General features: G+C 48.0%; 3 protein-coding genes across 5 annotated transcripts; 2 read left to right on the top strand and 1 right to left on the bottom strand.

The window, feature by feature from the left end:
- Window positions 1-91,632: 91,632 nt before the first annotated feature.
- On the top strand, window positions 91,633-107,458 carry EDEM2 (ER degradation enhancing alpha-mannosidase like protein 2). 3 transcript variants are annotated; one of them, XM_050917356.1, is made up of 11 exons: window positions 91,633-91,713; window positions 92,245-92,355; window positions 93,151-93,190; window positions 95,368-95,473; window positions 99,485-99,610; window positions 100,558-100,769; window positions 102,202-102,343; window positions 102,845-102,969; window positions 103,751-103,895; window positions 105,179-105,300; window positions 106,231-107,458. In XM_050917356.1, the coding sequence occupies exons 1-11, from the start codon at window positions 91,700-91,702 to the stop codon at window positions 106,729-106,731; spliced, it is 1,644 nt and encodes a 547-aa protein (XP_050773313.1). In that variant the 5' UTR covers window positions 91,633-91,699; the 3' UTR covers window positions 106,732-107,458. The 3 variants fall into 3 exon arrangements, with proteins under 3 accessions (XP_050773313.1, XP_050773312.1, XP_050773314.1); XM_050917355.1 differs by having other exon boundaries at window positions 91,639-91,809; XM_050917357.1 differs by lacking the exons at window positions 91,633-91,713; window positions 93,151-93,190; window positions 95,368-95,473 and having other exon boundaries at window positions 92,251-92,355.
- Window positions 107,459-127,817: 20,359 nt separating this feature from the next.
- Window positions 127,818-192,820, top strand: TRPC4AP (transient receptor potential cation channel subfamily C member 4 associated protein). Its single transcript, XM_050917306.1, has 19 exons — window positions 127,818-127,976; window positions 148,054-148,182; window positions 148,488-148,604; window positions 152,802-152,859; window positions 153,856-153,911; window positions 155,769-155,897; window positions 157,316-157,517; window positions 161,845-162,033; window positions 165,620-165,762; window positions 169,328-169,459; window positions 169,898-169,956; window positions 175,275-175,376; window positions 177,384-177,467; window positions 177,784-177,874; window positions 178,406-178,546; window positions 179,114-179,222; window positions 179,650-179,762; window positions 179,994-180,200; window positions 189,710-192,820. Exons 1-19 carry the CDS (start codon window positions 127,848-127,850, stop codon window positions 189,845-189,847), a joined length of 2,328 nt encoding a protein of 775 aa, XP_050773263.1. The 5' UTR covers window positions 127,818-127,847; the 3' UTR covers window positions 189,848-192,820.
- A 1,927-nt stretch (window positions 192,821-194,747) lies between these two features.
- Window positions 194,748-250,055, bottom strand: MYH7B (myosin heavy chain 7B). Its single transcript, XM_050917231.1, has 42 exons — window positions 249,897-250,055; window positions 248,928-249,031; window positions 243,297-243,440; window positions 242,351-242,507; window positions 241,499-241,526; window positions 239,754-239,850; window positions 238,931-238,954; window positions 233,574-233,666; window positions 232,535-232,598; window positions 232,326-232,424; window positions 230,780-230,883; window positions 225,875-226,013; window positions 224,950-225,068; window positions 223,745-223,894; window positions 223,226-223,396; window positions 222,298-222,477; window positions 222,068-222,200; window positions 220,133-220,209; window positions 218,175-218,262; window positions 217,223-217,340; window positions 216,411-216,534; window positions 215,496-215,632; window positions 214,146-214,401; window positions 212,843-213,085; window positions 210,890-211,066; window positions 210,314-210,459; window positions 209,418-209,508; window positions 208,072-208,461; window positions 207,353-207,479; window positions 206,331-206,449; window positions 204,102-204,298; window positions 201,831-202,180; window positions 199,809-199,933; window positions 199,010-199,125; window positions 198,612-198,804; window positions 198,156-198,359; window positions 197,700-197,825; window positions 196,806-196,976; window positions 196,545-196,649; window positions 195,902-195,997; window positions 195,312-195,449; window positions 194,748-194,871 (listed from the first exon to the last, which is right to left on the bottom strand). Exons 1-42 carry the CDS (start codon window positions 249,991-249,993, stop codon window positions 194,860-194,862), a joined length of 5,829 nt encoding a protein of 1,942 aa, XP_050773188.1. The 5' UTR covers window positions 249,994-250,055; the 3' UTR covers window positions 194,748-194,859.
- Between the last annotated feature and the right edge of the window lie 37,447 nt (window positions 250,056-287,502).

Below are 287,502 nucleotides of genomic sequence, written 5' to 3'. Positions count from 1 at the left end.
TGCATCCAAATACCTCCTCTCTCTCTGGCTGGGACCTATTGCAAGCTACTGAAAGCCCGCAGGGGGAGACCAAGTTACCGATGAGGAGCATCCTAACACATGCATGCCTCTTGTGGTACACAGCCACCCTCTCTTTTATAGCACTAAGCATCCTTCTGATACACTGCCAATCGTTACATCAACCCACTAACGAAGAGCTTTCAAAAATGCATGTTTTTGAGCTCTTTGAAATAACCCTTTGCTTTCTCCTGATTACTCACATTTTACACTGGAGCACTGTTTTCTAGATCAGTGCTTCTCAGAGTCGGGCAGCCGCTTGTTCGGGAAAAGCCCCTGGCGGTCCGGGCCGGTTTGTTTACCTGCCACATCCACAGGTTCAGCCAACTGTGGCTCCCACTGGCCGTGGTTCACCACTCCAGGCCAATGAGGGCTGCGGGAAGGGTGGCTAGCACATCCCTCAGCCTGCACCGCTTCCTGTAGCCCTTATTGGCCTGCGATGGCAAACTGCGGCCAGTGGGAGCTGCGATCAGCCGAACCTGCAGACGTGGCAGGTAAATGAACCAGCCTGGCCCACCAGGGGCTTTCCCTGAACCAGTGGTGGCCCAACTTTGAGAAGCACTGTTCTAGATGCATTTCAATCAATATAATCGTATTTTAGCACACACATTACAGCTCACCTTTGACTACCTAACCAGCATATTTCTTTGGAAGTGCCCATTTGTGTAAGAGTAACCTCAAAAACTCAGCATGTCTTCTTTATCTACCACCCAACTTTTGGCAAACACCTTCTGATATAGCTTTCACAAGGCCCATGTCTGAACTTCAGAGCTTACTTTTCAGGTAGGTTGATGGAGACATGAATGTCTTGTGTCCTTCACGTCACAACATGAGGCTTTCCCCCCACTCTATGCTTGCAGCCGCAATATGCATATTCAGGCCTACTTTTCTCAAGATTAAGTCCATTAAATCTTCTGTCTATCTAGGTTCCTTTATTTAAAGCCCATCGCCATGGTACTGAATCAAGAGATTTAATAGTAGTTTCACGGACATCTTTTGCAGCTGCACTTTACGCATCCACTAATCCTACAAGCTTTGGCAAAGATTTACCATAATGCACTATATATATCAAACAGGCCTTCTTCCATCACATTACAGTCATTGCCCCATTTACTATCATCCATATAAATCAAGCAACGTCCAGCTTGCCCTGCTACTGATTCTATCTTTAACGCTCCAGCTGCACCTTTGTTGCTGAGGTTGTTCTGTCCAAACACACAATTCCATTTCTCACTGGAAGGGCACATGGCATTTTGCAAGCTGGAAAGGCCCATTCTTCTTTGCTAGTAAAATACGCACTGTTAGATAACACAGCTGCTGTCTTCGTTTGTTCAGTAGTAAAACTAAAGCACATGTTAATGAAATGGTGCGGGTTTGCTGGATTTTCTGCTGACTTTGCCGCTCTATATACATTATGAGCCTGCTTTCCAAGCATGTTCGGCATGCTATTATTTATTTAAATGTTGAGCTAAAAGAAACTCCACCCCAAAGGGTGCGCCCCAGCCACAGTTCTCGGTACCTTTCACATACACTTAAAACGCACTGGCACAGAACTTACGAAATGTCAGGCAATCAACAGCAACAGCATTTCTCCTCTCGGCCCTACCACAAGTCATTTAATCACCCAGCATGTAGCCACTGCATCCTAAACCAGCACCGCACCTTCCCATTGGACAAAAACCCCACCCGCAGCCCTCCGCCAGTGCCCACTCAAACGGATGGGTTTTCAGCATGCCCAGAAAGACAAGGAACTTGGGCTATTTGGACCCTACAGGGAAGAGTGCTGTAAAAGAAAGGGACTGTTAAGGACAGCGCTTTGCCAGCAGCCCCCTCACTTTGATTATGAAGGGGATCAGTCTCCAATAGCAGCCATGGCAGGATGGCATATGAAGAGAGTAGAGTCTCATGCAGGCAGGCTCCAAGCCATGACTGTAAACTGAGTAACTGGGCATGCAATATGCTACTTTATTGACCTCGCAATCACAGTTACCTGATCTGTGTGTGCAGTTGGGTAATTCTGGGTGCAGACTTGATGTCTAATTTCATGCCTAACTTGGCTGGAATACTAGCTTGTATATGCTAGTATGTTTTGTTGGTGTTTGCAGGGAGATGCAATAGGTGAGACATTTGTGCACTACATTCTCCAAGAAACAGGCCTTGTGTGAAGAAGACCTGACCAAGCTTCACTGCAGTCCTGTTACTGGAACTCTTGCTGATTTAACTGAGGAAATATCAACATGTGCATTTTTCCCCATGATCAGACTTATGCTTCTTTTTGGTGGCTATCAGACAATAGATTTATACATAAGATCCACACATGGTGCATGGTGCACGGTGAAAGGCCTACGCTTGATCAAAGATTTTACATTGTCAGCCTCTAAAAATGTCAGAATGTCTAATGCCGAAATCTCTCCCAAAGCCCAACTGTCACTTCCTATCCCTGAATATTTAGATTGAGAGTGGAGCATTACATCATCCAGGTAACCCTACTGAGGGAATCAGAATGGAGTTTGTTCATCTCCACAGCCCTGTGCTAGATTCTCCGCAAGGCTGGTTTCAGAAACCAAGTTAATGAAGCTTAAGCAGCATTACATCTTGGGGAAATCACCTTCAACAAATTGTGTCTAAACGATAAATTGTTCTAGTTCTGTAGGTGCTAACTGAAATGTTTACATGGAGATGGCAGACAACATAACATTTCTGAAGACTGAAGAAAGATACCAACAGAAACCACATAGAGATGGAGTGACTAGATTTGTTCATGCTGTTGGAAAGCTTGGCTGCAGAGAAGCATATGTATAGACTTCATAAAACTTCTGGGAAATCATTTTCCTGAATCATGGCCTGACTTCTACCTCAAGCACCCCCAGGCCTGCTCATTCAGCCTGAGAGATGCTATTTTGTTTCCTAGTTCTCAGCCTGAGTCTTATTCATTACCATTCCTCAGCTCCACCCTTTCCTCTTCCTCTCTCAGCAGGAGGTAGAGAAAGGACGCCTTCACCAACACCTAGCTACCTGGAATGAGTCATGTGAAGTACTCCCTCTTTTTGCATATACATTACAAGTATATCTGACCATAAATAACTGGCTTCAGATGGTATTTGGGACAAATCTACTCACCTTCTTCCCACAGTGTCTAAAGTCCAAGTGCGCCAATGGAGCCAGTCATCCAGTGATTCCTTTCCTCTTTCTTTGCACTTTTCCATTCAGTGTCCCAAAACAGATTTAGCGTCATTATGCCACTTGAGCCAAGAACCCATGTTTAATGTTACTCATGGGAGAGCATCATTATTTGCCAGATCAGCATCTTAGCAGGTGGTATATGAAGTCAATGGGTAGATATCTATGCCAACTTTCACCAGCTGAAGACCTGAGTGTATGGAGGAGGGAAAGAGGCAGGGATGTTACCCTGCAGTAGCTGCCCCAAAGCCAAGAGTAGGGCTCTAAAAACAGTAGCGGCTGTGATACTGTTCCCTAGCTTCTGGTAGATACTGTGCTGCTAGAGGGAAGGGAGTAGGGTTCTAGGCCTCAGACTCTACATATGAGGGCTCACATGAGCTTTAGTTTGCAAAATAATTACATCTGCTATCTGAAGTCCAGCAAATCACTACACTGCCCCCAAGGATGTGTGAAGAATGAAGTTAGAAGGAGACAAGTTTAGACTGGAGATAAGGTGTAAAATTTAACTGTGAGGGTAATTAACCCCTGGAATTATTTAATGACTGTTTGTGGTGGATTCTTTACCACTGGCCATTTTAAAATCAGACCTGGATGTGTGTTTTTTTTAAAGAAATGCTCTGATTCAAACATGAATTATTGCAGGGCAGTTCTCTGGCCTGTGTTATATAGGAGGTCAGACTAGATCCCTGCATAAGTTGGATATTGACGAGGGAGGGCCCTTCAGTTCTGTAATGGAGAATTTTCTGCCTGATGCAGATTAAAAGTGGTGCTGCTGCTAACCTGTTTTTCATCATGCTCTGAGCAACTTTCCCCTTTGGTTTCCTTTTGTGGGGGGTCTAGATCCTGTCCTCTCTCTCACCAGGATTTGCTCTGACCTCTGCACAGGCACCTGTGGATGTGCTTTGATTTCATTCCCATAGTAAGTGCAGTACAGCGCGCGTAGCTGTGATGGGAATATTAGTGACTTAGCAGCTCCCTTTTGAGGGTCACTGCTGCCTGTTGTTACTCTCTGTCTTTGTGTCCTGCCAGCTGCCCCAGGAGAGGGTTCTATGAAGGGAGCACTGAGGGGTAGAGGACAGCATCACAGGAGTTTACAGTGCCAGTGCTGCAGAGCCCTGAACACAAAGACAGCCCTGCTTTCCAGTGTCAACATGTCAAGTTACACTGACAACATGAAACATAATAGCAATTTGCTTGAGCAAAATTCACCCACCTGTCTGAGCAAGAAACGTTTAATGTCACAGTCTCCTGGTACTGCAATTAGCACATTTGTGGGATTAGGGCCTGCTCCAGTTCATAGAATCATAAAAGATTAGGGTAGAAGAGATCTCAAGAGTTCATCTAGTCCAAACCCCTGCTCAAAGCAGGACCAACACCAACTAAATCATCCCAGCCAGGACTTAGTCAAGCCTGGCCTTAAAAACCTCTATGGATGGAGATTCCACCACCTCCCTAAGTAACCCATTCCAGTTCTTTACCACCCTCCTAGTGAAATAGTTTTTCCTAATATCCAACCTAGACCTCCCCCACTGCAACTTGAGACCATTGCTCCTTGTTCTGTCATCTGTCACCATTGAGAACAGACGAACTCCATCCTCTTTGGAATCCACCTTCAGGTAGTTGAACGAAGCTATCAAATCCCCCCTCACTCTTCTCTTCCGCAGACTAAACAATCACAGTTCCCTCAGCCTCTCCTCATAAGTCATGTGCCCCAGCCCCCTAATCATTTTCATTGTCCTCTGCTGGACTCAGTCCAATTTGTCCCTGATGGGAACCTATCCATAGACTTCAGTGGGCATTGGACCCGGCCCTTATTGGGGTGGTTACTGAATGAATAACCCATGAAACCCCAGCGTGGAATTGCAGAGGTAGATTTCCAGTGCTAAGAAGCAATTGGAATTTCATGGCAACACAATACTTTAAAATGGAACGAGATGAGCAAATTGGTCTTTCCCAGTTCTAATTTCTAAGGGTGAGGTTTTCAGCTTTAGATTAACTCAGCTTCCACTGAAGCCAATGGGCATTTTACCACTGACCTCAATAGAAGAACTGGGCCAATGCAGCGAGCATTCAAAAATCCCACCCTGTCAGAGGGGTGGAGAGGAATTGTTCAGTGCCCAGGGGTTAGAACTGAGAATAATGAGATGAAATTAAAAAAAGGAAAGTATAAGTAGAATATCCACAAACATTTTCTAGCAGTGGGATCTGTTAGACTGTGGAATAGCCTCATTGGGGACATGGCAGCAGCCCCATGACTTCAGAAATTGAAACAGAGAAAAGCGCTAGTGAATATGACAGACAAATCTTACACTGACCAGCAGATGGACTAAAGTATTTAAAAGTTCCTATCTCCCTATCTCCTGTGTACATCACCAAGGTATCTGCCTTATGAATCTATTAAATCACCACCATTAGCTTCCTTCTTTCAAAATGCCATAGTTTTAGGACATACGTTTAGGGTGTTGCTTTTCAGTATTTACTGACCTCCAGCGTAGACTGTAATTTGCTTGAAGCCCAGCCAACCCTTAATCATTTTTTTTTTTTACTCACTAGGTCATATGCAAATCTAAAAATAATGCAGATGTGACAAAGCTTATTTGAGACAGATCTTAGCAGATAGACACAGGTCTGCTCCAGAGCTGAAAGAGTCAGGATTTAGATTTACAACCCTCCCTAACAACTTTGGCCTAGTCCCTTGAGAAACCCAGCCTTCACATGTAACTTCCTACTGTGCTTCCCACTAGCAATCCTAGATCTTCATAATGAGATAAAGGTCTGTGCAATACCAAAGGACAGAGATAGGGTAGATGTGGCTTCCTCACACTGATTTGCTTTTAAATGCCTTGTTCAGCATAGGGAAAGGAGTAAGTCTTGCAGAGGATTGCTCCTTATGATGATTAGACCCGAGGAAGGAAATCTACTGCATGATCTTATGGACTATGCACCATGGACAGATTTAGACTTTATGCTCTTTGAGGCAGGCCATGCCCCTTGTTATATGTTTATGCAGCACCCAGCCCAATGTGGCTCTGGTTCTGACTGGGGATTATGGCTGATAGTGTAATAAAGCAACAGGAATAATAATAAAATAGCCAATTAACTCTTAAGGGAAATGGGAAGACAGACAGGAATTTAAGTAGTTAAAAACACTGGTCACTGAGCCAGTCCACTGCTTAACTAAGTCATTTGCATTATCAGTAGATGCACCTTCTAAAGGATGAGGTCCATGCCTCATGCAGAGCAGCAGCCATTTTTATTTTCACCAAGATCCCTAAACAAGGCAGAAAGAAACTACACCTCATATTGAAAAGGGGACGCTGACAGTTGTGCTTGGTTTTAATGCCAAAGGCAAGGTCCTGGCTGGTGAATGCAGAAGTGGCCGAGAGAGGCGTGGCTGCATCTACAGTATTGGGCTGTTCATAATGGTTCTGGACAGACAAAGGGCACGCATTCCAATGTGCCTTGTACATCCTGGACTTGTTTAGGGCACAAGGAAACCCCAGGGTTGGCAGAGCTACTGGCTGTACAGCCCAGCATGGCAGAAGGAGAGAGATTCTCTGGCTTGTTACTAAGCTTTCGGGGATACTAACTGGCTATCTCAAAGGAGAAAGGGAACAGTTATCAAGCCACGCAGCACCCAGTTCAGAGGGCAGCCTGAGGAGGGGCTCAAGGTGGGCTGAACAGTTAGTGTCTGGCGGGATTTGAATACACCAGGGCATTTTCTCACCAGGCACAGTGGCCGGATAGCGCAGAGGAAGGAATTCACTTTGATGTCAAGAAAGGTATTTCGATAGGACAATTTAAAAGAAAAACACATGACAGCTGGGAAAAGTCTGTAGAACCACCAGACCTCCAGTCATGGGATCGCACCCTGGGAGTGAAGGCACCAAGAGGCAAGAGGGCCCTAAATCTGGGCTGGGCCCTCTGTTTTTCACCCTGTGTGTTAGTGCTATGGAGAACAATATCAACTGCACGTGAATTCAGTTTGGAAGATAACTAACAGGGAGAGAGGCAGATTACAGGGGGAAAAGGTGATGGGGCGATCTAAGCGAGATAAGATTTAATATAGATCAGCGTGATGGCGACAGAGCTGGAGAGAATGCATCCTCCTCGGCCAAGCTCCCCCCGTAATATGGGAGATGGCGATTCACTAAGCTGGAATGCAGAAAAGGACCCGGGGATCATGACACAAGATAAATAGGGTGTAAAAATCCCACAGAAACCCACCCCAGGCAAGTGTGGGCAGCCTCACTGGGCAGACAAGAGGATAAGGCCACTAGCTCAGCCTCGGCACGGTCACCCTTGGATGCTGAGTGCAATTTTGGGCCCCTGAAAAAAAAAACTTTGGAAATATAAAAAGCAACTAAAGGACTTAGGCAGAGCTGGAAGTGGTGGCCTGGAATGTAGGGGGGCACTTAGTGGGAATGGTCTGGTGCTCAGGGGTTAGCTTCCATTGGAGCTGCCAGCTTTGGAATGAACTGTAGAACAGGTGTCCTTACCTGACATTGTCTTTCCAAGGTGCTGGGCATATATAAACATAGTCATTGCAATACAGGCCCGGGCTATGCCCTGCCCCCTGTCCCAACAACTCCTGCATTGCCACATGGAGCACTGAAAGTGTGCATGGCAGAATAATACCTATTGAATTCAACCCCCCAATAAATAGCTAACGGAGCTCCGAACTGCTCCTGGTGCTATTCATTTTCATACTCAGTGCAGTAAAACCACCAGCTTTGAATTTGCCATCAGCTGCCACCGAACTGCCAGCCGGCTAGCATACGCCCAGGATGCTTTGCCATCTCAGTTGCCATGGACTATACAGGACCTCGGTGCAGAGTCTCAGTTCAGCTCCTGATGGAGAAGGTGTCCGTGTCTCCACGCCACCCCCAGGACTCATTGGCCCCCTTTAGATGATCTCAGCAGTCCCAGCAAGGCCACTGAGACTGCATTCCCCTTAGCCACTCACTCGGCTGCGTGCATGTGTTCCCTCTGTGTGCTGCCCCAGCTCTGCGCAGATAGCTGACACAGCAGACCTGAAAAGAACCCCCAATGACCACAGAGTCTAGTAAGTTACGAAGGCACGTTGGCCAGGTTTATTGCCGTATGGACACAATTGCAATTCCCCATAGATTACTTAGTCTACCAGGCATACTACGAGAAAGTGCCTCTTGGCAATGGACTCGGCTCAGTCAGTTGCGAGGCTTTCCACTGCCCCCTAGGCCGGACAAAGACACCGCCCCAGGGATACATTCTTATACACAGGTACAAACAAGTTACACATCACTCCTGATGTATTGAGGTGCAACCCCTATGCGTAGCAAGGTACAACTCCTCTACGTAGTAAGGTGCCGCCTCTCACCTTGTACATGCTGGTTGGAACAAAACAACTCTATCCATCATATTACCCTTTTGCCCGTCATTGGGATGGGTCAGTCTGTTCCTTGTTACCTGTGTGGAATGTGCAAGTATGTGAATGTTCTGATCTCTAGTGTTCAGTACCTTTTAGGTACGTATCTTCTTGCAGCATCAGCCCTTTCCTTGCCAGCTTCTGTGAGCAGGGCCTGCCTCTAGCTCACAGCTTAACTTTGCTTTATGTTAGCAAAGTCTTGACCATTACTTTAGTTTAGGCCTCAGGCCTCATACCAGGCCTCTGATACCAAGGTTTATATCTTAGGGCCTCCTCTTACTACAGCAGGGGTCTCTGCAGAATAGGCTGAGGGTGCGTGGAGAGTGTGCAGCACAACAGTACACATCATATCGCCCCGTGTGTCACTCAGTGATGCCAGGATGTGCGCACACGACATCCCTTATTTCCCTTGGTAAGCTGGACCCAGCCCAGTGATGACAGTCACATTTTCCGGCTGCCTGTATCAGGTCTGCAAATTACCAGTGCCTTGAGCCCACTCCTGGCCAAAGCTCTTCCCCAAACCTGTACAGATGTGCAGGGTGCCACAGACCCCAATAATATCTATGACATTGGGCACAGTGGCATCCAAATGGGTTTGCAGGCCATGCCATCTTGCCTTCAGTCAGCTAAATGCCCATTTTACCACCATCTGGCAGCTACTATGTGTAATTAAACCTGTTTCTGCCAGGTGCTCTCACAGCAGGGTGTGACTTCATGAGCCAGGGCAGGGTCCTTGAAAATAACAGTGGGCACTGATACCCCATTGATCACCATGTCATTTGAAAGGAATAAAGTCCCATCTTGTCCAGGTAAATGCAGGTCTCCTGAGCACCCCGGCATCACATACCTGACCCAGACATCCCATGCTGGTGTGCATGAACCTGTCTTCATGGTCACCCAAGGCCTGTCAAATGACCAAGTAGTACCCTTCCCGGTTTATATATTCATGTGCACCTGGTGCCAGGCAAGCTAGTGGCATATGAGTGCCTTCGCTTGCCCTGCTGCAGCTCAGGGACTCTTTTCTCCCAAACTAGCTGTTATTTCAGGCACATTAGCTATGTCCATAACCTGTGGGTAACCCACAGCAGCAATCACCTGAAATATCCACCCCACAGCACTGCCAGTTCACCTGCTATCACCAGACTGGTTAGACATGATGCTGGAGCTGTCTAGGGGAGCCTGCTTCTAAATGGCAACAGCAACCTGCTTCTGGACTGATGGTGCCTCCCTTGGTTGCATGTCCCAGTGCTGGAAGTAGGCAGACATTAATCTGGCTTAAGACCAGATAGTCCTTCAGTGTCAGGGTTTGTCCCATCCTGTACAGATATAAAACCAGACATGGTTTTGTCTGGTATCACACCACGCAGCCTGGAGGACACCATTTTGAAGAGTGCCCCCCCTCTGCCCCCACTGGTGTGACCAACACATGCATGGTGCGTGTGACGTCACACAGCTAGGCAGACCCACACCATTCCTTGAAGTACCGGAATGTCCAGTACTCGGGGATGCGCTGAGTGGCCAACCTAGCTGGAAGGGGACACACTCATCACCCAGTTCCACGAAGGTCTGCTTCCTCTTGTGAAAGTTCTGGAGCCACTGCTGATAATCCCAGGTCTGCAGGACAATGTGGTCCCACCACTCTGCGGTAGTTGTCCTACGCCAGAAGCTCCAGTCTACATGCGCGGAATCTGCAGTGATTGCAGCATGCATCAGCTGTCTCCACTGCCATGTCAGCATTCAGACCGCATGATTGCCTCACCAAGACCTGCTGCCACCTTTCAAGAGTCACAAGTCACTGCCCTCCACTACGTCTCATAGCTTCTGTCTGCGTTCTGCTGCAAGAACAGTGCAGCTGAAAGCAGGAACAGCTCATCGGCCTGAGCTGGAGCCATGCCTGGGCACCAGCTGGAACAGGCAGAAGTAAGGTGTGTGCAGAGCTGGAAGTGTTTTGTTACAGTGTTGGCAGACTGAGAACATTTCTGCACAGCGACTTGGGAAGGACAGACAAGTACTCTCACAATATGCTCCATGGATTTAACTCCAGTGTATCTCTGCAGGGTGGGCTTGGTTACCCCAGTGCTTATATCTGGATGTCTGGCCCCAGCTAAGCTGTGCAGTAAAGGCATGCCCTCAGTCTGAGAACATCAAAAGTAAGGGCTTGTATGTGACAGATTGGTACATTTCTGTCTAAGTGTAACCCTTCTGCCAGGTGGAACCCCAGCAACCAGGGCCAGATTCAATATCAAGGGGTTCCTTTCCATTGATACAACAGAAAACCAGCTCAAGCCCTACTCAGTAACCTGGGAAAATTACACACCACCCCGGAGCACCTCTGAAAGGCAATACCTCCCCACTTGCAAGTACAGAGTCTGAATGTAGAAAAGAAACTTTTAATAAAAGGAGGGAAGTAACTGGATGTTAATTTGAGAAAACACTGCAAACAGTGTTCATAAACATAAACCATGAATAAAAGACCTACCCCCAAGTAGGTTGAGCAATGTTCTTTTACCCTCAGGTTCTTAGGTCCAGCAACCCAAAAGTCCCTTTCACATGCCCAACCCTTCTCTGCACCCCACTCAGTTGCTGTCCTTGGTCAGTGCAGTCCTAAAGTTCAGAGATGCATCTGCAGAGTTCACCTCCCTCCTGGGTGGGGTAAAGAGGTACCATACTCACTCGCTGCACCTTTCCACCAGCTGCCCTGCTGGCCGCTTGCTCTCGCCACGCCTCCCCACCAGCTGCCCACTCATCACGCCTCTCTGCCACACCAACCACTTGTTCACCAACTGACTGTCAGTCATCTTCTGCTGCCATCTGCCTCTCAGCCCTGATCTGTGCACATCAGCTCTTTGCAGGCTGGGCAGAAACACTGCCCCATCCCAAGTGATTTCAACTGTCAGTGAATTTTAGCTCTTAGGAGGCAGGGCAGAATTACAGTTCTACCTCAAAATTTTTTCAGCTCTGATGGGATATTAACATAACAAATAAGCTACTAATAAAGCCTATTTAGCTCTATTCTTTGAACAGTGGGGAGGAACAGGTTAAAACAGTTTAAGAAAGACCCTTGATGGGTGTGTACAATCTCCTGCTTGGGGATTTCTGCCTCCCCTCTTATTTTCACAGGGCTCTGGCATCTGAGCCCCTGGCTTAACGACATCTTTTCAGCTGAAGGTGATCCCCCTCATTTGGGACTGGTTAAGCTCCGTCTTGCTTTCCTGTATTACCACAATAATTACAACATTTTCGTAACAGCATTTCACTACCCCACATTCAGTACTAAAGTGATATGTAACCCAACACCAGCCAAAATGGATTACTTTCACACAGCTCTATGTGCTCAATATCTAAGCAGAGCAAACTGTATTTACATAAACACACCCAAGGCTCTTCCCCTCCCAGCTAGCGGTCAGAGAAGCATTCATTCAGATCCTGCTTACTTCAGCCTGTATCGAATTCTGACCTTCCCAGGACACTGTAACCACCATTTTGAGGAATGAGACTTGCTTTCTGAGTGTGTAACTATGGCTGCCTTGAGGTGCCAGTGGCAGAACAGGGCAGCTCATTGCAAAGCCTGAGAGCTCCCTGAGGCAACCGACACAAGATTCATCCATGGTGCTTGTCAGGACAGTGGGTTCGCTAAAGAGAGTGGCCAGGCGCAAGGGAACTGGTTCTCCCAGCTTGTCTGGGGGAAGTGGGGTCTGTGACTCGAACCACCAGACTGGGGTTCTGAAACTGTCCAGTTGGCAGAAGGGACTGCAATCTTATTTAAATGCAAGATCTGCTCTTGGCTCCCTCTCTCTCACTGGCTATCCATGACAGAGACAACAGATGGGCTGAGGGCAATGGGGGCCTAGCCCCCAACACACAGACTGGGCCTAAGGACTCACCCAAAGAAGTAAGCGGAGACTCAGGGAGACCATACAGGCTGCTGGTATTTTCCCTGCCGAACCATAACTCGTATTTGCTTTGAGCATAAACATTACTGTGGTTGTGGAAACTCCTGTGGAAACCTGGGATCCCTACTTCACCTGCCACCAGGCCTCCAAAGAGTTAACCTGTCACCCAGAGCACCCATGCAAGTGCTTCATGGTCTAGGGCAGTTGGACTGCAGAGTCCCACATCCCAGGAAGGAACCAGACAGGGGACCTGCACCTAGTGCCCCAGGGCTGGGCCAGTGACTGAACTCTGCGCAGCCCCTGCTGGCTTGGGAGCACATGGGAGCCTAAGGTTAGGTCCAGTGCAGCAGACTGGTGACCATCCACAAGGGGGACTCCGCCAGGGTTTTAAGAACTTTTACACCAGAAGGGGCCAGAAGGAGGTTTAAACGGTATCAGGTCAGGCTTCCAGATGGTAGATTCCTTTACACTCTTAGAGTTTGCCCTGGAAGCAGAGGAAGAGCTGAGAGTCTGCAGAGCACCTCTGACTTTTGTAAGCCAAGTGAAAAGCAAAGGGAAAATAAAAAATCATCTTGCCTGGAAACCAAGGTCCCTGCTGAGGATTTAGCCCCAGCCTTTTTACCTCCTATACATGCGGCCTGCAGCTAAGTTTCCAGCTATGGTGCAGGATTTACTTTGGCATCGTTTTCTTGTTGAAAATAAAACTAAGCTGAGGGCAGGATGTTGTCTTTCGCTAGGCTGCGATGACTAATTATTAAACTCAATTTCTAAAGGTTACCGTATACAGAAAAGCAATTATGCGGAGATTAAAACAAGTTCAGAAACCTGATTCATTCTGAAACTATGGTAAACCCAAGTCTTGTACCATTTCTGATTTTTAATGACCCCAGAAACATTTTATTTAACTTAGATGTCAAATGCAATTTTGAAATGGGGGATTAAATATATTTCATGCCTTTTCTACATAGTGCAGCGTACGAATTTCCAAGGCTGATTCTGTTAGTGAATTTCAGCAGGCTGGAAGGAATGCCGCACTCTGGGAGAAACATCTATGTCAGTTTAACTCCTTAGTGACAGGGCTCCTCTGAGGTGCTGAAATGTCATTGGAATCTGGTACATCAGATGGCCAGTCACGTGCTCTCCCCTGGAACCAGATCCACTCAGCCTTGTGTAAGTAGCCATTTGCGTGTGGTGTTTAAAAACCGCTGCATGTGAAAGGGCACTGCTTTTGATGTACGTATTTGATCCTTAGCTGCTTGGGCACTTCCCCCAGCACTCTGCAGAAGATAGTGGCTAGCACCACACCATGCTTGGCTAAGGTGCAGTGGTAAGGGTGCCCTGCAGCCAGTCAAGCCATCCCCTTAAAAGAGCATTGCTCATGGTGGGGTCACTGCTCACTGACTGATCCAGCTATGCAGTGATGTCTGGATCCTTTATCTGGGGTCCTGCTCTATGGCTCCCTTATGTCTAAGGTCCCTTATACCGAGCACCACTTTAGACCAGAGGCATGCATGCCATGCAGCACAGCAATATGCGTTCATTCTCTCTTCCATCTCCACCAGTGCAGAGGGTTGGGTCGTAGCTGCTCCCAAGCAACAGCTGAAGACAGAACATTGATGCCTTTGGTGTCATCCCAGCCCACATTGGAGTGGCCATCCCTGGGCCTTCTATCACCTCTGTCTCCAGCGGGCGGGGATCACTGTCCCTAGCAGGCTGGCTGCTAGAAGAGGAAGGAAGAGGCAGCCCTCAGAGGCCTAGGGGATTCTCTGTTAGCCACACTTTGGCGTGCAGCTGCCCATACAGCCCACATGAAACACTGATGGCCCAAGGTTCCTTGGTCCCACGTGCCTCAGACCTGCCCCTCCAACTCCGGCATACAGCACGACTGACCCCTGAAAAAGGGGGACTCCCCAGTCCAAACCCAGAAAGCATCCATCCAGGGGGACAAGGGGGAGACAGCAGTCTCCATACATTACACTGGCTCCCCAGATCCAGTCCATTGTAACTGGTTCCTAATGCTTCTCTTGCTCTATGTGGCTTAGGAGCATCTGGGCAGCAGCGGCCTGCTCCCTCCAGCCTTTCTCTTTTCTAGCCATGGCTTGGACCCTTCCAGTGACTGGGCCATTGCCTCCTCTCTAGGCAAAGCATCCCACTGTCCAGCACATCCCTGGGGCGAACATTTTCCAGAATTTTTTTTTCTTTTACCTTAGGCCACATCTTGTCTGACCCATAGTGCCCTGGGGAAATAAACCTCACCCTCTTTTTGTGGATGGTTTGCTAACATTAAGTAAGAGCTTAAGAGTGGCTCCTGATCTGTGCATTAATAACAGATGCACTGAAATAATTAATAACATTAATTAAACCTCTAATAATACACAATAACACACTTTATTTCTGATTCACACACATACACACACACACACAGGGCTCCCTGAGAAACACTCAGGGCACCATACGACAATGATTAGGAAACATCACAGAAGCATTAAAAAAAATTAACAAATTAAAAATCTGATACTAATTTAAGAAAGAAAGGGATCTGTCACGGGAATAGGACTGCAAATGATGTGGGAGAGGTGACAAATATGGTGCCTGTAATGATATTTATCAGCTAAAACAAGTGGCTAAAGTCTGGGACTATCCCTCACATCATTCATTTAGCTTCTCCGCAGTGGCCTTGTCTTCCTTGAATCCTCCTTTAGCTCCTTGATTGTCCAGTGGCCCACTGACTGTTTCGCAAGCTTCACGCTTCTGATGTACTTCAAAGATTTTTTGCTGTTAGTTTTTGAGTCTTTTGCTAGTTGCTCTTCAGATTATTTTTTGCCTGCCTAATTATACTCTTACACTTGACTTGCCAGAGTTTATGTTCCTTTCTATTCTCCTCAGTCGGATTTGACTTCCAGTTTTTAAAAGATGCCTTTTTGCCTCTAGCCACTTCTTTTAATATGTTGTTTAGTCACAGTGTCATGTTTTTGGTCCTCATTCTATTCTTTTTAATTTGGGGCACAGATTTAATTTGAATCTTTAATATGGTGTTTTTAAAAAGTTTCCATGCATCTTGCAGACATTTCACTCCTGTGACTGTTCTTTTAATTTTCATTACATTATTTTGTGTAGTTCCCCTTTCTGAAGTTAAATACTACTGTGGTGAGCTTCTTTGGTATTCCCCTCCCCCCCCACACACACACATACTCACACACACAAAGATTTTAAACTGAGTTACATTACAGTCACTATTACCAAGCAGCAAAGAGTTCTGTGGCACCTTATAGACTAACAAACGTATTGGAGCATGAGCTTTCGTGGGTGAATACCCACTTCGTCGGATGCATGCTCATGCTCCAATACATTTATTAGTCTATAAGGTGCCATAGAACTCTTTGCTGCTTTTACAGATCCAAACTAACCTGGCTACCCCTCTGATACTATTACCAAGCAGTTCAGCTATATTCACCTCTTGGACCAGATCCTGTGTGCCATTTAGGATTGTGCCTATTCTCATTTACATGGTGACATATACAAGGTGTGGAGGAGCTAGCCTATCCTAGCAATATCTCTAGCTCCCTTATCTCTTTATTAACCTGGAGGAAATACAGAAATGTCACTCAGAACTGCAAACAATGCTAGGGGAACTTCCCATGTGCCACCATGTCCAGAACCCCAGTGCTGTCACTGCTGGACAGGAAGAGATGGGTCTTCCTGTGAAAAATATCAGTTGAAATAATTTTATTGTTGTTGCTTTTGTAAGTGTTTCAGGTTTTCACTGAAACCATCACCATCAACCTCAGCCTGGACCAATCTACATGGGAGGTCCACTTCCTAGACACCACTGTGCAAATAAGTGATGGTCACATTAACACCACCCTATACCAAAAACCTACCAACCACTATGCCTACCTTCATGCCTCCAGCTTCCATCCCGGGCACATCACACGATCCATTGTCTACAGCCAAGCACTGAGGTACAACCGCATCTGCTCTAACCCCTCAGACAGAGACCAACACCTACAAAATCTCCACCAAGCGTTCTCAAAACTACAATACCCACACGAGGAAATAAGGAAACAGATCAACAGAGCCAGACGTGTACCCAGAAGCCTCCTACTGCAAGACAAACCCAAGAAAGAAACCAACAGGACTCCACTGGCCATCACATACAGTCCCCAGCTAAAACCTCTCCAGCGCATCATCAGGGATCTACAACCCATCCTGGACAATGATCCCACACTTTCACAGGCCTTGGGTGGCAGGCCAGTCCTCGCCCACAGGCAACCTGCCAACCTGAAGCATATTCTCACCAGTAACTGCACACCACACCATAGGAACTATAGCTCAGGAACCAATCCATGCAACAAACCTCAATGCCAACTCTGCCCACATATCTACACCAGCGACACCATCACAGGACCTAACCAGATCAGCCACACCATCACTGGTTCATTCACCTGCACGTCCACCAATGTAATATACGCCATCATATGCCAGCGATGGCCCTCTGCTATGTACATCGGCCAAACTGGACAGTCGCTATGGAAAAGGATAAACGGACACAAATCAGATATTAGGAATGGAAATATACAAAAACTTGTAGGAGAACACTTCAACCTCCCTGGCCACACTATAGCAGACCTTAAGGTGGCCATCCTGCAGCAAAAAAACTTCAGGACCAGACTTCAAAGAGAAACTGCTGAGCTTCAGTTCATCTGCAAATTTGACACTATCAGCTCAGGATTAAACAAAGACTGTGAATGGCTTGCCAATTACAAAACCAGTTTCTCCTCCCTTGGTTTTCACACCTCAACTGCTAGAACAGGGCCTCATCCTCCCTGATTGAACTACCTCATTATCTCTAGCTTACCTGCATATATATACCTGCCCCTGGAAATTTCCACTACATGCATCTGACGAAGTGGGTATTCACCCACAAAAGCTCATGCTCCAAAACGTCTGTTAGTCTATAAGGTGCCACAGGATTCTTTGCTGCTTTTACTGAAAAAACCAAACGCCTCTCAAAACAATGGTTTTGGTCTAATGCAGGGGGAGGCAACCTATGGCACAGGTGCCGAAGGCGGCACACGAGCTGGTTTTCAGTGGCACCCACACTGCCCAAGTCCTGGCCACTGGTCTGGGGGGCTCTGCATTTTAATTTAATTTTAAATGAAGCTTCTTAAACATTTTAAAAACCTTATTTACTTTACATACAACAATAGTTTAGTTCTATATTATAGACTTATAGAAAGAGACTTTCTAAAAATGTTAAAATGTATTACTGGCCCGTGAAACCTATAATCAGGGTGCATAAATGAAGACTCAGCACAGCACTTCTGAAAGGTTGCCGACCCCTGGTCTAACACCAACATTTTTACTTGGGGGCTCCAGGTTTTTTCTTTTTCTTTTTTTTTTTTTTTAGAAACAAATTTTGAGATTTTTTCGATGAAAAATTGAATTATTTTTCAAAAAATTCCATGAGTTATAAAGTCCTTTTCCCTGGAAAACACCTTGGCAGAACATTTTCTAACTGCTCTCTAGATTCCCCTCAATATCTTCAATGCATCTTGCTTCAATTTTTGTACAGCTCAGTCCCACAGACCCGGGGTTCAATTCGCCACTGAACAGCGGCGTCATCAGAACCAGCTGCATCTGTAATCAACTCACAAAGGTTCGGCACAGCAGAAAAATCAATCCCAGATTGCACCAAGGTCCCTCCTACACCAATTGCTCTCAGGCATCTTATCTTAGCATTTGTCACATTTTTTCTCAAAGCTGCTGCCCCGCATGCTAGAGTTGGCCAGCTGAGAGACGTGCTGGGCCTCTCTTATGCTGGTCCTACTAGCGATGCCAGTTTATGAGTGTTTGGGAGACAAGCCCTGTCCATTTGTTCTACTTTTTTAGGCCATTAAGCAGAAAGCCATTTCATTGGCACATGGATAAGCTGTGTATGACACTACATTGCCAGAGGAGAATATAAACTGCACTGCACAGGTAACCAGGTGGATTCATGTCCAGGGAGGCTGCACTTCTACCAAAGAGCTCAGAGATCAGCTACCAAGGAGTAATGATCTCAAGTTGGAGTGGGGGAGGTCTCGGTTGGATATTAGGAAAAACTATTTCAGTAGGAGGGTGGTGAAGCACTGGAATGGGTTACCTAGGGAAGTGGTGGAGTCTCCATCCTTAGAGGTTTTTAAGGCCCAGCTTGACAAAGCCCTGGCTGGGATGATTAGTTGGGGTTGCTCCTGCTTGGAGCAGGGGGTTGGACTAGATGACCTCCTGAGGTCTCTTCCAACTCTAGTCTTCCCTGATTCTATGATGTGATACCTCCATGAAAATGTCTCATGTACAGAGAATTGGAGGAGCCAAGATTCCATTAAAACTTTTCATGAGGATGGGAAGAGTCCATCTCCTACTTTAATTTCCCTTCTTTAGTCCTCCCCTTTTTAAGGCCCTGCTTCGGACTGGGCTGCAGTGCCCTTGCCACAGAGGAGGGCTAAGAACCTTGAACCACCAGCACCACTCCTGAGCCAGCCGAAGGAGGAAAAGCAACATGCTGTTCTCCCTCCCTCACAGAGGCTAAGTAGACTGAGCAGAGAAGGTGGTTTCGAATTACAGCAGTTGCTAATGAAGAACTCCCAGGACACAGCTGTGTTATCAAGAGATCCTGTATCAAAGCACAACCCATCTTCAGTAGCTCATCACTGCATTTCCAAAGCCACATCCTCACTCATGACAAAAGATGCTGAGGCTGATCCTGTTCTCACTTCCACCAGCATCAGTCCATCCCTTTCAGTTGAGTCACTGAATGATTCCCCTGGGGCCAGTGAAAACAGAACCAGGCCAGGCAGGTGGATTCTCCACTGCTTTGGAACTTGTGCTGAGATTTATGCATTTCCAAAATAGCTGCAGAAAGTGATTGTGAGGCAGCGCTTTATACCTGCTTTGCACTCATCAGTGGTCTAGAGAGCAAGGTGCCCATGTGGCTAAGGCAGCAAATTAGGATTCAGAAGACCTGGGGTCAGTACTTGGCTCTGCTGTAGATTCAGCTAAGCCACTTGAGACTCAACTCAGTGCTCCATGCTCAGCTGGAACTTCCAGGAGCTAGTTATGGCTTCCTGGTTCAGGGGGGCCTGGCCTCAACACAATTAGAAACCAGATGGAACGATCTCCAGCTTGATCTGCTGGTGTGAGATCCCTTGTGCCAGCTGAGGATGGGGTGTAGCAGAGCTCTGTCACTCCCCCCAGCCTTCCCTTACACTGGGAAAGGAAGGCAGCTGGTAGAGCTGGTGCCCATACACAGGGGCAACTCTCTCCTGGGTTTAAGGTGACTTTGCATTGGTCAACAGCATAAAGTGGCCTTAGTGGAATGGAGAATCAAATCGGGCCTTGATCTCTCTTTCCCTGAGTTCCCCAGCTATGCAGGCAATAATCCCTCCTTTCTCCCCTGCTTTGTCTTGTCTAGTTAGACTGTGAGCTCTTCAGGGCAGGGCCTGTCTCTCACTATATTTGCACACAGCACCCAATCCAACAGGGCCGTGTTCTCGGTTTGGCCTCTAGATGCTACTCTAATGTAAATAGTAACACTAACTGCAGAGAGGTACTTGACTACACAAAGCACCAGGCAGAGGAGAAGAGACCCAGGGAATCCTCAGGCATCCAACCTGGTGGGAAATGTGTTTCTGTAATATCCAAACAGGTTTCTTTCTCCAGGGACCCATGAGAGGAATAAAACATAGGCAGACAGTCAGAACATGCAAAGTTCTGCAAGTTTAACACCACATATGGCAGCAGGCCCAGACCCTTGCTATTGCAAAGGTGTCCTGAGTGTGTTACAGAAGTTCTCCTGCTGTGCTCCCCTCAATGAGCACTTACCCCTGGAGGTCCTTCCAGCCCTATGTTTCTATAATTCTCTGAAGGCAGCAACAGTGTAGTCCAGCACAGGAGTCATGGACAAGATGGTGCTGATAAATGGCACTCCCCCAGCAGTTCATACAGCCTTGGGGAGCTCTGAGTCACAGACCCACCACAAACAACGGAGCTGGTATTCCAGTGAGCCAACTTCCTACCCAGGCTCATCCCATGATGGGGCTAAGGAGCACAAACCCAGTGACCTGGAACACAGTGGAACTGGTCAGAGAGGACAGATGAGCCCAAAAGGATAGAAAACTACAGAGCAGATGCCAAATGGGTTTGGGCGACTGGGCGAGAGCCTGAACTGATGTGGATCAATATTGCTAAGAAAGGCGCTTGGTGAACTGCGTGTCAGCCAGATGCAGGGACATATGGGAGAGAAGCATTGTGCGGTTGAAGGCGCACAATCTCTTGGACTCTCTACAGGGTTAACACAAGCTCTTTAAGCCAGGAAAAAGGCTGCATCCCACCCAGCATGCTCCACCAAACCTAGAAAGCTGGGGCTTTTACTGGAGTCTCATCTTTTCACTAGGCTCTGACCACTGCTCTGGCTGGATGGCTGCAAGGGGAATCTAGATCTATACTAGACCTTTGCGTTCTCCATCTTCCCCACCAGCTCATTCCACAGGCTCAGGAAAGAGCGGAGGCTAGTTCACACTCTCTCCTCCACCAAAACCCATTCAAGGCTCATAAGATCAGGGTCACCCTAAAAAGCCAAAGGTGAGTCCAGGTGTGGATGGGAGCTGGTGGGTAGGGTGGAGAGGAGAGCTGGTATTTAGAAGGAAGGCTGGTGGACTGGTGGCTAGAGCGGGAAGGACTTGTCACCCTCACCATCAAACCACCACCAGCCTGCCTTCTCCAGGACCCGCCCCCCCTCCTCCCACCAGCCCTCCATCAGGGCACTTGGCAGGGAAGAAGTCACAAACTGAAGAGGCAACAAGGAATTCTCCTGTTTATGCAGAGAGGGTCGTGGGAAGCAAAATGTCACTTAGGACATTAACCCCACCAGCTGCTCTAACTTACCCCAGGGCTGGGCAGTGCCCAGGATACAGAGTGCAGACATGGCTTAACTCCACCTCAGACACGCCATGCCTGTGCAAGGGGCAGAAACAGAGCAACAGACAGGCAGGCCAACTGGCTCAGGGTTTGTCTAACATACAGCACCGCAGTGGCACAGCTGTAGTGCTTAGTGAAGCCTCTACCTATGCCAACAGGGGGGCTTCTCCCATTGAAATAGCGCTGTCTACTCCAGGAGTGCGATCAGTGTAATTGTGTTGCTCAGGGTGAAATCCATAACGCAGTTATACCGACATAGAGTAAACCAAGAATCAGATTCTAAGCCTGGAGCCCAGCTTGGCACAACCTTGCACAAGGGTCACAGAAGTTGTCCAGCCCAGGTATAGTGACTCCTTGCTTGCTTTTTACTGTGATGTTAATGAGAAAAGAAATGATATTTTATTCACCCATCAACAAAAGGTGCTCGTCCCAAGTGAGTGAGGATTTTGCAAGCAGTCTCTAGGCATACTCATGGCCCATGTGGGAGGAGGTTGCCTCTACTGTACTGATGACATTTTGACTTGCACCTGAGATGACGTTTGGCTGGTATTAACCTTGACAGCCTGGGCACTGAGGTTCTAATTCTGCAAAGGAGGTTTTCCCTGCATGAAGCCAGTTATTAATTAGCAAGTTGGCCTCTTTATTTAAGGTGTGCAGTGGCCTCTAGTGGTGAATAGAAAAATCATTCACAGCACTGACTCAGGAGTAGGTTAGAGGCCAAAAGATATTCATCTAGGACCTGTTGTATTATGCATGTTGTACTCAGTAAGCCATTCAGTTTTGTATGCAATTTCTCATTATCTGAATTACATTAATTGCCTTAATGTTATAGGAAGACAGAGACTAAATAGCTGTTTTGAAATCTGAATGGCATTACTCTGGGCAAAGATTTGCAAAAAAAAAAAACCCAACCCTCAGCTGGTGACGTTTTTGGATTTCATTTTGGTTTTGTGAAGTAGTGGACCCAATTTGCACCCATGTTAATTATCTTCCAGGGTTGAGAAGAGGGCTATGCACCAACAGTCCCAACTTTTCTGTAAATATGAAAACCAGCTGTTCAGAACTGGGCGCAGTGGTGGCTTGGAATGGCAAAACGTTACATGTGTGGATGCAAACCCGGCTTTTGGGGTGAAAATCTAGCGGAGGGCAAAACGCTGGGTCTGCCAAAGTAGCCTGGGAGGCAGTGGTGGACATTGGTTCCCCTGTATCATGAGAAATGTTTTCTGTGCACAATTGTTACAAGAGGTGACAGATTAGAAGTCGGACTCTCCCGCCGAGTGAATAGGGCTCCTGCCTGCAGTGCAGCTGTCCCAAAGGAGGGACAAGCAGGCGAGCATTGAGCTCGAATGAGAGAGAAAGCAGAGAGGCTCAGGGTCTCGCTGCATCCCAGAGCTGAGCAAAGCCTGCGAAAAATTGTTTGCGACTGTTCCTTGCATTAAAATCCAGGGCCCTGCATCTAAGTTCCCCTGTCCCTGGGTTTTAAACCCCTTTGCACTCCCACCATTCCTGGGCATTTCAGGAACAGAAGAGCCACGTCCCTTTGTGGGTTCATCACTCCCCTGCCTCACGCTAGGGTCCCTGTGCTCTGCGAGTGAAAGCCAGAGTAGGGAAAGCTTTTATCTGTTTGTCAGAAAAGCTCAGGGCAAATTTGTGACCTGCTTCTTGTCATGCTGAGTATTTGGGGAAATAACCGTCAATTTCTCCCTTGCGCCAGTCAATTTATGCCTCTGCGTCTTCTTTGCCATCATCTCATCTGAATGGACCCGCTGGCTGCATTTGTTAACTTTGTATTTTAAGTAGCGAATTCCTGTGCATTATTCATACGCTCAGTCTGGAAAACAGGATCAAAATGGCTATTCATAGCTTTTTACTCCCATCTTCCTCTTAAATGTGCGACTATGAAATTCAAAAGGCAGCTTGGTCTCCTGCTGGGGGATATGGGCTCCTGGTAAGATATGTCAAGGAGAGTTGCAATGGAAGCTTCCAGAGAGAAGAGTGGGTGTCAGGTATGGAGGGCTGAGAGTCCCAGCAGAAACTTAGGCCTACCCTCAACTGCCTTGGAGTCTTTGGGGAATGTAGGGAACCAGCAATTGGTAGCCCCCATGCAAACATCTCTGGTATAGCAGGGCCTGATGGTCCACCTCCTCCTGACCTCTCTGCATCAGATAGGCTGCTTAGTGTCCAAGTCCTTTTATGACAGAGGGTTCATGGCCAGTTGCAGGAAGTGCATCTACCCAAAGAGACAATAAGCTACTCATGAACCAAGGAATCAGTGCAGCTTTAGTCTAATCAAACATGCGGTCTTATCTGTTATACTCGAGCCATGAAATGTAGCATTACAAGAAAGTATTTACTGCCTTCAGGACAGCAATATCTCACTGAAGAGAAATCTATGTTCATGGCCCTTTTAGGGAACCCCTGAAGCTCCTGCCCTCAGCCCTGTGATTTGCAGTGCAAAGCCAATGCCAGGCACTTTAATCCATAGCCTGCCACACGTAGCAGCTCTGCTGAGCCTATCCATCCGACTTCCAGACACAGTAGGTGAGAAAACTCAGCAGTGGCACCAGAGAGCGGTTCCGAGGGGCTCTTCTATCAATGACAGCAAATATTGTGCCCAACACAGACACACCCAATCCCCTTGTTGCTAGGAGCCCACATGAGGGGCAACTGCAGGAGACCAGTGGAAACCCTGAAACTGTAGCCCCATTGTGTCAGGTAGGTAAGTCATCAAGAAGCGGGGGAGAGAGAGAGATGGGAAGGGAATGCTGCTGGAACCACCCTTCTTCTGACCCTACCCATGGCAAGGCTCCCTCGGGCCCCCAATGCTGAGGAACTAGGAACTTGAGAGAAACAACCCCAGGAAAACACCCAACCCTTTGGGGAGGAAGACGAAGAGCTGGGAGGGGAGCAGGGAGAGGAAATAAGGGGTGTTCTAGTGCACAGGCGTGAAAGGCAGACTGCAATGGGCCAGAGCCTACTCCTGGGTTTGGTCACAACACAAACTGGAACTGGGCAAATGCACACCCACAAAGCGTGGCTGCAATTCCTTCTGGAGCTTGCTCTGGCTGAGTGCCCGCCTCCCTGTGGTTGCTTTCTGGGAACTCTGCAGTGACACAAATCACAGATTGCAGAATCTTCCCACACTAGTCTGTGTGTCACAGCCAATCAGGAAACAAAAACAATACCATGTGACCTGTCAGACCAGCCGGTAGAAGCTAAACACAGCTGAGTATGATGGTGAATGCTGAAGAGCAAATCCTCACAGATATCCCAGGAGCAGATAATGAGACCAAATTCCTCAGACAACTCATTCCCTCAGCTCCAACAACAAAAATAACCACAGGAACAAGCCTCCCAGGCTCCCTCGTAACACTGTTGGTTTGAGGTATTAGGAAGAGAGGAGTTGCCAGTCTGGATCAGACCCCAGGATCCATCTAGCCCTGGAGCCTATATCTGACAGTGGCTGGTGCCAGATGCTGAAGAGGAAGGTGTAGGAGCCCCACAGGATCAGATGTGGGATGATCTGCCCTCCATATTGAGTCTCACCTTAGGCTCTAGTAGTTAGAGTGGCTTACGCTTTGAAGCATGATGTTTAAGGTCTCTTCCACAACATTTTGATTATCAATAATTATGACTCTGAGTATTCTTGAGACCTGTGTAAATCTCCAATCCCTATTTCAACAATATGAAGTTATTGTTGGGGGGCTGTTCTCCTCTGAGATAATTTACTGTAAGCTCAATTTCTAGTCACTGCCATGTACTTGATAGCAGATTATCGGAGGAAGAAAGAGAGAGCACCCTGGCATGACTGCTTCCTTCCCATGGGGATGGGGCACACTAATTGAAAAATTAACTGTGGATGGAATATCAGGACCAAACAGCTTCTGTGGCGCTCGGTTCCTTTTTTGTGAGTGTAAACAGAAAAGTGCCCAAGTACCTGACTCTGTGGGTACTCCAGGGCTGGAGCGCCCATGGGAAAAAATGGGTGCTGAGCACCCACCGGCAGCCCCACTAATCAGTGCCTCTCCCACCCCCCTGCAGATCAACTGTTCTGTGGCGTGCAGGAGGTGCTGAGGGGGGAGAAGAAGGGTGGAGTGCGCTCAGGAGAGGGGGCAGAATGGGACAGGAAGAGGCAGAGCGGGGGCAGAATGGGAATATGAAGGGGTGGAGTGGGGTGGGGCGGGAAGAGGCAGGGTGAGGGTGGGGCCTTGGAGGAAGGAGTGGAGTGGGGGCGAGGCCTGGGGCAGACACGGGGGGGCTCATATAGGCCCGGCACATTAGAAAGTCGGTGCCTATGCCCAAGAGAACTTCAAAACCAGAAGAGGATAAATCTGTTATTGCAGTATCCTAGCCTCTACTACGAGGACAGCCGCTCTTTGCCTCTCTTCCTGAGATTGTATGTTCATGTACAGAAATGAAGCCTAGCCCCTTCCTCCTGTCTGTGCCAATAGGGTGTTGCTTTTGTAATTCAAAGGAGTTCAAAGGAGGGAGAAAGAATAAAATAATTAGGGTTCAGAAAGGCTGCATCCCCAATGCCAGCACTGCTCCTGACTTATCCACCTGCGCCCAGACAGAGAACCCCACAATGGATGCCTCTACGCAGGTCCTGGGATGGGTTTGTGGATATTGTGGCCTGCATTACTCCACCACAGAAAGCCAGGCTGTGGAGACCACCCAGTGTGAGGGGGTGTTTACTGGTAGAGCCTCTCAGGAAGGTGGGAGAGCTACAGGAGGAGGTGGCTAGGCTGAGGAGCATCCATGCATGTGGAGACCTCCAAGGTTGCAGAAGTAAGCCAGCTGGAGAGGACTGCAGTAACAGCACCCAGAGAACAGAAAACAGCTCCTTCACAGAACAAACTGGCTGCTGGTTACCTCAATCAGTAAGCAGTGCTCCACCTCTGCTCCCAACCCACCATCCTTAGTGATAAAAAACCAGTAGGCTGCCCTAGCAATGAGGGGTGAGGAATCTCACCCAAAGGTGGAGGAAGAGAAGCCATGTACCCCAAGACTGAGAGGATTGCACCCACTACTCCCAAGAGAAAATGAGAGGGAGGTGGAGGCATCCATCTGCCAGCCTAACCTGGCATCTTGGGCAGAGTGCTGCCTGCCTGGGGCCTGTATCCAAGGCATTATGGAGGGATTGATGAGGATCATCCGGCCCTCTGACTACTACCCAATGCTGCTCATCCATGAAGGCACCAATGATACTGCGAGGTATGACTCTGACAGACCAGAAGTGACTACATAGCTCTGGGAAGGAGAGTGAAGGACTTTGGGGCACAGGTTGTGTTCCCATGATCCTTCCAGTAGGGTGGGGCCCAGGCAGAGACAGACACATCCTGGAGGTGAATGCATGGGTGCATGGATGGTGTCACCAAAAGGCCTTTGACTTCCTTGACCATGGGATGCTGTTCTGAGAAGGACTGCTGAGCAGAGATGGGGCCCACCTATCAAAGAAGGGGAAGAGTATCTTCAGATACAGACTGGCCAACCGAGTGAGGCAGGCTTTACACCAGGTTTGACAGGGGCAGGAAACAAAAGCCCATGTGGAAACATAGGTCAAGGGTTGGAATCTGGGGGGAACATGGGCAATCATAGCAGAGACAAAGGAGAGACAAGAGGGAATACAGAGGGTAAATCTAATGAACATCTTAGATGTCTGTATCCTAATGCAAGAAATATGGGGAATAAGCAGGAAGAACTAGAAATATTAGCGAATAATCAGAATTACAACTTAATTGGCATCACAGAAACTTGGTGAGAATTCACATGACTGGAATATTGGTATAGAAAGGTACAGCTTGCTCAGTAAGGACAGGCAGGGGGAAAGGAAGGAGGTCTACTGTTGCACTGAGGTTGAAATAGAAGTGGGAGGCAGACCTGTTGAAAGTCTCTGGATAAGGATAAAAGAGGTAAAAAAACAAGGGTGATGTTGTGGTAGATATCTACTATAGACCACTGAACCAGGAAGAAGAAGTGGGTGAAGCTTTTTTTAAACAACTAACAAAATCATCCAAAACACAGGATTTGATGGTAATGGGCTTCAACAACCCAGATATCTGTTGAGAAAATAACACAGCAGGGAACAGATTATTCAACAAGCTCTTGGAACTCATCAGAGACCATTTTTTATTATAGAAGGTGGTGGAAACGGCTAGGGGAGAGGCTGTTCTAGAGTTGATGCTGACAAACAGGGAGGAACTGGTTGAGAATTTGCAGGTGGAAGGCAGCTTGGGGGAAAGTGATCATGAAATGACAGAGTTCATGATTCTAAGGAATGGTAGGAGGGAAAACAACAGAATAAAGACAATGGACTTCAAGAAGGCAGATGTTAGAAAACTCAGAGAATTGGTGGTTAAGATCCCATGGAAAGCAAGTCTAAGGGAAAAAATGTTGAGGACAGTTGGCAGTTTTTTAAAAAAGACATTACTAGGGGCACTAGAGCAAACCATCACAATGCATAGGAAAAGATAGGCAGTATGGCTTAACCAGGAGATCTTCAATGGCCTGAAACTCAAGAGAGAGTCATACAAAGAGTGGAAACCAGCGGGGGAGCCATGGGTGGGCCACAGCCCACCCACTTAGCATCCAAGCCCACCCAAATCAGGGCCAGAGCCCCCTGAATCCACAGGCTGGGACTCCCGACCCTGGCTCAGTGTCCATCAGCCCAGCTGCGTCCCTCTCCTGGCAGCACTGCTTGCTGCTGCCCCAGTCTCCCGCTCCAACATTAGCTCTGCAGGGGGTGTGCCTCATGGGGGCGGGTCTGGGCAAGGCTAGTGCTGGGGCTGGAGATCAGGGCAGCAGTACGTGGTACTGGCAGGAGAGGGATGCACCAAACGTGGCCAGGCTGACAGACACTGAGCCAGAGTCAGGAGGGGTGGGCAGAGCTCAGTTCCCCCCTCCACCCCATGGGCACACCCCACAGCCCATGTGCCCCTGGCAGCCTGATCTTCAGGTGCCTGCTGAGCGGTAAGGGCCAGATGGAGGGGATGGGGGGAAGAAGGGCGTCCCATTCCTCCTGCCCCTGTCCCCAGTGCACCTGATCCCTCCTGCACCCCGAATCCTTCCTGCCCCTGCTACCCAGGACCCCCTCCCCCCAACCCATCATTGCCTGCCCATCTGAAAGCCAGGACCCACCCAGTTTTCCTGTCCTAGCTACACCACTGGTGCAAACCAGGTCAAACTATTAAGGATGACCTCTCAAGGTCCCTTCCAGTCCTAGAGTCTATGATGTGTATAAAAAAGCAATACAAGCATGTAGGGACTGTCCCTGCCTGCAGGTATATGGGATCTTGGGGAGCAATTACCACACAGGTGGGGTGCAAAATAAACTTTATTAAGAAAATGCAAAAACAGGGAAAATTTAATAGTGAGGGGTATGGGGTTTGTTAAGGTAGGCAATTGGGGAGGGAGTTCTTTTAGTATAGTATAGGGGGTTTCAATAGTGGGGTACAATACAGTGGGGTACAATACAGTTGGTAACCAACTAACACTGAAGTATAAATGTAACAGGTAGCTAACAATTTCTAGGTAAAGGGTGTGTCACAGCAGCATATAACCAACTAACAGTTATGGGTAAAATGTGTTAAATAACCAACAACTCTAGGTAAAAATGTGTCACAGTGGTGTAAATATAAAATGTGAGGTGTGTGAGAGAGAAAAAGGGTAACCAATGGGGTTTTATGCTAGACTTCAGTAATATAATTGAGGTTTGGCAGCAGTAGGAGCGGGGTGAACACGTGGGGGAAGGGATTAAAAGAGAGAGAGAGAGAGAGAGAGGCAGTGGTAGAGGAATGAGGTTAGGGGATGGGGGAAGAGGAGCACGTGGTGGAGCAGAAACCAAAGATAGAGGCGCTACAGAGGGAGATTTAAACTCAGGGAGACACAGAGAGCAGACAGGCTGCAAGTTTAAACAGCAGAGAGACTGCAATGAGTGACTGGGGAGCTCGGGGGGGGGGATTGGGGCAGTGGGAAGACAAATTCAAATAGTAAAAACCTTATCTATCCCCTAACTTAATCAAACTTATATAAAATGACAAGCAGCTACAGAATACAACCAGGCAATGATTTTCTAAACTTATCTTAACCAACAATTAGGCAACACAACAAATATCACAGAAACTTACAAGCTCTACAATCTTAACAAACTATGACTTATTAAATTAAAAAAAAACAAGACCTATGGTGCACCTTATGCTATGGGGAGGTTACAGAGGGCAGAGTGGTATGTATCCAGGACCCAGCTCCCAAGGAAGCCAAGGGATGGTGGCTACAGCGGTGGATACAGCTGAAAGCAGAGAGCCCCAAGGCAAAGCCCACAGGAGCAGAGCTTAGCAGTGGCAAAGAGCCCTGTAGTTTAAGAGAGGTTTTAAGACACAGACCAAGGTTTAGCTTGAGTCTGTGTGCTGGGGAAACAGAGCCAGCAGCTAAAATAATAAAATAAAAGTATAGAAAGTTTTACAGAGGGATTCTTACCAGTCCCCAAGGCAGCAGCAAAGGCAGAAGCAGCAGCAACATCAGAAGAGGCAAGGAGGGTTCGGTACAGTCTCAATAATCAGGAGATCTCTCAGGTAGCAATTCGTTCTTCGTGGGGGGGGGGGGCGTTCAAAAAATGGGAGTACGCTCAAAAATAAAACGAGAGCGGAGAAAGGACCCCCCAGAACCCCTGGCTGATCAGACCAGGCAGCAATGCAGGAACCTTTCTGAGGTGTGTTTCAAAAATGTCTGGTTTTAAAGGCAAACTTGGGCAGTTTCCCACCAGTAATCCTGATAGGCTCCCTCTGTCACAGGGGAGGGGGCACAGGGGAAAAACTGAAGGTAAGCCCAGAGACATGCCTGGACATAGTCCTGTGCAATAGGTGACTCAAGAGCACATGAGACTATGACTCATGCCCAGGATCATAAAACCACAATAGGCCTTGCAGCTCTGGACATTGCCTACCCTACACCAAGCCCAGGTTCAACGAGGTGATAACAGGACTAACCCTTTGAAAAGGGCAGTGGTCCCACTTAGCATGCAGCACAAGTGGCCATCCCTTTGAGAAGGGCAATGGCTCTTGTTAAACAACTTAAGGGGCCCTCCCTTTGAGAAGGGCAGTGGCCCTGGTAAACAACTTAACAGCCAGGGAAGGGCGGCCACAGGAGAACAGAAAACAAAATGGAGTCTGGGGAAACAAAATGGAATAGGGGAATAGCTGTAACGGACAGGGACAAAGTTAGAAAAGCCAAGGCACAAAATCAGATTAAACTAGCTAGAGAATAAAGGGTATTTTACAAATATATTAGAAACAAAAGAAAGACCAAGGACAGGGTAGGCCCATTACTCAATGAGGATGTAAAGACAACAGAAAACACAGCAATGACTGAAATGTTAAATGCTTGATTGTTTGTTTCAATTTTCACCAAAACAGTTAGCGGTATTTGGCAAACTAACACAGTGATCATCCGTCTAAGCTGGGTAGTCTCTGAGGCTAAAATAGGGAAAAAAACAAGTTAAGAATTACTTAGACAAGACAGATGTCTTCAAATTGGCATAGCCTGATGAAATACATCCTAGAATACTTAAGGAACTGGCTGAAGAGATCTCTGAGCCATTCACGGTTATCTTTGAGAACTCGTGGAGAAAGTCAGAGATCCTAGAGGACTGGAGAAGGGCAGATATAGTGCCTATCTATAAAAAGGGGAATGGGGACAGTTATAGACCGGTCAGCTTAACTTCGGAACCTGGAAAGATAATGAAGTAAATAAACAATTTGTAAGTACCCGGAAGAAAATACGATGATAAGTAACAGTCAACATGGATTTGTCAAGAACAAATCATGTCAACCCAACCTAATATCCTTCTTTGGCAGGTAACAAGTCTTGTGGATAGGGTAAAGTAGTAGATGTGATATATCTCAACTTTAGTAAGGTTTTTGATATTGTCTCACATGACCTTCCCATAAACAACTAGAGAAATTATAGCCTAGGAGAACCTAATATCAGGTGGGAGTGCAACTGGTTGGAAAACCGGACTCAGCGAGTAGTTATCAATGGTTCACAATCAAGCTGGAAGGGCATATTGAGTGGGGTCCTGCAGGGATTTGTAGTGGGTCCAGTTCTGTTATGAAGATATTGAAATTATTTGGATAATGGCATAGACAGTACACTTATAAAGTTTGCAGAAGATACCAAGTAGGAAGGGGTTTGCAAGAGCTTTGGAGGACATGATAGAATTTCAAAATGATCTTGACAAACTGGAGAAATGATCTGAAATAAATAAGATGAAATTCAATAAGGACAAATGCAAAGTATTACTTTTAGAAAGGAATAATCAATTGCACAAATGCAAAATGGAAAATGACTACCTAGGAAGGAGTACTGCAGAAAAGGATCTGGGGGTTATAGTGGATCACAAACTAAATATGAATTTACAACGTAATACTATTGCAAAAAAGGGAACATCATTCTGGGATGTATTAGCAGGAGTGTTGTAAGCAAGACATGAAAAGTAATTCTTCCACTCTACTCTGTGCTAATACAGCCTCAACTGGAGTATTTTGCCCAGTTATGGGCACTGCGCTTTGGGAAAGATGTGGACAAATTGGATAAAGTCCAGAGGAGAACAACAAAAATGATTAAAAGTTTAGAAAACACGACTTATGAGGGAAGATTGAAAAAACTGGTTTTGTTTAGTCTGGAGAACAGAAGACTGAGGGGGGACATGATAACAGTCTTCAAGAATGTAAATGGTCGTTTTAAAGAGGAGGGCAATAAATTGTTCTCCTTATCAACTGAGGACAGGACAAGAAGCAACGGGCTTATATTACAGCAAGGGAGATTTAGGTTGGACATTAGGAAAAACTTCCTATTGTGGGGTTAAGCACTGGAACAAATTGCCTAGGGAGGTTGTGAAATCTCCTTCATTGGAGGTTTTTAAGAACAAGTTAGACATACACCAGGCAGGGATGATCTAGTTAATACTTAGCCCTGCCTCTGTGCAGGGGACTGGACTAAGTGGCCTGTTTAGGTCCCTCCCAGTCCTGCATTTCTATGATTCTCACAGAAGTCTCACAGAAGCCAATGAGACCATTCAGATGCTTAAATTTAGGCACATGCTTAAGTATCTTGCTGAAATAGAGACCTGGTTAGCACGAGGAACATAGGCTCTGCCAGAGTCCATGCTCTACCTGCTTTCTAGGGAGGATTTCAGGCCCCACAGGTGTCAATCCCACACCTTTCATGAGCTCTGAATTAACTGTGTTTCAATAATAACCAGCAAACTCCAGTCCTATTTACTTGGCCATCACCCCCTGGTCACAGGGCCCATTGCATTCCAAAGCAGGCTGCTCCTGCCTGTTTGAGCAAGCAGCAGTTAGAATGGCAGCTGCAACAATGGAGCACGGGAGTTCTTTCTCCAGCTCCTTTCAAAGTTCAGAGATCCCAAAGGTCTTTATGAAAAACTGACTCCAGTGCTGTCTATCTATCGAAGGGGTTTCCACAGCATCTATTCCTGTGTAGCTAGGGGCAGGAACAAACGCAGCAGCCTTCCTCAGACTTTTGATCCTGGTTTTATTGAAAGTGCATTGGCAAATATGTCCCTCCCTCTTGCCTCTACCATGTTGGCCTGAATCTCTCACTTTGGGAGCTTTCTGTGAGGAAGGAATGTCACGGCATTTTCCAGCCTAGAGCATTTTAGAGAGGTCAGCACCAATATCTCTCCAAACGTAACGTGCACAGAAAGAGATGATACATACCACAAGTTAGCAATGTAAATGATTGTTTTCAAACTCAGCACATTAAATCTGTTTGAATATCAGGATATCTAGTAATCACCCTTATTAATCAACTTTGATGGTGAATTTCACATCCTATAGTTTTAATTGCTAGCTAGAGGCTTGCATGCGTATGCTTCAAATCCAAGAAAATATTTAATGTAACCAACCTGATTCCTTTTGCAAAAGGCAAATTTGTTGGCAATAGCACCTGCCCTAGACTCACCATCAGTTTAGTTTCCTGAATGTAAATCTATATTATCATCTAACGTAACAAAGATGAAAGTCAGATTTTATTTGTCTTGTTGTTTGTATGCTAAAATGCAATCAAACCCATGGAGAGAACACATTACTTCAATGACAAAGCTCCTCTTTCTTTTCACGTTGCTATGGTGAATGACTCCTCTCCTCTTTAGGCCTTTCACCCATATGCCAAATTACATATCAAATGGGGAAAAAAATAATCACACTTTCCTAAATAAACCAAGAGCTTGAGCATCAGAAATATAAATCAAAACTAACTTTCTCTTCTTTAGAAGAGAGTACGGGGCATGCCCTGAATCACAATGGATCTATTTCTGCAGAGTCCCCCAGCACACACAGCCCTGCCGTATTTTTCATTGGAAAACCAACTACTGAATAAAAGAGGCTGAACTGTTACTCTGGGGGAACTGCTGAGCTAAGGCTCCAGCCAGATTCTCCGGCCCAAAGCAGTGTGATCAGATGGATGGGAGACCGTGAGCGATAGTGAACTGTGATGGTTTGGCATATGCATTACAGTCCTGCTGTTTAGGGGCCCTGTCATGGCTACAAGGCTAGCTGCACCTCTGATCCCCGCCTGGTCTCTCTGAGTACACTCCATCAGATGAAAAGCCTCTTACCCTTACTTGTCTTGAGCTGGGCTCCAGGGGATAATGATGAACTCTTTGCCTTATCACCAATCCCAAGTGTTCAAAAATCATGAGTCAGACACAAAAATTACGAGTTTGGTTTACAAGCCAGGTGATTTAAAACAATAATAAACGATGGCCTCTTGTTTATTTGCCTTCTGGTTTCTGAGCAGTCAGGTCACTTCCAGCATCCTTTTGCAATCACAAGGGCTAGAAACTTACTTTTTTCAAAAATAAAACCAGATTCCAGTATAATTACAGGATTCCCAGATCTGGGGCTTTAAGAAAGACACCAAATATTGCAAGATGTACAATAAAAATCATACTAGTTAGCAGTGTCACATAGCGCCCAGAGACCCTGATGCCGTACAAACACAGAGGAAGACCTGAGCCCTGCAACAAGGAGCTCATAGTCTAAAAGACGAACCAGTCAATATGATACTGGGGGACAATGGCTCATTAACCAGCCACTTCAACCTTTCCCAGTAGCAAAGAGGGAAGAGACCTTATTGCTCATTGAGGATGAGCAGCAGGAAGGCATAATTTAGCCTTCAACCAGCCCAAGGCCCTCACCCATAGGTCTTGTTGATAAATTGGTGGTGGAATGGATCACACAGAGCTTCAACATTTGGAGACCACTGAAACGATGGCCAGAGCTGAGACAAAGTGTGTTATGCTGGGTGAAATCTCATTGAAGCAGGCAGGCACATCAAGAAAAACTGATGGAAAAGGTAAAAAGCAGTGTGACTCTTTTATGGAATATATAGCTGAAACAATAGAAACCACCACCCAAAACACAGGCCACATGCAAGACTGGAGTTGGAGCTGAGCCATGTGGTCTGAAGGGGTTTTGCCTGGGGTCTGAATGCAGATGCAGGGGGGCTGGGTATTGTTTGAGGGAACTCTGTGTGTGAAGGAGAGAGAGAAAGAACAGAAACACCACAGAAGCACAGAGAAGGCAGCAAGGAAGCCCCAGAGACAGCTAGAGAGGTACTTCTATCATGGCCCTGAAAAAAAAAGTTAAGAAAGAGATCTTTGGGGCTGAGGGGTTTTGGGGCTGGCTGGAAAGAGGCAAGAAACTATGAGAAAAGAAATTATCTCCTCCTGTTTGATTCCTACTGTGTTCAGAGAAACAGGACTTGTACATTCTTTGTAAATAAACAGGATTGCATCAAAGAAACAGCTGACTCCATTGTCAATTTCTCTTCCTAACAGAAACAGCCTTCAAGCCTCTGAATATTGTCTAACCACTCAGGTCAAACAGGGTAACATGTACAAACTGGTATTTCACTTACTGCCTCAGAGCCATCCCCTCACACCTTTCCCGGGGGCCAGCCTCCTTCTAGCCCATCTTCCCAGTTCCCTCCAGATGAGGTACTCAGGTCACCCAATGGGAACATCTGTTCTGCAGCTGTCAGCAAGCGGTTGGGCTAAGGCCATGTTCCTACCTGGCCTTTTTGCTTTGTGTCCTGGGTGCTTCTGCTTCATAAGGCAGGGATGGCACTGAGGAAACAATGTTCCATTCTCTGCTCACCCTGCTTCTGCTCGTGGCTGGCTCCCAGCATGTGGCTGGGAGGTGGAATGCCCAGCCTTTTCTCCACCCTGGAGCTCCTGGTCCATTGACCATCCAAGAGACTGGGGAGATAATCTGAGAGGTGGTTTCCACCTCCAGACTGTGTGCCAGGAAGCAGGATTATATAGGGGAACAAAAGTCAGCATCCCCAGGGAGAAGAGTAATAGAGGGCACATGGCAGATTGGGGGACAAGAGCAAGAGAAGATCTTCAGAGCAGTCAGGGGGAGGAGACAGAAAGAACTTTGGATGCAGTCAGAGAGGGAGTCAAAGGAGATCTTTGAAGAAGTTGGGGGCAGAGGGAAACATGGGAAGAGTCAGGGTAGAGGGCATTGTGGTAGAGGCAGGGACAGGAGGGCAGAGAGGATCATGGGAGGAGACAAGGTGGCAGGGCTGGGGCATGGGCAGCCTGGTCTAGGGGTTAGTATCATAGAATCATAGAATATTAGGGTTGGAAGAGACCTCAGAAGGTCATCTAGTCCAACCCCCTGCTCAAAGCAGGACCAACACCAACTAAATCATCCCAGCCAGGGCTTTGTCAAGCCAGGCCTTAAAAACCTCTACGGATGGAGATTCCACCACCTCCCGAGGTAACCCATTCCAGTGCTTCACCACCCTCCTAGTAAAATAGTGTTTTCTAATATCCAATCTAGACCTCCCCCACTGCAACTTGAGACCATTGCTTCTTGTTCTCTCATCTGCCACCACTGAGAACAGCCGAGCTCCATCCTCTTTGGAACCCACATTCAGGTAATTGAAGGCTGCTATCAAATCCCCCCTCACTCTTCTCTTCTGCAGACTAAATAACCCCAGTTCCCTCAGCCTCTCCTCGTAAGTCATGTGCCTCAGCTCCCTAATTATTTTTGTTGCCCTCTGCTGGACTCTCTCCAATTTGTCCATATCCTTTCTGTAGTGAGGGGACCAAAACTGGATGCAGTACTCTAGGTGTGGCCTCATCAGTGCCAAATAGAGGGGAGTAATCACTTCCCTCGATCTGCTGGCAATGCTTCTCCTAATGCAGCCCAGTATGCCAATGGCCTTCTTGGCAACAAGGGCACACTGCTGACTCATATCCAGCTTCTCATCCACTGTAATCCCCAGGTACTTTTCTGCAGAACTGCTGCTTAGCCAGTCGGTTCCCAGCCTCTAGCGATGCCTGGGATTCTTCCTTCCTAAGTGCAGGACTCTGCACTTGTCCTTGTTGAATTTCATCAGTTTTCTTTTGGCCCAATCATCAGGAGCAGGCAAAGGGACCAGGGGCCAGGAGCTTGGCCTGCATTCAGTTTACCAAGTGATACAGACCACTCTGTATCAGTGATCTGTCTTCTTCATTATTTACCACTCCTCAAATCTTTGTGTCATTTGCAAACTTTATTCAGAATATTATGGTTTTTTTCCAGGTCATTGATAAAAATATTAAATATAGCGAGGCCAAGAACTGATCTCTGCAGGACCCCACTGGAAACACACCCTTGATGATGATTCTCCATTTACAATTACATTTTGAGATCTGTCAGTTAGTCAGTTTTTCATCTATTTAATGTGTGCCATGTTAATGTCGTATTCTTCTAGTTTCTTAATTAAAATGGCATGCAGTCCCAAGCCAAATATCTTGCAGAAATATAAATATAGTACATTAACACTATTCCCTTTATCAGCCAAACTTGTAATCACATAAAAATGGTATCAAGTCAGTTCAACAGGATCTATTTTCCATAAACCCATGTTGCTTGGCATTCATTACAGTACTCTCTTTTAAAACTTTATGAATCGAGTTCCATATCAGCCATCCCATGATTTTGCTTGGGAATGATGTCAGGCTGACAGGCCTATAGTTACCCAGGTGATCTTGCTTAGGCTTCTAAAATGCCAGCACAACATTGGTCATCTGAAATGCTCCCAGAATGGAAGCGGGGGGGGGCCTTAGGAGGAGTGAGGGGTGCAGGGGATGTTGGGAGAAAAAGAAATGGGGGAAGGGTTGGTCTTGGAAGGAATCGTGGGGGTGCCAGAGGGGATTCTGGGAGAGTCAGGAGTCAGGGCAGAGATGTACTTGGTGGAGACAGGGATGGGGGCAGAGGGGCTCATGGGAGGAATATGGTGTGGAGGTAGAGGGCATCTGGGGGTGTTAGAGGTGGGGGCAGAAGGGAACTCAGAGAAGTTGGGGGGACAAAGGCATATTGAAAGGATTCAGGGGTGCGGCAGAGGGGATCATCAGATGAGTTGTGGGGGGAGAGAATATGTTGAAAAGAAAGGGGTGGAGACAGAGAGGCTCCTGGGAGCTGCCAGGGGTCAGGCAGAGGGTATCATGGGAAGAGTCAAGAATTGGGACAGAAGGGCTCCTAGGAAAAGTCACCAAAGTGGGCAAAGGACATTTGGGGAGTATTCAGGGGTGAGACAGAGACCATACTTCTCAACATTTCCAGTGGATAAAGCATGATGGGAACTTTCCTCAGGGATAGGGGAGGCAAGGCAAGGCTCTGGGGGATTGCGTGCTGCCCCCAGAGTGCACCTGATCTCACCTCAGAGAATTGGGGAATCAGGAGGTGGGAAGTTGGGAGGAGCAGGAGCAAGAGGAAGGGGAGATACTGGCAAACGCTAGGGATGGGGCACAGAGTGTAATGGGAGCAGTAAGGGCCTGAGACAGAAGAGACTTTGTCAGGAGACAAGGGCAGGAAGAGAGGGGAACTCCAGCAGAACCGAGTGTGTAAATGGATTGCTAGGGGCAGAGAGACCTGTATTAAAAACATTGACATTTTTCTTGTATCACATACCAATGTAATGCTGTAAGTAGTGGAAATAATTTTGGAAAATGATTAAATTACCTCAACAGAGAGAGATTTCACAAAAAATAATCCATGGCCTGTTCATAAAGTTGAAAAAATGCACCTTTGACCAGTCCTCTACCAAATTCGTATGTTACATCTTCTCTTCAGAGGTCATTATGATGGACCCCCAAAAGGTGGAAGCCATCTGTAGCTGGACCATGCCCAGGTCCCACCAGGAGTTACAGCAGGTCCCAGCAGGAGTTACAGTGCTTCCTGGGCTTTGCAAACTTTTACCAATGATTCATTACAGGCTTTTCAGGGCAAATAGCCTCTATGACCAACCTCATCCGCAAGGCTGCCAAGTTTGTTTGGACACCCAAAACTCACCATGCTTTCAAACAACTCACTACTGCCCCCATTCTAGCACACCCAGATTGAGCCTAGGCATTCATAGTGGAAGCCGATGAACAGAATTATGAAATATTGGATAAGGAACTACATGCAATTCAATCAGCCTTCAAAGAATAGTGTCACCTCAAGGGACCCCGACACCTAGTGCACATCTTTTCGGACCATAAGATCCTTGAATATCTGAGGAAAGCTCAAGCCTTGAACCAAAGACAACTCAGACGGGTGTTCTTCTTCTCTTGGTTTGACTTTGTCACCACCTATCACCCAGGAACCAGGAATGGGAAGCTGATGCCTGATCCTGAAAGGGGGACTACAACCAAGATGGTGAGGAACCTAGCCAAGAACCACCCTATCTCCTAAAACCTCGCAACTTCCTCAGTGGCACAACACACCAAAACCTGCTTGATCTAATCCAGTCCACTTTGCAGAGCAATTCATTAGCACAGGAGGTCATGGAATAGTCTGAGCAAACAACATCCAGAACCAAGGTGTAATGCTCCCCATGGGATGGGATCACCTATCTCAATGGGCACATATACCTTCTATCAGGGTGGCCATGACTAGAAGTGATTCGTCTCTGCCATAATACTCCATTGGCAGGCCATTCCATTATTCACCTTTGCCCCGATTCCCACAACAAAACAGCCTTTGCTACCCTGGTAGGCCTGCTCCTCTTTGTCACAATGCCATTTGGGTTACTTGTGGGCCCGGTCACCTTCCAGAGGTTGATGAACCAGGTGTTATGCTGTCACCATCAGCACAGCAGCCTATTTAGATGATGTAATATACAATTGAAATTGTAGATTGTACAATGCTGCCGCTCTGCATTCAAGATGAGAGGCCAATCCGACAGTGAACCCAAGAAAGTGCATGGTGGGAAGGCAGGAGACTAAGTACTTAGGGTATATGGTAGAGAACAGCAAGGTACAATCGCTAGTCGATAAGATGGAAGCATTGGCCATCACACTCACCCTAAGCACCAGGAATCATGTATGGACTTTCTTGAGCCTAGACAAATACTACAGATGGTTTGTGCCAAATTTCACCTCACTGGCAGAGCCCCTCATATAGCTTACAAAAAAAGTCAGCTCCAAAGCAAATTGTCTGGTCACCCTCAAGAGATTAAGTGAATTCTCTGCAATAAGCCTGTTTTGCACAGCCCCAATTTCATGCAGGAATATATTATACAGACTGATGCCTTACAGAGGGCCCTGGGCAATGTCCTTTCCCCACAGTTTCATTACCATGAACAACTGCATCCTCCTCTCCAACATTTCCAGTACAAATATCCTAGACAGAAAGGTTGGCCATTCAGTGGGCTGTGAGGGCACCAAGATACTACCTGTACAGTACTGCCAAGCCAAATGCTTTGATTATTATATTATGTTTATTACAATGTCATAATAAAACATCATCAGATTGAGAGGGACCCTTCCCAGACAGCAAGATTTCAATGCCAGGCTCAGGAGACACTGGCACCACGACATCACAGCCTGCCCCCCCCTCCTCCCACTCCCAATAGGGACTGCAACTGGGGAGCTCTGTCTGTTACAGGGGGCTCTTCCCAGCCAGCTCAGACTCCGAGCCAGGCTGGAACCAGACCTGCTGACCCTCTGAGTGTGTTTCATTTTTGTTTTGGTTGGAGAGTTTTTTGTCCACCTGCCTCTCAACCGTGGTTCTTGCCATGTCCCTCTTCTGGATCATAGCATTCATTCTCTCCCCATCCTTTCTTTCCATCCATTGGCTCAAAGCTCCCCTTCCTGTTACCCTCACCTCACTACAGTTCCCAACCCCTGTACCTACTCCTCTTCCCCCTCCAGTTCAATCTCCTCCCTCCTCCCATCAGCACAAATTGAAGTCCCGTATCCGGATGCTTCTTGTCACCTCTGGTGACACTTGCCCCAACCCTCCCTCCACCCTCTCAACCTCCCACACAGGGCCTCATCACTAGGGGCAGCTCTATGTATTTTGCTGCCTCAAGCATGGGAGTCAGGCGGCTTTCGGCTGCACGCCTGCGGGAGGTCTGCCGGTCCCGTGCCTTCAGCGTACCCGCCGCTGAATTGCCACCGAAACTGCAGGACTGGCAGACCTCCCGCAGGCGTGCAGCCGAAAGCCGCCTGCCTGTCACCATCACAGCAACCAGCAGGCTGCCCCCCGCAGCTGGCCACCACAGGCATGCGCTTGGTGCGCTGGTATCTGCAGCCGCCCCTGCTCACCACAACCTCCACCTCTCTCATGCCATCTTATCTAACCTCATGCCCATCCCTTTCTTTCCTACTTCCCCTCTCCCCTTCTCTTGCTGTCCCTGGAACACCCATTCCATCTCTAAAAAGATCACAGCCATCCCATTCTTGTGGAGAGAGGCAATATTCCAGCTGTAAATGTAGATTGCAGAACTGCCATGGAGTTGCATGGGGAAAGGCTTTTGGAAGGGCTGTGTGACAGATATACAATATCCTGGATAAATCTTATTGAATTAAATGTAATGCTTTTGGCCTTGTATTAAAAATGCACATGTTTATGGCTAGTGTGAGATTGTATGTAACATCTCTAGGAGGAGTGGGTATGTTCATGGTTATCAGCCCTTTGCATTTTCAACCTGGGGAGGGGACCCATTGTCTGGCCAATTACCTATTCACCGTCTCTTCCAAGGTTCAGACTAGGTTCTCTAGAGATCAGCAGACAAAAGACTTTGGGATAAATAACTGGGTGGTGAACTGACTCAGGTTCTTCACTCTGACGCAGCAAATGGACTTGACCTTCTGTCCAAGGGGGGTCCCAATCCTTAGGGAAGCGTTAGAAAGACTGACACTGACCCAAGCCCTTGTAGAGATGGGGGGGGGGGTGATCTCTGGTAACCTTATTAGCCTCTGTCTAGTTTCTTTTATTCTTTTTAATATATTTTCTCTGTAGTGCTGTTACCATAAGAATAAAATGTGCTTGCTTAGACATAACCATTGGTAACTGGGGCAATTACACTGTGCATTGTCTCTGAAGATAAAAATGAAACAGGCCTGCTTAGGCAGACTGGACTTTGCTGGGAATAACGTAATGAAGGCAGGGAACTGCTCATCCTGAAGATATCCCTATCAGAAGGGAGAGAGACTCAGGTGTCCATCCAAGAGAGGCGATGGACAAGGAGGTAGGAGTGGATGCCCTTGCTTGGACCACTGAAGAGAAATACAGGTACAGTTTCCCTGAACTGTGACAGAGTGCACCCCTGATTTTCACACACAGTAATGCATCTGTTGTGTGTAACAGGGCGCCTCACCTCTTAAGGGCTGGAAGGCTGGGGCTAACCAACCCTGATCACACTGGGAAAGATCAGGGGCCTGCCCTACAAGGAGGAGCAGGAGGCTGCAATAAAGGAGGGTATGGTCAGGAATTAGAGACTGCTAGAAGTGAGCAGGTTCTAGCAGATTCAGGACCCGGACTCCAGGCAGGAAGGCCTGGGAGAGGCCTGCCAAAGGAGAAAAGGCAGAAGGAGGAAGAGAAGTCTTTGTTTTGTGGGGGCATTTTGGATGGGCTTGAAAGCTTTATTTTGAATGTTTGTTAATTTAATAAAGCTCAACCTGAGACAGAATAGAAATGAACAAAAGCATTTTTTGAACAGTCCAAGAAGGGAAAATGAGGCAGGCTGCCTCTATTGTGACCTTAGGCATGAGGGGTGCATGAAAGGCAGTGGGCCTAGCTACACTATAGTGCACGGTCCTAGAACATCTGGCCCCTAATGTATCTCTGAGCTCAGATGCACCCTCCTTCAGAGGGTGAAACTGCAGCATGCATTCTGGAAAAGCCCTGGGAAATCATATGTAAAGCCCCCCTCTGACATTTGTCTGTAGCAGAGTTTTAGCAGCTAAACCAAGAAGAAAGTTGAAACTATAAATTGAATTCAGACGGGAAATAGCTGTAGAATATTGACACTGTTTCCTGCCCTATAGAAACCTGTTTCCATGACAAAGGAACATGCACAATACATGTTATCATCACAATCAGAAATTAGGTGGCATCCAGTCTTGCCTATAGGTACATTTCCTGTTATTTTGTCAGAGTTACACAAGGGAACTTTGATGGTTTGATCGGTTCATGAACTTCTGAGACCCTGTGTTGTTAGGGAGAGGGTGGGAAGTTACAAGAAATTAATTCTATCATTCATAACAATTTGTATTTCAGTTCTACCTAGAGGCTTCAGTACAAATTGTGGCCCCATTGTGCAAACATGTAAGATGAAGTGATCCCTGCTACCAGAGACACACAGTGGCCATCTGTCCAAAAAGTGGTACATGACAGGGTTTTGTGCTAGGGAGACTGGATGGAGGTTATCAAGATGGTTCTTTTACAACCACATCTCCAGCACGCAGTATTCAGTAATAATAATAATAATAATAATAATAATAATAATATGCACGTGCCCCAAACATGTTCCCAACAGCCCTATGAGGGAGGGAAATATTGTAGTAGCAGAAAAAGAAGGGTTCAGAGAGGAGTAGCAAAAATTATTAGAGATCTGGATAAGGAGAGAGTGAAAACACCAGGACTGTTTACTCCAGAGATAAATAAAAGAGGACACAATAGAGTTATCAAAAATAATTAATGGAATTGACAAGGAAATTTGAGCATGGCTATTCATCCTCTCTCATAATTAGAGGTACAAAGGACATTTCCCAATAATTGAAAGGCACCAAATTTAAAACTAAGCAAAGGAAATCTTTTTGTCAAAATTAGCCTGTGGAACTCATTGCCACAAGATATTACTGAGACTAAGAATTTAGGAACTTATTAGATGGATAATGAGGGCATCTATATTGACAGCAGTAAGGACTGGGGGGAAAGTTTGGGTGGTATATAAGACTTCAGGACATAAGGCAATCACTAACTGATGTGGTTTAGTAAGAAACTTTCCCTTTGGATAGAAATGCTCATTAGGGTGTTCTTATACCTTTCCTAGAAGCATCTGTTACAGGCCATTGTCAGAGATGGGAAACTATGTCAGAGAAATCATCCTGAGATGCCTTAAAAGGAACTGATGTTCAGAAAATGCAGCACTTCCACCCTGTGAAAAGCAGGCTCCCCAAAATGGAGATCTCCCTGGTCACTCGATTACAGACCTAAAAGTCGCAATATTACAACAAAAAAACTTCAGAAACAGACTCCAACGCGAGACTCCTGAATTGGAATTAATTTGCAAAACGGACATCATTAAATTAGGCTTGAATAAAGACTGGGAGTGGATGGGTCATTACACAAAGTAAAACTATTTCCCCGTGTTTAGTTCCCCCACACACACACACTGTTCCTCACAACTTTTTGTCAACTGCTGCAAATGGACCATTTTGATGACCACTACAAAAAGTTTTTCTCTCTCCTGCTGGTAATAGCTCACCTAACTGATCACTCTCGTTCCAGTGTGTATGGTAACATCCATTGTTTCATGTTCTCTCTGTATATATATCTATATCTATATCTACATATATAGATATCTTCCTACTGTATTTTCCACTGCATGCATCCGATGGAGTGGGCTGTAGCTCACAAAAGCTTATGCTCAAATAAATTTGTTAGTCTTTAAGGCACCACAAGTACTCCTGTTCTTTTTGCCAATACCTCTAGTTACTCTTGCAAATCATGCAGCACAAAAATGTATGAGCTGAAACTAGCTCTAGGGGGATCTTCCACAACAAGGAATGAAAAGAGAACAGAGGAGGAGCTGTAAAAACCGATCATGGGCCTGTTCCTTTCAGATTGTTCTCTACTACATACCAACCAGCTCTGTTGCTAGGGCACTGACACTGGGGGCGGGCACATGGCATGACCGGCAGGGCAGATGCACATGCTTTCAGAAGTTCACGTACTTAGTGAAAAACAATCTCAGTCAGAAACTTTTATTTTTATGAACTAAGAAAACATAAGATACATATTGATGTGATTGTTCAGCATAACAAATATTCAAACTTTCAAAAACTTTAGAGATTCGGAAATATAAAAATATAATCTTAACATGAAAGTGCTATGTAATGAAAAGACTGCCCCTGAAACAAAAGTTGAAGTCTTCTTGGATAACAGCATCTGAATTTTTCCACAAAGCCAGTTTTGTCAATTTGTCATCAAATCATTTTCATACTACCGGAGAATTAGGGTTCTCCTTCTTTCATGGGCCATACTCATACTTTGGTGTGATAAAATCATTTTCAAACAAGAAAAGGCATTCTCACAAGCTGCAGCTGATGCTCCAAACAACAAGACCACGATAGACATTTCAGAAATACATGGGAAAGCCTCCTTTAATTCCTTCATGGTACCTAGAACTTCTTCATATTCGTTGCAATTCCTCTTATCTATCAGTGGTTTAAACACACCCATTTCGACTTTCACCTTCTTAATATCTAATCCAAGCAAGTCCATCAAAGCACACAGTTATTCCAATTTCAAGAAGTCTGGAGAGCTTGTGGAATAGATTTCTGACAAGCTTTTGTATAACTTGGAGTTCTCAGAAAAAGGTAGTACGCAATTCACCACTGGTTTCATCAATCCTTTCTTGATACGTCTTGGCCACTGATGCTCATTTACACTTTAGAATCCAGGTCAGTGACCTTGACTATGGAATCTTGAAATTTTGGGGCAATAACTTGACTCTTTTGGTGGCACATCTTAAAGCTGATGCTTCATCACATGCATCTTTCAAAACAAAGTGCTTAGATGAAACCTCAAAAAAAACCAAGAACTTCAAGCATCTTTCTCTTTTGTTGAAATTCAGGCAACAGAAATGAATTCAGCTCAGTTAGCAAGATGCATTAGCTCCTTTTGAAGGTAATTGTTCACAGGAGCAAACACTTTCCAAATCATTCTCACAACCTCAGCTAAGAACAAGAATTTGGATAATTCTGTAACTTCCAATAATGCTCTTGCTTCAGTGAACAGATCACCAGACCCATTCACAATATTAGACAGAATACTCTGAATTCTTCCAAATTCTTGAGGATTATTTCCAAGGATTTCAGGTGGCCAGTCCACCTTGTTTCTATGAGGCCTGGTCTACACCACAGCGTTAGGTCAACATAAGGCATCTTACGTCTACATAATTACTTCACTGTACACACTACAGCTTTGCTCCCACTGATATAAGTGCCCTACTACACTGACATTGTATCTCCACCTCCACGAGAGGCATAGGGCTTATGTGGGTGTAGTTAGGGCAATGCAGTGTTCCTGTAGACACGGGGTTACTTACATCTATGGCTATCATGCTTGTCAATTAAGAAAGCCAGCTTCTCGCTCCCCAGCCAGGCTGCTGCTCAGTCTCCACTCCAAGCTGGGCTGTCAGTCAGACTCCCGGCTCAGGCTGCTGCCTGGGCTCCCCAGAGGGAGCCCTGCTGCCCCGCCCTCAGTCTGGTTGGCTGTCCTGTTCCTGGCAGGGAGCTGAGAAGCCTGGTGTGGCTCTCCCATTCCCAGCGGGGAGTGGGAAGCATGGAGCTGAGAGGGCAGGGAGCAGGGAGCCGGCTTATTGGCATGCAGCTGCATGCGGAGTTGAGACCCCTGGCTCTCAGCCCCCCACACTGCCCCTCTTAAGTCAATGCAAGCTCTCCTGGTGAAGACATGCACCACCGATATATGAAGGGCAGTGTGGACATGAACCACCACAGTAATTACTGTGGTGGCTATAAGTCGGCCTAACACAAAAGATGTGCCAACCTAAGTTTAAAATATCAATTATTTCATTCTGAAATTTAGCAGAGATGTGCTTTGCTTTTTTCATAATGGCTTTCAGAGCATCCTTGAATTTTGGCTCTTGGCCTGCAGTAAACTTAAATAGGTTGATGAAAATTCCTGATGAATTTTTCAGAGTAAAATCCATTTCCTTAAAGTCTATGATACCTTGATCTCTCCTCAGAGGCAACTCATTTACCAGTTTGCTGTGATCACTTTCATCAAGGTTTTTAAGTAGTATTGGGGTACGTCTACACTACAGGATTATTCTGATTTTACATAAACCGGTTTTGTAAAACAGATTGTATAAAGTTGAGTGCACGCGGCCACACAAAGCACAATAATTCAGTGGTGTGCAGTCATGTACCGAGGCTAGCGTCGATTTCTGGAGCGTTGCACTTTGGGTAGCTATCCCGTAGCTATCCCATAGTTCCCGCAGTCGCCCTCGCCCCTTGGAATTCTGGGTTGAGATCCCAATGCATGATGGTGCAAAAACAGTGTCACAGGTGATTCTGGGTAAATGTCGTCACTCATTCCTTCCTCCGTGAAAGCAACGGCAGACAATCATTTCGCTCCCTTTTTCCCTGGAATGCCCTGGCAGATGCCACAGCATGGCAACCATGGAGCCCATTTTGCCTTTTGTCACTGTCACCATATGTGTACTGGATGCTGCTGACAGAGGCGGTACTGCAGCGCTACGCAGCAGCATTCATTTGCCTTTGCAAGGTAGCAGAGATGGTTACCAGTCGTTCTGTAAGGTCTGATGTGCCACTGTAAATTGGCAATGAGATGACGGTTATCAGTCGTTCTGTACTGTCTGCTGCTGTCTTGGGTGCTCCTGGCTGATGCTCACTGAGGTTGTATCTAAAAATAGAGTCAGTCCTGCCTAGAATATGGGACAAGTGTACTAGAGAGCCAGTGTACCAGAGAGCACAGCCGCTCTGTGTCAGATCCCGCAGAAATGATGAGCTACATGTGATTCTAGGGGGTGCCCCTGCAACAACCCCACCCGTTGCTTCCCTCCTCCTCCAAACCCTTCTGGGCTACCATTGCAGGGTCCTCCCATTTCTGTGATGAAGTAATAAAGAATGCATGAATAAGAAACACTGACTTTTTAGTGAGATAAAATGAGGGGGAGGAAGCCTCCAGCTGCTATGATAGTCCAGGCAGTACAGAATCTTTTCTTTAGACATGAAAGGTGCGGGGGCTGATGGAACTCAGCCCCCAGTTGCTATGATGAGGACAGTTACCAGCCTTTCTGTACCATCTACTGGGAATGACTGGGAGTCATTCCTATTTTTACCCAGGTGTCCCCGGCCGACCTCACCTGAGGCCAGCCAGGAGCACTCACAGGCTGATGATGACGATGGATAGCAGTCATATTGTACTGTCTGCCACCGGGGAGCAGAGGGGAAAGGATGCTGCTGTTCAGCGCCACAGCACCGCATCTACCAGCAGCATGCAGTAGACATAGGGTGACATATAAAAAGGTCAAGAAACGATTTTTTTCCCTTTTCTTTCACAGGGAGGGGACGGGGGGTAAGCTGACGACATATACCCTGAAACACCCCGGACAATGTATTTGACCCTACAGGCATTGGGAGCTCAGCCAAGAATGCAAATGCTTTTCGGAGACTGCAGGGACTGTGGGATAGCTGCAGTCCTCAGTCCCCCGCTCCCTCCCTCCATGAGCGTCCATTTGATTCTTTGGCTTTCCGTTACGCTTGTTACACAGCACTGTGCTGAGTCCCTGCTGCGGTCTCTGTCTATCATAGCCTGGAGATTTTTTCAGATGCTTTCTCATTTCGTCTTCTGGAACGGAGCTCTGATAGAACAGATTTGTCTCCCCATACAGCGATCAGATCCAATATCTCCTGTACGGCCCACGCTGGAGCTCTTTTTGGATTTGGGACTGCATCGCCACCCGTGCTGATCAGAGCTCCACACTGGGCAAACAGGAAATGTAATTCAAAAGTTCGCGGGGCTTTTCCTGTTTACCTGGCCAGTGCATCCGAGTTTGGATTGCTGTCCAGAGCAGTCACAATGGTGCACTGTGGGATATCTCCCGGAGGCCAATACCGTCGATGTGCGGCCACACTAACCCTAATCCGATATGGTAATACCGATTTCAGCGCTACCCCTCTCGTCGGGGAGGAGTACAGAAACTGGTTTAAAGAGCCCTTTATATCGATATAAAGGGCCTCGTTGTGTGGACAGGTGTAGCATTAAATCGGTTTAACGCTGCTAAAATCTGTTTAAAAGCGTAGTGTAGACCAGGCCTTGGTGTTTTTCAATTTGTAAGGATGACACAAAAGCAGAAATTGTGACACCTGAAAAAGGAAGTTATGCTAACATAAATGAAATTCATAACTCATTAATGCTGTTGAGCAAATTAATAATCTGAAATCATAAAATTAGCAATTTTTTTATGCTGGATCTACCATATCAAGTTTTTGAGCTTTCCTCAAGATAGAGGACTTAGTACCACTGAGTTTATTTGCTGCTTCTTTTGGTTGCAAGTTGCCAGACAGCAGACAGTGATTCTCTGAAATGCATCTGTTATTTGGCATCATCCATCAAATCAATCCTGACACTGTCACTCAGTCAGTAGCTTATTCATGATCAGTTTGTTGTATTTGATATTCTCCCTTCAAAACATAAAGCTTTGATTGAACATGTTAGTCACATGGTATACATCTGTACCAGGGCCGGCGCTTCCATTTAGGCAACCTAGGCGGTCGCCTAGGGCACCAGGATTTGGGGGGGCGGCATTTTGCCAGGAGGGCGGCTGGCTGCTCTGGTGAACCTCCCGCAGGCATGCCTGCGGAGGGTCCGCTGGTCCCGAGGCTCCAGTGGAGCATCCGCAGGCACGCCTGCGGCAGGTCAACTGGAGCTGCGGGACCGGCAAGTGGCAGAGCCGCCATGCTTGGGGTGGCGAAACGGCTAGAGCCGGCCCTGCGCCTAGTGCGCCAAAAACCCTGGCACCGCTCCTGATCTGTACCCTGATGGAACAGGCATCACTTGAGAGTCAGATTTACAGTGGAACACTCATGAGGATCAATCTGAATTTCACTTCATGCAGATATTTTCCAGTCCTTGTTTAATGTTTGATTTTTCCAGTGAGCCTCGCTGCCAACTACCATATTTTCTGGAATATTTTTGGGAGGGGAACACAATCAACATGGAGTGAGTTGTATTACAGATTGTAACAAATATCCACATCAAATGTATTGTATTTGCTGTACCTTTGGCCCAGGCTATTATCAAATATCTGAGACCTTGCCAGATTGTTTCCATTAGGAGGAGAAACAGATTATGAGTCAGGTTGTTCTTTGGTGCAATACAGTTTATTTACAAAGAAAGGACACAAAGTATCTTTTCCCTGAACATGGTAGAGACAAACAACATCAGGCAGTTCCTTGCTCCCAATTTCCAAGCCTTCTTCAGTCAGTTCTGTGCCTCTAGAAGCCCTGACTCTCAGCTCGCAGCTCCCTCTCAGGTTCAAGCTAACTACTGCTTCTCTCCCTATCTGTTGGCTTTCTGCCTCTCACACACAGCTTTCCAAACAATCCCTTAGCACCCGCATTTGCAGTCAGGAGACCCTCATCCCACATGCTTTAGCTTCTGAACAGTCCTTGCCATGCAGCCCATTGCCTTGGGTGGTGGCTTCTGTTGTTTCTCGATATCACAATACATAAAAGGCCTTAATTGTTCCTTCCATTTAGCCTGAAAAAAGACTGCGTAGCACACCCATAGGCTTTGACCAGGTCTCCAATTGTCTAGAGATCAAAAACATTCTTGACGGTAGCTATTAGCACCTTCCAGGAGAACATGTTGTTTGCCCAGTTCCAGGAGTGACAAATATTTTTCTGTCATTTAACATTCCCCTGTAGCCAAGGCTAAAGGTATCAAGTATAGAGAGGGGAATTATAAATATTAATGAATGTAACATAAGGCCTACAAGGCTTCAGGCCTGTAAAATATTTAGCTTAGCCAAATTATGCTTTAGGATAAATTTGCATAAGTAAATTAATAATAAACCTGCTGAGCTTGTGTCTATATCTGTGATATGCTGATGTTTTGAAAATAACTGCTGAGTTTGCATAATATTGTCTGCCAGAGATCAGCAGACACCACAAGATGACTGTTGGTAGTCCGGATGAAATGTCAGAGACTTCCTTAAGTGGAACTAATGAGGCAGACTATGAGAAATGGGGCACCCCAGAAGTAGTGGGGTGTGGATGTTCAGATAAGGAAAAGGGGTTAAAGCTTTCATAAATATGTATGAACCCCAGTGGGCATTAGCTTAATACCTTATAAAAGCTGTATCATGGCCTCTGTGTCTTGGTCGGGGGAGGGGAGACATCAGTATGAAACTTCTAGTTTTTCTGCAAGGCGTGATGTGAGTAATGCAAATGTTATGCATTCTGAATCGGTCTCTCTCCTTTACCAGATTGCAGTGTGCATATTGTTTGGTTGGTTTATAGAAGTAATTCTTACAGAAAGAGCACTGTGTAGTCTCTGTTGTGCACCATGGGGTCCTCCTTCTATTGATAACCTCTCTACTGTAGTTGATCTTGGGGGCTGGACTCTCACAGACTAAACTAGGTGTAAACCCTCAATTTGGGGTGGGTAACTGGTGAAAGTAGCCCTTAACTATAGATCAGGCTATACCCCAGTCCTCCCCAAAAGGCTGCCCCTCCAAAATGGGAGAGTAGAAGAAAGCCTCAGAAGTGGACACCTCTGTCCAAGAAATGCTACTTGAGGCAGTCACTGCAGTACATACAACGGACAATGACTTAACAGAGAGGTCATTGCTCCTAGCAATCAAACACGATGCTTGATAGCCATGAAATGCAGCTCATGCTGTGGTTGGCAAATTCTCACCAATAGTCATTTCTGTATAGTCACTCTGCAGACCAAAGGCTACAGCACTTTACTCGACCCATCTGATCATCACCTGCAATAGCCACTAACTTGCTATCTGTTCCTGTATTTTTTGAACCGCTCAGCTCCGATCCCCATTCAGGATTTTCATGGTGCTCTATTAACTGTGGTGATAATTAGTGCTCCAGCTGTGGGCCTGGAGAAGGTTCTGTACCTTCAAGGTAACACTTTCTGGTAATGAGATATTTATTAATGCTCATTTCTTCTTAAACAAAACACACCAAACCCGATCTCTTATCGCTCTCTTGGTGTTTAAGTTATGAGTAACACAGGAAGCTATTAGCCCAGGAGACAGTAAATACACCCTGCTCGGCAGCCTGTTGGAGTGGGAGGTGCAGCGATAAAACCAAGATAGATCTAATCATCCCTGCGTACACAAGGCTTTCTGCAGCTTGTGAAACGATGTCGGGATCTAAAGGCGCTTTGTCTTTTTTATGAGAAAAGCCGCTGTGATTTAGCAGTTTAATCACTTTGCCCACAAGAAAACGCAAAACAAAGAGCACCGTTGGGAGGCAAGAGATGTTTTTGCCTTCCTATTGGTGAGGAATGATGTTTACTTCTGAACAGAGTGGACACAGATTAGATTAAAATTATATTCTACATCAAGAGCTAGGCTCAGGATCAGATTTCTTAAAAGACCCACATGGTAACGACTTGGCAATGATGTTGCCACAAGTTTGCAGCCAGATTGGGGAAACGACTTCTTCCTACCGAATTCCACCTATTTGCTGTAGGCGGAGGTGGTCCTCAGAGGACCAGGTAGCCAGCATTAGGGCAGTTTGGCATTAGCAGAGTGGTACAAAGCTGTCCTAATTCAAAGCAGGTTCTGGCTTCTGGATTGCTTCCTACATAGTCTTGTTACTCCACATTAGCATCTCCTTTGCATATCTAGTACTGGATCTATAGTTAGAGTTGGGCAAATAATGGCTTTTTCAATTCACTGACAATTTGGAAAAGTCAAACAACAAATTTGGTTCAGGTCAGACCAAAAATGAAAAATTCTGAAAAATTACAAATGTATGTATACAAAATTTAAGTGTTTTGACCACTTGCATTTAAAAAAAAAACAAAAACGAAATTTTGACTCTCCATTTTAAATGTTGCTCCTTATATGGCACAGACTTCTAGTCCCAGATAGTTGTAACAATATTAACACCTCTCCCCCGCTACCCCATGCCATGGTTGCCACTGGAAATTCAGTGCTTACTGATGTATGTCTAGGATGTAGGACTGGAAGGGACTGTGACATTGTGCCATATTCTTCACCATGATATTATTATGATATGATCATGGCATAATTATGATGCATTTTGTACAAGATGGGCCATGTAAAGTGTCATTGGAAAAGTTACGATTTGCTGAATATGATTATCCTATTTGTATGCATGTTTCATTTTTGTATCTGAAGTTGTGAATATTGACTATGTATCTGTATTTCAAATGTAGTTACACCTGGCCGACACCCACTAGACAAAATGCTTCCAGTCTAGCTAGCCGGCTGTGAAGGGCCTATTCAAGGTAATGGGCTGTTAGGAAAAACAATAGGCCTTAGGAGAAATTTATCCCTCACAGGTGAGCCCTCCAGAGAACACTGCTGACAGCCTGTAAGGAACAGCAGCTATGACTCAGCAAGGTATGCAAAGGCATGTGACCATGTCTCTGGATTCCATTTTGGGATGTCTGTATTTTTCCACAAACTGGTCTGGGAACCAAGTTTAAAACAAAGATTCCCACCATATGCTAAAGCTATATGAGGCAGGGAGCGACATCATCTGTTGTTCTTCAGTCTCCACACAAGAAGACTCCTAAAAACACTTAAGGAATAAAAGACTGAACTGGGGGAAGTGCTGGACCCAGGCTAAAGAGATTTCTAGCCTGCATATGAAAACCTGGGGCTCCCAAGATGAAAAGCAAGTGCAACTTGTACCCTGAGAATCTGCGAGACTACTTGTATCATCAGTCAGAGTGAGAGATTGTTAATTCAAATCGTATCCTTCTAGTATGTTAAGCTTAGTTTGCATTTTTGTTTATTTACTAGGTAATCTGCTTTGATCCATTTTTATCACTTATAATCACTTAAAAACTATCTTTTGTAGTTAATAAACTTGTTATGGCTTTATCTAAACCAGTGAGTTTGAATGAAGTGTTGGGAAATCTTAGTTCAAGGGGCAAAGGCTGTTGCATTTCCTCTCCACGTTGAGGAGGAGGCAAACTGGATAATAAATACATACTGGCTGGGGTCTGGGCCAGGGCAGGATGGTACAGCTCTGGGGTCCTAGGCTGGGAAGCTGGGGGTTCATGTGACATTGTTGGTTCACATGCAGTGGCTGGTCAGAGAGCCTGCATGTAACTGCAGCTGGGTACATCCCCACCTGTGTGAATGCTGGTGAAAGCGTAGGGCCAGGAGCACGTCTGCAGCCTGTCACAGAAACACAGTGTGAGAGGACACCCAGGCTGGTGAGTCAGAAGAGCTTACTGGTATCCCAGTTCCAGGTGGCACCCTGGGGGGAACCCATCACAGGGACTTCCTGTGTTATTGTGTCCAGTGTCCATTTTAAAAGAGCCAGGTGTGACACGCTCCAGGGTTCCCAGGGTTTTGAGGCACCTCACCACCTTCTGTTCTTAGCATGAAGCAGTCTTGTGTGTGCCTGCCACAGCTCAGCTCCCTGAAACCACCAGCCTCTGGCAACACCAGCCCTGCCTTCCAGGCCTGTGCAGATCTTGTGCTCTCAGCCAGAGGTGAAAGTAAGCTGGTCCAGTCCGGTGTACTGGCAAGAGCCGAACCGCACCGGCTTCCACGGCGGGGATTGAAAGGGCTCTGGGCTGCCCACAGCTACCCGCAGCCCAGAGCCCTTTAAATCCTGGCCATGGTTGAGATTTAAAGGGCTCAAAGCTCCCTGGGGCTGCGGCAGCCCAGAGCCCTTTAAATCCCGGCTGCGACTCCAGCGGCCAGGCAGGGGCCGGGATTTAAAGGGTTCAGAGCTCCCCGCGGCTGTGGGCAGCCCAGAGCCCTTTGAATCCTGGCTGCGACTGGGATTTAAAGGGCTCAGAGCTCCCCACAGCTGTAGGCAGCCCAGAGACCTTTGAATCCCAGCCACGGCTCTGGCGGCCGGGCTGAGGCCAGGATTTAAAGGGCTCGGGGCTCCCCTCAGGGGCAGGAGGTCTGGGCCCTTTAAATCCTGTCCCCAGCGTGGCAAAACAAGCGGTTACCCCCCCCCGGGGGGCTCCCAGCCACCTCTTCAGTTGGGAGCACCTGGTTGATTTAAAGGCCCTCGGCCTCCCAGCCACAGCTGGTGCCCCAGGGCCTTTAAATCAAAAGGCCACGCCTCTTCCAGATGAGGCCACGCCCCCCCTCAGGACTCCAGCAATACCGGTAAGTCCTGTAAGTTACTTTCACCCCTGCTCTCAGCTCAGGCTAGTAATGGGCACACAGTCCCCAGAGCCTCCCCACTATAGTATCCAGCCCCTGGCACTGGCCCTCACAGAAATCCCCAGGTAAGCTGTTCCTGAAGGGACAGAGTACACACAGCTTGGCTGGCACAATTTAGGATCAGTCCCTTTAGAAAAACACAGCACTGTGATCTAGTACGTCTAAAACAAAGTACAACATGCCTCTAAAAGTCTAAATTTACCTCTAACGGGCTAAAATCCTCATCTAACGTTGTTTCTCAGCTAAAGTAATCTTCTGGCATCACCAACCCACATGGTTGGGATCCAGTGTTCATGGAGACAAAAAGTGCTGTCCTTGCTCCCTCGGTGATGGATAAAAGAGGTTCTTTTGCTTTCCTCTTATAGTCCAGGAAACTTTTGAAGTGCCAGGCCTGGTGCCAGCTCTTGCCAAGGCTGCAAGTATTAGCTAAGAACTGACACACTCACAGCTGTGACCAGACCAGTTCAGTTCTGCATTAGTGTTGCTCAAATCAGGTATTAGTCCTATAAGAATATATTCAGTGTTTAGACTAGAGAATGTTTTGTAAGTTGATGCATGTATTAATCTTATTTGTAGTGTCTGTATTCCATGCTATAAGAAAATATGTAAATTTTGCTTTATAACTGTGAAACACCGTGGCATTTAATTTCAGAAAGGAGAACTATGCAAAAATGAGGAGGTTAGTTAAAAAAAATTAAAAGGTAGTAACTAGAGTGAAATCCCTGCAAGCTGCATGGACACCTTTCAAAGACACCATAATAGAGGCCCAACTTAAATGTATATCCCAAATTAAAAAACACAGTAAAAGACCTAAGAAAGAGTCACCATGGCTTAACAACCATGTTAGAGAAGCAGTGAGAGATAAAAAGGCATCTTTCAAAAAGTGGAAGTCAGATCCTAGTGAGGTAAATAGAAAGGACCATGAACACTGCCAAATTAAGTGTAAAAACATAATCAAAAAGCCAAAAAAGAGTTTGAAGAACAGCTAGCCAAAAACACAAAAGGTAGTAACAAAATGTTTTTTTAAGTACATCAGAAGCAGGAAGCCTGCTAAACAACCAGTGGGGTCCCTTGATGATCGAGATACAAAAGGAGTGCTTAAAGATAATAAAGTCATTGCGGAGAAACTAAGTGGATTCTTTGTTCAGTCTTCATGGCTAAGGATGTTAGGGAGATTCCCAAACCTGAGCCGTCCTTTGCAAGTGACAAATCTTTTGCAGGAATTGTTACAGATTGAAGTGTCACTAGAGGAGGTTTTGGAATTAATTGATAAACTCAACATTAACAAGTCACCAGGACCAGATGGCATTCACCCAAGAGTTCTGAAAGAACTCAAATGTGAAGTTGCAGAACTATTAACTATGGTTTATAACCTGTCCTTTAAATCAGCATCTGTACCCAATGACTGGAAGTCAGCTAATGTAACGCCAATATTTAAAAAGGGCTCTAGGGGTGATCCCAGCAATTACAGACTGGTAAGGCTAACATGAGCACTGGGTAAATTAGTTGAAACAATAGTAAAGAATAAAATTGTCAGACACATAGAAGAACATAAATTGTTGGGCAAAAGTCAACATGGTTTCTCTAAAGGGAAATCATGTCTTACTAACCTATTAGATTTCTTTGAAGGGGTCAACAAACATGTGGACAAGAGGGATCCAGTGTACTTAGATTTCCAGAAAGCCTTTGACAAGGTCCCTCACCAAAGGCTCTTACGTAAATTAAGTTGTCATGGGATAAAAGGGAAGGTCCTTTCATGGATTGAGAACTGGTTAAAAGACAGGGAACAAAGGGTTAGGAATAAATGGTAAATTTTCAGAATGGAGAGGCGTAACTAGTGGTGTTCCCCAAGCGTCAGTCCTAGGACTAATCCTATTCAACTTATTCATAAACGATCTGGAGAAAGGGGTAAACAGTGAGGTGGCAAAGTTTGCAGATGATACTAAACTACTCAAGATAGTTAAGACCTAAGCAGACTGTGAAGAACTTCAAAAAGATCTCACAAAACTAAGTGATTGGGCAACAAAATGGCAAATGAAAGTTAATGTGGATAAATGTAAACTAATGCACATTGGAAGAAAATAACCCCAACTATACATACAATATGATGGGGACTAATTTAGCTACAACTAATCAGGAAAGAGATCTTGGAGTCGACGTGGATAGTTCTCTGAAGACATCCAAGCAGTGTGCAGAGGCAGTCAAAAAAGCGAACAGGATGTTAGGAATCATTCAAAAAGGGATAGAGGATAAGACGGAGAATATCTTATTGCCCTTATATAAATCCGTGGTACGCCCACATCTTGAATACTGTGTACAGATGTCTCCTCAGATCAAAAAAGATATACTGGCATTAGAAATGGTTCAGAGAAGGGCAACTAAAAAGATTAGGGGTTTGGAACGGGTCCCATATAAGGAGAGATTAAAGAGGCTAGGACCTTTCAGCTTGGAAAAGAGGAGACAAAGGGGAAAAATGATAGAGGTATATAAAATCATGAGTGGTGTGAAGAAAGTGAATAAGGAAAAGTTATTTACTTGTTCCCATAATATAAGAACTAGAGGCCACCAAATGAAATTAGTGGGCAGCGGGTTTAAAACAAATAAAAGGAAGTTCTTCTTCATACAGCTCACAGTCAACCTGTGGAACTCTTTGCCTGAGGAAGTTGTGAAGGCTAGGACTATAACAGGGTTTACAAGAGAACTAGATAAATTCATGGGGGTTAAGTCCATTAATGGCTATTAGCCAGGATGGGTAAGGAATGGTGTCCCTAGCCTCTGTTTGTAAGAGGGTGGAGATGGATGGCAGGAGAAGGGAGCATTTGATCATTACCTGTTAGGTTCACTCCCTCTGGGACACCTGGCATTGGTCACTGTCGGTAGACAGTATACTGGGCTGGATGGACCTTTGGTCTGACCCAGTATGGCCATTCTTATGTTCTTATAAAAAAGTTTGCTCTAAACTTGTCATTCAGATGAGTTTCCTCCCACTTGTCCAGAAGAACTATCAGAATCAGATGGTCCATCAAGGAACATTGCAACACAAAGGATTGATTAAAGCCTATCCACATCTTAGAAATGCTATATGTAAGGAAGGCTCCTCCTGGGGATTTGGAGGCTGAATGAAGGAAATAAAACAAAGACCCAGGAAAATTTTCCATCTCTTTGCTGTTTGAATTCTCACAAACCCAGAGACACAAAACTGAAGCCAGAGATCCTGGGTCCATCCTGAAAGACACTTTGAATTGACAGGTCACCACAACTCTGTCACTCTTAGGATTTAAATTGCAACTCATTTGTGTATATGTTCACTTGCTTTAACCTGTCAATAACTCTTATTTCTGGTTCATAGTTAATAAACCTTTAGATAGTTTATTACAGGGCTGGCTACAGGTGTTGCCTTTGCTGTAAGATCTAGGGTAGTAACTGATCTGGGGTAAGTTACTGATCTCTTGGGACTAGAAGCAACCTGAATGTGGTGTGGTTTTGTTTTGCTTTTTTATGTAATTGACCATTTATCACTAAGTCCAGCTTGTCTGGATGGCAATATAGACTGGAGGGTCTAAGAGGGCTGTGTGTGACTCCATGGTAAGACTGGTATAGTGATCTAAGAGTTCACACTGGGTACTGAGGTGGTGAAATCTAATAACAGACCACACCACCAGTTTGGATTGTCTGCCCTGCTTTTGACAGTCTGCCCTGAGGTCAGCACTCACAGGCGTGAGCTACTCCAGACACCATGACAACTGTTATCCCCAATTACTTGTTCCCCACTGTGCTTCCCCTGTTGGTTTCATATCTGCCCACTGACCTATTTTTATTGCTGACTTCACATGCAGATGGGGCTTTCCTTGTGTTGACTTTCCAGTGCATAATTGACATCAGCGACAGGGATAGGGGCATAGTTATGTTTCATTTGGCCAAAAGCCTGTTTGTCAGCTCTGCCTTGCTGCAGACTTTGAAATATCTTTTCAGTGTGTATCCGCAGCTCCTTGCAGGGTGTCAGTATGTATATGTCACAATAATATTAATGACACATATGTCACCAGCTTTCATTTGATACCTTACAAGGCACTATTTGGATAAATACCATAGGGTGTAGTAAGTTTGCCAGGCCTGATAGGAGTTGATGACAAAGTAGTAAACCCTTTACCGGCTGGCCCTAAAGGGCTATTAGGGTCACATCAGGATCAGAACCCAGCTCTCCCGACCCTCATGGCAGTGCGCTATCCACTAGTCCACACTGCCTCCGTCACTCTTGAGCTCCCCACAACCAGCTGTAGGGTTGTGGTCCTGGCCTCCCCATCCCCCGTTATCTTTCCTGTCACATGAAGGTACAAAACTCTACTGGAACACTGCCACAATGTGCCCATTACATGGGATCTGGCCAGATGGGTGAGGGAATTCCCTGCGATGTACAACGGTTGCTTCAGGTCAGCTAAGGACCAGAGCTTACGGGCGCTGAAGAATTTGCCACGTAGTCAGTGTGAAGAAGGTTGGCAGCTGCAGCGCAGCATCTCTGCAAAGCAGAGGCTGTGTAGCAGAAGCCCAGGAAAGTGTACTTCGAATCCCAGGCCTGTTGCTTTCAGACAGAAACATTCTCACTACAAAGGAGTGTGTCATTCTGCTCATCCGGGTGACATGAAGCCTCCTCTTGCTGGAGGCAAAGGCTGTCACTGGAGAATTGTTCTGACATGCTTTTGTGGCAATTTGCTCATGCTGGAAATTGAACGCTTAGGTGTTTAGGGCTGTAATGTAATGTTCGTAAATTTTGCCATTACATTTTAATGGACTCTCTGCGGAAGGTTCCTGCTCTATGAAATTGTCACCATGCAGCTCAAGCTCATGTTAAATTAAAAGGGAAACAAAGCCTGGAAGTGAAATATTTTGAACGTACCCTGCCTTTATGTTCAAAATACTGATTGAACATAAAGGCAGGGTAGCACAACGCTTCCCTACATCATGGCAAATTTGCACATCTTTATTGGAACCCATCCATATGGGATCCTACAAGAAAATGACAAACTTTAGCATTAAAAACACACTCGGCATTTCCTTTGTTTTTTGGCAAGGGCCAGCACTCCATTAGCAATGGAGTCTCTGCTGGGCTCAGCACCGCTCTCTCTTGATACCTCGATGGGAGGGAAATCCAAAACGATGGGAAAGGGGGCCTGAAACATTTTCCTGTTGCATCATGGGATTGCAGGATGGGAAAGGTAGAGACCCACTGCAGGACTCCTTGATAGATTGGGTCTCCAATGGAGTGACTCTTGACTCTCACCACTGTTACAGCACAATCCTACCAACGCTCTTTAGTCCATAGGATAAGGGGAGCAAAGACATGGTGCATTGCTCACACTGCACCCTGCTCAATAGCTAGCCCAAGTTATCCACTGATATCTTCACCCGCAGCCATTGTACCAGGTGTAACTGCACCTCACCAGTGAGAAAGGCAGGGTGTAGTGAGGCAGTCTGGCTCCCCGGTGCCCCGGAGAGGGACGAACCCAGCCGAACCGTTCTATACAGGGACTTGGAGGAAACACAGGCTCTGCTGTGAAAGTGGGTGAGAACATTCCAGCCCCTGCTTGGAGTAGTAATAACATTAGTACCCAGGTTAAAACTGGGGGGCGTGGGGAGACAGGGGGAGCGGATGCAATAATCCACTGCTTCCCTGAGCTACCATCCTGGGCCCAAGAATCTCAGCTTTCATTGAAAAATAAGTGTCCAGCTGTTTTGGTGGCAAAGAAAATCTCCAGAACTTGAACTGAGTGCAACTGCTGCAAAGATGCCTGCCTGAGTGAGCGACAGCCTGAATCATTAGCCCAAGGAAGCCAGACCTGCCCTATTCGTCTCAATGGGTTGTTAACTCAGATGCCCATTAATGATCATTGAAATGGCAATATTGTTTCATTGCTGATCAAAGCACTGAAGAAAGGTGAGTGAGGATTATACTAAAAAGATCTCCACAATCAATTCCGAATGGCTGCTCGGTTTGGTACCCTGAGTGGGTGGCACTTGGGAGATTCTGTGACGGGATCCCAGGCAATGTTCCATCTAATTTTTTCCACCTATGTGCAGAATGAATTTTGTTACGTGCACCAATATTGAGGGAACGTGTGGGTGGGCACCACCGGCAGAAACCAAAAACCTGGCTATAATATATATTTTTTAAAAGTTACCATAGGGATAATTACTCCAGCCAGGACAGGTTAGGAATTTTAGAACTCACCACTCAAAGAATTAAATTTAAGCATAAGAGAGAAATAAAATTATGAAATGCACAGACCAGTCAAAAAACTAAAACAACAACAACAACACTTTGAAAGAATAAAATTACAGAGAATATATGTGCATTGCAGGAAGTACCAAGAAGTAACAACAATAACACAAGTATATGTTGGGAGATGAGTGTGGAAGAGCCAGGGTGTGTGTGTGTGAGAGAGAGAGAGAGAGAGAGAGAGAGAGAGGCACTGTGTGTGTGTGCTGGCTGCTGGGGAAGTCAATGAGAGACTGTACGCTGTCTTTTTAAGGCACTCAGACCAGAAGGCTCAGACAGCAGCAGCTGAGCTCTCCTTTTCCTGAGCCCTGTCCCCAGTCCCCTGCTCTGTGGAGATGGGGTACATAGGCAGGAGGGAGGCAGGGGATGGGGACACCCCGACATCAGAACCCCTCTTCCCACCCTCCACTCTTCATAGCAAGCAGGAGGGAGCAGCTGGCCAAGGGCTCCAAGGCAGAGGGCAGGAGCAATGTGGCTGCAGAGCAGCGGGGGGAGGGCCACCTGAACACATGCTGCAGGGCTCTGCTAATCAAGTACATGGTACTTGATTCACTCCTGGGCAGCAGTGCAGCTTAGAGGGAAGACAGATCCCGGGGGTCAGCCTGGAACTGGGGTACTTCTGTGCCCCCTTAACTCTCCAACCTGGGCTGTATCTCACAGTGCTTTGCTAGTGACAAGCAGCAAACCCCTCCAGGCACTGTGATCACTCAGCACAACAGCATGTGGAGCCACACATCCGGCTATACTGAATGAATTCCCCCACAGCCACTCATGAATTACCCAGAGAAAGGTACCAGCTGATTCTTCCAGCTCCCTAGCCTTGTACCCCAGAGTTGCACTGTCCTACCCTGGTCAGAAGCCTGACAAGTGTAGTTCATTATCCAGTCTGCCCCTCCCTCAGTGTGGACAGGACATGAACCAGGCTTTGTAAACTGAGCTGAGATTTCCCAAATACTTCAAGCAAAACACACTATTTTAGGTAAAGTATAAAACAGATTTATTAACTACAGAAAGATAGATTTTAAGTGATTATAAGTGGTAGGCATAAAAGGTCAAAGAAAATAAAAGGTAAGCGCACAGTCTAAATCTTAAACCTTATTTAGGCAGTATTTAGTATTTTCTTACCCCCACTGGATGTTACAGTTCATAATACACAGGTTTCTATCTCTTAAATTTAATTTGTCTTCTCAGTGTCCTTGTTGCCTCCAGCATAGTTGGGGGAGGAGAAAGGCAAAAGCATGATGCCATTGTCCCCTATTTTATATCCTCAGTCCATGTGCCTGGAAAACACAAGTCCAGACATTTCCTAGTGGACTTTGCTGAGTCACAGGGTTGAGCAATCCCCTGTGCGATCTTGTGCAAATGAGTCATTGAGTTGAGCAGTCCACATTGTGTGGTGCTCGTAAATCCATTGTTTACAACTCCCCTCCTGAATAATGGTCATTGCGTTCCCTCCTGGGTGGGAATTACCTCCTTTGTATGTCACTAGCAAATTTACAGCATATTTCAGTAACAACCATACAGCCAAAATCTCATAGCTTCATGCACACAAATTATATACATATTTTGACATAACAATGGGTTTCAGCAGATCGTGACCTTTCATACGATACCTTTCATGTCATGCTTTGTATGAAATATATCATAACTATATGACGAGTGAATGTGGGGGTTCCAGGGTGCTGCTTTGAGGTGCAGAGTGTCCACCATTTATTTTTCACTCCAGCCAAGAGAGATGCAAATCTGAGGAGTCCAGATGGGCTGGATCTTTGGAAGAAGTGTTCACTGAGGGTATGTCTACACTGGAGCTGGAAGTGCAATAAACAACGTGGGTTGGACTTCTCATGCAATCCCTGATCAAGCTAGTGCACTGAAAACAGAAGTGTAGCTGTGGCAGTGCGAGTGGCGTGAGGGACTAGCTGCCCGAGCGCATGGCTGGGGTTTCACATGGGATTTGTACTCAGTCTGGCTAGCCCTTGCCACCACTTGGGCCACCGCGGCGACACGTCTATTTTTAGCATGCCAGCTGGATCAGAACTAGTGCGAGTGTGTCTGTCTCCTAGAGCTGGAAATTCCACCTCCATCCCCAGTGCGTAGCAACGCCCTCCTTTCTGTTTCAGGTGCTCCCACCTAGCTGGTGTGCAATAGCAGTGAGTTGAGTCAGCAGCGGGTGTGTCTACACTGGAGCTGGGAATGAGCCTCCCAGCCTGGGGAGACAGATGCATAGCATGCTAAAAACAGCAGTGTGGAAGTTGTGGTGCTGATGGAGGCTCAGGCTAGCCACCTGAGCTCAGACTCAGGGCTAAGGTGGAGCTGAGCTCAGGTGGCTCGCCAAGACTTTACCAGTGCCACAATGCCCACATGGCTATTTTAATGCAAGTCCATCTACCTGTCCAGGGAGGGATCCTGGGGCTCGAGCCGTTGCGAATGCTCATAGTTTCACTGCGAGTCAAATGATACTTGAAGCTTTTCTTAAAGCTTCCCCCTGCCCCGCTAGAATCAAGAAATTGCACGAGAATCTCCACTTTTCCTTCGAAAGCCAGTTGCTAGCCCTCGTGGCTGCAGAGAAAAGCTGGGTGATATGAAGCCAGTGCCCCTGAAAGGCTCAGAGACCAGAAGGGAAAGAGAAAGAGCCCCAGATGTTTGTCAGGTTTTTTCTTTAAGTCTAATGATTTTAAGTCATTCTCTTGAGTTTGGGGGCCTGACTCTTGGCTTCTGAATACTGAGCATTAGCAATGCAGAGTCAGGCCCATGGTTTTTACACCCTGTGTAACTTGGCATTCCCTGCCCCTTGCTCTTCTCAGAGATTGGGGTATACTGCGGTTAGCACCGACCTGCACAGAAGCCAAGAAAGCCGCTCATTTCCCCTGCAGTCCCGCTCATCTCCCACAGCGTGAGATTCTTAGAACACAATTGAACCACAGTGTGGTGAGATACAATAAACTAGGAGCCTGAGCTTTTTAGACTGGTGTTGACAGCTGGGTCGCCTGCCACCCGCTGTCCATTCCTGGAAGATAGGAGTAAATATGGAATCGTGGTAGCGCTCAAAGGCCTAGATATGTTTCCTTTTTAAATGCTGCATGAGTGGGTTCTGAATCCAAAACCAAATTAGACTGCAGGGGGATGGGCGGGAGGGAACTGCAATGTTGCCTGCTCTTGTGATTTTATTGTGAATCTCATAATATTTTATGTTGTTTTCAAAGACCAAGCTCCTGGAGTCTGGTGATTATATCACAATCTCAGCTTGCTTTTTTTTTTTTGTAATGAAAGTTTCTAGCTCTTGTGGTTAAAGACAAAAGTGTGTGACCGTGGCCCCAGAGCATCTGCAAAGCTCAGAAACCAGATGGCATATAAACAGAACCCAGCATATATTATTTCTGGCAAGCTCAAGATTTTGGGGGCCTGGCTCCTTATTTTTGATTGCCTCACATTGGCAAAAGGAGAGAGGATCAAGCCTTTTAGTCACCGCCATTGCCTCGCCTCATCTTTCATCTGACTGAGGGAGAAACGGTCTTGAACAAGGGAGAAAAAGCTCTTCACCAAACTCAGGCAGCTTCAGAGATCCCCACTCCTCGAGACACAGACCTGCCACAGACAGAGAGGTCAGGGATGTGTGGGCAGAAAACCCTAATGTGAGCTTCACCCAGGAAAGTTCAGCTGATGCTGCTGGAGAAACAGACTGACACAAGCCCAGCTAGTGGGCAGGAAAGATGCCTGTGATCTGTGACCCTGGGCAGAGGCAGTGTCAGAGAAGAGGAGCTCAGAGCTTTATCTCTGTGTCTGGCCTACATACAGGTATTAGAGCCGCTCTGGGGCTAGCTCAGGCTAGCCTGATAGTGCAGAAGATGTCCTGTCTGGGATGGCTGGATGTCTTCATTGAAGAACCCAAACCTAATGTGTTTCTCAAGGTGACAGAGCATGGCTCCTTGCCCCTTGTGATGGGGTGGACTAGGTCCGGAGGCCCCCTACTGGAGGCCTTGTGACCCTTCCACAACCCCCTCCCCCTGGAAAAGCAGCCAATCAGGGTCCAGCAGGCTAGTATAAGAAGAGCTGCAGGGCCAGTATGAGATCAGTTCCTTGCTAGACCTGGAGAAGAGTGTGCCTGGCTGGGGGGAGCTACAGGACCTTGGACAGAGCAGTGCTGGGAGAGGGAGAGGGAGAGGGAGAGGGAGAGGGAGAGGGAGAGGGAGAGGGGAACACAAGGTGCTCTGGGCTGGCTACTGGAACTCCAGCAGGACAAGGCCTTGAGGTAAGGGTGAAGAATGTGCTGGGGTCATGGGGAAGTGACCCAGGGAATTAGAGCAGCAGTGCGACTTAGAAAAAGGGACACTGCACAGCTGCTATCTATAGAGTCTCTGGGCTGGGACCTTGAGTAGAGGATTGGCCTGGGTTCCCCCCACTTGCCACTGGGAAAGTGGCCTGGACTTTGATACACCTCAGCAGGGGAATTGAACTCTTGAGTGGCCCAGCTGAAGAGCTGGGGCCGGAAAGGCCCTGAGAGGGTGAAGACACTGCCTCCAGGGAGAGAGTCATGGGGTACTGCTCTATACAGGGACAACTTAAGAGAGATGTTACAGAGGGCACTGAGAGAGGCCCCTGTTAGACCTCTGTCCCTGAAGGGGTTTGCTTCGCTTTTATCTCATGTGTGTGACTCGGCTGGAGGGATGAGTCAGCAAAGACCCACCACAAATCGAGAGAATGCAGGCACATGCTCAGAGAAAGGGGGTGCTCGTGAGAGGTGAATGCACCTCATTACATCCCCTCTAAGGGCCAGTCTAAATAAAAGATTGATGAATTGGCAGCTGCTTCCAGCTAGCAGATTTGAGGTCTAATAACAAAGCACTCAAGCAGGTGTTTAATTTTAAGCATGCGAGTAATTTCATCCCTATTCAGCAAAGCTCATAAGTATGTGTTTATGTCTCATGGAAGTCAGTTGCTGAAGAGGGATGGGATAGCCCATGTGCTCATGTATTTTCCTGAGTTAGGGCCTTAGTCCTTTAACAGAAGAGCTGTGCTATGAAGTTGAAAAGGGACCCTCGCGGCTCCAGTCAGCCCCGTTCCTGCGCCTCAACACCCTGCCCCAGCTCTGATCCCCCCTCCTGCCCTCCAAACCCCTCAATTCCAGCCCTGAGCACCCTCCTGCACCCCAAATGCCTTGCCCTCACTCCTTCCCCTGCCCAGCCCTGATCCCCCTCCAGGAACCCCGCAATACCAGCCCAGAGCATCCTCCCACACCCCAAACACCTCATTCCCAGCCCCACCCCTGAGTCTGCACCCCTAGCCAGATCCCTCTCCTGCACTCCAAACCCCTCAGCCCCAGCCCGGAGCCCCTTTCTGCACCCTAAATCTCTCATACCTGGTCCCACAGCAGAGCTTGCACCCCAAGCCTCACCCCCTGCACTCCTGCTCCAGCCCAGAGGCCCCTCCTGTACCCTGGACTCCTCATTTCTGGCCCCACCCTGGAACCCACAACCCCAGTCCAAGCCTGTATCCTCTCCCACATCCCAACCCCCTGCCACAGCCCAGAGCCCCCTCCCATACATCAAACTCCTTGGCTCCATCCCCCAGCCCAGAGCCCACTCCTGCACCCCAAACCCCTCATTTCTGGCCCCCACATGGCTGGAGCCCTCATCCGCTCCTGCACCCTAACTCCCTGAACCAGCTGGGGGGAAATTAATGAGTGAGGGAGGGTAGTGAAAGCGAGCAACAGAGGGAGGGGGATGGAGTGAGAAGGGGCAGGGCCTTGGAGAAGAGGCGGGGCAAGGGGTGACCCAAGGGTGTTTAGTTTTGTGCGAGTAGAAAGTTGGCAACCCTATATAAAGTCAGGAGGCCCAGGTTCAAATCCAGCTGTCATCCCAAGATAGTTCAGTTACACTCATTCAGCAGGAAGGGGAAGGGTGAAGATCTTAGCTGGATTGCAGAAGGCCCCGCATGTGGTTGTACTGATGCCTCCCTGATGAGGAGATTAAATATTTTGTGGCTAGGCAACAAGTAATATCATTTCTGTGCATTCCCGTAGCTTCACTGCCTCTCCCCTTCCTCGTGTGTCTGAGAATACAGGAAATACACAGCTGGGTTTTGTGAAGGAGCCACGCCTGTGGGGAGCAGAGATTAACCTCCCGGGATGGGTGTTGCTGACCCTTGCCACATGTGCAGAGGGCCAACACAGTGCCTGTGTGACACATCAGCCCCCCCCCCCCCCCCCCCCCGATGAGAACAGTGTGACAGGGTCATTGAGTGAGAAGTCAGCATAGCCTAGAACCCCAGCACCTCCACATAGCTCTGAGCCAGCATGTGCTTGCCTCCTTGCTCACGTCCCTGTGCACTGTAGGAACGGAGCAGCAGGCCCAGAGAGGAGCAGGTCAGACCCTGCGTAGGGCTGCAGTGTGCACCATGGATACAGAGCAGTTCACACCATAACTACAAGGGCAGCTCACGCTCCACATACAGGACACTTCAGATGCTGCATAGGATGCCAGGTCAGACCTGGGCATAGTCAGCCAGTAACTAGCCCTGCTTAAATGCCCAAATTAACACCTGTTGCCTTGATGGGCAGTTCGTTTGCTATTTTTAATTGTGCTGGGGCATGTGACACAAACACAAGCCATTCATGTCTCACAAGTGGCCAGAGAGCCCTGCGCCAGCCCTCCCTTCATTGCTATGGCAGGTCATCACCCTCCGCCTGCAGATCTGTCCTCTCTGTTCAATACAGTGAGTCTATTGCTGCTGTCAGTGCTCTCCACTGAGGTGCTGCTTCTCCACCCTGTCACCCCAGCACAAAACCGGTGCCCGCAGCGACTCACGCGGAAGCACAGAAAACACAGACCATGACCTGAAACCAGGAGGAACAGAGTAACAAATTGCTCAAAAATGTAAAACCTACTAGGCTGGATTTGCAGAAGCGCAGAGCTCCCACCACTACCACTAAAGTCAATGGGCACTGCAGGCTCCCAGCCACTCTGAACATCAGGCCAATAACAGCTCATGCTAATGACTGACTCTGCATAGTGGTACCCGCTAGCTGCCCAGTCAGGGACCAATGAAGAATCCCTCCCAGGCTGGGCTTGTGCAGAGTCATGGGAAACTGTTTTTTACAATCCTCAGACAAAACTACCATGCTAGTGACCCAGCATGCAACCCCCTCCCTGGTCAGCAGCCAAACAAAAGCTGCTGAAATGGGCCATCTGCAAATTAGAGCAGCCCTCCTATCAGAGCAGGGGGGATGCAGGGAGGACATTGTACCTCTGAGGTGTTTCTATAATAAGAATAATCCCTAGCTCTTCTGCAGGGCTTTTCACCATTAGATCTTGAAGCACTTTACAATAGAAGTCAGTATAATTACGCCTCCTATACATATTGGGGAAACTGAGGCACAGAGCAGCGACATGATTGGCCCAAGGTCAATGGGTGGCTGCAGCAGGAACAGAACCCCAGTAATCCAAGTGCTAGACCACTCTCTTTTCACTAGCCCACACAGCCCCCCAGGGCTATTCCTGGGACTGTGCAGCTTATGCAATGCCCCTTCTAAGGGTTATACCTGAGGGCTGCTTTATGCACAGATGTGCATCCAATTAACTAAGAGCTTCTCCACAACACAGGGTGTCCTGGTTTTACTTAAATTAAGCTGGTTAAAAGCTGGTTTAGTCAAATTGGTGCAACTTTGTGTTTGTCAGTCTAAACCTGGTTCATACTAGTTTGACTCGTAACTGTCTCACTCCAGATATGATAGGGTTAAGTCAATTCAAGAGTGTCCACAGTTTAATTACATTGGTTTAAAATCAATCCTCTAGTTAAAGTGGAGCAGATGTATGTGTAGGCCAAGCACTGCTCTAGTCCAGACCGGCGGTAACAAAGGTGTGGATACCAAGGCCAGGTCATCCTCTCCCAGGATGGGATGGAGTCTCCTAGCCAACCAGAGATGGTAGGAAGCATTACTTATGGAAGAAAAGCTCAGCTTTGTGGCTGAAGGCTAGAAAGCCTGGCCTAGGGGACTGAGAACAGGACTGAGGACTCCAGGGACCTGGCTTCGTGTCCTAGTTCTGCTAAAGACGCCCTGGGTTATCTTGGGCAATTCTCTTCCCTCTCTGGGACTCAGTTTCTCATCCATAAAACAAGGACAGCATCCCAGAGGTGCTGTAAGAGGAAAAATCCACTCATGAGGATGAAGTGCTCAGCTATTGGAGGGAGAAAAAAGGCCTTTCCCATTGCCTGACAGAAGCAATGGGATCAGGCTGGATGAAGCTCCATCCAGACAGGTTAGATGTGATGATGGGGGGTTATGGAAGGTGGCAGAGGAGTCACCTCTTCAGTAATGTGAGTGGCTGTGTCCCCCATTTGTTAGCAAGGATCCTGGTCTAGATGTTCTTTAGGATCCTTAGCTACTCCTGGATTCCCAGGCAGTATGTTAGTCCCCTGAAGTGGAGGATCTAGGCCTCAGAGCTTACGCTGGTACAGAAAGCAACTCCCTACTTGCTTAGTGGTGCTGCCCCTGCGGAGCAACTTACACTCTTTGGCTTCACTGGCTGCCCATTTGCTGCCATATTCAGTTTAGGGTGTAGTCACTGCTCTGTAAGCCTGGCTTGGGATCCTGACTCCCTTTCCCCTCATCCCTCCAGAGAGCTCTCTCAGCTAGGCTGCTTCCGCTGCCTCCCCAGGCTCCAGCTTGGGCATCCTCAGTGCACACTCAATGAGATTGGGGAAGGCCCGTAAAGTTGGAACACACTTCCCCCATTGGGACAGATCAGCGAGCCTCTGTTACCTTCCAAGCACTGTGCAAGGCTCCTCTCTTGGCCTGAGATGGGTGGTTGAGTGGGATGGGATCCATTTGGAGAATGCATTTAAATAAAGCTAGATTTCACATGCCCTTTGCTCTGATAAGTGGTTATACCAAAAGTGTCCACTAGCGGGTCTCTAGTACCTTCCTCTGAAACAACTGTTGCTTGTCACTGTTGGAGACTTGATTTTAGATTACTTGGCCAACTGGTCTGATCTGCTCTGGCAATTCCTATTTCCTGTTTCAAAGTAATGAAGGCTCCAGCACTGACTGTTGTGGATAGGGTGACCAGATGTCTTGATTTTATAGACACAGTCCTGAGATTTGGGGCTTTTTCTTATATAGGTGCCTATTACCCCCCATCCCCATCCCAATTTTTCACACTTGCTGTCTGGTCACCCTACTTGTGGAGAACCCTTCAAAGAGTGACTGGGGTGTAACCAATGCAGTGAAGTCTGCCTGAAACAATAACTCAGAGGTATCTGCCCCATTCAGCCCCGTAGGAAAGGCTGATGATGATAATGTAAGAGTCAACGCTGTTCTTTCATTGCTCACTGAGGCATGCAGGGAAGGAGCAGTATGAGCAGGTTATGAAGACCTGTACAAGCTACACATGGCATCTCTTTTTGGCTTCTGAGGTGGGCAGAGCTGAGGTTGTGGGTGGATACAGGTTTGCAAATGGAGGTTGGGAGAGCACCAGTACACTTCTTTTCCAGTTCGAGCCCCTGCCGCTGAGAGCAGAGTCTGTCCTCTGTCAGGGACTTGGTGTAACTAACAGTGTAGGCAGGGGGAAAGCAAGCGCTTAAGCACGGTGATTTCCAGTGGAACAGGGCAGTGGCTGATGCTGAACAGCTAATAGTCTGCCATTCATAAGTCGCAGCTGTATCTAGTCAGTATCCTATAAGGTTCTTGAAATCTAAGCTTAGCAAACTAAATAATTTAATTAGTTTGACTCCTAAAAATCCGTTGGTAAGTTTCCTAAATGGTAACTATTACCTGTGCAGCCTCTCTCGACAGGCGGCCTCTATTCCCATCAGCGTCACACATGATCAGGCACGCTGGACCCAATCCAAAGTCTGCTGAAGTCATTGGAAAGATTCCCACTGATTTCAATGGGCATTGGATCAGGCCCTCTCTACACAGCCCCATATAATGTTAATGGGAAGGGAGTTATGGGCCTCATGGGAAAAGCAGCACAGGCGCTGTACTAAGTGTGTCACGGCAAGTGTACTGCCAGCTTCACTCTGCGGCAATCCATTAATTGGGAACTGGATTTACTTGGCTTCTGAAACCACTAAGGGCTCATTTGCCTTATCACCAACAAAGCAAATCTCTTCAGTCTACACTAAATGCTCAGTTGAGCCACTTAAAACTAAGCCATCTCAAATGAGCTGCAATGTCTTTAGGAAGGAAAACATGTCAGGCACACATCTGCAATGCCAAATTATCTCGAGCGATGCCTCCGGTTGAGAGGGGCATGGTCACGTGCTGCCAACACACCCACCTGCATCAGGTCCCTGCCACTACAGCTCCAGTGAGGACAACTCCAGACCATCCAGCCCAATTGCAGTTACCAGCCCTGCCCTGGGGAAAACCCAGTTTGACTGGCTGCCTTCCCTACTACCCCGCCTCCTCCTGGGGAAGAGCAACCAATCAGAGATGCTGCAGGAGGCAGGCCACACTTTCCCTCCTCCTCTCAGCAACCAAGAGGAGGTTTGGAATATGGGAGGCAGGAGAGGAAGCTCAGCAGCTCAGGTGGCCCTGCTCCCTCTCCTCCCCTTTACTGCTGTGAACAATGGGTCAGTCTGCTCCCTGATCCTCCTCATCCCCATCTCTACAATGCCACTGGGCGGCAGGGAGAGAGGAGGGGGAAGACCCCTGGAAGCTGCTCTTCCTAAGTCTTGGGAAGCAGGAGAAGGAGACCCCACTGCTGCCCTCCAAGAACAGAGGAAGTGATGAACTCGTGGAGCAGCAGGAGGGGCTCTGCTGCTGTGTGATGAGGAACAAGGGGCAGGTGTGGGGCTGGGAGGAGCAGAATTAATTGCTGGGCTGGAGGACAGGACACATTTAATTAAGGAGAACCCTGGGGCTTGGGGAGAAGTTGGCAGCTGCTGCAGGGGAGCAAGAATCAATGGGAGAGTTAGCAATGCTGTAACTGCCCCACACCTACAACACCCACTGCAGGATGGGAAGCTAAAGCCAGACCACAGACACAACTCCAAAAAATCAGGATTGTGGGGCCAGTCTCAGAATGGTGTCCAGCTCATGGTTTCTGCAGCATTGGGTTGGCGATACTGCATTTACCTGGATGCTCTGGCTACACATGCTGGAATGGGGCAAAGCAGCCTGGGTATCAGGGTAAATCTGGCAGCAGCTGTCAAACTGGTGTATTGCTGCAATTCCTGCATGTGTCTGTTTCAGCCTCAGCAGATTTAATCCTCCATGGCGCACTCTGTGACAGCCGTCCCAGCACCAAACTACAGGGCTTGAAGCCAGCCACTCCCCCCTTTTCACATGGCATCATGGACTAGCTTTGCTGCTGCAGAGTAAGCTACCCTACGATTAGTCACTGTTCTCTGCAGCCAGGCTGCCAGAAATGGAGGCTGTTCTGCACAGATTGCCATAGAGTGCAATAAGGTATGACCTATTCCCTATTACCTGGGAAACTGACAGAGGAGGTGAGACAGAGCCTGAAAATGGAGTTTGCTGCAGCTTGGCTGGGCTCTGGGCTGACCCGAATGGACAGTGCTTTAACCTTCAGTTCTCCATGCTACCCTAAGGACTGCCAGTAGTGTGTGCCAGGTGAAAATGCTGCCTGGGTGTCCCTGTAAATACTTGGTGAGGTGCATTAATCCCTGCAGTGTGGGCCAAGTCTCTCCCAGGAGTCTGTCTCAGTTGGTGAGCTGCTGAAGCCCTACAGGTTTAGGCTCAGGGGATGGTGAAACCCTGAAGGAAAAGTGAGACCCCTTGGGGGTCTGTCACATTGAAGGGGTTCCTCAAAGAGGCTGTTCCAAAGCTTGGGGCATTGCACTGCTCCTGTAGATCTGTGACACTGTCCAACCCACCCCAAACACCCCTCCCCGAGGGCCTAGCACAGGGTTCGCATTAATTCCATTGGGTCATATCCAGTGCTGTCACCTGACATGTTATGAGAAGCTTTGGTCTAAACAATGGTTGGCACAGAACCCTGGTCACTAAGTGATGGGGTGACTTGGGGTGCAGGCAAAACAAAATATTCTGAAGACACATTTTATAGCTATGTTAACCCCAGAGACTTTGGCTGATGAAATGAGAAACCAGGACATTTCAGCATCCTGGCAAAAGTTCTCAGGGCACCAGCACATCATATGAAAAGCCAGGATTGTCTGAGAGAAACTGAAATGTTCCATAGCACAAGATCTACGGCAAGTTCAAAATTCAGAAGCAATATCTTTCCAACAAATGAAAAGACAAATGTTGTTCTGCAGCATTTCCTTCACTGCGTGAGCAGGAGAAAGGACAGATTCCATGGCTGGATTTGAAAGCTTGATCCAAAGATCAATGAAATCAGTTGCATGCATTGACTTTAGTGGGCTTTGGGCAGTGGGTTAAGGTTGGATCATTTTAATACTACTCAGAAGTGTGATAACTCAACCAGGTGAAATATATTTGCTTACCCTCATGATAAAGGAACAAGCAACAGGGGGCCAGGGTCAGGAGGTAATACTCCACCCCTTCCCTAGCATTGGCCAACTGCCTACATACACTGGGATTTGGGGGTTCCTCTGAAGCATCAGCTGTGGGCCAGTTTAGCGCAAAGGACACCTGACTAGACCAATTGTTCAGATCCCTCGTTCGTGACTGTGAAGCAGGAATTTGCTGCATGTTCGTGACAGGCCCTGTCTTTCAAGAAAAATAAATCCAGGGCTAACAATACTCTTCCTTACTGAACAAATGGCTAATGTCCATTAAGCAAAGCACTAAACAGCTCCTGGAAAAGCAGGGCTGTTTACAGCTCCCGAGATCATATTACGCAAAATGTACATTACATCGCCTACTCACAGAGAGGCAAACACCTCTACTTTATTAAATTAGTCTTGCTTTTTATTTTCTGTGGTGCTTTCCTCAAGTTCTCTCTGTGAGAAGGGGAGATTAAGGAATAGAAAAGGTCATCAACTAATTTACCCAGAAACTACTGATGAATATTATGCAGATAACTCAGTTCTTAGCTTCCCTTATCAATCCCCAAAGGGCCAGAACAGATGGGCTCCTATTTTCCAAAGGACACTTAATTAACAACATCTACAAGGGCCTGGTTTTCAGAGGACAGGTGCTTGGCTAATTCTAAAACCCACACCTCTTTGAGGGGTCTCCAGCTGGGTACCCACTATTACAAATCCCTTTGGAAAACATAGTCCATTGTCATTATCCTAGAACAGGCAGGGTGCCATATTCCAATGGGAAGGCTGTTTTCTGTGCTACTCACACTGACTGGGCTTCCCCTCTTTCTGTGGGTCTGATTTGCAGCGGCACTGAGCATCTGCAGCGCCCCATAACGTCAGCTGAAGCTGCTGATCAGGTGTCTCTTGGTTCCTGTGCTCCACAGACCACTATTGGGCCCACCTTGCCAACCATAGTGTGCATGCTCTTACACACACCTGTGTGTGAAATGGGAGCCTCAGACTCGACCCTTGCTTTGTTCGTGCTTATGCGTCTCTCTCGGGATATGCATTCACTGCAGCTGGAGGTGTATTTTCCAGCTCGCATAGACATACACACACTAGCTGTGATGGAGTTAGCATGCTAAAAATAGCAGCATAGTCAAAGGGGCGCAGCTGGTGGTATGGGCTAACCTCCCAGCTACAATTCTGTCCACACTGCTATTTATAGCATGCTAGCCTGATCAAACCTAGTGCATGTATTCTACCCACATTAGAAATTACACCTCTAGTTGCAGTGTACACTTACCCTCAGTTTGTGTCCTGGTGTCTGGGCAATAGGTCTGTCATTGGGATGTCCTCTGGTTTTAAACAAATACTGTGTCATAGTATTAAACAGCTATACGTTTTCTGTAACTCAGACTGAGGCAGGTGCGAGCGTCAGTGGGACCTGTTGTGTTAATTTTGCTGGAATGAATGGGCCCAGTGATTCAAAGGTGTTAACTCGTTCCGGGTACAGAGACCACAGCTGGCTTCATCTGATGGTAAACGCACAAGAAAATTCATGCCAAAGTTTGAAACTGAATTGATTAGGAAACAAGAGAATAAACACCAAACAGAAAACCTAAACCAATGTCATGCAAAACAAACAATTGAAACTCATCCTCTCTCCGAAAAAGGGATGTTGCTATCAGTTAGATTTTCTTATGCTCTTAAGCAGTCCTCCATGGTGGGAATGAAGAGAGCTAGTTCTGTGGCTGAATTCTGAGTTGTGGATGACAGCCACTGTGTGTGTCTTTGCCAAAGATGACAGACACAAAGTGAAAGGAGAGAGGCTAATAAAGGTGGGGGAAAGACAGCTATTTGTTGATGTTCTCAGAATACAAGCTGGCTGGCCTGTCACACACAGGTGTTGTGTGTTGGCAGATTGGCCACAACAGTTGTTGCTCTGGACTCTGGATAACTTTCCTAGTCTGAGAGGCCATCTGACTGGTCTGGTCAGGTCCCTCTCCTTCGCTGGTCCTTCTCGGGCTAGGCAGAATTGGAAGGACCATGCCATCCCGTCATGCCAGTGCCGTGTGGTGTGGCTGGTCTTAGGATCAGTTAAAAGCCAAGAGAGACGGAGGAAGGGAAGAAGATAGTGGGAGGTGGAAAAGAAGAACACATGAGGGAAGGACAAAGAAAGCAGGACCATGTGTATCAGGCTGGGTCCTGGCAGGTGCAGCAGTGATGGCCAGACATGCCTATTGATGCACTGAGGTCTGGGTGCCATGATGTTCATGAATGGAGGACGGGTCTCTGGAGTGAAATGGAGGCAAGTCAGAAACCCAGGAGTTCTTTCCCTATTTGACACACCTCCTCATCTCGTTTCTAAGGACTCCAAAAAGGGGGTGATGGGCAGGATGGCTTTTCCTCTCATTATTTTGCTCACCAATTAGCCCTTATGTTTGCCACACCAAGGTTGGTCCATTAATCTTCAACTCCATTCTCCTTTGGTTTACCAGACGTGATCTCAGTGCAGTCCTTGAGTTGTATTAGGAGATCATTTTGTTCAGCTAATTCAGTCTGGCTCCCTTTTTCACCTTTTTATTAACATTTGATGTTATAGGAGATTGGAACATTTGATAAACTTTAACCCATTTTCCATCAGTGGGGCTCACAACTGGTGTAGATCCGCGGGGCCCCAGTGATTACAACAGACCATTCTGGTGTATTTGACTAGAACCAGGATTTGAACACAGACCTCCCAAGTCCTTAGCCAACATCTTAACTATCCTTCCTTCCTACGAGCCAGTCATCCATGGGAAAATCTTGCTAAGCCAGGCAAAGAAAAAGCTAATATTAATGAAAAAACCCTAAAAGTCCTTGTGCTGGATTCTGAGCTGGTGTCAACTGGTACAGTGGGTCTATGCTGATTTACACCAGCTGAGGAGCTGGCTCACAGTTTCTATCATGGATCTCACACACACCATTTGATCAGGCTGCAGATCCCTCTGAAACCAGACAGCCTGCATTCTTCAGCTGGCTGGAAGGTACATCACTACAGAGCCAGGCCAGCTCTTTCAGTAACCGCTGCCAGCCCAGACATCCCTCCTGGGGTGAAATACTGGCTCCACTGAAGTGGAGAATTCCCATCAGAATTCCCATAGATTTCAACAGGGGCAGGAATGTGGCTCTACTGTACAGAGCAACCCATTCCCTGTTAACAACAGATCAGGGCTCCATCATTCTCTTAAGGACTACTTGTGGAGATTCACTTGTGCTGCTTTCACAGTTATTTGGATGTCACAAAATTGGAAATTATTTAGCATCCAAGTAATTTTCACAGAGGATAACAGGTTTCAGCCTCTGTCAGATTATTATCCCAAGCAGACTAAAACAACAGCATCAGGGAGGAACTTGCTATTTACTCCTGTCAAAAAATAAGTCTGAGGACATGGTGTAGCCAAGAGAATGTTATCCAATTGGCTTTAATATGACACACTTCATGTGAAGGCAATGAAGTAATTTTAGGTTTGAAAGCAGAGATATTGAGACAACAAAAAAGAAGGCATATGCTGTCTCTGAAGGCATGTGCTGTAATTCAATGCATGTTCCAGCCACATCTATTTAAATGCATATTTACTAGCAATACTTTCACAAAGAACCTTCATTAAGCACAACCTGCCACCAGGCTCCAGTGCTCTGCATTGACAGCATAATCCCATCCCTCAACATTTGAGCTGAAATCCTGTCTTCACTGAAGGCAATGGTAAAACTCCCATTGATTTCACTGGGGGCAGGAGTTTACCCTTTAAGTGTAACATCATGCACTGGAGCCAGCCATCATGTCAGGGGACAGCTGACAATAATTATTCACTAATACCAAAAAAGCCAGGCAGCCAGGCATCAGCTGATTCAGAAGATTACAATACAGACTGAGTGAGTGACACACGCAAAATCCTGGCCCCAGTGAAATCAAGGGAGTTTTGCTATTGACTTCAATGTAGACAGGATTTCTCCCGTTTTCTAAGCATGGGATTTTCAAAGAACCACAAGGCAGTTGGGGGGCTTCATGTGCCTAACTCCCATAGGCTCCTTTGGAAATCCCTGCCTAGATCGATTACAATCCAGCTATTCTCTAATGGTTCTGTTAGGAGCAAGCATTTGGCCTGGTGATTTTAGCCTCTCTCTAGTGCGCTGATCCAAAGCTCCTGGGAGTTAATGGGAGCCTTTCCTAGAAATGATGATTCATTTTTGTGAAACATTTCTAAGGAAACAAAGCAACTGTTATCTGGTTAGAAAATTTTCACAGATTTTTAAAAATTATTTTCAAAATTCATTTCAAGATTTGAAACAAACCATTTTATTTCAATTCTATTTAATCTGAACCTCAATGAAAAAAATGGTTTTAATTTTTTGGGTCTTTTCCCCCTACTTTCTCTCACTTTTTTGCCAACTAGACAAGGGAAATAAAATGGAGTGAAGGCAAGTGGACAACAAAAAAATGGAAATTGAAAACTCTGCTCTGATTTGACTAAACACAATTGGTTTGACAAAAAAAAATCAGAAACGATAAAAACATTTTCATGAGAAACGTTTGTATCAAATAAAAAGAAATTTTTCACTGAAAAAACATAGTGATGAAAAATTTCAACCAGTTCTTATTTTTGTTGACATAGAGGTAGTTAAACTGGTGCCACTTCCATGCAGAGACACATACACTGGTTTGAGAATTATTTACAATGAGTTATTTTAATCTGGTAACAAACCCAGTGAGACGACATCAGCGTAAGGCACTCAGACTGATTTGAGAGTGTCCACGTCGATATAACCACACTGGTCTCAAAAATCCAATGTGCGTGTAGGCCTGAGAGCAGTAGTCTCCAAACTGTGGGGTGCACCCCACCCCAGGGGCACAGAGGAACATTCAGGGGGACACAGCAGGGCCCGGGCCAGCCCCCATGGGGGGCAAGGAGGGAGCGCCACCCAGCCCTGCTCTTCCCCCAACTCTGCTCCTGGCTCAGCCCTCTGCCTCAGCTCCTGGTCTCAGCCTCAGCCCCTGGCTCCCAGCTGTGACCCCGGCCTCAGTCCCAGCTCCTGGCCCAGCTACAGCCTCGGCCTCCAGCTCCCGACTGCAGTCCAGCTCCTGGCCGCACTCTTGGCCCCAGCCGCGGCTCTGCTCTCAGCTCCAGTTCCAGCCCCAGACGCTGTCCCAGCCGTAGCTCTGCTCCCGGCCCTGGCTCCTGACTGTAGCTCCCAGCAGGAGCAAATTACACTGGGGTAAGGGAGGCACAACTTTAAAAATTTGGGGACCACTGCCTTAGAGTTAATGGAACAGCACATTTCTGCACAATCACTGTCTCCTGCTCTAAAAAACAACCCCCCCTTTGTTCTGACCATTCACTAACAATAGGAAATCTTGCTGGCAGGGGAATCCAAGGGCCACTGAGTTCATTTCACATGGTCCTAGCCCACCAACTCAAACCTTTCTGTATCCGAAGTGTGAGTTAAGGCAGCCAAGGGAGAAATAACTCAACACTTCTGCTCCACTTCCATGTTAAACTCAGGCCATCTCACCATCTTTCCATGTGGTCGTGAAAGGACATGATAACAGGTGCAAAGCCTTTAAACATCTAGGATGCAATCGTGGCCCCATTGAAGCCAATGACAAAATTCCCATTGATTTCAGTGGGGCCAGGATTTCACCCCTCATGGCAGCTCCTCTTCCCTAGCTCTCCTGTGCACAGCATTGATCAAGGTTAGAAAAGTCTGCATGGTCCAAGACTCTTCCATCTACTAGAAGGAGCTCCCCAAAACAGCCCTGGTTCAAAGACACTGGGAGGGAGAAACCGAGTTTCCCCTGCAAACATAGATGCTGCAACTAGGGTGCTGGGGTGCAGCAGCACCCCCTGGCTTGAAATGGTTTCCATCATATGCTGGGTTTACAGTTTGGTTCAATGGCTCTCACTCCCCACATTATACAAATTGTTCCATCCCCCATGCCTACAGGGGGCACAGTTGTTAAATGTAGAAAGGCAAACAAGCAAAGCTGGGCAGGAGATAGTTTTCTTGTCCTGGGAAATATTTTCATGATTCAAAAATTTTTTCCATTCTGTATCGGAATGAAACCAAGACCTTTTTAAATTTTAATTAAAAACACAAGGATGTGGAAGATCTAGGTTCAACTCCCTCTGTTCCCACATGAATATCCTACACATCGGCCATTGTTTCAGGCTGTCTGCAGACTCAGGAAGAGATCACTAGGCAGGTTTCACTCAGTCACGTTTGGGATTAAGTTTGCAACCTCGAGAGGCTAAAAATGTACATTAAAAAAAGGCAAAAGGAAAAAGGAAAAAAAGATGAGTTTCTGCAGAATTGGAATAATCCATTCAGGCCAACTGTGTGACCTTGGGACCTAGATTCTACAGGGCACTTCCCAAATCCAATACAAAACAACCCCCCCACATATGATAGTGAAAGGGACTCCCAGCCCTCCAGTGGACTGCGGAAGGAGAGCTGGGAGGACTGTTCACTGATGGAACCTCCAGTTCTCAACATTGAATTCACAATTGTTGTTCAGAATTGACTTCTGCATCATACAATACAACTCCAAACCTGCCACCTAGGAGGGGAGGCAACTTGAGCTGCCCTGTTACCAACTCACAACAGGCTCATGGATGACAGTTTAGGATCTCATCTCAAGTTTTGCACAAGATAGAGCACATGGATAGGCAGGGCCAGCTCTAGGCTTTTTGCTGCTCCAAGCAAAAAAAATTTTGGCTACCCCACATCCCAGCACTGGGCTCTCACCCCCGCCACCAGTGCCCTTCCCCTCTACTCTGGGATCTCTCTTCTCCCCAACAACTCCATCCCACTCGCACCCCCTGCTGCCCCAGCGCTAGGCTCTCCCTCCCATCCCAGCCACACCTCCTGCCGCCCCAGCCCTGGGCTCCCCCATCGCCTCCAGCCGGTCCAGCGCTGGCAGGGTCAGGGTAAGCAGCAGGACTCCTGGGCCACAGCTCAGTCCAGGATCCCTCCAGCCAGGGCTCCTGCCTCCAGGACCAGCCAGGACCAAGGAGAGCAGAGCCGGGGAACTGCCCTGACAGGAGGCCCCAGAGGGAGCGGAGTCCCGGAGAGCTGGACAGAGGACCCTGCATGGCAGTGCCTCGCCCTCCATGGCCTCGCTGCTGCTGCTGCTTCTGGCCACAGTCCCTAGGCAGCTCGGGCTGCTTTGCTCAGCCCTCGCTGCAGTGCTGAGGGAGGGGCCGCCCTGCGGCACCTGCAGGCAACTCCATGTGCCCCACGAGGCGTCCCCCAGCCCTAGTGTCCCCCACTCGGAGACTGTCCGGCCCAGCCACAAGATGCGGGCGCTGCTCCCCCACGGCGCGAACTGCAGCAGCCCCCGGGCGCCCCCGTGCATGATGCGCTGCTGCTGCCAGAGCCAGCTCTAGGCTTTTGCCACTGGAACAGAAAAAAAAAAAGATGGCCAGAATGCTGCCCCTGAAAATGTGGTGCCCCAAGCACGTGCTTGGTTTGCTGGTGCCTAGAGCCGGCCCTGTGGATAGGACAGAGAGACTGAACTTGCCCTTTCATCCTAAAGCTCATCTACCTCATCTATGCACAAGCCAGCCAAAGATGGAGGGGCCAATCCTGGAACATGCTGACACGCTGCTGGAGCCACTGGGGGCTGAAGATGCTCAGTGGCCCTCAGAAAGCACTCAGTGCCCCACAGGACTGGGCCTGATGCTTGTACATCTGGCACCTCTCCTGGCCAATTGTAGAAATATCCTGCAATGGGCATGGAGCCTGGCCTTTTGTCGATCTATCTTGATACTCATATAGTGCCCATCTCCAGAGCATCTAGTGCCTCCAAGTCTGCTTGGGTAAAGAAGACCAAAATCATAATCCCTTTGGGAAAATCCTAGTACTTGGCTAATGAAAACAAAACCCCATTCACAGAAGCATGGCATTGAAGTCATGCAATGCGAGTACCAGGAATGCCCATCCTAAAAACGTAGACATGTTAACAATTAACTCTGGTTTATATTTCTAGCTCACCTGCCAAAACCATAGCACTAAACTGGACCTGCATAAGATATTCATATTCTATATAGATCCATAATTCTTTGTGTCAAAGAGTCCTGTGGCACCTTCTAGACTAACAGACGTATTGGAGCATGAGCTTTTGTGGGTGAATACCCACTTTGTCGGATGCATGGGTATTCACCCACAAAAACTCATGCTCCAATACGTCTGTTAGTCTACAAGGTGCCACAGGACGCTTTGCTGCTTTTATAGATCCAGACTAACACAGCTGCCTCTCTGATACTTGACACAATTCTTTGTGTGATGCACATAAAACAGTCTCGCCATGACCTATTGCACTGTACCCTGCCATTTGTAAAGCACCTGCTCTTTGTAATCCTCACTGCATTATTATAATGTAGGGAACATCCTTTTTTTTTTCTGGGTATTATCTATGGATGGATGTTGAACTGCACATGAAGAAAAGGAAAGAACTGTTTAACTCTACTGTTCTGCCAGCAATGATATACAGAGCAGAAAGCTGGTCAACGACGAAAGCAGAGGAAGAAAAATTTGCTGTCACCCAAAGAGCAATGGAAAGGCGAATGTGTAAGATATTGCTCCGTGATCATATGCCGAATGAGGAGATCAGAAGGTGTACAGAGGTGACCGATGTAGTGCAGACAATGTACTACGCAAAGCGAAGATCAGCGGGTCATGTAGTCAGCAGGCAAGACAATAGGTGGACAACCTGCATCAGTGACTGGATACCCAGAGACCACAAGTGAACGCTGGGCCGACCGAAAACACGCTGGGCCGATCCCATGACAAAACTCTTTGGCCAGAAATGGAAAGAACATGCTTGCAACAAAATAGAATGGTGTGTCGTTGACTTGCGTTCCTGGAGGGATGGATGAGGACAAGCTGGACAAAGGTGAAACCTCTGAAAGTCAATGCCTATTAAAAAGCAAAAGGAGATTTAAGGAGGCACAGTTCAAGCCTATAGAGTTGCATTTGTTTCTGCCACCCTGGAATGCTGCTGAGTCAGCGGCCGCCTCTCCCCACATATACTTTCTGTCAGTTTCTGATCCTTTTTGAAGATTTTTCACCCTTCCCCCTTGCTCCCCAAGGACTACTTGATTTTGTAACGCAGAGAATGGATGTCCTGTCATTCATAAGTGAAGAGCTGTGTGCATGCTTCTCTCTTTTTAAGCTACAGGATGACAATTTCATGGCACCCAAAAGAAGACAAGAAAACAGGGTCCCACTGTATTTTCTGTACAGTCAGCCCTAGTGTTTGGCTGTGCTTTGTTTTTTTCTTTCATTATTTTAGTCTTGTGCTAAGCAAATAAAATCAATTCTGAACACATAAAAAGCAATTGAAAATGTCTAGTCTTTTATAGTGAAATCTCAACTCAGCAGCCCACAATACTTGGAGAAAAATCAATCATCGTTTCCATCCTGCTACAGGTGCTACTAAAATTAAGAATTGATGTGGCCTGCAAGTGAAAATTATTCCAAGAGAACCACCTTTGCAACAATTTTAGTGTTCATAAAACTCCTGTTTATGGTTTCTTCTTGTAACAAGCAAGCTCCTGCATTCCAACATGAATTATAGATATTAATGGGGGATCCTGATTTACATACAGTTTCCATCTTAATGGGCATCTGATCTGCAGGCAGGGCAACAAAACCACTTATGGTAATAGTATGTAGTAAACAAGTCATCAGTTTAAGGATTTCATAAACCAAAGCATTAAACGCCCTCATAATAATTAGGCAGTTCCCTCCCCCACAGCCAAATGAAACTTTTTATGACTTCACCAGTGGTCTTTTGATAAAGATTGAATCCTTGAGCAGTCTAGTGAGATAGCTGAAGAAGCACTTAAGCCTTATGTGGCCTCAATATTTTAGTAATGTACGATGTTCATTTGAAAGCACTGTTCTCAACAGTCCTTTTTGCATCCATTGGAGCCAGACATATGTAATTAGCATGATCAAGGGGAATATACGAGATATTCCACCACAGTCAGACCAATAGTTTCCATTTCTCCACAGTATTTCTGTTTGCACAGGGCACATTTGTGCTTATTAACATTAAGGCACAGGTTGTGCTACTACCTGGCGTTCACTCTATATCCTAAAGGCAGGTGCTACGCAGGCTCCAGCAATTTCAGTTTCTCTAACATGCTCTGGAAGCGTGAGCGATTAAGAGCCAGACGCCTTCACAGCGATGCTGTCAAACTCCATGCAGCGGAGGGCGTGGCACTCCCCACAAACTCATTTTGTTTCAATGGGACTTAGAGTAAATTGGCAGTTTGGTTCCCAAGTGTCTAACATGATTAAAAGGCAAAGCAGTCAGGCAGCGTTTCCCAAACTTGGGATGCCGCTTGTGTAGGGAAAGTCCCTGGCGGGCCAGGCCAGTTTACCTGCCGCGCCCACAGGTCCAGCCAATCACGGCTCCCGCTGACCGCGGTTCGCCGCTGCAGGCCAATGGGAGCTGCTAGAAGCAGTGGCCAGTATGTCCCTTGGCCCGCGCCGCTTCCAGCGTCTCCCACTGGTCTGGAGCAACAGACCGCAGCCAGAGGGAGCTGTGATCTGCCGGACCTGCAGACACGGCAGGTAAACAAACCGGCCCAGCCCGCCAGGGACTTTCCCTACACAAGCAGCATCCCAAGTTTGGGAAACACTGCAGTCAGGGGATGAGGACTGCCAGGAGTTCAGAAATCATGTGAAGTTCCAGCACTACTTCACTTCAGCTCATACAATACAGGGTCCATCTGCCTCTTAAATTCTATATAGTGGGCCTGATCCTGTAAGAGCCTTCTGCATGGTGATGCGCTGCTATTATAATAGAAGTCCAGGGTCTTAGCATTACACAGGATGGAGCTTGTTACAAGCAAGACCCATTTTAGAACCAGCTATTCCTTCCACCTAAACAGTTCTGCTCTCCCATCATCACACCTTGAAAGAATGATTCAACATCACTGACAGCATCCTCCTCGTTAGTGAGACAAGGTGGGTGAGGAATATCTTTAGCAGTGAGTAAGAGTTTTCTGGAGCTTGAAAGCTTGTCTCTCTCACCAACAGAGGTTGGTCCAATAAATGATATTACCTCACCCACTTTGTCTCTAATATCTTGGGACCGACACAGCTACAACACCACTGCAAACTCCACTGTTAGTCTTGTTTTGGTCTTGGACACACTCTGGCCTTAGCTGGTCAAAAGACAGGAAGCACTTTTGTTCGGAACATTTTCATACCACATTATAAGAAGGAGGTAGAGATGTTTTTCCACCATATTTCGCAGGTGCCCACTGGGGTACAATGTGCAATTTACGTGGTCCGATTGGTATTTGTGTAATTTCACCTGTGGAATCTGCCTTTTTTCATATCCCGTTATTTGTACTCTCACTGTTGGTGTCCTGTGTCGCAGATTCCAGCATCTAGTTGTGTGACAGATACTGGAGCATTTTACTGCTCTAGCATCTTGTCGTCCTGTTTTTCTTTCAAGTCACATACTGTATCTGTTTCAAAATTACGTTTGTCAACTTTTAGAATTCAATAACTGACTTTGATAGAGAAATGACTGTTTCGGTGTATGGCAAATGAGAGTGGTCTAGAACACTGTTCAATTTAAGTCTGGAAAATGAACTTTAATAAAATGTGCTCCAATAATGTGCTGTGACAGCTTTTAGTGAAATCAACTCCAGTACTTTGATTCTCTCAGGAGCGTAGTGAGACATACTCTAGCAGCCTTCAGCCATGGAATAAGAGAGCAGACAGCTTTATGATGAATGGCCCTAGAAGCCTAAATTACAACTGCAGCAAATGAACAATATGTGGAAATTATTCGGTGGCTTTTTGTTTGTACACAAGCCTGCAGTGACACCTAGTGGTCACACACCCAGCCAAGAAACCAACCCACCAGCACTGTAGCTGTCAGTCCATGAAACTTCCGCTTTCTTTAAAAGAACACCAGTTTACAAAAGACTGCTGCCCCCCGCCCCCACTCTGCCCACTGCTGTGGGTACTGAACACAGAGACCTTCGAATAAAGATGTGTCCCCTTAAAGACTGAGAGTTAAAGCACCTTTCATTCTAGCAAGAGACAGCTGGCAATGTGACGCGCCATAGCTACACACAGCTGCTTTCAGGCTGACCATATTCTTCCCTTTCCTGAGAGCAAATTGCTTGATATGTTTGTGTAACCCTTCTGCCCCTCTGAGTTGGCAGCAACAAGGGCCGGGTTCAGTATCTAGGGCTTCTGTTTCAATAACGCAATGCAAAACTGGTTCGAGCCCCCACCCAGTGACCTGGGACAATTACATACCACCCCCGCCCCCCTTCTCCCTGGCGCCTCTAGGAGGCAATACTTCCCCTCTCGCAAGCACAGAGTCTGAGTGTAGCAAAATCCTTTTAATAAAGGAAGGAAACAGTGTGGCATTATGTTGGGGAAACACCACAAACAGGATTCATAACACAAACCATGAGCAAAAGACCCACCCCCAAACTAGTTTGACAGACTCTCAGGGTCTTAAGTCCAGCCACCCAAAAGATCACCCCAAAATCCCAAAGTCCAGCACCCCAAGATTCCCTGGAGTCCAGCAACCCAAAAATCCCCCCAAAAGTCCAACAATCCAAAAAGTCTCTGTCCCCAGTCAGTGCAGCCCCAGAGTTCAAGTTTATCTGCAGAGTTCTACACACACACACCAGCTGGGTGGAAATGGGGGAGGGAGAAAAAACAGGCACACAGAGTGTTAAGGAGCACTTTGCGTGGTCCAAGGCCGACTGCCCCGCCTCTCCATGGGGTTCTGTTGCAGCCTTCACCAGGAGCTGCTCCACTCCACCAGCCATCCTATGAGCCACTCTCGCTGTCCCACAAACTGCTCCGCTCCACTCAGCTTGCTGTCCCGTGGGCTGCTCCAACCAGCCCACAAACTGCTAAGCTCCACTCCACTCACCATCCCATGGGCCACTCCAACCGGCCCACAAACTGCTTAGCAATATATCTTCAGGCTCCCCCACTAATCAACACAGCACTCAGCAATCTCAGCACTTTAGTGATTTCAACTCTTCATGATTTCCACTTGTAGTAGGGGAGCCCCAGTGCTGGTGCACCATTGACCCAAAGTAAATTCAGCACAGCAGCCTATAACTAGACCCTTAATAGAATCAAAATTAGCTCTGCTATTCAACAGTGGTGGTGTAATTGGTGTCTCAGCCCCTCAGAGGGGAGTCCTATACCACCAGACACAAATACTTCTCCCCAACCTCTCTCAATTCACTGTGTTTTGGAATCCGTGTCCCTTGTCTAGCGAGTGCTACTTAGTTGATGGTGAGTCCCTCTGTCATAAAACAGTTCCACTGACTTTGATTCACATAATCAGGGTAACAACACTTCATTCTTCCTGCCCCCAATAACAGAGTAACTGGGGATCCCACAGCAGCCAAAGTGACCATTTGGGCAGCTGAGGGCTCATGCTAGGTGGGGTGGGTGTGCCTATGCAAACAAGACCAGCCCCTGAAGTTCTTTTCCACAGTCACCACCATTCACCACGAGATGTCAGGGTACAGCCCATCCTGACTTTGCTTTCATCTGGTTACTACAGAGCACAGCACTGGCAGGCCAAGACCTAGATTGCCAAATGCCTTCACCTTCCTCCCATCCCTTCCTGAGCATGTGCCTGGCCTGCACTCCTTCACCATGTGCCTGTGCATTCACTTCCAGGAATAATTGCTTTAGAGAGAGAACGTGAGCTATTATGGACCAATCAAACCCTCTGAGACACGGGGACGCAATGAAGAGAGACCAGCCACTGTTAATAAATGCCCATACTGGAAGGGAGAGCTCACAGTCAGCATGGGGGAACAGATTAATGGACCATACCAAGAGTGACGGTGGGAACATTGGGTAACTGCCAATCATTCAAAACCAGGGTGGGTCAGGATTTAAAATGTGCTGCCAGTGGGGGATGCTGGCAGCAGCACATCAGCAATAGCTCAGCGCCAGCCATCAGCCTCCAGCTTGGTTGAAGCATATCCCTGTGGGAACTGGGCATCTTCACAGGGCTCAGTTTGGAGTGAAGGGAGGCAAAGCACTTGGAAGGAGAAAATCTGGAAGGTCAGGGAAAAGGAAGAGACATCTCCAACAATACCTGTCCATCCCCAATATACTGGAATCTTCCCAGTCCAGCTCCCAGACGGGTCATGGACCAGAAATGGCATCAGTGACCTCCTATCCCCACACATTTGCATGACACTCAGTCCCTCCATGGGACTGTCAGCTTCAGTGTACTGCACTAATACAGGCCTGGAGGAGAATGCGCTGAGATGCTACCAATCCTTCTTTGCAGGCTGCATTCAAAGTGATGAAGCACTGGTCTACTACCAGCAGATCATTCACCTGTGAGCCTCCAGAGGCACCATGCTTTCCCCTGTCCTATTCAAGATCTATAGGAGGAAATCATGAGACTGTACAACCTCAAATAACTGTTCTGTCTCCTGTTCTTAGATTGAGCTCTTCTGGGCAGGGCAGAGGCTGTGTCTTCCTGAGTTCATGAGCTGCATGCTGTGGCAATTAATAGAAAAGAAAAGAAAGATTCACTTCTGACATGCATAGTGCCATCACCCAGCTATCCTGGTTCCAATCTAGGCTCCACCCTTGGGTGAGAAGCAGCTGCCTGGAGATGAACTCAAACAAGATGGAGTGAACGGTGGTGAAAAGCTAGCTACATAGCATCACTTGGTCTGGAGGGAGCTTGCCCTCCAAAAGCTACATTGGTTCATGATCCAGCTAGCTTTGTCTTTGCCCAGCAGCACTACTAACCATCAGTCAGGGCTGTTTTAATAAGAAAATGTGTATTTGTATGTGATTATGAACTGAAAATGTGTTTCCCCCTTTTAAAATCATGAGATTTTAAAAATAAACATGTGGCTCCACTTACTTTCCCTTTGGAGTTGGAGTAGCTCACATTTTCAAAGCTTTTCTCTGCAACCACAAGGATTAGAAACTTACAATTTGTTTTAAACCAAAGCTAAGATTCTCATGACATCACATGACTCTGGGAGTTGGGGCTGTAAGAACACCAAACGAGTGTTAGAGGAGGGAATCGGGGAGTGATGCGTCAAACAGCCTCTGAGTTGCTGCTCCATTGAGAGCACAAGGTGCTGCATTGGAGCCTTCCCAGGAGAGCATAGCAGCCTGTGCACGACAAGCTGGGGCTCCCATAAGAGGGTTCACTAGGAAGAAGGGCAGCAGAGGGCCCCCAAAGAAAGACCAGGGGGAAGGAGCAATTGACTGGTGAGGTGGAGGTGTCCCCAATGCAGTAGATTCTGGGAGGGTTGTAGTGCCTCAGTGAATGACTTTAATTGACATGGGGAGGGGTGAATTGGTTTTGCAGAGGGGGCAGTTCAGGGGCAATAGAGGCCTAAGAGAGATTTTGGGTGGAGAGTGTATTACTGAGAGGCATGGAATGAAGGATAGATATTTGGAGATGAAACGTCTTCATGGGAACACGGGAGCATGGAGAGGGAGGTAGGCTGAGTTCCTGGGGGCCGGCTGGAAGGAGGCAAGGCTGAAGGTACCTGAAGAAGGAAACACATTTCCCTCAGGGATTGGACCAAGGAGAGTGGTTTCATAGGGTGGGAAGAAGGCAGAGACAGGTGTGTTTCTGAGGCACAGGGGCACTAAAACAAGGATTCAAAAAAGGAAACTCACACTTTCTGCCCCCTTCCCCCACAAGCCCAGCTGGTGCTCAGAAAAAACAGCTGAGCAGCTCTTTACCCAAAGTTTGCTGCCAGGACATGTGCTGGGAGCTGCTGTTAGGCTCCCAATTAAGTTTCTTGAGAATTTAGGAGAGAGGAGTGGGCAATGTAGTTAAGACAACCTACTTTTCTAGAGTTAACCAGGCCTTAGAGACAATAGGAATACAATTTACACTGAAAGTAAAAAGGACCATCAAGTCAACAAGGGGAGGAGATTTCAGGGAACAGATCACTTTGCATTTTAGCAAACAGCAGTAGGGGAAGAAAACCCGTATGAAACTTCCTTCACCACTCCATGTCTCCTTCCTCACAGCTCAAATGAACTTTACTTTGAGGGGTAACCTTCAGAAGAAGCCATTTCAAAGACTCACTGGACTATAAAGAAATGAGTAAAGAATTGCAAGTTATCTTTCACTTGAAACAACAAAGGAACCATTTGGACTTTCTGGAAGATCCTGACCAAAGGGCCTGGTCAGCTATCTTTGTGGAGCATACATTGGTAAGGAAACTCCCTTGAACAAAGGCTGTCGCTTGTTTTGTTAGGTCTTAGCCTCTAGAAAGCATTTTTCACTTTAATTTGCTTGTAACTATTTCTAACTCTACACTTGAACTCACTTAAAATCTTATCACCTCTTGTTAATAAACTTGTTTTACTTTTAATCTAAACCATCCCAGTGCTGTGCTTGATGTAAATTGAACGTTAACTCCAGCTAATGTGACAAGCTGTTGAGTAATATATCTTTAAAGGAACAAACCACCCTTAGTCTCTCTCTGAATTGTCCAGGAAAGGGCTTGTTGCCGGCAGATAACTGCCTGAGGCCAAGCAACAGCGGGGGGGTCCGTCGCCTGGTGTGCTGCGCCAATAAACACACCAGGGTGGAGAAGCAAACCAAGTTTATTTGAGCTCTCAAAGCGGTGCAGGGAGTTTGACTCAGATCAAGCACCCCTAAAACAAGCAGTCTGTTCCTTTATATCCATGAGAACTTTTCTCACTGACTAGCAATCCCCCGTTTCCCCTCCCTCCTCCTCCTCCTTCCTCCCCCTGTAGCAATTACATAAGTGCAGGTGCATTAAGTAATCTTGGCCGCGGCAGCTCGTTAGTGAGTTTTCCTTCTGCAAGTTATCTTGTCCTTCTGCTAAAGGTGCACAGGCCTCATTATTTCTGCTTTAGACCAGTTAGAACTGTTGCAACTGATAACGGCTGTTACACCTGGCCTTTTAGGTCGATTAAAGTTCAAACATGGAGGGACTCTTATCTGCTGAGGCCTAAAACCAGGAAGGCTCCATACTCTTGTGGCCTTCCACCCTCCCGAGTTACGTAGGGTTATGCTTAGTGACACCAACAGGCTGGACATTGCAGAGCACATGGTTTAGGAAAATTCAGGACTGGAGGGCATTGTGTTCATCTTGCCAGGTATAAACAAGGCTGGTGAAGGCCAGAGTGCGGATGTGATACAACAAGCAGGTGCCTAGAATCAGAAGACTGAACCAGGGTTGCTTAATACACACTCACTCAGTGCATGCTTGTGTGATGGATGGAAGCCTCCAGACAAAGGAGCTCCAGTGGCAGCTATTCTGAGGCACTGGGGGTTACAGGGCAAGCAGTGACACCACCACTCACTGGTCTGGATGCACCCCCAGAAAGTTATTAGATCTTTTCATCAACTTTGCAAACACATTTGAGTCAGTTTGAAGCAGCATCACGGAAAGCAGCAAAACCACAGGGCATTGCAGTTGGCTTATCTCGAATAATAAAAACTACATACAAAGACTCCTAAAGTGCGACATGAATGGACGGGGAATTAAGTTGACAGGCCAGGGGTTAAAATCCTTCCTCTCATCCACAGCCCTGGGGTGCGCCGGGGAAGGCGGGGAGAAGAGCGCGGGGCGGGTCTGGTTGTGTGACTGCGGCTCTGAGCGTGGCTGTAACGGGCCAGTAGCTGTGACACCTACTTCCCCTCTAGGGGAACCAAACGTGGCTAAGTCCCTAGACTGGCAACAGCTCCAGGGGCTGCCCTGTGCCCCGGAAGGGGAACCCGCAGCCTCGTCCTGAGACACGACAGATTCCGGGGAGCAGGGACTACGCCCGGTAGCGCGAGAAGCCGGAATTGAAGGTACTTTTGTGCGCAGGCGCAGTAAGGCCTAGCGCAAGGGGGGGCCGATGAGTGGGACAGACGCGCGCGCAGGAGGGGCGTGGCTAGGCCCCGTGAGGGGCGGCACGCGGAAGCGCCGGCGCGGCTGGGACTGAGGCTGCTGGGTTCCGCTGCCCCGTGCGATGCTCCGCTCCTGGTACCTGCTGTGCTGCCTCTGGGCCCTGCACCTGCCGGGCGCCGGGGAGGGGGCGGCGGCAGCGGCGGGGCGGGAGATAGACACCGCCCACTACCGGTGAGGCTCGGGGCAGCTCGGTTCGCCCCACCTCACTCCCCGCGGCCGGCAGCGGCCGGCTCCGGCTCACCCCGGACGGGGCTCAGTCCGGCCCCCCCTCGGGGCCGGGCTCGCGGCTGCGGCTGGGGGCGGTAGGCGCGTCCCGCCCAGGCTTCCCTTGTGGAAGGGGCCGCGCAGCTGGGCGCGTAGCAGAGACCCGGCTCGGCCCGCGCGCCTCTCCCAGCCGTTGCTAACCGCAGCCCCGACGCGCTGCTGCCGAGCGGTCCCGGCAGTGCGGCCACACCGCTGCCGGCCCGGCCAGCGCGCAGCGAGCCGGGCGGGGGGGCCGCTTAGCAGGGAGACCCGAGGGCCCGTTCGGCAGAGCCAGGAACAAGCTCCTCGCGTGCCGATCGATCGGTGGGGGTGTCAGGGCTCCAGTGTCCCCTCTGTCCGCAGGGAGCGAGTCAAGGCCATGTTTTACCACGCCTACAACAATTACTTGGAAAACGCTTTCCCCTATGATGAGCTGCGGCCTCTGACGTGCGATGGACAGGACACCTGGGGAAGGTACCGGAGGGGGTTAATGTTCGTCTGCTGTGTCCGGGGTGTAGATGTTTCCTAACCTCTCACTAGACTTAAGAATGTAAAAGACCTTCATCTTTAGCTCTGATGTCTCTGTGGGGCACGGTCATGGTCTCTGCTGTAACTGTGCCAAGCCATTTGGTAAAAGTGGAGTCTCAAACTGCATTAAACTTGAATCGTATAAGTTGAAGAAGGAGAAAATCAATTGGATCACGCAAGCCAGGCACCTGCCAGTAAAAGAGAACTGTATAAGAAAAGATGAGAGGCAGGGGTGGGGGGTAAGGGAATATATTTTATTGTTTCTCTAAAATCCTGGGACCAGCATGGCTAAAACGACTCTGTAAGTAAAAATAATAAGATGATTATGTCAAGAAATCTTATTGGGAGGTATTTTCCCACTAAGGCTGCAGGTATTGCTGTTGGAATAAAGTATATTTTTGTTCTTAGCTCCACCTGTTGCCTGGCCCTGCAATAGAGTCATAATTTTGTGTTGATGGTATTAATGGCAATGGTTGTGCTCTGACAGATTCAGCAGGATGATTTCATGCCTATCTCAAACAGATAGATGCCATGTGGGTAGAATTCCCAATCTTCTCTATGCGCAGCTTAGGGGGTCTCAGGTTGGCTCACACTGTTGCCTCTCAGCAGCTGGAGTTGCAGTTAGACTTTTTGTTTGTTTTTGCTGTTCAGTATCCAAGTGTTATATTTGTTCCTGTCTGTCAGCTTGGCTGCTACTTATCTCATTGGCATTTCCTCACACTGCCTTCTGTTCTCTTTCAGTTTTTCTCTCACATTGATTGATGCTTTGGACACTCTTCTAGTAAGTACCTCACTCAATTACGGCCTTTTCTTGTTAATTTCCCTCTGTTTTATTTTGTACAATGTTACTTTCTGCACTGCTTAAACATACTGTATTAGAGGCCTAGGTTTACCTCTGCTCTTCTCAGGTGCTCTTCACCTACTTGAGAGAGTAACTTATTAACTGAGTGAGGGAGAGCCTGCATTGACTTCACTGAGATGCAGGTGCCTGGAGTTCCCAGCCTCGAACACCTAAATACAGGAACTCCTCACTTAATATTGTAGTAATGTTCCTGAAAAATGTGACTTTAAGCGAAACGATGTTAAAGTAATCCAATTGCCTCATAAGAATTAATGTAAATGAGGGGGTTAGGTTCCAGGGAAATTTTTTTCACCAGACAAAAGACTATATACATACACACACACACACACAGGCAGTATAAGTTTTAAACAAATAATTTAATACTGGTACATGGTGATGATGATTGTGAAGCTTGGTTGAGGTGGAGTCAGAGGGTGGGATATTTCCCAGGGAATGTCTTACTGCTAAATGACCTAGCAGTTGACTGAGCCCTCAAGTGTTAACTCTTACAACACTCTACAAGGCAGCAGGAAAGGAGGGAGGGCAAACAGAGACGCATGCCCTGGTATGAGAGAAAAAATGTGCATTTCCCCTTTAAGTGGCTGACCCCAGGCTTAAGAACACTGCTTTGTTATTTAAATCAGCTTGCTGAGACCTGAGACCGGCAGCTACTGCCTTGAAGCCCCGTCCCTCTGTCGTGTGTCCCCCCTGCTCTATGGAAGCAGGGTGCAGGAACGGGGGGAAGGGGAAACACCCTGACATTAGCCCCTTTCTTCCCCCCCCCCCTCCCCCTGTACAGCAAGCAGGAGTCTCTGGGAGCAGCTCCAAGGCAGAGGGCAGGAGCAGCACATGGCAGTGCAAGGAGGGACAGCTGCTGCACAGGGAACTTAGGGGAGTGGGGAGCTGATGGTGGGGCTGCTGGTCCACCTTGGTTTCAGCCACCCACCAACTAGCTACAACGGGCTGCTCTTCCTGCAAGCAGCGAACAAAACAGGTTGCTGCCAAATGACATTAGAAGGGAGCATTTCACAACTTTAAACGAACGTGTTCCCTAACTGATCAGCAATTTAACTTTGAAACGTTAACTAGGACGACTTTAAGTGAGGAGTTCCTGTGTGGCATAAGGACCCAGAATGAGGGGGAAAAGTTTTGAAGTCAAGCAGGAATCATTTTCTTAGTGTCTTCCATAACCTCCATTTCATGAGTCAGCAGCTTGTGCTCCCAGCTAGTCACAGGCGGCGAGTTGTGTGGGCCTGTGGTTCCTGGACTCCAGCAAATTCAGGGCCCAGGGAGCCTGGCTCCACTAATGTTTAGGGCCGGGTCTGTCTCCCGGCCCCGCCTGCTACCCCCGCACACCTCCCTTGAGCGTCCCTGCCTGCCCTGGGGAGCAGGTGGCTGCCCCCTGCAGCTCCGCGCTGTGCTCCCTCGCCAGCCATTGCCAGCTACAAGAGAGCTGTGCCAAAGGAGGAGAGGAGGCGCATGGCTGTTTCCCCGCCCCCACACATACACAGCAGGCAACTCCCATGTCATCTCCAAGGGGGTGGGAAGGCTGGTCTAGCTGGACCTCCTGAGCAGCAACCGGGGGGGGCTTGGGTGAATGTTGGGTGGGCAGGCCCCTGCCTCCCTTGGAGCTCCCTGCTGCTGGCAGGGAGAGGGCTGGATGGAGTCTTCTCTGGCCCCAAGCCCTGGAGAAGCCTGCCTGATGCAGCCCAAACTCCTCATCCCCAGCCCAGCACCTCAAACATCCTCCCGCACCTCCTCCTGCACTCAGACTCCCTGTCCCAGCCCAGAGCCTGCACCCCCTCCTGCACCCCAATTCCCTCTCAAAGCCTGCACCCCAAACCCCTTCCCCAGCCCAGAGCCTGCACCCAGACTTCCTCCCAGAGCCGCGGGGGCGGGACTTGGACCTGTTTGGCAACACCAAAAATTATACAAACCTGCTGCCCCTGCAGCTAGGGCCAAGTGAAAAAGGTTGAAAACAGCATCTAAACCTACAGGGAAGCTGCTGAGGAGTCTGTTATGTCATGTGTTCTTTATCACTGATCCTATGTTTTCCTGAGCATAGTCATTTGCTGCCTCATGAGCCTACCTCTCATTTGTCCTGATTTCTTTTCCAGATTTTGGGAAATGTTTCAGAGTTCCAGAGGGTTGTCAATGTGCTGCAGGAGGGGGTGGATTTTGATATCGATGTAAATGCGTCTGTCTTTGAAACCAATATCCGAGGTGAGCTGGGTGCTGGAGTAGGGCTTAACTTGGAAGTCGTTTGTGTGTCATAATCAGTCTCTGAATTCATAATTTATATATAGTGCAGAAAGGTAATGCAGAACAACAGTGGGAATTGAATTCTGCTGCATACAAACTAAACAAGGAAGGGAGGTGTATTTTTCCTTCATTGTGCATTACCTCCCAGCCCCCTTTTGAATGGTTCCAGATGTAAACTATAGATTCTAGGTCTGGAAGGGACCTTGAGAGGTCATCGAGTCCAGTCCCCTGCCCTCATGGCATGACCAAATACTGTTTATACCATCCCGGATACACATTTATCTAACCTACTCTTAAATATCTCCAGAGATGGAGATTCCACAATCTCCCTAGGCAGTTTATTCCAGTGTTTAACCACCCTGACAGTTAGGAACTTTTTCCTAATGTCCAACCTAAACCTCCCTTCATGCAATTTGAGCCCATTGCTTCTTGTTCATCTTACCCTCTAAGCACAGAACAAGTTTTCTCCCTCCTCCTCATGACACCCTTTTAGATACCTGAAAACTGCTATCATGTCCCATCTCAGTCTTCTCTTTTCTAAACTAAACAAACCCAATTCTTTCAGCCTTCCTTCATAGGTCATGTTCTCTAGACCTTTAATCATTTTTGTTGCTCTTCTCTGGACCCTCTCCAATTTCTCCATCTTTCTTGAAATGCGGTGCCCAGAACTGGACACACTTCTCCAATTGAGGCCTGACCAGCGCAGAGTAGAGCGGAAGAACAACTTCTTGTGTCTTGCTCACAACACACCTGTTAATGCATCCCAGAATCACGTTTGCTTTTTTTGCAACAGCATCACACTGTTGACTCATATTTAGCTTGTGGTCCACTATAACCCCTCGATCCCTTTCAGCTGTACTCCTTCCTAGACAGTCTCTTCCCATTCTGTATGTGTGAAACAGATTGTTCCTTCCTAAGTGAAGCACTTTGCATTTGTCTTTTGTTAAACTTCATACTGTTTACCTCAGACCACTTCTCCAATTTGTCCAGATCATCTTGAATTATGACCCTATCCTCCAAAGCAGTTACAATTCCTCTGAGTTTGGTATCATCTGCAAACTTAATAAGCGTACTTTCTATGCCAATATCTAAGTCGTTGATGAAGATATTGAACAGAGCCGGTCCCAAAACAGAGCCCTGCGGAACCTCACTTGATATGAGGTGGATTGGGATTCCAGGAGGATTGGGAACCATTAATAACTACTCTGAGTATGGTTATCTAGCCAGTTATGCACCCACCTTATAGTAGCCCATCTAAGTTGTATTTGGCTAGTTTATTGATAAGAATATTGTGCAAGACGGTATCAAATGCCTTACTAAAGTCTAGGTATACCACATCCATCGCTTCTCCCTTATCCACAAGACTTGTTATACTATCAGAGAAAGCTATCAGACTGGTTTGACATGATTTGTTCTTTACAAATCCATGCTGGCTATTCCCTATCACCTTACCACCTTCCAAATGTTTGCAGATGATTTTCTTAATTACTTGCTCCATTATCTTCCCTGGCACAGAAGTTAAACTAACTAGTCTGTAGTTTCCTGGGTTGTTTTTATTTCTCTTTTTATAGATGGGCACTATATTTGCCCTTTTCCAGTCTTCTGGAATCTCTCCAGTCTCCCATGATTTTCCAAAGATAATAGCTAATGGCTCAGATACCTCCCCTATTAGCTCCTTGAGTATTCTGCGATGCATTTCATCAGGCCATGGTGACTTGCAGGCATCTAACTTTTGTAAGTGATTTTTAACTTTGTTCTTTTTTTATTTTATCTTCTAATCTAAACCTACCCCCTTCCCGTTAGCATTCACTATGTTAGGCATTCCTTCAGACTTCTTGGTGAGGACCGAAACAAAGAAGTCATTAAGCATCTCTGCCCATTTCCAAGTTTACTATTACTGTTTCTCCCGCCTCACTGAGCAGTGGGCCTGCCTTGTCCTTGGTCTTCCTCTTGCTTCTAATGTATTGGTTAAAAGTCATCTTGTTTTCCTTTATTCCGGTAGCTAGTTTGAGCTAATTTTGTGCCTTTGCCTTTCTAATCTTGCCCCTGCATTCCTGTGTTGTTTGCCTGTATTCATCCTTTGTAATTTGTCCTAGTTTCCATGTTTTTTATATGACTCCTTTTTATTTTTTAGATCATGCAAGATCTCATGGTTAAGCCAAGGTGGTCTTTTGCCACATTTTCTATCTTTCCTACCCAACGGAATAGCTTGCTTTTGGGCCCTTAATAGTGTCCCTTTGAAATATTTCCAACTCTCCTCAGTTGTTTTTCCCCTCAGTCTTGATTTCCACGGGACCTTACCAGTCAGCTCTCTGACTTACCAAAATCCACCTTCCTGAAATCCATTGTGTCTCTATTTTGCTGTACTCCCTTCTACCCTTCCTTAGAATTGTGAACTCTATGATTTCATGATCACTTTCACCAAAGCTGCCATCCACTTTCAAATTCTCAGTGAGTTCCTCCCTATTTGTTAATGTCAAATCTGCAACAGCTTCCCCCCAGTAGCTTTTTCAACCTTCTGAAATAAAAAGTTGTCTGCAGTGCCGTCCAAGAACTTATTGGATAGTCTATATCCCGCTGTGTTATTTTCCCAACATATATCTGGATAGTTTGGTCTCCCATCACCACCAAATGTTGGGCTTTGAATGATTTTGTTAGTTGTTTAAAAAAGCCTCTTCCACCTCGTTATGTGGCCTATCGTAGACTCCTAGCATGACATCACCTTGTTTTTTACCCCTTTTAGCCTAACCCAGAGACTCTCAACACTTCCGTCTCCTATGTCCATCTCCACCTCAGTCCAAATGTGTACATTTTTAATATATAAGGCAACACCTCCTCCCTTTTTCCCCTGTCTATCCTTCCTGAGCAAGCTGTGCCCATCCATACCAACATACCAATCGTGTATTATCCCATCAAGTTTCGGTGATGCCAACAATGTCATAGCTGTATTTATTTATTAGCACTTCCAGTTCTTCCTGCTTATTACCCGTACTTCTCGCATTTGTATATAGACATCTAAGATACTTATTTGATCTTGCCTCCCAGTTTTGCCCTGACCCTCCTTTCTCTCTGCCATTATAGCCTCCACTTCCTCCTATTTCCGACCCATCTCCCAGGTCTTCATGTTCTCCGCTTACCTGTGGGCTTTGCTCACCTCACCTATACCTACTACAGTCTGTGTTCTTGTTCAAGGTTAGGTTTGAGTTTCAGAACGAGAGGTTTCAGACTGAAGTCGTAATGTTACACGTCAAATCTGCTCTTGCTTCTGGAATAAGTTTGTGTCCCTTGAGGCAGACGATGTTCTGGAATTAGTCTAGTTAAGAAACGATGATTAGAGTCCTCTTTCTCTTGAAAAATATCATGAGGACCTCTGCCTTCAGTGCTGCTTGTGTCTTTTACCCTTTCAATTCCCTCCACCTAAATGATACTTTCAGGGAAGAAAACTGTACCATGCTTATTCTCATTCTCCTACCCAGCACTGCTCTGCTAGTTTCTGCATCCTGGGAAAGTTTCTGCTAAAATATTTTACACGTTAATAGTTTTTGACCTATGCTTGCACATTTCTAAACTCCATTTAAAATACAAAACAACCCCACCCTCTCTTTTCCTTTTCAGTTGCTCAAACTTTATTCTCCTGATGTCATAATTCCAGTAGTTCTTCAATTGTCTATAGAGTAGTACAGATAAATGGGCATAGGTAAGATCTGCTGTTTCTAATACAATGAAGTAGAAGTGCTGCCAGTTCTTTTTGACAGTTTACTAAGAAGCAAGACTACAATTTTTTTTCCCTGCAAAGCATCTTTGATTAGCACCTTTTTAGACACTACAGATGAGCCATCTGTCTTTCCCTTCCCACCCACAACTTCCTAGTTTTGCCCACAAAACCCCCAAATCAGCAGCCTTTGATTGCATAACTATCAGTTCATTCCTCCCTGTACTACCGGTTGAGCCCCTCGCTTTGCACTGTTCCAGTGGTTGGTGGTCTCCTGTCCGCTCACTTGCTGTCTAAGAAGGCTGGTGTTGAAGTGGAAGCAGGATGGCCCTGCTCAGGACCTCTTCTGAGGATGGCGGAAGAAGCTGCTCGTAAACTTCTGCCAGGTGAGAACTTTTCCAGAGCGGCATATCTAACTTCTCACTGCACTTTTCTGCGTAGTAGATGCTGCGTTAACTGGCCAGGAGTAATACAAGTGGCATCACTTTAGCATCTAAAATAATCCCCAGATCACTGGAATCATAGGGGAAGCCTAACTGGCTGTATTAAACAGCCATATTTTTGTCAGTGTTATTGAAGTCTGGGGAATGAGCCTAGGCTCAAATATATCCAAATACATCCTTCCAAAGCAGCTGTGGGATGGTTTTTGGCAGCAGAATGCAGGACTCTGGGTCACTTGAGACAAAATATTATAGGAGGTGTCTGTTCTTCTGAAATGACAGCATTAGGTATACGTAATGCCTGTAGGAAACACCCAAACCGTGGCGTTATCAGTCACATGAGCATATACCATCATGAATATTAGTTACTCCAAGCAAAAAAGTTAAAAGAACATTAGAGACCATCACTTAACCACCTTAGAGGCAGAAGATGTGCAAACTCAACTCTGCCCGATTTGTGGGCTTCCATTAGGATACACAATCCGAGTACGTGAGTTGTGTTGTTTTTATGTGCCTCATCCGGGGCACAGGTTGCACTGCGCTCAGTTAATGAGGCAACTGTTCAGTGTTTGCATCCTCACAGAGATCATCCCACTTGTGCAGTGAGGCAGGCGTACCCTCAAACATTGAATGCTAAGTGATAGGTCTCCATAACTGATGTCCAGCATTTCTTGTCTAGCCTTTTGGGTTCTCCCTCTCTCCCCTATACTGGGCTATGGTGCCATCTCCCATTTATTTCAGTGCACTTGTTGGGTCTGCTCCAAACCCTGGTCTCTTGCTGGCATCAATGCTTGAATGAGAGGTACAGGCAGTAATAGTGAGCCTGTTTTAAATGTTGTCTGGTGATGGATGCCGAACATTCTCCCGTGAATCACGACTGTGATGTGTTTCAGCTTTTCAGACCCCAACTGGGATGCCATATGGGACAGTGAACTTGCTGCATGGAGTAAACCCTGGAGAGACCTCCGTTACCTGTACTGCTGGTATCGGTACATTCATAATGGAATTTGCCACGTTAAGCCATCTTACTGGTGACCAGGTGTTTGAGGATGTGGCCAGAAAAGCCCTTAAGGCCTTGTGGAAAAATCGCTCAGATATTGGATTGGTGAGTAGGGGGAAATGTCCTTCATGTTATGCTTACATCCTTTTTGTAAACAGTGTACGGTACTAGGTAAGCCAGGATAGATAGAGGACATGTTAGCTTTAAATTAGTGATCCCTTTATAATACACTTCTACCTTGATATAACACCACCCGATATAACATGAATTTGGGTATAACGCGGTAAAGCAGTGCTCCGGAGGGGTGGGCTGCGCACTCTGTTGGATCAAAGCAAGTTCTATATAACGCAGTAAGATTTTTTGACTCCCGAGGACAGCATGTTATCGAGGTAGAGGTGTACTACATGAGTATAACTGCAATACCAGTAATCATGCAGTAGGTGGCACATATTCTGGTACTGTCCCAGAACACCCGTAACTTCAGTTAAAGACCATATCCACCTCAGATACATTATGCAGTTCTTGTCTTCCACCCAGAAGAGGCTGGCAGGCATATATGTTGTGGTTTTCACAGTTTTATAGTTTTTATAACTCAGCTTTCTTTTTGATCCCCTGTCATTACTGACTCACAGCCTCCTTAAAATGCTGCTTTAGCGCCACAACTCCAAGCCTAGTCTCTGTTGAAGGGTGATTTTTATTTTTTTAAATGAGACCAGTCAATTCAGATGTTTATGGTTTAGGCTTTGGAGAGGAGGGTTGGATCACAATTTTTCCCATACTTAAAATATAAATATTTTCTCTTGACACTTACATTTTGTAAACAAAACTTTGGACATTTCTGAAGTTTAAAAATGTCCGTCTCCACATGTGGCTAGACCTCAATAAAGAACTTGGCAAATTTAATGGAAAAAATTATGAACAACTACAAATGTTTCCACACATGCACTGTAACACAGAAAAATCTTTAAGCCTATAGTTATGGTCTTGCCCAGCTCCACAATGCCATGCTGTAGAACTCGAGTGCCATAAATAAGTTTTTTTGTTTGTTTTTTGTGTTTTTTCCTTGTATCTGAAGAGTTTTCTAGCTCAAAACCCTTTGGCATTTCAGAAAAATGCAGTTATTCTATTCTGTAGTCCTAGAGTTCCGGTCAGATAATACCTAACAAAGCTGTACTTTATGGCATTGTAATTAATAAAATCCTAGGTAAAACTTTATACTAATGAGGCACCAATGTTGCAAATTAAAAATGCACAGTAATGATTCCCATAGCATTGTTCATGTCTGCCTATTGACAAACCAAGTGTAGTTGTGAAATGCTGAAAACAGTTAATTCAACTTAAAGGTGGCAAATTCATAATAAAATCAGGACAGCAATACTAATGTTGTATTGCTGTATGTGTCTGTATTTCATAGAGTTTGCCAAGTGTTTTGGAATCTGTTTCTTTGAAAACCACTATAGAAAGAGGAGAAAGTCCTCGAAATCTAGTATCGACAGGCAAGCTTTGGCTTGTCTTTAAAATCTTCCTTTTCCCACAGGTGGGTAACCATATTGATGTGGTAACTGCCAAATGGGTAGCCCAAGATGCTGGCATCGGGGCAGGGGTAGATTCCTACTTTGAATACCTTGTTAAAGGAGCCATTCTGCTGCATGATGAAGAGCTGATGTCCATGTTCCTAGGTGAGAGCTTTTTTTTCCCTGGCTGACTGGGCCTTTTTTCACCAGATTGTCCCAAGAATGTCTCCTTAAGTACATCTGCAGATAGCTGTATGTGCACAAAGAGGCCCCTGGAAATGTGACCTTAAGCATCTCCATGGTGAGACTCACTTCTGAGACATCTTCAGCTCTGGGGGTGAAATTCTGGCCTCCCATTGATCTCAGTTGAGCCAGGCTATTCCCTGTGTCTTTTTGGAGCTAAATTTCTTTTTCCAACATTTGGTCTGTTAGACTCCTTCTTTTAGCAAGAGGACAAAACTCCTTTCTAGACTGTTTCCTGTAGTGATGGTTTTTGTTACCAATAAGACCTTGTTAGATTTGTGAGTGTTCTGTATGACAGTTAGTGCTCTAGGAGGAATGAATGTTCTTAGTGTTAATTTGACTGAACCATAGTGGAAAGGGGGCTTCTCTTCTGCTATTTAAAAATTGAGTTGTGTTAAATTATTCTTCTCTGCTTCTTTTTAGAATATAACAAAGCCATTAGGAACTACACAAAATTTGATGACTGGTACCTGTGGGTTCAGATGTACAAAGGGACAGTGTCCATGCCTGTCTTTCAGTCCCTGGAGGCCTACTGGCCAGGCTTACAGGTAGGAAGAGAAATAACATACGCTGATCTTGGTCATCCCTGTCTTGAATCCATCTGCACCACAATACTGTGCCAGGGCATATGATGGTAACTTTATCTTCTGTCCTGGTTAAAACCTGACTCTGCTCCGTAATGTAGATGGACTTCACCTCCTGCAGTCTTTGGCAGAGCAGAATTAGACTCCAGCAGAGCTACATACAGAGCCATATATTAAGTGTGAATGAGGACAGCCATGTTGTAACCTGCTTTCCTAATGCAGTTGTTCTTATGTTGGGGGAGGGGGGCAATGAAAAGAGGCCAAATCCCTTCCCCATCTCTTCCTAAACATGTTTCATGTTTGAGTTTTTCTTGCTATGGGAATTGTTTATTGAGTAGTTCCCACTCCCTAGTGTCCTGTAGTTGACTACGCAGTAGCAGCCCTTCTGTTGCTGAAATGAAAGGAACAGTGTCCTGTAGCTGAGTCAGGGAAGCTCTAGAATGAATACTCTGAGGCCCACGTCAGTCAGAATGGATTAGAAAACTTGGTACGACTTCAGAGATCACGTGGAATAGGATCCAACAGAAAAGTGTCACCTGCTTCCTCTTTAGCTCCAGCTATTCTTAAGATACCCTGTCTGAATATGACTAGTTATATTATTCAAACTCTGGGAGCAGTCTATTGACGTCTCATTTAATGACTGTAGAAGAGTTTTTTTTCCTTTGTTTTTTTTTTGGTAGCTAAGTCCTGTGTAGTTTCTTTCCCAACTGAATGTTGCTTCACTGGGTGTTTTTTCTTTCTCCAGAGTCTGATAGGGGACATCAATAATGCCATGCGAACATTCCTCAATTATTACACTGTTTGGAAACAGTTTGGTGGGCTGCCTGAGTTTTACAACATTCCCCAGGGCTATACTGTGGAGAAGAGAGAAGGATACCCCCTTAGACCTGGTAAACAAAAGCAACAAATAACAAACATGTTGATACTGAGTCCTGCTTTTACTCTGGTGTAGTAATTGTTACCCAACCTCTTAACCTGCAAACTCTATGCTAGTGCAATAGTAACTTCATTCCCAGGGCACTCCCATTTTCCATTTCCGGCAAGACACACATTGTAGAGTCTGACTTTCACTCTAGGTAGGATTAAATTTTAAAGGAGCCTAACCATTGTGCCACTTCTGAAAAGGGCCGTGTCAAATGGATTAGGTCCAAAATGTAGGATTTGTGCTGTTGAAAAAGATGAATCAGGTGTAGTATTAAGTGTTCTCAAAGTCTGTCAGTAAAAGGCTTTTTAATGTGAATGTTCACTTGCACACATGAATTCTGTACTAGTGTTAGTAGAAAGTGAAATTGACTATAAACAGACCAGCCTAGTTTTGCTGAATGAAGTGCATAGAGTAAAACAGACTTTTGCTATTCCTCCATTTTTATTAACTGTATTGCAGTTGAGTAACACAAATAAATAATTCTATGATGTAAGATACTCTCTGAAACTGGAAAGTAACATTTCTCCCTTGTTCCTTTGTCCTTTTCTGTTCCACAACCATTGGTTTCCCTTTTTCTTACAACACACCTGGTTCTACTTTTGTTTACTTGTGCACCTGCATCATGTAGGTCTGCAAATGGGTTTGTTAATTTAAGTTCCCTGAATAGCTGTTACAGCAGCATAACAACATTCTTCATCTGGCATGTAAACTGGACTTTTTTACTCAGCATTGCTCATTTTCTTAGCATGTATTATAGCATCACAGTAGCAATGTTTCTAGAGTAAGGAAAAGAGAAAGTGCCCCTGATACCTGCTGTGGGTGTTTCCATATTGCCCATCTCTGTATCTAAACACCAGGAAACCCTATCTTTCAGTAGCTTATAAAATTAATGTACAACTTTTTTTTATGAGGCTGAAATTTCTGAGGCGGAATTGCAGTCTAAAAGCAATTTTCTAAATTGAGATTTTTTTTAGGGCAGCTTTAATTTTAAAATATTTTTTAACTTCATTTCATTCCCATCCCCCAAATGTGAGGCAGGGAATGCATAGTTAACCTGTCATTTCAGTTCAGACTATTTAATTTCAGATTTGATTTGTCCTCTGGGAAGATGGGTGCCTATGGTGTGAGCCAGAGGCAATATATAGGGCTAACTGATCTGATCCTCTTAAATTGTATTGGTGAATCTGTGCAAATTTCAGTGGTGTCTTCTGTGCACTGTAACAAGGTCTTTGTTGCTGGATTTTGCAGAGCTGATCGAGAGTGCCATGTATCTGTACCGTGCCACACAAGATCCCACCCTCTTAGAACTGGGGAGAGATGCTGTGGAGTCCATAGAGAGAATCAGTAAGGTGGAGTGTGGATTTGCAACAGTAAGTGTCTGCTGAAAATCAGTTTTCAACCAGCAAGTGTTGGTCTCTTGATCATTTGCCAAAGAGGGTGATGTTTGTAGGCTGGCTGATCGCTTGAGGAGAGGGGAAGTTTTCTTGTTTTTTAAAGACAAATCAAACAGTTTCTTGTAAAACTCAATTTTGTAATTTCAGGGAGTAACTCCACTGCCAGAGCAGTAAGGGAGTTAGGCCCATATTGTGCCCTGCTACTGTGTGGGTATCCAAAGCTGGGGATGGCACAAAAAGCCTCAGCACAGGGAGTGCTTTCTCTTAGTGCCTCTGTGGGTGCAAGGGGTTGGGGAGAAGGCAGGGCCAGGGCATGTTCCCACTGCATACTATGGACCTGTAGGGGAAGGCACGTCTCAGCGATCTGCTGGAATGGTGCAGGTCTTCATTGCCCCGACATGGGCTTGTGCTGATCAGATACAACTGAGCCTGTACAAGTGACTTCTTTCCACTTCTCTAACACCTGCCATTCAAGGATCTCACACTGTTGCAATGAATCGTTAATGCACAAACACCAAGAATTCAACCTCACAACTCTGACGTAGAGAAGTCCCCATTTTATAGTTTGGGAAATGGTGGGTAAGAAATGGTGGGTAGGTGACATAGGAAATCCTTAGCCTAGAACTCCTCTCTCCTGATTCCCAGTCACTTGCTCTAACTGCTAGGCAGTTCAGCTGGATAAAACAGCCAAAAATAAACTGTTAAAGTAATTAAATGTCGTGCACCATCAAGCCAAATGGCAACTCCTCTGGGTAAGGATTGGCGGTGGACTGGTGAGTGCATGTATTGCTTTAGCTGTAGAGATGAATTCCAAGCTGACTGTTTTCCCAAGTTTGACATCTAGGAGCACTCCGTGAGGTTCTTGGTTCAGGATAGATGTAATCCACTTGATCTGCTCTCTTACAGATCAAAGACCTGAGGGATCACCGCCTGGATAATCGCATGGAATCCTTCTTCTTGGCTGAAACAGTGAAATACTTGTATCTGCTCTTTGACCCAGATAACTTCATTCACAACGATGGGTCAGCCTTTGATGTGGTGCCCATGCCTTATGGGGAATGCATCCTTGGTGCTGGAGGATACATCTTCAATACTGAAGCTCACCCCATAGACCCTGCTGCCCTGCACTGTTGTAGGAAACAGAAGGAAGAGCAGTGGGAAGTGGAAGACTTAATGAGAGAGTTTTTCTTTCTGAAGAAAAGCAAAAAGTCCACGTTCAAAAGAACTGCAGACCGTAGTGAGAGGGAAAGCCAGACAGCCTCTGCAGATGTTTCCTCAGAGAGCAGCAAGGGGAAAATGAACCCGGAGAAGAACACCAAAAGGAGAATCCCTCTCCTGAGCTGCCCTAATCAGCCCTTTACCTCCAAACTTTCAGTTCTGGGACAGGTCTTTCTAGACAACACGTGACTCCACTTCACTACAAGTCCAGGTTGTTGAAGTTAATAAATCCGCTTGGATTTGCATTCTGTGGACCTTTTTGTTCTGTGGGAAATATTTTTAAGTGGGGGTGGAAAAGTGCAAAATGGAATTTCCACTGTTATGTAAGATATCCTTCTGTTAGATCCCCTTGCACTCTTGCCTTCTGTATTGTGTGAATCAGGGTTACTGCTACATTTGTTAACCCAGCTCAAAGTTATACCAGAATGAGTTGCCAGTTTGGAAAGCAGAAATCTCTGAGAAGGAAGAGCCTGCAGCCTGTGACTTTTGCTGTTTCATTTGCGGCTGTGTTGAATGTTCTGAGGCTGTTTAAAGTCTCGACCATATGCAGAGTTTACAGTGCTTCCTGCTTAAGAAAAGAAGGAAACTGAACTACCTGGCTGTAGCAACATGAGAACAGAAACTAATTACTAGCAGTGACTTCTCTTACTCCATAAATTGCAGATTTGCTCTCTGATTAGCCTGAAATTTTACTGCTGGTCCCAGGGGATCACTTGGGCACAGGCTTGAACACCCAGAGCTCGCAGATGGGGAATAGTTCATGGGCAACCTCTATTCCAAATAACAGGTTTTCAGTTCCATGCTTGGCTGTTGGACAAATGAACTGTACATCTGGCAGTGGAGGGGAAACGAACATGGAAGGGTCTGTGAAGTGTCACAAAATGAGTTCATTTATGTCATAAAAAAATTCGCATCACACATTCTCTTACATCTAGCGCTTGTGCTGGTTGGAACCTGTGAGTGATGCTGTCCCTTAGGAGGCTGGCCTGGAAACTGATTAAATTTCTGTAGTTTTGTGGGGCCTGTGATATAGGGAAGGAGGGACTTTGTGCTGGGGATTAGAAACCCTTCTAACCCCAAGGGGTGACACTTGACTGACTCTCCAAGTGTTTTATCTGCCTCTGCTCTGAAAAACCCTTCGTCCTTCCCTGCCTTCAATGTCTAATGTGACCCATCTCTTTCTAACCACTGTATGAACCTTCTTGTTAGGAGATAATGGGGCAGTCAGCAGGAATCCATGCAGCATGAGGCAGCCAGCTCATTGATAGGGCAGGGGTAGTGTGGGGTGGGGAGATAGGACCAAAGCCAGGGAAAGACACCGATTTAGTTCAGAGTGAGGTATAGAATACTCCAGCCCCTCAGTACAAGGGAGAGGCTGAATGGACATGTAACTCCTCTAAAAGTGGGGGAGGTTGGATTTCTAATGGTCCCATTCTTTTAAAGTAACCATGATGGTTCCGTTTTTAATAGTGAAAAGCCTTGCTCCTGAATGAACAGGCCATGGGCGGATCCAGCAACACTTGCCACTCTGTGAGAGTCATGAGTTAAAGAACCCTGATCCTTCTGCATCAACAGAGGAGATGATCTTCCAGGGCTCCCTGGGGAGCCTGTCTCCACCTCTATCATGGTGGCCTGATGCACTGCAAGAGTTTCATTTTGATGTAGCAGGACCCAAACTGCCCAAGGCTGGCGATGGCATCGCCTGATGGTTTGATTCCATATAGCCATTCCTAGCTTCCCTTCTACCTTTCCTTGCATGTGCAAGACATCTGTTCTTGCTTGGGGTAGCAGAGAGCCCCTGCTTGGTCAGCTTCTACGCTCATTTTTATGCTAGTAGTGCCCTAAGGTGTTAAGTAGAATGGGGGCCTTGATGTGACAGTTCTCTATAACTTTTGCCTGTTTTAGGAATTGACCATGGAAAGTCGGTCAAGTTATTTTCAATAAAGAACGTTGTAAACACATGCAGTAGAACCAGACAACTGAAATTAGTCTACACCAAAAAGGCCACAATTGATATAATCCAAGGACTGTTGGAATTATGATGATTTAAAAACAAATGATGTGGAGCCAGAAGTTAATTAATTGAAATTAGCGTGTTGCATATTAGGCTGAATTGGTGAATTAAACCATGAGGACATGATATTCCGCCCACCACTCCCTTTTTTTTGGTCTTTGAAGAAAGACACTTTGGCCTTGAGGAGAACTCTCAGAAGCTACTGGAGGAGCTTCACCATCATGGTTGCCACCCCCACCATCTCCTGGGACCCTGTGCCTTCAGCGTCCTGATCCTGAGGGATGTTCTGACCAGACTAGACCGGAGAGAGGGACCCTAATGACATCGCCACCTGTACCGCTCCACTGAATCCCAGACACCAGCTGGGATGAAATGGGATTGGACTTTAACAACATTAACAGCTCCAGCTCATCACAACTAACTTCTTTTTTCCCCAAAAGGACAGTTATTACCATCTGATACCATTTAAGAGACTGTCAGACAAGGATGTTTTCCTTCTAAAAACTCTCCAGCTTAAGGGGGAAAGGATGTTGTTAAAATAAAAGGCTTACTTAATGCTTTACATTCCAAATACTGCAACTGTTTATCCTTTATCGTTAATAAAAGGTTCAAATGATTTTTACTGGCATGTTTACCATGATATACTAGGCAAGCTAAGGTCTCTGTACACAAAGCCCCAAACAGTAACTAGATTATGTTAACACAGGGGTTCCTAAACTTTGCCAGCATAACCCTGTTTTGAGACTTTGCCTCGAGTGCCCCCAGATTACATCATAGCAACCAAGGAATTTACACATGAAGTACATTATTTAATGCTCTCTGATGTGACACATGGGCTTGCGTGTTGCCACCAGACTTCAGGAAGCTGTGTTGCATGGTAGAAATTGCACATCTAATCTCCGGTTGTGACATCCACAGTTGATCAACCCTGAGACTTGATGGACACAAGCGCTGAATCCAGCTTCCCTCATGTACAGGCTTGCGAATGGCACCATGAGTTTGAAGGTGCAGGATATTCATTCTTGTGACAGTGAGCCAAACTCCAGGAGAGAAAGTTGAACATCTCTTCCTTGCAAGAATCTCTCACAGGAACTTTCAGTGAGCTGTTCAGTTTCAGCTGCTGGCAACTCCATGGCATCAGGCTTGCACTGAAAAGGGTTTTGCACCCAGTCATACTTTGTCATATCCAGGTTGGGGGAAAGGATGTAAACTGTTCCTCTGGCTGGCTGGGATGCTCCACCATCACCTGTGTAGGAGGCTGAATAATTTCATTGTCAGCCAGGAACTTGCAAAGCTGAAGAACAGATTCATAGTTTGTCTTCAATAGATTATACTTCTAGAAAACAATAAATCCTGTGATTTTGATTGACTCAGCTGAAGGATAAGGTGGAGTTCTTTCCTTGCAGAGCTGTATTCAGCTCGTTCAGATTCCCAAATACATCTGACATAGGCAAGAAGGCACCTCTTCTTCTGGGCGCACAGAAAATCAACACATTCACTCTCTTCACAGTCCATTGCACAGTCACGCAGCTCATCTCTCTGTCCAGAAACTCGTCCCAGCACTTTTCACTTTGAGAGCTAACAAGCTTCAGTGTGGAACAACAACACGGTATGAATGGACCCCAAGTTTTCACACAAGTTTTCACAAGTTTTGCAAAAAGACCATGTCTCTTTGAACAGAATATCTTCAAGAGCTACACCATATGTGTGAGGTCATACTGCAAGAAGATTGCTGTTTTGATCTATAGTCTGGTGGCCAGGTCACAGTGGGTTGGGGCTACCATTTTGTAGGTCAAATTGGCAGCGTCCTGGTGTGGCATTTGTGGAGCAGATCTGGACATTGGGGTGAGGCGGAGAGGGAGAAGAGAGGACAGGTGCCATCGTCTTGCAGGTTCAATCTGGCCCATTGGACCCATGAGCATATGTTCCTCCACCACCATCTGCTGGTGGTGGCACAACCCCATTTGGGGTCACAACCCGCAGTTTGGGAACTGCTCTGTTAACACCTTTGTCCCATATATTCTATCTAACTCCATATCACAGCCCTCAGGGTGGTGTACAAATGCATATGAAGATATATTCTGTGTCCTGAGGAGCTTGCTTTGATGCCTTGACTGTGAGGTTGCATGTGCTTATTCACTCTGCAAACACAAAGGCGTGCTTTTGTCTGTATGCCTATAAAGTTTCTCCACTCATGGGTGTTTTGTAACTTAGTCAATTCTCTGTCCTCTTTGGTGACAGTACAGAGTGCTCAGATGGAGAACTGAGGCAGTGAGGCCAAGTATCGTACCAAAGGTCACATGGGAAGTCTGTGGCAGAGCAGGGAATTAAACGTGCGTCTCCCAAGACCTAATGCTCTACCCACTAAGCCAGGATTGGTTTGCATTCTCTCCACTTCTCGCCTGTGAGACAGCGTGTTCTCTTCATGTTACAGGTGGGGAACTGTGGCACAAAGAAATTAAGGCCAAAATTTGCAAAAATCTCCACTAATCTTGGATGCTTGAGTGATTGCAGCATGGCAAGCTTGATTTTTCAGAGTACTTTTCATATCCTGAGCACTGTATTGAGGGGATCCAGCTGATCCTCAGCCACCCTGGGAAGTAGGAAAGGAGTATTCCTATTTTACAGATGGGGAAACTGAGGAAAAACCACAAATTTCACAATGAAGTAGTAGCAAAACATGCCTTAGAACTCATAATCTCTTAATTCTCACCAATGCTCAGTCCACCAGGCCCCACTGCCAGAAGTATTGAGCAGTCCCAGCTTCTTTTCACTTCAGTTGCAGACCTGAGCACTCGGCATTTCTGACATTCAGGCCACAGGTGGCTCAAGTTGTGCATCCAGAAACTGAAGTGCACACAATGCCTCCTGCAAGAGCTTTGGCAAAGACAGGGAGATAAGTGAGTTTTGCTGGGTAGCAATCATTTGCTGTAACTCCGATATCACCCTTTTTTTTCCTGCACCCCTTGCCTTTTTTGCTGTACCTCGGCTAACTTTTGAAACACGAAGGAGGGCTATCCTACAAACAGGAACCTCCTTACCTCTACATCCCTGACTCATTCCCTGAGCACCGTCCATCCTGTGCACTGAATGAGAGCGAGGGATTGTGGAAACTATAGGATAAGATCTTGCAATTACAGCCTGTGTAAACCTTCTGTAACCTTTCTGTGAAACGTTCCCTATGAATATTAAGTTGTTAAAATGAGGGTGCAGTAAAACCCCACATAGTGTTCCGATTTGAGCCTTTAGATCAGTTGCAGAAAATTTATTTGGTGGAGCACCACTGGGCGATACTTTGAATGATACAATTAAACTTTATTAAAAAGAGAAATGATTAGTTAAGCTAACAGGGATGCAGTTACTACTTACACAGTACTACAATTATATTTACCAGTACACTCAAAGATGAAATAGTGTATCAATGTGTGATCAGTCTACTAACAACAGAATAAAGTTCTGCTTTATAATCCTGGAACCTAACAGTACCTTTCTGATGTTAATTGGAGCTCTCCTGCAAAAGCTCTCTCATTTAAAACCTTGCTTAACCCAGTTATAACCACAGCATAAGGGTAACATAACCCTGGGTCATGGCCTTGCTAACCCTTACTCTCCCATAACTCCCTGACTCCAATGTCTCACACTGGCAGCTTCAGTTTCCCAAACTCCTCTACGCTTCGACTAACTTAAGTCGCAAACCTGACTTCAACTTATTTCTTAACCTAAGCCATCCTACAGGCTACAATTGTGTTGTGTAATCTATACACAGAAGGGAGCAACTTAATTTTGGCATTTCCTAACTTTTGAGTGCTTGACTTTGCAGCCTTAATAACACTGTTTTAGCGGGGGGCGGGGGGGGGGATTTCCTAGGTTATTTTAAAAAGAACTAAAACAGCAAATGATACTATATGCAACTCTTAACAGTCACCCCTTCAATACATCAGCATCACTGAGTGAACTGTAAACTTTCAGCACAGCAGCACAGACTTGAGTTAAAAGGTAGCTGCACTAGCGGTAGGCTAATATTATCCTCTGTGGACTAGCCACTAGAGGAAGACATGTAACATATTTAAACTGTAGGGTTACCTGTGCATGAGTAGCACCATATTACAGACAGCCTAGGCAAGGACCGGTATTTGGGAGGCCCTTTCAGCGGGACAATTAGATTAAGTGGCTGATGCTTGGTTCTGCCATATTAGCAGTCTGGTTCCATTCCCAGGTCATGTAACCTATGAGACCTTCTTCATAACAAGGGTTGTGATGGGTACACAGTTATTAACACAAGTTAGTTGAAAAATAAGTGAGTCTAGATCTCCTGGTTCCCAGTGCAGTGCATCTTCCCCTGGGTCAGAGGCTATGGGAATGGGGGACAGCAGCATCAAGAGGAGGATCTGTTTTGTCTGTGTCCCACCTGGAGGTTTGGCTCTGTGCATAGACTGCTGAAGTGAGACAAGGGGGCGGAGTATGTGCCACGTTAATAGAATCTTGAGGAGTAGTGGCAGCAAGCCAAAACCAAGCTGTGCTGTGTGAAATGCAGGTGGGCAATGGTGATTTTCAGTGGTTTGCAACTCAGCCAAACCTCACTTGATTTTCATGAGGCCCCACCTTGCCCCCAGGCTATGCGCAGAGTCCTGGTGCAAATTGCGGAGTTGGCAGAGCGCTTCACAGAAAGTTTGCAGGAACTGTTTTCATGAACAGTGACAGGCAAACTAAATATAGGGGCCAGGGCTACACTCGCTGTAATGTCGTTACTTTTCTTCTTCCCCACAAGCGGGAAACCCAAAGCAAAGACATTATTGTAATATATCAGGAGCAGCTTGCTGGGACATGTTTGCACAGCCCCAGGTTTACAACTGGTTGAACTATTTGCTGTGAACAGTTTCCTGAGCAAATTGTCTATCAGCAGATCATGATTGTTACAAATATGAAACAGTTTGGTTAATAGATTTGATGAGCATGTTGGAGCCTGTGGATTGTTCACAAACAGCACGTCATGGGAGATATATCAGAGACATGCCGCAGTGTCAGGAAGAGCAGGCTTTTGTTTCCTGGCTAGTCACATGACATGGGCCAGGGTTACAAAAGGTTAGACGGTCCTGCCACATCCATCTCCAGGAACTCCTGTGGCTGCTCTTTCAACTTTCCTCTTTTCTTTTGCACGTCAAATGAAAATAAAACAAAATACTGTTACCCCAAGCGGCAAGCCAAAAATTCAGGGTCTCGTAGGTTGTTCCAGTTAGGAGGTGAGAGTCAGCAGGTGTTTCTTTGATGCAAGTGTGTTTATTTACAAAGAGTGTACAAAACCCTGTTTCCCTGAACATGGGAGGAACTCAATGTGGTGGGCTGGATCACAGAAACCCCATGGGAACTGCCAGCTGATGTGCTGAGACTACCTCTGAGACCACTTTCCCTGCCAGCTTGGGACTTCAGTGCCCTGCCTGGATTGAGCCAGACATGCTTGCCCGCTACAAACATAGACCCAGGTCTGAACCACATCCCCAAAACACTGGAGGTTTAACTGAAAACAGCTTAAGAAGTGTTCCTGTCTCCAACACTCGGGTACTCAGCTCCCAATGGGATCCAAACAAATCCATTTTATCCTAAATAAAGCTTATACAAGGTAAACTCATAAATTGTTAGCCCTCTATAACACTGATAGATATGCACAGCTGTTTGTCCTCCCCTCTCTCCCCCCGGTATTAATACATACTCTGAGTTAATTAATAAGTAAATACAGAAAGCAGAATTTAAGTAGTTCCAAGTAGTAACAGACAGAACAAAGTGAATTACCAAGTAAAATAAAATAGAACACGCAAGTCTATGTCTAAGAAAACTGAATACAGATAAAACCTCACCAGTTCCAGTAAACTTCCTTTTACAGACTAGTCTTCTTCTAGTTTGGGTCCAGCAATCACTCACGCCCCCTGTAGTTTCTATCCTTTGTTCCAGTTTCTTTCAGGTATCCTTGGGGGTGGAGATGCTATCTCTTTAGCCAACTGAAGACAAAATGGAGTGGTGTCCCACAGGCTTAAATAGACTTTCTCTTGTGGGGGGAGACCCCCTCCTCTCTCTTATGCAAAGTCCAGCTCCAAGATGGAGTTTTGGAGTCGCATGGGCAAGTCACATATCCATGCATGACTGAGTTTCATACCAGCCAAGCCACATTCTTGGGGAAGCTCCGATGTGGATTGGCGTCTTCGAGTTCATTGTTGGCTTAAGTGGTTCTTGATTGGGCATTTAATTTGCACATTCCTTTCTCAATAGAAATCAAGCAAGTACCCATCCAATATTCCTAACTTCAAGTACAAAAATGATACATGCATACAAATAGGAGGAATGTATTCAGTAGATCATAACCTTTGCAGAAATATGTTACATGGCATATGCAGCATAAAACATATTCCAGTTATATCATATATATATTCATAAGCATATTCCCGTGAAGACTTATGGGGTACACCGTCACAGAAGCCACTTTTAGTCTCAGAACAGTTTCTTTGGCAGTGGCTTGTTCAGCCAATGACATGGATCCACCTTCTGGAGCCAGTATTTGCTGCTGCTGGTGGTTTTCACTGTTGGTAGTGATGGGCGTGACGCTGGGAAAACAAGTGCCAGCTCCGTAGGCGTCAGCTAAGAACTGACAAACTCATAGCTGGAAACCAAACCAGCTCACCTGTATGTTAGTTTTGTTCAAAATGAGTAGTAGTCTTATAAGAATGTATTTTGTGTTTAGATTGTGAAATGCTTGGAAGTTGCTGCCTGCATTAACCTCACTTGTAATGTCTGTATTCCATGCTATAAGGAAATATGTAAATTTTGCTTTATAACTCTGAAAATATTTGCTATGAACTTGTGAACCCAGCATGGGAATTGCCCGCCGGTCTCCCACCCATCCAGAAGGACTATCAAAAATGTAATGTGCCATTGTAAGAGAAAAGTTTTGTTAATTGCCCCATCCACCCACGGAGGAGTATATGCAGAAGGCTGGAAGAGGGAAATAAAAATAGTGGACATGAAGATTTTTCATCTCTTTGCTGTTTGAACTCTCACCGGGCCAGAGACATTAAACAAACCAGAGATCCCCAGGGCTTTCCCCTGGGTCTGCCCTGAAAGACATTTTGGATTGACAGATTCCCATATCTTTGTCATCTTTAGAAATCATAGATAGTAGTAACTCATTTGTGTGTACACGTTTGCTTGCTTTCACCTGTAAATAACTCTTATTTCTTTTTCCTAGTTAATAAACCTTCAGATAGTTTATTACAGGTGTTGTCTTTGATGTACCAATTGATCTGGGGGTAAGTGATTGGTCTCTTGGGACTGGAAGCAACCTGAATGCAGTGTGATTTTTGGTGTAAGTGACCATTTATCACTAAGTCTAGTTTGTCTGGGTGGCAAAATAGACTAGAAAAACAACAAGGAGTCTGGTGGCACCTTAAAGACTAACAGATTTATTTGGGCATAAGCTTTCATGGGTAAAAAAACCTCACTTCTTCAGATGCACTAGATAAACTAGAGAATCTAAGGGGACAGTCTGTGACTCCATGGTAAGATAGTTATGAGTTTGGAGTGTCTGCCCTGGTTTTGACAGTCTGCCCTCAGGTAAAAACAATGAGCACTTGTGGCACCTTAGAGACTAACAAATGTATTTGGGCATAAGCCTTTGAGGGCTAAAACCAATTTCATCAGATGCATGGAGTGGAAAAACCGGTAGGCAGAAGTGGGTTTTAGCCCACGAAAGCTTATGCCCAAATAAATTTGTTAATCTCTAAGGTGCCAAAAGTATTTCTCATTGTTTTTGCTGATACAAACTAACACTTCTACCACTCTGAAACCTGCCCTGGGGTAGGCACTCACAGTCGTGAGCCACTGCAGACAGCGTGACAATGGGCATGTCACCTTGGTCAGCCCAGGAGAGCTGTCAGAGGCATTCTGCATGACCCCAAGCAGGGCCAGCTCCAGGCACCAGCTAAAGACGCAGGTGCTTGGGGCGGCCAATACCAAGGGGCAGCACTCCCGCTGCTATACTGGCAGCACATCCAGGTCTTCGGTGGCAATTTAACGGCGGGTCCCTCAGTCTCTCTCAGAGCAAAGGACCTGCAGCTGAACTGCCACCAAAGAGTGGAGTGGTGCGATCGTGCTGTCGCGGCTTTTTTTTTTGTTTTTAACCGCTTGGGGTGGCAGAAAACCTGGAGCTGGCCCTGGCCCCAGCCCCAAGAAACAGAGAGCCAGCATCCTCTTTCACATGGTTTCAGTATCTTCACTAACCTTCGGGGGTTTCTATGATGTGTGGTCTGTAGCTGTTATTTTAGCAGATTGCCATCCACCGTCTGTTTTCATAATTCATAGATTAGAAAGCCAGAGGGGACCATTGTGATAATCTAGTCTGACCTCCTGTACAAACAGGTGAGAGAAGTTTCCCCAAATAATCCCTGCAGCAGATCTTTCAGAAAAACATCCAATCTTGATTTAAAAATTTCCAGTGAAATCTAATGTTAGCTCCTGCTTGCGAGGGTGGTAACCACGTGGCACTCCTGCCGTATTACTTCTCTTGCTCTAGTTTCCTCTCATTCCTCTTTTGTTACTACTTCAGAATTAATGTTAATTAGCTCAAGATGCTTTTCAGATGCTGCACTCTGGAGCCTAGTGCTTCTCCCATAAGCCTCTAAACTAGTAACCCTGTGATATTCTAACACAGCTAAATATTCATCTCTTGACTAACCAGAGCTTTCTGAATTCCAGTTCTCTGCTATTTGTACTGAATGGTCTGCTCACCCATTGACTGTATGTAGTAAGGGCTTGAACTAATATATTAAAGAGAATGGACAAAATGAGCCGCATGTGGGTTGTGGGTCATTATCCATCATTAACTCAGCTGGAATCCCACAATGAGCAAACGGTCGTTTGCAACGTATTACACCATTGCAGTGAAACTGACTTCTAATTCTCTCTGACACACTTTATGCTGATTGCTGTGTCTGTTATACCTAGCAGTGTTTTGGAAGGAGGTTTGATATGCAGAAAACAAACTGAGTCAGGGAAGCTTCTATTAAAATCAGACCCAGAGCTGTGGCTGACTTTGACATGCAAAAACCGAGATACAGGGAGCAAGCAGATGCTGTGCAATCATTACAGGATCAAGCTCTGTGAAGAAAGACAGACAGCCTCAGACACAGGAAACCCCAAAGTCATGTATGACGGCCTGAAGACAGCTCTAGGTCCCACTGTCAACAGGGTTGCCCCTCTCAAATCACAGAGCAGTGAAATCATTACAGATAAAAGCAAGCAGTTGTCTTGTTGGGTTGAACACTATACAGAGCTCTACGCGCAAGAAAGAAACATCACCAGCGAATCACTGGATCAAATACCTAATTTACAGGTCATGCCAGAGCTAGATGTGGAGCCCACTGTAGAAAAGCTAAGCAAGGCCACTGATTTGCTATCAAGTGGTAATGCTCCTGGAAATGATGGCATTCCAGCTGAAATCCTCAAGTATGGGAAAGACAAGCCTACTGCCATATCTTCATCAGCTGCTACTTAAATGCTGGAAAGAGGATGTAAAAATAAATTTTGTATAAAAATAAAGGTGAAAAGAGCAACTGCAACAACTACAGTGGTATCTCGCTACGAAGAGTAGCAAAAAAAAGTTTTGCAAATGTCATCTTAGTGTGACTACAACAGCTGGCGAATCATGTCTACTCTGAATGACAGTGCGGATTCAGGGCTGGAAGATCAACTATAGACCTGATATTTTCTCTGTGTCAACTCCAAGAAAAATGCAGAGAGCAAAACCGATCATTGTACATAGCTTTTGTGGACCCAACCAAAGCATTCGACACAGTCAGCAGAGCAGGTCTATTTGCAATACTAGAAAAGATAGGATGTCCACCAACCTTGTTAAGTCTTATACATTCATTCCACAACAACATGAGAGTAACTGTCCAGGCTGACGGGTCCACTTCGGACAGCTTTGAGATGAAATGCAGAATGAAGCAAGGATGTGTTCTTTCCCCTACACTCTTTGGAATCTTCTTCTCAGTACTCCTGAACTGCACCTTTAAGGACATGAAAGATGGAATGTATCTGCACACAAGATCAGATGGGAAACTCTTCAATCTGTCCTAATTTAAGTAAAAAAGGTGCTAATCAGGGAACTTCTGTTCACTGATGATGCTGCCCTCATAGCCCACAGTGAAGATCTATTACAAGAACTCATGGACCACCTTTCAAGTGCCTGTCAGGCATTTGTTCTCACCATTATCATCAAGAAAACGGTTGTATTAGGACAGGGAGTTCCACAAGATCATAAGAATGACCGTACTGGGTCAGACCAAAGGTTCATCTAGCCCAGTATCCTGTCTTCCAACAGTGGCCAGTGCCAGATGCCCCAGAGGGAATGAACAGAACAGGTAATCATCAAGTGATCCATACCCTGTTGCTCATTCCAAGCTTCTGGCAAACAGAGGCTAAGGAGGCCAATCCTTCAATCACCTTAAATGCAAACTGCTAGAAGTTGTCCAAAAGTTCAGCTATTTAGGTTCTAGAGAGACCACCAACCTCTCACTGGATGAAGAACTAAATGTTCGCATTGGAAAGACTGCTACCCAGGGCCAGCTCTACTGTTTTTGCCGCCCCAAGCAGTGCGCCAAATTGCTGCCGTGGACAGTAGGGGAGAGCGTGTGCTGTTAGGGTGGCACGCGCATTTCTGCAGCGGCGACAATTCGGAGGCAGCTTCTGTCTTCAGCCAGAAGACAGAAGCTGTGCTGCCGCGGACAGCTGAACATAGAAGCTGACGCCGAATTGCCGCAGCTGTGGAAATGCATGTGCCGCCCTAACGGAACATGGACTGCCCCCGCCATCTGCTGTGGCAATTCGGCACATTTCTTGGGGGCAAAAACACAGGGACTGCCACCCCTTGCAGATTGCCACCCCAAGCACCTGCTTGGAATGCTGGTGCCTGGAGCTGGCCCTGCTGCCACTACCTTTAGTAGACTAACTAAAAGAGCATGGAACAACTCAAAGCTTACCATCAAGGCCAAAATGCTAGTGTACCAAGCTTGCGTCCTCAGCACTCTCATGTATGGTGAGGAAACATGGACAACTTATGCTCATCAGGAGAAAAGGTTGATCAGTTTCCTCCTTGTTGTTTACACTGCATACCCAACACCAAATGGCAAGATAAAGTCACCAACGCAGAGGTTCTTTAAAGGGCAAATTTACCAACTGTGACAGCCCTGCAGAAGCAAAGACAACTGAGCTGGCTGGGCCATCTTAGTAGATTGAAAGACAGATGCGTACAGGAGCTATCAGAGGGAAAAAGAACAAGAAGTCCCAAGCTTCGCTATAAAGATTCATGTAAGTGAGATATGAAGGAATTTGGAATTGTTCCTGATCAACTGGAAATCTTGGCAAGTGATCATAACAAGTGGTGCCACCATCTCCATCAGAGTATCAAAGTCCATGACAGGAGCTGGTTCCTACAGCTTTAAGAGAAAAGAGCCCACCAGGAAGCAAGCAGCTCCCAATCAAGATACATACATTTGCAATAACTGCCAAAGATCATGCAAATCTCAGATTGGCCTATTCAGTCACCTGAGACATTGCAAACCATCTATGTCATAGGCTGCAATTCCCACCATCTCTCGCAGACGAAAGGATGCCAACAACATATACCTAGCAGTGTTTTGGAAGGACACTTGATATGCAGAAAACAAACTGAGCCAGGGAAGGTTCTGTTAAAATCAGACCCCCAGAGCTGTGGCTGGCTGATTAAAGTTATCTCTGACTAGTGTTCTATGACATTACTCTGCAGTATTTTCTGTCTCCTGTCCCATGGCAGCAGCCTGAAGGATGCAGTGAGTCTGACGGCCTGGATATGCTGCTCCAGGCAGTCAAACACTTTTTTGCAAGGTTGCTTGGTATAAAGCTCCTGAAAAGAACAGGATCCAAACTGAATGAAGAGACACCAGCTCTGTTTTTCAAAATGACATTTGTTCTGGATTCAATGTGCTGCACGTGTAATCAGTGTAATAAATCCTATTAGGCACATGTCAATGAACAGAGGCATATTAATTAAGCTAAGAAGACTAGTGGAGAAGTAGCGTAACTAAAATTGTAAGGACTTACAGGCCACTGATACAGCCTGTACTATCTGCTCTGGTTTAGTTAAGATGTTGTGAATGTCCCTCTAACAGTCTCTAGAAAGTGTCAGTGTAAAGAGAACATAGCAAACTTCAGGAATAGTGCCAGCCTAGTTATTCACTAGGAATTAATTAGCTGATGAATTTAACCTTTGTGAATTTGTCAGCAGAGCATCTGAAAGCCCAATCTGCTCTGTGTGAATCTATCGGGTTATTCACAAGTATTCATCAAATAGGTTGGGCTGAACAATTTTCAGCCAGTGGGATAGCTGTAAAATGATCAATTCTACTAGCATCTGTGTGTGTGGCAGATGATTGGTAAACTAAGTCACATGGTTTTGTTTCTACTCCCCAATTCAAGAGCTGAAACTTTCAAAACAGAAAAATAAAGAATAACGAATAGTGAATCTCTGGGATCATGTACATGCTGCACAAAGGACAATTGTTTCCCAAATGCTCATGTGAACAAACCCCAGTTGTGCAAAGGCAGGCAAATAGCAATTAATGAAAGGCGTGATGCAAGATGGCACCAAAGAGCCGTTCAGAATTGGAACAAATGTTTGTGAACACTGTTTTTGGAACAGTTGATCCAGTTCTAGTCAAGAAAGAAACATAATGGACGCGTCATATGAGTGTAACCCTTCTGCCCCTCTGAGTCGGCAGCAACAAGGGCCAGGTTCAGTATCCAGGGGTTCCGTTTCAATAATACAATACATAACCGGCTCGAGCCCCCACCCAGTGACCTGGGACACTTACATACCAGCCCCACCCCCCTTCTCCCTGGCGCCTCTAGGAGGCAATACTTCCCCTCTCACAAGCACGGTGTCTGAGTGTAGCAAAATCCTTTTAATAAAGGAGGGAAACAATGTGGCATCCCATTGGAGAAACACCACAAACAGGATTATAACACAAACCATAAGCAAAAACCCACCTCCAAGTACGTTTGGCAAAGTCCTTTCCCCCTTAGGGTCTTTAGTCCAATCACCCCAAAGTCCAACAACCCGAAAGTCTCTGGTCAGTGCCACCCCAGAGTTCAAAATTTATCTGCAGATCTTTACCCCCCCAGCCTGGGTGGAAATGGGTGGGGGAAGCCCACACAGGGTGTTAAGGGGCACCTTACGTGAGCCAGGGCCAACTGCTCCGCCTCTCCGTGGAATTCTGCTGCAGCCTTCACCACGACCAGCTCCACTACACCAGCTGTGCTGCTCCTCCAGCCGACCCGTGAGCCACTCCAGCTGTCCCTGCAAACCTCTCCACTCTGCTCACTGTTCCATGGGCTGCTCCAACATGCTGCAAACTGTTCCGCTCTGCCAGCCACTTAGAGATAGGTCTTCAGGCTCCCCCACTAGTTAACACAGCACTTAGTGATCTCAGTCCAGCTCTTTTAGTGATTTCAGCTCTTAGCAGGGGAGCCCTGGTGCTGGTGCACCATTGGTCCAACATGAACTCAGTTCAGCAGTCTCTAGATGGAAGCCTAATGGAATCAAAATTAGCTCTACTCTTTAACAGAGGAGGATGTGCAATTGGTGTTCCAGGCCCTCAAAAGGCAGGCCATACCATCAGGTACACACACCAGTCCCCAACCTCTCTCAATTCACTGGGTTTTGGAACCCATGTCCCTTGTCTAGCAAGTACTACTTAATTGAAGTTGAGTCATTTCTGTCATAAAGCAGTCTCGTAGTTCCTCATTCATATAATTAGGGTGACAGCACTTTTTTTTCCTCCTGCCCCAATAACAAAGAAATTGGGGATCCCAGAGCCGTCAAAATAACCATCCCAGGCTGCCGTGGGCTATGCTAGGTGGGGTGGGTGTGCCAATGCAAATATGTGAAATTCCTTTCCACACTCCCTGAAATTCACCACCAGATGTCAGGGTAGAGTCCATCCTGATTCTGCTTACATGAGAAATTACATACAAAAACACAAAGTTAAATGAAAGCTAAGGTTGCAAAGTCAGCCACTCAAGGTTGCCAGAATTAAGGTTCCTTGGGCAACCTTAAGTTGGCCTCTTTGGGCATATGCATGCATTATGATAGTCGTTAATTACATGATCACAAATTATTTTTTCCATAGGACCCCTGCCTCTCAGAAGGTGCAACTAAAGGGAAAGTCCTGGTCAGCTCCTGCAACCCCGGGTTGAAGCCTGCTCAGTGCTGACGGATTCTTCAGGGAATTTAAATGTCAAATTCTATCAAGTGTTTACTGAGCATGTGCAAACTAAGATTTTTTTCAAAGCTTTATAACTTGGTCAAATTTGAGCAATTTTCCTGGGGACGCCCCAGGATGATCTCCCCACCCTGCCAAATTTCAGGTCTTTGCCTCAAAGCATGGAAACTCTTGAGCTTCTCGATGAAATAGCTGTAAGAATTTTTTATGTGGGCAAAACAATGCAATTTTCCTTAAACCTCATTCTGAGAAATGGCTGAACTATTTTACCTGAAACTTTCCAGAAAAGGTCAGCCTGAGGCAGACACCCAGTGTGGAAAATTTCAACCTGGATAGTTGAAGTGTGGCAAAGTTATAAGCAACTGAAAACAGGTTCTTATAATGGGAAGAGTCAGGCAACTCGAGGCATTGCTATAAATTCCACCTGTAATACACAGTCACATATTTAAATATAAAGCTGAACAGAAATAGCAGTTTAATTAATTGAGTCAATTTGCTGGCCAGGGTAGCTGAGGTTTGATAGCCATGGTTATAGCATATTGCAGCATAGTATAGAGTAGTTAGGTGCTGGGTAAAGCTTCAGCCACTCCACACTGCTTAACAGTATTGTCTGTTACTCCAGGCATGACTTGTCCCACTCCAGACCCAGCTCTGATGATGTACCTAAGTCCTGACCTTCAGTACCTTCTGCTAGTCAAATATTGGGTCACCACATAACTCTACTGCTGTATCATAGACTTGATCTGTAGCATCCCTTGATCTTCTAGTCCTGGGCTCTGGGCTTGTTTACACTGGCAAGTTTTGTCACCAAAAACTGCCTTTTGGCGACAAAACAGCAAGAGCATACACACTACAATGGGACTTTTGTCACGAAAATGCCCAGTTTTGGCAACAAAAAACTTCCACGCCTATGACAGACTTTTGTCTTTTCCTCTCCCTTTATTGTCGACAAAGAGCCAGTGTAGACACTGCTGATTGTTTTGTGGACAGAACTGGCTTCCACCAGTATCCCACAATGCCTGCCCTGATTGCTCTGCTCAGTGTTTTGATCTCTACTGCCTTGCAGGCATGCACCCCTCTCCTTTCAAAGCTCCGGGAAGCATCTGTGTGCTGCTCCCTTTGGGGAACAAAGAAAGAGCAAATCATTGGAATGCTCCTGTCCTGCCCTATACTAGGAACACAGCAGCAGGCAGACTGCTACTGCAGGGGGAAGAGGGCAGACTGCTGTGCTGCTATGCCATTCCTCGGCACAGAGAGCTCACAGAGCTACTCATGATGCTGCTCTTGGCAGCTGAGGGGGCTGTGGGAGAACTCAGAGAGAATCCCAAGATGCGCAGGGATCAGCTCTTCCTTTCCACAACACTGCACTGTGGGATACATACCTGCAGTGCATTGCTTACCCTGTCAATGATGGTGTCCCCAGTGTGGACATGGTCTGTCAACAGAGTAAGTAAGTGTGAACACCCTTTGGCGATTTTTGTTTTGTCAACTTTTGGGTGTTGACATAAGTTTTGTCAACAAAACTTGGTAGTGTAGACAAGCCCTCTGATATAGTTGTGCAGTGCATCTGCAGCTGCTCCTCTAAGCACAAAGTTTTTTTCCGTGGGTGCTTTGGCCCTGGTGCACCACAGGGCAATCCGGGGCGGGCAAGTGGGGCAATTTGCCTTGGGCCCCCACGAGCCCTAGGCCTAGCGGCGGTCCAGGTCTTCAGCGGCATTTCAACAGTGGGGGGCCCTTCAGTGCTGCCGAAGACGCGGAGCGACTGAAGGGCCCCCCACTGCCGAAATGCTGCTGAAGACCTGGACTGACTCTGGGTGAGTACAAGCGCCGCAGCTCCCCCGCTTTGCCCCAGGCCCCCGAATCCTCTGGGTAGCCCTGGCACACCGACGGAGTCAGCGCCTTTGGTCACCAAGCTCTTCCAGTCCTGGGTTGGGCCCCTACACTTTTCCTCAGTCCTGGCTTGCAGTCCTCCTGCTCCCTCAAAGAGCTGTTCTGACAGAAGTTCTGTAAGTCTCTTTGCTTGATCAGGCCAGATGTCGTTTGCTGCCGTCACACTGTTCACTCTGCTGGTGTGTTCTACCCCTTTCCCCACCCGGTGTCTGTCTTGACTGTTTACACTGTAAGAGCTTTGGGGAAGGGATCTGCGTTTGGACAGTGCCTGGCACAATGAGCCCCACTTTTGGTTGACCTTTAGGCACCGCTCTAATAAACAGGATTCATAATAATGGTGGCTGAATGGGCTGAGAGCAGCTGTGTGCTTTGTGTTGTGTTGTTATTTTGTAGTACTTTGGAGCTGTTGGGTGGCATGTCATAGAGTCTTAAGGGTTTAAGGCCAGAAGGGACCACTAGAGAATCTAGTCTGGCCTGCTGTATGTCACTGACCATCAGCACCATCAAGAGCCCACACACTAACCCCAATGGCTGAAATGAGACCAAAGTAAATGACACCCACAAGTGACTAGACTGTGATGTGCCCCAAGCTGAGAACAGAAGGGGACGAAGTTCACCAGTGCCCGAGGCCCCTACAGTGGGACACAGATGATTAATTGAGATCTACCCAGATAATTCTGGCAAGTGACCCGCACTCACATGCTGCAAAGGAAGGCAATCCTCCTGCCCCCAAGGTCACTGCCAATCTGCCCTGAGGAAAATTCATTCCTAACCCCACATATGGCGATCGGATAGACCCTGAGTGTGTGAACAAGAACCAGTCAAACACCTAAGAGAGAGAGAATGCTCGGTGGCACCTCAGGGCCCTGGCCTACCCCACCCAGGATTGTGATGTGGGTTGCTGTGTTGTGTGGTGGTTTTGTGGTGTGCAAGAATGTGCTATGACATGTTGTGCCCTGTGCTGCAGTTTTGTGCTGTACTGCAGTTTTATGTGCTGTGTTGCAGTGTCGTTATGCATGTCTGGCTGTGTTGTGTTGCAATGTATTTTACTGTTTTGTAGTGTTTATGTTTTGCAATTATGCAGTGTTGTGTGCTGCAGTCTGAGTTGTGTGTTTTGTGGCATTCTGTTGTGTTGTGCACTATATTGCAGTATGGTTTGTGGGGTATTGTACTGCAGTGGTCTATAGTGAGTTGCAGTGTTGTGTGCTGTATTGCAGTGTGGTTTGGGTTGTGTTGCAGTGAGGGTTGTGTTGTGATGGGTGTTGCAGTGGTGTTACAGTGAGGGCAGGGCTGCAGTGAGGGTTGTGTTGCAGTATTGGGTGTTGCAGTGAGGGTGGTGTGTGGTGTCACAGTGAGGGCAGGGTTGCAGTGAGGGTTGTGTTGCGGTATTGGGTGTTGCAGTGAGGGTGGTGTGTGGTGTCACAGTGAGGGCAGGGTTGCAGTGAGGGATGTGTTGTGCTGTTGGGTGTTGCAGTGAGGGTAGTGTGTGGTGTCACAGTGAGGGCAGGGTTGCAGTGAGGGATGTGTTGTGCTGTTGGGTGTTGCAGTGAGGGTAGTGTGTGGTGTCACAGTGAGGGCAGGGTTGCAGTGTTGGGTGTTGCAGTGAGGGTGGTGTTGTGGTGTTGCCGTGAGGACTGGGTTGCAGTGAGGGATGTCTTGTACTGTTGGGTGTTGCAGTGAGGATGGTGTGGTGTTACAGTGAGGGAGGGGTTGAAGTGAGGGTTGCGTTGCAGTGTTGGGTTTTGCAGTGACGGTGTGTGTTACAGTGAGGGTTGTGTTGCAGTGTTGGGTGTTACAGGGAGGGTGGTGTTATGGTGTTACAGTGAGGACGGGGTTGAAGTGACGGATTTGTGCTGTTGGGTGTTGCAGTGAGAGTGATGTGTGTTACAGTGAGGGTTGTGTTGCGGTATTGGGTGTTGCAGTGAGAGTGGTGTGTGTTACAGTGAGGGTTGTGTTGCAGTGTTGGGTGTTGCAGGGAGGGTGGTGTGTGTTCCAGTGAGGGTTGTGTTCAGGGGGCTCCATGCATCAGCACGCCAAGCACGTGCCTGGGGCGGCAAGCCACGGGGGGCACTCTGCCGGTCGCTGCAAGGGTGGCAGGCAGATTGTCTTCGGCAGCTTGCCTGCGGAGGGTCCACTGGCCCCACAGCTTCGGCGGACCTCCTCCCGCAGGCATGCCGACCAATCCGCGGGACCGGGGACCTCCCACAGGCAAGCCGCTGAAGGCAGCCTACCTGCTGTGCTTTGGGGCGTCAAAATACCTAGAGCCGCTCCTGGTTGTGTTGCAGTGTTGGGTGTTGCAGTGACAGTGGTGGGTGTTGCAGTGAGGGTCGTGTTGCAGTGTTGGGTGCTGCAGTGAGAGCGGTGTGTGTTACAGTGAGGGTTGTGTTGCAGTGTTGGGTGTTGCAGTGAGGGTCGTGTTGCAGTGTTGGGTGTTGCAGTGAGAGCGGTGTGTGTTACAGTGAGGGTTGTGTTGCAGTGAAGGGTGTTGCAGTGACAGCGGTGTGTGTCACAGTGAGGGTCGTGTTGCAGTGTTGGGTGTTGCAGTGAGAGCGGTGTGTGTCACAGTGAGGGTTGTGTTGCAGTGTTGGGTGTTGCAGTGAGGGTCGTGTTGCAGTGTTGGGTGTTGCAGTGAGAGCGGTGTGTGTTACAGTGAGGGTTGTGTTGCAGTGTTGGGTGTTACAGTGAGGGTTGTGTTGCAGTGAGAGCAGTGTGTGTTACAGTGAGGGTGGTATTCAGTGTTGGGTGTTACCGTTGCAGTGAGGGTGGCACTCCGAGTTGCCCTGCCCCGTACCCTCTACAGCCCTACGCTAGAATCTGGAGAACAGACCCCAGCACCTCCGAGCACACGTCACCGACAGACGGTGCCAGCGCGCATGCGCTCCATCTCCCCACCCAGGCTGGGTCCGGACTAGGTTTCCCAGCGGCCCCCGGGCGGGCAGGCGCTGCCTCTCGCTCCTCCCGGCCCTGCAGTGCGGCCGGGGCCCGGCGGGAGGCGCTGTGGGGAGGCCCCTGCGCCGCTCCGTACAAAGCGCTGGAGGAGGGGGGCGCTTCTCCCTGTTTGTCTCCGTCCGATCCGAGGCCGAGCGGCGAGAGCGGCCATGGCGGCGGCGGGGGGTCCGGGGCCCGGCGGCGGCGGCCGGCGCGGAGCCCGCAGGGGGGCGGCCAACATCCTGGCCCAGCTCCGGCACGGGCAGCTGAGCGGCCGCGGCCTGACCCGGGGGGCGCAGGTACCGCGGGGCGGGCCGGGCGGGGGGCCGCGCTGGCGGGCTGAGGAGGCCGCGGGTCCCCGTCGGGCTGGGTGGCGGCGGAGAGTCACCGCCAGGGCCAGGCCGGGGGGACCCGCCTTGGGCGGAGGGGCAGGCCCGCGCTGGAGACCTGTCAGAGGGGCCTTGGGCTCCCCCGGCTCGCGGGGTCCGGGGCGGGGCCCAGCCGGGCCTTCCTGCCTCGAGCTTCCCCAGTTGCCTGCCCCTGGCCTGGCGCAAGGTGGAGGCCTGTTCCGGAGCAGCCGCTCGGCTCGGCTTGGCCCCGACGCTTCCTTCTTCCGCTCCTGGCCCGGGGTCGTGGCTCTGGCCTTGGCTCGCTCCTCTGCTTGGCCTCGAGCCTTCGCACCGTCTGTGAAGGTGGAGATCGTAAAATCTAGCCCGGGCTGGGAGGGGGCTTGGCTTTGCTCCCCGGTTTTCTGTGCAGCAGAAGTGAAGGTCTCTGATTCCCCTACTGGAAGCAGGATTCAAATTCACCATTGCCAGGACTGTAGGTTCTTAAATTCTCTCTTGGGTATTTTACATCTGCCCACCTGGAAGACTCTTGCCTGGTTCCCTTCTTGCTGGGCTCTTCAGTGTATAGGGAGACAAGGTGGGTAAAGAAGAGCTGTGTGGAAGCTTGAAAGCTTGTGTCTCACCAACGGAAGTTGATCCAATAAAAGATATTACCTGCTCCTCTCTAATATGCTGGGACCAGCATGGCTGCCACAACAGTGTATATCTTCAGCATGTAGGTTATCTTGAGGGCCTTACCGCAACTGTTCTAGCGGTGGAAACTAGAGGAAAAGTCAAAAGTGCTGAGCAGCAAAACTGTAACTAGTTTCAGAGGGGTAGCTGTGTTAGTCTTTATCAACAAAAACAATGAGTCCAGTGGCACCTTAAAGACTAACCATTTTATTTGGGCATAAGCTTTTGTGGGTTAAAAAAACAAAACATTTCTTTAGAGGCATGGAGGAGGGAGAGGATAGCTCAGTGGTTTGAGCATTGGCCTACTAAACCCAGGGTTGTAAGTTCAATCCTTGAGGGAACCATTTGGGAATTGGTCCTGCTTTGAGCAGGGGGTTGGACTAGATGATCTCTTGAGATCCTTTCCAACCCTTATAATCTATGATTCTATGAAATCTGTTAGCCTTTAAGATGCCACCGGACTCCTCATTGTTTTCGTGAAAACTGTAGCTGAGTTCTTATTTGGTGGCAGCAACTGAAGAAGCAACCCTCAGGCCATGTCTACATCTAAAATTTTGCAGCGCTGGTTGTTACAGCTGTATTAGTACAGCTGTATAGGGCCAGCGCTGCAGAGTGGCCACACTTACAGCAACCAGCGCTGCAAGTGGTGTTAGATGTGGCCACACTGCAGCGCTGTTGGGCGGCTTCAAGGGGTTTCGGGGAACGCGAGAGCAAACCGGGAAAGGAGACCAGCTTCGCCGCGGTTTGCTCTCGCGTTCCGCGAACCACCCTGCAAACCGCAGGGAAGGAGACCTGCTTGTTCGAGGAACGCGAGAGCAAACCGCGGCGAAGCTGGTCTCCTTCCCCGGTTTGCTCTCGCGTTCCCCGAACCGCCGAGCAAGCAGGTCTCCTTCCCTGCGGTTTGCAGGGTGGTTCGCGGAACGCGAGAGCAAACCGCGGCGAAGCTGGTCTCCTTCCCCGGTTTGCTCTCGCGTTCCCGGAACCACCCTGCAAACCGGAGGGAAGGAGACCTGCTTGCTCGGGTTCGGGGAACGCGAGAGCAAACCGGGAAAGGAGACCAGCTTGATTACCGGAGGCTTCCTCAGGTATGCTGGGATACCTGCTTATTCCACGGAGGTCAAGAAAAGCGCTGGTAAGTGTCTATACTTGATTACCAGCGCTGGATCACCAGCGCTGGATCCTCTACACCCGAGACAAAACGGGAGTACGGCCAGCGCTGCAAACAGGGAGTTGCAGCGCTGGTGGTGCCCTGCAGATGTGTACACCTCCTAAGTTGCAGCGCTGTAACTCCCTCACCAGCGCTGCAACTTTCTGATGTAGACAAGCCCTCAGTGTCCCCAAACTCTCAACCACTTTTCTGATTAGTTCTTTGGCCTTCCAGGGACTAGGTTTACTCCCTTATCTGCTTTCTAGGTCCATCTAGCACTGCAAGCCAGCAGCACTACGAACCTCAGCATCACCTGTAAATGAAGAGAATGAACTTATTTTTTGTGACTTGCTTTCCCTTTCCCTGCCACCAGGGTATTTGTGTAAAAGAACTGGAGGAGAAGGGCAAATTTTCCCACAGCATAGAAATGCTGTTCTGCAGTAGCATTTTGGTTGGAAGTGGGTATGGGTAGCTCTCTGTTCTGAAGAGAAATGAAGCCCTGCATAGAATTATGATTTAATATGTTAAGCACATTATTGATTCATTTGGCACACATGACCTGTTAACTTTAGTTCTGAGTAGAACTCTGGTTCTGCACCTATTGAGTAGGAGGCCCGTTTGTGTGTTCTGTTAAAATAACACTGATCTTGACACTTTGAAATCACTTTTCACTGTTGGTCTCATGGACTATTGAGAACGAATTCTGTTTCTTGACAGGGACTTAGCTTACTCTGTGTGGTCTGTTTTGGAAAGCAGTGCATGGGTGCTGGGCTGTGAGCTGCTATTAATATAAAGAAAGTAGCATTTATTTTGGAGGAAAATATGAAGAATTATGTGGACTTTGCAGACTGAGAACTTATTTATATTATTCTGGCAAGCCCTTCCTCCTCCTCCTCCTCCTCTTCTCCCTTCCCCCTGAAGTAGAAATAACAGCAAAAAAGGTTCACTCTTTTGACTGAACCCTGGTTAATGAGATATGGCCTCTACACTTAACTTTTTTGCTATTGGGAGGGGATTGGGACAAGAGATAACTTCAGTGGAAACGAGTATTTGTGTTTAAGCACTTTGGACCGGTCCAAGATATTGTCCATCTGAGTAAAATGACTTTTCACCAGCTTTTGCTTTTCTTTATATTTTGTTAGCGTATTAATTTAACTTTGACATGGCTTCTTTAAAGTGAGTTTTTATTTCCACAGATCGTTTCATATCTGTAATACATTCGTGGTCTGAATCATGCCTTGTGCTGTGTTCATCACAACTAATCTCATGTTATACAGATTTAAATAAATGATCAGGTGTGCATGTAATAAAAGAATGCACAGCAAGGTGTTCTGTCACTTTAGATATCTGTACACCTTCACTTTAGCCCCTCTCGCTGCACATAGCTGAGAAGTGCAGATGACATTAGTGCATTTTTTGTTGTTAGTGCTTGTATAAAATGTTTAAGTGTGTGTGTGTGTGTGACTAGACCTGTGCAATTACCCGCAATACTTGGTCAGAACCTTTTGCTAGCTACATCACTCCTTTTATAAAACTCACTTTCTAAAATGCTTTCAGCATGACTTGGCTGCATTGAGAGGTTTAAAGCTGAAGGCTGAGAGCTCTCAGTGCTTAAGTGCCACAAGAACACTTCATTAAATTACTTGGATTGAGGGAGCAGTTTAATTGCCTGACAGGTTATGGACTGTGTAACTGGCACAGGATTAGAACTTAACTATGGCATTAAAAATAATTTTAGTGGTGCAGTGTTAAATGCTTGTGTATACTTGCTTGGAGCTGGGAGATATTCAAGCAAGTGTCATAATCTCATAACCCGGCATGTATTTCTTTTGTATCATGGCAAATGTTGTTGAGGCTCTTTTAAACTCATGGGTTTTCACTCTGTTGTGTGAAGGACTTCACCAAACAGGGGTGGAGAGAGGTGGGAATCACTGTTGTAATATACCATCTGAGTTTCTCCTCTGGCTCTGTGGGAAGTCCATGTGTAAAGCACTTGGGTGTGACTCCTGTTTGTTTGGACACTTATTTACTGCTTATAAAAACAATATTTAGGTGCCTTTTTAATCAGTTAAAATTCCACATTATCAAAGTATTACAAATATTTCCCAATAGACTAATTCATTTAGTTCTTAAATGCTCATCTGAGCTGGCTTCTCAATTATCCTTCCCTCCCCTCCCCAGAGCCTCAACTCATCCACTCCTAGGGTATGGCTACACTTGCACTTCAAAGCGCTGCCGCGGCAGCTCTTTGAAGTTTCGAGTGTGGTCGCAGCGCTGGCGCTGGGACAGAGCTCTCCCAGCGCTGCACGTACTCCACGTCCTCTACGGGTGTAGCTTGCAGTGCTGGGAGCCGCGCTTCCAGCGCTGCGGCACTGTTTACAGCGCTGTATCTTGCAGCGCTCAGGGTGGTGTGTTTTTCACACCCCTGAGCGCGAAAGTTGCAGCGCTGTAAAGCGCCAGTGTAGCCATGGCCCTAGATGCCTGAGAGAGATGGTTGGCTTTGCAGGTATATGGAAGGCTAACTGAGCTGGGCTCTGGCAACCTGAGGGCGGAGATGAATTTTAAAGTCAAGGAAAATGGCACAGGGGACATTCTTTCCTGTTCATAGCAGAGAAGCTCCATGTCAGCTGCCTCCACTGATTGTGGGTGAGGCAGTACAGCAAGGGGACAGACAGTCTCTCAGGACCTGGTTACCTAAACCATTTAGAGCTATATAGGCCAAAACCAACATGTCTGATTCCATCTAGACACTGAGAGGCAGTCAGTAACCTTCCTTGAGCATCTCGTATTTGCTCTCAACATGAAGCTCTAATTAGTAAATGGAGTCCTGTATTCAGCACTAGCTTCAGTTTCTGGGCAATCTCAAGATCCAGCCCTGCATAAGAAACAATATAGAGGCCTTGTCTAAAAGTGACAAAGGCCCAGATAAATGTTGCAAGATCTGCATGTGGAAGGTATGGTCGTTCTAGTCTTACTGGGAACAGATGGAAAAGCTTGTCCGGCTGCAGCTGGCACCTGAATATCTAGCAGCAGTTGGAGTCTGGCAAGACCCCTGAACTATGGACATCCTATAACAAATGGTTGTCACGTTTTCTCAGCAAGAGTGCTGATTTAATTCCTTCCAGTTCTTCCTGGCTACTTCTCAAATCTACTGACATTATCTCTATCTTATCTGGATTGAGGTTCAGCCAGTTAGCCCTCATGCGTGCAGGCACCAATCACAAGTAAGAGTCTAGGTCAATCCGCTGTGCTGCATTAGTAAGGTCCTAGAATAGAGACACAGAGCAAAGTAATGCCAGAAATTCAAACAGAATAGACCTTGTGTTTGTCTTCTCAAGTTTTGCCTCAGTTTGAAACAGATTTTCTTGTCATGAGGAATTTTTTTCTTGAAGAAAATGTGGGTGATAATTTATCCGGGTTCCTTTACTTTATTATCAACCCATCAGAACAGTTCCACTGTATGCATCTTTTCCTCCAGCGTAGCATCTGCCAATAGACCTTTATTTGTCTTCTGTACAGTCATGGCATAACACTGGGAACATTTTGTTGTAATTCATCAAACTTAAAACATGACTCCCTTACCAGTGTTCTAACAGGCTCTCCTCTTCCTTCATCTGGTGCAAATCATCTGTAAACAGTGGTGTAATGTGTGGGTGAAACCAGGAGAGAGGTTGCCTAGGGGCCTGTCTTAATAATGATGGAAACAATGTCATCGGAAAGTCCAACCAGGTTATTCACAGTGGTCTGTTGGCAATACATTTTATGTTCCCTCAGCAGTCTCTGAGAGCAGGCTATCAAATTGGTCTCAAACCCTGCAGGACTGCCAAGCTCTAGCTGAAAAGTTGGAATGAGGTTCAAAAGGAGTCTGTCCTCTATCCATGCCATGTGATCAGCTGCTACTGGGAATAAAGTCTCCAAACTGACAGTGCCATTCTTATCCACTTATCAAATCCCTCACTCTGAAAGAAAATGTTTAATTCTTTAAAAATATACATGTGGATCTCACCACTACATATTATCAACACTCTGTACAAATCTCTTCTCCCTTCTGCCCCAGCATCACCTAAGATTTTTTTTTTCTTCTGAACAGTCTTTTCAATCCCATTCAAGTATTGGCCCTTTAAAAAAGGGAAGTTTCTTCACATCCACCTCACCCACTCAAAAAGCACAATTACTGCTGCAAATCAACAGCCTCACACAAGTTCATGCAAAAGGGAGGGATCAGGCTACGGACAGAAGAGCAGCTGCAACTCCCTTGTAGTCTGTCTTGGCTGTAGCCTGAGGCCTCTGACAGCTTCTTCGTCAGGCTGCTCTTCCTGGTGGTTAAGGAACCTGGCTGGGCCCCAGTGCAGTTGCTGTTGGTAGATTGCTGCCTCTTCAGGATTGTGGGCATGGGAAGCCTAGGTATGTGCTTATGTGTGGCAGAAGGGAGAGCATGCCTGATGGCTATACCATGCTCTAGAAGTGCTATGAAATAAGTGCTGGATGTTAGTACTCTTATACTACTTCTTTATTAGTATGCATAAAAGTGAGTAAAAAGGGAAAACTTCAGTCAGTTTCAAGGTGCCGGTAACAACCTCCTCCAAAAGTCAGTCACCTCAAAATGAGGCACAAATCCAGTTACTTTGTGAACCACTGCTGTTGTCTTGTGCTAATCCATAGCAGAGTATGCATGTCCAGTGTGAGAATGATCCATCCATGCTAAGGAATTAGACCTTGTTCTGAATGACAGTTGTCATGGAATAACAGGATGTCTAAAGCCAACACCAAAGGATAACTGGTACTGGCTGGCATTGCACTACCTGATATCAGGAGGAGGATAGCAAGCCAAAGGAAAAGATCACGGCAAATGGAAGATCCAAGGCTTCCATTATATGATCACCGAGGAGCAGTCAAATGCTTTAAATCACAAAAGAGTTTTATAGCCAGTGTAGTGCCTTTGGATATGCCAGCACAAGGCATGACTGTGGTTATGGAATGAAAGCCTACATGCAGTTGGATGGGCTGAAATAGATCTGGAACCCTAGGAGGACATTCCCGGAGGGGCCGATACAGACTTGTCAACATGGCGATGCCTGAACTGCCTGTGCATGCAAACAGGCAGGTCAAAGACTAATATGATCAAATGGGGCTACTCTAATGACACGAATATATATGAGTGCAGTGAGATGCATACTATGGAGTACCTGCTTGTTTGCTGACTCTTTGGGGAGCTCGTATGAAGGAGGACCTCGCTGCACGACGGAAAGAGCCATCACTTGTGCACAGTTCTCGTCAAACATGTAGTTTGTGACAAAGGCACAAGAAGAAGTTTCAAGGCAGTAAACTTTCCAATTTCACTATCTGTGAAAGAACAGTCAGGGACTGAAAGGTAAACTAACCAATGGGTGCGGTTGTTTTCTTTAGAGAGAACATACTAATCTTGGTCTGAGCATTAGAATGTCTAAACATCAGTGGCCTTTTCTGCAAACTGTCACAGTCGGCTCAACGCTGAAAGCTACCGTAATTAAGGGCAATATTCTGTCGCTGCTGTGCACACAAAAACCCCATTGTCTTTAGTGGGCTTTCCACATGAGGAGCAACTGGAATATTGGATCCTTATTCATCTTGAAAGGCAGACTCTTCAGTGATAGTCGGTTAGCATCAGCTCAGGGACAACTGTGATTGGCAATCCAGCAGAAGAGAAATCTCCTAAAATGTTCAGGCACTGAGCTGCTTGTAATAATGACAACTGCAGCACAATATGACATTTTTGGTATAGGTAAATGTAAAAAGTACATTGCTAACATTTTAAAAGAATCTTTTGTATAATTAAAAGTAAGAAGTCACCATCTTGAATCTGACATGCAATAGTATAAGGCACGCAGGCAATTCTGCATACAAGAGCATGAGAGGCAGGTGTTTTTCAGTCTTTTCTAAAGTAAAGTAACTTTTGAAAGAAAAAATAGCATTGTGTTATGGTAGTGCCTTTACAAACACATAGTAAAAGGCAGTCCCTTCTTTGAAGAGATTAGTTTAAATCGACATGGCAGACAACGGGTGGACGGGGGAACAGGCCCAGAGAGGTGAAGTCACTTGCCAACAATCTTTCAGTAGTTAGTATCAGAGCTGGAAATAGAGCCCTAGTCTCCTGAATCCTAGTCCAGTGCCCTAGCCACTAGATTATGCTTGCTCTCAAGTAATAGTAAAAAATTAAGAGTGCTACAAACATGTAACCCTATAAAAGGCCAGTGAGTCCGGTGACAGCTTAAAGACTAAGGTGCCACCAGACTCCTTGCTGTTTTTGTGGATGCAGACTTACACAGCTATCCCTCTGATATTTAAAAGACCAGAAGATGTATTGCATGTAATCTTAACAGAATTTGGAAAGTCTCTTGCAGGTTTAATGCTCTCATACGTTGAGCTGCCCTACTGGAGTCCCAGTTATATCGTTGTCAATAAAACAATCTCCGCTGTAATAGAGACATTTCACCATTATTTATGGACCAGCAGTTCATCCCTGTTCACTTAAAACTCCTCTGAAAATTACTGCGTAATCCTGATTTAGTGTTTGTTACCATCTCTGGTGCTAAATTGAAGTGGGTGGTCTTGTTCACCCTTTCAGTCAAATTATAATTCTTTCTGCAGAGAACATTGTATTGAGAAAAAACAGCCAAGCTGACATTGTCGTTGTTAGTGATTGGAAAACTACAAGTAAATAAGTCATCTCGGTTGACTGCCACTCCCTAAAATAATGAATAGCACTCCTCTGGCAGTTTTCCAGTGAGTGCTTGCTAAGGAACACTAGTCTACCCGGTCAGGGGGTAGCTGTGTTAGTCTGTATCCGCAAAAACAACAAGGAGTCTGGTGGCACCTTAAAGACTAACAGATTTATTTGGGCATAAGCTTTCACGGGGAAGAAGTGAGGGTTTTTTACCCATGAAAGCTTATGCCCAAATAAATCTGTCGGTCTCAGTAAAAGATTTAAACGGTTAGTTGCACAGACATCAACATTCCCTTTTTCCCCCAAATAAAATGCTTAGAATATATCAAGTTTAAAAAAAAAAAAACTTCAAAAAGTTTGATGTTTCCTTATTTTTAAATAATGTGGAATTTTTAAAGAAAATCAAACAACCTTAATTTTGTTAAGCTGTACATCAGCTGTACGTTCTTCTCTTAAATTTGTAGAAGGCGCTGTTTGGAAAAAAAAAATGTGGGAGACTTGGCATTTCTAAAGGGCTTCCAGTCTGTTTGATATGTCATCACCACACTAACTTTGTTTTGGGGTGTGTGTGTGTGTGTGTGTGTGTGTGTGTGTGTGTGTGTGTGTATGTGTATATATACACACACACAAGTGCTATAGTTTCAGGATCGTGGCTTAAGGATATTCTCTCCAATGCAAGTTGCAATGGTTAAAGAATGCTTAGGTGCAGTGATGAGCTTCCAAAATATTAACAGGTTCCCTCCTCCTCACCTCATGAGGGGGTCGTGCCCCCCCAAGGGGTTGTGCCCCATCCAACCCCCCATGTTCCTTGACACCCCCCCGAGGACCCCTGACCTATCCACCCCCCTTTCCTGTCCCCTGACAGCCCCCTGCCGCCCCATCCAACCTCTCCTCCCATTCTTGATGGCCCCCCAGGACCTCTGACCCATCCAACCACCCCTTCTCTCTGTCCCTGACTACCCCCCACCACCTCATCCAACCCCTGCTCCTTCCTGACTGCCCCTCCGGGACCCTTGCCTCCATTCAATCTCCCTGTTCCCTGCCATCTGACTGCCCCGACCCCTAGCCACCTCCCCACAACCCACCAAACTCCCCTGCCCTCTTCTAACACCCCCTCCCTTCTCCTGCCCCCTTACCACACTGCCTGGGGCCGGGGCTGGGTCCGCTCGGCTGGCACCGGGACCGCCACCGCAGGGCCCGACACTCCCCTGGCCGGGCTGGGTCCGGGTCCGCTCGGCCAGCACCGGGACCGGTGCCGCAGGCTCGAGCTGAGCCAGGTCGGAACCGCTCAGCCGGGACCAGCCCGAGCCGGGAGTGCTTGGCTGGGACCAGGCTGGGACGCTCGGCCGGGGCCAGTTGGAGCCATACTGGGCCCTGGGTGCCATGCCTCTCTGGAGCCTTCCTCGCGTCCGTCCACTCCGTCTAGCTTACCTGCCTGCTCCTTGTTTCAGGCTTCCCGCAAACATTTGATTTGCGGGAAGCAGGGGAGAGGGAGGAGAAGGAGGGCGGAGCATTCAGGGGAGGAGGGGGCATGAGCTGGGGCCGGGTGGACAGCTGCCCGAGCCTTTGTTAAATTTAAAAGTTTTTTTAGAGCCGTTTGTCCTGGAACAACTGGTTCTAAAAAGGCTTCTAAATTTAACAACTGGTTCCTGCGAACCGGTGTGAACCAGCCCTAGCTCACCACTGGTTAGGTGCCCATCTTTTGGGAACTAGAGATGATAAAGCAGGGATAGGAAATAACAATGAGATTCCATATAGAGGGAATGCAAGTTAGCGCACATGGGATGCTGAGGGATAATCTGAAAAGATTCGCTGAAAGGGAAGAACATGGGAAGCAAGAATGGCTGAAAGAGACTTCAGCGTGATATCAGACAGCCAATCAGATAAATGTACTAGCAAAGAGAGTACAGTTTTGAGTGCAAACACGGTGGCCCCCGTCACAGAGCAGAGGAAGGGATAACCCCCTCATATGACACATTGCACCTGGAATACAGCATCCATTTTCTGGGCACTTTAACAATGCATTAGCAAATTGGAGTGAGTACCGAGAAGAGGAACAAAGCTGATCAAGGGCTTGATTTTAAGTAAATATTTTAGGGTTGGCCTGTTTCAGATCATCTGAAAGCTGCAAGTGCTAGTGATAGTCTTTGGGGTATTATAAATAGGAAGAATGGGATGAAATTAAAAAGAAATATATAACTTTGTTCTTAAAATACCTGTTTTCAAAGCACACAGGGTGCTGAACATAATTTAGAAATTAAAACATAGGAATAGATTTATTTAGACGGAATAGTGGGGAAAAGCTTCGTGACTGAGTTATCAGGTTTTGGAATGATCTCAAGGGAAATGATGATGAACAATCTTGGGTGGGCTGGATGACTGAGCTATTTTATAGCTCTGTGTTTTAACTACAATCTTCTCTAAATATATTCTGCTTGTTAGATTTCAAATGAAGCTGTACTTCATGCTTTCAGTTTTACACCATCTGGAAGCACAGAGCTAATATTTGTTTAGGCATGGTATAGAGAACGATATACAGCTAGCTGGCAATAAAAGCTGACCATTTTGAATTTTTCAGCCTAGTGCGTGCCAACCTGAGTCTCCTTATACACCCCACACCCCTCCTCTGCCCCCATCCCTTGCCCTGAGCCCGTTCCTGCACACCGCACCACACCCCACCCCCCTGCCCTGGCCCTGCATACAATTCCCCCACCCAAATGTGGCCCTCGGCCCAAAAAGTTTGCTCACCCCTGCCTTAAAGACTAACAGATTTATTTGGACATAAGCTTTTTGTGGCATAAGCTTTTCGGGGTTCACAGGTCCAATCCCGTAGAGGTTAACAACCAAAACAAAAACTCATTCCTTAACAGAGATCAGTGGTGGATTGGACCTTCTGACAGTAACTGTGAAGGGAGACAAGAGTTTGGAGACGGTAGTGTTCTCGCTTGTGTTCCTAACACCTGCTCGTTGTTGACTACTGTAGACTGTTGCCATAGAGAGGGCTTTACAGTATCTTCCACACTTTACAGTAACACTAAATATTCTCAGACATAAGTCGTTTGGGGCCTAACATCATTAGCCATACTGAGAAGTATACTCTGTCGTACCGTATGTAAACTGAATTGTAATTACAAATATTTAATTATGATTGGCACTAACAGAGTTTATTGCCAGTGTCTGTCACCATTTTATTAAAGAAAATAACTTTGTTTCATTGATGTCATGGAGCATCCAACCAGTATCGCGAACTCTTCATTCCTGACATAGCTGCCCTAGCAGTTAGCTCAGACGTGCCAGTTACACTTGGAAATATTCTTCTTTCCCGCTGCTGTGCTGAGCTTGACCAAGTGTGTGATTCTCGGATGTAAACTGAACTGTCTGCTTCAGTCCCTCCTTTCCGTAACAAATTCACAATCAGATTATAACTTTTAAAAATAGTGCCAGAGGGGTAGCCTTGCTAGTCTGGATCTGTAAAGCAGCAAAGAGTCCTGTGGCACCTTATTGACTAACAGACGTATTGGAGCATGAGCTTTTGTTGCTGCTTTTAAAAATAGGTTACCATGAGGTCCATTGGACTTTTGCCAAGCAATCACAGTGTACAGGCCTAAGGTATTTTTTAAAATAAAGTTTGTCCCTTCAAAGGAAAGTGAGCTCTTGTCATTGTTCAATGTGTAATGTTCCCTTTTAGGTTACTGTTTTCAAATTTCTCCCTCAGACATGTTGAAACTCTTTTCTTCTTAGCTTACTCCTGTGCTAGTATCCACTCATGTAAGGCTTCTTGGAAGTTGTTCTCGCAAAGCCCTGAAACACTAGTTAACTAAAGCTTGAAAGCCATGAAATATAAGCTTCTTGAACAGGCTTCTTACCTTGGGTTAAGAACTTCAATGAGAAAAGAGCCCTACTGCTTGTGTGGGAGGGGGACGGGAGGGGGCATACACTACAGAAGTGAATGCCTATTGGATTTCTAATTAGAGATGGAATTTTTTTCTATCTCAGGAGCTTCAGTTTAGCTTGATAAGATTTAGTTTTGTCTGAAGAGCATGTTATGGAAGTGCTGTCAGTGTGATTGGCACTATACTGTGCATACAGATGGAGACAAGGTCTCTGCTCAAAGGATCTCAAGCCTAAATCAGATGCTGACAACAGAGCAAGGTGGAAAGCAAAAGTTCTGATTTGTGAAACAAAATGAAATGATGGAACCTCGGTATTGTGCATCAGAATGAAACCAACACCTCTTGGAATTTCTGTGGAAAAACAAGGGACTCTTGCCCTTGAATAGCCATAGGCCAGTGGTTAAGTCCCTAACCTGGGAAACCCAGGTTCAGGTCCCTGTTTTGCCTGATTCAGAGACTGGTCTTGTATCTGGGTCTCCTACATCTTATGTGAATGCCTTAACCACAGGACTAGTGGCTATTTTGGGGTGGGTGTCGCAGATGGTGACCAAAATTCCATCTTGGAGCAGAGAGACCGGTATTTCACTTCTGGCAAATCAGCATTCTCTGATGGAAAAGAAGAAGGAGAAGGTCCTCAAGGAATCATTTCTGAAGCACTTAGAGAGAAGAAAGTGATCAGGAACAGTCAACATGGATTCATCAAGGGCACGTCGTGCCTGATTAACTTAATTGCCTTCTATGAGAAGATAACCAAGTCTGTGGATGTGAATGAGGGGAAAGCAGTGGATGTTATTCCTTGACTTTAGCAAAGCTTTTGATATGGTCTCCCACAGTATTCTTGCCAGCAAGTTAAAGTAGTATGGGCTGGATGAATGGACTGTAAGGTGGATAGAAAGCTGGCTAGATCGTCAGGCTCAGTGGGTAATGATCAATGGCTCCATGTCTAGTTGGCAGCCGGTATCAAGCGGAGTGCCTCAAGGGTCTGTCTTGGGGCCTGTTTTGTTCAATATTCTCATTAATGATCTGGAGGATGGCGTGGACTGCACACTCAGCAAGTTTGCAGATGACAGTAAACTTGGAGTGGTAGATACACTAGAGGGTAGGGATATGATACAGAGGGACTTAGACATATTAGAGGATTGGGCCAAAAGAAACCCGAGGAAATTCAATAAGGACAAGTGAAGAGTCCTGCAGTTCTGCAGAAAAGGACCTAGAGGTTACAGTGGACGAGAAGCTGGATATGAGTCAACAGTGTGCCCTTGTTGCCAAGAAGGCTAATGGCATTTTGGGCTGTATAAGTAAGGGCATTGCCAGCAGATCGAGAGATGTGATCATTCCCCTCTATTTGACATTGGTGAGGCCTCATCTGGAGTACTGTGTCCAGTTTTGGGCCCCAAACTACAACAATATGGAAAAATTGGAAAGAGTCCAGCGGAGGGCAACAAAAATGATTAGGGGGCTGGAGCACATGACTTATGAGGAGAGGCTGAGTGAACTTGGATTCTTTAGTCTGCAGAAGAGAAGAATGAGGGAGGATTTGATAGCTGCTTTCAACTACCTGAAAGGGGATTCCAAAGAGGATGGATCTAGACGTTTCTCAGTGGTACCAGATGAGAGTAATGGTTTCACGTTGCAGTGGGGGAGGTTTAGGTTAGATATTAGGAAAAAGCTTTTTCCTTAGAAGGGTGATGAAGCACTGAAATGGGTTACCTAGGGAGGTGGTGGAATCAGGGAGAAGGGGTGGTTGGATGGGGCAGGGGTCCCCAGCGGGGCAGTCAGGAAAGGGTGGGGTTGGATGGGGCAGGGGTCACGGGGTGGTCGTCAGGAGGTGGCGGGGGGGGTCAGATAGAGGTCCGGAGCTGGGCCATGCATGGCTGTTTGGGGAGGCACAGCCTCCCTTAACTGGCCCTCCATACAACTTCAGAAACCTGATGCAGCCCTCAGACCAAAAAGTTTGCCCACTCCAGTCTAGGGCAATGGTTCCCAAACTTTTTTGGTCACTCCCCCCATTACCTGGTCCGCCCTCCCCCCCAGCCTGCCAGGGGCCAGGAGCTGGCGGCCGTGGCTGGGGGCCACTGTTGGGGCTGGAGCTAGGGCTGAAGCCAGGAGCAGAACTAGGGCTAGGGACACGGAACTGAGGGCAGAGTGGTTCTGGGTGGAGCTCCCTCCCCATCCCCTGTAGGGGCTGGCCCAAGCACCCTGAGTCCAGTCAGCTGCCGTACTCCCAGCAGGGAACTGACTGGAGTCTTGATGCAGTCCGGAGGGGAAAGTAGGGCTCCAAGCCAGGAACCGGGAGGGGAGGGGAGGGAAGCAGGGCTCCAAGCTGGGACCCAGGTGGGAGGGAGATGCAGCCCAAGCTGGGAGCCTGGGTGGCATCGGAGCGAAGACCTGGCAGCAGCCGAACTGGGCAGCAGGGCTTTCTTGTCAATTTTGGCTTTCTTGCCAACAGCCAGTGTAAGTAATGCAGTGTTTACATTGACACTGTTTCGCCCTAACTACACCAACATAAGCCCTATGCCTGCCAGTGTACTAGAGCACTTACATCGGTGGGAGCAAGGTTGTAGTGTGTACACTGACATAGGCCAACATAAGCTTCCTTTTGTCAACTGTGTAGTGTAGATCAGGCCTTATACCTGTATACGGTGGCACAGCAGCAGTGTTGCACTGTAGACATGCATTACAATGATGGGACAGGTTCTCCTGTCACCATAGCTAATCTGCCTCCCTGAGAGGTGGTAGCTGGGTTGATGGAAAAATTCTTCTGTCAACACAGCACTGTCTGCACCAGGAGTTAGGCTGACGTAATTACATTGCTCAAGGATGTGGCTGGGTTGATATAATTCCTTAGCATAGTCTTGGCCTTAGATTGTAGATAGCCGTTCAGGAAGTATTTGAGTGACAATTACCTGGTTGTAATTACCTTACACAGGCTAAGCCTCTGCCCCACAACAGTGTTGTGAGATCAGCATACCTTTTGAGCTGAAACCTTTTTACTAACAAATTTGCTGGCATGTAGCTTCCAACCCTCAAAGTTTCAGGAAGTCTCAGGAATTAGCTGCTTAGTTTTGTGCTGTTCTTCCTATCTAATGTATTATGGGTCATGCTGGTAGTGACACCTCTAGTTAAGGTTGCCCAGTATTTTCCATTGTAAGACCATGTTTTCAGTTGCTTAAACTTAGCCAAACTTAAAATGTTTGGGCTGAAATTTTCTATGCCAGATGTCTGCTTCAGGCTGAATTTTGTTGGAAAACTTCAGCAAAAACAGTTAAGCTTTTTTCTCATAATGAGGTTAGGGAAAAACATCTTACAACCATTTTGTTGAGAAGCTCCAACTTTGTAACAAAGACTTGAAATTTGGCAAGGGTATCAGTAGGAATATTCCTGTAGTGTCAAGGATGGGGCTGTTTAGACCAGTGCTTCTCAAAGCTGGTCCGCTGCTTGTTCAGGGATAGCCCCTGGTGGTCCGGGCTGGCTTGTTTACCTGCCACATCTGCAGGTTTGGCTGATCACAGCTCCTACTCGCTGCAGTTTGCCGTTCCAGGCCAATGGGGGCTGTGGAAAGGGCAGCCAGCACAACCCTCAGCCCATGCCGCTTCCTGCAGCCCCCATTGCGGTGGATGATACTGAATCCTCCACTTCCAGGTTCTAGGAAGCTTTGCTTCCTACTCTCTTATGACTAGATCTTTCTTGGTAATGGCAAGAGGGCTCAGGAAACTCTCTTAAAAACAAACAGCTGGTGAGTATTGAGTTGAATAAAGATTCTTTCCATCCCAGACTCTCCAGCAAGTGCTCTTTGTTGTGGCGTATACTCGTCCTGGAATTGAGAGACTTAGAAATGAGAATCTGTAGAAGATTTCGCACAGTGAGTGTAACTCTGTACCCTTGCTGCAGGAGTATTTGGTGCAGTTTATATATGCTTTTCAGCATCCATTTCTCCCCCACTCTTCAGGTCCTAGTTTGTGAGATACCTATACATTGTTGAAATTCCTCCATCTTTGTAATTTAAATCGGGAGATCTTTGCTTTTTTTCTTGGTCTGTCTAATTTTGAGGCACTGCCCCTGTTTTAAAAAAAAACAAAAAACTGAGCCTGCCAAGAACTTCCCCTCCCCACTCCATCCACTCAGGAAGTTGTCCACCCTGGGGAAGACTTGTATTTTCTCTGCTGCTATGCATCTCTACTGGAATCTGCATCAAACTGCATTCAGAATCTTCATAACCATTTCTTTTAATTTCTCCTTAATCTGGAAAGTCTATTTCCAATTCTCCCCCCCAACCCCTTCCATTTCTGGTTCGCTGGGATTAAGATCTTTAAATGAGCCTCAGTTTTTGACAGCACTTTTCTATTTTGGACTAACTGCTAGACAATAGTGTAAATTGATTCAAGTGCAGCAGGTTACAACTCTCTTTAGGCTTTCCTACAATGGATAGTTGACAAGGTTGGTCCCAATCAACACTATCCAGCCTTTTGTTGTTGAGTGTAGTCCCTCCTGCCATAACCAGCAGAAAGGAACTACTAAGAAAAGATGCTTATATCCCTGAATGAATTTGATTTCATAAGCAGGCCCTTTTTCTACTCTTTGACGTGCAGTTAATGCTCAGTCTTGCAGAATGTGGACTGGAGCATGTTGGTTCACTAAACAAAGAGCCGCATGTGGGTGGAGGTATAGGATATTGTTACGTTCATTAAAACAGCAGCTTAGAATCTGGGACTCCGCCACAGTGTTCAAATGGGTTGTGAAAAGCACTGTGACTTACTAGAGAGTTGAATACATAATTGCTTATATAGGCCAAGTTGCACAGCCAGCTGGGCTCTCTCCGCACTATAGCCAGGCCCCTCCTTCTCTGGTCAGAACCCTATTGGTATTGGTGTTAATGAAAATCAGAACTCCTCATTTTTGTGGCAATAGGCTTTTCTGGTTTTGTCTTTTTTTCATCAAAATCAATAGTTCTGCCCTTTCATGCCTGAAACTTTTGAAAAGTACATCTGATTAATCCCAAAGTTATTGTATTGCATACAAACAGAAATGCCATTGAGTTGAACTTAGGGCATTGCTTTGATTGGCCCACCGCTTTATGATGTGTGGACTGGTGACTTTGAAAGACTGCTGCCAGAATGACCTGAGGGGCCTCTGGCTTTGAAATTCATTTTCCAATGGCCCTTCTGTCAGTAAACCAGTCCATAACAGCCAAACTGTATTAACCTGGGCTCGCTGCAAAGTCAGTCTTTCTTCCTCAGCTTTTGGAGAGGCAGGGGTGTGCTGAGGACCGTCTTTTGGGCACAGGGTGGTTGTGGGTATCTTGGCTCACTGGTTTTGGAAAGGATGCTGGGTTTACTGTTTTGGGTATTAGCTGGAGCATGTATGTTAAACATAGGCCAAAGGTGCCTAGAGCTTTTGATGTCTTTAAATGTATCAGTCTAAATACACCTCTACCCTGATATATCCGAATTCACATTATATCGGGTTGCGTTATAATGTAAAGCGGTGCTCCTGGAGGGGGCGGAGCTGTGCACTCGGGTGGATCAAAGCAAGTTCGATATAACGCGGTTTCACCTATAATGTGGTAAGATTTTTTTGGCTCCCAAGGGCAGCGTTATATCGAGGTAGAGGTATATTGAGTCATAAACTAATGCCAGGAACTTACTGTAACAATGGTTTTAAGGCATTTTGAGCATCACCCGGGATAGAAGCCATGAAAGAAATTTAAACTAGATAGAACTATCATTGTTTTCTATCTCAGCGGACCTTTTTTGCGGATAGTGGATCAGATGTGGATACAACCACGCAGGGCTCTACTTTCTGGCAGCACCAGCATCCCCACCATGGCCTGGCCCAGCAGCACTGGCCATGCCCAGTCCCAGGGTCGGCACACTGGCTCCTGAGCAGCAGGGCCCGCTCCCAGCCACAAGTATTGGAGAGGGCTGGGCCCCAATGTCCTGCCCCAATGTCCCACCCCTCTACCCCACTGTGATGCAACACTGCGCTGCTGCTGCTGCCGCCATGTGCCGTCACTTGCGAGCTCCCAGGAACAGCATGTGATGCGATGCCTCTTCCCTCCAGCGCCCCTCCGCGCGGTCCGTCTCCTTGAGACCCCACCTCTGTGCAGACACTTATTCCCAGTCCCCACCTTGTGATGCCTCTTCTCTTCAAACCCTGCTCCCCCCCCCTCTGTTGCTAGCCCTTGAGACAGCTCGCTGCTGTGGGCGCAGATGCGGATACAGGTAGAAGACTGTTGCGAATCCACGTTTTTGTATCCACGCAGGTCTCTGTTTACCTGAATCCTCCCTCTCCCCCTCTTGAATTTCAGCATAAATTTAGCAGCCTCTTCTTTATTTTGTGAAAGCAGCTTGAAATTTCAGCTCTAAGTGTTAATTACTCTAGTATTGAGTAGCTCATGTTCTCATGAAGTCTTTTGGGGAGAGGGTGAACCAAAGGCTGTATGGTAACTGATAATCTTTTAAGCACAGATGGCATTTAATTAAATTTTTTCATTGGATTGTTTTTGTCACTTTTGTTACCTGATGACTAGAAAACGGCTCGTAGTTCCACAAAACTTCAGTGATTTTACATCTTCACTATGAATCTTTTGCTGTTGATATCTTCAAAGCTGTCTGTCCTGTGTTGCTTCTGACATTAAACAGTAGTTTGTATCCACAATCAAGGAGAGCCTTATGATACCAGATTTCAGACAAGACCAAAGAAAACTTATACAGAGAGGACCTCCCAGCCGCAAGAATTTAGCTTCACTGTTTCAAGCAGCCTCCCAAGTCACTAACCTTCTTTCCTATTGATCTCCCTGGCTGTTGATCCTCCCACCTATTGAGCCAAGTCTGTCAAGTACAATACTCAAAGCAGTGTTGGTACATCATTTTGGAGGGAACTTCCGAAGTTTGAGGAAGTGTGGATCACTTCAGCCAAAGAAGTGGTGAGGCCTTTTGGGGAGTGTAGGTATTCTTCCTTGTTACTTGCTGTTGGTAGAGCCTTTCTGTCCTTCTTTCCACTGCACTGGGCCAGTGTAATTCTTGAAAGAGGAAACAGGAGCTGCTCATGATGCTGGCAGCAACAACATATGACTCAAAGCTTTACTAATGTCACAGGGAGAAATATGAACTTCCTGAATTTAATGGAACTACTGAGGTATTCTATAGACAATATCATAATTATGGAAAGAAATATTTAATATACTAAGGGACACCCATGCTGAAAGATCTCTCATCCTGTAATGCCTACAACACCTTGGCAAACCAGTACTCACCCTTTCAGGACCAGTAAGGTTATTCAGATGCTGGTCCTGGACCAGTAGTTTGAGGCAAAATGCTAATCTCTGCTATTGGGTATTCTGATACGGATGTTCTCTCACTCTGTTTGTGCAGGACTAATCTTATTTGGTACCCAAATACAGATTCTTTTTTTCTCCTTTTTGTGGTTCCCTTATGTTAAAATTGGAGAACCCCTTCAATTATTCCTTTGTATTGTATGGAAATGTTCAGTGGTTTAACGTGGAGTAAAATAAGTGAGAGCTCACCAAATTTGGGAGCATAGCGATGATGAGTCATAAGGTCACCTGATGGTGGATGTTAGTCCGAAAGGCAATGGTGTTCTCCCTTGTCGTAGATCACAGAGGCCTTGTTAAAGGAAAGGGATAAACAAGCAAAATGGAATGGAATTCCCCTGCTGTTGCAGAAACTGTATGAAAACAGCCATCCGAACAGCGACTTCTCTCAGTGCCAAAGCATCCTCAAGGTAATATATACTCACTGACGCTATTGAAATACCACCCTGTTTCTTGGAAACCGATCTCTTTGACTGTTGCACGTTAAGAAACTTGACTTCATGCAGTCATAGCTTCAGTCCTTGAAATTCAGCATATGGAGTAATGCCCATCTGTGAAGTGGAGTAAGTAAAAATACCTGTCGTCATGATTAGGGATCAGTTGATCATCCAGTTATTTCTAGGGCAGTTACAGAAATTGTACATTGCTAATGTGTTGACTGAATGAATGTGATGGTGTATTTTTGTGTTTTGTTTTTTCTTTCCTCTCTTCTCAGGAAATTTCTCCACTTCTCTCAATGGAGGCCATGGCATTTGTCACAGAAGATAGAAAAGCTGCTCAAGAATCCACTTTCCCGAACACGTACACGTTTGATTTGTTTGGAGGAGTAGATGTAAGTGTTTAGGATTTTTTTATACATGGCTATAGTCAAGAAACCTCTGAGGCTTTTAGCGAGAGTAAATGGGAGAAGTGTCTTTAAATCAAACAATTTGGAGGGACTATAAATGCAAATCACGTATGGTTAGATGCTTTGGTTGTACTGTCATAAGAGATTTCGTAAGAGAATCACCACAAGAGTACATCTGCTTTGTTTGGTTTGCAAGTACTTTCCAAGATACTACATGTTCAAAAGCAAGGAACTTTCTTTTCCATGGGATATAAAAAGACTTGGTGAGTTTCTGTTCAGTCTCTTGGGCACATAACAAAGATGATATTCATTTACATTGCTGCCTGATATTTCCGTGGGGTTTAAGAAAATAACTAAATTCTTGGAAGTGATAAACAGATATCAGACTAAGTTAAAGAAATCAGTTTTTGATTACATACATAACTTACGTAATGTGAAAAGAAGCATTTAAAAAAGAAAATGCTAACAATACTCTGTATGCTTAAAGTTCTGCAAAACTTTTTTTTTTTCTCCAAACTAATCAGATGATATTGGGCACTTCTTGAGTGTCTTCTGTCCAAGGATCTCTGTGCTATGTGGTAGGGAAGTGGGGGCAGAATTGGATTGAGGCCAGAAGTTCTTTGAACAGTGTCTCTATGGATGCTCCACTGTAGGTGTGCTTGTGTCCTGTGCAACTGATCAGACACTACTACTAAAGTTTTCCCTTAGACCTGCATGTGCACTGTCCTCCTTGCACCCCTCCACAAGGCTAACCAGCACATGAGGGCCAACCCCCTTAGTTCCTTCTCAGTTGCCCCTGGCTAGAGACAGAGCCATTAGCAGTTGGCTTGTGATCGTTAACTTCTTCAGCATTTGTAGTAGTTAATCTCCTTCAGTCTTAATTGTTTGTTCTCTTTATTTTCTCTTTGAAAACGGAAAAAACCTTTTTTCCCTTCCTCCCCCCCCCGCCCATTTTTTGGGGACCCCTTTTTCTAACAGAGTTTGCCCAGCTCACCAGGCTTCAAGAAGTGCCTTTCTTGCAAGGAGGCCATCCCTGTGAGGGGAGGGATAGCTCAGTGGTTTGAACACTGGCCTGCTAAACCCAGGGTTGTGAGTTCAATCCTTGAGGGGGCCACTTAGGGATCTGTGGCAAAATCAGTACTTGGTCCTGCTAGTGAAGGCAGGGGGCTGGACTCAAGGTCCCTTCCAGTTCTATGAGATAAGTATCTCTCTCTCTCTCATATATCTATATCTAACACTCTCGCTGCATATGCTGCCTCCTGGGAAGACCACATTCTGCACAAGTGTGGTCTCTGTCAACAGCTTAATAAACCCAGGTCTCAAAAGGATAGGGAGTTGAGACAGAAGATCATCATGGTGGAGGCAGCCCTCCAACCTTCCCTGGGTCCATGCCAGGAGTCACCCAGAAGGCATGATCTTCCCTGTAGGCCTCAACATCCAGGGACTGTGGATTGAAGAAATCCCTTCTTGTAAGACATCTAAAAAAGAGAGCAGTGAGTCTCCAGAGTGAGCTAGCTGCAAAAGATCTCCAGCAAGCTCGGTACTGTTGGCACCAAGATAATCCAAGCCTGGTACCCATAGGTCATGAGAGTCTGGAGTGGGAGGTGCCACAGATGCACTCAGAGACCTGATGGACACAGGCACCAGGCCAACAGTACCAGTTGACAAAGACAGGAGCAGGGAGCACACCAGTAAGAAGACACTGTTGATATGCACTGTACCTTCAGCACCGTCATCGGTGAGCAAGCAAGCACTGGAGCATTTGGTGTAGTCAAGATGCCCGACTCCCTCCATACCACCAACAGCACCGGATCAGTCCGCACTCTATTCCATTGGAATTCCAGCACTCAGGAGACATCAGGGTATCTGATATACCAGTCTCTCCTCTTGTCAGCACCGGGACTTTGGTACCGAGTCTTCTCCAAGTGCAGGAATCCTCTCTGGTACCCTGCCGTGCACCTGCCACTGTATAGTGGCAAATCAGACAGTGAGCCAGAGGAGATCCATCTCCCACCACTCCTCCCATGCTCTCCATGATGCCCATTATCAAGAGGCTTCTCAGCATACCCTCAACCTGCTGCATCTAAACAACCGTACAACACAAGGCAAATGGTCGTCTATGGAGATGTCCTGCTTCATCAGCCTCCTCAAGCTCAGGGCGGTCAGGAATTCCTCCCACTGATCAAGGGAACACACCAGTCTTAACAGACAACACAGTATGTATGTATTACATATATTGACAAGGAGGAACCAGGTCACTCTCCCATTGCGCAAAAGCACTAAGGTTATGGAACTGGTGCATATCCCACATCACACTATCAGCAGCCTGCCTTCCAAGAATGCAGAGCTGTATAGCGGACACTCTCAGTCGCAAGTTCCCACACGACCATGAATGGGAGATAAAGCCATGACCTATCCAGGAGGTGGGAGAGAGAGAGACCACAAACCTGTTCACCACTTACCTGTAGAAGAAATGTCCGTGACCATTTCTCAAAAGCAGGGATGGGACAACACTCCCTGCGCAACACTTCTTCTGTGGGACAGGGATCTTCTGTATGCCTTTCCTTGCTTCAGTCCACTCCATACCTCCTCTCGCCAAACAAAGAATGCACTCTACGTTCCAATCTGAGGATTCTCTGCCTCAAGGCTTTACTCCTCCAACGCATAGAAAGCTCCTGCTCAGATGAGGTACAAGAGGTATTACTCTGCAGTAAAAAATCCACAACACTCCGTATTCTACCTGCAAAAGTGGTCCAGGTTTCAGACGTGGTGTAATTCCCAACAAATTTCTTTGACATCTGGTACTCTTTCGAAGTTCCTAGGCTTTGTACTGACTCTCTTTTTAAAAAAAAAAAAAAAAAGGGACTCTCTCTCTCTCTCTCTCTGTTCACTCAGGGTCCACCTAGCAGCTATAGCAGCCTTTTACCAGCAAGTAGAGAGAGACTCATTGCTATCGCATCCAACCACAAAATGATTCCTCAGGGGTATAGTAAATCTTTTCTCCCAACCCTGACATCCCACCCCAACATGGGACCTGGACCTAAACCTAATATTGAAAAGCCTGACTAGACTTCCCTTTGAACCCATGGCTACCTGTTGGCTTACGTACCCGTCAGTGAAAACGGCCTTGCTGGTGGTGGTCACCTCAGCTAGGAGTATAAGAGAAATAACGGCTCTGATGGCACATTTTCCCCCCCATCCTCCCCCCAAATAGTATTCTTTCAGAACCTGGAGTACTGATGTTTTGTGAAGCTAGTTGACTAGGGAACTACTCAGCTTTTCTGATTCTCAGTAACATCTCTACTTCCCACTCCAATCCAAGAATTTTCTCCTCCAGCACAGCCATCATCTTGAACTTCATGCACAGGAAATCCCTCTTCAGGCGGGATAGAGAACATGGCACATGTGTAACAGGTCACAACCACTGTTGCATCACTAAGCAGTTTGAAATCTCAAGTGCTGAACCTGGAAGGAAAGCCTTTCATGCTCCTTCTTTAAACTCCCTCCAAATCTCTCCTGTTAGTTACCTTTGTTCACTGTTGAGGAGGAGAATCAGCTTGCTCTAACTATCATCAGTCAAGGAAAACTTTTTTTTTTTTTAATCTAAAATTCTTTTTGCTTCCAGTTGTAAGGGCAATGGCTGTGGGTGATTGCCTGTAGAATTGAAGTGATGCTAAAATCTGGTGGGCTAGGCATTACTACAATCTGTTAACTTGAATATCTGTTAAAGGGATCTTGTTTGGGGATGGAAAAGGGCACTTGGTTCAAAAAACACTTCGGTAAGTTTGAAATACTTCATGTAATATGTTTATAACTTCACTTCCGAAGGGCCAACCAATAGTGGGATCCCATAGTGCCATGTGCTATCTCTGCTATTTTATTCTTGGGAAAATTCAATGTGTATGAATGTGTGCAATGCATTTGCAGTGCCTGACTTTCTCCAAAACAAGATCAATAGCTTAACCGCAGGCAACGTGATATTTCATGCAACCAGAAAGGAAGTACATTGAGGCAGCCATGTTTGTAGTGGTTCACTCTCACTGTTATTTATAGCTCTTTAGGAAATCGGACTGATTTGGGGCTTGCTATTTAGAGATGATAAAAACCATGGGTCTTGAGTGGCTTTTTGATTGTGTCTGTTAAAATGACTCTACACTTCAGTTCATTCTCTTATTTTCACAGCTTCTAGTGGAAATTCTTATGAGACCAACTCTTATTACACAGAAAAAGAAACAGAAAAGTAAGTAGACGCAGTTTAAGATTAAATAGCCGTTTTTCAGTATCTTTCCTGGTTTCCTCCTCCATTTATTTATATCTTTCACCCTTTCTTTACTAAACAAATGATTCACTTTTCCTGAAATAGGAAAACTGTCAGTCATTCTCTGTGGTGCTAATTTGAGGGGGTGAATTATAGTCAGTATGTGTTTAAGGCATAGTTTGTTAGTGTCTGTATTTTTTCCGATGCATAAATTTGGTTTCCAGGCATTGGCAGGTCAACGAATGTTAGAAACTTCCATTGAAGTTACTTGTGGCTATATAGGTCTTGTTCAATCCCTCCTGAATGTTGTCCGTAGAGTACAGAGCTGTTGAGTGAGTCAGTGAAGAGAATCATATTTTTCCAGACATGTAATGAATGGTAATTTCCTAACTATATAATAAAGGGAGTGTGCCAAAGTGAACTAACTAGTTGCTTCAGAATAGCATTTTGTCTGCTGAAACAGCTCAGTAGGCTCAATATTTTGTGTTTTTCATCTTCCATGTCTACCTGACACTATGTGGCCCTTGCAATATCTCTGAGAAGGAGTATTTTTGTGATATCCTCCTCACTTCTTCTCAAGTGAAGAAACTGAGATTCATAGGTGAAATATCAAGATAAAATCTGTCAAAGGTTTTGTTTACGCTGGGAAAATGCATTCTCTTTGAAACCATGTTAGTTGGTGGTGGTTAATCTAAGGAGGGAAAGACTAGAAGATTGATGTTTGTTGGACGTAGCTCAGAATTAGCATGCCCTATAACATGTCCTCAGGCCATTAAATCTCTTGGACTCTACTGGTCGGGTATCTCATTAATCATTTCTAACTGCTTGCTAATTGCAGCTTTAATTGTTTTGCATATTCATTTCAGGCTGTTTAATTGAATATATAAAATGTCATACACAATGTTCAGTGATAATAGCATAGAAATTAAGTGTTCTGGAAACTGTGTAATGAATTGGTGTCTTATTTTTGTTTTGTAGTAAGTGACGACCTGATCAAGGACTGCTTAAGCATATTGTACAACACTTGCATATGTGTAAGTATTACCTTTTTAAAAATATGTACGTTCCTCTTCTTGGCAAACAAACATGCTCCACACTTCGGCATTGGCTGCACGTACCCCAGGAATGAAAGCATATTTGCTTTAAAACATAATTTAAAGACATAATGCAACTCTAATTTGCAGCATTTTCCAAAGTCTGGTTACATATCTGGACCTAGTTACATATCTGGACCTACTATATTCAGCCACTCTCTGTGTTTGGGCGTTTATCTAAGTAGTGTTTTATTTATAGGGCTTTCTATAATGCACCACTGCAGTAGCTGAGTGCCCAGTAATTCAGACACACTATTGTGGGCATTTGTCTACACATTCATGTTCCCATCTGAGAGAGATTTTCTGCTCTTGTACTTTAAAACAGAAATATCAAAATTAGAAAAATGTACGCCCACCTCTTAATTTGAGCATCTCTGCCTGTGCGCCATTCAATGGCCTAGTCAACCAAGGGTGTTAAGGGCCTGATCCTGCAAACAATTCATATGCAGAACATCCTTTGTCAATCGCTGGAGCCTGAGTGCCGAGGAAAGGCTGCAGGTTAGAAATCTACAGAGAACTTGGCTCAAAAATTGAGGCCTAAAGTGCATATCTAATGACTAAAACACTGTCAGTAAGTAACGTATTTTCAATATTGTATAGTTAGTCCTAACCCTTTAGTGGATAAATGATCACAAGTCTGACAGCATGTTTAAAATACAGTAGTTTTAATGAAATGCTGCGTGTAATCACTGGGTTGGAGCCATTTTAGGGAAACTGACTTTCTCTTAACATTACAAAAGTATTAGTACACAGTGTTCTCTAAACAATACAGAGACCCTGTAAAAGTGGCAAGGGCTGATGTTTGAGCATTCATTATTTGATCTACTAAGGGGGGAAAATAGAGGTAGTTTGTGATAGCTGCATTTGATCTAAAAACGATCACATTTGCAATCCATAGAATAGCTGCTGGCTGACTTAACTCATTTCAATTGTAGTGCCCTCTCTGGATTATTGGGATGGATTTGAATGGAGGGTTGCTTCAGGATTGTAAGACTGTCTAATGTCTTGTTGCAGTTCTGGATTAATTCCCTTTATATCTAGGTATGATATCTGTGCTGATATCTAATCCATTTGCTCAATACCATATTAATAGAGGTTTTTAAGAATAGTTTGTACAAATACCTGACAGGGATGGTCAAGGTTTACTTGGTCTTGTCTCAGCATAAGGGCCTGGACTTTATGACCTCTTGAGGTCTTGTTTCTATGCTACGGCCACTAGTACATGGTCAGTTTTGCTGAACTCTGAACAAACCGCTTTTCGGGCATTTGGGGTAAGGTTTTCTGGAATAAAAAATACTGAATTAAACCAAAGAACAACCTTACTCCAACCAGTGATCAGGGTGAAATCCTGGCCCCATTGAAGTCAGTGGAAACTTTGAGCAAACTCTGTTCAACTGAGAAGTATGTTAGCAGTTAGGCAAGAGACTGAGTGCCACATCTAATTTCCCTAAAATAGAGATTAACGCAACTGTTATCAGGTCCGATAGAGAGCTAAAGCCCACAGGCAACGCAGGGTCCAGCTGTGCAATATTTAATCTTGTTCCAAGCAGGCAAACAATTCAAGTCCAAAATGGAATTTTTCATTCTGGGACCTGTAGTTGCAGTAGGCCCCATGAGGATTAGCTGAATTGTTCATCTCCCTGGACAGCATGTCACCAATTTCTAGGACTTGCTGAATAGGTAACCAAGAGAGTGTTTGTGAAACTGGCTTGCTATGTATGATTATCACGTCTGATTTGCCAGTGCAGCCACCTGCCATTGTTGGGTGTATTTAACCATTCCTCGCTTTTCTTCTAGACTGAAGGAGTCACTAAACGATTGGCAGAAAGAAATGATTTTGTGTTGTTTCTGTTTACGTTGATGACAAACAAAAAAACATTTCTGCAAACAGCAACGCTTATTGAAGATATCCTAGGAGTTAAAAAGGTCTGTGGATGTTTCCTATAATCGTGGTTGCCTAACTGTTCAGGGCTCTGTGCTAGAGGGGAAGAGTCAGTTATGTTAATAGTGTGGTGGTGTTTTTTTGTGAACATGCATTGAAGAAAATTTGCCATTTGTTACCATGTTATTTAGTATTACAAATAAAATGTTGTTGGAGACATGTAACCATTGTAAAACCTTGGGCAGGGTACATTTAAGGTCTCATCTACACTATGTGCTATAGTCAGGTCAGGGACCAATGTAAATTGATCTCTTGTCACTGTTGCATTTGTAAAGTAGATGTACTTCTGTCTTAACCCTGGGAATTTCATTCTCATCACTAAGTACTGAAGAGTGTATATGTCAGACTAAACTGTTTTCCAAATTGACCTAAAAGGCGGCTTTTTTCTAGAAGTTGTCAGTCGTGTTGGCTTTTAGTCTGCTCTTATGTAATGTTCTGGACTTTGTGCAATGTCACTGGGTATTAGAACAACAGTTCTGCCTTAAAGGGATGTAATATTTAAAACATTGGTAGCCAAGCTTCCTTGTGTTAAGAAAAAGTTATATTAAAGTTGAAACAGCAAGATGATATGTTGAACAATGAAAATACAGTTTTTTGTCAAGTTTACTCCTTGGTTCTCATGCACTGAGTCCTGCTAATTCCAAAACTGCTCAGTTTTAAAAAATATCTGTAGTACTGTTTTAATAAATTCAGAATGGTAGCCCTGAATAATATGGCAGTATCCCTTTCTAGAGGGTGTCACTGCTGCATACCAATTATTCCCTTTCCTCTGCTAATATTTCTGCAGTGGTGAAATACAGTAATTGGTCTTCAGTGTCCAGCTAATTTCTGCCTTCTAGATAGGGTTTTGGGGTTATAGGGTTAGTTTTTTTTCCTGACTAATTATTAAGATATATATTTTGATGTTTACCTTTTCTGAAAGATGCTTGGACGCTTGTCTGATCCTTCCTTCTAGTTACTTTTCAGAATCTTCCCTTGTCACAGATTAAACTATAATTTAAAAATATCTGACAGTGCAGTCCATCTATAGATGCATTTAACTTCAATAAATTTGGGGATACAAACCAACAAAATATCGAAACTTCAGAATAGCTAAATTGGCTTAATGCTTATTTTTTTCACAATTCTGTTTTTACTTTAAAAAAAAGATTTGAGAATGATGTTCTCTCATAAATTGGTGAACACGTGGGATCTTAGCCTTAGGTTGGGATTCACAGCCCCTTTCAGACTCTGAGGAACTTCTGCTACCCATCTACCCTTGTCTGACTAAATTTAAAACAATTTAATCCTGATGAGGAAGGCTCTTTAATTTTTATGTGTTCTCTCTGTTAACGTTGATTTTGGTGAAAAGACTGTTGGTTTATTACATCAAACAATCAATGCATTGTTTTGTCTTCTATAGGAAATGATACAATTAGAAGATATTCCCAATCTTGCAAGTCTAGTATCCAGTTTTGATCAACAGCAACTTGCCAATTTCTGTAGGATCCTTGCAGTCACAATTTCAGAGCTTGACACAGGCAGTGATGACAAACACACACTTCTTGCTAAAAATGCACAGCAGAAAAAAAATTTGTGTCCTTCTCGAGCTGAAGTTAATCAAGGTAAAGTGTCCCAGTTACTAGAGTGTTGCATTCTAAACATAAGTCCAGAGGAATCAGAAGGGAAGTAATAAACCTTGTCTTCATCTTGTCAAGAGTCTGAGGCTTCTTTATTGTGATGTTAAACCTTCTGCATTTATGGTGCTTATTCTTTTAATTCTGCATTCCATAGAGGTTCTTACCAAAACGATCATCATCAACAAAAAAGAACAGTTTAGTTTGATTATAATCTTCATAGATTCACATGCACCCTAGAAGTTAGTTGAGTAGGTATTGATGGTTGCGGTGGAGGGAAGATGTTTTGATGCTGTGACAGGCTATAATGTCTCAGTACCATAGGTGTAACCAGTGCTTGTCTATTATCCAGGGAAGCATTTACAGTGGTGTCAGGTGGCTTTATTCAGTATCTTGCTGCAGAGCAATATATCAGTCTTTTTGTCTCTCACTAAGGAAAAAAATGTTTAATGCCAGTCTGGCCACAGTCACCTACCATTTGCTATGCCAGTGTAGGGGAAAATACAACTTCCCTGGGAGGGAGATTCTCAATCTATTTCATAGGTACTGATGAGGAGGTAGCATGGTGCATTAGAGCATTAGGCTCGGAAGCAGACTGAGGTTCTGTCTGTTCCTAAACTAACTTGGTTTGTGACTGTGAGCCAACTCATTGACCTCTATCACAGTTTCCAAGTGAGCTGAGCTTGTGAAGGGCTATGTAAGAGCTACATGTGGATTTATCACTATTGTGGACTTAGGATTTCTAGCCTGCATGTAGTCATGTTTATGAAGACACTGGTGTGATCTAAATAGAATGCCTCTTTTTCCTTAGAGTTTCAGGAGTTAATTTTCCATGTTATGTGAAGACCCTTTTACATTAGATATCAGAAGGTGAGAACCATTGTAAGAGAACAGTCCAGACCAAAGTCTGAACTAGAAATTGTATTGGGCAAAACTTCAAAATCTGTCTAATCTTAAATTCTTGCTGGAAATCCTGAAGCAACACGTGTGCTGCTTTTCAGATTGAGTTGGCATTTTTGGAATAAACTGAATGTTGAGGTTTAAATATTTTAAGGAGTTTCAAATCATAATAGGCTAAATCTTGGGTCACATTTTGACCGCAGTTTTTTGGTATAATAATGACTTGTTTAAGTTTACTCAGTTAAACAAATAGCTGAGATATTTGTATATAGAACTTGCTTACATTTAAAGTCCCTGATGGTTTGTAATTTTTTTTTCCAGAGGTTTTTGAACACCTGATGATGCCCTTTTGGGAGGCATTGGTAGCTGCAGGTGCTCAGCATTTTTGAACTTCAGATCACTATGTGAGCTTTCTGATTACCTTGAGTACTTCTGGCTTGTATCTTGAATGTTATCTTAAGCTGCTACTTTGTTGTAAGCCTTCTAGGCTTTATCATACAATGCAATCAGTTAAAATGCCAGCAAAGGGAAGGTGAACTAGTTTCACTTTTGCTGTGCTGAAACACTTTGAAATATGAGCAACTTGGGGCTTTTGTATATAGAGACTCCTGGAAGCTCTTGTAATTAGGATCCAGTCCATTTAGGGGTTTCAGTGTCAATATCTAAATGTTCAACTTAGCCTACCTCTACAAGTAGCAAATTCAGAGTGTGAAGCAATGGGCTGGCCAAAAAGATTCTCCTCACACCTCTCAACAATCATGCTGCTGCATTCTGCACTGGCTGTGGGCAGCAGAGTGACCTTTTCAGAAGCTTTTTGTAAAGTGTACGTATGCATGAGTGGTGGTCACTGGATGGTGACAAATGGCTATTCTACAGCAAATAAGCCCTTGTGGCTGAAGATCCAAGGTAATCTAATACATTAAAGCGAATGTGCAAATCTTCAGGCTGTTTAAGCAAACTAACTGAATATGTTCCTGATCCTGCAAATGCTTAAATCTGAGTGTTTCAGTTCTCTCCACACATGTTTGAAGTGAGCCATTTGCATGTTTGCAGGGTCAAGGTCTAAATGTTTAACCTAAATATTGTTTTTCAAATAAAATTTTAACTTAGGTTTTCTTTTTCTAAGTTCAGAATTCCATGGCTGACATGAGCTGATGATGGAATTACAGCCACTCAAAATGGTGGTACTTGAACTAAGAGCCTTGGCTTTTGAGTGTACAAGGATGAAGATTTAGTGTAGGATTATATCTGACAGCTCTATTTTATTTGATAATGAAGACCTGATACTGTGTATCCTACACTGAGGGCAAAGTGCAGCTTTTATTCAAAGTTGACATATGAATCAACAAAAACAAATCCAATGTGTAATTTAGCAACAATAATCCACCCTGGGTGGGAAAGGGTGTAAATTATCGATTTTAATCATGATTTAAACCAGCAAGCAGGAAACCTTGATTTAAATAATTGATTTTTAATCTTTTTCTTTTCTGCCTTTTAGTTACTTTCCTTTAGTTGATTCTCAGTTGGTTGGTAATCATTAAAACACACTGATTTTCAACTAAATATAGTCTCTATGCTATATTTGGTACTTTTTTGCCAACCAGAAGGATATATTATATCTGTAGATTTATTTAAGTTGTTATATAGATTCTTAATTTTTACATTTCCTTGTTGTGTTAGAAAATGGTGAATGATGCATTTCTTTTATGTTTTTTTTATTTGTTTCAAGCTCTATTTGGATGGACATTGGAATTCAATTAAAAATATGCAACATTGTTTTGTTGATTAAATAAAGCTGCTTAAATGTCCTGTACATACAAGGGAAAAAAGTTGTTAAAACGTGCATTTAAAACTAATTGATTTATTAAACAAAGGAAGTATTATCTGTAGTTGTGAATTGTACTGCTTGTTTGATCACCATGTCCTTCATGTTTTTTGAACTAGTAGATACCATGCTCTCTCATTCAGTTTCTTTTAATATATTGGAGAAAGAAAACAAGCTTTCCTGCTTTTTCAACTCCCAGTCAGTTTCTTAACTTTGAATGAGCTGGTCATTGAATTGAATTAGTTGAATAAAGTGAAATGAAAATAAAATTAACTTTGCATCTGCAGAAGAGGCAACTACTGTTAAAGCCAATTTAACACTTCAGTAAACTGTGGTTCCAGGTCCTTATCCAATTACTTCCACCAGTTCAGTGATCTGCCTCTCTTTTAAACTTCAGTAGCAAGTGTATTGATGTGGATGTTTTTGTTTTGTTTAAATAATTTTAATAGGTTATAGTAAGTTTAGGCCATAACATAGGTTGTCGTAATTTGAGTTTAATTTTAAACTAGTAGATGAAAACCTGTGCCGTTGCACAGATGTAATCTGTAAAGGGGTGTGTGGGTGTGTTTTTTGTTTAAAAAAAGGTGGAGAACTTAAAACTTTGGACAGTAACAGACTGCAAATCCCAGTGATGTTGGAATCTGATGATACTTTAAACAAAGAGAGTTCTCAAGCATACAGGTAGCTGTTTCCATCACTTCACACTGACTTAGCGCATGTTCAGAGTTATGGTTGGGTTATTCGACATGCAGATTGTGGTGGTGTGTGGGTGGTTGTATTTGTGTTGTCCTGGGAGAGTTGTGTAGATTTTGTGCAGGTGGCAAATGAGGACTGGGTGCTCCAGTGAGGCAAAGGGTGTTTTGAGGCTATTGTATATACTGGTTGTAGTCCTGTGGATGATTTTGAAGAACTGTAGCAGTGGGCCAGGTAATTCATCATCTATGCAATCTTCCTCATACAACCGGTGAAATTGTTGCCTGCTAATTAGCTGTTGAGTAAGGATGATGTTTGGTTGAGTTACTTCTGATATCGGAGTGGACTAGGACTCTTGACATGGCAGACTTTATTTACTTATTAAAATCATTTAAGAAAATAGTTTATAGTAAGTTTAGGCGTTAAACTCAAAATTATAAGAGCCTCTGGTAATTTTGAAATTAGTGGCTGAAAGCCCTTGTTGTCTCATGGGTGTAATTCATAGTCAAAATGGCTGAGAACTTAAATGGGACAGTTACAGGCTGAACCTCAGTGATCATGCAACTTGATGATATTCTGAACAAGAAGAGCTCTCAACCATGCTCGTAGCTGTTTCCATCGCTTCATGCTGATTTAGCAGACATTCTAGGCTTAAAACAAATCAATTTTTAAAAAACGATTTTTTTTAAACCAACCTGTCGTGTCTGTCTGTCTAGGATCCCTCTTGCTGCTGTTGAGTGCTCATCAAAAAATCCAATATTTGGATCCTGTGAGCTGTATAGAATACCTTTTGAGTACACTATTGTATACTTTGATAGGAGCATTTTGAAAAGTGAATTTGCCGTCTGGCATGGAGTCTTTTGTTGGTTGTTGACTTGTTTTGTTTTCCTGTTGTAGCCACGCTCCTGAATATTCCAGGCTTTGTTGAGCGATTATGCAAACTGGCAACAAGGAAAGTATCAGAAACAACGGGTACTTCAAATTTCCTCCAGGAGTTAGAGGAGTGGTACACCTGGCTGGACAATGCACTTGTTCTTGATGCCCTGATGCGGGTAGCAAATGAGGAGGCAGAGCAGAGCAGCACAGGTATCTGTTGTGTTTAACTAATCTATAGTTTTGCTTTATGGCTTGTAGAATAGCTGGGTTTCGCTTCTCTCTCTTCCCCATTCTACCTTCCAAAAAAACCCAAAAAACATGTTGAGCACAGTATGCTTAGATCTGTCTCCTATTTTACTGCAAAGTGGTGAGTGGATTTTTGTACTAATCAATATATCCTGTTGCAGAGTTTACATTTCATCTGTCCAAAGAGCTCCTTATATAGTGTTATGCTTACAGCCCTCATAAACTCCTAAGTCTTTTGAGAGGGATTTATTTCCATTTTATATTGGGGGGGGGGGAAACTGAGGCAAAAATTAAGCCATTTGCTCAAATCTACAGCAAATTGGCTGTAGCATTGGGATTAGAATCCAAGCATTCTTACATCCATCTCCATGCTCAGGCAACTCAGTGATTCCTTTTCACACAGTGGTAAGTAATTTTTGGATAAACTGTTAATTGTTCCAGCAAATTACTTAGCTGCCATCTCCGGCTGAATTAAGATGACTTAGAACCATACCAATGTAGGGCTGGAAGGGATCTGGAGAGGTCATCAAGTTCAGCCCCCTGTGCTGAGACAGGGCCAAGTAAACCTCAACCGTCTCTGACAAGTTTGTCCAACCAGATCTCCAATGATGGGGATTCCGTCATTCTTTCCTTGGAAGCCTGTTCCAGAGCTTAACTACCCTTGTAGTTAGAAAGCTTTTCCTAATATCTCGCCTCAATCACCCTTGCTGCAGATTAAGGCCATTAATACTTGGCCTACATTCAGTGGACACACAAAGAGAATGGGGACCAATTATTTTCTAACAGCCCTTAACATATTTGAAGACTGTCATCATCAATAGTCTTTTCTGAAGACTAAACATGCCCGGGTTTTTGTAACCTTTTTTTACAGGTCGGGTTTTCTAGACCTTTTATCATTTTTAATTGCTTTCTTCCGGACTCGCTCTCCAATTTGTCTGCATCTTTCCTACAGTGTGGCACCCAGAATTGGGCACAGTACTCCAACTGAGGTCTTACCAGTGTCATATAGGCAGAACAGTTACCTCCCATGTCTTACATACAACGCTTCTGTTAATACACCTCAGTATGATATTCTTATTTTGCAACTGCATCACTTTATTGACTCTCATTCAGTTTGTGATCCAGCAGTGCTACCACCCAGCCAGTTACTCCCTATTCTGTACATGTGCATTTGATTGCCCCTCCCCGTTTCCTAAATGTAGTACTTTGCATTTAGTATAGAATTTCATCTTGTTGATTTCAGACCAATCCTCCAATTTATCAAAGTTGTTTTGAATTGTAATCTTGTGCTCCAAAGTGCTTGCAACCTCTCCCAGTTTGGTGTAATCTAAAAATTTTATAAGCATACTTTCCACTCCCTTATCCAAGTCATTAGTGAAAATACTGACTGTACCAGACCAAGGACTGACCCCCATGGAACTCCACTAGATACACCATCCCAGTTTTATGCAAACCATTTATAATTACTCTGAGTACAGTCTTTTAATCATTTGTGCACCCAATGTACAGTCAGGGCCGGCTCCAGGCACCAGCTTATCAAGCAGGTGCTTGAAGCAGCCCCTCCGGAGCGGGGCGGCACTTTCAGGTATTTGGCGGCGGGTCCCTCGCTCCTCCTTGGAGTGAAGGACCTCCTGCTGAACTGCCACAGATCGTGATCACGGCTTTTTTTTTTTTTTTTTTTTTTTTGGCTGCTTGGGGCGGCAAAACCCCTGGAGCCAGCCCTGTGTACAGTAATTTCATCTAGACCGACGTTTCACTAGTTTGCTTATGAGTGTCATGGGGTACTGTTATCAAAGGCCTTTCTAAACTCAAGATATTTCATGTCTCCTGCTTCCCACCATTTATTAGGCCAGTAACTCTGTCAAAGAGGAAATTAGAGCGGTCCGACTTGGTTGGTTTGTTTTTGACAGATCCGTGATGGCTTTTCCTTATAAGCACAGGATAATACAGTTATAAATTGATTGTTCAATAAGCTGTTCCATTGTCTTTCCAGGTATCAAACTTAGGCTTGGTGGTCTGTAGTTCCCTAGGCCCTCCATTTCCCCCTTTTTAAAGATAGGTACTATGTTTGTCCTTCAGCAGCCCTCTGGAACCTCACCTGTCCTCCATGTGTTCACTCAAAGATAATGGCTAATGATTTCATGATTGCTTCAGCCAGTTCCTAAAAGTATCCTAGGATGAGTTTCATCAGGCCCTGCTGACTTGAATACATCTAATTTATTGAAATATTCTTTAACCCATTCTTTCTCTATTTTTGCTTGCATTCCTCCCCCCTTTTTATGTTTGTTTAAAGATGTTATGTAAGCCCTGAAGTATTAGCATGAAAATGGCATAGACACTCCCTTCACTGTGGGAATACGTAGATTATAAGGTCAGAAGAAACCATTCTGATCTTCTTAGTTTGACCACTTGTATAACACAAGAGGTGAAATACTCTCCCCAAAACGTACTCTCCTTAGTGTAGTAGAACTTTATAAGGTTGTTTTCTAGATCCCCAAATTTTACGTAGCTTCTGAAGATACATAGACGCAACTGTCTTCTTTATCCTACTTGATCAGAATTGTGGCAAAAACTCTTATTAAAAATCCTGCAAATATACTAAAACAAAATTAAGTAGCTATCTCTGAGCAATGTGGTATCTCGGTAGGTGTGCACAATTTTGGTTTAGTGTAAAGTGGAGAAAGCTTGCTACTATAAAAGAGAACTCTTTCAGAAAAGGAGTGCACACATTTCGCAGAGCTCTCGATCTTGGATCCTCTGTGATCATCAGTGTAAGGGCTGCGACTTCCTCTTCTGGGCAATGTGAGCGTCTCTCTGACTCTGGCCGCATGCCTCCCAGCATTCATGCATGTTTAACCGGTTCACAAAAATGAAGTATGGGGACAGCAGGACTTGCACCTCCTTAAGTCACCATGATGGGTCTAACTTTAAATCCTAGCCTGTTTTATTTAAAGTGTGTCAGTTTTGTGATCTAAATAATTCCAAATTGTAACTTTAATTGTATCCCAAACATGTTACGTTATTAGCTCTGTCCTTCAACATTATACTTACAGAATAGATTTTCGGAAGCATTCGGCACTGGCCTACCTGTAACCCTCACTGGAGATAGTTAGAGGAGAGTTAGGCCAAAGCTGAGCATTTTTGAAAATCACACCCCTAAATCATGATTTCCTGTGTACAAAGAAGAGAGCAAGGGAAAAAGAAGTGACATAGTCATTAAGAGTTTCACATTTGTAATCCATTAGTTTTGTGTATGAAATGCTGTTTGGCTCGTTATCAGAAGGTGAGCTATTTAAAAAAAAATTTGAGGTAAGGATCCTAACACTGTCCTAATATAAACCTCAATGGTGCATCTCCCATAGTGAGAAAAATGTCTCTCAAATAACTTGGAATTGCTTATTTCAGTCTCATGACACATTTTCAGTTTTGCTAGGAAGATCTTCAAGCAAATGTGCTGGTCATATGTTTGCAGTACTGCAGTATTTGCTGTTACATAAAGCAGTAACCAATCCTTTCCACCTCAGGCTTATGTCTCTGATCTCTCATTTAGAATCTTCAGATGAAAGTGGATTAGCCAACACCTCAACAAGAACTCAGCTTCCACAGTCCATGAAGATCATGCATGAGATCATGTACAAGCTGGAGGTGTTGTATGTTCTCTGTGTATTGCTGATGGGGAGACAGAGGAATCAGGTGAGTGTCTACCTAAATGGTCATGTGTGCATGGAATAGCCATTGTCTCTTTAAATCCAAGCTTTCAGTTTAGCCTACCTGAACCCACCACCATGTGCTTCAGGTTTTTGTTTAGTGAAGCTCTGTTGGAGTCAGTGATTAGAAACTACTCGGTACTTTCCCATATAGAGTTCCTTTACTTCTGGTCCTCATGGTAAGGTTTGTAAACACTACTTTTATTTAGAGAAAGTTCTACAAACAAATATACATTTTAAGTACAATCCTATAACCACAAATAACCGGTACTTTATAAACCTACACATGGATACAAAAGAACATGAAAATGAACAGAAGAATTGTTCATAGTAGTACCCGTTGTACACCTACCTGCTTTCTGGGCAAAGCACAGTCCCTATTGCATGGAGTTCATAGTTCAAGGATATACAGAGAGGGTGAAGCTTTATCTATCTATCTATCCATCATCCAGGCTGGGGCTATGGCATCAAGAAAATCATGGACTCTGTGAAAGGCTCTTTGAATTTTTGAAGGGGTATTGTGTAGTTCAAAGACTTCATTTCTGCCTTTTTCCATTGCAAGGATAATAGTATACATGACTGTGCTGCAAAAAGCTGCCTCCAATTTCTATCCCACCCCAGCCCCTTTCGCTATCATAAGGCGCAAACTTTGCTGCATACAGGTGTCCATTTGAATACTATGTATGTTGAGCATGGCTATCTGAGAAGCAAGCATTCCCCTGAAATCAAGATACATTGTAAGGAAATACTACTTTATAATTTCTCTATGCTAAGAAATACCAGCAGGAAAACAATGTGTTCTCCCTCTGCTGTTTCTGCCATGGTAACCACCATGTCGATCAGCCGTTGCCAGGCTGCATGGATTAAAGGTCATAGGTTTGTGACCTCAGTCTTCCAATTTGGGCAACCAAAGATCTTGCTTCAGAAATTCCGTGCAGAATTACGCTGTTGTCGGGCGGTTACAAAACTCTCTTTTTTTGGATCGCTTATGAGAAAATGTAAACAGGCATTTAATTTTTCAGTAAGGGAATATTCTAATAAACTAAATTCTCTGGTACTGAAGCTTCTCTCTAAATTCTCTTCCTGGTTATGTTGTACACTGTTCAATTCTCTGTAGTGCTAGCAGTGAAGGTCACCACAGTTCATTGCTACCTTGGGATGATCACACCCTAGTAGAGAAGTGGCTCTTTACTGCATTTCTTGGCTTTTAATGCCCTGTAATTATAACCACACCCTCATGTAGTCACTTCCCATATTTCTTTAGGTTGTATTACATGATTCTACTTAAGTGGTGAAAGAGACTGCTTTTCTACCTGCTCCTTTCTTGGGGAGCCAAGCTGTACACGTTAAGAGGAAGTGTGATGGGGTTTAGCATAATGAGCTTGAGAACTGGACTTGGGCATTAAACTGTCTTCACAATCTTGAGAATCAGTGGGAAGATGCCAAAGAGGATTTGAAGTGTGTAGTGTAAAATAGGATTTGTTCTGGCATTAAACTTAACTATATAAAGCTATGTTCAAATGGGGCCTCTAGGAGGGACAGTGAAATTAGAAGTCAACCCTTGTGGTTTATGGATGTTATAGCATGCAAAGGTTAGCTCCGCTAGGTCTTACAGTTCAGCAAGCTAACATTAAGAAGGCAGGAAAGTGTCTAGGGGTGTGTTGGTTGGCACAGGACACAAAGGCACTGGGTATGACAGAATCTGTTTAAACAATGAACACTAGTGGAGACAAAAGGGAGCTGCTCTTTTCACATGCGTGGTCTGCATTTTATAGTTCACCCTGCTGCAGTGGTGCCATACTGGCCACTGTGAGGGGCTAGTGCATCCAAGATACTTTCTGCTGGCAGGTATTGTCAACTTACATGAGTGTCTCTGGAAATGATTGGGAGAGTCCCTTGCTCTGTGCAGGAGGCTCTTGGTGTGTGTGGGAGCATCTCAAGGCAGAGGTGGGGGTAGGTAAAAGTCTGACTGAAATATTGGACAGAGTGCAAATGTTGGGAGGATTCCACTTTCTGGGACTGCTGAGGTAGACTTCATGTGTGGTGCTAGAAAACTGATGCAAAAACAGGATCCCTCATTCCCTGTTAGGGAAATTGTCCCAATTTACTGAGATCATGTCAAAATGTGACGGCAGCAGTCTGTGGATTTCAGTACTATGACTCATAAACAGAATGCCAGCTATGAAAATGATTGATCCAAATATAATTAAGAAACATGGAACGACCTGCTGGTTCAGTTAATTTAAACAGCTAAACTATTTGAGAAAAGATGGAGCAAATGAGATGGACTGACTTTAAAAAACAAAAATAAAATATTTCTACTTCCTGTAACTCATAACCTACGCTGTCTCAACTCTGCTGTATTTATAATATATTCCTTGCCCTGTATACCTGTCAACCTCTTTTAATACTTTTGTAAGGCTATAATTTGCATCATCCAGTATTTTAGTTACCAGTTTTATTAAAGATTGTGAACAGTCTACTAGAGTTGGTGATGAGAGTCCAGAGGGAGCCTGGCATTAATAGGGGAGGGCACAAAGGAACAAGACTGTCCTAATCAGGTTTGTGAATAGAACTCTGACTTTCATCTCATCTCCAGGGGCATTGCTCATTTTAGTCCCAAAGCTCCCAAAATTCCATGCACACTTGGCCTTCTCTCCCCTGCTCCAAATCACTTACATCAGAAATGGAGAATCCTGAATCTGAGGTGTTAATTGAAGTCCTTTACTCAGAAGGAAGAAATCCCACAGCATAAGTTTCCTGCATGACTAACTGACTCCCTCATTCTGGGTTTGTCACATGGTGTCCCACATCTGGGCCTTGGCAGGCAGAGAGGCGTGCTTGAGAGATGGTGATCTGTATTTTCTTTTTTTTCCCTTTAAAAAGGAGGGTGGAGTGTGGAAAGCATTAGGAAAAACATACTGGTTTGCTGACTAAAGCATGTACTGCTTGTGCGTTACTGGTCAGTTCCCTGCTAGTGCTGCAGGACAACATTCTCCATGGCACCTAGTATCACATGCTAGGACACTTGAAAATAGTGCCTGTAGCATTTTCCATTCCTGCCTGCAAAGAGTCACCCTAGAATCAGTGGCCTGACCTAGGATCAGCCGAAAAGATACTAGGGAACTGGCACTAACATGTTACAGGAAGAACATTAGAATAGAGATATAGTTGGGAGTCCCTTTACCTTCAGTGTGCTAAATTTCCTCTAACAGAATACTCTGTTTCCCCTACTTCATTTTTCTTCAGAGGAAAATAATAATAATAATTCAAGCATCAGTTTAGGCTGTCTCCAAAGAAACTGGATCAAATGTTTCTGTTCAGTGAAAGTGGACAACTAATTCTTAGAGGAGACTGAAGTCTTCTCCTTGGGATTCACCACTTCTTTTGTGTGGAGTAAAACCCACATTCAGTAAAGCATTTCAGTGTCTCTGCTAACACGAGATGATGTAGCTATACCCATCTGTGTTCTAAACTGCCCTTTTCCCCTTTATGAAGGCTCCAGAAACAACCAGACAAGTTTAATATTTTCCTTTTCTTTTCTTGTTCAGGTTCACAAAATGATAGCAGAATTCAAATTGATTCCTGGCCTTAATAACCTGTTTGACAAACTGATCTGGAGGAAACATTCGGCATCAGCCCTTGTTCTGCATGGGCATAACCAAAATTGTGACTGTAGTCCAGTGAGTACCCTAATTTCACATTTTGTCATGGTAATTTAGATACTACAGTAGTAGTAATTTTTTTTTTTTTCCTTGGAGTTGCTGTAATGCATTGATTTTGAGAGCCTTGATACCAGAAATGAAGCATTGCTTTATACCTGGAAACTTGTAGGTAAACTATGTATGTATGTTAAATAAACGTAGCTTTGTTAAATTGCACACATCCCGTCACCCTTTCCATTCTCTTCTGTTTTGGGAAACTCATGATGAAGTTCGTTCCTTCCTTATTCCAACTGCTTGTCACACTCAGGATGTTGTAAATGCTTTTTCAGTCTTGAAAGATTTCCAACTCCAGCCTAGTCTGAGATACCTATTTCTTCTCTGCTTATCATTAGTGATGATGCTATAATATGTACAAAACGTGTTTTTAAATTTTTTTCACCCTTCTGTTTTTTGTAGGACATTACTTTAAAGATACAGTTTTTGAGGCTTCTTCAAAGTTTTAGTGATCATCACGAGTAAGTATGGGAAAAATAAACTTAAGGTAAATTGTATTTAGTGGTGTCTGTTCCCTTTTAGCTAAATTATTGAGCACCCTCAAATGTATTTAGGTGCCTTGCCCTGATCTATTATATTTAAATGTCCCACTACTGATATAAAAAGACTTTTTGGTAAATGAGAAACAGTGTGAAAGTAGGTTTCATGAGTCAGTAGGTGGCTCTCCTCCCTCAGAGTGAGTACTGAGCCAAGGTAGTACTGTAGTACAGGTGTTTTTTGCTGCAGATCTTTTTAAATGGCAAAATCAAGGTATAGGCAACTTGTGATCATTAAGGATCCCATGGAACCTTTCACAAGTGACAATTTAGTCCTGATAAAACTCAGGCTTGGGGAATTGTATTTAATCATCCTAAATTTCTTCCAGTAGCTTAAATTGATAAAACTATTATGTACCATCCTGTAAACACTATCTCAGGTACCGTGTATGCAGTTTTTCCTTCCAAAAGGTAAGAAGGTGGTCTCAATATTCTAGTACACCTCTACCTCAATATAACACTGTCCTTAGGAGCCAAAAAATCATATCATGTTATAGGTGAAACCATGTTATACTGAACTTGCTTTGATCCACCGGAATGTGCAGCCCCGCCCCCTCGGAGCGCTGGTTTTGTTTTCTGCGAGAGCTATGGGATGATGCAAATATTTCTTAGTGGTACAGCTTGAGGAAACTGCACACGTTTTGCTAGTGTGTATTTTGCTCTGGATAATAACGTGCAGAATCCAGGTGTTCTGTTCTTGTAGATTTTTTTGTATTCTTGGTGTCGTGACATTTATTTGTATCTAACTGTAGGCATTATCTTTGATGCCAGCACTTCAGTTCCAGCCATGAGGTATTAACGTAACCATCCTATCTGACTAGCTAAGTAGGATATTTTCTCTGGATTGTGTCAGACCCATCAAATGTCATTTACTATGTATGTTTTGGCTACACTTTATAAAATGCGTAAGATTTTAGATTGGATGCTTAAGGGCTCCAACCCACATAATTATGGGACAAGTGGCATAGCTACATGAAATTACCAAACCAACAAATATAGATTATTAGAATGTACAGGAAAGGCCAAACTACACCTACGTGGAGAAAACTAACTTAATTTAAGAAGTGTTCTGTAACACATGCCTTTATCTGATAATTCCCTAATTACATTCTGACACCTTTTCAACAAACATCCCACTGCATGAAAAATGTCAATCTGTAATTTGTAATGTAATTTTCTGTGGGCAACTTCATAATCTCCTGACAATAGGGACTGGGAAAGGAAGAGCTGCCTGGTGTAGAGCTCTAATAAGAACTAAGGCGGAAGTGCTTTCTGACAATGATAAATAAAATAATCACTTCTAGACACAGTGCAGGTCATCTCCATTTCAAAGAGCAGTCTAAATTGCACCTATAGCACTGGGTTCTGACTTGTTTGTAATGTTTCAGGGAAAAAAATGCAAGGATTTAAAAAAATAGAACTACCCTAAGAGCGTGCACACGTTGCTCTGAATGAGAGGGAACACATCTCATCTCAAAAAGTCAAAATGGAGTAGGTGGAGGGAACCCGGATTCTGTTCTCTTGTACTCTCAGAAGCTTCTGGTCTAGACAGTAAATAATGTTCTTAGACTCATAGACTTTAAGGTCAGAAGGGACCATTATGATCATCTAATCTGACCTGCGCAATGCAGGCCACACAATCTCACCCATCCACTTCTATAACAAACCCCTAACCTATGTCTGAGTTATTGAAGTCCTCAAATTGTGGTTTGAAGACCTCAAGCTGCAGAAAATCCTCCAGCAAGTGACCCATGCTCCATGCTGCAGAGGAAGGCGAAAAACCTCCAGGCCTCTGCCAATCTGCCCTGGAGGAAAATTCCTTCCCGACCCCAAATATGACGGTCAGTTAAACCCTGAGCATGTGGGCAAGACTCACCAGCCAGCACCCAGGAAAGAATTCTCTGTAGTAACTCAGATCCCATTTCATCTAACATCGCATCACAGACCACTGGGCATACTTACCTGCTGATAATCAAAGGTCAGTTGCCAAAATGAGGCTATCCCATCATACCGTCCCCTCCATAAACTTATCAAGCTTAGCCTTAAAGCCAGATATATCTTCTTCCCCCACTACTCCCCTTGGAAGGCTGTTCCAGAACTTCACTCCTCTAACGGTTAGAAAACTTCATCTAATTTCAAGTCTAAACTTCCTAGTGTCCAGTTTATACCCATTTGTTCTTATGTCCACATTGGTACTAAGCTTAAATAATTCCTCCCCCTCCCTAATATTAATCCCTCTGATATATTTATAAAGAGCCATCATATCCCCCCTCAACCTTCTTTTGGTTAGTCTAAACAAGCCAAGCTCTTTGAGTCTCGTTTCATAAGACAGATTTTCCATTCCTCAGATCATCCTAGTAGCCCGTCTCTAAACCTTATACCTCTTATACCAGTTCTTATTCTATAAGTGTCACATTTACCTTGTTCTGCTATGGCCAAGCCAAAACTGAGAGATCTCATGCCATGAAAACTGGGACCTAGATCTGTATCTCAGTCCATCAAAAACTTTCCCTCTGCAGCCACTATTAGCCCAGCAACAACTCCCGGATGGTACAGTAAGTCTCCTCAGATGCTGTCTGTGTTAAAGCGATCACTATAAAAACCTCAAGTGTGGTTGAAACAAAAATAATAAAGTTAAACATCTAGAAGTTGAACATCTTTATATCATGAAAATTGGAATCCACTGAAACTGAATGGAAAGTGTAGAATCTAAAACAGAAATGCTGAAGAAAATGGATTATTAAAATTAAGTAATAGTAAAGTAAAATCTCTATGTTAAGGCATGTAAAATGACTGGTAAACTTGAGTTAACTGAAAACCCAATGAAAGCAAGAGACTAAAGAATGCTTGAACTCAGCTGGTACAGGGAGAGAGGATTCAGCTAAACCCCTGAGTTACTGGCTAAGGATTCAGAGAATTCCCTTTTAATAGCGAGAGGTGTTAGAATTCCATTGCAGAAATCTGACCTGGAAGGAAACAGATACCATGTGGCAACTCCAGCTGATACTAATCAGCAGGGTAAGATGTTAAAAGTAATAAGGCATCTGAGGAACATCTTGTATTTTGTCTTGCTCCAGCATCTTAAAGTAGGGGAGAAGTGCTGGCAGATGCTAAACAATACTTTAGAGAGATCATCAACGACTTAGATATTGGCATAGAAAGTACACTTATTAAGTTTGCAGATGATACCAAAATGGGAGGGATTGCAATTGCTTTGGAGGATAGGGTCATAATTCAAAATGATCTGGACAAATTGGAGAAATGGTCTGAGGTAAACAGAATGAAGTTTAATAAAGACAAATGCAAAGTGCTTCACTTAGGAAGGAACAATCAGTTTCACGTATACAGAATGGGAAGAGACTGTCTAGGAGGGATACGGCAGAAAGGGATCTAGGGGTTATAGTGGACCACAAGCTAAATGAGTCAACAGTGTGATACTGTTGCAAAAAACGCAAACGTGATTCTGGGATGCATTAACAGGTGTGTTGTGAGCAAGACACGAGAAGTCATTCTTCCGCTCTACTCTGCGCTGGTCAGGCCTCAGCTGGAGTATTGTGTCCAGTTCTGGGCACTGCATTTCAAGAAAGATGTGGAGAAATTGGAGAGGGTCCAGAGGAGAGCAACAAGAATGATTAAAGGTCTAGAGAACATGACCTATGAAGGAAGGCTGAAAGAATTGGGTTTTAGTTTGGAAAAGAGAAGACTGAGAGAGGACATGATAGCAGTTTTCAGGTCTCTAAAAGGGTGTCATAAGGAGGTGGGAGAAAACTTGTTCATCTTAGCCTCTAAGGATAGAACAAGAAGCAATGGGCTTAAACTGCAGCAGGAGAGGTTTAGGTTGGACATTAGGAAAAAGTTCCTAACTGTCAGGGTGGTTAAACACTGGAATAAACTGCCTAGGGAGGTTGTGGAATCTCCATCTCTGGAGATATTTAAGAGTAGGTTAGATAAATGTCTATCCAGGATGGTCTAGACAGTATTTGGTCCTGCCATGAGGGCAAGGGACTGGACTCGATGACCTCTCGAGGTCCCTTCCAGACCTAGAGTCTATGAATCTGAGTCTATTACTGTAGTCTTGGAAGTCACCTTGACTGACTGGTGACTGGAATTGGTGTGGCCCAGAAAATAGCTAGACATTCCTGATAATGAAGGCCAGAAGGCTGTTTGTAGTTTTAAAAAAAAAAAAAAAATCATTTTGTTGGCCACTTGCAACTAAACCAGACTAAAGAGGATTTATAGAAAAAATGAGTGTGTTGAAAGAATAGCTCTTGTAGTGCATTTCTGTTAGATCAAAAACAAAATTTTCTTTCATAGTGAATATTGCAGAGTAAAGTGTGTGTGTGTGTGTGTGTGTGTGTGTGTGTGTGTATATATATATATATATATATATATATATATAAAAATATGATTTTTGCTCTCTCGAAAATGGTGAATGGGCAATTCAGGTTTATTTGAATGACATTGGAAAAACACTTTCTCTTTTATATAGTTACTAGGCTAAATATCTTATTGTGAGAGTTCTTTACATTGCTATACCCGTCCCTGTTTTCTAGATTGTTTCCTGATGTCTTTTGGCACTCTCCAGGAATAGGATAATAACATAGTCAAGTAAATTGTAACGAAGTACTGGAAAATTTGAGTGCCTTATATGATTTAATGTTACTAGTTAATCTTCATATTATTGGGCAACTATTGATAGGCAGCATAGAAACTCTTTTTGAGGTATTCTTGGAAGGCTGTGCTATCTGAATTTGCTGAAATCTATTCAGCTGCCATTTTGTATTTTTGAAAGTTAATGTCATAGCTTCCAACAGATTAAATAGCAATTATTGTAGGTGAAATACCTCTATTTTGTAAGTGCTGAAAGGCTATCCTTGTTGTGTTGTATCTTTCTCTAATCTGCTTTTGGATGGTTATGGTATAATAAAAAAGACAAGTGTAAGAAACCTGGCACTACTTTTTTAATGCTTAGTGACAGGGACTGAATTTCGGGAGGACTGGCAATGTGATAGCATGCACTCTTAGGCAGGGCAACAGCCTGTTAGTGGGCTGCATCAATAAATGTCTATTTCCATCTTTCCGGTTTCACAAATAACTTAGCCACACTGTCTTGTTTGACTTGGAGTTGTGGATTGCAGATGCAGTACGTATAACTGGCAATATTATATAAATCATGAATGAAGGAAACAAATGGATGTGCTCAGCCTCATTTTTCCTTTTTTCTCTCAATGATTTTTTTTCAGGAACAAGTATCTTCTGTTAAACAGCCAAGAACTTAATGAACTGAGTGCAATCTCCCTCAAAGCCAACATCCCTGAAGTAGACGCAGTTGTCAACACAGACAGGTAGGGAGGAAGCTATAGGTTTTGTAGCCTGTTATTTCAAGCTCTCTTAAACTCTGAACATTCGGTAAGTACTTATGCTAGAGGTTTCATTTTATCTGCTCTATTTGAAATCTTCCATGAAGCCTCATTCCCGTAACTTCAGCATTAAGTTGCACTAGCAGAACCACTAGGAAATTATGGAAATGTAAAGACATGCATTTTCCATATATCACATGTGAAAGAAGCTAGGTGAAATTGCCACATCAGTATCAAATAGTGTTGCTCTATAAGGCCATTGCATTGCCTGGTGGAGAACCAGATCCTTCAAAGGGAGAAATAGCTACCCCTATTTTCATAGTAATGACTAGCTGACATCTTAAAATGCACTTCGTACTCTATAAAGAGGCTGTGACAATGGCATTATGGAGTTTGACGTTTGTGTCCATGATCTCCATGTTATATACTTTTCTAACTGCCAGCCTCACAAACTGACTGTTGTGAAGCAAGCTGGAATCTTTCTAGCTCATGAATAGCCACCAGTAATATTTTGCTGTTGGGATTTAGGCCTGGCCTACACACACATTACGCCAATTTCACTAAACTGATTTAGAAGATATGAGTACCTGCCAAAGAGGTTTGATTTAGAAATGGCTAATAACCAAATTAAGCTAAATTGACATGACATATATGTAAAGCCATTTGAGTGGCCCCACTAAGGGGTTCTGTGGTACTGATCTAGTTAAATCAGTATGACTTCTGAAGACAAGCCTTTGATAAACAGTTCTCTTCGTGTGCTAGACGAAAGAATCCAGCTCACTCCCTCTGCAGGTCTCAGAAGACATAGCCAACAAACGTATTTGGGTCATACCAGGTTGCTGGTGTGAGTGGAAAGGTGCCATTGGTTTTGAAAAGGAATCTCTGGCACATGATGGGATTTCCCAGTTCTTAAATGTTGCCAACTTCCTCGTTATCTGCCTTGTTGGTGAGAAACCACCACCATTGTTGACTAAACCCTCTCTTCCTGAGCACTGCTGCTGTTCTGGCCCTGCTTCAACCATTCACAGGGAAATGCTGCCCTGTGTTGTACGTGTGCTAGGAGGAGGAGAGGCGAGGCCACAGAACCTCTTCCATCCTGTGTTATTTGCAGAGCAACCTTCCCTATTTTCTGATGGCACTAGTAAGGGGAGCCAGCTATCCCGCAGCCAGTGCCTTCCTTTGTGAAAAGCTCTGTTCTGCAGGCTTTAGGCTGCATCCAGCACCTCAGCTGGTCGGTACACAGGCAGTGACCAGCATGGACCAACTGAGCAGGCATGCTGCCTATCTTTCTGAACAGTAGAAAAGTGAATCCTAAACTGTCTTGCCCTACACCTGCAGGTTGGCTCATGGTCTAAGCACGTGGCCAGAACCATTCCATTTCCTGCCCTTATTGTTTTCAGGTGCCACGCCTTTTCTGAATAATCATCATTTTTCTGGCAGCATGTCTGCATATACCTCTTGCATAAATACATCTCCGAGTTGTGTCAAGGTGCTGTTAATGTTTGTGTGCTTCAGTTTCATGGGTTTTTCCTGTGGAGGCTAACTTATTTAGGCTGCTGCCTCGTTCTGAATTCTGATACAAAAATGTTGTTCTTGCTGAACCAAACTCTCCTTTCTGTAAATGTGTAGTGAGACCCAGCCCCCTCCATTCTCACTCAAAGCTGTCAGGCCTGCTGCTGCTTCTAATCAGTGCTCGTATTTCATTTGCATTTGGTAAGGTTTCAACAAAAATGCTTTGTTTGAAACTTCCTTGAAAGCCAGTTATGCTGCAGATCTTGCTGATTACAGCATCAGAGCTATGTGGGAGCTGTTGTCATCAGTTCTTGTGGGCAATGTGAAATACTCATGCATGACATTGCTGTGTAATACTGGACTCTTCATATTAAGCTTTGTGAGTAGAATCTAGCTTAATCTCCAGAAGTACATTCTATAGTGACCTGCTTTTGCCATCCTTCCACTCTTATTTGTAATATTCCCCTCCACATTCTTTAGAAGTCTAGTCTGCGATGGAAAAAGAGGTTTGTTAACCAGGCTACTACAGGTCATGAAGAAGGAACCAGCCGAGTCCTCTTTCAGGTGGGTTCCATTTACATTGATGTATGTGGTTTTTTTGGTGGGGTGGGAAGACTTGCTAGTCTTCAGAGTTCATGACAGCTGAAGTATTTTATTATCCATTGTGAGAAGACTTAAAATGTTGTGATTTGGTTTCTCCGGTAGTGTGAGTGGAATAGTGACTATTCTATGGAATTGCTTTACACCGCTTCACTTTCATGTTGAAACTAAATGGACAGGGAAACTTAGTTTAGCCTGAGACATGTATGTGGTAAAGTAACTTTCCCCAATGAGTTACAACCTTGTTGAATTAGTAAAATTTCATTTATATTTGTCTCAGGTTCTGGCAAGCAAGAGCAGTCGAGAGTTTTCTACGAGGTGCCACTTCCTATGCAGACCAGATGTTCCTGCTAAAGAGAGGACTTTTAGAGGTAACAACCTAGATATCTGCTCTGGCACAAATAACAAACTTAGCATGTATCTCCATGGGAATTGGTGGGTTTACTTTTTAAGAAAATCCAGGAAGCTTAAAAAATGAGTGCTAGAATTCACTGCAGCAATAGGCAGCTCTTATGCAACCTAATGCAACACCTTTGAGAGATTTAGCTCTGGTTTCAACAAGATAAACTTTTAAGGAGGTGATCGCATTTGGTAAAACTATGATTTATGGGAACCTGAAACATTGTACATGATCATTAAGTTTGGTTAAATCTAACTCTGGAACTGGTACAGGTACTTACAGTATCTGATTCTAAGTGATTTATATCTACCTTAGATTCAGATCTTAGATACTCCATTTGTGGGTGCTGTGGGAAGAATCACCTGATTTACGTACTCTATCCACATTTCATTCTTTTTTTTAAACTTTTTTTAAGCAGTAATTGGATCACAAGCATTTGAATCTGAGTTTATTGGTGATTTAGGCTAAAATGTGGTGGTAACACACTTTCCTTTCTTGCCAGCATATTCTCTACTGCATTGTTGACAGTGAGTGCAAATCACGGGATGTGCTTCAGAGTTACTTTGATCTGCTGGGAGAACTGATGAAATTCAACATTGATGCTTTCAAGAGGTTCAACAAATATATCAACACAGACGAGAAGGTAAATCTCTTTTAAAAAAACAAAAACAAAAACAAACCCCCACCCCCACCCTGCTCTGTGCCAAATACTAGGTGCCAGTCCTGTGATGTACATGGGTTAATTTGCCCCTTTCCTTTTTCTGGGCAGGAGAAATTTATGATTTGGGGATTAGGGGCTCATGGTTACCTCTGAAATGAACGGGGCGTTTGTACTTCTGAGGTACTGTTTGAAGTAGTCTAGAGACTTGGATGCACAACACTTGTTGAGAACATGACATGACATTGCTGCAAGCAATGTGGCTAGAGACTTAGTCCTTTAAAACAGAAGCTCAAATTCATGAGCACAGTTATGCAGTAACTTTTCCAAAGGCCATTTGTGTGGTCACATAATTGTACTCACCACAGGGCCTTGTCTGCAGACCTACCTGCAATGGGCAGCTAATCCTAATTACTGTTCATGCCAAGGGTAATATCCAGCTTGTTAGTCACATAAAATGCTCTCAAAGTGTATGAAACTCTGCTCCACAAGTGCCTATCACTATAGAGTATATCACTTTTGCAAACATAGCACTAAAATGTCTGTCTTTAGTTTCAGATCTTTTTGAATCAGATCAACAGTTCACTGGTTGACTCAAACATGTTGGTTCGCTGCATTACATTGTCTCTGGACCGATTTGAGAACCAGTCTGATATTAAAGGTAAAGGAAGACTTGGCAGCTCTTTGAGAGATTGCAATCAGGCTTTCAAATCCTTAGTAGGAGTGTGTGTCTCAGGTGCATGACTTAAGCACTCATGTGCTTACTGGGTGTGAGCACCAGTTCTTCTTGCTGTGCTGCCCACGTTGTCAGCTGGGATGGCCTTCAGCTGCAGATCAGCCTGCCGTAAAAGAACTCTGTGGCTGAAGACAATGTGTCCTCAGAACAACTCCATCTTTTTCAACCAGAAGTCTCCCTTGTCTCTGTTCAGAGAAAAGCACAACCTGTCTGCAGCTCTGGATACGATTCCTGAACCTAATGCAAGACTAGGCATTACTATCTTCCCCTTACATCCAGATTTTAAGAATGACTGTTTCATTCTTTGTCTATCTAAACTGCAAATCTAATAATCTGGTTGTCTTCCCTATAGTTGCAGAAGTCTTGTCCGAGTGCCGCCTATTATCATACATGTCTCAGATGTCCATGAGAATGTCCTTCCTTTTCCGCCTCATTAATATAATTCATGTACAGACACTCACACAGGTAAAGAGCTGACATTAAAATATAATCACTGTAATCATTCATGATGTGTAATAATGGGTTTGGGGCTCTGACTTCTTTTCAAGATGTGCTTGTCTTCACTGTGCACCCGGAGTTAGAAGCATTTATCTTGGATAGATTTGGACCCTAAATGAATTCTGTGTGTTCATTTAATGGAATACTTGATCTCTGCATTTTTCTGTAACTTGATTTCCCATGTCTCCTTTATTTTAGGAAAATGTCAGTTGTTTGAACACAAGCTTAGTTATCTTAATGCTGGCCCGAAGGAAAGACAAGCTACCCTTCTACCTGCACACACTGCAAGAGATGGAATATACGGAAAAATACCCAGGGTTCATCCTGAACAACTTTCATAGTCTCCTGCGATTCTGGCAACAGCATTACCTCAACAAGGACAAAGACAGCACCTGCTTAGAAAATGTATGTGTTTGATCTCCTGCTGCCCTAGGGGAGAACCATGGTAGTCTTAGTGGGCCAGCTTACACAAATGGAGAAATGAGAAGTTTTGAGGGAAGTAAGGAAATGGAACTTCCTAAAGTGCTTTTATAGTGTCTTAGCAATTCAGTGCCAGGGTGCACATGATCAGAAGAGTGTGAGGCAACTGTAGGGCTTGGATCTGTTCTAGCCTCTGATCAGATCAGAGATGGCAAAGACCTGTTAGGCACTCCGGCCAGGTTCCTGAGGAGTCAGTGCAGAATCGGTCCCTAGAAAGTGTAGTGTTCTAGAGCTCTGCCATAAATGTCGCAAGCAATGGGCTTCTGCCACTTTCCTTGGGGGGGCAGGAAGGTGTGTGTGTATGTGAGGAGCCATTATGCAGTTTTCGTAGATTTCAATATCAGGAAGCTTTTCATACTCTTCAGCCCAGCTTTACACTATCTTATGCTAATGCACCTCTCTGTCCCACATGGTCATGCTTGCCCCACGGATAGCCAAGTGATTCAAATACAGGTCTCTTAAGCTTTCACTCTAACACAGCCCCTCCTGCTCATTAATCTGCTGGTGGTGCTCTTCTGTTAACTCCCTCTAACTTGTCAATATCTCAGTGTTAGAATGTTAACCCATATAACCTCAACACTAAAAGTAAATGATGCTCCTTTTCGGTGGCTTGTAAGTCCTGATCCGTTAATAGTCTAAATGGAACTTTTCCTTGCCCCTTTGTATCTGTACCAGGTAATGTGCCCTGGCTGAAGAAACAGCTGAATTGTCCTGTGCACCTTGGTGGCAGTAGTCATTGGTAGCTTGGACAGTCCTGAAGGGACTAACCCCATCTCAATAGCTTTACTTACAGAAAATTCTGTCTTAATTGGATCAAATGCTGGGTAGGTTCAACCGCTTTAGGTGTCCAAAGTCTTCCTGATGCTTAGTCTAATATTAAATTAAGCCTTAATTTTCCTTGTGCTAAATTCCTTTCCATAGTCTCATGTTAGCTTCCCTGCCCCTTTGTACGACAGCTCACTTCTCAACCTCCATGCCATCAATGTCATTTATATTCTTCCTAAGCACTATGTGTAAATGCATGTACACAAGCTAAACTCCTCTATAATAGAGAGGTTGGAGGAGTGTTCAAAACAAGGCATAAAATTCAGCATTTGTCTATCAGCTTTCACCCAACCAGACCCATAGATATCTCCTTTAGGGCTCTCAAACTATTTAAAAAAAAAAAAAAAAAAAAAAAGTAATTGCACTGTTAATAACAGAATACCATTTATTTTAATATTTTTGGATGTTTTCTACATTTTCCAGTATATTGATTTCAATTACAACACAGAATACAAAGTGTACAGTGCTCACTTTATATTTTTGATTACAAGTATTCGCTCTGTAAAAAAAACAAAAGAAATAGTATTTTTCAATTCACCTAATACAAGAAATGTATTGCCATCTCTTTTTATCATGAAAGCTGAACTTACAAATGTAGAACTATGTACAAAAAAAGGCGTACAAAAAAAGGCATTCAAAAATAAAACAGTCTAAAATTTTTAGAGCCTAACAAGTCCACTCAGACCTACTTCTTGTTCAGCCAATCACTCAGAAAAACAAGTTTGTTTACATTTGCAGGAGATAACGCTGTCCGCTTCTTGTTCATAATATCCCCTGAAAGTGAGAACTGGCATTCTCATGGCACTGTTGTAGCCGGCCTTGCAGAGTATTCATGTGACAGATGTGCTAAAGATTCATATGTCCTTTCATGCTTCAACCACCATTCCAGGGGATATGCGTCCATGCTGATGATGGGTTCTGCTCGATAACAATCCAAAGCAGTGCAGACTGACGTATGTTCTTTTTCATTATCTGAGTCAGATGCCACTAGCAGAAGGTTGATTTTTCTTTTTTGGTGGTTCAGGTTCTGTAGTTTCTGCATCGGAGTGTTGCTCTTTTAAGATTTCTGAAAGCATGCTCCACACCTCGTCCCTCTTAGATTTTGGAAGGCACTTCAGATTCTTAAACCTTGGGTGGAGTGCTGTAGCTATCTTTAGAAATCTCATTTTTGTATCTTCTTTGTGTTTTGTCAAATTTGCTGTGAAAGTGTTCTTAAAATGAACAACATGTGCTGGGTCATCATCCGAGACTACTATAACATGAAATATGTGGCAGGTAAAACAGAGCAGGGGACATACAGTTCTCTCCCAAGGAGTTCAGTCACAAATTTAATTAATGCACTTATTTTTTTAACGAGCATCATCAGCATGGAAGCATGTCCTCTGGAATGGTGGCCGAAGCATGAAGGGACATATGAATGTTTAGCATATCTGGCATGTAAATACCTTGCAGTGCTGGCTACAAAAGTGCCATGCAAACATCTGTTCTCACTTTCTGGTGACTTTGTAAATAAGAAGCAGGAGAATTATCTCCTGTAAATATAAACAAACTTATTTGTCTTGGTGATTGGCTGAACAAGAAGTAGGACTGAATGGACTTGTAGGCTCTGAAGTTTTACATTGTTTTACTTTTCAGTGCAGTTATGTAACAAAAAAAAAAATCTACATTTGTAAGTTGCACTTTCATGACACAGATTGCACTACCGTACTTGTATGAAGTAAAGTGAAAAATACTACTTTATCATTTTTACTGTGCAAATATTTGTAATACAAATATACATTTTGAAATAAATTACAACACAGAATATATTAGATATGAAAATGTAGACAAACATCCAAAATATTTAATAAATTTCAATTGGTATTCTATTGTTTAACAGTGCAATTAAAACTGTGTGATTAATCGCGATTAATTTTTTAAATCGTGTTTTGTTTTTTTTGTTAATCACGTGAGTTAACTGCAGTTAATCAGCAGCCCTAATCTCCATGAAAAGGAAGTAAAATATCCAATGGGGAACTTAACAAGCAAACATTCTCTGTAGTATCTAACCCAGTGTCCATCCTTCCTTCAAGTTAATGAGAAAGAAATTAGGAATGGCAGGCTATAAATAGATACAAATCTGACCATCTGGGTTACTTGCTGGATGAGATACAAATGTAAACAGCATATATCATGGATGTAAATTAGTGTTATTGGCAGCATGGTGGCAAGTTGCTCAACACTTCCTATTATAAGACCCTTTTTTCTGGTTACTCGTAACTTTTTTGCCAGACTTTTAACTGTTCGGCTGAAATTTTCCATGCCAAGTGTCTGTCTCAGGCTGATTTCTTTGGGAGAACTTTAGCCATTTCTGAGAATGAGCCCAGGGGAATTTTTTTCCCTCGGGTTTAAGTCCCAGTGACCCTTTTCCTCTCAAAAGCTTAGGGCATCCATGCTTTAGAGCAGGGACTTTAAGTTTGGCAGTAGGCTGGTCTTTGTGTCAGGGATATACCTTTTGCCATTTCTGTGAAAATGCACCAAAATCTGATATGTTTTTGGGAGAAAAAATCAGTTCACACTTGCTCAATAGAGACTGTAGATTGGTCGCAGCTATAATCCTGCAAGACTTCCCCTGCATTTGCAGTTCCTGGCTGCTATGGGCCCTGCCAGTTCCAGGCATCTGAACTGAAAGCAGGGAGGAAACCTTTCCTCTCTGGTGCTCTAAGTGACCCCACTCCTGTGCCCAGGCAGTTAGGGGGTGGAGGCTGCCTGATGAGAATGCAGAGGACCTAGCTGGACAGGTGAGAGTGGGTGGAAATAGATGATGGCAAGGAGTCTAGTGGTGAGGGGGAATCATAGAATATCTGGGTTGGAAGGGACCTCAGGAGGTCATCTAGTCCAACCCCCTACTCAAAGCAGGACCAACCCCAACTGGGAAATTGCGATTGGCAGCTGGTTGGGACGGGGGGAGCTGGGAGGGTGTCTGGGTCTCTGAGCCTGGGGGCGGAGATTGATCAGATGCAAAGCCACTTGTATGAGTGGGGGAAAGAGACCCAGACGAGATGGGCAGAGACTGGAACAAGGAGGGTGTGTGAGAGAATAATGAAATTGGATGAGGGAGGTGGGGATGGGGAAACGTGGGTTGGGGGCACAACTGGAAGCCAGGGTGTGTGGGGGGAGGGAGGAAACTGGGACTGACTGGGAACAAGGGGGTGAGGATGCTGGGATGGAGGAGAACAGAGGGTTGAAGCTAGGACTGGCTCAGCAAGGAGACTGGGAACAGGTCTGAGAAGCCTCAGGAGTTGAGACTGGAACTGGCTTGGGACAAGGAGCCGGGATGGAGGAAGAGACAGGACTGGGACAGCTTGAAGAGGACTGGGCAAGAAGGGATATTCTACAATGAGGTTCTCAAACTGGGGGTCAGGACCCCTCAGGGGGTCGCAAGGTTATTACATGGGGGGGTTGCGAGCTGTCAGCCTCCACCCCAGACCCCACTTTGCCTCCAACATTTATAATGGCGTTAAGTATATAAAAAGGTGTTTTTAATCTATGGTGGTGGGGGGAGGTGTCACACTCAGAGGCTTGGTATGTGAAAGGGGTCACTGGTACAAGTCTGAGAACCTCTTTTCTAGAGCGCACTCCTTTCCACTGCCTAGCTTGGAACCCAAGGTTCCCGAGTCTCTCCATCCCTCTGCTGTCAGCAAATGTCTACGAACCCACTGGCCAAGTGCTGGTCCACAAACTACTCCTGCTCCCAGTTACTCTGTCCTCCAACAGCAGAGCTCTGGGCGGGGATCTAAAGGCTCCAGCTGATGAACTCTGGGGATGTCAGTATGATGACACATGAAGAAATTTGGTGTTTGGTTTTCTTTAAAAAAAAAAAAAAAAGGGCGGGATTTTTCACACACAAGCTTAAAAATGAAGTTGCGAAGTCAAGCACTCAAAAGATGGGAGAAGCCAGCGTAAAGGTTGTTGGTCCAACCTTTACATGGCCCTCTTGTGCATATGCATTGATACTCTTTCAGTACATGATCACATACTATTTTTTTGCCCTGCCTCATTCAGCACAGAGGCAGGACCTCCTCTGAGGATGAGTCAGGGTTGTGTAGTGAAAGAGACTGTTGTCTGTGGGATCCTGCTTCATTTGTGGCAGACATGGGAAGGTGTGATGCATCCTGGGGGTGCCCAGGGTTGCGAGGCACCTTGCTGCCACCTGCCTTTAGCCTGAGGAAGTGTTGTCTGTGCCTGCCAACAGTCAGTCCCTGTCTCCACCAGCAACAGGCAACACAAGCACTCCACTCTCAGCCTAAGCAGGCTCTGCTGTCCTTGTGCAGGTAAGCAACAGGCGCACTCCAACTCCTGAGTATTCCAACCACCCCATGCGGTGTCCAGCCCCTGCTCCACTGGATGCTCACAGAATTACCAGACCCGCTGTTCCCAAAGGAACCCTACAGCCCGGCTTACTAGTTACACCTTAGGACACCACACCACTTCACATGCAGCACTGACACTTGCTTTCTTTATAAATAAATCTGTTTGTTTAATAAACAACAGTGAATCAAAGTATAGCAAACAGAAACGCTGGGATCAGAGTTACATATACAGTAAAATAATAACACACCTCCTGGAGCCTAAAACTGACCGAGAAGATCCCCTCTTGTCTAACAAGGTCCTGCTTACCTAAAGTCCTTCTCACAGGTTTTTCAACCTGGATGGCTGAGACCCTCCTTTCATAAATCCAACCTACTGGCAGCTTGCCTCCCCTGAGAGAGAGTGCCAGGGCATCTTTCTGCACCTCTAGGTACACTGGGCCACCTGTAAACAGCATAGTCATTCCCAACCCTGTTAATTTCTTCTCCTCACATGCAAATAGACTCCCATTGGAAGACGTGCAATGGTCAGCCAGGGAGATAAGTGTCTCCCACCTCCTGTGTGGTGGAACCTGTCTTAAGGCGTGTTACCTCTGGGTCAGCTGCCATTAACTGCCCGGTTTTAAGAACATATTTTTCTATATAATACATATGCACACACACACTTTGCAGTGATTTAAGATGATCGCTGTGACAGGCTTTCAGCACAAACCATAGATGGCCCTTTTTGTTAAACTTGGTATGTAAATACCAGACCCCAGAGGATCCGTGTAAGCCTTGTGCACTCCTGTGCCCCATGCCACTTGGCACTGAGAGGCCCTTGAGTCACAGAAGGTGTGTCGTGAATGAGGCTGGGCACTGCAGAAAGAGCAAGGCCAATCTCATGGTTAAAATGGTGGGAATTGTATTCTCTCTGCCTCTACCATTGAGTTCCTGTGTGGTGCTGGGCAAGTCACTTAAACCTGTCACAGGGGTGACACTAACTGTGATCTTCATTTTCTGGGTGCCCAGCTTGAAACACCAGTGCCTGATTGGCAGAAGTGCTGGGCACTTGCAGCTGCAGTCGCTGAGAGCTGTTTGACTATGTTAAGTGCTATACAGTGCTGAGCACTCTGAAAAATCAGGTCCTCCATGTCTCAAATTGGGCATCCACAATTGGAGAATTTTGACCTTAATCTGTGTCTCTCTTCCCCATCTGTAAAATGGGATATTTATCTTCTGTATTACAATAGCACCCTCTCAGAAGACTGTGTTTTATGAAAATAAATTGTTTGAGACACTCAGTTCTATAGTGATGAGTGCCATAAGAAAGCCCACGAGGAAATTAATAATTCTGTCTTCAGAGCTGGGCTTGAATAGTGCCCAGTAAGGCCTGGGCCCCACCTTGAACAATGAGAAATCAAAAGATGGAATCAGTTCATTCAGTGTGCACCGTCCCTCCTGTGCACTGAATGGGATCCTGTGAGTCAAACTGCAATTAGTCTGTATCACCTTGAATGGTCCCTTAGAATATATGCTAAATGACTTCTACTAAACGATCCATTTAATCTTGTATTTAGCTGTGACCTTGTCTAATTAGAACTTCCTTCAGTATGACTTGTCACACAGAGGTGTGAATAATTCACACCCTGAGCAACATGAGTTACACCAACCTAAGTCCCAGTGTAGGCGCTGTGTGGGCAGGAGAGCTTCTCCCGCCAACATGGCTGCCGCCACTCGCCGGAGGTGGAGTCGTGAAGCTGACTACTTAGAGAGTCTGCACCAGATGTGCAGTGCTTCTAGTGTAGATGTACCCTGAGTGCTTTCCCCAGCCCTGAGGAAGAGCTTTGTATAGCTTGAAGGCTTGTCTCTCTCACCACCAGAACCTGGTCCAATAAGAGACCCCCTCCCCTACCCGTCTGTATCCTAACACATGCAGGAGAGGGCTGAATTAGGGTTACCCAGGGAACCTTTCCTAACCTGAGTGTTTGACCTAGCAGCCTTTATGTTCTTTTCCCCTGGTTTGTGTAAAATATATAATATTAATTCACTTTTACTATTGATGGTATAATATTTACACATAATCCATCTTAATGGATGCTTAAGAAATAAGTGTCCTTACCTATGCAATTATTTGTATAGTAGTAAGTTGGCTGTTGCATCTAGCCAGTGAAGTGCCTGGTATGGGTGTGAGGCGCCAGAAAGAATCTGGGTCAGCAGCCTGCAACATGCTACTGTGTTGGTTTCCCTACAGAATCCATCAATGTAGGTTTCTGTACATTAACCCAGGTAAGCAGAGCCCCACTCCCGAGTCCCTTCCCAAACAGCTGTTATCCTAGGAGCAGGCTAGCAAGCGTGGGTAATAGCCTGTGTTCCTTAGGTGAGACAACTAAAGCCATGCCCCTGGGCTGGGAGGGGACATAGCTAGAAGGGCCCCGGACGGTATGGTGAGGCACTTGGCCTCCACAAAATGGAGGAGGGAGAGACAGTGGAAGGATGCAGTTATGGGCAGGAGCTGAGTTTATCCTGCATGCAAGGTGCAGACTTGTGATTTCTTTGAGAAGTTTCTGATCTTTTCTTCTGCTTGGCATTCCCTGTTGGAGTTAATTACAGGCTAAAACCAGTCTTCAAGCCTATAGATCCCTCAGTGCACAATGGAGCTTGTAGCCTGATTCAGGGTATGTTGTTAATGTTGATTTAATTTATCCACTTAATTTAATGTTTGTTTAATTTTAATTAATTTATTAATATGGATATTAATCGTCAGTTTGTTTGATCAGAAGATAAAGTTTGTCCTGAATCAGGCTTCACAGAGTTTATAAAAGGACCTTTGAGGGTATGACAGGAAGCTTACACTGAGACAGATATAGTCATAAAGACCTTTTATTAAAATCTATGAAATAGTAGACAAATGGTAAAACAGTTGGAATTACAGAGTTACAATTGTATTACTGTTGTTCTAGAGATACATATGATGATACAATATTATGTGCTCCAAATTTGACAATGAAGGGTAGATTCATCTTGTCATTTGGGAGGCAGTCACCTTTTTATAGGGCATTGGTCGGAAATCCTTCCTCTTATGCCCAAATTTCATCCTTCCACCACAGAAATGTTAGGGTACACTTACCCCATAGGCTAATATCTATGTGCATATGGATGACAAGTATGTATGCACTTGTGTCCTTGTTAGGTCTGTGGGTACCACTTCGAAAAATCCCCTTTGCCTTCTTTCATTGTCTGTTGGTTTAGGCAAAAGGTCTCTAGACACCTGCATGGGTGTTTTTATCGATTTTTACTTTTCTGAGTAAGGGTCCCAAAATGTACTAACTTTGCCTTAGCTTAACATACAGGGTTTGGGCCTGTAGGTCTCTTGCATTACAGCCAAACATATTTTTAATATAAATCTATAAGCCTATTACCTCAAATACTCAAATTTATAAGAAAAGAGACATTTATACAAACAAGCAGATTAATTCGTAGGGCTACATGCTCCTTGCAATGCACAGGCATTGCATTGTCTTATCTGCTTGTGCAGTTCATGCACAATGACTGCTTCTCCTTGTGTGCTTTAGTGTCTTGCTAGAGATGCTGACACATCTCTGAAACTGCCACAGCATATCACTCTACCATTGTTGTGTTCCACTTCAGCTTGGCACATGGCTGTCCGTCCATCCTATCTCTTGTCACTGACACATTGGCATGCCTGATCCTTCTCATGTAGGCACCAGTTGAGAGAGGTCTACGTGAGAGTACGGTATTGTCTTCCATAACCATTGCGTTGTGGTTTGGGGTTCTGCTGCTTCCAATATTAATCTTTTATCCAGATATTTATTGGTGCAGGCTGTGTTCGGTACAGACAAGAACAAGAGTACTTGTGGCACCTTAGAGACTCAAATAAACAAATGTATTTGAGTCTCTAAGGTGCCACAAGTACTCCTGTTCTTTTTGCGGATACAGACTAACACGGCTGCTACTGTGAAACCTGTACAGACAAGCATCATCTGGTTTGTGCTGGATACGTTTCCATTGTGTGGGAAAGCTTTCCTAAAGCCGAATAGGAGTAATGGTAAACTGACGGTTATGATGTTGGCCTGATGAGAGAATCAGACCTGAATGTAAGATGACTTCCAGGTTTCTCTCTGCTTGGTGCACAGGAGAAAGGAGATCTGGTTCATGTTCGTAGCTCATATTTTGGGGGCAACTCAGGTTAACACTAATGAACTTCAGGGTTATTTGCAGCCTGTCATCTAATTAGACTTTCTCTCTCTCTCTCCACAGAGTTCATGTATTAGTTTTACCTACTGGAAAGAGACTGTATCTATACTGCTTAGTCCCGACCGGACATCACCCTGTGCCATAATTAGCTATATTGATGAGGCATATATGGACATTGACAGAGATTTTACTGAGGAGTGATTCTTCAGACTGGCTTCAAATGGACAGCGCTTGGAGGATATCTGGCAGATGGTGGATTTTCAGGGATACGCTGCGTAGTGTGTGCGTGTGTATGCGTGTGCAGGCTTGGAACCATGGATGTTACTGCTTTGTTAAAGACTCATCCCCCCCACCTCTGATCTCTGACGGACGGGACTTTGTAAGCTATCTGGGCGACACATTCAGGGACGGAGCTTCCAGTTTCGGGATAAAAATAATCATCTGCAAAAACTAACCTTTTTTTTTCTGGCACCCCCAGTGTAGCGTGGCTAGACAAGGGTACTCCACATTAGTTGTAGCTTCTCCTTGTGGCCACCCGAATTAGCAGGTTAAAAAGCACAGGAAAGGCCCCAGGCCGTCCAAACCAAGGCCTGACAGGCCAAGCACATGCAGATGCCCCCCACACATCTACTAGGAGCAGTCTTTTCAGGGTTGGGTGTGCTGGGGTGTGGGGATCAAGGTGGGTTAGACTGTGTGTGGTTTTGAATTCCTGGATGCTGTAGCTCTGTTCACCTTTTTACCATCCACTTTTGGATTGTTTGGTGATAAATCTGTTTAGCCTACATCTGTCTGTCTGTGCTGTTCCATTAGGAGGTAACCTCTCCTCCAGCAGCTCCTTCCTGTCGGCAGAGAGCAGCAACATTTCAGTGATGGGAAATTGCAGTCTGGGGACTAGCTTTGACCAGGCATTAACAGATTAAAATTTACTGATTTTTAAACTTGTGGCTTGTCCCTTCTTGGGTTACTAATCTGGTTTTAAAATTGCCTTCAGGAGCACTGCTTTTGCTGCAAGGTTCTCCATTTCTTGAACACGGCTAGTGCTAACCAGCTGTGCCTGGAAACCTAACACCAGAGTCTAAGCTTGTAGTCTTCAGTACCTTGAATCCACCTACCAACATTAATTTTGAAGTGCAATATTTACTTGGAGATGTCAGGTTTTTCCTAGAGTAGTAGTTTTAATCACAGTAACACTGCTAGATGTTGGGAATAAAAGACCTTTGGTCAAAATAACTTTGTAAAGTACGTTTTTAAAAAACAGGTTTGGCAAAAATCTGACTGCTTTGCCTGAGCTTGCGGTTCCTAATCAACAGTATCAGACCAGGTCGTTCAAAGGCCAGGTACTGGATGTGGCCCAAGATTTCTTGGAATGAAATACGTCAGTGCAGTGCCGAAGTGGTGTTGAGCCACTGCATTTAAAGCAGATCTCATGCCTCTGTGGCTTACGTTGAGACCCATTTTCCTATTCTTCCCCCAAACTGTACATGGAAATTTTAATTATTTATATGTTAAGTTTACACTAATATTTGGTAGCTCAGACAGCTAGTGGGAAACATCCTTCAAACATATTGCAGTGAGTGTGAGGGAGGGTATCTCTGACTTGCAGTGTCCTCCCCTTCTGTGACCAGTACCACCTCCCCCAAGCCTTGATCTGTAGCCAGAAGGAAAGGAGAGCAACTACAGCGTAGCCAGTCTGGGGACAGACACGCAGTGGTTGTTTTTAATGTGTAGGACCTTTGCCAGCAAAGGGAATACAAATCTTTGGATCCCTGAAGCAGGGTTTGAACATGCAGGACGGATGGTCAGCCTCTGACATTGGATTGAGCCATCTGAAAAACTTGATTCTGAAGAGTGACCTGTTTGTAATTGGAGTCGTCTTTGAAATGGCTACACTGTTAGACCTGAATGAATGCTGCAGTGCCCAGGGTAGTCTTAATCCATACCTTGGTGTCCGCCCCATGCGAGTCACATTCAGACTGACTGATAAAACAGAGTAAGGAGCCAGGGGCCAACAAGTTCCAGAACTGCTGAGCCAGTGCATCCAACTGGAGCTTTAACCGAGTTTATAAGGAGGTATTAATGTCTTGCCCCTGAGGGATTTCCTTCCCCTAGGAAGATTTCACTTAAACACACAGCTCCAGCAGATGCCATTCCTCCAAAACGAGTAGACACAGCGGGAGAACCTTTTGCCATGGCAGCTGCAACTCTCTGCACCAGCTTTCCCGCGGGAGCAAATTTCTTTTCCATCTGTCCTTTTTGTTTGTTTGTTTTTTTGTTTTTCTTGGGATTTGTGGATTTGGTGAATCTTTGCTTATTCTTAACTGTAACAGATGTACACTTAAAAATAAATGCTTCAGATGAAAAGGCTTTAAGTTACAAGAATGCCTTTTCCCTAATTCAGCTAATTGTTGCATCCAAAAATTGATGCTATAATCTGCAGAGAATATATTTTGCTCTTAACTTAATCTGTGTGTTTCTGGAACTTGCAGGTAGGGGCCAAGCTGTTTGCCTTTGTTTTAGACATCCCTGTCTTCATGTATTTTAGCAGCTCCAGGGACTGATCTTGGAGCCAGGGCTCTTTCATCACCTGATTGAACTGCCTTGGTTCGGACAGGTGCGCAGGAAGCAGTCTCTCCTCCCGTGAAGGAGCTGAGCTGGTCTGGTCTCCCTGGAGGGAAGGCTCTGTCTGATTCATGTGAAAGGACAGAGGATCCTTCATAAACTGAGTGTTTCTAACAATTTTTTAGCTTTGTTTTAAAGCACCAAATAGGCCGGGGTTAAAGCTCGCACTCACGCTGTCTTGGCTTCCATGGAACTCTACGTTCACGTTAGCCGCTCGTATAAACCTACCCTGCAAGTGGCCAGAGGTGGCTCGGTCCTTCATTCCTACTGTGGTAGCAACCTGTTACTCAATGAAAATGTCTCGGGGGAATGGTGCGAGGGCAGGAGTGTTAACATGATGGACCAGAGAGCTCGCTGATGTTGCTGCGGTCATTAGTGTGGTTTTCAGCAGCTCCGTTGGGGGTGGCAGTGGGATCCCAGCTGGTTAATGTTCCTGGAATTCTGCACTATCCCGAATGCATTGCTGAGGTTTTTGCTGCCCAGATTGTTGCCAATTTACTAACTGCAAACAAGCGTATTAAATGGAAACTATTAAAGACTCTATTTTAAAAGAAATGGGTGGAGAGATGTCTTTCTTGCCCACTGTGGTGACAGGATCTGTGCCCCATCCCTGTTTGAATGTCACGCTCCCTCGTAGGTTGGGGTCCTCTCCAAAAGCCTATGGGCTTGCTGGCTTTCTACTCGCTCTGGTGTTCGTCCCTGCCTTGGGTGTTCTCTTGGCTGAAGTCTAAACTCCTTGCTGGATGGTGGGTGAGTGCTTGAGATTTGAACACTTTTTTGACCGGAGCCTAACCTCAGTTTGGCTCGTCCCCTGCACAGTTTGGCTGTGCGCAAGTTACCCAAACCAGGTCCAGGCAGTCTGCAGGCAGTTCAATGTACCCCATTTCTGAACCACAAGGGGGTAGGGCCTTATGCAGTTACCTCACTTGTATACAGCACCATAAGCCTGCCCACTGCCTTGCACACCTGCAAGGCCCAGGCTGGTGACCCCAAAAAGCTCACTGTCTAAACAACTGCCAATGGCTGTGGACAGGAGAAAGCGTTTCTGAGCTGCGGCTGTCGTGGAAAGTCGTCTGCCACAGTGGCCAGGTGGCTGCGGGGAGAGGCTGAGCAAAGATGGGGGAGGGGGGAGTGAGACCAGCTGCTAGGTGAGCCCTGTGGAGGGGAAGGCTGGGCCAGGCACAGGGGAACATGAAAAGTGGCTGAGCCTAGCAGCGCTCTTCTGTCGCCCTCTGTTTCGCCAGGGTTTTAAATGCCCTTGAGTGCTGCCTCCTTGGGAACTGCCCTGCAGGGCAGAGAGAGGGAGACCAAAGCCCTGCCCTCTCAGGGCCTGTCTACACTGCAATATTGCACCCATGGCTGGTCTGTATCAGACCTTCTGGCTCAGGATAGAGCCCAGGCTCTGAGTCCGAGCGGCAGCAGGATCCCTGAGCCCGAATGTCTCCACTGCAGTTTAATAGCAATATGAGCCTGCATCAGCTGCCGCAGGCCAGTTATGGGTATTTTATTGCAGCGTAGCCGCACCCTTACTCTGCATTGATTTGTCCATGCAGCCCCAGGAAAAGGGCCTGTTCAGTAGCGTCTCCCCAGTCCTTGCAGCTGGAGAGCGGGAGCACGGTCTGCAGTAGCTCCCCCTTCAATATCTGATCTGACTCGAATTGCATCCTGGGGACCTCAGCAGCCCTGTGTTCCCCTCTCGCTCCAGTGCCACTCGAGATTGTTCCCTCACCCTGAGGTCAGTGAGTCAGGCCATGCTTGCTGCAAAAAGCAGTCTTGGGATGTGAAGCTGGGTCACACATTTAAGATATTAGAACGTTGCCCTAGTCGCTGCCTTGCTGTGTCCTGATGAAGACAGCCTTGGGGCGGGGGTAACAGGAGCTCTTCCAACAATGGACCTGGCGCTGCAATGAAATAGCCACTTCTTTGGCTCCTCCAGGGGCCTGCTCCAATAACTGATCTCTCCCCTCCCTGGCTCGTGTCCCCCTCGAGCAGCAGCAGGGCTGAAGCACCTTGCTGAGGAGCCAGCATAGTTTGCTGAGCTGCTGCCAAAGCTGGGCCTGTTCGGCTGAGGGTTGGGACTTCCCAGCCAGTGCTGCTCATAGGGGCTAAATGACAGCTGGGGCTTGTTCGCCACCTGGGTACTGGAGCTGGCCTGGCCTGTGCAATTCTAAACCAGAGTTAATGGTTAATACCAAACTCTCCATGGTCCCATCCCTTTGCTCCCACATCCTCCATCGGGCTGCTCCCTGCACAATCATGTGTGCTCTCAGGCAGCTTCCCACCGCCCCCTCGGGGGCTGATCCCAAAGGGTAACTAGGTCCTAGCTGGTAGCAAACTCCCTGCCTCAGTTTCCCTCGCTGCTTGGCTCTTGGCACATTCCTCTTGCAGGCCTGGTGCCAACTGTTCTTGGGTTGATGCAAGCCCCTGTGCATGGAGCCACACTGGGGTGCTCTCCCGCCCCACAGACAGCAAGGAGCCTGTGTTCTTTGGAAGCTGTTTATTCACTCAGCACAGAGATGCAATGACTGTTGCAGCCAGTTGCACCTAACACACAACAGCTGGGTGTGATGGCAGCAGGCTGGGTGCTGCGGCTCCTACTCCTCATGCTGGCAACAGAAAAGAAACATGGACTCAGGGACGTTTTACTGGGGTGGCGCAGGGTGCAACTGTCCTGCCAGCGGCAGCGCCCCCTGCAGGGGCCTGTGCCAGGCACCTATCTGAGTCGCAGAACATGGCTCACTCCCAGGAGTGGCTGCTGTTCCCTGCATGGACCTGGTCTGGTCTGGACCTCCTCCTGGCTGGTCTTGGCCAGGCCCCCTGGGGCCAGGCCATTGAGGGAAGCTGGGGTCTGTGGGCCCATTTGATAAGCCTGCAGCCATGGGACTCGCTGCTCATGGAGCTGGCGCAAACATGGAGCTGGCTGTAGCCCCGGGCAGCTTCTCTGTGATCTCTCCCCTGCCCCCTCAGGACCCACGTCCAGGTTAGTTCAGGCCTTGCTGAGCCCCCCATTCCCCAGCAGAGCCAGGCCCTGCAGCTGGCACCTTACCTTGGAGGTGATGACGTCCCTGGTGCGGGAGCGCAGCTTGTTCACCTGCGTCTCGGCGATATCGGCCCGCTCCTCAGCGTCGTCCAGCTCGTGCTGCACCTTGCGGTACTTCACCAGGTTGGAGTTGGCCTGCTGCTCCTGCGCCCAGCAGTGCAAAGGGGGTCAGGACTCTCCAAGGATGAGCCGCGGCCTGGACTGAGGTGCCAGCAGCGCCCTCTGCTTTGAGGGGGCAGGTCCTGGCCTGAATTCCCAGCCCCTCAATTCCTGAGCAGCTTTGTACATCTCCTTCCTCGGCAAGGGGCGGTGCTGGAATCCCAGCCCTGGAGGCTAGGCCCAAGCCACAGGCTGGGCAGGTGGGTACAATTGTCCGGTCCTGCCCTGCCAGCATGTTCACACCTCTGCTGCAAGGAGGGCTCCCTGGCAGAGTGGCAAGGACCCCGGCTGGCTTGGGCCTGGGCTCGCTCTGGTCCCAGTGCTGGGCTATGGGGAAGCCCAGGCCCTTCAGGAGCAGGCTGAGCCCTGGCAGGAGAGGGGGCCAGATGTGTCCTGCCTAGGAGGGCCGGGGTGTGGGATCTCAGCCTGGCACTTACCGCCTCCTCGAACTGGCGCTTGTAGCTCTTGACCTTGCTCTGCAGTTTGTCAATCAGGTCCTGCATCCGTGCCAGGTTCTTCCTGTCCTCCTCAGTCTGAAAGAGCCCAGCCAGGCCCACTAGTGAGTCGTCAGCCTCTGCCACTCGGCCTTCTGGCCAGGGTGCTGCCTGCCCCTGGCCTGGCCACAGCTTCCCCTCCCGCACTTTCCCTTACTGGCTGATCTCCCCTCCCCATGGACCCACAGTGAAGATCCACTGCCACAGACCCCACCCCCTCCCCACATAGCCCAGGCTCACTCATGGCTGCTCAGCCACTGCTTCCTACCCTGGGGCAGTGAGGAGGCCATCCTGGGGCAGCAGAAGTCAGGAGGCATTGTAGGGAGGGGACTAGGCCAGGAGCCCCATGTTGCCTTGGGGAGGGCTCGGAGAGGCTAGGGGTTTTCTTGCAGGTGACGTGTGCTGTGCCCAGGGACTGGGGCTTCCTGCAGGTAGGGGCTGAGGCTTGGCACCTGGTGGGGGCAGGCAGGTGAGGCTGGGAGCCTGGACTGGGGGAGTGGGGGGACATCATCAGGAGTCTGGTGTGGGAGCAGGGGCAGGCAAGGAACTGGCTTTGGGGGTTGGGGGGAGCCCTGCAGGGCTGTACCTGGTATGTCAGCTCTTTGACCCTCCTCTCGTACTTGCGAATGCCTTTCTGAGTCTCGGCGTTCTTCTTCTGCTCGATGTCCAGCTCCCCCTCCAGCTCGCGCACCTGTGGGCAGAAGCAGGGTGATCGGCTCTGGGCTTCTAGCTGCCCAGATCAGGCTGAGCTGAGAGGACCAGGCCCTGGCCTGGCAGCTGGGGAGGAGCTGGGGGAGGAGACGCCACCTGAGCCTAGTCTGCACTTGGGAACCCTGCCAGCACTTACCCTGGCCTCCAGCTTCTGGATCTGCTTCTTGCCCCCTTTCAGGGCGATCTGCTCGGCCTCATCCAGGCGCATCTGTAGGTCCTTGATGGTCTGCTCCATGTTCTTCTTCATCCGCTCCAGGTGCGCGCTGGTGTCCTGCTCTTTCTTCAGCTCCTCTGCCATCATGGCTGCCTGAGGGGACCAAAGGGAGTGGTGTCTGTCAGTGCCTGGGCCGGGCCTCGTGCAATCAGTCAGTGCCGCTGGCAGGATTACGGGAGAGGGATGCAGGTTCGTTGTCCATCCCATGCAGGCTGCTGATCCATGACACCCCTCCCACCAGGTTCTACACAGAGGGCAGCAGTGAGCCCCCAACAACATGAGCTGCTGTCTTATTGTGAGAGCCTCATGGGGCTCAATCAACTTAGCTTAACAGAGAGGGTTCAGGGGTGACTTGATCAGTCTGCAAGTACCTGAATAGGGAACCAGTATTTAATACTGGGCTCTTCAGTCTCGCAGAGGAAGGTCTAACAGGCTCCAGTGGCTGGGAGTTGAAGCGAGACCAATTCAGGCTGTAAATATGGTGTAAGTGTTTACCAGAGAGGAGGATTACCCCCTGGAACAATTTACCAAGGGCCCTGAGGGAAGCTCCAGCACAGGCAGCTTTTGAATCAGAACTGGGTGTTATTCTACATGTTCTGCTCTAGGGATTGTTGTGGGGCCGGTCCCTGGCCTGTTCTACAGGAGCTCAGACCAGGGCATCACAGTGGTCCCTTCTGACCATGGACTCTATGAATACTGGCCTGCTTCCCCTGGAGTGGCAGCACCAGCATGCATGACCACGCAGGCCCAGGCCCAGTCCCTGAAGGCCCCGCCTGCTTGCTGAGCCTGTGGCTAGCACCCCGCCTGCTCCCTTACGTCGGTGATGGCTTTCTTGGCCTTCTCCTCAGCGTTGCGACACTCCTGCACGGCCTCCTCCACCTCCGAGCTCAGCTGGGCGAGGTCCGCCTCCATCTTCTTCTTGTGGTTAATCAGGCCTGTGTTCTGGAGCAGCAACAAGGCCAGGTTATTCACATGGGATGGAACTAGGCTGGGGCTGTTCGCACAGAGGCAGGGTGGGCTGTTCATGTGGGGGTGGGTGGCACATGGTTGTTCCCACAGGGCAGGCCCAGACTGGGCCAGGCAGTGGCAGGGCCCTGGCTGGTTCCAGTCATCTCTGAAGTCTCTGTCCTTGCAGTGTGGAAGGGCCTGGAACTTGGCACTCGCAGCTCAGTGGCCCAGGGTGCTGTGCTGTGTGGGGTGAAGGGGCCTAGCAAACCACCCCATGTGTGCCCCCCTACCCTATGGGCTGGGGCTGCACAGGCTCCCGCTCACCTGGGAGTGCAGCAGATTGACTCTCTCAGTGGCCTCCAGCAGTTCCTGCTCAGCCAGCTTCCTGCCCCGCTCAGCCTGCTCCAGCGCTGCCCGCAGCTCCTCCACCTCAGCCAGCAGCAGGTTGTTGCGCCTTTCCAGGGCTGCCGCCTGCTCCTTCAGGTCATCGTTGTGGCGCAGGGTGTCATCCAGCTCGATCTGCAAGTCCTGCCCGCGGCAGCCACACACACAGTCAAGGGGGGAGAGAGATGGATGGGGCCTAATCCACCCAGAGGGTGGCTGGATGCAGGTCTGGGGCCATCAGCTTCTGGGTGGCAGTGGGCAGGGCAGGGCCAGCTGGTGCATCAGCTGGCCCTGCCCCTGCCTTCAGCTGGGGGCTAGGGCAGCTCCAGAGCGCTGTAATCACCCCCGCCCAGCACAGCAGCTGGAGCCCTGCCCCCCGTGTGGGGCCGCACTCACCTTGATTTGGGCCTGGAGCTGCCGGACAAGTTTCTGGGACTCAGCAGCCTGGCGGTTGGCATGGCTCAGCTGGATCTCCATCTCATTCAGGTCGCCCTCCATCTTCTTCCTCAGCCGGATAGCCTCGTTCCTGGCCTTGGCCTCTGCATCCAGTGTGGCCTGCATGGACTCCATGGCTCGCTGGTGGTTACGCCTGCGCGAGGAGAGGGGTTAATCCACCACCAGTGCTCAGAGCTTACTGGTGGGAGTCTGGACCCCTGGCCTTTGCCTTTACCCTGGGGTTATGCCAGCTCTGCAGAGAGCTCTGCCAAGCCACACCCATGGGTGAGATAGCAATGGGAGGTGGGCACAGGCAGGCGCTGCCAGGGCTCCTGCCCCCAGCCCCAGGGCCTCCCTACCTGAGGTTCTCAAATTCCTCGTCCTTCTCGGCCAGTTTCCTCTCCACATCAGCCTTGATCTGGGACAGTTCGAGCTGGATCCGCAGAGTCTTGCTCTCCTCATGCTCCAGTGCCCCCTACAGGCAGTAGCAGATGGGCATTAGTGTTATGCACTGTGAGGTCCCTCTCCTGGCTGGATTTGGCCCTGCCTCCCCTTTGAAAACGTGGCTGTACCGAGAGACCTGTGCTGGGCACAGTGGGGCCAAGAGACCGAGGGGCAGAGTTGCTGGGTCAGAGGTGGTAACCCTCGCCCAGCCCTGGCACTGGCTGGCTGAACTGGCCGGCCGCGCACTCGGTCACCGAGAACAGCAGCTGTGGGCTGTACTGCAAGCAACGGGCTCACTGGGATCCTCACAACCCACCACTGGCAAATGGGGAACCCAAGGGACAAATGTGGTGACTTGCCCAAGGTCACAGAACACGTTAGTGCCGGAGCAGGGACAGAGCCTAGGAGGCCTGCCCCATAGCCCCTGCAACACTAGAGACCTCTGGGCAGGTGGCAGCCATCGCCCTGGGCAGGGGTGGTTGTTTGGGGAGTGTCTGATAACTGCCCAAAAGCAACGTGGGTGAAGGGGTGCCGGGGCAGCAGTGGCTCGGAGAGCATTTCTGACAGGCTGACGGCACCCAGAAGAGTTTAGATCCCCAGACCTGGGGCACCACAGGGAGGGGGCTGCACAGGGCATTGCAATGCGCAAGGCCCTGGAATGGGGCATTCGTTAGCGTGAGCCCCATTCCTTTCCTCAGGGCGGCCCAGACCCACCTCAGCCTCCTCCAGCGCTGCCTGGATGTCGGTCTTCTCACTTTCCAGGGCCTTCTTCACCTTCTCCAGCTCGTGAATGGTCTTGCCACTCAGGCTGATCTGGTCCGTCAGGTCAGCGATTTCCTCTGGGCAGGAGGACAGAGCGTGAGCATGCAGGGCCCGCGTTCCCCTAATCTCTGGCTTTCCCACGACGGTCAAGCAAAGCCCCTGGCTTCAAACCCCCTCCCTCCATCCTCGGCCTGCCTGACAAAGGGCAACCACCCAGACTCGCAGTTGTGGGATGTGGATTCGGACCCCTTCCAGCACTACCTGCAGCCCCAGGCCCTCAAGTGGGCTGTTTGGGCACTTTCAGCTGGGCAGGGGCTCTCTCTCTCTCTGCCCCTCCAAAACCCCACACTGGCTAGGCCCAGAGACATGGCTGTGCTCTGCAGGCAGGGGAACAGTGCTGGCCTGGGGGTGCCCCCATGCTGCCTTGGACAAAATGCAGCTTCATGGAACAACTACCAACTTCAGACTAGCAGCCGGTGGGACAGGGTCTGGGGCCCCCCAAGTCCAGCAGCCCAGCCTGGGGTGGTGCAAACTGCCACACAGTGCCAAACACACTCCGGCCAAGGGCCAGGCGGGGCCAAACTCACACTCCAGCTGAGGGCCAAGCGGGGCCAAACTCACACCCTGGCCGAGGGCCAGGCGGGGCCAAACTCGCACCCTGGGCGAGGGCCATGTGGGGTCAAATCCCTGCCCGGAAGGCAAATCTAGCCCGCAACACAAGTGACTATCCCAGGGGTTCATAGTGTTGGTGTCACTAGGCATAAATCTAGGTAGCTCGCAAATAGCACAAGCTTCCTGCCTTGCAGTGCTGCTAGTGCAGTGCTCTACGCTGAGCCACAAACATTGCCCGGCCCCAGGGACAAGCAGAGTGGTAGAGCTGAGGGCCAGAGCCCAGCTGTGCCCAGCCCCATAGACGTGGAGCTGGGGGCTGGAGCCCAGCTGTGCTCAGCCCCAGGGACAGGCAGAGTGGTAGAGCTGAGGGCCGGAGCCCGACTGCGCCCAGCCCCAGAGACGCAGAGCTGGGGGCCGGAGCCTGGCTGCGCCTGGCCCCAGGGACGCGGAGCTGGGGGCCGGAGCCCGGCTGTGCTCAGCCCCAGGGAAAGGCAGAGTGGTAGAGCTGAGGGCTGGAGCCCGGCTGCACCCGACCCCAGGGATGCGGAATTGAGGGCCAGAGGCCGGCTGTGCCCGACCCCAGGGACGCGGAGCTGAGGGCCAGAGGCCGGCTGTGCCCGACCCCAGGGACGCAGAGCTGGGGGCCGGAGCCCGGCTGCGCCAGGCCCCAGAGACGCAGAGCTGGGGGCCGGAGCCCGGCTGCACAGGCCCCAGGGACGCGGAGCTGGGGGCCGGAGCCCGGCTGTGCTCAGCCCCAGGGACAGGCAGAGTGGTAGAGCTGAGGGCCGGAGCCCGGCTGCATCCGACCCCAGGGATGCGGAATTGAGGGCCAGAGGCCGGCTGTGCCCGACCCCAGGGACGTGGAGCTGAGGGCCAGAGGCCGGCTGTGCCCGACCCCAGGGACGCAGAGCTGGGGGGCGGAGCCTGGCTGTGCTCAGCCCCAGGGACAGGTAGAGTGGTAGAGCTGAGGGCTGGAGCCCAGCTGCACCTGACCCCAGGGACACGGAGCTGAGGGCCGGAGCCCGGCTGTGCTCAGCCCCAGGGACAGGTAGAGTGGTAGAGCTGAGGGCTGGAGCCCAGCTGCACCTGACCCCAGGGACACGGAGCTGAGGGCCGGAGCCCGGCTGCGCCTGGCCCCAGAGACGCAGAGCTGGGGGCTGGAGCCCGGCTGTGCCAGGCCCCAGGGACGCGGAGCTGGGGGCTGGAGCCCGGCTGTGCTCAGCCCCAGGGACAGGTAGAGTGGTAGAGCTGAGGGCTGGAGCCCAGCTGCGCCTGACCCCAGAGGGATGCGGAGCTGGGGGCCGGAGCCTGGCTGCGTCCGACCCCAGGGACGCAGAGCTGGGGGACACAGCCCAGCTGTACCTTGGAGGTTCTTGTTCTCGCGTTTGAGGGTTTCCAGGTTGTCCAGGGACTCCTCGTAGGCATTCTTGAGTTTGAAGAGCTCCGTGCTCAGGCTGCGCGACTCTTTCTGCGAGGCCTCCAGCTCTGCCTGGGTCTCCTCATACTTCTGCTTCCATTCGGCCAAGATCCGGTCAAAGTTGCGCTGCTTTTTGTCCAGCGCGGCGGCCGCAGAGTTAGCTCTCTCCAGGTCAATGGACAGGTCCTCGATCTCCGTCTGCAGCCGGTGCTTGGTCTTCTCCAGGGAGGAGCACTTGGCATGCGCTGCCTCCACGGCCTCCTCTGCCTCCTGCAGCCGGATGGCCAGCTTCTTCCTGCCAACCAGCGTTAGAGGGTGAGCTAGAGGCTGGGCATAGCAGCTCCCACACGTGGGGACAGAGCCCAGCAGGAGTGCGCCTCAAGCCAATTCAATTAACAGGGGCCTGATTCCAAGCCTGGAGAATCTTGCCATTGACCTCAATGGACTTGGGCTCAAGCCCATCCTCTGGATTCTCCTGTCCTGACCCGGAGAGGAAGGAAGGAAGGAGTTCTGGGCCCAGACGTAAGGGGGCTGCTGGCCTCTCATTAAACTCAGTGGGGGTTGGGTTAGCCCTCTCCCAATATCAAAAGAAGGGAGAAGGACTGATGAGAAATCAGGACCCTGAGACTGACAGTCCCCAGGACCAATGGGGAGAGGCCAGTGCTCCAGGTCAGCCTGATTGACAGGGCAGGCAGGCCAATGAGGGAGTCAGGAGGCTGGGGGAGGCTGTCCTCCATGTGAGCTGGAGCTGCCTGGGCCAGAATGGGGCAGAGCTAAGGAGAGAGCAGGAGCCCAAGCTGAGCTGGGGAGCAGGGCCACGCTGGTCAGAGCCGGAGGAGCAGCCCAGGCAGCTGGAGGCAGAGCAGCAGCAGCAGCGCTGAGGGAGAGTGGAGCTGGAGCCGTCCAGAGCCAAGTGCAGTGAATGGCTGGGGAGAGAGGGGGGGAGCCTGGGCAGCGGGCCCAGCGCAGGGAGACGCCCCCAGCCAAGAGTCCTTGCAGGATGCACTGGGAGGGGGATCATAACCCCAATGGGGGGAGGAGGGAGGGTGCGACACTGGGAAGAAAGGTCCTGCCACCTACAGCCTGAGGGCATGTGGCCACCACCAAAGCAAGTGTCCGACCTGCGGCATCCCTGCAGCACAGCCAGGGCCTGGGACATGCGAGGGACAGACTGTGAATTTCCCTTCCTTTCCAGAGATGGCTGTTTGTGATGTCCCTGTGCTCCAGAGCGAGGACTCTGCCACACAAGAGAGGCGAAGTGGAGTCCTCCCTCTCTGGGTAAAGGGAGTGGGAGCGAGGACTCAGATCCTTTCACTAGCCAATTCCACCAGGGTAGCGTATAAGCCAGGAAAGTTCCCCACACTAGTGGAGCCATTCCCCCACTTACACACAAGAAGTAGGGGTCACCCAATGAATTTAATAGATACGAGGTTTAAAACAAACAAAAAGGAAGTATTTCTTCACATAAGGTGCAGTCAACCTGTGGAACTCCTTGCCAGAGGATGTTGTGAAGGCCAAAACTATAACAGGGTTCAAAAAAGAACTAGATAAATTCATGGAGGATAGGTCCATCAATGGCTATTAGCAGGATGGAGAGGGATGGTGTCCCTACCCTCTGTTTGCCAGAGCTGTGAATGGGCACCAGGGGGTGGATCACTTGATGATTACCTGTTCTGTTCATTCCCTCTGGGGCACTTGGCATTGTCAGAAGACAAGATACTGCGCTAGATGGACCTTTGGTCTGACCCCATATGGCCACGCTTATGTTCTTCCATAAACGTCACTCCACTCTTGGACAGCTGCCGGCCCCCATGCAAACCCATTTGGCACATGGCTGTGTGTGCACCCGTAGACATGTTGGCTGATACACAGATCCCAATGCAAGCCCCCACTGAGCAACATGCTGGACGTTCAGGGCAGTCCCTGGGCAGAACTGGTGGTTGGCAGCTTGGGGCAGAGAGAGCCCTGTTCTCACGCTCAGTGCCAACAGGCAACGTATCCCTTGGCTGGGTCCAGCATGCGGGCGTTTGCTGAGCCAAGCTGCATCTCTGTGTGAACGCAGAGATGTCTCTGCAGCTATACGTGGGAGTGTCAGCTCAGGAGGTGCCCTATCCCTTTGCAGAGAGCTGCTGCCACCCTGGAGATCTGCCACCAAGCAGCCCCAGCAAGAGGATGGAGCAGCCAGTGCCCAGTGCATGAACCTTGCTGGAACTTACTTGGCTTCCTCCAGCTCCTCTGTCCTCTGAATGGCATCTGTCTCGTACTTGGTTCTCCACTGGGCCACCTCAGCATTGGCCTTCGACAGGGTCCTCTGGAGCTCCCCCTTGGCCTCCACCTCCTCCTCGTACTGCTCCCGCAGCAGGTCGCAGTCATGGCGCGAGGCTTGCAGAGCGTGAGCCAAGGCATTTTTGGACTGCAAAGGGGAAGGCAGGAAGGCTGAGATGGACAGCGGGCTCCCCCCGGGCCTGGGGTGGGAATCAGCCTTCACACTGAGCCAGCGCTGCCCAAGGCCAGGACCCGGCTGGGGCAGTGCCTCCTTTAGCGTGGGGAATCTAGCTCTGGTGAAGGATGCTGGATTGCTGGCCTGGGAACTGGTGCTTCCTGTGCAGGGCAAGTCCCACACCAGCAGCAGCAGTGCTGGTCTCCTCTCCTGTGTGCCACAAACTGGCCCTGCAGGGGCAGCCTAGCAGAAGGGAATTCAGCCTCCCTGGCCACTTTGCTGAGACTGACCCCAAGTTGTGCAGTGGCAGGGGTGCATGTGGGGGTGTGCAGAGAGCAGCCTGCTGGGTGGCAGACCAACACCCACCAGCTCTCTTCACACAGGGCCCCAGAAAGCCACTGCCTGGGCTGAGCTACTGCTCATGACTGATCAGGGCTGGATCCAACTAGGGTGACCAGATGTCCTGATTTTATAGGGACAGTCCTGATTTTGGGGTCTTTTTCTTATATAGGCTCCTGTTACCCCCCACCCCTGTCCCAATTTTTCACATGTGCTGTCTGGTCACCTTAGATCCAACCCCAGCACCAGGCGCAGGGTCCCATTCCCAGGGTCTGTGCTGGCCAAGGCCCCCCCCCCCCCCGCACAGCTACCCGCTAAGGCATGTTTTTCCTGCTCAGAGCAGTGGCTTCAGCCCCTTGCTGGGCTTGGCTGGGCTGGGTACCCCTGAGCATAGCCAGGCCCAGTGTCGGTCTGGCCAATGACTGGCAGTTTGGTGGATAGAAAGCTGGCTAGATCATTGGCTCAACGGGTACTGATCAACAGCTCGATGTCTAGTTGGCGGCCAGTATCAAGCAAAGTGCCTTAGGGGTCGGTCCTGGGGATGGTTTTGTTCAACATGTTCATTAATGATCTGGATGATGGGATGGATTGCACCCCTCAGCAAGTTCATGGATGACACTAAGATGCAGGGAGAGGTAGATATGCTGGAGGGTAGGGATAGGGTCCAGAGTGACCTAGACAAATTAGAGGATTGGACCAAAAGAAATCTGATGAAGTTCAACAAGGACAAGTGCAGAGTCCTGCACTTAGGATGGAAGAATCCCAGGCAGTGCTACAGGCTGGGGACCAACTGGCTAAGCAGCAGTTCTGCAGAAAAGGACCTGGGGATTACAGTGGATGAGAAGCTGGATATGAGTCAACGGTGTGCCCTTGTTGCCAAGAAAGTTAACCGCATATTGGGCTGCATTAGTAGGAGCATTGCCAGCAGATCGAAGGAAGTGATTATTCCCCTCTATTCAGCACTGGAGAGGCCACCTCTGGAGTATTGCATCCAGTTTGGGACATTCCCCTCCCGCCCCCACCCCCACAACACACACACACACTACAGAAAGGATGTGGACAAATTGGAGAGAGTCCAGCAGAGGGCAATGAAAATGATTAGGGAGCTGGGGCACATGACTTATGAGGAGAGGCTGAGGGAACTGGGCTTATTTGGTCTGCAGAAGAGAAGAGTGAGGGGGGATTTGATAGCAGCCTTCAACTACCTGAAGGGGGGTTCCAAAGAGGATGGAGCTCAGCTGTTCTCAGTGGTGGCAGATGTCAGAACAAGGAGTAATGGTCTTAAGTTACAGTGGGGGAGGTCTAGGTTGGATATTACGAAAAACTTTTTCCTTAGAAGGGTGGTGAAGCACTGGAATGGGTTACCTAGGGAGGTGGTGGAATCTCCATCCTTAGAGGTTTTTAAGGTCAGGCTTGACAAAGCCCTAGCTGGGATGATTTAATTGGGGTTGGTCCTGCTTTGAGCTGGGGGCTGGACTAGGTGAGCTCCTGAGGTCTCTTCCAACCCTAATCTGCTACGATTCTGTGATTTTCCATCCCTTTCTAGGGACTCAGGTGCAAATCCACATTACTGGGCTCCCCAGCTCCCTTCCTGGCTGGCCAGCAAACCTCCCTCCCGCAGGAGAGAGGCCCCAGAGAGCCATTCGTCTCCCTCACACAGCCTTACCTTGGTCTCTTCTTCCAGCTGCCTCTTGAGTTCCTCAATAGTCTGGGTAAACGAAGTCTTGCCACGGCTCAGCTGATTTATAAAAGACTCCTTTTCCTCCAGCAGCCGGCTTAGCTCCCCTAGTGCAGACAAAGCCAAACAACTGGAATGGAGCTGGGCAAATGGAAGCCATGCAAGGCCATGTGCTCGTATCCTTCAGCTCCCTGGGACCACTGACCGATGTGGTGCAGAACTGACCCCCAACTGCCTACAGTTCCAGGGGGCCCAAGGTGATGCGCTCGCTCACAGCAATAGGCCTGGGCCCATCTCTGCGCTCCCACAGAGCTAGAGGAGTCTGGAGCCAGCCTTGCAGTTATGTCCCAGCACTAGCTCAGAGTCAGTCAAAATAGCACTCCCCATCCCCTGAGCAATGAGTTGGATCTCAGCCAGGCTGAGAGGAGCTGGCACCTAGTCTGGGCCCTGCATGGTCCCCACACGGTCTAGGGTAGCAGAATCTGGCTTGCTAGTGTGGGGGGTGTTGGCCTGGGCAATGGGCCTATTATCCCTCGTGCCAGGTGCTCTTTACCTCTCACCTGGGCAGCAGGAACCTCAACTTAATGTCTCAGCTCCCTGATGCACTCAGCCCTTTCAGCACAGATCCCAGGAGAATCTGGGCAGAACCCAGCCTTGCCGGGTCTCCAGCCTGGACCCAAAGGCAGCAGCTGCACTGCTGGGGCAGAGGGGGAATTCTGCCAGCAGGTAGCTTCCTGCTGTTAACAATTGAGGGCATGGCACATTCCATAGTCATACTGATGCTGATGCTAGTCCTCTCCTGTCACTGTCTCCGCTGTTCTGCCATGCTGCCCGCCCGGAGTGGGGCCGGCGGGTACATTCTGCAGCTGCTTAGCTCCTCAGGGGCACTGCTTTGCCAGAAGAGCACACTGACTTCTCCGAGAGGCAGGACAAACTGCAAGTGGCTGATCCCAGTCCCCTAGTTTAGCAAGCCCAGCCTCGGGGCCCCTCTCAGCCAATCCCGAACCTACCGTTCTCAGTCTGCAGCCGGCTGCGCTGGGTGCTCACATCGGCCAGCTGGCGCTGCAGCTCATCCACTTTGGACTTGGCCTCACTCAGCTGGTCCTCATACGTTCGGCACAGCTTCTCTGCATTTGCCTGCAGCGAGCAGCCAGGGCAGTGTCACATTGGCAGCCCTGACCTAGACAACTTTGTTCTTCCAAACAGGCTCAGCTGCTGAACACACCACCCCGGGAACTGTCCTGCCTCCTAGGCTATGGTTTGAGACTGGGGAATCCATCCTTCTCTGACCCAGCTGAGTGATGCTAACAGGATTCCCATTAGCCTCTCACACAGAGCCCTGCCAGTAGGGGACCCTCTCATGTCCCCCTCGGTAGGAACAGGACCTGCAGCTGCCTTCAATACAGACAGCTCAGCTATTGTTCTGCAGACATGCAGCATCTTGGGCGGCTCCAGCCTTTGCTCTGATCTTAGCAGGTTCAGAGCCCCCCCTCCACCCCAGCACGGAGCAGGTAGGCGTCGTTATCCCCACTTGTAGCTGGAGGCTGGGAGGTTAGTGACTTGGCCAAGCGAACATCAGAGCTGAGCAAACCACCTGCACTTGCCATGTTAGAACTTAGAGCCTGCCTCGGGCTCCAGCCGCTCTCGGGCACCCTAATCCCCCACCCCTAAGCAGGTCTGGTTCCACCCAGCAGGGGGCAGCCCTGCTCACAGCCCCCCAACCCCTCACCTTGTTCTTGGTGAGATACTCAATGTTGGACGACAGGTCGTCCACCTCCATCTTCATCTCACTCTTCTCCTTCTCCAGCTTCTGCTTGACCCTCTGCAGGTTGTCGATCTGCTCGCCCAGCTCGGCCACGGTGTCGGCGTGTTTCTTGCGCAGGGCCGCAGCTGTCGACTCGTGTTGCAGCGTCGCTTCCTCCAGGTCCCTGCGCAGCTTCAGGAACTCTGCCTCCCGTTTCTTGTTCATCTCCAGCTGGACAGCTGTCGCACCGCCCGCCTCCTCCAGCCGCTCGCTCAGCTCCTCCAGCTCCCGCGCCACTTCCGCACGCTGCTTCTCCACCTTGGCCCTCGCCGCTCGCTCTGCCTCCAGCTCCTCCTCCAGCTCCTCAATGCGGGCCTGGCAGGGGGCAAAGCGTGGCAGGTGCTATGGGGCCAGGCAAAACGCTGGCAGCATCAGCGTCCCTAGCGTCCCAGCTGGAGCGAGAGCCTCACTGCAGCACCAAGCCACCCCACTGGGACAGTGGGCCAGTGCTCCAGGCTCCTGGGCTGGGCTAACATCCCCGCTGCAGTCCCAACACTGATTCTGCTAACACAATCACCCCTAAAGCCTTTGGAGAGTTGGGTCTGGGCCACCCAATCTGTGTCCAGCTGTGAACCAGGATTCCAAGCCCAGCCCCACTCCCACAGTAGGGCGATCCGGCCCTGGGGTTCTGGTTTGGCCCTTTGTGAGAGGGGCCCAAACTGTGACATCAGGGCTTGAGGGGCTGGATTTGAGGTTCTGGTGTGCAGGCAAAGGGTTAGCTCCCTCCTGGCTGAAAGGCCAGGAGCTTGTCTTTGAGTTTTTAATTAAAAAACCTGCAAATCCAACACCATTTAACCTGCCTCCCCTACAGATCCTGCCTGGGATTGGTCCAGAGCGCACCAGCCTCACTACACTTTCTTGGCTTTCCCCAGGCAGCTCAGTGAGATCAGTGCTCAGAGCGCTGCTGACAAGAATACCTCTCTCATGGCCGGGTTAACAAGGCCCCCCCATTGGGTCGGCAAGTAAGGAGCATCTGGGGAAGCCAGCTGGCTCCATTCGATCTGAAACGTGCCCAGCTGAACTGGGATCAAGCCCCCACGGCTGGAGAGAGGGGTGGAGGATACACACTAGCATGGACGACCCGGCAGGAAGGGATGGTGGAAAGCAGAGCCCTCTCTACACAGCTCTCCAGAGGAGGTGGCAGGCCCAGGGAGGCAGGCAGTGCTCTGCCCACTCAGGGACAAGATTCTCTGTCAGCCCTGGGGCACTCTCCTCCCCAGCCCCTTGGCTGTTCGCTGTAGGCCTGTGCGATCTGCACAACATTCCTTTACCTGGAGCTCTTTGATCTTCTTCTGCAGCTGGGCGCCAAGCACTTGCTCATCTTCAATCCTTGAATTCAGCTGGCTTGTCTCAAACTCTTTCCTGCACAGAACCAAGACACAGGCCTGAGCTTAGGCAGAGAACAGCTGCCGGGCCCCTCCTAGCCTGTCCCCCAGGGGCCACTGCAGGAGACGTCCCTGCAATCTAGTGACTCGTGCTTTGTCCTGTACCAAAGGAGGAATGTCCTGTACTTGCAACTTATACTGTTCAGAAACTCCAGCAGAGCACCTAAGCCAACCCCTTTACATCGGGTTCCCCTGGGGGCACACGGCCCATCCCTGCCTCGGGGCGGTTCCCCTGGGGGCACACGGCCCATCCATGGATTGGGATGTAGCAGGTGATATCAACCCTGCCGACTTGCTGGTTACATTTGCAGCCCCTGGGGGCTGCAGGTGACAGCTCAGTACAACAGCTTCTCTTAAAGCTTTGGGTGCTTTTCTCCCCAAAGCCTGGCGTGCTGTGAGGCAGTTTGATTGGGCGGGTAGAGTTCTGGACCACGAGATGGGAGATCTGCCTCTGCCACAGGCTCCTCTGGGTAAGTTACTGCATCCTCTGAGTCTCAGGCCCCACGGCAACATGGGGACGAGAACCTCTCCTGCGCTGGGCTGGTTAGACGCTCTCCCTGGGTCTCTGGACAGTGCCCAGTGCAGTGGGTTCTGAGCATGGCTGGTGACACTAGATGCTACAAAGGATATCAGCAATTTCTAGTCTGGAAACAGCCCCAAGAAGTGAGAATTCCAGCCCACTGCACCCACAGGCCTGCTCAGTGCAGGAGGAAGCAGGTGGAGGGAGCAGCGCCTGCTGGGGGTGGCTGCAGGGTATTTCCCCGGGCATTGCTGGCGCTCACTTTTTGAGTTTCTCCTCCAGTTGCTGCTTGTCGTTCTCCAGATCCATCACAGACTCCTGGGTCAACTTCAGATCCCCTTCCAGCTTGCGCTTCGCTCGCTCCAGGTCCATTCGGATCTTCTTCTCCTGCTCCAGGGAACTTTCCAGCTGGAGAGAAGGAAGAAATGTAAATTCGGAAGGGAAATACTCCCTCCAGTGCCCCTGACATCTCCTGCTTCTCCACTTCCTCTGCCTCTGATGAGACATCCCTTCACCATTGCTGGCAGAAACCTAGCATGGCATCTAACATATCTCCTGTGCATCGGGGTGGTTCCCTTGGGGGCACATGGCCCATCCCTGAGTCAGAGTGGTTCTCCTGGGGGAACACGGCCCATCCCTGTGTCAGGGCAGTTCCCCTGGAGTCACATGGCCCATCCCAGCGTCGGGGCGCTGGGGGCACACGGCCCATCCTGGGTCAGGGTGGTTCCCCTGGTGGCACACTGCCCATACATGGGTTGGGGTGGTTCCCTTGGCGGCACACAGCCCATCCATACAATGGGATTGCTGTCACTCGTCTTTGCATTCATGTTTTACTCACATCATCCACTTGCTGTTCCAGTTTGACTTTGGCCTTGGTCAGTGTGTTGACTTTGTCCTCTTCAGCCTGCAGGTCATCTAAGGCCTGCTGATGTGCCTCCTGCAGCGCTTTCTTCTCCTTGGTCAGCTTGGCGATGATCTCATCCAGAGCTGCCATTTCTTCAATCAGGTTTTTAACCTAGGCCGGCAGAGGAAGAAGAAAGCTTAACTCCTCAGGAGTTGGGGGGTGGAGGCAGAGGAGAGCTAAACCACCACGTCACCACCACTGCCTTCATCTCTATCACCATCACCGCCATCTTCACCATCCTCACCATCACTGCCCTCATCACCACCAGCCCCACCACCATCACCATGACCTCCACTACCTTGTGTGATGCTGTGTGGAATATGGGAGGCACTTAATGCTATTATGAATACCAGTATCATAACATTGCAATGAATCACGCTAGATATGCTATGGAAAGTAACTACAAAAATGTTACAATTTGCCAAATATGATTATCTTGTTTATATGTTTGTAGCACCTTTGTTTTGTGAGTTACAGATATGTAGGGTATATCTGTATTTCCAATCTTGTGCTGTGTTTCTGGCTGACACCCCCAGACAGATTGGCATCAGCACTAGGCCAGCTTGATGGCCCATCAAGGGACATCAGCTGTACAATAAACCAATTGAAAACACCAGGGAATACACCTGATGAGTCAGCAAGCCATGTAAGGGCAGACCTATGGACAAAGACCTCTAAGGCTTTTCCATGTGCTGTGAAGCTTGTGTATGGGCCACAGAAAATACAAGCCTCATGGCAAAGGAATATAAAAGGCAACCGCAACATCTCCATGTTGTCTTCAGGCCTGCTTCCCACTGGGGTAACTTTTCTACAAACTGAAGCCTGAATGACCTATACAAGCTGTGGATGTTCCAGGGAGACTTTCAAGCCAGCAAACTCATCAATACTGCTAAGAACCTGATATATGGACTCTGAAGTCTCTGTATGTATCTGACAGCTTTACATTTAATAAATCCTGTCTTTTTCTTTCTTTTTTTTCCTTACAATAAACCCTTAGTTTTAGATACTAAAGGATTGGCTGGCAACATGGTATTTTGGGTAAGAGCTAAACTAATATTGACTTGGCAATGTGGCTAGTCCTTTGGGGTTCAGAAGAACATTTTGTATAGTGAGCAGAGTTTTTATAATAACTTCTCACTGTACTGGATCTAGGTGCCGATTGGGAGCCAGAGAACTGGAATGCAATACAGGGGGCTGGATGGTTTCCTTTTTTCTAAGCTTCTTGATAACCAGGGTGGGGAATCAGAAGCACACTTTGTGACTGGTGAACGTACTTCAGTGTTACCCACCAGTCTTTGGTAGTATCTGCTCTCTCTTTTGCAGCCTGCCCTGATCTTGGCATTTCCAGTGAGGGCTGCCCTAGGCACCACCAACATCTCCCCCACCATCACAACCACTGCCATCCCCACCATCCCCACCACTGCCCTCATCACCGTCAGCATCCTCACCGTCACTGTCACCATTACCGCCTTTAGCCCCATTGCTCTTGCAAGTCTGTCAAGGGCTTGCTTCTCATTCCAAGGCTTTCACCAGCTACACCAGGCAAAACTGAAGGCAGTTTTTGCAGGTGGAAAATCGTGGCATTACCTCCAACTTCACTTATTGCTACACAGACTGTGCAGTGCTCTGGAGCCAGAGAGGTTTTTGCTCTTTCAGATACTACCTTCTACAGAGCCCGGCTGCATTTTGCCCAGTCCTATCAGAGACTTAGCCCTTCCTCTCACATCCTAACAGCAACCTCCTCTCCCTGAGCAGATCCCTGAGCTCTTACAGTAGTCACGATGCTCAGGGAAGCTATCTGGAGTGTGGCCACAGAGCTCTGTGGAGCCCACAGTAACTGGCAGCAGCAGTTGCACAGTGACCCCTCTCACATGCAGTGCTGGTTACCTTGTTCTCTGTGGCATGCTTCTCCTTCTCCACCTTGGCCAGCGTGATCTCTAAGTCATCAATGTCCTTCTTCAGCTCAGCACATTCGTCCTCCAGCTTGCGTTTCTTGGAGGTCAAGTCCGCGTTCATCTCCTCCTCGTCCTCCAGACGCTCTGTCAGCTCTTTCACTTTGGCCTCCAGCTGGATCTTGGCCTTGATCAGCAGGTCACAGCGATCTTCTGCATCAGCTAGGTTGTCTTGTTCCTGGGAGAGTGCACAAGGAAACACATGCTCATCCACTTCCCCCAGGAAATATTACCAGCCAGGCAGGGGTCCTAGCCCCTGGAAGAGACCACTACACCCTCATTCTCCTGGACATTAGCTGCTGATGCCCTTCCCTTAATGTAGAGAACAAGCACAAGCCATTCAGGCAGATGGAAGGAAGCTTTTGTTTCTTTCTGGCACATTCCCATCCTTTCTCTTCCCATCCCTTAGGGCCAAAGGGGAATGGGAGAGCTGCTGAAGCTGATGCTGGTCCAGGGCCAACTCCAGGCACCAGCTTATCAAGCAGGTGCTTGGGGAGGCCACTCCGGAGCGGGGCGGCACTTTCAAGTATTCGGCGGCAATTCGGTGGAGGGTCCCTCACTCCTGCTCAGAGCGAAGGACCTCCTGCTGAATTGCCGCAGATCGTGGTTGCGGCTTTTTTTTTTTTTTTTTTTTTTGGCTGCTTGGGGCGGCAAAACCCCTGGAGCTGGCCCTGTGCTGGTCCTTCTGCTTCAGGTGTTGGGAGGTGCTGGACTGACAGTGCCTGGAGACTGCACTCCAGGGAGCAGGTACAGCTTGGCCAGCAGACATTCACGCTTCCCACCCATGTTCTGCAGCCTATGCTGGTGGGGTCACCTTCGCAGAGCGGCCCATTCATTCCTCTCTCTGCCCTGACACAAGGGTTCCCCTTATGAAGGGACTTTTTGTGAGACGAGCATTTGCTCAGCACTGGACTAAGGCCTTGCATCTCATTTCACACCGGCCGCTGAATGGTCAGCAGATGACGCTGGACCATCTCTGCCTAGACCAGACTGAGCAGTGACCTAGAAATTCTCCATTCCTGAGCTTCACTCCTTTGAACCATCCTGTCCACAGTGTCAGGCCCTTTTCTGAGCCCTCTGGGGTGCAAGGGGCCAGAAGGCGAGTAGTGCCCATCTAAAGGACAGTTCTGGCTTGTGGTATTACATTTGACCTGTCTGGCGGGGTATGCCCATGCCTACCCCACTCTCACCACCCGCACCCACATCTCCCCTGCTAAGGAGCTGTACACGGGGCTTACAGCTTGAAGTTGGAGAGACAGGTCATTCTTCTCCTGGATCATGGTAATTTGTTTCTCTTCTAACTCCTTCCTCTTAGCCTCTGACTTCTCCAGAGCTTCCTTCAGCTTCTGGAACTCCTCTTTCAAGGTGGCTATCTCCTTCTCGGTCTGCGCCGACCGGAGCAGAGGCTTGATCTTGAAGAAAAGCTTCATCCAGGACCAGTTCTTGACAGCGTTGAAAGCTCGGATGTTCCACTGGATGGTGTAGAGCGCTTCCCTGAGGCACGAGAAGGGCAGGCTCAGTCAAACTATGATGCTTAGGGACTTCCTGCTGGCCCACCCCACAAACCCCTTCTCCTTAGCTGGCACGTGCGGGGGTAGGTTTTCACAACGGCTCAGCATGTCGGGTGCATGTCAGGGGTTGAGCTCCTTGGGGAATCTGGCCCTGGCGGCAGCAATTGCCATGACTGCCCATCCATTCCATGGTGCTTATGTACAGTGCCAGAAGGGTCAACAATGGCCTCAGGTCTGGTCCACGGCCTGGAATGTATTGACCCTCCCAGGGGTTTCTATCCCAGTGCATCCCTTGTGAGCCCTCCACACTGACTGTAGGAGACTTCCCAAATATGGGGACATGGGTTTTTGTCTCCTGCTGCCAGGCCCCTCTCAGCCCCACTTTGCAAGCCATGGAAAAACACTCCTTTGGCAATATAGCTGACATAAATGCGCTTCTCCTGAGTTGCTGGGATGCTTTCCTTGCCTGCCGCCTGGAGAATCCACCCCCCGCTCAGCCTGAGCGGCCTGGAGAGGAAACTGATCTGCCTTGTAGAGTCTCCATTCCCTCGCCAGGAGTAATAACACCCATGGATGGCACTGCTGCCTGTACAGCAATGGGAGAAGTGACCCCCTGGGTGGAGCAAGGCAGGGGGAAAAGGGCATTCCATCCCGTGGAAGAATGTGATATTTCAGAATTTGGTTTCATTCTGATTTGGAATGAAATTCTCCTTAAAAGGGAACGGAGCTGCAGGCAGGCTGCTGGGTGGAGCTGCTCCAGAGCCATGAGCTTGGGAGCCAGGATTTCTAGGCTCTCGGCTCCCCATCCGCCCTCCAGGCAGGCTGCCCAGGAGCGGGGCGGGCGAGCTGCACCGAAACCAGGCAGGGTTCTGCTGGAACTTCAGCAACATTAAACCATCGCCACAAAACGGTTCCATTTTGATTGATTGGCAAAGGTTTCATTGGAATTCCGTTCAGCTCCGCCCCGGGCTTGTTTGACCAACTGGGCATGGTGGGAGGTACATCCCTGCCTGCTGTGATTGGACGGCAAAGGGTGAGCGGTGCTAGTGGGGCAGGCCCCCCCTCTAGCTGCTCTACCTCCGGCTGATGATCTTCTGATACTCAATGCGCATCAGCCGCCCACGGATTCTGGCCTGCAGCATTGTCAGGATCTTGGCCAGGCGCTCGTCTCGCATCTCCTCCAAATGGCCCAGCAAACCAGCTTTGAAAAACACCTGCAAGCAGGGGAATAGGAGCAGAGCTTATGGGACTAACAGGCACCTGAACTCTCTGAGCAGCCATCAGCTGCATGTGATTCAGTGCCACCACAGAGGGGCTCAGGGCAGCTGCTGCCTGCTCAGGAGAGATACCTGAAGCAGCCACTGCATTCTCTTTGCCCTGTGGAGGGCGCCATGTTTCTCTGTAGCTGCGGTACATGCTCAGGTGCTGCAGTGATTCGGAGGGCAGATCCCTAGATGCCTGAGTGTGTGTCATTAGTGCTGTCTGGTGTGGACTCACAGTGCTAGTGCACCACAGCCCGCTCGTGACATGTGCCCCAATTGCTAGGGCAGGGTCTAGGGGAGCTCTGAGCCAGCGACTCAGATACACAACATGCCCTGGGGTGATGGGAGCCTGGGGAAAGGGAGTCCTTGCTGGACCCTCCTCCCTGCCTGCCTCTCTGCTCTTCCCTAGCTACCCATCTCCAGCTGCCACACTGAGCCACGCCACCCCTGCCTCTGCCTCCTCCCTGGGGTGGAAGAGCAGGCAGGCAGGGCAGGGGCCTGCAGCAGGAGGGCCTAGTCCAGACAGCGCTGGGGGTGGTTTGGAGCAAGAGCTCTGGAGGCGATGAGCCCTGGGGAGAGCAAAGTGAGCTGGAGCTGGAGGCGAGCACTGGGAGCTCTCACCTCTCCCCTCCCTGCAGGTCTCTAAGGAGGAGTCCCATCCTCAGGGCAGACCACTCAGCCCCAGCTCCTGCTCCCTCCCTGCCTGAGCCCAGCTGCCCTCCCCTCTCACCTTGGTGTGACCAAACTTGTACTGGGAGTGGTCCAGCTCCAGGGAATTCAGCAGCTTCTCCGTGGCCTTTCTGCTGTCCACAAACTTGTCATCAGGAATGGCAGCAGGATTCAGGATCCGATAGCTGCAGAGACACAGCAGAGGGGCCATAGCACCAAGCCAGTAGCTTCCTCTTACTCCACGCATGGAGGGACCCAGCCAGGAACACGTCTGTGCGACACGAGCTGTGGCCACGCTGGACACCAACAGCACCATGCCACAGGTCGTGTCTTGGCTTGTGCACCAGAACCCAGCACGCCTGGCTAGCTCAGAGCTGCCTCCTCTGTGCTGGGATCCGCATGATACAAGCACCATGGGGCTGAACTGCCAGGATCAGAGCCAGGCCAGCAGGCGGCCGATTGTGCCTGGGCCAACACTTCTACCCAGCTCTGAGCTGGGATCGCAAAGGCAGGGAAGGAATTGACTGGGCTCTGTGCATCTGATGGGGCGAGCCTCATTCACCTCTGACTGACATTCAGCCTCTGCCTCAGGCTCCGGCCTCTCACTCCTATCACCATCATTTGGGGGACGGCTGCACAAGACCCTGCTGTATCCACATTAGCCCAGGTGCATCAAGGAATCTCGGACGGCTTTGCCCTGGGAAGCAGGATGAAGGCACCATGCGCAGCAGGGCCTAGTGGCAGAGGGCGAGCAACGTATGTGCTGGTTCAGATGAACCCCCACGCGTTGGGGAGTGGAGCGGAGCTTGGGGCAATCTGCCCCCTGCCTGAGCTAGTCCCCAGCAACCAGGAGAGAGAGAGAGGAGGCATTACCGCTGCTTGAAATCAGCGTAGAGGATCCTGTTGGGGAAGCCTTTGCGGCAGATGCGAATGCCCTCCAGCACGCCATTGCAGCGCAGCTGGTGCAGCACCAGGAAGGCGTCCATGGCTCCTGCAGAGGAGAGAAAGCAGCCGGGGTTGTGTCAGCAGGGCCCACGTTGGCCAGGCTGGGGTCTGAACCAAACCCCATGGCCAGCGGGGCCCATGTCAGCCAGGCTGGGGCCTGAACCAAATCCCATGGCCAGCGGGGCCCATGTTGGCCAGGCTGGGGCCTGAACCAAACCCCATGGCCAGCGGGGTTGGGGAGCTGAAAGCGGAGCCTCCAGCTGAACCTGGATTGTGCACATGACCCCTGTTTTAATAACAGGTTTACCCCTGCTCACTGGCCTGGACTGAAACCTGTGCTGTGGCCTGGGCCCCCTCTGCTCTCTGAGGGTGGCCCGTGCTATGTGTGTCTCCCACGCAATGGCAGAACACAGGCTCGCAGAGTAGCTAGGGAAGGATTTGCCTTCCGTCTCTGCTGCTCCTGCCAGGAGACTCTAGGAGGTGTCAGACCAGCATCCACAACGCGCAGGTGTTTTACCCACAGCTCCTGAGGAGCAACCCTCTTGCTTCTGGGTTTAGACCCTTGTAAAGGTCCTTGTCACTTTTGCATCCAAGGGGTCTATGTGGACAGGGAGCTCTCCTGTGGCCCCTCTGGGCAGCCCTAAGGCACATGGTGCAGCTGGAGGGGAGTGTTTCCCCTGACCCTTCCTGACAGGAACTGGAATTCATAGACTAGAAGTGGGGGATGGGATCCTCAGAGATCTGGTGGGAACAGGGGGGATCCCTGCACACGCAGACCAGAGGAGATAATGATGGGCTGCCATTAATCCGAGTGCTGTCTTGTCAGCCCTGTTCCCTGACCAGCCCATTTCAGCCCAGCCCCAGCCCTGCAGCTGCATACCTGGGGTCTTGGTCTCATTGGGGATGATGCAGCGGACAAAGTGAGGCTGGGTGGCACGCAGGTTGGTCATCAGCTTGTTGAGGTTCTCCTGTAGGGCAGATACGACGGTGAGACAGGACACGCTGCCTCTGCCTGCCGGGTGTCGCCGCTCGCCTCGCGTCCCCCTCCCCCATCATCAGTTCCCAGTATAAAAGTCCCCACCCTGCTGTCCCATTGCTTGGGCTGAGCCCCCAGCTAGACGCCAGTACCAGTCTGAGCCCAGAGCAGGGCCTGCCCCCCTCTCAGACAGGGGCCGGGGCCAGCAGTGGTGCTGGGTGTCACAAGTGCCAGCGCTGTGGAGTGGGGCAAGGAACCAGATGCTCTTGTTCTTAGGAGTGAATTTAGGGTTGGTGACAGAGAAGAGCTGAGCCAGGCCCAGTGCGTGCAGAGGCTGGGCAAGCTCCCGCTCATGCCCCTCAATGCCACCAGCAGTGCGCTGCTAGCCCAGCCCTGGGCTCCAATAGCCCTCTTCTGTCAATGCCCCTTCCCCCTGGCCTGCTTCATTTCCTGGGAATGTCTCCTCAGAGGTCTTTGTACCTTCCCAAGGCTGTGGGAACAACACCCTAAGCCCAGCTTCCATAGAGAAGTCGCTGAGTGCTGGGGGCCTGCAGCCTGCAGGGGGGCTCAGCATTGGGTGGTGCCATTCTCCACAGGGGTTTGCTATGCACAGTAGGGGCTCCCAAGCACGTTTTCATTTGCAGCTTGGGGATGGATTTGACCCCAGGAGTCTGGAGACTAGAGCCAGCCACATCGGCATCCCCCGCACCAGCCACGCTCCTTGTAAAAAGTGCTAGGACAGGGCACAGCCTTGGGGGGAAGACATTCCCCCTGCCCTTGTCTCGCTCAGGGTGTGGGTGATGCATGGGACTTCCTTTCCCTTTGAGCAACAGCCCAAGCCACCCTGAAGCCCTGCCCTTCCTTGTGCCAGGCCAAGCTACCCCCTCTCCTAGGCCACGGGCTCAGGCAGCCCCCTTCTCTCGGTAGCAGACACCTTGCAGCAGCTAGACTGACCCACTCACAGCAGGATGACTCTAAGACAGAGAGGCCTTCCCATTGCACAAGGAAGGAGGCCAGTGGATTGAACCTGGGCCCTCAGCTCTGAAAGCGCCCCCCCTGCATCTGACGTTGGAGCCAGTGAAGACTGGCACAGCTGCTGCTCCCCTGTCATTGCAGGACAAGACTCTTCCTGAAGGATCTAGCTTTCAGCTTATGAACCCCAGTCTGGTCTGGTTCTCAGCTATCCCCCTGGCTGCCTCAGCCCTCGCCTGGACAGAGACACCCTGGGAGTGAGTGCTGTGAACGGAGTTCAGAGCCCTGTGGTGCACTGAGCTAGCAATCTGCTCTAGCCAGCTCCCAAGGCAGGAGAGCTGCAGGGCGGCTCCATAATCCGCCCCTGTTCAGAGCCCCGTAAGATCCACCTTCATTGTCTTCTGCCAAGGGCTGTCCTTCCTGCAGTCCAGAGTGAGGAGAGAGGTAGCACAGACTTAAAGTGATGTTCATGTAATACATTATCTAAACATCACTGCAAGTCTTAACTGCCGCTCTCCCAAAGGCGGAGACGCTGCCGGGTGCCGGGCAGCACAGCCATCGCAGGCTCAGCAGCGGCACAAGCCCCACCTCAAAGGGGGGTATTTTTTCTCCGTCTGGGACCACAGGTCCTTAGCTGAGTGAGTGCAGCGTGGAGAGGAGCTAGCAGCCGGGGGCTGAGACTGTTCCCGACCCGGCACAGCTAGCACCTGCTCTAGGGCTGAGGACCTGTCGTGCCCATGCAGCAAGAAACACCAACCCTGTAGGGTCCTTGTGTCTCTTACAGCATCAGAGGCTTGTGAGGGAGATGCCCCTGGGCTGGTGAGGGGCTGGGATGGATTCATGGAGGGAAGTCTTCACCCTCCAGTCCTGGGTGTGGGTCTCGCTCTTACCTTATGCAGCTGGGACACCGTTTGGAAGGAAGCTGCCTTCTTACGCTTCTCCTTGACCCCTGCCTTCGGTGGCTCATCTGTTGGAGGGAAACGGTAAATTCATGACACCAGCGAAGTATTCCTTTGTGGTCTGTTGTGTCTGCTGCACTTGGAAGACTCAGGGTCCCATGTTGGTGCTGCTAGATGAGCCACAGGCCAGCTCTGGGCTTGGGAGTGTGTGAGGTGGGGGGAGGTGTGAGGAAGGGGTGTGCAAGGGAGAAGAATGGGTGTGTGAGGTAGGTGTCCAAGAGGGGAATAATGGGTGTGTGAAGAGGAAAGATGATGTGTGAGGATGGCAGAATGGGTGTGTGAGGCGGGAGGTGGGTGTGTGAGGTGAGAGTAAGGGATGTGCAAGGGGGAAAGAAGGGGTGTGTAAGGGGGGAAGAAGGGGTGTGCAAGTAGGAAGGACTTGGTGGGTGGGAGGAAGGGGTATGCAAGGAGGAAGAATGGGTATGTGAGGCAGGAGGAATGGGTGTGTGAGGCAGGAGGAAGGGGTGTGCAAGGGGGAAGGACTTGGTAGGTGAGAGGAAAGGGTGTGCAAGTAGGAAGAATGGGTGTGTGAGGCAGGAGGAATGGGTGTGGGAGGTGGGAGGTGGGTGTGTGAGGTGGGAGGAAGGGGTGTGCAAGGGGGGAAGGGGTGTGCAAGTAGGAAGGACTTGGTGGGTGGGAGGAAGGGGTATGCAAGGAGGAAGAATGGGTGTGTGAGGCAGAAGTTGGGTGTGTGAGGCAGGAGGAATGGGTGTGCAAGGGGGAAGAATGGGTGTGCAAGGAGGAAGGACTTGGTGGGTGGGAGGAAAGGGTGTGCAAGTAAGAAGAATGGGTGTGTGAGGTAGGAGGTGGGTGTGTGAGGTGGGAGGAAGGGGTGTGCAAGCGGGGAAGAAGGAGTGTGCGAGGAGGAACAACTTGGTGTGTGGGAGGAAGGGGTTTGCAAGGAGGAAGAATGGGTGTGGCAGGAAGGGGTGTGCAAGCGGGGAAGAAGGGGTGTGCGAGGAGGAAGGAATTGGTGTGTGGAAGTAAGGGGTATGCGATGAGGAAGAATGGGTGTGTGAGGGGGAAGGAATGAGTGTGTGGGGCAGGAGGCAGCGGGGTCGGTGTTGAACCGAGACACAGTGGCAGAAGGCCTACGAGCATGTGAGCGTGGACTTTGGAGGGAGAGTGGAAATGTGTGTAGGATCGGTGAGCACATTAACGGAGGGGCGGAGCTGTGTGTGAGTCTCCCTGTCTCTCTCCTCATTGGGGAGTGGAAAGTGAGTGAATCCTGACATGGGCAGAATTCCCCGTCATGCCGATTTTAGCAACCCCACTAGCACCGGGCACCAGGTCTCTACAGAGGGGGAAATGGCAACACTTACCCTGGACCACCCCTGCAGACTAGGGTAAACCGCTGCTCCCCTCTGGCTTTGCCCAGCTCCCTGCCGGGATTCCCCTTCACTCCCACGACACCATCCCCTGCTGGGCTCCCCAGGACTAAGCTGCAGCACCCCATTGCCCAGGAAGCGAGAGACTATACATGAGAGTTGAATCCAGGCCTCCCAGGAATCCATGCAGCGTGGCACCCCAGGTCTCTTGGTGAGCAGGGGGTGGTAGATTAGCCACTGGGCCAACGAGGCCCGTGCCCAAGGGCTCTGGCCAATTGGGGGCCCCAGAAAAATGGGTGCCCCCATGCTCCAATCCTATTTCCCTGGCAGGAGCATGGGGTGGGGAGGGGCCCCCACTTGCTCTGCCCAGGGCCCCACAAAACCATACTCCACCCTTGGTGATGGCCTTCTGTCAGAGCCACTGCACTCTACAGGCCTGCTGGTGCCGGCAGAGAGCAGTTCTGGGCCGCTCGGGAGGTGTTCCCAGGTGAGGTCATGGTGTGTGTGAGGGGGGAAGTGGGGCAGGACCACGGCTCACCTGAGGAGGAGCTCACGTAATTCTCATATAAGCTGCCCAAGAGCTTGTTCTGCGATTTCTGGAAGACGCCCACCACTGTCTCATTCAGGGGGTCTTTATTCTTATCCAGCCAGCCAATGATGTTGTAGGGTACCTGTCGCCACAGGACAAAGAGAAGCAGGTCAGGTCAGCAGCCCAGCATGGAGACCTCAAGAGGCCTGGGAAAGAGAAGGGCTTGGCGGGAGACGTACCACTCCTGCGTAGTGCACCAGCTCAAAGTGTGCCTCGTATTTGCGCTTCTTGTCTGGCCGTGGCTTCTGGAAATTAGGTGACTTCCCGATGTGGTTGTCGTACAGCTTGGCCTTGAAGGACATGTCTGAGGCTTTTGGGAACATGCACTCCTCCTCCAGGATGGAGAGGATTCCCAACGGCTGCAGGAAAGGATACCCATGAGCCGCTCAGACTTCGGCACAGCGGGGAAAGGACAGGACAGGCCCCCACCCAATTCCAGCTCCTGATCAATCCCTGGCACAAATGCAGCCATCCTAGCACCTGAAATGCACAGGGACTTGCTCTGCGCTACTGGCTGGGGACGTGCTGAGTGAGAGTCGTCATTCAGGCCTCTGCAGAGAGATGCTGGGAGAATGTGCACGGGGCAAACTATCACCACCTTGTGACAGCATTTCCCCATCATTCCCTCCCTACGTCTCAACTGGCAGGATAAACTCTACTGTGGAAAGCCCCCCCTCCCGCCCCGCCCTGGCATTACCTCCAGCCCACTGCCTTCTGCAGTTTCCCTAATCAGTAAAAGTTGAGGGGGATTTTCCAAGGCACAAACTGGATTTTCCCCTGCTCCCATAGGCCATCCCGCTCCCCCGGACTTGTTTTTCATTTCCCTCTCAAGCAGTCAGGGCCAGGGCGAAATCCAGAACTCGCTGAGGGCTCAGCAAGCTGTTTAGAATGCTTACCCTACAGCTCAGTCTGGTGGCAGCCATCTATCCCACCCCTGTAATAAAAGGATCCACCCAACGGTATTGCTCAGCTGGATGCTTGGTAACAAACCGGGATTATCAGAGCCCTGTGCAGCCACACCGTATGCTCAGCCCACTCCAGTCTCACACAGCCACCCAAGCAGGCTGGCAGAGTCACTGACCCCCATCTCCATGCTTCATGCTGTACCTTCTCAATCAGGTCAATGCAGGCCTGCAGGTCCAGGCCAAAGTCGATGAAGACCCATTCGATGCCTTCTTTCTTGTATTCTTCTTGCTCCAGGACGAACATGTGGTGGTTGAAAAACTGTTGCAGTTTCTCATTGGTGAAGTTGATGCACAGCTGCTCAAAGCTGTTATACTGCAGGCACAAACCAAACCTCTGTCAGCAAAGGGGAGCATCCCCTGGTCCCAGTCCATCACTGATTCCACCTAGCCCATGTGGACAGACCCAGCTGGGATCCCATTCCAGAACAGGTGGAAAGAAACTCAGCTGGGACTGAATTGGCACTCTGGTCCTCAGCAACAACAGAGCAATTCCCAGGGGCTGTGGTGGGTGTACAGTATTCTGGGTTAATGAATTGACACACGAGCTCCATTCTCCATAGACACCCATATCTTCATGGCAGAACTGCCAGAAGCCATGGGAAAGCTGCGTGTGTGTCTATGGCACTGAGTCTGTTTAATACACACCACCCCTGCAACCCACCTCAAAGATCTCAAAGCCTGCGATGTCCAGTACTCCGATGAAGAACTGCCTGGCCAGCTTGGTGTCCAGGGTTTTGTTGATACGAGTCACCAACCACTTGAACATGCGATCGTAGGTGGCTTTGGCCAAGGCCCCAACTGCATACACCACCTGCCAATGCAATCCGGAGAGGGCTCGTCACATCAGGACTTGCTCCCTATTGGTTTTGTTCTGTCTACACCTAGCCTGAGGCGGTGAAGACCCATTACTCTCAGAGCAGGAAGGGGAATAGCCAGCCAGAGCCAAAGGAATTGCTGCTCCCACCAAGGGCTGTTCACATTTCAGCCACTGAATTAATCGGTGTGTTTGTGTTCATGCAGACATTTACCTTGTGCCCTCCTCTCCTGACTAAGTGTACCTGCAGCTCCAGGCTGGGGCAGCCTGTCAGGGATGTGCTGGGGTCACATTTTCAAAAGTGCCCCAGTGACTTAGGAGCCTGTGTCCCATGGACTTTCTGACCCCCAGGCTCCCAAGTGCCTAAGTCACTTCAGAAGATGGAACATAGGCCCACGACTCAGATAGGAATGATCAGAAATGTGACTCCCAGGCTGGTGTGCAAGGTGGGTGTGCAATCCAGGCTGAGTTTTGGGTGTGCGGCTGAGGGTGCTGAAACCTCATGAGCTGCGCTTGCAACCTTCCCACTCTCAACAGTGGGAATCTCACAAGAGCTGCTGTCCTGGGGAGGTTTCCACCATCTTGAGCCAACATCTCATGAGATTGGGGCTACAGCTGAAGCAAGAATCACAGAAATTAGGCCCCTCTTGAGTTTGGATCCAACCCAGGCCAAACCACAGTGTCCAAGGATTTGAACCCAAACCCTCCACAAATCAAAGGGGTTCAAATTGAAATTCCAGCCTTGGCCCATCACTGTAAAATGCAATGGCCAAAAATATCCAGCCATCAGCCCAGCACACTCCTGCTTCCACGTCACACTAGCAATGAATAACCGAGACAGCTGCTAAAAGACAGCAGTAGCAGGTTCAGCTTACACCATGCCCTTGGGGCACCCAAACTCAGACTTTGTGGGGCCACCAGAGGGGTGAACTCCAGAGCTAAAGGCCCTGCACTGGGAATGCCACCTAAAGCCATCGCTCTCCTGTAGGGCACATAGCCAAGGGATTCCAGGTAACAATGCTGGCAGGAGACTACAGTCCCAGCACACTCACCTGTTCCACGTTCTGACCTTTTGTCACATACTCATTTCCTACTTTCACTCTGGGGTGGAGCAGCCCTTTGATGAGGTCAGCTGAACTGATTCCCATGAGGTAGGAGGCCTTGTCAGCACCTGCAACACATCATCAAACCATGAGGAAGCAGCCAGGTGATGGGCATACTCAAGACAAAAATATATGGTTCTCGGGCTGAGATGATGCTGTCTTCTGCTGGCTTTCACTAACCCAAAAATTCTCTGTAGTCTGCTTACCTCCCCAGTGGGCAGTGTCTGTATTGTGTTCTCCAGGGTGTGGTGTGTAAGGTGGAGTCGTAGGGGGGTTTTGGCAGCAGGAGATTTTTGCACCTGTGCCTCTCTGAGGTATTACCAACCCGGAGAATCTCTGTGTAGGAAGATTTGCTCCATCTTAACGATGAAGGGGAATCATTTCCTGTTAGACCAACATTCTCTTTGCCAGTGCAGCAGCACCAGCATATATCCTGAACTGTGTAGCACTCACTGAGTGCTGTGCTCAAATATTGGGAACTGCCTGAGCTAAGGTTCCCTGCACAGCCTTTTCTCTTCCCTCTTGTGCAGAGATAGGACAAAGCAATAAAGGAGAACAATAAACCTTTGCACAGTGCAGCTGATTTGACAGAAGCAGACCCAGTGTCCTGCACCAAACAGATGCTCAGAGAGGCAGGGCTACTGCGGGGAGTTCTGAGCACTGTGGGAGGCATGGCCCCTAGTCAATAGGCATCACCACAGGAGAGGAATGTGGGAAAGGGAAGGGATGGCAGGTGGATAAATGGGAAACTTGACGGGGATTGTTTCAATGCTCCAGCCCTGTGATTTTCTGTCCAGCAGTGGAAGGAGTTCATGCACCCTGCTGGGCTCAGCAAAGTTTTTCCCAGCCCTACTCGGCTGTGTGGCAAACTCACTTTCAGTGTTTTCGGCCTCCGCCTGCTCCTCCCGCTGCTTCTGCTTGAACTTCATGTTGCCGAAGTGCATGATGGCGCCCACTATTTTATAGCAGCCATACTTCTCTTCATTGCTGAAGCCCAGGATGTCCATGGCATGCTGAGGGGTGACAGGCAGCGAGGGTAAGCCTAGCCATTGTCACAGCAAATCCACCCCCACCAGCGAACAGAGGGGCCCTCCAAACTCCCCAGTGGTCTCAGGTGCTGCAGGCTCCGCATGGTCACATGCCCCGTCATAACACATCCCCTGTACAGTGTGGCCTACCCCAAGTGATCAAAAATCAGGAGACGGGCCCTGAGAAATCATGAGATTGACTTAGACGCCATAAAAAAGGGCTATTTTCATTTGGTGTCTCGTTTTGGAGCCTTTACTTGGGACACATCTTCAGTATTTTCTGTGCAACCTTGAGGGCTAGAAACTCACTTCTAGCAAGAAAGAAAGAAAAACTCAGACTGTCACATAATCACATGACTCCAGGAGCTGGGGCTTTAAGAGAAAAACTAAATACTAGTAGACTCGTGACATCATTGTGAGTGTTGGCAACATGAACACTTGGAGTTGGGCAGATCCAAAAAGTTCTGTCAAAATTATTTTTAAATATACTTTTTCACACAAAAAAAGTCTGCTTTCAGTTGAAAATGTTGTGTTTTCAGTCACTCCCCCACTCCAAAACCAAAACATTTTGGTTTTCATTTATTCTGATTAAAAGTCAAAATTTTCAGAAGAAAATAAAACATTTTCCAGAACTGGAAAATGCACATGCCATTGCTTTGAACTTCTAGGGTGCAATGGCACAAATTGCCTTTTATCAGTTATCTCATCGTTCATCTATATTACTTAGCAAACCTCAGCCACAGCAATTTAATTTAGAACATAAGAGAGGCCAAACTGCATCAGACCAGTGGTCCATCTAGCTCAGTATCTTGTCTCCAACAGTGGCCAGTACCAGAGATTCAGGTGAGTATACAGAACAGGGCAGTTGGAGTGATCTGCTCCTGTCTCCTCTTCCTGGCTTCTGGCAGTCAGAAGTTGAGGGTTGCCCCGAGCATAGGGTTGCATCCCTGAGCATCTTGGCTAATAGCCATTGATGGACCTACCTCCCTGAACTTATTTAGTTCTTTTTTGAACCCACTTATACTTTTGCCATCACAATATTCTGTGGCAATGAGTTCCACCAGTTAATTGTGCATTGTGTGAAAAAGTATTTCCTCGTTTGTATTAAACCTGCTTCCTGTTAATTTCATTGGGTGACCCCTGGTTTTTGTATTGTGTAAAAGGGTAAATAATACTTCTCTATTCACTTTTTCCACACCATTCACAAGTTTATAGACCTCTATCACATCCCCCCTTAGTCATCTCTTTCTTAAAATAAACAGCCATAATCCTTTTAGTCTCTCCTTGTACGGAAGCCGTTCCATAGGCTTGACCATCTTAGTTGGCCTTCTCTGACCCTTTTCCAGTTCCATTGTATCCTTCTTGAGATGGGACGACAAGAACTGGACACAGCATTCAAGGTGTAACCCTACCATGAGTTTATATAATGCCATCATGATATTTTCTGTCTTATTTTCTATACCTTTCCTAACAGTTCCTAACATTCTGTTAGGTTTCAGAGTGGCAGCCATGTTAGTCTGTATCAGCAAAAAGAACAGGAGTTCTTGTGGCACCTTAGAGACTAACACATTTATTTGGGCATAAGCTTTCGTGAGCTACAGCCCACTTCATCAGATGCATGCGGTGGAAAATACAGTCAGAAGATATATATACAGAGAGAACATGAAAAAATGGGTGTTGCCATACCAACTCTAATGAGACTAATCAATTAAGGTGGGCTGTTATCAGCAGGAGGAAAAAAAAATTGTAGTGATAATCAAGATGGCCTATTTCAAACAGTTGACGAGGTGTGAGTAACAGAAGGGGGGAAATTAGCATGGGGAAATAGTTTTTACTTTGTGTAAGGACCCATCCACTCACAGTCTTTATTCAAGTCTAATTTAATGGTGTCCCGTTTGCAAATTAATTCCAGTTCTGCAGACTGGACACCATTAAATTAGGCTTGAATAAAGACTGGGAGTGGATGGCTCTGTCATTCCTATATACAGTAACTCTTCACTTAACGTCCTCCCGCTTAATGTTGTTTCGAAGTTACATCGCTGCTCCATTAGGGAACATGCTCATTTAAAGTTGTGCAATGCTTCCTTATAACCTCGTTTGGCTGATTTTACAAGGGAGCATTGCACAAGTTCCTCTTCTCTGCCTCCTCCCACTCAGGGCTGCCCAGAGAGGGGGGGCAAGAGGGGCAATTTGCCCAAGGCCCCGGGCCCCACAGAGGCCTCCATGAGAGTTATTCGGGCCCCTGGAGCAGGGTCCTTCACTTGCTCCGGGGGCCCCGGAAATCTCTCACGGAGTCCGGGCCCCCGGAGCTTCTTCCGCTCCAGGTCTTCGGCAGCGGGGGGTCCTTCCACCCCAGGGTGGAAGGACCCCGCACCGCCAAATTACCACTGAAGTGGGACCTGCCGCTGAAGTACTGGGTCTTTGGCAGTAATTCGGCGGCGGGTCCTGGAGCGGAAGGCCCCCCCGCCGCCAAATTACCGCCAAAGCGGGGGCCCCCCGCCACCAAAAAACCCAGGCCTCCTGAATCTGCTGGGCGGCCCTGCTCCCTCTCCCTCTCTCCTTCCCTCCCAGAAAGTCCTAAGTGCTGCCAAACAAACAGCCGGAGAGAAGCGGCACTTTGAAGGGGAAAGCGCTGTTTCTTTCCAGCCTCTGGCTGAGCGGCTGCCCCTGCTCCTCCTGAGTCCTCTGGCCTGTGCTTGCAGGGCCGGATTCCAAAAGGGGCTTTAGAGCTGCAGTCCAGGGCCCGAGGGCCCCCTTAGCCCAGGGCCCTGCAGCCCTTAAATCCCCTGTGTTCCGGGTGGCCCTGCCTGTGGGGGGAGGGAAGCTCCCAGAATCGTGGCTCCCAGAATCGCAGCCATGGGGGCGGTGCTGCACTGCGCAGATCCACCTGCACACCCCCTGCACCAAACAGGAGCTGTCCCAGGTAAGTGCTCTGCACCTCCTGCCTGCCCCAGCTCTGAGCCTCCTCCCGCACCCCCACCCAGAGCGCCCTCCTGCACCCAACTCCCTTCCAGACCCCGCACCCCCATCCTGAGCACCCTCCCACACCCTAACTGCACCTCCACCCTGAGCCCCAGGGGTAAGCCAGAGGAAACTCCCCACCACAGTAAAGTACAGTACTGTACAGTATATACCTTTTGTCTGCACCCAAAAAATTTCCTTGGAACCTAACCGCCCGCATTTACATTAAATCTTATGGGAAAATTGGATTCATTTAACATCATTTCACTTAAAGTTTCATTTTTCAGGAACAGAACTACAACATTAAGTGGAGTTACTGTATTTTAAACCGTGGTATTACTGTGTCCCATTGATTATCCTCCTTCCACCAAATCTCCGTGAGGTCTGTTATATCAATATGCTCACTCCATACCAGGCGCTCTAGTTCACCCAGCTTAGAATTTAGACTCCTAGCAGCTGTAGATAAGCACTAGTGCATTTTGTCAATATTCAGTTGCTTGCCTTCTGGAGCTAAATATAAATGTGACTCTTTTACACTTTACTGTTCCTCACTGGCTCCTACCTGTACTTTACCAACTTCTTTCCTATCCGCTTTACTAGGATGTAGTGTTCCCCATTTCATTCCTAAGAGACATCCCCACCCAAACCGTGTGCTCTCCACACCTGCCAGCTTTCCTGCAGCCCTTAGTTCAAAACATCCTCTACAACCTTTTTAATTTTACAGGCTGAGTCTGGTTCAGTTTTGGTTTGGGTGGAGCCCCGTCCCTTCTGTATAAACTAATTCTTCCCCAAAAGGTTCCCCAGTTCCTAATTAACTTAAATCCTTCCTCCCCATGCCACTGTCTCATCCATGCATTGAGATCCTGTGTGCCTTACGGGCCTTGTGCGTAGAATGGAAACATTTTAGAGAATGCTACCATGAAGTCCTTGTCTTTAATCTCTTAATTAGCAGCCTACATTTGGCCTCCAGGATCTCTCTCCTATATTTCCCTAAGTCACTGGTACCTACATGTACCATGACCACTGGCTCCTCGCCAGCACTACCTACAAGTCTGTCTAGCTGTCTCAGGAGATCCATTACCTTCACACCAGGCAGGTAATTCACTAGGCATTTTTCCTGGTCATCACAAACCCAACTATCTATATTTCTAATAACTGAATTCACCATTACTAGTACCTGTCTCATCCTAAAACTGGGGTTCCTTCCAGTATCCTCAGCCATAGATTCCGACTCCGTGGGTGCTCCAGGGCTAGAGCACCTAGAGGGTGAAAATCGTGGGTGCTCAGCACCCACCGGCAGCGCCCCCATCAGGGGCCAGGACTCCAAGTTCTAGTCCTGGTTCTGTCACTGAGTCGCTCTGTGGTTTTCAGAATGAGACGCTCACACCTACATGTCTAGGGCTGCATGCATCAGTGGTGGCCATGCATCTCACTGGCCATTTGCATGGGACTGACCCCCTCTGGGTGCAGAGCGATAGGAACGACACACACTGCTGTGCATGGCCCTTACCCATGCTGTGCCTTGCTTTCCAGTCTATAAGTGGGGCTGAGAATGAGCTCTCCCTCACTGCAGAGGAGTGCCGGGGAGTGAATGTCTGCAAACGTCAGGGGCCCTTGCGGGACAGGGGTTGGAGATGTGCACAGGGTGATTATTAATAAAACATCAGCAGAGCTTAGCGGTATCTGAGCAAAGCTGAGCCATATCTCCATTTCTCTCCAGGAGAATATAAAGCCATTCTCCCCTCTGCCCAGGCCTCCCCCCTGCTCTGTCTCGCAGGTCCTGTACGTACGTCTGTAGCCATGAGCTCCTCGCCATCATCCAGGTTGTCCACCGTTGTTACGCCTTGCGAGCAGAAGTGGTAGTCGTAGGGGTTGAGAGAGAGTAGCAGCATATCTGGGAGTGGGAGGGAGAGCAAAGATGTGAGGTACACTCGGCTCCCCCGCATGCTGGCTTGCGTTCCAGAGCAGACTCCACTGGAAAGGCTGGCGCAGGACCGAAGGGGCCTAATGCACAGCCCCAGGACTGAGCCCTAGGGCCCAGTGTAGCCAGGGCTCTGCTGTGGGACATGCCCTCCCTTGGCTGAGCTCTGGCCTGCAAACCTGGCAGAGGGCTGGGCTCCCAGGTGGCCACCCCAGGCATCAGGAGGTAGCTGGAGGCGAGCTGGAGCCCTGCCCTTTGGAGCGTGCGGTGAAGATCAGCAGGGAAGGCGGAGGGCAGTGCTCTGGGCACAGACTAAGTGCAGTGAGATGTTTGGTATCGCCCAGGCTCCCTCGATCCTCGCCCACAGTGCAACATGCGCCATGAAGCTGGCCCTGGCACATGCCACAAAACCCACTGCTCCTGGGGAGGCTCAGCTGGGCTGTGCGCTGCCATCTCAGGCAGCTTGCTGAGCAGCAGCTGCCAAAGAGCAATGGAAAGCTACCCTGCTCTGCCTTTGCTCCATGTGTCCTGGTAATGCCCCAGTGCTCTGCAACTCTCCCTACCCTGATCTCATTGCACAGGCCCTCGTTACCACCACAGTGTGCCCATCACATGGCTGTGGATACAGTCCCCTCACTGCAGCAATGGCCCCTGGCCCTGTAGCATGTACTGCTGGACTTCCCAGTTCCCACTGCTAAGCAGTGCGCTTGCTGTGTCTCTGTGGGCAGGGCAGGGGGAGGGCTGGGTGGCTGAGGTGAAAGCCTCTGATGGGAACTGCCCAGGGCAGAAGAGAGAAGCATGGCTGGGTGTGACTCCCAGCCCATTCTGGTCTGTTGCCTCAGCTCTAGCTGGCTTGTGGGTCTGACTCCGGAAGGCCTGGTAACCCCTCGCAAGGCCCATCTCTTCTGCAGCTCTAGCTCCCTTCTGCTATCTTCGCAATACTGCTGGGCTGGAGACTGATTTAGAAGCAATGGTGCCTGCCCTCGTGACCCCCAGATAAGGTTACTGCTCCGCTGCTCTCCAGACCTGCCTAATAAGGTGCTTCTCATGATCCAGCAGCAGGCTCAACAGGCGGCAGCCAAGAAGCTTATCATGCCAGGCCTCTGCCAAGCATCTCTCCAGTGCGGAAAGGTTTCCTGTCACCCAGCACCTGGATCCCAGCCCCGCTCAGTGCCTGAGAGGTGGCTCAATGGCAGAGCCTGGCAGGCCAGTTGGGATCATATCTGGGCCCTCCACGAGATCCCAGAGGGCAGAGCTGAGTAATGACTCCTCTGCCCCCAGCACCCTCCCTCCAAGGGATCTAGTTGGGCTTCCTCCCCCTGGGGGGCAGTGACTTCACCAGGGGCTATGGTTGCCCAGGCCAGATGTGCTTACACTGTCGTTCCCCCTGGTCAGATTTCTTTGAAGCTGCTTACCTTGGAGCTCAGGTTTCTTCCCAGACAGGATCTGGTAGTAGATGTGGTAGCTTCTCTCACCGGGTTGCTGGAAAATCACTCTTGATTTTTCCAGCAAGTCTAGAAACAAACAGGAAAAAAAACAGATTGGGATTTTTCTGGAGCTGATCCAGTGTCAGGGCAGAAAAAGAGCATGTTGAATTGGCAGGTGTGCAAGGCTGTTTACTCACAGATATCAATGTCAGCAGAGGCCAGTTTCCCTGAGGGGCCAAAATGGATTCGGATGAACTTGCCCTAAGGGAAGAAGGTAAATACTTAGGCTGGACAGAGGAACTGAGGCAGGTACAGCTGCTGTCCCGAGTGGGCAGCTCTTACAAATCAGATGGCTGGGGAGGGCTAAGGGTCTGTCTCTTCTCTGCCTTACGTTAATGTCACACAACTTTGGGGCTCAATACAAGGTGTCTGGGTGAATTTCTCGGGCCTGTGCTGGTCGCTTTTGGCTCAGCAGAGGGATCATCCCCCTGAGCTTTGCTCCCTGTGGCTGTGCTCTCGTGCAGCACTCAGAGGATGGTTGCAGATGGCCCCTGACAGCCCTGGCTCCTGGACAGAGCTGCGTGATGCTGGGTCTGCAGCACAACTACCTGCAGAGTCATGGCTTGCTACTGCTGATCAAGCTCAGGAGACCCCCATGACACTCCAAGGCCCCTGGTGCACTGGGGAATCCAGAGAGGACCAAGAATGCCACTGTGGCCTCCACTACCTCCAGCGCGTTGTTATGGAGATAAATGGGAACCAGGGGTTTGGTTGAGCCAAACACAGGGCCAGAGTTCGATGAAGGTGAAACTGCACCACCGGTGCACTGAGGCACCTCCCAGCATTGGCACTTCCAGCTCTCCCTGCTCTCCCTTTGTGCCAGGCTCCTTCCCGGCACTGGCAGTCATCACTCACAGCCTGATCCAAGCTGAGATGGACCTTGGGCTGCTCCTAACTCCAGCCTCATCTTTTAGGGCCAGATCCTCAGCTAGTGTAAATTAAATAGCACAAGTCAGTGAACTAGCCTGGTCAGTTAACATCAGGAAGTGGCATCGCTTTACAGCAGCAAAGGATTTGGCCCTACAGCCAACCCATCTAAAGAAGAGAGAGTTGCTAGTTCTGACAATGATTTGCTCCCTAGTAAAAGCTAGCTCTGGATATCTGTGGCCACTTCACACAGGGCATGGGTATGGATAACTTGAGCGTTATAAATATAAATCCTGCTAGCATACTTACAAAGCGCGAAGAGTTATCATTTCGCAGGGTTTTGGCGTTGCCAAAGGCTTCCATAGCAGGGTTGGCCTCAATGATTTGATCCTCGAGGGTACCCTAGAAAATGCAGCCAAAGGATGGGTCAGCTTGTGCCTGTAGCATTAGTAACAGTGGCTCTGTTGCTACAGATGCAGCTAAGGGACAGCAGGACACAGGGCAGGGGACAGTGCTGTGTCCCTCAACCCTCTGCTACTCTCACTAGCTTCCCTTAAGGCTTTAGTCTCCAGGGTGGCGCCTTCCTACCTGGCAGGTCTTATTTTTTTAATTAACATTGGGGAGCAGAGCTGGGCTTTGAAGCCATGAATTCTGTGGCCATCTAATCTGCTGTGAGTGGTACCTATAAAGGTCCGGGCTAATAGCTCAGCGGTACATGGGAGGCCTCTGTGACGGGGCCATAGCCATCAAGGCCTGGAGAGGAGGGCTCGTGGCACTGGGAAAACCTGCCTTTGGAAGCGAAGGGGTCCAGGAAATAGCCCAGGAAGAGACAGTAACAACCCTCTGTAATATTCCTAGGTCAGTTTTCCTTTAAACATGTGTCAGAACCATTCTTCTCAGAGCTGTGGTGCGGTGTGCAGTGTTATAGACGCTGGCTGGGGGGAGCTTCAGAACTCCCTGATGGCCTCTTCACAGCAATGCCTCAGCCCCAGACTCATGTTCTTGTTATTACATTTGAATGACAGTCGCATCTAGGAGCCCAGTGTGCCAGGCAGCATACAAACACACAGAAGAGACTGTGCCTGCCCCGAGAGCTTAAAGCCAAACTAGGCAAGACAGACAGAGGGGTGTGAGGGGAAACTGAGGCACAGAGCCGTGAAGTCATTGAGAAAGCAGTGCTGGGACTAGCACTCAAGTTTCCTGACTCAGAGCCCAGTGCCCTAGCAATTAGACCATGGCATTATAACTTTGTACCACACCACACCATCGTGCCTTAGTCACTGTCTCTATAGGGGAGGGTGTGCTTTCCAAATGGTTCCATAAAGCTACAGTCCATTTACGCTAGTCATCATCTGACCACTGCCAACTGCTCCAGATACAGCCAAGCAGAACGCTGACTATCGCAGGTGTACCTAGGCAGAACTCCCCAAACGCTCAGGCTGTCCTGATACCCTAGTCATGCCAAAGGGATGCAGGGCCTTGCCTACACCAGGAAACCAAGACGTGTAATTCTCCACAGGTGCCGCTCCACCAGAGCCACTGGCAATGGAAGCCACAGTGGAGGCAGAGTGCTGGCGTTTCTCATCACTGTGTCTTTAAACATCTGAGTCTTAACTACATTAAGCTACTATCGCAACTTCCCCCGGTGGCGGCGTGGGTCGAGAACTACAGCGCTGAGTTTTGTCCGTAAGAGCATGTCACAGAGGCAGCAGGCTCTCCAGAGTCAAAGCTGTCCCTAGCTTTCAGTTCATTCTCTAATATCCTCCAGCCTCAGCAGATTCACCTGACAGAGGTCATGGCAGCACCTGCTCCGACCTTTCAAACAAGTGTATCTCAGTGTTTGAATGTTCATCTAACCCTATCGCCCGGAAACTCCAAAGCTCAGCCCTGGGTTTTGTGTTTGGGTTGCACCAAAGACTCTTTTTTCAAAGGCTCTCATTAGAGTAAGTCCCTCTGGCTTTTCTGACCCTGAAATCAGCTTGCACTGAGCCATAAACATGGGGGGCAGAGCCCAAGCATGTCGCCTGCTCTAGTGGACTGATGAGAGTGCTGGGAGCTAGGCACTTGGGTATCCTGTTCCCAGCTCTCTCACACTATGTGGCCTTATATTGCACATGGGGCTGTGTATCCCTTGTTAATTATTGTTATTAGCACCTCTCCTCTCAAAGAACAGCAGTGAATTGGGTCTTCTGATCCCCACGCGTGGTACCTAAGTACTGCAACACTTGCTTATAGAACACGGGGAATTCATTAGGACACTGCACTGGTCAGGACACACTGGTTCAGAAGAACAGACTGGCTCCTGGCTTAGTTCCTGCTTTGCCCAAAGCTGGAAATGTTCTGTGGCGCCCCCTGCAGGATGAGAGAGCAGCACTGCTCAGAGGGTGCAACCTCTCGCCCTGCATCCTCGCTGTGCTACCTGCCCCTGAGCGGAGAAGCTGCAGCCCACATGCCCTGGATGGCTTTGTTTGATGAGGGGCTTAGGAGAAGGAAGGCTAGCGATGAGCTGATTTCGCTTGGCATCCCAGGACCAGCCAGCCTGTCGCTTCCAAGCCAATGATAATGTACATCATGGGTTAAAAACGGTCCCCATAGGAAACAGCCAGAGAAACGCTTTGCTAACTAGAAGGTGAAATTCAAGTTTTAAATCTCTATCGATAATTTAAAGTCAGCAAACTGGGCCCATCCCACTCTTGCAGGGTCCAAACCTAACCTTGCCAGTGATGAGTAGGTTGATACTGCAGTCTGCCCCAGGGCATGGGGCTAGACAATGACTGGTAGTAGCCTGATACTGAGGTGAGGTGGGGATAGTGGGTGGGGGTTTCCTGGAGAGGGGAGACCCTGAGAGAAAGGGGTTACTGCTTAGGGGCAGCATCCTGGTTAACAGAGCACTGGGGTCCTGGGTGGGACATGAGGCCCAGCAAACTGGGAAACCCCATCCCACTCTTGGAAAATACCTCAAATAACCTAAACTCTGCACATGTACCCCCAGCCATCCTTCGCCCCCACTCCTGAGACAATGGTACACCAGTGCTGCTTGCTTCCAATGCACTGCGATTCTAGGCACACAGCTGTGGCTACCATTAACCCGCTACCCATGGGACACCTCCCTGCCTGGCACTCTGCAATATCCCTCTGCTTTCCCTTTATACACATGCCCAAGACTGACCAGCTCCTGCTTGGCCAGCCCAGCATACTCCCCTCACACCACACTGGACTTCGGACAGCCATTTGCACCTTTTACTAGTCACAGGGCTCAGCTCCCTGAGCAAGCAGAAGTGCTGAAGCCTTATCTCACTGCAACTGGGCTACATATCCTCCGATGTCTCATTTGCACTGGCCATGGTTTCAGGTGTTTGCGTCCACAGACAAAACACCAAGGGACAGGGTTTAAAGCATCTCAGCTCTCAGGGTCCCTAGGCAAATCACTGTGATTTCCAGGGCTGAGTGTCAACTAGCAGCAATCCTGGCCATAGACACGCATCTGCCTAGCATACAGGGTGCACAGCATGTGCCCTCACGGTTGTTTGGGGTTGGAATGGAACCTTAACTCTGAAGATTCTGGCCACTGCAGTGTGCTCTGAAGGTTATTTTCCTGAGGTCACTGATCCAGATTAGCTTGTTTAACTCCAGCTAGCAGTTTCTTACCTGGGAATATGATTTAACCCCCTCCTATCCTCTCTCTGTTGCTCTGAGATCACATTGAATCCAAGATAGCTGGCTGATAATATTGGAGCAGATGCAACAAAAATTGCCTTTGAAGGGATAGGTTAGAGAAAAGAGCTGTCTAGTTCACGTATAACCTTGAGGAAAGGGGAAGATGTGGGCATGGGTTCCAGGCAGCTTCTACTGGACAGATTCATCCAGCCTTACTAACTGTACGGCCTGCAGTCCACCATGGGCTTGCAGCCCTTTGATTACATGGCTCTTTACATAATGCTGTTATTCAGAAGCACTTTACCCTCCCCTGCAGAGCTGGACTGGGGGACCCTGGAGCTCAGCACACTGGTCCATTGGGCCGGTGTAACATTGGAGCAGGAGTTATACACTGCATAACGGAGCCACTTGGGCTTTGGACGATGATGTTTTTGATGTACTGCTACCATTGTAAATGTAACCCTTTGTGCAGCACCCTAGCTCCTCACTCCCCTCCCCCAGCAACACCGACAAACTGTTACCCCCTGGGATTAGGGACATGTTGCTGCTAAAACTCAGAGTCAAACTATCCAGATGCAAAGCAGGGGATGTGCATGACAGAGTGAAACTAGGCTCCCGGGGTTGGGGTGAATCCGGTCAGTGCTCTGGCCCCAGCATTTAACAGTCACTCATTTAAATGAGGTACTCCCTCCCCCTCAAAGCAAGCAGCCACTGCCAGCTGGCCCCCAAGGGCCGGTACTGAAGGCCATACTCAGGTCAATGCCTGAGGAAGTCAACGAGAGCTCGGTCTGACCAGACACAGAGTAACTGCTTCAGGACTGGTCCTTTTTAGAGATGTCTGGTTTGCAATGCAGCCTCTCACAGAGCCACAGCCTGGCAATAACTTCCAGACCCCCTTCTGCTGAGGCAGTGGGACAGACTTGCAGTGAACTGGGAGCTAAAGAAACTCCATCCCCAGGGCAGTGGATAGAAAATCCCAGCCTGACTCAATGCCCTGCAATGTGCAGATCCCAATCCTGGTGTAGCAGACTGGACCCCTACTCCTGCCTGGGAGGGCTTGAAAGCTGCAGCTCTAAAAGCTAGGCTGATTGAGGAAGTGGCTGCAGTTGGGCCACACCCTAATCAGGCCACAGCTGGCCTGTATAAAAAGGCCAGGGAAGCCAGGAGCAGTCTCTCTTTGCCTGTAGAGAGAGAAGGGCCTGGTTCTAGAGAGCTAGTGACAGGGTACCTGTGTGAAGCAGGGCTGGGGAAAGGCAGAGGAGCTGGGAAGGTCCAGGCTGTGGCCTAGCACAAGGCAACTGGTACTGCAGGTTACAGAGGGCAGCCCAGGGGTAGGCCAAGGCAGCAGGTCCAAACCTAACCTTGCCAGTGATGAGTAGGTTGATACTGCAGTCTGCCCCAGGGCATGGGGCTAGACAATGACTGGTAGTAGCCTGATACTGAGGTGAGGTGGGGATAGTGGGTGGGGGTTTCCTGGAGAGGGGAGACCCTGAGAGAAAGGGGTTACTGCTTAGGGGCAGCATCCTGGTTAACAGAGCACTGGGGTCCTGGGTGGGACATGAGGCCAGAGGACAGGTGGATCACCAGCCTGCAGAGGGTGCTCTGGGCTGGAAAATGAGCTAATTCCCTGAGAGACCAGCAGGGGGTGCCAAAGGGGTGAGCAGCACATCCACACCTGGTAATAGTGATCCCTCCATTGAGAGAGAAGCTGCTCTACGAAGAGACACACAGTCTCCCTGGATCCTCTCAGCAACCACAAGAGCATTTCCCAACTGCATTACTGCCTTGTCACCTCAGCAAAATGCAGTGCTGTACACAGGGGCCTGGTTCTGATCTCGTGTCAGTTTCATAATGATACCATTCCATTGACATCATCGCAGTTACTCCTAACTTGCACTGGCACAAGGGCACTCAGAAAGGGGCCCACTACTAGTGGGAGTTAACAAGGTGCTGCTTAGCAAGGCTGGCCTCTCACTTGAGGAGTGGCCCCTATTCCCTGTTGCACTTACCCCAGTTTTAGTGGCAGGAGCTTGCTAGAAAAAGGAAAGAAAACTGTCTTTAGAATTCCAGAAGGGACAGGTCAGAATCACAGAAAGCATCAATCAAAATAGCAGGGCGTTAACATTTAGTTACTAAAACGGTTCAAAAAAATCGAAGGATTAAATTTCTAAAAATACACCAAAAATGTGTTAAATAGATTAGCTCAAGAAAAAGAAGAAAAGCACCAAAAAGCAGGAAGAGTTAAATCCAAACTCAGGGAAGAGGGAAGGAAAACAATGCTGGAGAATTGCTTACCCACTACCTGAAACAACCAGTCTGCTTCTGCAAGGGAAAGCAGGCTGGGGCATCAAGTACCCAGAAGAAATAAGCAATTGCAAGGGAATCTCAAAAATAACCAACACCAAAGAAATGCAAGAAAGAATCAAAACAAGAGCAAGAAAAAGCAGAAGATGGAAAAGGACCAAAATGAACAAATGAACAAAAAAGAGAAAAGGGGGAAAAAGGCAAAAAGCAAGGCTTAAAAGAGACAGGGGTGGAAATGGGGGGGGGGGGTCTGTCCCCTTTTCAGTGTCTGAAAAAGAAAATATGTTGGGGTGAAGGAAAAGGTGGGCCCAAAAAACCCCGGTGTGGCTGATCAGTTTGGTGAGCCACTTAAAAACTCCATTTCCCCAAGATCAGTTGTTTCAAGCCTTGCTTGTTCAAAAGTCAAAGGAAAAGCAAAGCCCGTGAGGGGCCAGATCCAAACACGCTTCCAAATGCAAAAAGTTACAAAAAAAAAAAAGAAGAAAAAAAAAGGAAACAGCCAAAGTGTGTTTCAAATGAGGGTCTTACTCCTTTCTTGCCCGGCGTGTCGCCCAGGGCTGCGACAATGGCAAAGTACTGAATGACCCGCTTGGTGTTTACAGTCTTACCAGCACCAGATTCTCCGCTTAGGGTAACAGAAATACACAGATCAAGAAAATGAGGCAGAGTCAGGCAAAACCTTTACACAGAGACTCAGAAAACCAAGACCACAGCCCAGCCCCGCCTTACAGTGTTATGTAAAAGAAGTTAAACCCCAAGGGAGAGGTTCAGCCCTGTCTGGCCCTGGGTAGCCTGTGATCGCTTCCCATTGGCTAACGCTCTGCATGGGGGCAATGTGGGGTTTCAGCCACCGGGCTCAGCCCATGTGGTGCTGCACTGGCACAATCCCCTAGAACAGACGGGCAAAGCTGCTGGACTTTGCAGCGGAGTGAGTGACCTCCCCTGGTGTGAACCCAACGCAAGCGGCGCCACTGCCCGTCTGGGCTTTGCTCGGCTGCATCAGGGGGCTGTAATGGGGCAGCTCCACCGGGGCAGCCCCCCGGAGGCTGACGCTGGGGCAAATCACCACTGCAGACGTGGCCAGTGAGTCCACACAGTGCCAGGTGGGGAAGTCTCCCCCTCCCAAGGCTCCTCCTGGTCTGTCACATGCTTGGTATGAACTTACAGAGGAGGGCCAGGAGTCCAGGTGAGACCCGGGGGCTGGGCAATTCCTGCTGCCCTGGTCTGCGCTGCCTGCTGGCACTGGCTCACGAGGCCTTGCAGTGATTTCATGCCTAGAGTTAGCTGCTCTTCTATTGTAATCCCAGATCACAAAGAGCAGGGATGAGTGTGGTGGGGGGGGGGAGCTGCCGCAGGACAAGAGCCAAGCATCTCCCGCCTCAGCCCCTGCGTTACCTAATTAGGCCATGGCTGAGGCTAAAAATGTCAGTGGCTCCTGGCAGCAGGGTAGGGCCCTTCAAAGAACTTTATATAGCCCTCATCTATATGTCACTTGAACTTAACCTTGCCTGCCCCCTCCCCCATCACTCTCCTGGGCCTGGCTGCCTCCTCTGTTCAGGAGCATCAAGCATGTTCCTCCTGGGCACAAGGCTGTGGGCTAGCACCACGGTGCGTGTGGCCAGCCATGGGGCTGGGGCTGGGGCTGGGGCTGGTGCTGGGAAACACATTGCTTGGGGACCAGCTTGGGAGAGTCATACCCCGTGATGCCAGCACCAACAAGTGCAGGGTGAACTTGGGGGGAGGGATAGCTCAGTGGTTGAGCATTAGTCTCCTAAACCCAGGGTTGTGAGTTCAATCCTTGAGGGGGCCATTTAGGGATCTGGGGCAAAAATCTGTCTGGGGTATTGGTCCTGCTTTGAGCAGGGGGTTGGACTAGATGACCTCCTGAGTTCCCTTCCAAACCTGATATTCTGTTTCTATGAACAGCAGCCGTTGCCACTGTCACCAGACAGGCTGCCCTGGAGGGGCTCTGGCAGCCGATGGGTGGGAGTGTGAAGGAAACTTGTTTGGGGATGGGGTGGCAGCCAGGGATGCCTGACTGGGGGCCTCAGGAGGGGCAGGTGGTCTGATGTATCTCCTCGTACAGCTGGGGCATCAGATCTCACAGGAGGAAGGCTGCCAGTCAGTCCAAATGACAAACCACTGCCAGGACCCTAAAGACAACTTGTATCCTGTAGGGGGGGCAGTAGAATGGGGCCCAGGAGCCTAACCCAGAGACACGTACAAGGCAGGCAGGGAACAATGGCCCGTGAAGGGAAGCAGGGGTCACTTACGTGATGAGCATGGACTGGTTCTCACGATCTGGAAAAGAAAGAGCCAGCGTTAGACTGGAACGTACTGAGATCACATGGAGCTCTGAGAATGCTCCAGGGCTGCCATGGGTCTGGGTTTTCCCTGTTCATCCACAGCCCTACCTGGCTGGGCCAGTGACTATGTTCACCTGACTTATTAACGCCAAGCTTTCCCAGTACTAAAGGTCCAAAATGTGGGTGTGGGCGTTCCCTCAGGCTCCAGGGGACTGGCACCCCTGAGAAGAAGTATCCTGGTGTCTTGACATTTCTAGAGTGTTTCTTTTTATCCTACTGCATCTTCCCCTCCTCCTCTAGACCTGGCCCCACAGCACAAGCCTGAGCCAGCCCACTGTGCTGCCAAGGCCCTGGCCCCGGCACTGCTAGGGAGATGTCCTTTCTCCTCATCACCCTGACCCTCCAGCCAAGGTAATTTATGGGTCATATCCCCTTTTAGGGGATTGTTACACAGCACCATGGGGGCTGGGTAGCCTGATTCAGGCCAGCTAAATGCCAGGGCTGCGTGTGGTGATCCCTCGAGATACAGGCTCTGATGCCCATCCAGAGTCTGTTTTGCTGGAGGAAAGGTGCTATTGGTTACTGGTCAGTATTGCTTGTAATCAGTGTTTTTAACAGTGGCCCAGAACTTCCGCTCTGAGCCCAGTCCGGACACAGATAGTCGGGTTTCTCCAGGCCCATCTCTGCTACTGTGCATTAGTTTCTTGTTGTGAGGTGATGCCACAATGCCCTCCCTGCATTCCCCCTCCCACTGAACAAGATCCGGCCTCCGCTGCGGGGCGAGCACAGGGAGGAGAGGGAGGAAAGAGAAAAGCTTACTGCGCAACATGTCATTGTAGGCGTTGTCTGCAATGGCGTAGATGTGGGGCGGGACCTCTGACCTCCGCTTGCCCTTATAGGCTGCCACCACAGGGGAGGTGTAGACTGGCAGCCACTTGTAGGGGTTTATGGTGACACAGAACAAACCTGAATAGGTCTGAGAGCAGAGAGGAGGCAAGTGAGTGCAGAAGGACACAGCTGCCTCAACGCAGCAGAACAAAGACTCTTCAAAGCCACTGGGCTCAGAGCTAGAGATGCCGCAGTGGATCTGGCCTGTCTGCACCATGCTGCTTCCTTAGCCTATTACAGAACAGGGATGCAAATGGCCTTAACAGGGACATCCCTTTGTGCTGCCAACCTACCTTACCTTAATGGTGACATTCCTCCCCCACCCCTTGCTACCCCCTCCACCCAGGCAGCTGGCCTTTCTCCACATCCCTCTTGGAAAGCCATCATTAGCGTCTCCTCCGGACGTTCTCAGGGCAGCCAGCTTTAGCCTTATCTAGAAATCCTTCCAGGGTTGGGAATTTTGGGAAGCATCCCGAAGTGTGTTTTGTTTTGCAGACTCCCTGGTGAGTGAGTCTCTTCACCTGGCATCCCAAGATCAGCTTATTTCTCTTCAATATGTTTTCCAAGTGAATCTAATCAGTACACATAAATCTCCCCCTCTATCTATCTAAGTCTGCCTGGGGATGTCTAATGCATCCATATGACTCCCATGTCACAAGAAATACTGAATGGGAGAGGTTCCTGAGGCATGAGAAATCCAGGGCATAGCTGTCCTGATTCAACATGACCCTGACTGGGATAGCCAGTAATCTGGGACAACCAAGGGGAGAAATCTGTGGTAGTTTTGAGTTGGTGCCATTTGAATCAGCATTGACCTCTGACTGTGCTGGTCAGGGCTCTATGTGTCACCCTCATGCCCTGTACCAGCATCACTTACATAGATCATCCAGTGGGCGTAGCGGCGCTTCAGGTTGTACAGCACCGAGGCCTCATTGAGGTGCGTTAACATGGCCATGTCCTCAATCATATCGAACTTGGGAGGATTCATCTGCTGGACGTCATCCTCCTTGACAACCCGGGTCTGCAGGGAGGAAGCAAATCAGAGGAGCCTGAGTTTGTCCTTGGTTCCTTCCAGCCAGGACCAGGTCCTGCAGTCGCCATTAGCACTGACAGTGCACCGCGCTGTTTGCTCCCATCTGTCTTGCAAAGGGCTTGATTCTGATCTCATTTACACTAGGGTAAATACTGCTGGTGGAAGCACTCCAGATTCACTCCAGTGTAAAGGGACGCAGCATCTGGCCCAGTTTCATGTCTGGGCCTTATACTCTCTCGTGACTCTCCGAGGCCAGATTCTAGCTGCCCTGGCAGTGTCTAAGGAGAATGCAGATCTCTGATGCCATCCCCTCACCCTCAGGCCGGTCTCCATCCCTGCTTTTCTCCCAAGGGTAGGCAGTGAGACACCTTTGCTCAGCTGGGCACAGGGGGCCTCAAGCTGGGGAGGAGGTGCAGTGCCTGAATACATAGGTGGTGACTGTTTGGAAAAGCAGGACTTGGCCTTTGCCAAGGAGAGAATGACACAAATGACCTAATCTGGATATGGAACGCAAGAAGGCGAGGGGTATTTGCTGGGCACCTGAGCTCATGCTACAAGAGGGCACCAGCAGGAGACAATTGTGCTGCAGACCGAGGGCAGGTCTGCACTAGAAGTGCTACTATGGCATGGCTGCACCAGTGCAACTGGGTCACTGCAGTGCGTCTGGTGAAGATGCTCTACGCTGACAGGAGAGTGCTCTCCTGTTGATGTAATTACTGCACCTCCGCCAGAGGCAGATGCTTTGTTGGCAGGAGAGCATCTCCCATCGATGTAGTGCCGGGGTGGACAGCACTTAGGTCACTGGAACATGCATCCCATGTGGTGTGTGTGTGTGTGTCTTTTCCACACCCCTCAGCGACGTAAGTGGTAGTGGAAACCTACTCTGAGGGGCGAGCTTGTTCCACTCCAGAGGAGTCCCCAGCACTGCACTGAGAATGCGCCCTGTGACTATTGCCCCATCTGACTCTGCAGATCTGCTCCCTCTGTATCAGAGCCAAAGCACAGGGGAGCCTACATTACAAAACAGGGTGGTCGCTGCTGTCTGCTCCCTTCGTTCTGCACAGCCAGCCCTGCTCAGCTGCAGGCTGTTCCTGCTGGGCAGCAGCCACAGAGCTGCTTGCACTATGCGGGTCAGGGACAGCCGTGCAAAGCCAGCAAAGCTAACAGTGTCACTCGGGTGGAATTGGCGTCCGTCTTTGGAGATGATGAGTGGGAAGGAAAGGGTGATTTTACAAGGCTGGCACATCGAAAAAACAGGGGAGGGATTTTCAGCAGCACCTAGTGCCTCAGGAGACCAAGCCCCAATCCCACCAGGAGCCGTGTAACTAGCTCCCATGACACACACTCCCCTAGAGCACAGACAGGGGCTGCCCTGTACTGTCCTTTCAAGGGGCTATGTTTCAGAACAGGGCTCCCTTCCCAGTCCTCCTAGCTGCCAGGGCCCATTCCCTCACCTCGTCTCCAGCAGCCCAGCTGTAAGAAAGTGGTCACGATGGGGTCAGTGGGTTACCCATGGGTACCCAGTGGGTTAGCCATGCCCCACCCTTGCCGTACCTCCTATTTAACTAGTGGGAGTTTCCCCCGCTCTGCAGCTAAATAAAGCATCAGGTTCCCAGCCTGCAGTGCTGAGACGAGACTTGTTTGTTGTTACACTGAGCAGTAAAAGATTCCACCCCACCTTTTCCCCTGCCCCCAGGGTTCTTCTAGAGGAGCATGCAGCTAATGGAGGACAAGCCAGGGCACTGTGTTCAGCTCCTGCTGGGACAGAGCAATGTGAGGGTGGAGGAGGGACACTGGGCACAGGACAGAGGAGGGCCATGGAGTGATCAGCATTTCACCCTTCTCCACCAGCCATTGCCAGCTCTCATGCCACTCCACTTCCCCTGTGAAAAGCAGCCTTGCTGTCCACACCCCAGCTGCCAACCCCTTCCCCTGTGCCATCTATCTCTGGCCAGACCTCCCAGCTGCCAACCATGCCACACTGGTGATGAGTATCTGGCCAGACCCCCCTACTACCTGCCAAAATTGCCATATTCCTCCCCCCAGGTACAGACTCCTTCTTGCCTCTCGAGGAAGCTTATCGCACTGTCTGAGCAACCCACTGCAAGAGATCAGAAATAGGTGAAGAGAAGGCGTGCTCTAGGGCACGGGCCTGCCCTGGGCCCTGGCACATGGCCCGGCTGCTCCATCCAGTGCTACAGGTCAGTGCTGAGTGCTCACTCCTAGGGTGACCAGACAGCAAATGTGAAAAATTGGGATGGTGGTGGGGGATAATAGGTGCCTATATAAGAAAAGGCCACAAAAATCGAGACTGTCTCTATAAAATCTGGACATCTGGTCATCCTCCTTACTCCTTTCATGGACAGTAGGGCCCTGGGGCAGTCCGGTTATGTGTCATCTCAAAGAATATGGTGCAGGGAGCCTTAAACAGCTGACATGTACAGACCATCCCTTGTCACTGTCTTTATTTAAGCCTATACATCTAAGTACTGAAATTACAGTACTCTCACATTCCACCTCTGTGCCTGATTGGGAGAAGGTGAATTTAACACAGGCCACTGTTATTCAGGCTTGAAGAAAAGAGAGTTTCATTGCCACTCTTAGGTGAATTAGGGTGAGAGTCTAGTAGTTAAAGCAGAGAACTGGGTCTCAGGGATCCTGGGTTCTAATCCAGGCTCTGCCCTGGATTCCATGGCCCTTCGTCAGTAATTTTTACCCTCCTGTGCCTCAGTCTTTGTCTGCACCAGCACTTTTGTTGGCAAAATGTTTGTCACTCGGGGTGTAGACGGTGCTATGCTTTTGAGAGACGCTCTCCTGCCGACATAGCTACCGTTGCTCATTGGGGTGGGGATTAATTATGCTGCTGGAAGAGCGGCTACACAGGAGAGCTTACAGCTGTGCCTCTAACATAGCCACAGCCTAAGTCTCACTAGCTATAAAATGGGGCTAATAATATCTCCTGATTTCACAGCCTGGTAGTGTGACACAGTTTAGTTTGTAAGAAGACCATGGGGCTAATTCACCTCTAATTTATTCTGGTGTAAATCAGGATTACCTCCATCAGAGTCAATGTAATGACCCTAATGTAAACCCAGTGTACTCAAGATCAGAATTGGACCCTTCATAGTCCTACTCTTGCATATACTGGTGCAATCCCACTGTCCCCAATGGTCTAACCCTGGTTTAACCAGAAGCAGAATTTAGGCAGGCTTAGACTAGATATGATTTAGCTAGACCTGCTTGGAGAAATTTTGTCACAACAGTTTTCTCTTGGAAAATGCCATTGCAATTAAATGGATTTTTTTTGTTTGTTTGTTTAAATTGTATCAATTTTGATTAAGTTTCTGTTAGAAAAAAATGGAAACAAAAGTTTTGAAAACACCAGAACATCCCATTTCGATTTTTCATTTTGAAATGACTTTTTGTTTTGAAATTTACTTTATTTTATATATTTTTTTAAATTAAAAAGAGTTGAAATTGAATGAAAATTATTGAAACAAAATGTTTCAGTTGACCTGAGGTATTTGAGGGCATTTCATTTTGTGAAATACTTCGGCGTTTTGACTTTTTGTTCCAATTCAGAATGAAAGTTGTTTTGAAATCTCAAAATTTTTCCTGGGACTGAAAATCTATTTTCCAACCAGTTCTAGATTTTGACAGACGTAAGCTATTGCCCATTACATTGACTAGCACCATAGCAATGCAAACAAAGAAATACATAGTTCACTGTGTACATAGGACATGACTCTCTATTCAGTTACTCCAGTTGTACACTGGTGTTACTCTGTTGAGAAGCGGTGTTACACTGGCCTAAAACTGTTCTAATGGAGTGGAAAATCCAGCCTAGAAATTATTTTTACCATATATTATTTTGGTAAATAGAAATTGACTGGAGCAGATTGTGATCTTACACCAGTGTAGAACTGAAGTATCTCCATTGAGTTCCATGGGTCTCATTCTGATCTCCCAGCTACCCTATATGGGTGTAATGCAATTGATTTCTGAGGCCTCACTCCTGGTGTAAATGAGATCAGGCCCAATGGATTGATGTGGGTGGAGCAAAGTTCAGAATCTGGCTCTATGTGTAACAATTTAACAACCTCTTAATCATATGTATCTAAACTCTATAATGAAACTGAGGTACCCAGATACAGTGACACTGAGTGCTATGGTGATCCCTCTAAGCCAGTGGTTCCCAAAGTGGAGTTCGTAGAACATTACAGGGGGTTCGCCAGAAAAATTTAACTAATGGTGGCCAGAGGACCCCAGGCACTGGAGGCAGCAGGTGGGACCCGGTTGCAGGACAGATACCCCAAGCCCTCAGGAAGAGCGGGGCCAGGCAGTTGGGGCAAGCAGCCTGAGCCCTTCCCCCATCAGCGGGGGAGCCAGCAGCCCGAACCCCAGCCCTCCATGTGGGGCTGATAGCCCAAGCCCCAGGAAAAGCGGGGTTGGGCAGTTGGGGCTGGCAGTCAAGGCCTGGCCCCCTCAGCGGGGGAGCCAGCAGCCCGAACCCCAGCTCTCTGTGTGGGGCTGGTAGCCCAAGCCCCAGGAAAAACGGGGTTGGGCAGTTGGGGCTGGCAGTCCAAGGCCTGGCCCCCTCAGCGCGGGAGCCAGCAGCCCGAACCCCAGCGCTCCGTGTGGGGCTGGCAGCCTGAGCCCCAGGAAGAGCGGGGCCGGGCAGTTGGGGCGGGCAGCCCGAGCCCTGCCCCCATCAGCAGAGGAGCCGGCAGTGGTTCCGGACTTCCAAGACCTATGCAGAGCAAAGCAAGTGCATCCATCACACTGAGGAAATTTAAACTTAAATCCCTGGAAATACTGATTTTTAGGAGGGGGTTCGCAAGATTTCACAATTTAGTGAAAGGCGTTTGCAGGCTGTTAAAATTTGGGAACCACTGCTCTAAGCAATGTAGTTAGTTCATTAAAATGTTGATCTCTGGACAAAGTCTGCTCTCTATAGTACTGGTGTAAATTCAGAATAACTCCAGATTTACACCAGTTTCCCTTATTTCCTGCTTTGAATGGTTTTCTCTCAAGATTAGCTGAATAATTTCGTCCAAGGGAGCAACTGGCTGTTTGCAAACTGAGCAGACTTCTGCTGGCTATTGTTACAGCTGTTAAGATGCCAGCTGATCACTCAGGCTGGGAAAGCCCTACTGTCATTCTTGCAGCCTGTTGTTTAGAGAGAACTTTTTTGAAACTGACCATTTGATGCTGGTTTATTGAAGCCCTGGCATGTTTGGCAAGTCAGATTGCACATTACGGGGTAACAAAAGCCATTTACATGACTGAGCTGACTGACCACAGGTTGAACACTTAAGTGCCATAAGTAAGAACTTGTCTAGTTTCAGAGATAAGCTGTTCAAAAATTCATGCCCCCGCCTCCCCCATGCATTCCTTTCCTCTGTGCTTCTTTCCCCCATTCCTATGGCCATCCTTCAAAAAGCAAACTTTAAAAATCAGGATTGTTTTGCTTACGTCTTTATTTTTGGTTTCCACGACGACTTTGCCACCAGAGATTTCTTTGATTTCAATCTCGATGTAGGCTTCCTTGTCATCTGGGATCCAAGCTCGTTTCTTTCCTTCAGGTCCAAAAGAAAAGAGAAGAAAACTCAGTCTGAAGTGAAGGGAACTGTTTGCTCTTGTCAATAGCTTCAGAGAGCAGTAAGAACACAATCTAGCAATATTAAGGGACATTTGTTTTTTCCTTCCAGTGTTTGTGGTCATTTGACAGGGATTTCCTGGGAGTTTTCATGCTGGATGCTTGTTTAATTTTCCCCAATTAATGCTAAGATTGATTTTGGTCTGTTGTTGGGTGCATTTTTGGGGAGACGTGGAAAACACAGTTTAGGGAATGCAAAATTCGCCCCTTCCCCTGATTTATTTATTAGCCCTCCCAAATGTATCCTGGCACAATCCCAGGGCTTTTTTATCCCAGGCACACTCTAGCTGTGTAGCAATGGAATATGATAATGGAACGAGTGGAAGGATAATGTGAAGAATCTGTCACCCAAATCTATGATGATCCCTGTTCATCACCAAAGTGAAACGGGAGGAGGGCTTTGCTGAGCTCTGTTTCTGTGGAACAGGCACTGCTGGCTCCCTCAGTCCTTCTGGGCACTTAACCTAGGCGCAGATAAACAGCCACCTTGTTACCCTCCACACTGAGGAGCCACAGTGACTGCCAAAAGCAGCTGCTGCCTTTCACTAATGCTGAGTTATTCTGGTCCTCTGACTTCTTACCAGTGAGCACAAGAGCAGGGTGCAGGTGGGGGGATTACACTGCTGCAGGAGTATATGAGACACATGGGACAAAATGATGCTACAAAACCCTACCAGGGTCCACAGCACTGTGAATGGAGCTGGGAATACTCTGCAAACCAGGCCATGGACATGAGAGCCCATGTGACCAGCATGTGCCAGGCTCAAAGGTGCTGCTGATCTTACCATCAAAGGGGATCGTTTGAAGCTTGAGCTGCTCTGTGTAGCTCTTCCGGAGGAAGTCAGCAGCCTCCCCGAACTCGCTCATGTCCATCATAGCCATCTTGCCTGCCGGGAGGGAGAAGACTGGGCAGCAGCAAAGAAAGAAGAAGCCAAAGACCTGTGAGCCCTGAAAAGGAGGGAAAGTAGAGACAAGGAGTCAGTCCAGAGAGACATTGCCAGTCCACAGGCTTCTTACAGAGGGCAGATACAATTTTCAAACACACCATGAACTTAAGAGGGCCCAGGAGAATAAAAGCAGTAATAAACAGCCCCAGATCTGCCAATGTAATTACTAACCACACTGTACACCTGCCATCTATATTGCAATGCACATCTCGGCTGTCTCTCTTAGTGGGTGGAAACTGAGTTTCGATCCCGAGTCTGCTGAAATCTACCCACTGCACATGTGGATTTCCATCAGCAGCCAAGGCGGCAGAGAGAAGCCCACTTTTCACGATCACCTCTGGCAGTGCAGTTCCTGTTCTGTAGCCCCACTGAGGCAGGTGCCACTTTTGCAAACCACATAAGAATACAAGGGTCCCTGCTCCAAAGTAAATATTGGAGTGGAGAACTGGAAAAAGAAGGGTGAGAGCGTTAACCCCTGAAAGCTCCCAAGCACCTTCTCGATGGCTGCCACAGCAGCTGCGCTGACAAGCGATACTGTGGCATTATTTCCTATCCTCCATACAATACAATACCATGCAACAGAGCTGAGAAACGCCGCATCGATACAAACATTGTAACAAGCGCTGGTACCAGGAACTTCCCAGATTTCCCAGACCTCATTAAATACGCTCTTTTCTACGCCCCATCTATCTCAGAGTCAGGCTGCTCCTACCCACCCTCCCTGCACCCCCCAGTTAGTACCCGGTCCTGTCCCGCTGGCGGGGAAGCAGGTCAGTAGCACAGAGATGCATGCACACAGACATGCTCTTTATTACCAACCTTGATATAGGACTGAATGGCTGTGGGTGTGCTGGGAAGCCCCTTTATATTGTGTCTGTCAAGGTCAGTGTGGGAAGAGATATGTCAGAAATTCCCATGTGTCCTATCCACGCAGCTCCATTGGTGCTGCTCTCCTCCTGCCCAGAAAGACACAAAAGGCAAACCTCGCTTTTATCTCACTGTGAATGCGGGCTGGTTATTTTTACTCCTGTATTGTCAGGCGAGCACAAAGGCAGAGGGAGGCTCCAGGCTCTGGAGTCAGCACCGCTCTCCAAGCCAGCCTGTGCCTTGCTGATCTGCAGAGGAGCAGCATGGAGCAGAGGTACAAGGGCTCTATCTCTCTCCTCTGCCTTCACCTGACATTGTCTGTGTCTCACCACACCCCTCAGTGCCAGGAGAAGCACTGCCTGGGTGGGCACAACCGCTCCCGCACTGATCTCAAAGCCACACTCGTCCCGAGCTTTTTCCTTGGCTTTCCCTCTGCTTTTCCCTAGGCCCAGCTCTCACTGATTTCCATGGGCATAGAACTGAGGAAGGAGTACACGGCTGGAGCAGTAGGTTTAGCTCTTTCCTTCTTCTCACAGGGCTCGGGTTGGTTCCTGGGAAGGTAATTGACTCTGGAATGTTTGACACCCAGTGGTAGACACCCGAGAGCCTTTTCTCTACTGGAGCAGAGTCGCCTTCGGTAATATTTTAAAGAAAAATTAACCAAATCTCCCATCGCACCGTGGCAACCCCAAGGAAGTCAGTAAGGCCAGTTGAATGAAAGCACCATGTGCCCAGATACTGTCTGCAGTGCAGGTGGGCTGTAGCCTCGAAATCTGTACCCAGATGTGAACCGTTGATCGTGATGGGCTCCAGTGAGTTGGCTCAGCCCTTTGGAGGTATGCAGGCCAGCTGTGAAATCCAACTGGACTTCTCGAACCAAACTGCCCCAGATATCAGAGGGGTCTTGGGATCTGGGATTGTCCTGTGTGGCCAGGTCTAGCTGATAACATTGAAGCTCTCCCAATCTTGGGTGGTCGTATAACAAACAAAGATTTGACATTTAACATGCAACAGAGTAGCTGCGTAGATGAGTGCAGCTCAGTCACTGCACTTCCTGAAAAACATATCAAATGGAGATAATAGGGCTGGTCCTGACCAGTAGCTGAGGTCTGGGATTCCCCTGGGCTGTGGGGCATTGGGATCCACTACCCTAGTTTGGGGATCCCTGGGATGAGGAAGAGCCAGGTAATAGTAGTGGGGAATTTGGTTATTAGAAATAAAGAGAACTGGGAGTTGTGATGATCAGGAGAACGGCTTGCCAGGTGAGAAGCTTGCAGATCTCACAAGACATCTAGACAGACTTATGTGGAGTACTTGGGAGGAGCCAGTGGTTGTGGTATGTGTAGGTACCAGTGACACAGGGAAATGTAGGAGAGAGATCCTGGAGGTGAAATTTAGGCTGCTAGCTAAGAGACTGAAGTTCAGGATCTCCATGGTAGCGGTCTCTGAAATGTTTCCAGTTCCAAGCTCAGGGCCAGTTAGACAGGCAGAACTGCAGGGTCTCACTCCGTGGATGAGACAACGGTATAGTGAGGAGGAGTTTAGATTTATTAAGAACTGGGAAACCTTTTGGGAAAGGGGCCACCTATGCAGGAATGATGGTCTCCATCTAAACCAAAATGGAACCAGATTGCTGGCATGTAAAATTAAAAAGTTTGTAGACATGGGCAGCAGGTATCAAAGGCCAGGGTGCAGGAGGGCTGTGCCTCCCCAGACAGCCTTATATAGTCCAGCCCATGCTTTGCTCCCAGGCCTCCTCCTGCTTCCCAGCAGTCTGTGCCTCTTCCCCCATGGTCAGAGTCCTGGGCTGGGGCCGGGGCCCACCTGTGGCCAGGGACTCTGGGCAGCTGGATTCAGTGCTCACGCTGCCCACTCGCCTAGCGCTTCGTGGCCAGAGGCCACACCGCCTGCCCAGCACTCTGAGGCTGGGGAGGGGGGACCATGCCAACCACCTGCCCAGCACTCCGGCCCTGGGGCTGTGCCACCAACCCGGCGCTCCACGGCTGGAGCGAGAGGCCACACCACCTGCCTGACCAGCACTCCAGGACTTGCAAGGGGGCAGTGCCACCCGCCTGCCTGGAGCTCCAGGACTCGGGAGGGGGTGCTCCGGGGCCGGGGGCGCTAGGGTGGCCAGGGATGGCGGGGGCTTTGGGCTCCAGCAGTGGAAGGGAAGTGGGGCCTCAGGCAGAAGGAGTCGACAGTGCTGGGGGCTAGCCTCCCTGAGCCCAGGGTTCACCTTCCGCTCATGGTTGTAGAGGATTTTTTAAACTAAGGTCTGGGGGAAAGCCAACAGGTATGGAGAGCACATGGTCTGCATGCAGACGTCCCTTAGGGATGAATTTATTAAAGGAGGAAGTCTATATCCTAGTAAAGAGGATAGGAAAGAAACTGGTAAAGTACAGGTAGGAGCCAATGAGGAACAGTCAAACATAAAAGCGTCCCATTTAAATATAACACATGAAGGAAGCAACTGAATATTGACAAAATGTACAAGTGCTTATATACAAATGCTAGAAATCAAAATACTAAGATGGGTGAACTAGAGTGCCTGTTATGAAATGAGGATATTGACATAACAGGCATCACGGAAACTTGGCGGAATGAGGATAATCATTCAGACACACTTAATACCAGGGTTCGAAATATACAGGAACAACAGAGTAGTTTGTACTAGTGGGGGAGTGGCACCATGGGCTAAAATGGCACAGAGTTAAATAAGGCAAAAATCTTAGATAGAACAAACCATACCATAGAATCCCTAGGGATAGAAATTCCATGCTTGAATAATAAGAGTACAGCAATAGGAATATATCACCAACCACTCCTACGCTGGTAACAGTGACATACTAAAGGAGATTAGAGCAGTTATAGAGCAGATCTAGAGTCCCAGACTTGTAAAGCTACTAGGCAGCTAATAGCTATATGCTGTCACTGTAACCAACTTGTATTTTACAGCCCACAACCCACTGTGGACACAGACTATGGGAAGCCCCGCCTCAAGGGGTCTGACAGGCAGCAGCCTCGTGGCCCCTGATTGGCCCCCTACCCTATATAAACCCAAGGGGCATTCCAAGACGTGTCCAGTGTGGCTCTCGTGTAGCTGCTATGCCATTTCTGCCCCTGGCTTTGACCTTGGCTTGAGTTGGACTTTACCTCCAGACCCTAACTCGAACCCTTGGTATTGACCCTGGCCTGGAACCTGACTACAAACTTCACTGCTACTTCTAGCCTCAGGTCTGATCCTGCTCTGATGCTTGGTCCCAAGAACTGTCCTTGTTAGGATCCTGACAGCTACAAAAGCAGAACCTCAGTAATAATGGGTGACTTTAACTATCCTCATATTGACTGGGTACATGTCAGCTCAGGGTGTGATGCAGAGGTAAAATTTCTAGACACCATAAACAACTGCTTCTTGGAGCAGCTAGTCCTGGAACCCACCAGGGGAGAGGCAATTCTGGATTTAGTTCTAAGTGGCGCACAGGAGGTCCAAGAGGATACTAGAGCTGAACTGCTTGGCAATAGTAACCTTAATGTAATTAAATATAACATCCTTTCAGGGGGAAAAATACTAAAGAAACCCACCATGGTAGTGTTTAACTTCAAAACGGGAACTACACAAAAATGAGGAAGCTAGTTAAATGGAAATTAAAAGGAACAGTCACAAGAGTGAAATGCCTGCAAGCTGTATGGGAACTATTTAAGAACACCATAACAGAGGCTCAAACTAAATGTATACCCTAAATAAAAAGAAAGACAGTAAGAGGATCAAAAAAATGCCACCTTGGCTAAACAGCAGAGGCAAAATGGAATCCTTTAATAATTTGAAGTCAAATCCTAGTGAGGAAAATAGAAAGGAGCATGAACGCTGGTAAATCAAGTGTAAAAGTATAATAAAGCAGGCCGAGAAAGAATTTGAAGAGCAGTTAGCTAAGGGCACACAAATTAACAGAAAAAAAAGTAAGTACATCAAAAGCAGGAAGTCACCCAAACAATTCAGTGGGACCACTGAATGATCAAGGTGCAAAACAAAAAGGAAGACAAGGCCATTGCAGAGAAGATGCATGAATTCTTTGCATCAGTCTTCACTGCAGATGTGGAGGGAGATACCCACACCTGGGCCATTCTTGTTAGATAACAAATCTGAGGAACTGTCCCAGACTGAGGTATAAGTTAGAGGAGGTTTTGGAACAAACAGATCAAATTAGACCATAATAAGGCACCAGGACCAGATGGCATCAGCCAAGAGTTCTTGAAGGAGCTCAAATATGAAATTGCAGAACTACTAACTTTAGTATGTAACCTATAGCTTAAATCAGCCTCTGTACCAGCTCCAGAGGTGATCCTGGCAATTAGAGGCCGGTAAGCATAATCTGAACTATAGCAAAAGAACAAAATCATCAGACACATAGGTAAACATGATATGTTGGAGAAGAGTCGACATGCCTTTTGTAAAGGGAAATCATGCCTCACCAATCTATTAGGATTCTTTCAGGGAGTTAAGCATCTGAACAAGGGTGATCCTGTGGATATAGTATACTTGGGCTTTCAAAAGGCTTTTGACAAGGTCTCTCACTAAGCAGTCATGGAATAAGAGGGAAGGTCCTCTCATGGATCAGTAACTGGTTAAAAAAAAGGAAACAAAGGGTAGAAATAAAAGGTCCATTTTTCAGAGTGGAGAAAGGTATATAGTGGGATACATAATAGTGTACAGGGACCTGCGATGATCAACATATTCATAAATGATCTAGAAAAGGAGGTTTAAACCGTAGGGTGGCACAATTTGCAGACCACACAAAATGACTCAAAATAGTTGAGTCCAACACTGATTGAAAAGTTACAAAGTGATGTCACAAATCTGAGTGACAAAATGGCAGGTGAAATTCAATGTTGTTAAGTTCAAAGTAATGCATATTGGAAAAAATAATCCCAACAATACACACAAAATGATGGGGTCTAAATTAGCTGTTACCACTCAAGAAAGAGATCTTGGAGTCATTTTGGATAGTTCTTTGAAAGCATCCATTCAATGTGCATTGGCAGCCAAAAAAGCAAACAGAATGTTAGGAAAGGGATAGATAAGACAGAAAGTATCATAATACCTCTGTATAAATTCATGCAGTTCTAGTCACCCCATCTCAAAAAAGATATATTAGAATTGGAAAAGGTGCAAAGAAGGGCAATAAAAATGATTAGGGGTATAGAACAACTTCCATACAAGGAGGATCAAAAAGACTGGGGCTGTTCAGCTTAGAAAAGAGAGGACTAATGAGGGATATGATAGAGGTCTATAAAATCATGAATGGTGTGGAGAAGGTGAACAAGGAAGTGTTACTTACCCCTTCACACAACACAAGAACCAGGGGTCACCCTATGTAATTAATAGGCAGCAGGTTTAAACCAAACACAAGGAAGTATTTCTTCACACAACACACAGTCAACCTGTGGAACTCATTGCCAGGGGATGCTGTGAAGGCCAAAGGTATAAAAAAAGAATTAGATAAATTCATGGAGGACAGGTCCATCAGTGGCTATAAGCCAAGAGGGTCATGGATGCAATCCCATGCTCCGAACATCTCTAAAGCTCCAACAGCACCTGGCACTGACCACTGTCAGAGACAAGATACTGGACTAGATGGACCTTTGGTCTGACCCATATGGCCTTTCTTATGATCCAGCTCCCCAGGTCTGGCATCCCCTGAGCCATGGGGCATAGGGATACAGTCCATCAGGTCTGCTTCTCCCTGCACCATGGGGCTTCTTGACCCACAGTGCTGGAGCTACATCTGTCTGCTAGATTTGATCCCAATCTCAGAACAGGCCAGAGTCTGTTTCTGGATCTGGCAGTGAAACATGGCCCCTGCTGGGCTGCCCACACACTTGGATGTCTGCTAGCAGGCTGGCCCACAGGCTTCCCCCACACTGCACTGCTGGGGGGTAGGGGCACACAGACTCTGCTGGGCTGGCAGCAGGGCAGCCTTTAGCACCTCAGGGCGCTGGCCTGGTTTTAGCACCTTTGGTTTGGGGTGTTTAAGAAGGAAGCCAGAACAGACATGTTTCCACCAGTGTGTACTAGCACATGAGAAACATACCTGCTCCTCGAAAGCCAGGCTCTTCTGCAATAGCCATGGTAGCCCATGGACATTTCCATGTGTCAAAGAGCAGCAGGACTGGCTTTAGGCTGATTCTCCCGATTCCCGGAATTGGGCCCTGTACCTTAGGCACATTTTAAATTTTTTAATTTTTTTTACTCACCCAGCCGGCGGTCTGGGTCTTCGGTGGCATTTCAGCGACAAGGGGTCCTTCAGTGCCGCAGAGCAAGTGAAGAACCCCCCACCGCTGAAGTGGCGCCGAAGACCCAGACCACTGCCTGGTATTCAGATTAGGCCCTGCACTTCCTAAAGCCAACCCTGAAGAGCAGCACCCTTTGTAATCCAGCCCCAGTCACAAAAACTCAGGGGTGCAAATCCAGCTGCTCCAGTGGCTGCTGTTCACCATCTGTCACTCAGACACATCTTCTGGCAAGTCAGAGGATGGGCATTGTTTGCAAAGCAGCTTCACTTCTTGCCTGATACCAAGATGTTTTTACCCACGTGCATCCATGAGCACGTGGGCCCTGACCCAGACACATGCACAACAAACAGCAGCAGCCTCCCAAGCAGCAAATGCTAGCAGAGCTGCCCACTCAGACCTCTTTTAACCCAGAGTTTATGGCTACGAGTGTGCGTGGCAGGGGCCGTGCCCAGACTTTGCCCAACCCAAGGCCAGGACTCACTGGAGTAAGGCTGAATTGCCGCTGAATGCACTGCAGAACTCACTGTGGCCACCAAGTGGACCCCCCTAAGAGAGCTACTCAGGGGAGTATGCCTGGTGGCAGCAGGCCCATAACTTGCCTGGATATGGTGGGGTGTTTGATCCCAGAGGTGACCTGTTCCTCTTGGTTTCCCTCCATTGTAGTCTGCTAAGGGGCACACTGAAACTGACTTTTTTTAAAATTAATCTATAGACTACACATTTATCAGCTCTCTCCCCCTTCTCCAAACACTCCTGTCTAAGACTCCAGAAGGCACTCTAATAATCGGACACAAAGAAAATGCATCTCAGACTCTTCAGTGTGAGATTCTTTTCTTATCACTTTTTCTTATGCTGTTGCTCTCGTTCCCCACATAGTGCCTCTAGCCCCTGTCTTTCTGTCTCTCTCTCACACACATCCTGCAGCTCTTCCATGCTATTTTCCTCCTGTGCTGGCTTTGGTTGTGTTCCCGATGTCCCCGTGGCACAGGCAGCATTACCACTGAACCTTTGGGAAATATTTGCTTCCTCATTTACACCTTCTGTTATGACTGGGGCTTTGAGTCAAGTATTGCCAAGCCTTCAGGTTCTGCATCCTGGGATCTCAGCCCGCTGGATAGCAGGACAGACTGGGGGCATGGGCAGGTCTAGTAATGATAACCATTTCCACTTGCTGGACTTTACCACTAGTGGCTTTTCTAATACATATATGGCCTCTGCTGGTACCAGAATATACCCAGTGGAGGTGGAAAAAAAGTCACAGCCTTAGTTTCCTGAGTACTTTCACCTTCTAGGTGTCTGCGACGGAATCTAAAATAACCTGTTCGCTTGAGAGTTTGCTCACACCAAGAAGAATCTACCTTCCCTAGCCAAGAGTGGCTTCAGAGTTCTGGGTTTGGCTGGGAGAGTGTCCAGCCCTCTTTCTAGGTAGGCAGTGTGGCCAACTGGCTAGTGTTTGGCACTAGGCGTCAGGAGACCTGATGTCTGTTCCTGGCTCTGCCACTAGTGTGTTGAGTGACCTTGGCAAGTTACTTTGTTTTTCCATGCCTCAGTTTCCCCTGCTTGAAGTCTATGAAAAGAGCTAGAGGTTAATTATTAGTCACTTTGCATGGTCTGAAGCACAGAATCTCTGCTTTAGCCAATCATCAGTTAATGTTCTTCCCTCTCCAGGGTGAAAATCGATTTGTTAAAAACTCAAGGGCCTGACCCGCAGCCCACGGAGGGTGAGGGCTTGTGGGGGGTCTGCCACCGAGGCTGGGTGGGGGTAAGGCTGAAGCAGGAGTCAGAAGGGAAAGAAGCAGCTGACATTGCAGCATTCTCATTTCATGCTGGTGCGATGTCACTGAAAGCAGTGGAGTGACACTGGGGCAATGCAGAAGGGAATCCGGCCCATTGATTCCAGGTCTGGAGGGAGAGGAACTTGTGATATTGCGGCTTGTCCCTGGGATGAGCAGCCTGTCCAGAGACAGCAGTTGCTTCTCACTCACCTCGCCTGGCTCTCCTCAGAAGGTCTGGTGTCCCTACATCTTGGCTGACAGGCCCTCCATCCCCCAGGAGCTGCTTGGCACCTGGCTTAAGCCTGTGGTTCATGATGATGGAAGTAGAGTGACTGGGATGGTACAGGGCTATTTCCCCTCACCCCCCTCCCCAAGGAGCAAACAGGCCTCTCCTTCCAGAACATGACCAGACCCACAATCCTCTCCTCCCACAAGAGGCCAGCCAAAGTGAGCACTTCACTGGGCAGTGGCCAGGAGACCAGACAGGCCCCTGCTCAACAAGATGTTTTCCCATCGGCTAAGTTGCCACATGCCCAGAAATAGGTTTCGATCCCTCTGGGAGAGTTAGTGTCTGAGGGACTTCAACATTTGATGGGAATAAGAACGACCTCTCCTGTGAAATCCCCAGGGCATCCTTGAGCCAGTGCTAGCTCCCCGAATCCCTGCTGGAGAAATAGTTCCTATTAGACATCTCTGATTAGCGGCAGGAAGGAGGATGACCGTAAGAGTCCGGCAGTTCTCTGAAGAGCCCCACACTTAACATGTCGCTGCTATCAGCTGCCATGAAATGTGCTGCGAGCAAGCGCTAAGGCTGCTGATTAGATAGACCCAATCTGCAGCGGGGCTATATCAGGCATATTTCCATTTAGTAAGAGTGCCTACTTCAAGGGAGACAAGGCTGGGGTGACATATTCCTGCACTAGCTCCCCAACGCTGCGCCAGGCTGACAAAAAGCCGGCTGAATCATGACCCAGCTAATGTGCAGCTGCGATGGTGGAGGTGGGATTCTTGCAAAAAAAAACAAAACCCTAATGCCCCCCAAAACCTTGGCCAGTGGTTTCTAGGAAACCCATATGCACCTAAACACAATCCCACCTTCCAGGAACGCAGCATGACAGGTGCCAGGGCCTGGAATGCAGCCAGTTCCAGGGGCTGCTCCGTTCATACACCTTGCATAGTCCCTGCCCCTTCTGACCATGGGAACTGGGGCAGAGGGAAAGTAAGAGATAAGGGGCTTGGATCTTCCCAGCTGGTGTCACTCCATTGACATCAACAGAGTTACGCCTGATTTACAACAGAGTGAGAGGAGAATTGGCCCCAAGTTCTTGATTATAAGAGATTTTTGTGCAGGACGGTCAGGCCCGCCAGCGTGGATGCTGAGACCATCAGTGCTCCCAAACCAAGCAAGTTTGGGTGGGGACAGTCCTTTGATGCCAGCCAGCTGGTGCTGTAGGAAACAGTGCTGATGACTTGGAAAGAGGTCCTGGCCCTCTGAGGTGTGGGGTGCAATGCCCCAGCATGGGGCCAAAGGGACATGTGCTGTCAGAGGTGAAATGTAAAATGGAAGGTCACCTGTGGTCATTACAAATCTCATGGCACTTCCCAGAGAAGTGTTGTGGGAGTGCTACCCCTGGAGTCCTGCCCAGGTCAAACTCTGGCAGAATGCAATTGCCTTTCTTTCTTATCCTAGCTGGTGTGAGGTGGGAGTGGTGTGTGCTGTTAATTAGCTGCTGCTTCTCACCCCAGAGGTGGCTGCATTTCGGTCACGAGAGAAGAGATCCATATATTGTATGTATATTCATGGGTTAACTTTATAAAGCTTCATGATGTCTGGGCGGGGTGCAGAGGGGGGAGAAGTCCTACATCAATTAAAGTGTAAGCTCATGAGGACAGGAACTGTCTTGCTGTATAGCTTGGGTATCATGCTTGAATAAGAGCCAGGACAATGGGGCCCAGATCCTAAGTGGGGCCCCTAGGTGCTACAAAGGGTGCAGAATAATAGTAATAAACCCAAGTTTTTCTTGCCCTTGGTATTCCCATGACAACAGCACTGAGTGCATGACCAGCACCCTTACCTCCAGACCCTGGCTAAATAGAATGAGGGGTTGTTTCATTAAATAGTTAATTTTACTGTCAGGCACAAAGCAGTTCAAGCATGAAGTCCAGAAACATGCCCGGCGCTAGCCCCCATAGGTCCAGAGGGCCTCGCAGTAAGGGCTGGGTTTTTAAAAGAAGAGAAGCCCAAGGTCCATTTGCATTTTTTGTGTGCTCACGTGCATGCCTCCATTTACACATGCAGTCCTTGTGATTGTACATGCACAAAGTTTGCACACATCAACATGCTAACTGCACTCATAAATGTAGGTGCACAAATGATCCTCCACTGTAAAACCGAGGCCCTTGAAAATGTCCTAGTTTTAACAGGCAGGAAAAACACATGGGAGAGAAATTCTGTGAGACATTAAAAGCTGACGCAGCTAAGCTACGCATCCCAAAAGGTGACTATTAAGCAGGGGAAGCCAGGTATGTTTGGGGTTTGTGAAATCTTCGTGGAGGAGGGGGAGTTTGCCAAATCTTGGTTTCATGAGACATTTTCCCAAGGAAATGAAATTGTGAAGTTAAACTGAATTTAAAAATCACATTTGTCTGAAATGTTTGTTACCGGCTCCTGTTACAAGATGACTGAAATGGAACTGCTTTGAATTGCACCTGCAGAGGATCTGGCGCTATATCTCAGAGAGATGAGGGAAGACACTATATTACTCTGGTTTTTCCAGCTACTCTGTGCTTTGGTCAGCACTGGGTGTATGATCAGCATCACCGCTTCCCCTACAGCCAGGCAGATTCTCCTGGGGTGAATTTTGGGCGGGGCAGTCACACAGCAAAGGGGGCAGGAAACATTTTTAAAAATACAGGACTGTGCTCATGAAACCCCAAAGCTCAGCAGGGGGACCCAAAGGCAGGTGCGAGTCAGTTTCTAAATAACTGATGATATTCCAAGCTGACGGTGTCTATTTACTAAAGAGAATTCTGGGCCATGCAAACAAGTCTCTTGTTTGAAGAGACTCTTTTCCTGCTTCTAGGACAGCTACCCCACAGTGCAGCAGGTCTAATCTCAGTCTTTGGCCAGAACCAGTGTTGCTCAGGTTCTGGTCCAGCTCTAGCCCGTGTGATTTTCTCAGTGGACTCTAAACTGGGCTAAAGGAATTCTCCTTTCTACACCGTGTTTAATTCAAGTAGACTAGATGAGGAGAAAAGCCTTGCCTCTGGGCTAGACACCCAGGGATCAGGGGGAGATTGGGAAGTTCAGGCCAGGGGTCAATCAACTTTATTTTAGGAACCTGATACAGAATGAAAGCGAGCCGCTAACGCGCCTCACTCACTCATTGGGGAACGGCAGCTAAGCACCTTAAACTCCTGTCTGGACAGTGTAATTAAGGCCTGTGCTGCAGACGCTTGCGGCTGGGGCTACTGTTGTTCTGAAGACCCGCAGTTATTCTAAGGTCTCCATTCTCCAAAGTTATTTTGAATAGCAGCACGTGTCAGATTCCAGGAGTGCAGCCGGGTGTCATCTATGTAAAACATACAGTTGTTGTAGATTATCATGCATGCAATGCCAATGCAGGGCTGCCGAGCAGGGCACAGAGGTAGTCTTTGTTCAGCCACAGCCCCTGCTCTGGTTAAACAGCCCGCTGGTCGAGCCAGTCGTGACACTTCAATGGGGCTTTTGGGATGGGCTGACCCCACCCCCACGGCTGATCCTGCTTATTGGCCCTTGGTTTCCTGACTCAGTATCCTGCCTTTGTGTTTGCCTGCAGCACCAACGCCCCAGGAAGTGCCCAGACCCGGGTGGGAATGGGCAGGTAAGAATACAAAGAGGTGGGGGCTTGTGCTGAGTGAGGAGGCAGGAGGTGGGGTGCATCCAAGGGCCACACCTAGAGCTGCAGCCGCCTGGCCTAGGTCATGTCACGTGTATTATTCGATGAGTGACCGGGCAAGACACGGGCTCCAGAGCAGGGAGTCCTCCCAGCTGCATCTGGCCATTCCAGAGTGTCAGCAGCCTCAAGCCAGCTCTGGGATAAGGGCTCAGAGATGCTGCCATGCAGCATATGCCATTAGGCTGAGCCCAAGCCCTTGGATCCAGTTTGCCTGTCTGTGGGAGACACAGTCAGTTCCCCCAGGAGTGAGCCTGGGGGTTGCCACGTGGACTTGATAATATGACCTGGTGTCACTGCTTCAGGATCTATGGGCAAATTAATCTCACCTAGTAATAGCTTCTTAAACAGTGCTATCCCCATAATACTGATGGAGATGCTGAGGTATGTCACACACAGAGGCAGTGGCAGAGCTCTGATTAGCACCCAGATCTCCACAGATGCCTGAGGCCCAGACCACGGCTGTCTCCAGTCTATAGTTAGGATTTCATCACAGTTGTGGCTTGCTGCCTTTTTCTGCTCTTGCATCAGTTGTGTTCCAAAGAGTTTGCATTGTCTCCTCTGCACTGTGGAGACCTCTGAGGGAACTGGCGCTCCCCTCCTCACAGCTAGCCTTCCCCCTCTGACTGCACACAGCCATCTGGGCAGCATTCCTTTTCTGTTCTTTCTCATATCTCATCTTCTCCTCTGCTTGGGCCACTCAAACACACCAGCCCCAGTGACCCAGCACCCTGCAGCTCCCCAAAGTACAGATGCAGCGCACTGGTTCTCACACACTTCCCCACTGGAGACCGTTCCTTCAGCGAGATCCACCCTGGTGCCCTCCCCACTTGAACACCTGCGGCAGTTCTTGGACTTAGCTCCATGGAGAAGCCGGAAAGAGACACAATCCAGGTCAAGGCTGGGCTGGGCTGGGCACAGCTGCTTGGCTTTGTGCTTTATCTCCTCTGCCCAGAGCAGGGCTTTACATTTCTTGACCCTGAGTCTTCACTCCCAACCTGCATGCCCCAGTGCTCTGGTAGGACCTGTGAGAAAGAGAACTGTGCTTCTGCATCCACTGACAGCAGGACAGGAAGTAACGGGCGTAAGCTGCAGCAAGGGAGATTGAGGTGAGATATTAGGAAAAACTTTCTAACTCTCGGGGTAGCTAAGCTCTGGAACAGGCTTCCAAGGGGACTGTGGAATGCCCACACTTGAGGTCTTTAAGAACATTGACAAATACCTGCCAGGGATGGTCTGGGTCTATCTGGTCCTGTCTCAGTGCAGGGGCTGGCCTTGATGACTTGTCAAGGTCCCTTCCAGCCCTGCTTCTCTGCCATTCTGTGACTCAGAAAATGTCAATAGCTCACACCAGGCAAGGGAGCAGAACCTGCTGCATTGAAGGGGGTGCTGGCTAGTTCCTAGGGATCCCTAATTCACGTCAGCACAGCCAGCAAGAGACAGGGAGCAAGGATCTAGGGTTAGCTCTCCCTGCACTGCACATCAGGGGCCATGCTAGGCACAAGCCCAGTCCTGGTATGGAGATTAGAATTCACAACTCGCTGGCTGAGAGCAGGGTATTTTGCCACCCCAAGCACGGCAGGAAGGCTGCCTTTGGCAGCTTGCCTGCAGGAGGTCCCCAGTCCCGCAGATTCAGCAGCACGCCTGCGGGAGGTCCACCGAAGCCACGGGACCAGAGGACCCTCCACAGGCAAGCCGCTGAAGGCAATCTGCCTGCTGCCCTCGTGGTGACTGGCAGAGCGCCCCCCGTGGCTTGCTGCCCCAAGCACACACTTGGGATGCTGGTGCCTGGAGCCACCCCTGGCTGAGAGGGAGGAAAGCCGGCCCTGACACAGGCGCTGCAGTCAATATGTCGTGGTGCCCAGGCACATCTGTCTGGTATCTCATGGCTCCATTTGGTGTCTGGGGCACCTTTGCGGACCCTGAGTTATTTCATTGTTCCTGTTCTCACTGTGGGGAATGTCTCCAGCAGTGAAGGCTGAGAAGAATCGTTGGCATTTCCCACACTGCAGATAGCCTGCAGGTAATGCCTGACTCCTGCCTGCTTGAGCATAGTGGTCCTGTCCCTTGTGGGAGATCACCCATTCTAGGACATGCCCCACCACTGGATAATGCATAATGTGGCCTCTCTGGGCCGCTTTGCATGCACAGTCTCATATGGGCACAAATAACGCAGCTGCTGCCCTCCCCACCCGCTCATGCCAGGCTTGGATGAGCGCTTGGGATCGGTGTACATAAAATAGTGACGCACACGGGATTGCATTTAGGCAATGGTGGCCTGGCCTTTTGCTTGCCCTTTCCCTTCTGCTCAGATGGGATCAGGTCCTGGCATGGCACTGGGTTTCACCAATCCCCTGGCTTGTGGGACAGGGGGCCGTGGTCCCCGCTATCCAGATGCCATTGTTAATGAGAACACCTGAAGCCACTGCTCTGTGAGTCAAGACTGCAGCAGTCACTGTGACTCAGAGATAACACCCCCGGACCTCAGCTGCTGGGTGAAACCTGCAGGTCGGCCTGGAGGGAATCACAGAGGTGAACAGCTGGGATGAGGGGTTTCATTGCTCTTCCTTGACTATATCATTGCAGCCAGGAGAGCTAGTGTCAATCAGGAGTAACTCCCTGAAGTTTCACTGGTGTAAATGAGAGGAGAATCAGTGCCCAGGACTGCAGGCAGCCACGCTCCATTGACAGCACAGCACACTCTGCATTGTCACTTCTTGGGGGTCACACTCCTTTGGGAGTCTGGCAGGTTATTTGTTCTCTTTCTGATCTTTGATTAGAACCTCTCTTGACCACTATGTGACCGCACCCCCATGCTGATGATCACACTGCATGGGAGAGACTGGGGGAGACTCCGGAGAGCCCATATTTCCGATGGCCAGCTACTTCCTGCAGTGAGAATGCAGGTAGCCAGGAGCTTCCTTGGACTGTATCGGGAAGTGACAAGACACTGAACAAGAGTGCGGTTTGCAAAGACGCTTTCTGTGTTTGGTCAGAATCCCATTTTCTCTCTCTCCCTCTCCGTTCTATTTATACTTTGCCACAGTGCTCACTGTTTCTTAATGTCACAGAAGAGGTCTGATGGAAAAAACTAAGGAAATAAAATTACTTTGGGGAAGAAATGACCTGACTCGTTTATAAATAACTCAGGTTTCATTGATCTTTTAGCTGCTCCTTTGGCAGAGTTTCCAATGTCATTGCTCCAGTAATGCAGACAATACTTGGGCATTGTTTTATTCTCAGTTACTGGGAAATGGACAGCACCAGCTGCCATTCTATCTTTAGCTCATTAGAGCACCCTCCAATTGTTGTCCTGCACTTCAAACAATAGGCACATGCATTGGGGGTTTAAGATTGCTGGCCTTACAAGAACATTTCACATTGAAATGCAGCTTAGAGACAATAGGTTTCTTTTCGTGCCCTCGATCAAGCTAGTATTTACACAAAGGACAGTTCAGAATGCAGGAGCTTTTGTTTGTCTTTTGCATTACTAGCCACTCAAAGATCCGGCTCCCTGTGGACTGATATGAAACCTCTCCTGCAAAAATAGCGCAATTGTTTTGGCTTTATTTAGCTGGAGTCAAACATGATGTCATCAGTTATGTGATCAATCTAATGAATTTATCACCAAATCCATAGAGGCCCAAATATCTTCTGCTTTAATATACAATAATATAATAGTGTTAGCTGAACCCTCAGAGAAATGGCCGTTGCCAGGATCTATCCCCTGCAGCAGAGCGAATAAGCAGGGGTTGTTTCTTTTTGCCTGTATACGTATTTTCCTTTATTGGGTGTTTTGGCTGGGGAATGCATTCTCTGCCGTGTGTGTGTCACTATTTGAAAGAAGGAATCAGGAGCACAGCCCAGCAAGAGACACCTGTCAGCTCCCGCGTCAGATGCCTTTGCAGAGCTTGGCAGTGTCTTTGGGGAACTATTTGCTCATATTGTTGTGCTCTGTGTGTGTGACCAGTGTCGGGGGCGTTTCTGGGGCGTCAATGGGGTTATCTATATGTGCTGCAGGGTAGCTGTTTGTGTGCGGCAGGTCAACGTGGCAAAGCTCACATGAATACATCAGGCTGTGGTGTTTAAGACAAGCAGAGTCATGTGACAGCTACTCATTCCTTCCCTACTGTTGCAGACACTGTATTGAACTTCCATTGTCTGAGCACTTGGCGGCCCTTGAAAGGGGACGCTGCATCCTAGTGCCACGCAGCCTGGCTTTGAAGGCTCTTTAACAGACAGGGGAGAGGTTAACCAGCACAATGTGCTTTTTTTAACACTTTGCCGGATGCTATTTTTAGTGAATAAAGATAATGTCACAGTTGCTGTTGTTCATCTTTTGTTGCAGATACGTGCCAAATTCTTACCATGTCTGCCATATTTGTTTATCATTTAACCTTCCCTGAGCTATTCTGCAGCCCGCTGCGGGTGTAATGGAGATTAGGGGCTGGGTTCATCAGCAGATCCCTCCTAGCAGCCCAGGATTACAGTGCAAATGGTTTCAGTCCCAGGGGTAGGAGGACAAAAAGGGAAAGCAGGAGTTTTCGGTACAAAAGCTGCCTTTCCATTTCAATAAAACATGGACCTGGAGGCAGTTCAGATGGGCTCTGCATGTGTTAAAGGTGCTTACCGCAGGGGAGAACGGATGGGGCCCTCTCTTACTACATTAGGGTAAGAGAGAAGGTTGGAAGGGAGGGGTTTTATGAGACAAAGTTGGGTGGAGGGTTCTGCTCATCCTTACAATACATTCAGGGCTGAGCACCCCTGTTTTTCTGGTAGACTCTCCGGGGAACGGAAATCTGATGGAACTGTGACCATCACAAGCAGCAAGGAAGTGAAAGCGATGAATTGGGAGGAGATATAAGTGATTGTCTGGGTTACACAGTTTAAAACTTGCTACTTGCTCCTTAATTCTAATTCCTGACAAACGCCAGGGAGAAAAGCGCTTTGTGAAAGACTCAGACATACTCCCCCAGCTTCAGTGGAGGGCTGGGAAAGCTCCTTCCAAAGACTCCTCCAGCAAAGGCAGGGGAGAGTGTCAGGATAGTCCTGATAGTTCTAAAATAAAAAAATAACAGGAACAGATCCCTTAAACCCCCCTCTCTTCTCTACCAAGCCACAGCGAACCACGGCCCTGCGCCCGTGCTTTGTACCATTTGCAGGTCACCGTTAAATTGGAGGCCTGATTCTCACTGATGCTGAGGGCCCTTTACATCATTCTGGTAGTGGAAAGGGGATGTCAAGAGGGCATAGAGGGAACTTGCCCTGCCAGAGGGGTGCAAAGAGGCCCAATTCTGGGATCTTTAGCAATCCTGCGAGCAGAGGACGTTTGTGGTGAAAGTGGAGGCGGCGGGCTCTTCACGAGCAGCTTTATGCTCCTGCTAGCAAACCTGGGCGTAGTAGGTGTCCTAGCAAGGAGCCTGAAGTGCAAGGCCAGCATGCTGTGGGGGCTTCAGCCTCAAAAAGGCATCATGCCCCAGAACCCCTCGGAGGGAACCAGGGTGGGGATATTGCTGGCAGTTCTGGCCTCCTCAGCCCAGCAAGCTGTCAGCAAGCCCCTGGAGTTTAGTGAAAAGCTGCACTCATTCAGGGGGTGGGAAGAGAGGGAGAGTGCTCAGTGCATCTCTGCTGGGCAAGTGCCTGGGGTGGGTTACCGGTTCCAGAGGTGAACCCAAGAAGGAGCGTGGGGCACAGAACTAAGGAAATAAGGAGGGAGATGTGGAAGGGCCCAGCTGAGAACATAAAGAGGGAGCAAATAACTCCTTGATCCTGGGACTTCTGCCAACCCCCAAGAGGCCGTTACCCCATCCAGAGGTTGCCGGCGTAGGCAGTGCTCCAGCCAGCAAAGCCTCTCTGGCTCCAGAGTCCTAGCTGGCAGGTCAAGCCAGAGAGCCACAGTTTTGCAAAGAATTATTTTTCTGTCTGACAATCTCTCCAGAGAGACGAGGTGAGGGAGGTGATGTCTTGTACTGGACCAACTTCTGTTGAGGAGAGAGACCAGCTCTTGAGCCACACACAGCTCTTCTGCAGGTCTGAAGAAGCTGGTCCAATAAAAGATATGCTCTCCCCATCTTGTCTCTCCAATATTCTGGGACCAGAATGGCTACACCGCCACTGCAACTGTCCCTGTGGCTGAGACAGGGGCATATCTGTCTGGGAGGGGGCATGATGGGACTGGGAGCAGCTCATCGCAGACAATCTAACAGGCAAATCCGGGAGGTTCACTTCCTATGAGCCCCACAACCTCCATTAATGCCTCTCTGCATCATTGAACCAGGGGTTAGGCTGGAGGCTCAGCAAGAGCTGGCTCCCGCCATGAGCAGTACTGCATCAGCTCCCCTCATGCAGCAGCTGCTGCCCACTCTCACTTTCCTTTAGGGAAGTTGCAGCAGCTCATAGATTCAAGGAGAAGACCTCATTGCCAGGGAGCATCGCATCTTCCTGCTAGATGCTAGGGATGGTCTAGACAGTATTTGGTCCTGCCATGAGGGCAGGGGACTGGACTCGATGACCTCTCGAGGTCCCTTCCAGCCCTAGAGTCTATGAGTCTATGAGTCTATGAATTGCCCCAGTGGTGACTACTGTCATCAGGAAACAATGGGTCACCCCTGGGGACCGAGAGTAAATAACTCATTCCTCCTTGGGGAGGCTGCTGAACTGTGACTGTACAATCACTTGGCTCCTATGGGACCTTCAGAGACTCCCGCAGGCCCCAGCTCATGCCCTGCCCATCTGGGAGCCAATAGAGATGTTGCACCCATGAGTGAATCTTTACACACACCTCCATGCAGGGTGCTGCCCTATTTTTATATATCTGTCCCCATCGATACACTCTAGCTCTGGGACTCGGCCCAAGCCTTAGCGACGTTCATTAAGACAAGGAGTGATGTGGGGACCACTGGTTCTTTTTCATTCACACACTCAGCAGCTCTGGGACTGGGTAAAAATTCAGGCCCAGAGACCAAGAACTGACAAACTGCGCACCCGCCAGGCAAACTGCAGGTGGGTAGCAGGGGCATTGGGCACTGCACGCACAGAGAACCTGGAGGGAGCTGGAGCCTAGCCCTAGGAAGGAGACTGCGCTAAGTGGGCAGGCTGAATTCTCGGCAGGTTGCAGGGTGTGTCTTTCAGGGGGCAAGGAGAGGCAGCTACAGGTCCTGTGGCTACAGCACCAGACTAGGGCTGTGGCCAGCTGGGTTCAATGCCTGAATCTACCAGAGAGGTTCTTAAACTGTGGTCTGCGAGCTTCATTCAGGTGGGCCACGGATAGTTCCATCTAAGGTGCGCGCCAGGGTGGCCACACACAAGAGAATGAAGGGCCACCCACCTAATTAGATGCCTGGATCCTGGAGGAGACGCACATGTAAGATGAGGTGGTGGCCTTGGGGGGAGTAGGGGGTAGGTGGGAGAGGGAAGTGGGGTGAGGAGAGGAAGTGGGGGGAATTTGAGACGTGCAGGGCTGTGGTGGCCAGAGAAAGAGGCGACTTTCCCCAGCTCCAGGGCTGTGGCTGCTGGGGAGAGACGGCCCTGCTCCCCAGCCCTAGCTTGGGGCCTGCCACGGCAGCGGAGAAAGGGAGAGACCTCCCTCCTTCCCAGCCCCAGCTCAGGGGCTGCCGCGTCGGGGGAGAGAGGGCACATCCATCGCATTAGAAAGGTAAGACTCCTGATATTAAAATATGAATTGTGCTTTTATTTGTAGAACAAAAAAATGTTAATTATTATTAAGGTTATTTTTATATTGCGCTTTTATCCAAAGCACTTTACAATAGTTAGCTAATGGTACAAACAACATTTGGAAAGATGATTAAGTGGACCGTCTCTTCCTACTTGTCTGTACAGAGCTTAGCTCTATGGGGCCCTGTCATAAACAGATAGCTAAGGGTTAATGTCTCTTTCACCTGTAAAGGGTTAACTAACAGTGACCTGAAACACCTCACCAGAGGACCAATCAGGAAACAAGATACTTTCAAATCTGGGTGGAGGGAAGTTTGGGTGTGGGTCCTTTGTTCTTGGGCTGTTCTCTTTCTGGGCTCTGAGAGTGACCACCCGAATCTCCAGGCTCTTTAATCTTCTGTTTCCAATTGTAAGTACAGCGGTAGAAAGACAATATAGGCTTTTACATTGTTTTTCTGTATTTGCAAATGTGTAGTCTGCTGGAAATAGTTTAAATTGTATTTTTTCTGGATAAGGCTGTTTATCCATTTTCTATAAGCTAAAAGACCCTGTACTATTTACCATCTAAACTGCAGAGATAAACCTTTTACTTTTTTTCTTTCTTTTGTTATTAAAAGCTTTGCTTTAAGACCTGTTTGATTTTTTTCCTCCTAGTTAAGGCTCAAAGGACTTGAGTCTGTGTACTCACCAGGGAATTGGTGGGGAGAAGGGAAAGAGAGCGGGGAGGGAAGGATAAGTTTCCTCTTTGTGTCACATTCAAGGAGCTTGAATCTGTATTGCCCTGAGGGAGGGAAAGGTAAATTTCCTCTATGTGTTAGATTCACGGAGTTGAATCACGTGATCTCCTAGTGTACCCAGGGTGGGAAAGATCTGGGAGGAGGTAAAGAGGGCGGAGGGAATGGTTTATTTCCCTTTGTTGTGAGACTCAAGGAATCTGGGTCTTGGGGGTCCCCAGGGAAGGGTTTGGGGACACCAGAGTCTATCAGGCACTCTACTTAAGTCCTGATTGGTGGCAGCCTATCAGATATAAGCTGGTAATTAAGCTTAGGGGAATTCATGCTAGTACCCATATTTTGGACGCTAAGGTCCAGATTTGGGAATTATACTATGACAGGCCCTGATCTCAATAGGGGTCGCTAGGTGCCGCTGGCATAGAGATCAGTAATAACAATAATGCACCGATGTGGTGTGAGTGCTAAACGTGGAAGATCATAAGCTGGTACACGTTGGAACCAATCAGGCTATGCCACAGCCTGTAGGGGGGCAGAGGGATGTGAAATCTAGGCAATGTCCAAATACGAGCTGAGTTGTTTCAGGTGCTCCATCCTCCCCAGAGCTCCCTGACAATTTGTGCTTTCCTGTCTGTGTGTTCCTGTCTGTTAAAGCTCATTGGGTGTCCTCTGTTGCTGTGTGCACATTGACCGTTCACAGGGGAAGGGACTGACTGAGCCCAGCACCCTCACGTGTACACACATGAGGCGCCTCAGGCCCTGGCTGATTCTACAGGGGGACAGGGAGCCTGACTGTGCACCTAGGGTTGCCAGGTGTCTGGTTTTCAACCGGAACGTCCAGTCAAAAAGGGAGCCTGGTAGCGTCCAGTCAGCACAACTGACCGGACACTAAAGTCTAGTTGGCTGCAGTAACCAGCTTCCAGCACTGAGCAGCTGCAGCTGGAGTCGCAGGATGGAGCTTCTCTCTGCTGAGCAGCTGATGCCTGACAGAGAGCAGTGGCTGGCTTCCGGACCAGCTCCAAGAGGTAGGTGCCCGCGCTGTGCCCCGACTGCCCCAGCCCCTCACTACAGGGACCAATCCCCACCATGCCCCAGTTGCCTCGGCCCTGGCCCCTCACTTTGTGGATCAACTCACCCTGCTGGGCCCTGATTGGGCAGGCTCCACGTCAGCTCCTCCCAGCCCGGCTCTGCAGGTAGCAGGTGAGTCAGGGGAGAGGGGGTAGTGAGCGACGGAGGGTGGGGGGAGAGGAAGGCCTTGGAAGGAACAGGATGGTTGCCCTGGATGCCAATTCCCAGGGGCGCCATACTGCTGACTGGCCAGCTAACTTTTTGGTTTGTTGGTTTGGGATTTTTTTTCTTTTTGCTTGGCCGCCAGGGGAGGGAGAAGGCTGGGGGGATTTTTTCCAGCCTGGCACAAAGGCCTAGCTCCAGCAGTGGCCATCACCAGCCCCATGTCAGAATGCCCCTGCCTTACCCAGCAATGCCGCCGTGCAAGGGCTCATGCAGGGAGTCAATGGGTGCAGAGCTGGCTAGAAGCGCAGGGCGCTGCTGGCACAAGGGGAACCATGAACTGATCCCAGAGGGCAGAGGAAGCAAAGGGGAAGAAAGAGTGTGGGCTGTGCCTGTAATCATGTTACGAGGATCTCAGAGGTCACTTGTAACCAGAGCAGGGAAAGTGTTTTCAGCAGGAGAGGGGATTGAAGTTGACTCATTAGCACATGGGACATTTGCCCTGGCAGGCAGCAGGGCCCTGTGTGCTGCCCATTCCAGCTGGCCATCACAAAGCTGATTGTGGGATGATTTTATTCCTAACTCCATTTGGAATCTCGCCTGCAGCGGCCTTTGGATGCTGGGCTGGAACCAATCCATCGGGAGTGTGGCTGGGTTTTAGAGCTCCTGCTGGAGCAGACTTCAGGGGAAAGAAGGGAAACAAGATCAGCATTATCAACCCCCTTCAAATAGAGACTGACTCCTTCCCTCCGAGCCTACCGCTGGGCCAGGCTGTACAACTGAACACAGGAGCCACAGCGTGCAGAGAAGGGGACCCAGGGCTCAGTTAATGGTAACCCAGTTAGATGGGTGGGCATCTGGCATCCAGCACTGCTGGTAACCCATGGGCTGTGTCCTGCCTACTATAACTGTTACTCAAAACCCAGCTACTGGTAACATCCTTGCTGACCTCACAGGCCAATGACAAATGCTTTGGAAATCCCACTTTATGAGCCTGGGGGCCTAATCCTGCCAGGTGCTCAGTGTCCTTCATTTCCACTGATACCAGTGGGAGTAGAGGCTGCTCAGCACCTTGCACACAGGAATTTTAGCTTCAGCCACTTCTCTGCCCTTGTGGAGTAATATGCAGCATAACTATGTAAATAAAAGAAAGTAACAGCTCCTCGCAGGAGTAAATCATCCCTACGCCAGGCTGCTGCAGTGGCTTTGCTGTGCACTAGCTCAGGTTGTTGGAGTTCCTTTAGACACCAGACAAGTGGTGTCTGACTCCTCCCTGCTGGAAGAAGTGTGCAGGTCATATTGCGCCATTGAGAAATGTGACTGGTAAGTCACTAGCAGTTTCATTCAGCCTCAGCGCTGGTGCAGCCCACACGAGTCTCTTAGATAAAGGCTCATTAGTGGGATGGTAAAAGCAAAGATAAGAGGTGACCTGAGCGGCTCAGGAGAATGGTTACAGGATAAAGAATCTTTCCTGTCCGGTCCTGGTGCACGTGGAGGACACAAAACGAATGGGAAACCAAGGGGTTGTCTGAGTATAGCAGTGAGGGGAAGGGTCCCGCTTTCAGACCAGCCCGTGTGCAGAGGGGGAGCAGCATTCTACACACTATGGAGCCTGGCGAGCTGGGATTAGGGGAGGCCATAGGAAGGCAGTGACCATAGTCAGTGTGAGAGGAGAGGCAGCTCTGGGGGAGTGCTACTGCAGAGGGGGAATCACAGAAGTGTGGAGTGGAGGGAAATGAGAGATCTGGGTCAAGGAGAGCGATGGAGGAGATGGAATGGAGTGGCCCAGGGCACAGGTGGAGCATAGGGTTTTACAGGGATCGCCGGGGTTGGGTAGATGCATAAAGGTTCACCGAAGGATGGCATATGAGGTCTCTACTGAGAGCCAGTGTCCCCCGCTTGGCATCATCACTGTGGGGTGTCTGTATGAATCATACTGCAGGAGTTATGGATCTACACTGAAAGCCTTGGAGTCAAGGCAGGTCACCAGGAGGTGACACACCTCGGAGCTGTACTTTTGGGTAGGCAGCAACAGACACCTATCTTCTTGGCTGGCCACTTGTGTATTGGATACTGTCTGCCTCACACTGCGTTCCTGTTTGCACACTGAGAGACTGCTTAATCTACAAGAGAGGAAAGTTACAGAACTAAACAAGCAGCATGAGGATGGCCTGTGTCTGAATAAAGCCAAAGGATTGGTCCGGTATATCTTGAAGTACAGAGATACACTGATTCCTTACCCAGGAGGCAAACTGACAGCGGGCTTGTCTCATGGAAGGTGGGTCACAGCTAGCCTGGCTCAAAAGCACTGCAAGGATTTGAGGTGAGCAGTACTCTAGAAGACATGAGAGTATCTTGTTAATCAAATCTAGGCTCTAGAATGCCTGGTATGGCTTTATTTCATATGTAGCCATTCGTTTCCAATATTTCAACTTGCTCTCACTTGAATCTCTGGCCTTTGTTGAACACACTTCTACTTTGTCTGACTATAAACGTATCTCAGTGCTGTGAGTTAAGTGGAGCGGTGACCTGAGGTGGAACTGGCAAGCTGGGGTGGATCTGCTTCTTTGGAAGCAGCAATCTGTGAATGCTGTGTGTCCAGTGACCTAGGAGCTGGGCACTGCAGGGAGAAGTTTGGAGGGGTCGAGGGTTGAGGTGTGCCAGTTACTGACCCACAGAGTGACAGCGAGACGTGTAGGGTCTTGGAGGCAGCCCTTGTGTTGCTGTGGCTGATGGAGTTGGGGAGCTGACCCCTGGCAGGCACAGACAAGACTTCCTCATGCTAGGGTGGGAGGTAGCGAGGTGCCTCTCAGCCCTGGATACCCCGGGAAGCATCACACCAGTCACAGCTCAGACAACTGTACCTATATTCCCCCTCTGTGGTATACGAGGGCCCCCACTTCTAGGTTCCTGGCTCACAGCTGTCACCTCTCCTGGGTGGAGAGCCACGTCTCTCTCCCTCCTGAACAGGGTGGCCCCAGGCTGCGCATTTCCCTGCCTGCATTGTGATATCCTCAGCAAGCCAGATGGCTTAAAAGCCAGCATCTGCACTTTGCTCACTCTTCAGAGGCTGTGAACAGAGAAACTGCCCAGTTACAAGTCATCACACAGGCCTTCCTAAGCTAGCACAGTTATTCTTAAGATGACAGCATCACAGAGAAACCACATTAAAACAATACAAGAACATACATGCATGCTAGAAAGCTTTCCAGCGGTCACCCCCGACCGCAACCTTGGGTTCTGGCTGGTGATCAGTCCTGCACACCCCACACAGGTGGTTGTCAGTGGTTAAAAGTCAATAACAGCTTTAGCTCAAAACAAGAACAATCAGGAACAGTTCATTTTTCCCCTTTACATAGCTTGGGCCTTTCATCTTGTCCTCATGGACAGGTTCAAGGAACAGGCAATCAGCAGACAATGGCTCTCTGCTCAGGGCACAAACTCCCAAAGGGTCCAAAGGTGGAGTTATGCATTCACCTTCCCCAGCTATTTCCTAGAAAACTTACATAACTTTGTTTGTCCCCAAAGTTCCTTCTTGTCTGGCACATCATTTAAAATAGTTCTTTGAAGCTCACACATTCCCTGGGTTTACAGTGGCCAAGTCCTCTCTAGGGAAGTGTGACAAAGTTCCTCCTCTACCTTGGTGGGTCCTGCGCTTATTGGCAGATTTGCTCACCTCAGTGATCTTCCCTCACAGTCTGGATCCACTCTTCCTATGTCTCATCAGGAGTTGGGAGGTTTAGAGGGAACCCAGGCCCACCCTCTACTCCAGGTTCCAGCCCTGGGCCCTGTGGATTGCAGCTGTCTATAGTGCCTCTTGTATCAGCTGCATGATAGCTACAACTCCCTGGGCTACTTCCCCATGGCCTCCTCCAAACACCTTCTTTATCCTCACCACAGGACCTTCCTCCTGGTGTCTGATAACGCTTGTACTCCTTAGTCCTCCAGCAGCACTCCCACTCCCACTCCCACTCCCACTCCCACTCCCACTCCCTCTCCCTCTCCCTCTCAGCTCCTTGTGCCTCTTGCTCCCAGCTCCTCACACACACACTTCCTCTCCTCTGGCTCCTCCCCACCTGACTGGAGTGAGCTCCTTTTTAAACCCAGGTGCCCTGATTAGCCTGCCTTGATTGGCTGCAGGTGATCTAATCAGCCTGTCTGCCTGAATTGATTCTAGCAGGTTCCTGATTACTTTAGTGCAGCCCCAGCTCTGGTCACTCAGGGAACAGAAAACTACTCATCCAGTGACCAGTATATTTGCCCTCTATCAGACTCCTGTACCCTACTCATCTGGGTCTGTCACAGAAGTTACAGCCAATCCCACAATAGTATGTGAACTTTGCATTTAATACAATGGATTCCAGACATCCTTACACGTCAGTCAGTCAGGTTTGTCAAGGGTCCTGCAGGGAATTGCCCTGTTGTTACACTGATCTTTGCCCAGGAGCAGCCTCCTGCATTGGAAATGTTTGTCTGAACGTGATGGGTATTGGTTGCCCAGGATTGGTGGGTACAAAGAGTCATTTGTATCACATGACGGTGCCCACTAAAATCCTCCCTTGAGCCACATGCTGACCTTCCTCCAAGAGACTGGCTAGGCCCCCAGAGCAGCCCTGAGCCTCATGCTGCTCCCTACTAGTGACCTCTGTGCACTGGTTGGGATCTCCCACACTGTGGAGGTTTTTGATCCTTTGTCAGCTTCGGCCATATGGAAGGGGCCCGGACCCCTGCGTGGGGACTGGAGGGCAGAGAGACAGCGAGAGAGGTGACCACTGCTGCTCTCCTCCCCCCGCACATCAAGAGTGGATTGGATCCTCGCTGCTTTCCATGAGGAGTACAAGGGCAGGGACTGTGCCTGGGTTTATAAGTCCCTCCACTTCCCGAGACAGCACCAGAGTTGCAAAGCCAGGGCAAGGACGTGTCATTGCTGTAGGCTTGGTGTGTCTGGCAAGGATTCTCTTCACCCTGGATGAGGGCCCCCAATCAGGGAGCATTGGGGGCTTTAGTTTCTTATTTAAGAAAACACCTAAGCAAGCTGGACGGTTCTGTCCACTCCAGCAAGCGTCCCCTGCTCTATGCAAGGCCTGTCCCTGCCCAATCTCAGGGAAACACGCCAGGCAATGCTGGGCACCAAACCTGGGGGGTCAAGCTGTTTGTTAGCTTTCTATACCAAGTGGGATCTCTGTCTGCTCTGCTCACTCCTGGGGCCTTTGACATGGCTGGGGTCACCATATCAGTGTAGTGAGGATAGAGCCGTAACTATATAGAGCCTCTCCATCTAGCCAGCCTCCATGGAGATTACACAGATTAGGGGCTTTCTCCACAGAATGGAGCTGTTTGGGGCCAATAACCCCCTTTAGTGAACTGTCTTCCAATCAGCCAGCGAAGCTCCGGGCTCCGAGGGCAGGTGGAAAGGCCCCCACTTGGGAAGGAAAGGCTTGGTGTTGCCAACAGCCGATCTTGTGCTCAGATTTATCATTGCCTAGCTTTGAGCAGCATTTCTGTAGCCCCTGGAAAGAGCCACTGGAACTGCCTCGATGGACTCTGGTGTGGGTCTTCCCTGTCCGCTGGAACGGACACATCTGGCTGGAGTGACAGCACTTGGCTGCTTCCCCTGCTCAACCTCCCCTGCCTCCCCCAACACTAGTACGGGATGAGTGAAATGCCCACTGAAAGTCAAGAACACAGATGCCAAGAGGGCCTCACAGCCGGACTCCACGCTCAGCATGAGAGAGAGCAGGCTGAGTCCTGTGGAACCCCTCGCTGCGCCGCGCAGCATCCATGCTGGCCAGCAAGGCCCATCAGGAAGCCAGCAGCAGGCAGGATGCCAGACTGAGGCTGAAGGGCTCATTGGTTACAGAGAAAGAAGCAAACGTGATGGGGGAGGCCGGGCCCACGTGGAGAAGTGGAAGGGGGTCTGTGGCCCTTGCTCTGCAGCGCTCCTCTCAGAGGAACGGTCGCTTGCACCAAGGGAGCATGGCAGATCCCGGCTCTGAGTGGCCCAGCGCCCTGCCGGAGCATGGGCATGAATGCTGTCATTCCCCATCACAGGGAGTGGAAAGCAGAGAGGCTCGTTTCATCAGGCAAGGCTGCTTCCTGGGTGGTAGCTGCCTCCGCTTCAGCCAGGGCCTACACTGGTTGCTCAGCAGAGGTGCCAGCTCAGCTGCTGGCAGTCAAGGGAGCTTAAAGCCACCCCTGGCAGCACCTCCTCTTCCCACACCAGGTGGTGATAGGCCCGTGAGCTGCACCAAGCATACTGTTCACACGGTTCAGCTCAGACAGCAGCTCTCTCTGCCCTCACGGACTCCCGAGAAGCAGCACCTCTGCTTGCTGTCTTTGCACGTTGCTGCGTCCCCCCTCAGCCCTCCTGGCCCACCCTCCAAGCTCCTCCTTGCAACCATGGCATTACTAGTAAAGGACAGATGACATTCAGAATGATGGGACTCCTCTGGCCCTTCCTTTGCACTAAGACCCAGAATGATGGTGAGGACGAAAACACAGCCCTGGACCCTCAGCTGGATCTCTCCATTAGTCGCTGCTAGTCTTTCTCCAAGGTGCCCCATCTTCCATTTCTAGCACCCTGATCCTCTCTGCTCTGCGCTTGTGAGAGGATCTCATGCCTAGAGTATGCGCCAGATGCTATGTTAGTACCCAGTGCCTATACAGCGCACATCACTGAAGGCCAGTGCACCCATGTGTTGTTCTACCCCCGCCAGGCTCTCCTCCCTTTCCTAAAGGAGGTAACAACTCGGGTGTTTTTGTCATTCCTGACTTCCCTGCTGGGCCCCGCCCTGCTCCCCAGCCAGTTATCACCAGCCCCAAGGGGAAGTAATACATCCAACAGCTGTAAACCACAAGTTCCTCAGAAATGCCAGCAGGTGGCTGAACCAGCCAGAGAGGAGAGTGTGTTTAGTCCCTCTTAAGGAGCACTTGCTTCAGCACAGCCAGCCAAACTGCTCGGAACAAGATTACAGTAGTGGCTCTCAACCTTTCCAGACTACTGTACCCCTTTCTGGAGTCTGATTTGTCTTGTGTACCCCCAAGTTCCACCTCACTTAGAAATGACTTTCTTACCAAATCAGACCTAAAAATACAAAAATGTCCCAGCGCACTATTACTGAAACATTGCTCACTTCCTCATTTACACCATATAGAAATATTGCACTTACATTTCAGTGTATACTACAGAGAACAATATAAACAAGTCATTGTCTGTATGAAATTTTAGTTTGTACTGACTTCACTGGTGTTTTTTCTGTAGCCTGTCCTGTTATAAGACTAGCCAAATATCTGGATGAGTGGATGTATCCCGTGGAATACCTCTGCATACCCCCAGGAGTGCATGTAGCCCTGGTTGAGAACTACTGGATTACAGTATACAAACCAAATCTAGCAGAGGATTTCCCCTGGTGATTTATACTGGACTCTGTATCTGAGCCGGAGAGCCGGGCTTTGCCAGGCTGCCCACTGTGGGAAACACCATCACTGCATTAGGCTTTGGCAGAGAATATAAACATTTCTCAGGCTCCAGCATGATCACCACAGTGGGCCATGGCCATCAAGCCCCATGTTTGCCTGCTAGTGGAACGGCTGCCACCGGTGCTTCCTTCCCTTGCTAACCACTTTGTTTGCAGGTCACTGGGGCACTAAGGTGACGATAGGGTGAGGGGAGACACAGGTGCTCCCAGACGGACAAACGTAATGACAGGGGCTGCATGAGCCAGCAGCAGAGTGTTCTCCTGCTGAGAGCTCTGGGGCGTGGTGGCATGTCAGCCTCTGAGGGTGGGTCAATGAAAAAGGCCTGCCCTGTTGGAAAGGGCAAGCCCTGACTTCAGGCTGCAGGAGGCTGTGATCAGCACGTGATCATCACCTCCACCGCTTCCAGCGTCAGCCTGGAAATAACATCCTGATGAGTGCCCCACAAGGACAGGTGGCCACAGCCAGCACCTAGCAGGGAGGGTTCCCCTCCATCCCAGTGGCCCAAGATCCCAGGCTGACTCATGGGAGCCATTTTCAGCATGGATGGTGACGGTGCCCAGGATTATGAGCCCAGAGAGTTCCAGAGTAGCCCAGATTAGTACTCAACTCAGACAGGGGCCTGGGGCCAGAGGATGGGCCTGTACATCAGTATGATGCCTAACTCATCCCATCCGCAGACACACACCCAGAGGACATGTACACGTGAATTGTGTGTTGGGGATGGGCACTGCTTGTCCCCGAGGACAGACATAAAAAGCACGTTCACACCAGACCTAAGAGCTGGAGACAGCGATGCCAGACCCAGACCCCAGCTCTCCAAAACATAAGCCCAGATAGGAGCCTCACTCGTAATTAAATCACAGATCTGGAGGTACTGAATACTTTGCACCGAGCTGCATGAACACCAATGGGACAGTGGTCCACCATACACTCACGCTAGTAACATAAGAGTGGTCATATTGGGTCAGATCAGAAGTCCGTTTAGCCCAGTATCCTGTCTTCCGACAGTGGCCAATGCCAGGTGTCCCAGAGGGAACGAACAGAACAGGAAATCATCAAGTGATCCAATCCCTGTCGCCCATTCCCAACTTCTGGCAAACAGAGGCTAGGGACACCATCCCTGCCCATCCTGGCTATTAGCTACTGATGGACCTATCCTCCATGAATTTATCTAGTTCTTTTTTGAACCCTGTTAGAGTCTTGGCCTTCACAACATCCTCTGGCAAGGAGTTCCATAGGTTGACTGTGTGGTGTGTGAAGAAATACTTTCTTTTGTTTGTTTTAAACCTGCTACCTATTAATTTCATTTGGTGATCCCTAGTTCTTGTGTTAGAAAGAGTAAATAACACTTCCTTATTTACTTTCTCTACAACAGTCACGATTTTATAGACCTCTGTCATAACAACCCTAGTCTCTTTTCCAAGCTGAAAAGTCCCAGTCTAATTAATCTCTCCTCATATGGAAGCCATTCCATACCCCTAATAAGTTTTGTTTGTCCTTTTCTGAACTTTTCCAATTACAATATATCTTTTTTTGAGATGGGGCGACCACATCTGCACGCAGTATTCAAGATGTGGGCATACCATGGATTTATATAGAGGCAATATGACATTTCCTGTCTTATTATCTATCCCTTTCTTAATGATTCCCAACATTCTGTTAGCTTTTTTGACTGCCACTGCACATTGAGTGGATGTTTTCAGAGAACTATCCACAATGACTCCAAGATCTCTTTCTTGAGTGGTAACAGCTAATTTAGACCCCATCATTTTATATGTACAGTTGGGATTATGTTTTCCAATGTGCATTACTTTGCATTTATCAACACTGAATTTCATCTGCCATTTTGTTGCCAAGTCACACAGTTTTGTGAGATCCTTTTGTGGCTCTTCACAGTCTGCTTGGGACTTAACTATCCTGAGTAGTTTTGTATCATCTGCAAATTTTGCCACCTCACTGTTTACCCTTTCCACAGATCATTTATGAATATGTTGAATAGGACTGGGCCTGGTATAGACCCCTGGGGGACACTGCTATTTACCTCTCTGTATTCTGAAAACTGACCATTTATTCCTACCTTTTGTTTCCTATCTTTTAACCAGTTACCAATCCATGAAAGGGCCTTCCCTCTCATCTTAACAAACTGTGGTTACTGCTGACATGGGCAGCATTGAACCAGTAATTCAGCGGAGAAGTCTCCAGGTCACATTTCCAGTCCAGTCAGCCGGTTCCCCTGGACTACTGTATTGCTAATGGAATACTGGCATCGTGCGCTGCCATCTAGTGGGAGCAGAGTTCATGGCCATGTAATGAGCTTACCCTACTGTTTCTCTGGGGTTGACAGGCTAACACAGGGGCCGGCACCTTTCAGAAGTGCTGTGCCGAGTCTTCATTTATTCCCTCTAATTTAAGGTTTCGCGTGCCAGTAATACATTTTAACGTTTTTAGAAGATCTCTTTCTCTAAGTCTATAATATATAACTAAACTATTGTTGTATGTAAAGTAAATAAGGTTTTTAAAATGTTTAAGAAGCTTCATTTAAAATTAAATTAAAATGCAGAGCCCCCCGGACTGGTGGCCAGGACCCAGGCAGTGTGAGTGCCACTGAAAATCAGCTTGCGTGCCGCAGGTTGCCTACCCCTGGTCTAACAGATGCTTCACCTGATGATCGGAACATACAGGCCAGAAGATAACAGAAATGATCATCAGATTTCAAAACATTCCTCACTCTGCATGCCCCAGATACCAGTCGGTGCCTACAACAGCATTGGACACTCTTGTGTGTTAATAACAGTGACTTTAACTAGGGATGTAAATACCATTTAAAAACTTAACTGTTTGAACGATATAAAATATTTCATTTAAATGGTTAAGTGATTAAAGGGCCTGCTGGCCAGCATGGCTGCGGCAGCGGCTGCTCCAGTCGGCGTGGCTGGGGCCACTCCAACTGGAGCACGGCTGCTGGGGTCGGTGGGCCGGCCGGCACAGGGCTGCTGGGGCCGGCCAGCTGGCCAGCCTAGGGGTTAACCGTTAAGGTGAATTAACCAGTAAGACTAATGCTTACCGGTTAACACTTTACATCCCTAACTTTAACATTGAATTCCTCCTGCCCCCAGGTCCAAAAGGACTCTGGAGGCCTCAACGAAAATCAAACAGTCTTGTCGCCAAAAGCCACATCTCCCCAGTGCCCGCTCAGAGAGTGATGGAGCTGGCAAGGTGCTCCGCACCATGCCAGGCACTGAGCCTGCTGCCGCTGCGCACTCCCAATCCTGCTGGCCATGGAGCTGAGCAAGGACCTCCTTGCCATCCCAAATGCCCTGCCACTGCATTGGCCTGGGCCCCTGTACCTAGGGGGAGTGAGGGGCTGACTGAGGGGCTTCCCCTCCATCCTGCTGTCAGAGGTGGGCACTTACCTAACCAGCCATTACCCGGGGAGTGGGACTACATCTGAATGGGTGCTCATTTGACTATGCAGATGTGAAAAATGGTGTACCACTTCCTGGCCAGCAGGAGCTGGGAGTGCTGCAGCAGCTGAGCTATGCATGGGCTGAGAGCCCCTTGCTCCCCTGATGGCGCAGCCTGGTGTCCTCAGCCTGGGAGGCAGGAGCCCCTCACTCCTCAGGCAGCAGTATGAACACTGCAGAAGCTGCATGCTCAGCTTCTCCTGGGCTGGGAATATCTCCTGGGCTGGGAATATAGTGAGAGCCTAGCTCAATTTTATGGGTAAGGAAACTGAGGCACAGAAAGATACCTGAGGTGCCCTGCTGCCCTTTCTGGCCAATGCACCGTGGCCTTGTCCCCTCCCCACTTTACAGGAAGGAGAGTGCTATTGTGCTTGGCCCTTGTGCAGTCAGTACAAAGGGGGCTGAGGTGGGCCTTTCCCTCTCTGCACATCCACACAGGGGCTAGACACCACCTGGCCCCTAGCATCATTCCTGAGGCACACAGGAACCTGAGCCCAGATCAGAACCCTGCAGTTCCCAGCCCCTTTGCTCTGCGCACAGCTGTAGCGCCCCACGCCCCATTGTGTGAGCTGCTGTTCAACCACAGTCGCTGCCCCAGGGAGTTTACAATCTAATTAAAAAAAGCCCTGATGAGTGAGCATAGCAAAGGGAAGGGAGAACGAGAGGACCCGTAATGGGATAGGATTTTACATAGGCTAATAATGCACATCTGATTTGGAGGCTTGGAACCGTTGTTTTTCATGTATCAGTATCGATGGGCTTCGTCCTCTCACGTTCGGTCCATCAGGGTATGTCTACACTACGGGATTAGTCCGATTTTACATAAACCGGTTTTGTAAAACAGATTGTATAAAGTCAAGTGCACGCAGCCACACTAAGCACATTAATTCGGCAGTGTGTGTCCATGTACCGAGGCTAGCGTCGATTTCCGGAGCGCTGCACTGTGGGTAGCTATCCCGTAGCTATCCCATAGTTCCCACAGTCTCCCCCGCCCATTGGAATTCTGGGTTGAGATCCCAATGCATGATGGTGCAAAAACAGTGTCGCGGGTGATCCTGGGTAAATGTCGTCACTCAATCCTTCCTCCGTGAAAGCAACGGCAGACAATCATTTCGCTCCCTTTTTCCCTGGAATGCCTGGCAGACGCCATAGCATGGCAACCATGGAGCCCGTTTTGCCTTTTGTCACTGTCACTGTATGTGTACTGGATGCCATTGACAGAGGCGGTACTGCAGTGCTACACAGCAGCATTCATTTGCCTTTGCAAGGTAGCAGAGATGGTTACCAGTTGTTCTGTACTGTCTGTTGTGCCATTGTAAATTGGCGATGAGATGACGGTTATTAGTCGTTCTGTACCATCTGCTGCTGTCATGGGTGCTCCTGGCTGGCCTTCGCTGAGGTTGGCCGGGGGCGCAAAGACAAAAATGGGAATGACTCCCCAAGTCAATTCCTCCTGTATGTTTATCTAAAAATAGAGTTAGTCCTGCCTAGAATATGGGGCAAGTGTACTAGAGAACCAGTGTATCAGAGAACCAGAGAGCACAGCCGCACTGTGTCAGATCCCGCAGAAATGATGAGCTGCATGCCATTCACGGGGGGTGCCCCTGCAACAACCCCACCCGTTGATTCCCTTCTCCCTCAACCTTTCTGGGCTACCATGGCAGTGTCCCCCATTTGTGTGATGAAGTAATAAAGAATGCAGGAATAAGAAACACTGACTTTTTAGTGAGATAAAATGAGGGGGAGGCAGCCTCTAGCTGCTATGATAGTCCAGGCAGGACATTAAACGGTGGGGGAGAGAGGAGCCCAGCATCCCACCCCGCTGCTATGGTAGTCCAGGCAGTACAGAATCTTTTCTTTAGACATGAAAGGGGTAGTGGGGGGCTGATGGAACTCAGCCCCCAGTTGCTATGATGAGGACAGTTACCAGCCGTTCTGTACCATCTACCAGGAATCATTCCTATTTTTACCCAGGTGCCCTCGGCCAACCTCACTGGAGGCCAGCCAGGAGCACTCACGGGCTGATGACGAGGACGGCTATCAGTCCTTTCGCAAGGTACCGTCTGCCACCAGGGAGGGGAGGGGAGAGGAGGCTGCTATTCATTGCCGCAGCACCGAGTCTACCAGCAGCATTCAGTAGACATAGGGTGACATATAAAAAAGTCAAGAAACAATTTTTTTCCCTTTTCTTTCACGGGGGGGGGGGGTGCCAGGGGGGTAAATTGACGACATATACCCTGAAACACCCCGGAAAATGTGTTTGACCCTACAGGCATTGGGAGCTCAGCCAAGAATGCAAATGCTTTTCGGAGACTGCGAGGACTGGGATAGCTGGCATCCTCAGTACCCCCTCCCTCCCTCCATGAGCGTCCATTTGATTCTTTGGCTTTCCGTTACGCTTGTCACACAGCACTGTGCTGTGGCCTCTGTCTATCATAGCCTGGAGATTTTTTCAAATGCTTTCTCATTTCTTCTTCTGTAACGGAGCTCTGATAGAACAGATTTGTCTCCCCATACAGCGATCAGATCCAGTATCTCCCATACGGTCCATGCTGGAGCTCTTTTTGGATTTGGGACTGCATCGCCACCTGTGCTGATCAGAGCTCCACGCTAGGCAAACAGGAAATGAAATTCAAAAGTTCGCAGGGCTTTTCCTGTTTACCTGGCCAGTGCATCCGAGTTCGGATTGCTGTCCAGAGCAGTCATAATGGTGCACTGTGGGATACCGCCCGGAGGCCAATACCGTCTATTTGCGGCCACACTAACCCTAATCCCTTATGGTAATACCGATTTCAGCGCTACTCCTCTCGTCGGGGAGGAGTACAGAAACCGGTTTAAAGAGCCCTTTACATCGATATAAAGGGCTTCGTTGTGTGGACAGGTGCAGCGTTAAATTGGTTTAATGCTCCTAAAATCGGTTTAAACGCGTAGTGTAGACCAGGCCTCACACTTCACTGCCTCACCTCAGAATAATCAGCTTTGCTGTACGCTTTATTGGAGTCTCTGTTTAACAGGCCCAGGTTCTTAGGCATAAATGATCACTTCCGTCATTTTGAGCTCTTGCTTCTTGTTTTCACTCAGCACCCCTCCCACCGGCAGGCCACACTGAGCTTTGCCTTCCCAGGCAACCTGCTTGTTCCTCTGGTCTTTTCCAGCCACAATGGTTTTGTGAAAAATCCTAAAGAAAAGAAACAGAATTAGTGGGAATAGAAAAACTCTGCCTCGCTACTCTCATCAAGGGGACTGCCCTGTCAGGGGAAGGCAGAGGATCGCTGTGCTGTTCATACACGAGTCTGGTTTGTCGGTGAATTAACACTTTAAGCTTTACATTTCGAACAGTCCTTTTGCTTGTTTGCTGAGTATGGGTATCACTAGTGAACAGGGAGGTCAGGGAAAGGGCCAGGAGGGAAAATCTTTCAGCAGATAACTGTCCAGCTCCCAAACTCTGCTAAATGGAAGAAGACACTGTTGCTGAGGTTGGATGAAACCTCGTTGCAGTTGGTGAGTAGAACTGCTGCCTTTTACTCAGGGCTTGTCTTCACGTAGAGCACTACAGCACCAGTGCAGATGCGCCTGTAGCACGTTCAGTGAAGAAGCTATTACGCCAATGGGAGAGCTTCTCCCGTCAGCGCAGTCAATCCACCTCCCTGAGAGGTGGTAGCTACGTTGATGGGAGAAGCTCTGCTGTTGGCATAGCACTGTTTACACAGGGGATTAGGTCAGTATAACTATGTCACTCGGGGTGTGGATTTCATATCCCTGAGCGACACAGTTATACTGATATAGGTCTGTAGTGTAGACCCAGTCTCAGAATCAGCATAAAAGCCACAGAGCCAGACAACACTAGGTGAGATGCGGGAATGCGCTAGAGACAAGTATCTCAAAAGTCCAATGTAGCATTTTGGATCACACTGCCACTGAAAATATAAATCTACACCGTGGCCGTAGCACCACCTTAACTCTTCCCCTTCTGCATATGTGTTATGAAAAAAATCTTT

The sequence above is a fragment of the Gopherus flavomarginatus genome, chromosome 11, assembly GCF_025201925.1.
Source record: "Gopherus flavomarginatus isolate rGopFla2 chromosome 11, rGopFla2.mat.asm, whole genome shotgun sequence".
NCBI classification, from domain to species: domain Eukaryota; kingdom Metazoa; phylum Chordata; order Testudines; family Testudinidae; genus Gopherus; species Gopherus flavomarginatus.
This window is presented reverse-complemented; position numbering and strand designations above follow the sequence as displayed.

Coding starts and splice junctions, on each gene's coding strand:
- EDEM2 (XM_050917355.1), top strand. CDS start 91,700: ATGCTCCGCTCCTGGTACCTGCTGTGCTGCCTCTGGGCCCTGCACCTG. Junction 102,970..103,750: donor CCTACTGGCCAGGCTTACAG/GTAGGAAGAGAA, acceptor TTCTTTCTCCAG/AGTCTGATAGGGGACATCAA. Junction 103,896..105,178: donor AGGATACCCCCTTAGACCTG/GTAAACAAAAGC, acceptor TGGATTTTGCAG/AGCTGATCGAGAGTGCCATG.
- TRPC4AP (XM_050917306.1), top strand. CDS start 127,848: ATGGCGGCGGCGGGGGGTCCGGGGCCCGGCGGCGGCGGCCGGCGCGGA. Junction 155,898..157,315: donor ATATCCTAGGAGTTAAAAAG/GTCTGTGGATGT, acceptor TGTCTTCTATAG/GAAATGATACAATTAGAAGA. Junction 157,518..161,844: donor TCGAGCTGAAGTTAATCAAG/GTAAAGTGTCCC, acceptor TTCCTGTTGTAG/CCACGCTCCTGAATATTCCA.
- MYH7B (XM_050917231.1), bottom strand. CDS start 249,993: ATGGCTATGATGGACATGAGCGAGTTCGGGGAGGCTGCTGACTTCCTC. Junction 222,201..222,297: donor TGGTGCACTACGCAGGAGTG/GTACGTCTCCCG, acceptor CTGTGGCGACAG/GTACCCTACAACATCATTGG. Junction 206,450..207,352: donor CCGGCTGCAGACTGAGAACG/GTAGGTTCGGGA, acceptor TGTCTGCACTAG/GGGAGCTAAGCCGGCTGCTG.